At 44.7% G+C, this 256,030-nt stretch overlaps 1 protein-coding gene across 6 annotated transcripts; it reads right to left on the bottom strand.

Annotated features, from left to right (window-relative positions):
• Window positions 1-15,849: 15,849 nt before the first annotated feature.
• ece1 (endothelin converting enzyme 1) lies at window positions 15,850-231,347 on the bottom strand. 6 transcript variants are annotated; one of them, XM_033048028.1, is made up of 19 exons: window positions 231,300-231,347; window positions 102,418-102,501; window positions 80,071-80,206; window positions 74,311-74,526; window positions 59,895-60,019; window positions 57,574-57,720; window positions 56,887-56,952; window positions 52,175-52,363; window positions 50,298-50,440; window positions 46,175-46,289; window positions 40,519-40,629; window positions 39,439-39,537; window positions 36,769-36,846; window positions 35,876-35,979; window positions 34,424-34,534; window positions 28,466-28,533; window positions 21,471-21,661; window positions 19,153-19,248; window positions 15,850-17,165 (listed from the first exon to the last, which is right to left on the bottom strand). In XM_033048028.1, the coding sequence occupies exons 1-19, from the start codon at window positions 231,330-231,332 to the stop codon at window positions 16,989-16,991; spliced, it is 2,289 nt and encodes a 762-aa protein (XP_032903919.1). In that variant the 5' UTR covers window positions 231,333-231,347; the 3' UTR covers window positions 15,850-16,988. The 6 variants fall into 6 exon arrangements, with proteins under 6 accessions (XP_032903919.1, XP_032903920.1, XP_032903923.1 ...); XM_033048029.1 differs by having other exon boundaries at window positions 74,311-74,523; XM_033048032.1 differs by lacking the exon at window positions 231,300-231,347 and adding an exon at window positions 174,813-174,962.
• Between the last annotated feature and the right edge of the window lie 24,683 nt (window positions 231,348-256,030).

Here is a 256,030-nt window from a genome sequence, read left to right as displayed (position 1 = left end):
GGATCTGCAGTTCCTTCATAAACAGTCCTCATTCATAGGTATTTTCTTTTGTTATAAGAAAGGGAGGAGACCATAAGTGCAAATCTTATTTCATATATTGGGAGAATCCAGTCGTAGAAGAGGAGGCCTTATGGTTATTTAGAATAAACCGCAAAGAAGAAATAAAGTGAACTTTGGAAGAGTCCATCTCCTGCAAATGTTGAGCAGAGATGCCACATAGTAGGCAAAGTGGCAGATGGCACCACTCATTTAATGTCTGCATGTACAGGCAACTGGAGAGGGCAACAGGATAGTCAAAGGCTGTCAAAGGATGAGTTTGTCAGATGACAAACATCTTGGAAGCAAACCAGCTGGAGCTAGCGATTAGATGTGCTTGTGGCTATGAAAGTAACCACATAACATCAACTTTTAGGTTTCCACTCTCTTCCAAAGCACAGGCAGTGGAATCCCCCAGGATCTCCCAGTTGGCTACACGTAAAGGGCCTGTCCCACTTGGACGACCTAATCCACGAGTTTAGAAGACCCTAGACAAGTTGAAAAAAATTTCAAGGTCGTGTTGACTCACCAAAGTAAAAGACCTCCTACGACCACCTACGACTATGTCTACGACCTCCTACGACTATGTCTACGACCTCCTATGACTATGTCTACGACCTCCTACGACCCCCCCTAGACCTCAGTCTTCCACATCTAAGACCAACTACGACTAGCTACGAGTGGAAAATGATTACATGATTAAATGATGTCATGTTTGCATTTTTTTTTCGGGCCAGTTACCGACCTACGACTACCTATGACTACCTACGACTACCATCACGACCTACTACGACCTACCTACGTCCTACCTACGAGTAAAAAGTATCAATTTTTTCCATGCCAACTTTTTTTTTAACTCGTGGACATTTTTTATCAGGCTGGAAAAAACGGCGCGACCTACTTGAGGCCATGAGTACACGGAGACCACTCACTAGCATGAGGAAGAGTTACGAAGACCTCCTACGACCATGCTGCGAGTATGCGTCAAAGGCAAACTTGGCAGAGGTCGCCAATTAGGTCATTAAAATGCGGCAGGGGCTTAAATTGTAGAATCAGAAGAAAGTGATCACTGTACCCATGACGTCCATGCAGCACAGAAATAGAGCTCTCAGTCCATTTGTAACTTACAACTATTCAATATTTTTTCAATATGACGAGGGTTACTGCCTCGAACATACTTTAAAGCACTGAGTCCCAAGTCCTTCCAGTGGGTGAAAATAAAATCTTTCAATTCCACCTTTTATGGTTCCACCAATTAATTTAAATTGTTGTCCCCAAGCTGCTGAACTATCTGCTAAGGAAAACGGATACTTCCTTTTTACCCTGACTTGACCACTAATAAATTTGTACTCTTCCAGTAAATCTACAAAGAAAATAACTCCAGATGAATAAATCTCTTCTCAAGCGATTATAATTCTCTTTTTCATGGCATTATCCTAATAAACCAGCCCCTAATAAAGTCTTTTGATTTTACTTAAAAATCTTTGTATTTTTTCCAACATTATCACATTCTTCCTATAGCAAGGTGACCAGAACTGCACGTGCTACTTTAGCTGTGGTCTAAACTAGTTTTACACAGTTCTAGCATGACTTCACTCCTATTATATTCCATGCCAATTCCAAAGTCATTGGGTTGTCACGTCATCTCTGAAATGTCTCCAATGTTTGCCCACCACTAATGTTCCGTTGATTTCAATTAGTTATCTGTTCTGTGTATTTTTCCTTTTCTTAAATCAATGGCACTCAGTTGAAGGAGCATCAGTCCTTTTGGCACCATCCCTGCTGCTGAAAACCAATGGAGAATGATAGACCTTACACCATATAGGAGCCTGGGATACATTCTATAAAGCTCTGGTGATTTACTCACTTGGAACAATAGACAGTCTGAAGAAGGGTCTTGACCCAAAACTTTACCCATTCCTTCACTTCAGAGATGCTGTCTCTCCTGCTGAGTTATTCCAGCATTCTGTGTCTTTTTCATGTTCTCATTCTTTCGGTTTCCATTTTCAATAATTCACATTCTTCACCAATACTGACATCTGTATCACTGCTTCTTTCACATGGACAGTTGCAAAGTATTTGTTCAGTTATCTTCTGCCTCTCCACATAGGCTACTGTTTCAATTTATGATTGGATGTATTATCTCCTTTCCTTTCATGTATTTATATTTTTTAAAAGCTTGAGGTTTTTCATGATTTTCCTGGCCAATATTTTTGCCCCTTTACCTTCTAAGAATTATTTTAATTTTGCCGCTGTGCCTCTTTCTACTGAGCTTTCTTTAACATTGAGCCACACATATTTGTCATAAGTTTCCCTTTTGTGCCTCATCATTCTCTGAATATTCCTTGACATCCATGGGGAAATTATATTTAGTTCTACCTCTTTTTGTTATTGTGAATATATCCAAATGAGATTTCCACTGTGTAAATGCTTCCCACTACTGTGACATTATTTTACTATCAAGTACTGTTTCCAGTCTATTTTTCCAAAATCATTCTTACCCCAATGTAAAATTCTTAGTCCATATCCATCTTTGTACTTTTCTATAACAATGGTAAATGTCATGGAATTATAATTGCTGCCTCCGCATTTCTTTCCTGTTGTTCCTTTTTCTTCATGTTCTTTTTCCATTTGTTCAGATTGCTAGTGTAGGTTGCCTTGAATGCTTCAAGATGTCTCCTTTTTCGATATCTCAGCGGAATTTGAGATGTTATTCTCCAATTTGCTTTTGACCTCACCGTAACAATGGACAAGGTCAAGGACAGGCAGATCGGTATGAGAGTGGGAATGAGGGTTAAAGTGATATGCAACCAAAGGGTCAAGTTAGCCACTGCAGACAGAGCACAGGAGCTCCACAAATGCAGAGAAAAAGTAGAAGAAATGTTGTTGTGCGTTTGCATTGATGCATAGGATAACCAGAGTTTCCTTTCCATTCAACAATGAGGGCAGCACGGTGGCGTTATGGTAGAGCCACTGCCTTACAATGCCAAAGACCCAGGTTCCATCTTGACGAGGGATGCTGTCTGTACAGAGTTTGTACGTTCTCCCTGTGATCTGCGTGGGTTTTCTCAGAGATATTTGTTTTCCTACCACACTCCAAAGACGTTCAGGTCTGTTGGTTAATTGGCTTGCTATAAATGTAAATTGTCCCTAGTGTGTGTAAGACTAGTGCTAGTGTGTGGGGATCGCTGGTCGGTGCAGACTCGGTGGGGTGAAGAGCCTGTTTCTGCGCTGTATCTCTAAACTAAAAAACGAAACTAATTCTAAAAAACGAAACTAATTATTACCACCACTGGACCATATAACAATAGCATCTAAAGACTATTATTCCTACAACCACCATTTTACATATCCACTCAATTAACCACTGAGTTACTCCAGCACTTTGGGCAAAACATCCGCCTGGACGTGACAGGCCGAAGGGCCCATTCCTGTGTTCTGAAAAAACTCTATGACTACTAGAAATGAAGGCATATAACTATTAGAAATGGAGACCCAATTGGAGGTCCAAGGGAATGAACAGATCAAAGGTGGACCCTGTGAAGTTGAAGCAACGGTGGAAATTAAAAACAAGGTTGAATTTCCAGGTAAGGGTGAGAACAGCAAGCACAATAATGCAGTCAAAATGTAGAATAGTCTGGGTGCCGGGTGAAAGTAGAATTGAAGCAAAGGATGCTGCACACAAGCTATGGAATGCTAGGCATATCTGGAACCCATAAGAGTTCCCATAGCAACTATTTTTATTTGGAACAAGTGAGTGGAATCAAAGGCCAGGTTGTTCCTTATAAAAGCAAGTTTAGCAAAGCAGGGGGGATGGTGTTGGATATGTGCATTGCTTTGGCTTCATCTCAAGGAAGAAGCAGGGACCCTCAGCACACTCTTGATGTGATGATGGAAGGACATAGTTAATAACTTTCGAAAGAGAATTGGACAAATATTTGCTGGAACATAATGTACAAAACTATGAGGAAAGGGTAGGGGAATGGGAATGTTTGGTTAGTGTAGTGTTCATAGGTGTAAGAGTATCTTCCAGAACTGAATGTACCATGTAGAATTATGTTGGTACATTGTTGCTCAGCTGAGAGTTCATGAGAAATAGAAATAGGAGTAGACCATTCACCCCTTCACACACATTCAATAAGGTCTTGGCAGATCTTTTACCTTAGCATAATGTTCCTGCACTCACCCTACATTCCCAGGATTTCCTTCATATCCAAAATATGTTGATCTCTACCTTGGATATACTCTGTGACTTGAAGCTCCACAGACATCTTGATAGAAAGTTCCAAAGATTCAGTAACCTTTGGGTGATGAAATTTATTTTTATTTTCAGTCCCAACTCGCTAATAAATAATAGTCTGGCCCAACACATCACCTATCTATCTCCTCCAGAGATGCTGCTTGACCCGCGAAGTTACTCCAGCATTTTATTTTGTGTTCTTTTGTGTAAACCAGCCTCTGCAGTTCCTTGTTTCTCCAAATAGCTAATTCTTTACTTGATTTTTTTTTCTTTGATCAGAGACCCATTCGGTTCCTCTCAACCACCTGGTAGAATTTGTCCTCACCTTTAACAACTTTTTAAAAAATCTTCACGTGTGGCCCCAGTTCTAGGCACACGATTTGTACAGGTGTCAGAGGTTATGTGGAGAAGGCAGAATAATGGGGTTAGGAGGGAGAGATAGATCAGCTATGATTGAATGGTGGAGTAGATGATGGGCCAAATGGCCTAATTCTGCAAATGCAAAAAAAAAAGGAGGGGGAGCCGTGCCTTTGGTCAGGGAGCACATCACAGCAATATTAAAGAGAATATCCTGAGGCGGATCATCCAATGAGGCCACATGAATAGCACTTAGGAATGACGGAGGAGCAATCACTTTGCTGGAATTATCCCATAGGTCTCTCAATGTGAATTAGAGCAACATATGTGTATGTAAATAACAGAAAGGTGTAAGGAGCAATAGCAGTATTGTTGTTGTGGGATTTAATTTTCATAATATTGATTGAGGTTGTGTTGGAGGGGGGAGACAGTGAGGGATTTCATGTTAAGGTCCTAAATTGGGGGAAGGCTGATTTCAACAGCATTAGGCTAGTATGGATGTATGATGGTGGTGGATGTATGGAACAAGCTGCCAGAGGAGGTAGTTGAGGCCGGAAATATCCCAAAATTTAAGAAGCAGGTAGGCAAGTACATGGATAGGACAGGTTTGGAGGGATAAGAACCAAATGCTGGCAGGTAGGACTAGTGTAGCTGTGACATGTTAGCCGGTGTGGGCCCGTTTCCACGCTGTGTCACTCTATGACTACAAGGTTAATAGAGAAGCCCTGGCAAAAGTAGTGTGGGAGCAGACAAGTGGGAGTGTTTTAAAATGAGCAAGATAGAATTGAGGTACAGTATTTGAAGATGGCTTTGGGGGACAGAAGCAGGTAGAAACAATGGGTGCCAGGAAAGTCGTGTTTGAGATTTTTTGGGAAGGAGATAGAAATGGGTCGTGCAGGAATCCTAGGGATGGAGGTGGCGGTGCTATTGACAGCATCCTTTTATGTCATAAGAAAACTAGAAAATGTAATTTGAGAAACAGGTATGTAGGGTAACACAGCCACAGGAAACATTCCACTCACGCCTGTCAGATTAGACCAGCAAAATACTTTAATTGCCCAAAGCAAGGGCACCAAATCTTTGTATGCAATGCCAAACAGAACACAACATGGCAGTTTAGTGACAGTTGAGCAAATGGGAGGAAAAAAAAATACAATCAAAATCCACAGAAAGATGATTAATATAACATTTAAATGACTGTGCAATACAAATAAATCTGTTTGAATACATAAATCACCAGCAGGAATAACAAAAACAAAACAGTGATTTCAAAATTAAGGACCAACCATCAAGACATATGCAAAGATCATGACTGCAGACTGTTCTGTAGGATACTATTGATAAGAAACTCTTTTAAATTATGGATATATTCTGGGGATGCACCGTCCTTTGTAGTGGATAGAAATCAATGCTACCAATCATTAAACTGAATCATACCCGTGTACAGAACTTGCTTGGACGAGGTTGGTTGAGTTGAGTACAGATTGAAAAATGTATTCAGTGCAATATATCACAGCCAGGTTTGATCAGATTTCCACAACTGTATGAAGATACATTTAAGAATTCATGCATTGACAATGAGAAGTATAATGCTCTTACATGTAGAAAACTTGATCGCAGCCCAGTCTAATGCGAATCCCACCAGGCTGTGTGGCACACACTGGCACCACCCAGGTCATTCATAAAGCCCTCCATTCACTCTGCAACAACCCAGACTGGCAGACAAGGGAGGTGCCATGGTAGTCTGGCGCGCTAATCTCTACAAGGCTGAGGCCACGCGCCAACTCTCAGACACCTCCTCCTGCTTATCCTTGGTCCATGACCATTCTTAAACATTCCTTCTACATTCTGCATCACTTCTAAAATTTGCAAAATTGCTTCTGGGTCCTCAGTGTATATGAAGCAATAGTCAAGGGGGGATCCGAATCACAGTATGAATGCTTGGAAACTCAATAAGAAATTCTAAATGCAAACTCGGCTGGCAACTACTGCAGGCCATTCCCTCAGAAGCAGGCCTTATCAATAACACATTGTTTTAAATTGAAGGGTGTTGACCTGTACAACCCATAATTCTACCACAATAATAGAACATCACAGACCATCTCTTGCTCTCTTTGTCTCTCTAATCAGGTTTTTTGCACTAAAGTCTGGTTTCCTGCTGTCTTCTTTCTCTTGGACATTTAGTAAAATTTATGTAAAATTTGTTCTTGTGTAGGAAGGAACTGCAGATGCTGGTTTAAACCGAAGATAGACACAAAAAGCTGGAGTAATTCAGCAGGTCAGACTGCACCTCTGGAGAAAAGGAATACGTGACTTTTCGGGTCGAGGCACTTCTTCAGACTGAGAGTCAGGGGAAAGGTGTTTGAGTCTATGTGCCTGTGATGCTGCAGCATCAAGGTTTGTCATTATATCGGTGCCTCGCTGTACTTGTGCATGATAATAAACCCGATTTGACTTGAGGTGTGGTGTGTGTCATGGCTGAGACCCAGGAGAAAGGTCAATGGCTCCACACAGTACTGGTTGGTCATCCAGTATGCCACAGAGGAACAGCGGGTGGCACAGTGACACAGTAGTAGAGTTGCTACTCTACAGCGCCAGAGACCCAGGTTCGGTGCTGACTATGGGTGCTGTCTGTATGGAATATGTACGTTCTTCCTGTGATCGCGTGGGTTTCTTCCGAGTGCTCCCACATCCCAAAGACCTGTGGGTTTGTAGGTTAATTGCAGTCTGTAAATTGTCCCTAATGTATATAGGATAGAACAAGTATAAGGGTGATTGTTGGTCGGCGCGGACTCCGTGGGCCAATGAGTCTGTTTCCGCGCTGTACCCCTAAAACTAAACCATTCATGATGTGATCACTGTCACAGTAGTCAGAACCAGTCTTGATTTAGGTCATCCTTCCTGGTCATTCGTAGTCTCTTCCATTGTGAACGAGTCTTCACTCAGCACTGATGGATAGTGCACTGGGGAACAAGGATAGGGAAAGTCATGAATGACATGTAATGAGAGGATCGTTAATCATGATTGGTATATCTTGTAAAGTTTTGGCGTAAGCAGGTTTTGAAATGTTGAACCTCTTTCCTTTTGCTGATGAAGAGTCTTCGATCTGAAACTTTAACTCTGTTTCTCTTTCCACAGATGCTGCCCGACCAACTGAGGGCTTCTGACAATGCCTGCACATATTGTTTGAAATGTTGACTTGTTTGGGTCTTCCATACATGAATTGTGGTTAAGGAGGAGCTGAGTTAAGACCATAACATGGTCTATTGAGTCTACTCCGCCATTCATCATGGCTGTTCTAGTTTTACCTCTCAATCCCCTTCTCCTGCCTCCTCCCCTTATGAGTTGATTAGCAACAAGCAAAAAACACGGAAAGCCTTTTATATTATTTTTACTAATTGATGGAATTGGTGATTAAAAGCTGCGTTGTTTGCTCGAGTAAGACACTGGGGGACTACCTTCTTGGCCACTGCAATCCTCATGGTGAAAGAAGATAAAACGATACAGGAAGGAAAAGTAGAATGAAAGAGTAGATCAGCAAGACGCAGAAAAACAGATGTTAAGACATTCTATAGAAATGTAAAAAATAAATGATTAGCAAATGTCTGTGTGGCTTTTGCAGACTGAGACAGGAAAACATTTATCATGGAGAAAGGAAATGGAGGAAAAATTAAACAATATATGGAAAATAAACACAAAAATTACTTTTCAGGAAATAAGTTGTAGATTTCACTCATGAATTGCAAATGTCTCTGCTCTGAGATCATGTCCCTTCCTTTGGAATCCCTCACCTTAAGGTCCAATCCTGCTGAATCCTGAAAATTATCATTTGCAATGCATGCCGCATAGATTAGGTAAGCATCTGCAATGGATAATAAGTAGAGATTTTTTTGGCAACCATCGTGTGCAATAAGTATATGATACATTTATACATTTCTGCAGGTAACTATCAATATTAATGAGACCTGCATGCATTATTCTCCATCAGTAAACTCTGTTGGTGTCTGCACTATCATCTTATATAATTCCAAAAATAATTCAGCTTCAAATATGCTAAATGTTCGTCCATACAAATTTATTATGTGGGAGCCAAAAGAGAGGACTGTAAATAGGGAAAGATCAACTTATCCCATACATTGAATAAAAAAGCCTCGTAAACTTGCATGGTCCAAGGTTGCAACAAAAAATGTCTTTAAAATTGAACTACAACAGCACCCTTGACGAGTGACTGGTCAACATTTCTGCTCTTGATTGTTGACCACCAGCTCTTGCTGCAGATAAGAGCTTCGGTAGAGCATAAAATGAAGTGTGGGAAGGAACTGCAGGTGCTGGTTTACACCGAAGACACAAAATGCTGGAGTAACTCAGCGGGACAGGCAGCAACTCTGGATGAGCGTTTTGGGTCAAGACCGTTCTTCAAATGAAAAGTTGTGAAATGAAGTGTGTTGAGCTGTGGCGAAGATATCCCTTCAACCACAGCCTTTGGGCAAGATAATAGATTAAATTGGTCTCAATGGAGGGGCCTGAAACTGGGAAAGGGATGAAGTGGGGCTGGAAATTAAAAGATAAACCGAAGAATGTATTCCTACAGTCAGATTCAGGAACATTGTCTTGTAAATTTCAGATGTGTCAATGTCCTACTGGGGATATGGTACAATTGGGAGCCAAAGCAAGGTTTATCGTTTGTAACGGAGCGATTTGTAGAAATTCCTCTCAGGTGGTCAGTGGAGAATGAGCGACTTCAGTTCAACAACGTAAGCAAAGTAAACGCACATTTTACTAGTGCGACAACAGTAGGTGGGAAGGGGACATGAAGACTATCACGCCCAATCTCAAACTGTTACTTGGGAGGTATTTCAGAACCTACCTGCTGAGTTGTGTAAATTTCTCTAAGTCCCATCAATACCCATCCAGATAAAAAATACATAACCATGACGGATGGCATTCATTTCACGCTTGTTCCCCGATTTATGGGATGAACTGCGACCTGATGTTGTAAACCCTGCCAGTCAAAGTATTCAGTGACGTCGAGCAGAGCCAGATACAGGTCAAGAATTTGGGAGAAGGAATAAACCTGCCTACTGTTGAAAATCAGACCCAAGCTGGTGTATGGTCAAACAACACAGTGATTTTATTTGTGAATTTGAGGGAATTCCAGAAGATAATTTTGGTAGGTCTTTCCTAGAAGCATTACCTAGTGATATTTCAAAGGCTCAAAGGTCTTTTATTGTCACATGCACCAATTAAGGTTTCGATTAAGATTCGATTTACCGTGCAAAAAAAAGCAACAAGACACACAACTACATGAAAGTTAACATAGACATCCTCCACAGCAGATTCCCCACATTCCTCACTGTGATGGAAAGCAATAAAGGCCAATCTTCTACCCTCTTTATTCTCCCGCGGTCAGGGCAGTCGAGCCATGCGCAGTCAGGGCGATCAAACCTCTCGCAGCCGGCGAACGAACCTCACGTGTCGGGGCGATCGAAGCTCCCGCATCGGGGCCGTTGAAGCTCCTGCGGCTTTGAGCTCCCGAAATCGGTCCCTAACCAGGGATCGCAAGCTCCACGATGTTTTAGTCCGTAGGCTCCCGCGGTTGGAGCACCCGAAGTCGGTCCCCAGCAGAGGCCGCCAGTGTTAGGCCGCAGTGCGGACGAGATACGATACTGAAAAAAATTGCATCTCCATCGAGGTAGGAGATTTAAAAAAAGTTTCCCCCTACCCACCCCCCCCATACACAAAACAAGCTAAAGAACGCTAAAACATACATTTAACACATACTAAAAAACAACAAAGAAGGAAAAGGACAAGACAGGCTGTTGGCGAGGCAGCCATTATGGGCGCCACATGGTGGTGTTAAAAGAAAGACTAATCATTGTAGGTCAGAAAAAACATGCAGCTAGAATTCAACACTATTTGTTCTTCATATTCAGTTTACAAGATAGAGTCATAGTCATACAATGTGGAAACAGGCCCTTCTGTCAACCTGCCCACACCGACCAACATGTCCCATCTACACTAATCCCACCTGCCTGACATTACACCATGAATGGGAAAACATATCGTCTTCAAAATACATGTGATGAAGAGAGATGGTTGAAGACAGTGGTACCTAGCCAGAATGTTGGGGGTTATCTGGATGGAAAATGAGGTCAAGAAGGCAAAAACCAAAGGCAAAGACTGCCGAAGCAGTCCTAACAGGATATCCCTTAACACCGTGTGGGAAAATATTGATGGGAATTTCCGAGAACTGCCTCAAATTATGAGGGGAGTTTCTGAGGGAGCATTTAGGGTTTGGTGCGATGATAAGTTCTGTTCCTTTTGGACCTAACGTCAGACTGGATCCTTCCAGATAGTTGGTGGAATCAGGGTTGAGGACAAGAACTGTAGACACGAGTTGTCTACCTCGGTTGACACCCAGCCCAATCTGGGTATCTGCCAAAGGCAAATAGGTGGAGGTCTTGCTTTGTTGGTGGTGGCTCCATCAGGTTGAAGTGGTATCTCTGACCATCCAAGATATCAGTGCCTAGAGGTAGCCATGTCCTGAAGCTAGATTCCCTCAAAAGGCAGGCTATTCCTGCAAGGATACACCTGCCATTTGCATCTTTATAAACAGATGTAAATTATGCAACAAGCAAAAAATATTGAAGAATAAAAGAATATTCCTCAAACACCTGATGCTAAAGCTGATAAGTCACTGACTTATGAAATCACCACACCAAATACACTGGTTAATATTTGAACTATAATTAAAACATTTCTGTCTGTACAACAAAAGCTTACGTAGAAGCTACTAAAATTGTAACAGGACATTTCATTAACACGACTCTGTACACAACAGCACTCACCCAAAATAAAATCTGTCAACTTTGCAAGAGAATATGTTTACATAGTAGGCCCCCCCTCGGTCATGACTGACCATGGCTGATGCATCCTAGTTTGCAGGTGATGTGTGGTCGGATGCAAGTCTGGGCGATGTCATATGGAGGACAGGCTGTTGCCCATGCAGCATGTTCCCCCTCTCCACGTCGCTGATCGATCCAAAGGAACAGCAGGGCCGTTACAGTTTGGCACCAGCGCCGTCGCAGGAGCTGCCAGAGTGAGGTTGTAGACAATGACGAACTACCTTAGGGGCTCTGACTCCGGATTTTCTTGAGGTTTACTCCAGGAGCCTTTTCCATGACTGGATATGGCCACAAGGCATTGGAGATTTTAATCAGAGTTTCCCCTCTCCTAGATGGACTGCCTTCCCAGACTGACGAGCCCCATCTGCCCAAGACTCGTGGGGGCGGGAGTGTCTACCTTCCCGTGCAGGTCTATGAGCACCTGCCCACTGCCCTTACATACATAAAATATATTTATGCAAATATTTTCTCTTTACAAGCCAATATTACAGAAAAATTAAAATCAGACAGTGATTTATTTTAAACAGGAGGCACATTTTCAGATTGACGAGAGAAAAATACATAATCACCTCGTTGAGTCATTATGTTTATGTCAAACCTCTCTCTCCTTTGGATAATGAGGGTGTCCCTCCCCAATTCTGACTCACAGTAAGCAGTGGGACAATAGGTAAGCAATCAAACAGAAATACCATACACCTGGAATTTCACCCTTGACTAAAGGGGAGGCTTTAAATGTTGATCAGTCACACTTCCCTTTCAATGGCATCAAGCCAATTTATTTGCAGTTCTATAATAACTTATGATTGTTCACGAGCAGGTTTTGCTCCTTTTGTTTCATTCACATGGTTACTTCAGGAATATCATTCGACATGAATTAAAATTTCTATCCAGTAGTTTGCAGTTCAGCATATCACCACCTCCTGTTCTAAATCTTGTTATATTGCTGGTTATTTCTCCGTTTGCTCAATTTCCAGAAATCCGTTGCTAACATTAAATCTGAATTTCAGCATTGTTGCTTGCACAAGGTTGCTATCTGTGGTGAGAGTGGGGCTGGACAGTGGGTGGGAGCAGAGACCCCAGCCCAAGCACTGGACAGCTATCAGAAACAGTTACCCTGACCCAACAATTACAGAGTCGAGGTGCTGTGATACTGCCCCCAGTGGACAGGTATCCACAGCAGTAGCAATGACCAAGTAGGTACTTCCCTCAAATGAAAAAGTACCTGATGGATTGGAAATATAGACGTTAGTACTTGATGTTTGCAAGCAATTTTTTGAATGTCATGTGATATGAAATAGGCCTCGAGTATCAGTGCTCATTATTGCAGTTAACTGATGGGATTGATTGGGTGTTAGAATTAACATTGTACAAAAAATGACTCAATTTTTCTTTGCAGAATTGCAAATATCAGTGATCGATGTACAACCATGAGCGACATACGAGCAACCACTAGGATTTACTCAGCTATTCTACATTGTAAATTGTTCCCTCTACACTAAACACAATATAAGAAAGGAGAAAAAAATGGCAGGCAGCTGGAGGAACTAAGCAGGTCGGGAATATGGTCAGTCAACGTTTTGGGTCAAGCCACCTCATCTAAGTCCAGTCCCTCTCAGTTTCTCCAGCTACTCTCAATTTTTCCTTAGATTCCAGCATCTACAGACACTTGTGCCTCCACAAGAGAGTAGAACCTCTAGTTATACGGGAGGGGATTTTACAAAGATCAAAAAACTCATGGGAGAATTGTGTGTTCCTGATGGTGTACCATAGATACTAAAGTGTGATTGCTATACCACCAAAATAATCCTGATGACAACATAATATCAGCCTCAGTTCATTAATGCATTCAATCTTTAACATTTCCCCCATGTTTCACAGTACACAAAAACTCAAGGAAAGATAATTTATCTGCTGCAGTGGAGCTCTATGTGACTGACTCCCCACCATGTTAATCCAGCGCAGAAGACATCCAGTGCACTAGATATCGCACTGTGACCCAGTGGCAATGCAATCGGGATTTGGCTCCATCCAGCAGCCGATGAAGTTAAAGTTTGGAGAAAGGAGAATTGAAAACAGCAGTAATCACCGCGGGCCGGTCAGCCAAACACAAACAGGATAGATCCAACCCATGTACTAATGACACACATAAAATGACACAAAGTGCTGGAGTAACTCAACGGGTCAGGCAGCATCTCTGGAAGGCATGGACGGGTGGCGTTTCAGTTCTGGACACTTATTCAGGCAGATTGTATTTGGGAAGGGGGGGGCAATAAGGTGGAAAAAAGGTGGGGGCAGAATAAAGTTAGGCAAGTGATGGGTGGATACAGATGAGGGAGGGGGATTGATTTGCAGGGCTTGACAGGGACGAAAAGACAAAAAGTGAGAGATAAGGATAGAAGTGTGAAATGCAACGCCAGAAGAAAAAATATAGGTGGGTGGAAACAGGGGAGGGAAGGAGAAAGGGAGAAACGGTGCACATCCAGGTGGGGCACATGGAAGAGAATGGGGGGAAAAGGAAGGGGGAAAAGCTTGGGAACGTTCCCTAAAATTGGAGAATTCAATGTTCATATGTTGGATTGTAAGCTACCCAAGCGGAGTACGAGTTGTTGTCCTCCAGTTTGTGTGTGGCCTTACTCTGGCCATGGAGGAGGCCCAGGACAGGAAGGTCAGTGTGGGAATGGGAGGGGGAGTTAAAATAGTTCATGACTGGGCGAGATCTAAAGGTCCAATGTTTGCCTCGTCACTCACCTCAGCACCCAGAGAACGGCAGTGGGAGCAAGTCGATCTTCACTCTGAGGGGCCTTCTTCGCAATGAGTGCAAATCACCAACATGAGGCAGGCTTGTGTGATCAAGACCACCCGTATACGGTGAACTCTGACCGCCTGAGAATCAAAGACTGACTGCGCCCACTATTATGTCTTAGATTTTGAGCCTCTTGCAGCTGTGCTTTCTGCAGCCGCACCTTGGCTGGTTTCCCAATTTTCCTCACAGCTGACTGCAGGGGCCCCTCCAGTCCTGCCCGTTTTACAGAGTCACCTTCCATTCTGTGCAGTCTCCCTCCCCCTCACAAGCTCTTTCCCCTCATTGCACTTTGGAGCTGCACCGCTTTCCGGGCTTCCAGTGTTGGTCACTCATCAGGCTTTAAAGTTCAATCAAATTACTACAAAAAAGTTGTTGACAACTTAGAACTGCTGGATTAATCGTTCAGATCATTGGCATTTTATGTTTTCAAACATTCCAGCTGTTTGTGATCCCACAGAAACCAGCAGTGTTCAGTTTAGTTTAGAGATACAGTGCGGTAACAGGCCCTTCAACCCACCGAGTCCGTGCCGGCCAGCGATTCCTGCACACTAACACTATCCTACACATAGGGATAATTGACAATTTTACCATAGCCAAATAGCCTACTATCCTGCACGTCTTTGGCGTGTGGGAGGAAACCTGGCGGTTACGGGGAGGACGTACAAACTCCGTACAGACAGCACCCGTAGTCAGCATCGAACCCGGGTCTCTGGCACTGTAAGGGAGCAACTCTACTGCTGCGCCACCGAGCCACCGAGCCACCGATGCCTCAGTGGTCATCATGCACTGACTCCGCCCCCAAAAATAGACCTTCATTTACAAAATAAATAAGAGCAGTCGGCTGTCTGGTTTTTGAACCACATTGCCCTTCATGATCATGGCTGATCTTCTATCTCAGTGCAATTTCCCCATATTCCTTGATACCTTAATGTCCAGACATCAATTGATCTCCATTTTAGACACAAGAAGTGAAAATCCATAGCCCATCAGGATAGAAAATTTTAAATTTTAAAGATTCACCACCACCTGGGAGAAGAAATTCTTCCTCATCTTAATCCTAAACAACTGACTTCTTATTCTGAAACAATGCCTCCTGGTGATCGACTCCTCAAGTGCTGAAACATTCTTCGTGCATTTACCCTGTCGAATCGTTTCAGAATATTGCTGTTGAATATCTCTTCTCATTCTTCTAAACTCCAGTGAATACTGTCCCAGTCTACTCAGTCTCTGCTGCGATGCCAAAATCGCACTATCCCAGGAACCAGTCAAATGAATCTTCCTGCATGAGCTCAACCTCCCTGTTCAACAAAAGGCCACGCACTCAGAAATGCTGGGCCAAGGGAGATTGCGGAAGTAAATGAGGCCGGAACTAGTGACATCTTAGGATTTAAGGGCTGGATGAGATAACAGAGATAGCGAAGGACAGGTTTATGTCTTAAAAGCATTTGATTACCAGGGTAAGCAATTAAAGGGCATCATTAAAGATTAAAAAGGCAACTCATTCTCCATTGGTTCATTCACATTTAAAAGCAATGCTTTCCACTGAAGCACACTATTATTGTTGAAAAATGCAATTAAGATAGCTCATTCAAAAGTAAGCTCAATGGTTTTGCAGTAATAGATGCTAAAAATTATGAAGATATGTAGATTCAGGCACTGATTAGTGACACGTGAATGGGTTTTGGAGAGGTTTGGGATACATACAAGTAAATGGCAGTTCTGAAAGAAATCTGCCTTACTTTGATGGAACCAATTTAAAAGCGCTGACTTTAATAAGGCCACGTCATAATTGCTCGCCATAATCACATCACTCTCCCAACTCTCCCTCCCCCATTGTTTTGGAGTCTCAGTTAATCCATGGTTTCTTTGGGACATTGGGTGGGAAGAGGTAAGCCAGCTGATTAGTTAAATTATCCAAGTTAGTTAAGAGGCTAATTAGTTGCCTTGCGTCATCTGCCGCCGCCATCTGCCGGCCAATTTGCCACAGATAAAGAACTTGGACAATTCAATCGGCCAAAAGCAGTGAGAACGAAAGGAGACGGATGAAGCCGTGCGTCCAAACAAACTCATGATTTCTCTGATCAATAACATTTCAGTGTACTTAGACCAAGACGATAGAGACAAACAGCCAGCAATTAAAAACCTGTGCGGTGGACTTCCTGGGGACTTTCCGTCTTTGGCGGAAGATCAATGTGAATGGAGATCCCAGTGCAGTGACCGGCTATCCGTGAAAGACGATCCCTATCTCTCACCCCGAAACCCCCCCCCACAAGCCTACTCCTTAACATTTTAAAATTTTAAACTTACTAAGTAAAAATAACTACCAAAGTGTAAATGTTCTGAAGCAAAAGGGCAACTATTGTTTTGGAGGACAGCATCTTGACTTTGCAACAACGTCATCAAATGTCACCTTGTTTTTGGTTGTGCGCTCTTCCCACAGATTCCAGTGTTACCAGCGAAACCAAGTTACAAATATTCACACTGTGAGATCCACAGGCTTTTCAGAAAAAGTACAGCCAAATAAATTTCCCTTTGTTACAAGGTGCAGAAGTGACCCGTTTAGTTGCGGTGGGATGTGACATTCAGACCAACCCCACCGCGCTGCTCCAGGAATCAGGGCTTTCAACTCTCCTGGTCTTTGCTTCATTCACCAGACCTCACATTTTTGCAGAGGGTTCATCAGGCTTCCTTGGGGGCAGTTGAAATGCTGGGAAAATTCAACAGAGTTAGCTATAGTCCCGATCACCCTGTACATCGAAGGGCTGTGAGGGTCCGTGATGAGCCCCTCGTGGTCACTTTCCGGGGTCCGTATGGAGCACCAAACCTGAGGAGGCAAAAAAGTTCATGTTCATAACTTCATGTGAAAGGAGCAGAATTAGGCCATTCGACCCACCAAGTCTACTCCCCCATTCAATCATGGCTGATCTATCTCTCCCTCCGAACCCCATTCTCCTGCCTTCTCCCCATAACCCCTGACACCCATACTAATCAAGAATCTATCTGTCTCGGCCTTAAAAGTATCGTGTTTCCTTCATTACAGGAATATCATTATTACTCTTGAAATCCCTAGCGGCTGTGCGGTAACTTAGCAGCACCAGATAGCTTCCACATTACGGTGAAGGTAGTAGGTTCAAGATTAAATTTCAAAAGGGAATTGAATGTTTGCATTTAGGAGCAAAAATCTGCAGGACCGTGGAGAAACAGGCGATTGTGACTAATTGGATTGCCTCTCCAAACAACCCGAATGAGTTCCACTGGCTGATGATTTCCTACTGGGCTGTAAGACTAGAATTCTTATGATTTTTTTTACACTGGATATGGTTGCTTTGGAAAGAGCGCAGAAGAGATTGATGTGATAACGATGATGAGATAAAATGATGAGATAAAAGGAATTGCAGATGCTAGTTTATAATTAAAGAGACTAGATGGTGGAGTAACTCAGCGGGTCAGGCAGCATTGCTGAAGAAAATGGATAGGTGACGTTTAACGTCATCTATCCATGTTCTCTCAAGATGCTGATTGATCTGCGAAGTTACTCCAGCACTTTGTCTTTTTTTTTTTAACCAGGATGATATCTGGTTTAAAGGGTATTAGCTTTAAGGAAAGATTGGAGACACGTAGAGATGTACACAAAGAGCTGGAGTAACTCAGCGGGTCAGATATCATCTCTGGAGTAAAGGAACGGGTGACGTTTTGGGTCGAGACTCTTGTTCAGATTGGATTGTTTTCTCTGGAATGCAGGGGATTGTGGTGGTGGGGGGGGATGGATGGAGGGGGGAGACCCTGATAGAAGTATCTATAATGTTGAGTGGCATATATATGATAGACTGTCAGGGCCTTTTTCTCAGGATAGAAATATCAAAGACTAGAGGGCATAACTTTAAGGTGAGAGGAGTAAAGTTTAGAGAACTGTGGGGAAAGTTTTTTTCTACACATAGTGGTGGGTGCCTGGAACACACGGCCAGGGTTGGTGATGGAGGCAGCTACGATGGCGGCATTTAAGAAACTTTTAGGTCACCGCATGGATATGTAAGGAATTTAGGGGTAGGAGTCATGTGTAGGCAGATGAGATTAGTTTATCTTGTCATCATGTTTGGCACATTGCAGACTGCACTGTTCCTGTGCTGCACTGTTCTATGTTCTATGGGAACGGAAGAAATAGCAGGAACTTGCATCATGTCCACACACAAATGTTAGCAAGATTGAGATCCTCCTGACTGTGAGCTGGAATGCGGCCGGTTCCCTGAATGCTGTGCTCTGAAGTTGTGCTCTCCAGTGAGCAGAGCAGTGGAGCTGATTCCCACTACTTTTCCCAAAGAATCCACCCCAGCAATTGATGTCAGGTTAGACTGGCACATGACCAATAACTCTCGGCGTGGGGATTTAAAAAAAAGTTTTATGTATTGATTACTGCTACCTTTTTAAAAAATAAAAATAATTGTCAGAGATATTCAAAGCATATAAAACATTTTAATATTAGGATATGCTGTGTGTCCTTGTAAGCACACTTCCATGCTCGAGAACTCCAAGTCAAGGGTCCTGGTTATTCTTTGAACACCAGTTAGTGGAGGTCTGTACATTGGGCCAACTGGAGGCGATGATCAGAAAGGTCTCAGGATCACTTTACTGGAAAGGTTCCCAGTTAACACTGGGGAAGCATTATTGGAGCAAGCATTGCAATTATTGAAGTGTTACACCAGAAATTCAAGTGGAAATATCTACGAGAACGGGATTTAGTCCCTGAATGAAAATCCAACCCTTTAGCTACATTTCTTTGAAAAGTAAATACAGTGACCGAAGAAAGTACTCACCTGGGCAAATCCCACGAAGAAGAGTTGTCGATTAGTGAGGCCCAAGGCTGGCAAAATCATCTCTTCACCATCCTTTTTTATCCAGTTCTCATAGGCCTGAAAAGCAAAGTTGCCTATTAGCTGGTGAATCGACCTTTCATGTCAAATCCATATAAACATTCTTCCTGACATCTTCTCTGCATGGTAAACTAGTGGTATACTAGTCATACAGCAAGGAAACATGCCCTTCAACCCAGTTTGCCCATGCCACCTGTCCGTTTGGCCTATATCCCCTCAGACCTTTCCTATCCATGTACCTGTCCAAACATCTGTTAAATGTTGTTATAGTTTCTGCCTCAACTACCTCCTCTGGCAGCTCATTCCATATACCCACCACCCTCTGTATGGAAAAAGTTACCCTTCAGGTTCCTATTAAATCTTTCCCCTCTTACCTTAAACCTATGTCCTCTGGTTCTTGATTCCTCTATTCTGGGTAAAAGACTCTGTGCATCTACCCTATCTATCCCCCTGGTGAGCCATTTCTTGTTATTGACCAGAAATGTCGGACAATCTGAACAAACTTGCAATGACACATCTACAACATTATGGCCCAATTTTCCTCTCATGGCACAATTGTTTTCTAGTTGGGAACCAACCACAGGCAATGAGCAGGACTGAAGAGTGTGGCAAGAGCTGCACCAAATGCAGGGAAAAATCAGATGGCAGCTTGTTGAAGCCACCAACAAATGTTGGTAATGAATAGAAGGAGGAGAACGAACGACCCAGCTGAGCTGACTGGGTGGTGTGGAGCAACATTTAAATAACGAGATGACCAACTGATATAGCCACAACATATTGGTTGAAAAACTTTAGTGGCCCGGACAGATTGCTCAGGAATGTAAGATTTCAGAGTTCTATCTTTAATTGTCTGACCGCAAAGTACATTTTAAAGCTTTGGTCATGAAGGCCAATCGTCTGTTGACCTTGAATAATACATAGAACATCGAACACTACAGCACAAGAACAGGCCCTTCGGCCCACAATGCCTGATGCGAAACCAGCTCTTATCTGCCCGCACGTAAGGCATGTCACCTCATTGTCTGCATATCCATATGCCTATCCAAAAGTCTCTTAAATGCCACTATCATATCTGTCGCAACCACAACCTCCCAGTAGCACGCTCCAGGCTCTCATGACTCACTGCATATTTCCTTTAAACTTTGCCCCTCTCACCTTAAAACTATGCCCTCTAGTATTTGATATACTGGGAACAGGTTCTGACTGTCTGCACTCTCTATTTCTCTCATAATTTTATATACTTCTTTCAGGTTTACCTGCAACCACATGCTTTCCAGGGCAAACGATCCAAGTAAATCCAACTGCTCCCTGCAGCTAATACCCCATAATCCAGGCATCATTTTGGTAAACCTCTTCTGCACCCTTTTCAAAGCCTGCACATCCTTCCTGTGGGTCAACTAGAACGACACACAATACTCCAAATGCCGCCTAACCAAAGTCCTATAAAGCTGCATCCTGACTCTTGCACTCAATGCTCTGACCTACACCTTCTTTGCCACCCTATCTATATATATCATATCATACCATATGCCTTCTTTACTACCCTATCTATTTGTGTTACTACTTTCAGGGAGTTATGGACTTTGACCCCAAGATCCGTCTGTACATCAATGCTGTTGAGGATCATGCCATTAATTTCATATTTTCCCCTTACATTTTTGTCCCAAAGTGCAACATCTCACACTTGCTCGGTTTAAACTCCATCTGCCATTTCTCTGCCCATTTCTGTAGCTGATCTATATTCCGCTGTATACTTTCACAGCCTTCCTCACAGTCTGCAACCCCAGCATTCTTCCTATCATCTGCAAATGTACCTTCTTGTCTTTAATGTAGGTATAAAAAGCTTAGGGGATTTGTTCAATCGGACACACCAAAGCCATTTTGTGGCCCCTTTAGGCCCGATAATACAACAGAGCTGCCACCTCACTGCTTTGTTGTAAGATGAATGTAAGTCAGTGAAATCCTGTTTCTGGGTTTACTCCCTATGGAATCCTGCCATTCTGAAAAATGAGGCAACTTAGTTCAGCAGAGCTCTATGACATACATCAGCATGGTGTTAGGATCTACTATTTAATTACTTGGATAGCATCAGTCTGGACGTTCAAGGATATCCAATTAACACATCTAATTTCATGACTTAATGACCCACGGACAAGATTCTTCCCTAACACTGGTCCATCAGAAAGTTCCATCTTGGATTACAAGTGCCGTAAATATTCTGAAAGCTGCACCAGGCATGTTGGTGAACAGTTGGTACTTACATGGTAAGCTGCTTTCAAGCCACCATTGTCAGCGATATTTTCACCCAGTGTTTTCCTGCCATTCACTTGCTCACTGTTGATGCTGTAGTTGTTGTACTGTTCGACCATGCACTCAATCTGATTTTTGAAGGCTTCAACTGAGGAGTTCTTCCACCATGATCTCAGGTTGCCATCTTTGTCATACTCCCTGCCTGCCAAATGACATAAGAGAGGAATAACTTTGTAAGCAATTGTAAGTAATTAATAATTTTGATTGAGTAAATAAGAAGAAACACTCCATAGGTCAGTGTCGATTAGAATGCCACCCTATCTATATATATCATATCATACCATATGCCTTCTTTACTACCCTATCTATTTGCGTTACCACTTTCAGGGAGTTATGGACTTTGACCCCAAGATCTGTCTGTACATCCCAGCTACAAAGACAGATGTATACAGCAATTCGTTCTTCCCCCGCACAATTAAAGCATGGAATAATCTCCACCCAACTATAGTTACCCAACCAGATGCAACTAAATTTAAAGTAGCTCTTTCTTCCCAATAACCCTTTCTGGCTTAAGCCCTCCCTTCACCATCTCCAGTTTAAATTCCATTTGGAATATTTTGGAGGACCAAGAAACCAAGAACCAAGAATGGGTGTCAGGGGTTAAGTGGAGAAGGCAGGAGAATGGGGTTGAGAAGGAAAGATAGATCAGCCATGATTGAATGGCGGAGTAGACTTGATGGGCCAAATGGCCTAATTCTGTTCCTAAAACTTATGAAGATAGAAGCAAGTTTATTGTTTCTCTTTCCCTCACAGACACTGTTGAGTTTTTCCAACATTTTCTAAAAAAATCTTAATAGCATTTGAAATTTTTTTGAATGTCAGAGAGAAACTTAGATCATTAGCAAAACGGCCAGTCACTCAAGGGAACAAAAAAACTTGCAACAACAGGAATGTAAACTATTTTTATGCAGCAAGGTTTTACGGAGGGAAATGCTCCGCCAGAATATGATTTGATGGGGCCGTTCTGAAAGGAATTGGTTGAGGATTTGAGGGTAAATTAAGAATCGTGGGGCAATAGAGTGTAAGAAATTGTATAACTCTGTTACTGGACCGAGAAAAACAATTCATGTTCATTTTACTGTGCTCTCGAGGACCTGTTTCCAATGGGTTTTTTAAAACTCATCAAGGCCCTGTTTCTGACATCTCCTATAGGTTTCAAGATTCCATTTCCCTACTTTTTTTCCCCACCAGTTTCAATGGAAAAGTTATTACATTATAATAAATCTGTGGCATCCAACAAAAAGTGAATTTTAAAATTGCATTTAGGTGTTAACAATCTGGAAAAACTGCTAATTTGGTACCACTTAAATCCCAAGTGTGCTAGATTATGGAGGTTTTGTGTAAATACATACGTGGGACATATTGAATCATTCTCTCAAAAAGGTGGTGCAATCTGATACTCTGCACATGCTTATTATTTATTGTGTGTTGGACGTAGAGAGGATGTTTCCACTAGTGGGAGAGTCCAGGACCAAACGTTATACCCTCAAAATTAGAGGACATTCCTATAGGAAGGAGATGAGGAGGAATTTCTTTAGCCAGAGGGTGTGAATCTGTGGAATTCATTACCTCAGAAGGCTGTGGAGGCCAAGTCAATGGATATTTTTAAGGCAGAGATAAATTCTTGATTAGTACGGGAGTCAGAGGTTATGGTGAGAAGGGGAGGAGGGAGAATGGGGTTAGGAGGGAGAGATGGATCAACCATAATTGATGGCGGAGTAGACGATGGGCCGAATGGCCTAATTCTGCTCCCATCACTTATGAACTTACAGTAAAACTCCAATAATTCCCAAAATGTGTTTTGATCTTTGTACACAAGATTTTTTGTGCACAATTTGAGATCCATCAACAACTTTTTCATGTGCTTGTGTCAATTATTCTCTAATGTAACCAAATTGTTAAATAGCTTTAAACTAACGATCCCATCTGGCTACAAGTTGGACGATAGATTTATAGATTTTACAACTTAAAGATGGAAATGCTTTTCTGTTATTCTGCTGTTAAAGTGAGCATTTCCCCCTAAGAGGAGGTAGTTAAACGTTAATGAGGCTACTTGCTCTCAGCAGTTATTATGATCAATTAGTGGAAGAAATTTCTTTGAAGTCACTGTTGATAATGTGACAGGTGTTTTCTTGGACCTGAACAGGAAGTTTTCTGAAGATCAGAACAGGAAGTGTATATTAAGAGTTACTAACAAAATAAATTTGCACGTAAAATTGTGGACTTTGAAATGTGATGGACATGTCTCACAACGTTGTAATGCATCATATACCAAATTTTGTATTATTCATGTGCTTAGTGTAACTTTGTTTTCCTTTTTTTGATCTTGTGATGCTCAAATAATTTCAAGTTGAGAACCTTTGTTCAAGAAAGACCTGCAGATGCTAGTAAAATCAAAGGTAGGCACAAAATGCTGGAGTAACTCAGCGGGTGAGGCAACATCTATGGAGAGAAGGAATTGGCGACGTTTCGGGTCGAGAACCTTTGTCATTTTTGTACAGCTTAATAATTACATATGTTTTTATCACATTTTCATCCTGCTACTTTTTAAGGTTTGTCTTCAAGTAAAATAGCAATTTATTCGGATTGCAGGGATAAAGAATGAGCAAATCAGCAAAGAACAGTCAAAGAAAGCAATTAAGATATCTGTTGAAAACGGACATTAAAGTCTGAAAAGGAATAGGTGACGTTTCGGGCCGAGACCCTTCTTCAGACCCCTGACTCTCAGTCTAAAGGGTCTCGACCCGAAACGTCACCTATTCCTTTTCTCCAGCGATGCTGTTTGGCCCGCTGTGTTACTCCAGCTTTTTGTGTCTATCTTTGGTTTAAACTAACGTCTGAAGTTCCTCCTGCACAGTAAAGTCTTAAAGATCATTAGGAAGAATTAATGAATTTAAGAAAGAATTAATCATATCACACGAACAAAATTTCTGACCAACATTTGCTCCCAATAACTACTGCCACAAATCAAGATCTTATACAAAGTAATAATGATTAAAAACCTACTTGTTCTACATTCATATTATTAAAAATCCTCACCAAATGTTCTGGTATGTTTTAAAGGTTAGTCATGTTCCATGAATATTTGATTACTTTTTATTTGGAATAGGCAAAAAAAAACAAAATGCAAGAAATACTTAATAGTTCAGAAGGCATCTGTGGACAGGGTGATGGTGATGCACATGGCCTTTTATTAAATTTATTTAAAGTGAGTGAGGAATTTAGTCTGAAGAAGGGTCCTGACCCAAAACATTGTCTATTCATTCCTCTACTGATGTTGCCTGACCTGCTGAGTTCCTCCAGCACTGCTTTATTTAACATGAGTTTTAAGTAGTGAAAGGGGGGGAGGGTGGACACATCAAAAGAAATGTCTGAGATAGGGAGGAAACCAAGAAAGGCTGATCGAAGCAAATAGCTCACAGAAGGCGGTGAAGGATTGTTAATTGCTGGATACATTTAGTTAAATCTCATATTAAAAAGAATAAAAATGCCCAGATGGCATATTTTAGGATTCAGACAGCCCTGAACCAGCAGCCCAAAGGCAATAAAAGATGATATGCTGGGCCAATCCCATTCAACACTGCAAGTCGTGGGCTTTTCACTGGGTAGAATAGTTCTGTTCAAAGTTGATACCAGTCTGGATTTACTGTGTTAGCAAAAGGCTAGTTGGGCGGTGAAGTGATCAGAGAAGATTAAAATGACAGGGTGTGGCCCTGCCCAAGTGTTGGATAGAATGCAGAGCAGATGGTTCAATTCAGAAAGGGAACCCTGTCATGTGAGATAGAGAAGCACATTCAGTATATTTATCCCATTGTGTGAAGTTTTTGTACAAATCGATGTAACAAACTCTGTATTTTGTACTAATGCTTTCTTTTTATGTGCACTGCCTGGGAGAATATGTGCGTGGGTTATGTGTGTATTTATGTGTGATTTATGCTCTGTGCGTTGTGAATCTATGAGCCTGTGATGCTGCTGCAAGCAAGATTGTTATTGTACCTCTACCTCACAATACTTTTATATATATGTGGCAATAAGCTCATTTTGACTAAATCTGCTCAAAGCCGCAGTCCTCTGTTCATCTTCCTGCAACTGGAAGCAGTTGAACGACCCCAGATATTCAGCATCACTTTACTGATCTGCGCCAGGTGGGAAACATATATGAAAATTAAACAAGCTGCAGATGCTGGAAATGAGAAATCGGCTTGACCTGTTGAGTGTGTTTCCAGCAGTTCTGCTTTTATGTGTGAGGCCACAATTGCCACATCGGGTAGATGTGAGAGATCACACCATCCCATTCTGAAGGTTCACATGCAAGATAGATATTAGACATCCAGCGTGGAAACAGGCCCTTCAGCCCACCAGGACCGCGCCGACCAGCGATCCACATACATTACCATTATCCTACACACTAGGGACAATTTGCAGAAGTCAATTAACCTACAAACCTGCACGACTTTGGAGTACGGAACCACCCAGAGAAAACCCAAGTGGTCACAAGGTGAATGTACAAACTCCATACACACAGCAACCGCAGTCAGGATCGAACCAGGGTCTCTGGCACTATAATGCTCAAATTCCTCGTATGTTGCAAAACATACTTGGCTAATAAAGTATGATTCTGATTCTGATTCTGATAAGGCAGCTACTCTACCGCTGCGCCACAGTGCTGCCCTCTGCTTCACTGTGCCGCCTATGTTCTCCCCGATGTTCTCACCGATATTTATTCTCAACATTTTCAAGAGATATCAATGTTCCAGATGTGAGGCTGACAGCCAACTCCCAGCAAAAGAACATCTGTAGATGGCCTGCATTGATCCGCTTTGGATCCCAAGAGATTAACTCAGGTTGATCTGATTTCGTAATGTGGCTTTATCAGCTTTCACCTCAACATTTAAGCTTCAAATATAAGCTTGCGCTCCAATATGAGGCAGGAGGTTGTAAGGCTGAGGTTCCACTCTTGGGATGTGAAGATGATGTTAGGATGAAGCTTTGGTGCAGTGCTGAGAGGGTGCAGCAGAATCAGCATACACCCAAGGTATTAAACTGAGGCCATAATTGGCACCACAGGTGGATCACACTATCTTGTTCTGAAGGTGAAAAGGCAAGTTCTCCCCGATGTTCTCCCCATTATTTATTCTCAACCAGCTTGCCTCAAAAGGCCATTATTATTTTGCTGCTTGTGGGGATCTTGCTGAGTAAAAGGTGAACTGTGATTCTAATTTTTGACCTGTTGAATTGCACCAAGTAGCATACTTTACAAGAGAGACCTAAGGAACAGCAGGTGTTGGTTTACAAAAAAAGACACAAAGTGCTGGAGTAACTCAGCAGGTCAGGCAGCATCTCTGGAGAACATGGAAAGGGCACTGAACTGGAATGTCAACTATCCATGTTCTCCAGAGTTGCTGTCTGATCCACTGAGTTACTCCAGCACTTTGTCTCTTTTTTTTTTAAAACCAGCTTCAATAGCTTTAAAGCCAGCTGAAGCTGGATAAAGGTACATCCCCTGTTGACCCAAGAAATATTAAGGATAATTATTTGTAAAGGATTCGAACAATGACATTTTAACTGAATTTACCTTCTCCCTCTAACGTACATACGTGCACCTCCGCTCTCTTTACATAATGCAAACCTCTTCCACTCCCACCTATTTGACATTCACATGCATTCACCAGCAGGGGTCAGTGGATTGTGTCATGCCCTGACTGTGATTGTATACCACAAACCAGAGGACTCAGTGGTGCACTGCAAACCTGGTGCAATTGGAGCATCTATAGCTCAAATGCATCTTGATGTAAACACTCGAAAACTAGAAATACGAGGCCTTTGAGCCCCTTAGCTCTGTTCCATCATTCAACAAGATACTTTCTGATCATGCCACCTCAATACAACCCTTGCTCTCACCATCTCTGAATGAGCCTGTCCTCAGCACCTGTGAATGACTTTACCTCGAAGACCTCACCCTTACCACCACTGGATGACATCACCATCATTACCTCTCGATGACCTTGCCCTCACCACCTCTGGTTGACCTCATTCTCACCACCTCTGGATGACTCTGACCTCACTATCTCGTCCATCATCGGCTCTGACCTTCCTTCCATCGAGGGGATTTATCGCAGTCGCTGCCTCAAAAAGGCTGGCAGTATCATCAAAGACCCACACCATCCTGGCCACACACTCATCTCCCTGCTACCTTCAGGTAGAAGGTACAGGAGCCTGAAGACTGCAACAACCAGGTTCAGGAATAGCTACTTCCCCACAGCCATCAGGCTATTAAACCTGGCTCGGACAAAACTCTGATTATTAATAACCCATTTTCTGTTATTTGCACTTTATCAGTTTATTTATTCATGTGTTTATATATTTATATTATGGTATATGGACACACTTATCTGTTTTATAGTAAATGCCTACTATGTTCTGTGTGCTGAAGCAAAGCAAGAATTTCATTGCCCTATACAGGGACACATGACAATAAACTCACTTGATCTCTGGATGACCCTTCCCCACCACATCTTGATGACCCTGCCCTCACCATCTCTTGATGCCCCTGACCTCTTCCCCTCTGGATGACTCAGGGCTCTGCAGTCCTCCAGTAGAAATCCATCGTCTTTATCAATCTATCAAATCCTCGAAGAGTCTTAAACACTATTTTGTACCTTTGAAGGAACAGTGGACCAATTGGTGCAAATGCTTATTAATTAACCTTTCAGTCCCAGAATCACTCCTAAAAAGGTAATTCAATCTTCGGAGATAAAGTGGCACACAAGGCAATTTGTGCCGAGGAGAGGAGTGGCACTCTTGAGGTCTCCTGGGTAAAACACAGCAAGGCTGCAGGCACCTGGTAATTCCTCAGGTCAGGCACTAACGGCAATTGTCTTCTCTCTTTCCACAAACATTGTAACTGGAAATACCTCAACACTTAAACATGTCAAACCTTTCATACCTTGATCGTCAAACGCATGAGTTAGTTCATGGCCCATAACCACTCCGATTCCACCAAAATTTAAAGATCTGTCAATATATAAGAAATACGTGTCATTATTTGCTGGTCGGGTCAGACCATTGACTCGCAGACTGAAGAAGGGTCTCGACCCGAAACGTCGCCCATTCCTTCCCTCCAGAGATGCTGCCTCACCCGCTGAGTTACTCCAGCATTTTGTGACTACCTTCGATTTAAACCAGCATCTGCAGTTCTTTCTTTCACTGCTTCTGACGTGGCTTTGGATTCTTCATTGTCAAATAACCCTTACCTCCCATTTCCAGGTTAACGATGATAATCCAGGAAATGTTAGGCAGAGTTAGGAACCTCACATCTGTGGTAGGGAATCTATCCGAGAGGATTCCGAAGGATAGAATTTGTTGGTATTTGGAAGAGAATGGGTGAACCAGGGACATTTAGCTGGGTTTTGTTTTGGGCAGATCACGTCTTACAAACGTGATTGCGTTTTTTGAGGAGGTGACAAGGGTTATCGATGAAGGTAAGGCAGTGGATGTAGTGTACATGGACTACATACAGTAAGGCATTTGATATGGTCCCTCATAGCAGGCTGATCCAGAAGATTGACACAAAATGCTGGAGTAACTCAGCGGGATAGGCAGCATCTTTGGACAGAAGGAATGGGTGACCTTTCGGGTCGAGACCCTTCTTCAGACTGATGTCGTGGGAGTGGGCGGGACAGAGATCAAATGTAGTTGGAGACAGTAAGACTGGTGGGAGAATTGGGAAGGGATGGAGAGAGAGGGAAAGCAAGGGTTATTTTTAAGTTAGAGAAGTCAATGTTCATACCGCTGGGGTGTAAGCTACCCAAGTGAAATATGACGTGCTGTTCCTCCAATTAGCACCGAGCCTCACTCAGACAATGGAGGAGGCCCAGGACAGAAAGGTTAGATTGGAAATGGGAGGGGGAATTAAAGTGTTGAGCAACCAGGAGATCAGGTAGGTTATGGTGGACTGAGCGGAGGTGTTCAGCGAAACGATCACCGAGCCTGCGCTTGGTCTCGCCGATGTACAGGAGTTGACACCTGGAACAGCGGATACAGTAGATGTGGTTAGAGGAGGTGCAAGTGAACCTCTGCTTCACCTGGAAAGACTGTCGGGGTCCTTGGATGGAGTCGAGGGGGGAGGTAAAGGGACAGGTGTTGCATCTCCTGCGGTTGCAGGGGAAAGTACCTGGTGATGGGGGGTACACAAAATTGCTGGGGAAACTCAGCGGGTGCAGCAGCATCTATGGAGCGAAGGAAATAGGCGACGTTTCGGGCCGAAACCCTTCTTCAGACGGGGGGGGGGGGGGGGGTGGGGTGGGAAGGGGTGAGTTGACCAGGGAGTTGCGGAGGGAATGGTCTCTGCAGAAAGGGGTGGAGATGGGAAGATGTGGCCAGTAGTGGGATCCCGTTGGAGGTGGCTAAAATATTGGAGGATTATATGCTCTATGCAACGGCTGATGGGGTGGAAGGTGAGGATAAGGGGGGCTCTGTCTTTGTTACGAATGGGGAGAGGGGGAGCAAGAGCGGAGCTGCGGGATATCAAGGAGACCCTACCTAGTGAGAGCCTCATCTATAATGGAAGAGGGAAACCCCCCTTTCCAAAAGAAAGAGGACATCTCCGATGACTTGGTTTGGAAAATCTCATCCTGGGCGCAGATGCGGCGTAGACAGAGGAATTGGGAGTAGGGGATAGAGTCTTTACAGGAAGTAGGGTGGGAAGAAGTGTAGTATAGATAGCTATGGGATCCAGAAGATTAATGGGATCCGCGGTGAGTTTAGTTTAGTTTAGAGATACAGCGCGGAAACCGCCCACCGTACACTAACACTACCCTACACACACTCGGGACAAATTACATTTATACAAAGCCAACTAACCTACAAACCTGTACATCTTTGGACTGTGGGAGGAAACCGAAGATCTCGGAGAAAACCCACATGATCACAGGGAGAACGTACAAACAAGCACTTGTAGTCAGGAAGAAACCTGGGTCTGTGGCTCTGTAAAGCAGTAGTTCTACCGCTACGCCACTGTGCCGGTCGTTTGGATTCAGAACTGGCTTACTCTTATGAGATAGAGGGTAGTGGTGGAATGGTGCTATTCTGGCTGGAGATCTGTGGCCAGCAGAGTTCCGTAGGGGTACACACTGGAACCTCCGTTGTTTGTGATATATATCACAAGTTTGTACAAAAATATAGATGGGTTGGTTAGTGTTTGAAGACTGTACAACGGTTTGTGGAGTTGTGGACAGTGAGGAAGGCTGTCAAAGGATAGAATGATAGAACAGGATATAGATCAGTGACAGATAAGTCCAGAGAAAGATGGATTTAAATCTGGGCAAGTAAGTGGTTGCCTTTAGGAGATCAAATGAAAGGGGAAAGTATACAGTTAATGACAGAACCATAACCACAATTAATTTGTTGCTTCAGATTCCAGCATCTAAAGTCTCTTGTGTCTCCTGCTCTGCTTGTTGTGCCTCTGATTTGATTAGTGCCACATAAATAGTCTACATTCACTGCAAACTCTGTAACAATTACAACTGAGCTTTGTTTTGTGTCCATACATTAATGAGCTGTCCCGGATTTGATAAATCTATCTAACGCATGCAATCCCAAAGCCTGAACATAATCTCTAGCTTCAGTTAACGTTGCCATTCACTTAGAATCTTCTGATGTCGCCTACTTGCTACCGAGAGCTCCTTTGAACACAAATCTCTCCAGGGTTGTGAAACTATAAGTGCTATGTGCTGATTAGATTCCTCTATTCACAGCCATTTGGCTGCGGCCTGCTGCTAACTATTGATGCTCTGAAGACGGGAGTCTCGTTTCCCCAGTGTCAGCCTGCCTTCCTCTACCGCTGTCTGTAGAAAAGGATGTACAGGTACCTCTTACACACTCAGTTTCACACTTACTGATTCTCTTCCACACACCATTCAAGTCAGAAGCCAACTTTCTTTGTATCAATAGACAATAGACAATAGGTGCAGGAGTAGGCCATTTGGTCCTTCTAGCCAGCACGGCCATTCAATGAGATCATGGCTGATTATCCCCAATCAGTTCCCCGTTCCTGCCTTCTCCCCATATCCCCTGACTCCGCTATTTTTAAGAGCCCCATCTAGCTCTCTCTTGAAAGCATCCAGAGAACCGGCCTCCACCGCCCTCTGAGGCAGAGAATTCCACAGACTCGCCACTCTCTGTGAGAAAAAGTGTTTCCTCGTCTCCTTTCTAAAAGGCTTGCTCCTTATTCTTAAACTGTGGCTCCTGGTTCTGGACTACCCCAACAACGGGAACATGTTTCCTGCCTCTAGTGTGTCCAAACCCTAAACAATCTTATATGTTTCAATGAGATGCCCTCTCATCCTTCTAAACTCCAGAGTGTACAAGCCCAGCTGCTCCATTCTCTCAGCATATGACAGTCCCGCCATCCCGGGAATTAACCTTGTAAACCTACTCAATAGCAAGAATGTCCTTCCCCAAATTAGGGGGCCAAAACTGCACACAATACTCCAGGTGTGGTCTCACTAGGGCTCTGTACAACTGCTGTATCAAAGCACAGATTAGTCTCATGATTCTCATACATCACTATTTACTTAGAACCATTATAACTTACATAATTCCTTCCTGAAGGTCTGTGCTGGTGTTTATTGTCTATCTGAGTTTCTTCCCACCAATATACATGTTTTTAATCTTTCTCTCCCATATCTTATCTCGGTTCCACTGAAATAGAGAAGTGCCATTCCCCGAAACATTTCTGCACTCTGATTGTTAACATCATTCTAGACTCAGATTTGGCTTCATTTATAATTCATTCAACAATCAGCAGCATGAATCCTATTCCTGTCACAGTGCCTCAAAGTCCTCAGTCAATTGTAGATGTATCACCACACTAGCAAACTCTTGGGATGTCTCTTTAACTTTCAGTTCACTATCAGGTGCACCACTGTGCTGCCCATTGTCTCTTGAGTCGTGGTTTATAGAGTCAAAGCCCTGTCCCACAGTGCGAGCTCATTCCAAGAGCTCTCCCGAGTTTAAAAAAAATCAAACTCGTGGTAAGCACGGAGAATGAACGTAGCGGGTACGTCGGAGCTCGGGGACGTCTCTTAGTGCTAACGGCAGGTACTCGGGAAGATTCGCTAACGGCAGGTAAGCACGGGAAGACTCGTGAAGAGTTTTCAACATGATGAAAAATGTCCACAAGAGCCCCGAGTAGCGACGAGTGGCCATTACCGTAAATCCCCGAGTTCGAATCAGGGCAAACTCGGGAGAACTCTTGGAATGAACTCGTACAGTGGGACAGGGCTTTCACTGGTAGTTTCCCTACTTGTAGCTATGGTATCACCACTGGTGCTTCCCTCAATAATCTATCCTGCCCCCATCTACTTCTTATCTACCAGTAAGATGTCGACTTTATTTACTTGATTTAATTTCTTATTTTGATTGCTTTTATTGCGTGGCTATTATTTTTACTCATGTTTTATGTCTTTTAATTTATTGTTGTATTTCATATGTAATTTTTGCGATGTGAGCTGTTATGTTATGTTCTGTTATGTTGTCTGTTTATGATGTCTTGTTTATTCTTCTGTACAGCACTTTGGTCAACATTGGTTGTTTTAAAGTGCTTAACAAATAAAGTTGGATTGGATTGGATTATCTAGAAGTTGACCCTTGACGAGCACGTACTTCAGTATTTAGTTTTAGTTTGAGAGATACAGCACGGAAACAGGCCCTTCGGCCCACCGAGTCTGCACCGGCCAGCGATCCCCGCACATTAACACTATCCTACACACACTCGGGACAATTTACATTTACACCAAGCCAATTAACCTGTACGTCTTTGGAGTGTGGGAGGAAACCGAAGATCTCGGAGATAACCCACGCGGTCACGGGGAGAACGTACAAACTCCGCACAGACAGCACCCGTAGTCGGGATTGAACCCGGGTCTCTGGAGCCTTTAAGTGCTGTAGGCAACAACTCTACCGCTGCGCCACCGTGCCACCCTTAAATACTGTAGCTTACAACCCAATGGTATGAACATTGAATTCTCCAAATTTAGATAACTAACCTACCCTTTTTCCCCCTCTCTTCCCTGTTCCCCACCTGGATGCGCAACCATTTCTCCATCTCCCCATCCACCTTTATACCTCATTCTGGCTTTTCAAGCATCTCAAGCATTTCAAGCATCTTCTAACCATATCTCCTTATCTCACACCTTTTGTCTTTTCATCTCTGGCCTTTGTTCAATCATCTGCCCATCACTGGGTAGGGGTATGTGTGTGTGTGTGTGTGTGTGTGTGTGTGTGTGTGTGTGTGTGTGTGTGTGTGTCTGTTTATGGAGTGTGTGCCTGTGCGTGTGCATGTGTGTGTGGTGTATGCATGTATGTCTGGCTCGGAGGTGTGTATATGCATGGGTATGTGAGTGAGGTGTGCCTATTTACGGTGTGTGCGTCTGCGTATGTGTGCATGTGTATGTATTTATGTGAATGTCTGTAGTGTTCGTCTGTAGTGTGTGCATGTAAGTCTGTCTCAGATGTGCTTGTGTGTGTATGCGAGTGTGTCTGTGCATATATGTCTGGCTCAGGTGTGTGTGCGCATGTGTATGTGTCTGAGGTGTGTCTGTGGTGTGTATGTATGTCTGTCTGGCTGTGTTGTGCGTATGTCTCTGTCTGCCTGCGTGTGTGTGATATATGCATGTGTATGCCTGTGTATGTGTGTCCACCTGTGGTGTGTGTGTGTGCATGTGCGTGTGTGCGCACGCGTGTATGGTGGGTTTGTGTGTGTGTGTGGTGTGTACGTGCATGCGTGTGTGTCAGCCTGTGTGTTTGTCTGCACCCGTGTATGTGTTACTGTGTCCACCTGTGCTTGTTAACAAGTGAATCGGCTCCTCGCCATGAGCCAGTCCTCTTCCCGTTTCAGACTTACTTGGGATAATCCCGAGCGTAGAAGGGAGCTTGGAGAATGCCTGCTGGGAACACAATCTCGTTCTTGGTTGGGGCGTAGTAGGCATTGACAGCGGGAGGTGTCATACTCCACCTGGGGGGGGGGGGAAGAGAGCCAGGGTTAGTACAGAGACACCACAGGAATGTGGTCCTCAGAGCACAGAGGAGGCCGAGATGGCCCAGCCCGGATCAGGAGAGTAGGGTGAGGGCTGCAGAGAGTGAGGGAGTTGGAGAGCACGCAGCAGCTTTGGTCAGTGATTGGGGCATCTGCATTAATGCTGTTCAGCCACTTGAGGGAGCTGCCGGCAAGGTGAACACCAACATGCAGCCGCTGACAGTTCCAGGGTGGTTTTGGACAACCCAGAACTCTCAACAATTCAACTCCCATCGTAAACTGTGCGAGTAACTCCTGACTCCAACGTCTGAGATTGGCCTTTGTGGCCTGCTGCGCATCTGCAACACTCACGTGGACGGGCCCAGCAACGCCTCTTGCAGGAGCACCCTTGCATGATGTACAGGCAGCGAATGCAGGAGCAGGACTCCTCAGCATCTGCACGCCTGGCCCCATCGTTACCTCAACAAGTCGCAGCCACATCGACCCCTCTCAGGTCGGTCTGCTGGAGCCCCAGCCTTTGGAGCTTTGGAGTTGCGTCTCCTTGGACCACCCATCCTCCCACCCAACCACCTGCCTACACCAACCTTCTTGTCGATCCTCTCCAAATCCCACTGCAACTCCACCCTTGCCTTTCTCCCCACCTCTGGTGGCTGACTGTGACTCTGATGAGCATCTCCGATGCTCACACCTCCTGGCTGGGACCCAGGCCTGTTGAGGCCGCTCTGTACCCAGGTTCAATGTTGCCTTGGGCCTTGGCACTGAAGTACTTTGCAGCAGAACTCGCTCAAAGCCAGCATTCGTTGGCGTAAGGTTTAACAACCTTTCCAACTGGCCGGGCCAGAGTCTTCTGCTTTGATCTATACTCCCATTAAAATCATGACAAGGTTCGAACCCGAGGCATCACCCTGCCTTGTCGACCCAAAGCAGAGTTTAGGGTTTCTCAAATTGAGGACCACTGAAGATAACAGGAATTAATTTTGGAGGTTGGTACAGCTGATGCCACCACACAGCCCAAACAGAGCAGGTATGGTCATTAAAGCAAGTTACAGACCTCTACATCCCATCACTTGGGGTGTAGTTTGCCCGATAGGTTTGCTCACTAGTGACACCTGCTGGTTACCACGGAAGCACTGGACAAAGGCAGAGGCAGGGGCAGAACTGGCGTTGGGTGGGTGTTCAAAGGCATAGATTCATCAGCTTGAAAGGAGCAGTAACTGGCCGTACGGGCACGTGTGAGGAAGGCAGCAAACGCCTGAGCAGGGGAGGGGAAGGCAAGACCTTTGCCAGGGGTCTGTATCAGCAGGAGGGTGAAATACTCACTGGTCATTGTTGGGAGATTTGCGAAGCTGATCAGCCATGACTCGTGCAGTGAAGTTATAGAATTGCAGCACATTTTCGAAATAGAGGTCAGGAACCACTTCATACTGGATGAAAACAGACAACAGTCTTTCAGCAAACCTTGGACAAGATGTCCACTTGAATAGCCCCACAAGAAAGATCAACTTACAAACCATAACCAGAGTGGGAAGACGCAGTACTAATTAAACTCATAGGTAGCTGGATCTGCGTTAGAACTTCCACTAAAGACTTTCTGTAGGAAGGTTGGGGGGGGGGGGGGGGGGATTGGCCAGAAACTACACAGCTCTTTGAACTTGCCTCATCCTTTAATGAACCCAATAGTCTCTGGCGCTGAAAGGCAGCAATTCTATCGCTGCGCCACCATGACACCCAACACCCCATGTTGAAAGATTTTCTACTTCTTTTCTACTCAAGTCTCAACAATTCACCTGTTGAGGCACCAATGCTAAAATAAAGTTCCTCCTTTACTGACTGAACTGCCCTGTTTAAACTGCCTCTTCCATTCCGAGCAGCGATCTGACAGAAGCATGGCCTGAAAGCCATTGTGTTTGTTATTGATCAATTTGACCAAGAACGCTCACTGCTGTTGGCTGCATTGAGTTCAGGTCAAACAAAGCGCGTCAGGCCAGCATCTCCACAATGGGAGCATGGACCAGGAACACAGAGCTGCAGAGACTGGAAGCCAGGGATCTCAGGAGAGTTCAATCCTCCATTGGTGATAACTGGAATGATTTTGGTGATTGTTTAGCCACCAAAGCTCAGCAAACGCTAGTCCCCGTGTTCTGTTGCACCCACTTTAAAGAGTACACTGACATTTAAAAGGGTTAGAAACAAACTGGAAGGTGTGTACTTACATCACTGAAGACCTTATCCAATTCTTTAGTATCCATGATAAACTTTGGGTAGCCAATCATGTCATAGATTGCATCTGCCTACCAATGCAAAAAAAAAACAAAGGGTTAAGCAAGAGCGGGTGTTGAATATATCAAAACTGCAAATTACTGAGAGAAATATTATCCTATGAAATCCTACATACTAGTGTGTCAATACCTTCACTGCTACCTGTCACATTCCAAGCACAGTGCTGATCCCGACAATTGGGGCGCACCATGGTGCGGGAGTTAGTGTTGCTGCCTCACAGCTCCGTGGATCTCGGTTCGATCCTAACCTTGGGTTTAGTTTAGTTTAGAGATACAGCACGGAAACAGACCCTTTGACCCATCGAATCCGCAGCGACCAGCGATCTCCGCACACTAACACTACCCCACACACTAGGGACAATTATACATTTATACCAGGCCAATTAACTTAGTGTGGGAGGAATCCAAAGATCTCGGAGAAAACCTACGCAGGTCATGGGGTGAACGTACAGCCAAGCACCCGTGGTCAGGATTGAACCCGCGTCTCTGGCGCTGTAAAGGCAGCAGCTCTACCCCTTACGCCACCGTGCCGCCTATTATTTTTGTGTGTTGTGTGAAATTGGAACGTCCTCCCTGTGGTGGTGTGGGTTTCCTCTGGGTGCTCCGGTACTCTCACATACCATAAACACACAGGTGGGCCAGCAGGATTGGTAAGTAACCAATAAATAATTGTTTAGTTACTAATGAATTGGTAGGCAGTATAGGTAAGTGTGAGTTACCAAGAGCAGATAAATAAACCCAATAACCAAAGATTGAAATCTGGGTTGTTAAGAGTGCAAGAAGGAATGGGGTTAACAGACTTGACTAATCCAAAAGCATAACCACCATTTTTTAATTTAAGATTGGAATTGTCGTTTGGGACTACAGAGAAATAACAGAGGGAGTGGACTGATCGGATCACTCCGCTCACAGCCAGCATGGACATGATGGGATGAATGGCCCCCTGTGTTGTAATAAGAATGAATGAAGCCCCTCAGAGTTGTTCTGCATGGATTGGAACCTACACGGAATGGAAAGGGGAACTTTGGACAAAACCAGCGTGGTAATTGAGCAATAACATTGTTCAGAAGTCTCCAGAGGAAATTGTTACTGGGCATGCTCCCACAAGCAGCTAATAAACACGTAACATTCCGAGAGAATAGTTGTGAGATAGGTCGGTCTTGCTGCGACGTTAGCCTTGCACCAACAGCACCAACTCAACAAAGTTCAGTCCAGTCTTATCCCAAACAGGTCCCATTCCTAATACATTATCCATTAGCTGGTAGACAATACACACTAGGCTCATTTGGAATCATGATGAAACTAAATAGCAAACTCACCAAAGGATTTGTGATCTCAGTGTTCATGCCCCAGTGTGAACTTTAACCGTATAATGTGTTTGTTGGTAGAATACTTAGGTGATCAGAAAAATCTGCAATCTTGGACAATAGTTCACGTTCTTGAGCCTGAGAACTGTAACCTCCAGTTCACGAACAGCTTCTTCCCTGCAGCCATCAGGTTATTAAACACTACAACCTCATAAGCTCTGAACTACAATCGACTATTATTATTATTATTGCACAGTTATTGTTTGTTTTTGAGTATGTGTGTATGTGTGTGTGTGTATGTGTATATATATATATATGTATGTATATGTGTGTGTGTGTGTATATATATATATATATATATTAAAAACATATGTGAGTATGTGTATATATACACACATTTAACCTTTTTTCGCTCTCTCTCGTTTGTCATATTATTTACAGTGTACTATGTTTACATATTCTGTTGTGCTGCAGCAAGCAAGAATGTCATTGTTCTATCTGGGACATATGACAATAAAACACTCTCGACTTGACTGAGCGGTTGGAGATGCACGTTAGGTTGGACACCTCCATTGCGTCCAAGGCTTTATTTTCCCTGCTGAAACAAATGTGTATGTGACTAAAACTGTGGCCGGAGTATTGGGAAAACTTGGATTACTGAAGGGTGAATGCATCGAACCGCTTGACAAGGATTTATCAAAATAGATAATTGCAAAGCAAAGACCCTCTCTGAGCCTGTCCGCTCTTACCAACCCTGCCCCTGACAATAAATGTCCTCAAAATCCAGGAAAACGTGGACCACGTTCCCTATCTCAGGAGCCACCTCTCAGCAAAAAGCAGGTGCTGATGGCAAGAGTCACATTTGTCTTCAAGCCCTTGGGTATTCGAAGAAAAAACATCAAAACATCATGTTCGGCACAACCATTGTGGGCTAAAAGGCTCTTTCCTGTGCAAGGCTGACCAGCTAACCATCTCCAGTAGATAAAATGTGTAGAAAAGAACTGCAGATGCTGGTTTAAATCAAAGATACACGAAATGCTGGAGCAACTCAGCAGGACAGACAGCATCTCTGGAGAGAAGGAACGGGTGACGTTTCGGGTCAAGTCTGAGTTGCTCCAGCAATTTGTGTCTATCTTCGACTTAAACCAGCATCTGGAGCTTTTTCCTACACATTTTGCATTGATGTAACCATCTGTACTGACCCAGGCGATGAGAACCAGCCCAGTGATTTACTGCTTCATCCATCCATACCGACCACCCCTCACCCCATTCTCCACCTGCATCATTTTCACTTTACCTTCTCTTTAGCTGCTTTTTTAGTCTCTTCGTCCATCCATGTGGTCTTCATCAGGCTCTCTTCAAAGGCCTCTTTAATTTCAGAAATCATCTCCTCAGCCTGCAAAGCAATGTCATTACTGAGTCCGTTACAAGGGCCACATGGGATGTTGTTAGACAAATAATGATTAAAGCTTTGAATCTACATAGACTATAATAGTCATGCAGCTTGGATCAGGCCCCCCAGCCTACTGAGTCCATGCTGATCATCAACCACACACTCTCATACTTATCGCATTTTGTTCACCTCGTATTCCCATCAACGATCCCCCAGATCCTGCCACTCTCCTACACACTTGGGGCAATTGGCAGTGGTCCATCAAGCTCCCAACCTGCACACCTTGGCACGTGAGAGGGAGCTATTTCCCAGGGATTTTAGGACGGCTGAAGAAATGTCCAACACCAGAGGGCAAGCTATAAGATGAGATGTGGAGGGTACGATTTTTACACAGTGAATAATGGGGTCCTGGAACGCACTGCCAGGGGTGGTGGAAGAGACAGATACGATATGGTGACATTTAAGAGGCTTTTTGGATAGGCACTTGGAAGTGCAGGGAATAGAGGGATATGTATCATGCACTGACAGATGGCATCATGTTCGGCACAAAACAAGGCCCTTTCCTGTGCTGGTAGACACAAAATGCTGGAATAACTCAGCGGGACATGCAACAACTCTGGAGAGAAGGAATGAGTGACGCTTCGGGTCGAGACCTTCTTCAGACCTTTCCTGTGCTGTACTGTTTTACGCTCTATTTGCACCTCTTCAAACTATTTCTCGCGTCTTTAGTATTTTCATCTCTGGCCATTGTCCGACCATCTGCCTACCAAACCCCCTCATTTGTATCCACCCATCACTCAGTGATATCACTCAGTCCTGCCCCTCTTCCAGTTTCCCTCCTCCTCCCACCACGATCCGTCTGAAGGAGGGCTCCGACCAGAAACATCACCTATCTGTATTCTCCAGAGATGGTGCCTGGCCCGCTGAGTTGCTCCCGCACTTTTTAAAATTATAATTATAGGTCTCAACAAGGTTTTGACTTACAATCTGCTTGCTGTCTTCAGCAAACGTTGCTTTAACAAACATAGCTCCGAGTGAAAATCCAAGGGTCCCATCGGTGTCACCGACACAGCTCTTCCATCGTGTGTTGCATGTCTGTAAGGAAGATGGGAAACATCAAGGGCTGGATAGAGCAAGTTCAAGTTCAAGTTCAAGTTCAAGTGAGTTTATTGTCATGTGTCCCTGTATAGGACAATGAAATTCTTGCTTTGCTTAAGCACACAGAAAATAGTAGGCATTTACTACAAAACAGATAAATGTGTCCATATACCATGATATAAATATATACACACATGAATAAATAAACTGGTAGTGCAAATAACAGAAAGTGGTTGCTAATAATCAGAGTTTTGTCCGAGCCAGGTTTAATAACCTGATGGCTGAGGGGAAGTAGCTATTCCTGAACCTGGTTGTTGCAGTCCTCAGGCTCCTGTACCTTCTACCTGAAGGTAGCAGGGAGATCAGTGTGTGGCCAGGATGGTGTGGGTCTTTGATGATACTGCCAGCCTTTTTGAGGCAGCGACTGCGATAAATCCCCTCGATGGAAGGAAGGTCAGAGCCGATGATGGACTGGGCAGTGTTTACTACTTTTTGTAATCTTTTCCTCTCCAGGGCGCTCAAATTTCCGAACCAAGCCACGATGCAACCGGTCAGCATGCTCTCGACTGTGCACCTGTAGAAGTTAGAGAGAGTCTTCCTTGACAATCCGACTCTCCGTAATCTTCTCAGGAAGTAGAGGCGCTGATGAGCTTTTTTGATAATTGCGTTCGTGTTCTCGGACCAGGAAAGATCTTCAGAGTTAAGTCTTAGTCATTCACAGTTGCGTGAAAGGATAGACCAGGGGTGGGGAACCTTTTCATGTTGGATTGCCGCATTAAGTTAGCTGTAATCTAATAAGGCCACATCCAAGAAACTTCAATTAGATATACTTCAAAATGTACATTATTTTGGTAAAATAGCCCTCATGACTTACTAATGTTTTAATTGTGGCCGTCAGTCGGGAAGGATTATTTCTTTGAATCTTTTACTCTTTGGTATTTTAAATACGTTCATTTTGAGATAAAAATAAAAATAATAAAAGACGAACAAAAACATATTAATAAAAATAAAAGGTAGACAAAAATGCTGGAGAAACTCAGCGGGTGAGGCTGCATCTATGGAGCGAAGGAAAATAGACGACGTTAGGCGACTGAAGAAGGGTCTCGACCCGAGACGTCGCCCATTTCCTTCGCTCCATAGGTTAAGGATGTTTCAAAAGTTAACATCCAGGTAAGGATTGCAGATTTTATATCCTAAAAGAACACTAGTAACCAAATTATTTAAAAAAAAATAAACACCAACAATTTTCCTAACACCATTTAAAAAAAAATTATCAAACTAATTCTTAAGCTGGGTTCAAACCCTCAAACTGCTATAATGGAATAGAATGTTGTGTTTGTTGGGAGTATTTCAGAAAGTTTAAAAGTAAATGAATTTTTCCAGCTAACAATAATTTTAATCAATGTTTCACTTTTAACAAATGATGTTAATATGCTGACTAATTCTACTTGCAGAGCAGATAAAATATTTGAAGGCGCACGATGGCTGGTGATGACGCGCGCGATCGTCGTGCGACTGTCGTACGTCAGTCACTACTGGCCTGTCGCGTAAATGACGGCCAAGTGGGACAGGCCCTTTACTTTAGACCACTGGTTCAATGTTCACAATCGAACCAAATCCATTCGATCTGATTGTGGGAACGCAACACGCAGAGCTAAAAGGGTTCACATGCATTTCCACCTAATGGTTTCTGAGGATAAACAAAAGGTAACTCTTCAAGTGAGAGATAGATGTAGCTCTTAGGGTGAACGGAATCAAGGGATATGGGGAGAAAGCAGGAACAGGGTATTGTTCTGGGTGATCAGCCATGATCATATTAAATGGCGGCGCTGGCTTGAAGGGCCGAATGGCCTACTCCTGCACCTATTGTACCACTACCTGGTCTGTTCCTGCTCCCTGATAGAATGTCGGTATCAGAGAGGTGCCCATTGATCCTTCACCTACAGAGCAGCTGAGGTCTGACAGCAAAGAGCAGGCCTGGTCCAGCGAATCCAGGTTCCTGGTCCAAATAATGAGAGCATGCTATTCATTAGACCGCAGGCTTCCTTGGAAGAGAGTACTCTCTCTGCTTAGCAGCTGATACAACTCACGGATGGCTTTCAAATACCACACATTCACTCCTTACTGGCTGGACTCAGTATGATTCGGATTTGAATTTTTCACTTGTTTAGGAATTTGTTATTTTGTTAAAACAAGAGAATTCTCACGCATAGAAGCAAAATGAAATCGATTGGAGAAAGCCAAATAGTACGACTAATATCAGTGAGTTTTTTTTTGCTGTTTGACATCTTTTGTTCTGCATATTTCACAATTATTTGTGATCATTCTCAGCAAATCTTTTGATTTTAGGCATAGCACCAACAATTTTAGTTTTTTGTTTTACTTTTAGAGATACATTGTGGAAACAGTCCGTTCGGCCCATCGACTCCATGCTAACCAGCGATCACCAGTACACTAGTTCTATCCTACACACTAGGCACAATTTACTGAAGCCAATTCACCTACAAACCTGAACGGTCTTTGGCATGTGGGAGGAAACCGGAGCACCCGGAGTAAACCCACACGGTCCATACAAACTCCATACAGACAGCACCCGTAGTGAGGATCGAACCTGGGTCTCTCGCGCTGTCAGGCAGAAACTCTACTGTCACGCCACTGCACCACCCTAGTTCCATCAACCTCCAGTAGCATCCTGTGGTGAATGGATGACCTCCATGAATGTAGGGAGGCTAGCTTGGTTTCCTTCCGCCCAGGTGTGTCTCATTGCTTAGCAACGTGGAGCAGAGCCTTGGGTCCCACCTCTCACCTGGGAAGGTTTCTTCTTTTAACAAAAAAAAAAAACCCTTTGCAAACTGGGTTTACAGATGTTCACAAGCTGGTATTATAGTAATTTATTTTGTATTAGTGCCAAATAACTACATGCTTAATGCAGCCCACATTGTGTGTGAAGCTCCCAGCAGAGCTTGTGGGCCACGAGGAAGGAACAATCCCACCTTCTCTCCCTGTCCCGCAACTTTCATTGATAAAGTCAGCTAAAACATGCAGAGCCTGGATTTGGGCAAGCTGAGCGCTGGATTGAAAGTTTGTGTGTTCTCTGCGCTGACATGACCAGATGGTTTGTATCAGACCAAAAGTGATGCATCACATCTTTTAAAACAAATGCAAACACTCTCCCTCAATGTCAGCCAGACGAAGGAGCTAGTCATCAACTTCTGGAAACATGGTGGAGTACATGCTGCAATCATCATCAATAGTGTCAAAGTGGAAATGGTTGAGAGCTTCAAGCTCCTTGACATTAATATTAACACCAATCTGTCCTTGTCCAACCACATAGACACGAGAGCAAAGAAGGTACACCATTGCCTTTACTTCCTTAGGAGACTGAGGAAATTCAGCATGTCTCCAGTGACTCTTACAAACTTCTACAGATGCGCCATGGAAACCACACTGCCGAGTTGCATCACAGCTCGGTTTGGGAACAGCCAAGACACCAAAAAAGTGCAGAGTAGTAGATGTAGGCCAGTCCATCACACAGGCCAGACTTACCACCATTGACACCATTTGCACTTCACACTGCCTCAGAAAAGCAGCCAACATAATCAAGGACTTGTCCCACCCCAGTCATTTCTTCTCCCTGCTCCTTGGCTTGATTGTATTGATGTATAGCAGCGAGAACAATATTTAAAAGACATTTGGTCAGGTACATGGATAGGGAAAGTTTAAAGGGATATGGGCCAAACGGGAGCAAATAGGACTAGCGGCATGGGCAAGTTGGGCCGAAGGGTCCCTTTTCATGTTGTATGACTCAATTATGCTATTGTATGATCTGATTGGATAGCGTGCAAAACAAAACTTTTTGCTGTACCTCGGTACACGTGACAACTATAAACCTCCACACGTTGAAATTTGCTCAAATACTTTAACAGCTGTTTAAAACATAATCAACAAGTTTGTCACTTAAATAATCTTCTGGGAGAGAGGACCTGGAGGTAGAGGCTAAGTTGAATAAACGGTTATTGAAATGATACAGGAAGGGCATGTCTTTCTATCACAAGTTCACAAATTATAGAAGTTAAATTAGGCCATTCGGCCCATCGAGTCTACTCCACCATTCAATCATGGCTGATCTCCGAGTCCTAATCCCCTATTCCTGCCTTCTCCCCATAAACCTTGACACCCATTCTAATCAAGACTTTGTCTATCTCTGCCTTAAAAATATCCACTGACTTGGCGTCCACAGCCCTCTGTGGCAATGAGTTCCACAGATGAACTACCCTCTGACTAAAGAAGTTCCTCCTCCCCTCCTTTCTAGAAGAGCGTCCTTTAATTCTGAGGCTAAGACCTCTGCTCCTAGACTCTCCCACCAGTGGAAACATCCTTTCCACGTCCACTCTATCTATGCCGTTCATTATTCTCCATTATTTCAGGAATGATCAAACTGAGGGCTTCAAGATTACAATAGGTTTGACAGTCCAAATCACAGAACCTTCCAGAAGACCGTCAGTCAGGCTGTTGCCTGAAACTGGTTAGCTGCAGTTGTCTCATGATCCTGGCAGAAGATTGCTACCAACATTTGGTTTCCTAATAATTTCTGCTGCTTTGCAATGCTCTCAGTCGGGACCTGGCTAGTTTGATATGGTATTATTTTCAATTTCTTAACGTTTATGGTTTGTACAAGAAACCAAAATAAAATCCTATCCTTCTTGCGTAAGTAAAATAAACATGATGCAAACTACAGTCCAGATCCCTCGGGCTTATTGCATTCAATTGCACTAACTTAGCCTAACAAAGGGCACACAAAAACACTAACATGTGATGGATATATTGTATTTCAGTAATTTATCCAATTTAGTGTCATCTGTTTTTGAGAAGCATGACCTCAAAATGAGTTTCGCAATTGACACAGATTTGTGCTTGAGGACATTGGCAGAGTTAAACCAGAACTAAACTCATGACTGAAAATTATTCACAATACTTATTTGGCCAAAGGAAATGAAATCACAGAGACTCAAAATGTTTGAATGTTAGAGCTATAAAAGTACATGGCCAGCTTCACTGATCCAGTCGAGGTTTCTGGTCAAACGCAGAACTGAACAGGAAAAGTAGAAAAAAAAAATCAGGAATGGATGGTTAGTTTTAGTTTAGTTTAGTTTAGAGGTACAGAGCAGAAACAGGCCCTTTGGCATACCCAGGCCGTGCCGACCAGTGATCTCTGAACATCAGAACTGTCCTACACACAATTTATAATTTTACCAAAGCCAATTAACCTACAAACCTGTACGTCTTTGGATTGTGGGATGAAACCAGTGCACCCGGAGAAAACCCACGAGGTCACAGGGAGAATGTACAAGCCTTACAGACAGCACCCGTAGTCAGGAACGAACCCGGGTCTCTGGCGCCGTAAGTCAGCAACTCTGCCATCGTGCTGCCCTAAAACTGATTCAAATCTGGATGACCTTGGATTAATGCCAATACATCTCTGGGCAGTCAGGCAAATGAGACCCTCTGCTGGACGGTGGAATTTGACAGACTCTTGACTCACTTTTTTAGTTCCCGACATGGCCGTGAGGAGCTTTTCCTCAGCATCCTGGAAGCGATGATCCAAGCAGTCAGCAGTTTTCATCACCACATTCCATATCATATAGTTGTTGAGGACACTGCAAGCAGAGACACTGAAGTCACGAACAGCATTTATTTCGAGAGGACAAGAATATAAAAACAGGGATGTCAGGCTGAGGCTTTATAAAGCACTTGTTAGACAGCATTTGGAGTATTATGAGCAACTCTGGGCCCCATATCTGAGGAGGATGCTCTGGCGTTGGAGAGGGTCCACAGGAGGTTTGCGAGAATGATCCCAGGAATGGGATGGAAGATTGCAACCTTCACATGGTCAGCCCTGTTTTGATTAATGCAATCAACCCGGCGAGCACAATCAAATAAGATCAAATAGAACAAGTTGTCCTACAACTTTAGGCTGTGCACGCCATACGCAAGAAGAAGAAGAAGATCCCAGGAATGATTGGGTAAACATAGGATGAGCATTTGACAGCATGGGCCTGTACTCGCTGGAGTTCAGAAGAATGAGTGGGGCCCCACATTGAAACTTAGTGAACAGTTAAAGGCCTGGATAGAGTGAATGTGGAGAGGATGTTTCCACTAGTGGGAGAGTCGACAACCAGAGGCCATTGCCTCAGAATTAAAGGACATGCCTTTAGAAAGGAAATGAGGAGGAATTTCTTTAGTCAGAGGGTGGTGAATCTGTGGAATTCATTGCCACAGCCAACTGCGGAGGCTAGGTCAATGTATTTTTAAGGCAGAGATTGACAGATTCTTGATTAGTACGGGTGTCAGGGGCTATGAGCAGAAGGCAGAAGAATGGGGTTAAGAGGGAAAGATAGATCAGCCATGATTGAATGGGGGAGTAGACTTAATGGACCGAATGCCCTAATTCTGCTCCTGGAATTTATGAAGTAATCTACAGTCCATTTTCCTGATGGAGAATTGACATACAGTGCCCTCCAGAATGTTTGGGACAAAGACCCATCATTTATTTATTTGCCTCTGTACTCCACAATTTGAGATTTGTAATAGAAAAAAAAAAATCACGTGTGGTTAAAGTGCACATTGTCAGACTTTATTAAAGGTAATTTTTATTCATTTTGGTTTCACCATGTAGAAATTACAGCAGTGTTTATACATAGGCCCCACATTTCAGGGCACCATTATATTTGGGACACAGCAATGTCATGTAAATTAAAGTAATCATGTTTAGTATTTTGTTGCATGTCCTTTGCATGCAATGACTGCTTGAAGTCTGCGATTCATGGACATCACCAGTTGCTGGGTGTCTTCTCTGGTGATGCTCTGCCAGGCCTGTATTGCAGCCATCTTCAGCTTCTGCTTGTTTTGGGGGCTAGTACCTTTCAGTTTTCTCTTCAGCATATAAAAGGCATGCTCAATTGGGTTCAGATCGGGTGATTGGCCACTCAAGAATTGACCATATTTTAGCTTTGAAAAACCCCTTTGTTGCTTTAGCAGTATGTTTGGGATCATTGTCTTGCTGTAGAATGAACTGCCGGCCAATGAATTTTGAGGCATTTGTTTGAACTTGAGCAGATAGGATGTGTCTATACACTTCAGAATTCATTATGCTACTACCATCAGCAGTTGTATCATCAATGAAGATAAGTGAGCCAGTACCTTCAGCAGCCATACATGCCTAGGCCATAACACCCCCACCACCGTGTTTCACAGGGGATGGGAGTTTGCAACCTTCATGTGGTCCACCCTATTTCGACTAGAGCAATCAATCCAACGTGCACAAACAATTAGATCAAATAGCATAAGTTGACCTACAACTTTAGGCTGTGCACGCCATACGCAAGAAGAAGACTGTGTTTCACAGATGAGGTGGTATGCTTTGGATCTTGGGCAGTTCCTTCTGTCCTCCATACTTTGCTCTTGCCATCATTCTGATAAAAGTTAATCTTCATCGCATCTGTCCTTTTTCCAGAACTGCAGTCGCTCTTTTAAGTACTTCTTCGCAAACTGTAACCCGGCCATCCTATTTTTGTGGCTAACCAGTGGTTTGCATCTTTCAATGTAGCCTCTGCATTTCTGTTCATGAAGTCTTCTGCGGACAGTCGTCCTGATCTGTCGGACACGTGTTTTGGGTTTTTTCTTTATTATAGAGAGAATTCTCCTGTCATCAGCTTTGGAGATCTCCTTGGCCTGCCAGTCCCTTTGCGATTAGTAAGCTCATCAGTGCTCTCTTTCTTCTTAATGATGTTCTAAACAGTTGAATTTGGTAAGCATAAGGTTTGGCTGATGTCTCTAACAGTTTTATTCTTGTTTTTCAGTCTCATTAAGGCTTCTTTGGCTTTCATCGGCACAACTTTGGTCCTCATGTTGATAAACAGCAATAAACGTTTCCATAGGTGATGGAAAGACTGGAGGAAAGACTAGGTGCTGAGAGCTCTCTTACACCTGCATTAAGGAGGTATTTAAACACACCTGAACAATTACAAATGCCTGTGAAGCCATGTGTCCCAAACATTATGGAGCCCTGAAATGGGGGAACTGCTGTAATTTCTACATGGTGAAACCAAAATGTATAAAAATGGTCCTTAATAAAATCTGACAATGTGCAATTTAACCACATGTGATTTTTTCTATTGCAAATCTCAAATTGTGGAGTACAGAGGCAAATAAATAAATGATAGGTCTTTGTCCCAAACATTATGGAGGGCACTGTAGAGTGAGTGGTGGGACCATTTGGGCAAATGAGCACAACATCAGGCTGGAGCAGAGCAGGCTGAAGTCACCAGGGTTGTACATATCCCAACATGAGCAGATTTGGAGCAGACTCGTGCTTCTGTTGCAAAAACAAGAAATGGTAATTAAAGAAAGATGAATAAAAACAAACATCAACTGTTCCAGGAAAAAATACGTGGAATATTCAATAGCCAGAACGTCCAAAAACTAGCAAGCACATGGGATTTAAATGGAGGATCCAGGTAATGGGAACAATTGATTGAGAGGTTGTCAGTGAGAGTGGCAAGGGAGAGAATTAGAGAGAAAAACACAGGGAGAGTGAGGGGCAGTGTAGAGAGAGGGAGAGGGAGAGGGAGAGGCAGAGGGAGAGTGAGGGGCAGTGGGGAGAGGGAGAGGGAGAGGGAGAGGGAGAGGGAGAGGGAGAGAGAGAGGGAGAGGGAGAGGCGAGAGAGGGAGAGGGAGAGGGAGAGGGAGAGGGAGAGGGAGAGGGAGAGGGAGAGAGAGGCAGAGAAAATTGAGAGAGTGCGAGAGTAGAAAGAGAGTGAGAGAGGAGCAGAAAGAGTGAGAGGCAAACAGGGTGAGAGAGTGAAAGAAATAGAGGAAGTGAGAGAGGAGCAGAGAGAGTGACACAAGAGTAGAGAGGGCAAGAGAGGGGCTGAAGGGGCGAGAGGTAACCAGAGAGCTTTGAGGCAATTTTTATGGGTTGTGGACAAATACCAGATAAACAAATTGACTCATTCATGAAGAAGGGTTTCGGCCCAAAACGTCGCCTATTTCCTTCGCTCCATAGATGCTGCTGCACCCGCTGAGTTTCTCCAGCAATTTTGTGTACCTTTGACTCATTCATTGCTTTGATGCTGCTGGGATACTGAAATATTCTAAACAACTCCCACATTTACCAACTTAACTGTCCGTAAGTGAAGTAATTCACTGTTTGAGATCTTTCCAAAATACAAACTTTCACCACCTCTATTCATCTTTTTATGATAGAATTTAGTATTAATTGTGGATGGACACAAAAGGCTGGAGTAACTCAGCGGGTCAGGCAGCATCTCTGGAGAAAAGAAAGGTCTTGACCCGAAACGTCACCTAATCTTTTTCTCCAGAGATGCTGCCTGTCCCGCTGAGTTACTCCAGCATTTTGTGTCTATCTTCGGTGTAAACCAGCATCTGCAGTTCCTTCCTATAAATTGTGGACATTTGTTGTTGACCTCCTGATATGAGCAATTTAATTATTTTCATTTCCTCATGCTATTTTACCTTCCCATTGATCAAAAACAGGCACTTCCTGGCCAGTTGCAATCAGCTTGTAAGCAGCTGGCGTGTGCCTATTATTTATTGGGATTAAAAGCACAGGTGGGAAACAAATGATAAAAGCAAAGGAGCCTAACCTTTTGTCGGTGGAGTTGATGAGATCAGAAACCTTCTGCAGATATTCCTTTGCATAGACAACCACAGGCTCAGAGTCATTCAGCTCAACTGGATGGAACATGGCGGACAACAGGGGCAGCCAGTCAACAACTGGGACCAGCACCTGACAAAGAAACGGAGAAGATTACTAAACCAAAATAGGCCAGGTCGAGGAGTCAAGAATGTTCTGGAATAAACAAGAGGCACGGATCTTGTTCAATTAACACGGGTCCAGAACCTGCCGTGCAGTCCAACATTGCAAAGATATTTATCGGCTCATTACTCCGTGAAGTGGTCACTAAATAATTACTAAATACCCCCAAAGAGGTCACATGTTTAACTCTGTGGCTACATTGGAAATAAGTCCTTTGTAGCCTTCACTCAGTCCAATCTTGTGGTTCAAAACATTGCCGAGGTTGGAGGAAAGGGGTTAAGAGGCGATGGTTTATATCTGGGGGATTCAGCTGCTCAACCCAAGAATGCAGTTAAGATGCTGAGGCTAAGTTACTTCTTTTGAAGAAAGAAATCAACTTGCACGGAAAGATGAAGGATAGCGAAAGATGAAAAGGAATTAGGCAGGTGAATGATGACTGGTAACAATTATTGTTGGCTGAACTCGCTGGGACTTTGGTTTGTTTAAGATATAATCCAGATGTGGCTCACTGCACTTTTGATCAGCAAAATATAAATGACTAACAGGCAGCATCACCGGTCGTGAGGTCAAGTAGAAATGTTACATCAATGGTAACCTTCCTGTGAAACAGTAGATGAACTGGTGAAGGGAAAAGTGTGTGTTTTGATCATGGTTAATATTTTACTCACTAATAGGTGGGAGAGGTTGTACAAGTATACACATGAAGGAAATTAACTGCATTGTGTGCCAGGAATTTCTACTTGAGTTAATGCTTCTGCTGCTGAGGTCCATGTTTACCCTTGGAGTACGGCAGATGTAACTATCAATTAAACCACCCCAATGTGGGGTTTGGCGCAGAGGAACCACACAAACGTCGGCGGACGACACGGGTGGAGCGATCTCGCTGAGCGACGAGCTGCAGGCAATGTCCTCATCTGATTGTGATGTCCTCATCACTATCGCAGATCAGTCACGGATAACAAGCAAACACCTTGTGCTCTGTCACCCTGCTGTCACTGCAAGGTTGAGCTCCAAATGTAGGGGGATACATTTTGCACATTTATTAATGGAATCACCCATTGCCACCAACAAATTCCTCAGATGGGGATAATGTTGATGAAGCTCAACAGAAGCTCCAAGGAGAAGCGCTCAGGGGAGTTGAAATGTGATTCAAAGCCTCTCTCCCGAGATGCTGCCTGTCCTGCTGAGTTACTCCAGCACTTGTGTCTATCTATGGTGTAAACCAGCATCTGCAGTCCCTTCCTTCAAATAACTGACCTGGAGGCTGAGTAGCAAGGTAATACCGATTCATTTGTCTACAGGGGTCCATCACACAAAACCCCTGAATCATGCAAGGCCTGGATAGAGTAGATGTGGAAAGGATGTTTCCAGTAGTGGGAGAGTCTAGGACCAGAGTGCACAGCCTCAGAATAAAAGGATGGGCCCTTAGAATGGAGAAGAGGTGGAATTTCTTTCGTCGGAGTTTGGTGAATCTGTGGAATTCATTGCCACAGAAAGCGGTGGAGGCCAAGTCATTGGCTATTTTTAAATAGGAGATGGGTAGATGCTTGATTAATAAGGGTTTCAAAGGTTATGGAGAGAAGGCAGGAGAATGGGGTTGGGCGGGAAAAATAGATCAGCCATGATCGAATGGCAGAGCAGATTCGATGGGCCGAATGGCCTAATCCTGCACCTCCGTCTTGTGAACCTATGGACGAAACTCACCTGGAGGTTGCGTATCGTCATCTTGTGGTAGATAAGTTCTTCGTCCCTGCGGTCCTCCGAGGCAACGGTGATGTTTGCCAGCGCTGTCTCCAGTTCCAGAACCTGCTGCATTTGGGCCAGCGTGGAAGCCTCGTCACCACCCAACAGCACCCCCAGCTCCACCATGTAATTCAAATAGGCTGTTAGGATCTGGAGGGAAATGAAGAAAGACTCTCTTAAAAACATTTACGGAGCAGGATTACAAATTGCACAGAGCCTGCAATTCTCAAGAGATAGAATCCATTGGTGATGACCACAATCCCACAACAATCTATGATAAATCGAGAACATTGGTGAGGGTGGGCACTTCTTGCAAGAGTCCCCCTTTGTTTTGTCTAATCTCTTCCCATTCTTGTTTCACTGATGTGGCACCAATATCAGGCCCATTCAATTATTGTCGGTCAGTGACTCTGATAATGTAAGAGACACTGTCAGGATGCCTTGTCCACGTCTTAAAGGAACCTCAACTTAAACTATCTACTTCCATTTTCTTGAATATCAGGGGTGCATTGGTATTTTTTCAGAAACTGTTCCAGCTCCCCCATTATTTAGAGTTGACCCATCGCTGATAATCGCCTGTCTAAACCCTGAGTCCACACTGACCCGTTCTCACTAGCTCTATATTATCCCCACTATCCATTTCCTATTCCTATTTCATATTGTCTTTTCGCTGACAACTAGCACGCAACAAAAGCTTTTCACTGTACACGTGACAATAAACTAAACTAACAAGCTAACTACACAGGTACACAAAAATGCTGGAGAAACTCAGCGGGTGCAGCAGCATCTATGGAGCGAAGGAAATAGGTAACGTTTCGGGCCAAAACCCTTCTTCAGACTGAAGAAGTCTGAAGTCGGGTTTTGGCCCGAAACTTTGCCTATTTCCTTCGCTCCATAGATGCTGCTGCACCCGTTGAGTTTCTCCAGCATTTTTGTGTACCTTCGATTTTCCAGCATCTGCAGTTCCTTCTTAAACTAACTACACACTAAGGGCAAATACTGAAGCCAATTAACCTGCAAATCAGAATGTATTTGTGATGTGGGAGGAAACCAGAGCACACGGAGGAAACAATGAGCAAATTTTGCTTTTTGGTTTTGATCTGAAATGTTAAATATTTTACTCTCTACTGAACTTTTGTGTCTCCAGCAGTTTCAGTTTAATTTTGCATTTCTAGTTGTTTATATTATTTGCTTTTGGTTTAATAACAGCTCTTCCCAATGTATCACAACTGTATACCAGAGCCACAGTGATTACATTTTTGCTAAAGCTCAGACGTTGGATGGATGTCATGAGCAATGCCAGCGTTGGCCTAGGTGTTTACAGCTGAATACATCCTTATTTATGAATTCATTAAAACATATCACCACAAAATAAAGATCAGGAATAATGTGTTCAATCAGGTGCTAATAGGGCTCCAATAGCAACCCCATAGTACTTGCGCTTGCTGAAATCTTCCACAACTGCACTAAAAGAGCGTTAAAGGTTACCGTGAGTTGGCAGGAGAAGGGGTTGAGAGGAAAAAATAGATCAGCCATGATTGAAAGGGAGAGAAGACGCAATGGGCCAAGTTCCTATGTCTTATGGTCTAACAAAACATCAGCAACTCTGTGCTGGGAGTCGATTTCATTCTCCCTGAACTTTATTGCTGGCCTGTGTATAAGTTCAAGCGAGTTTATTGTCATGTGTCCCTGTATAGGACAATGAAATTCTTGCTTTGCTTAAGCACACAGAAAATAGTAGGCATTTACTACAAAACAGATAAAATGTGTCCATATACCATGATATAAATATATACACACATGAATAAATAAACTGATAGTGCAAATAACAGAAAGTGGTTGGTAATAATCAGAGTTTTGTCCGAGCCAGGTTTAATAGCCTGATGGCTGAGGGGAAGTAACTATTCCTGAACCTAGTTGTTGCAGTCTTCAGGCTCCTGTACCTTCTACCTGAAGGTAGCAGGGAGATGAGTGTGTGGCCAGGATGGTGTGGGTCTTTGATGATACTGCCAGCCTTTTTGAGGCAGCGACTGCGATAAATCCCCTCGATGGAAGGAAGGTCAGAGCCGATGATGGACTGGGCAGTGTTTACTACTTTTTGTAGTCTTTTCCTTTCCAGGGCGCTCAAATTGCCGAACCAAGCCACGATGCAACTGGTCAGCATGCTCTCGACTGTGCACCTGTAGAAGTTAGAGAGAGTCTTCCTTGACAATCCGACTCTCCGTAATCTTCTCAGGAAGTAGAGGCGCTGATGTGCTTTTTTGATGATTGCATTAGTGTTCTCGGACCAGGAAAGATCTTCAGAGATGTGCACGCCCAGGAATTTGAAGCTCTTGACCCTTTCAACCATCGACCCGTTGGTATAAATGGGGCTGTGTGTCCCCCTCCTACTCCTTCCAAAGTCCACAATCAGTTCCTTGGTTTTGCTGGTGTTGAGGGCCAGGTTATTGCGCTGGCACCATATGGACAGTTGCTCGATCTCTCTTCTGTACTCTGACTCATCCCCATCAGTGATACGCCCCACAATAGTGGTGTCGTCAGCGAACTTGATGATGGAGTTCGCACTGTGGTTCGCTACGCAGTCATGGGTATAGAGTGAGTACAGCAGGGGGCTGAGCACGCAGCCTTGAGGTGCTCCCGTGCTGATTGTTATTGAGGCTGACACATTTCCACCAATACGAACAGACTGTGGTCTGTGGACGAGGAAGTCAAGGATCCAGTTGCAGAGGGATGCGCAGAGACCCAGTTCTGTGAGTTTGGTAACCAGTTTGGAGGGGATGATTGTGTTAAATGCCGAGCTGTAATCAATGAATAACAGCCTGACATATGAGTTTTTGTTGTCCAAGTGGTCCAGTGCGGAGTGGAGGGCCAGCGAGATCGCATCCACCGTTGATCTGTTGTGGCGGTACGCGAACTGCAGTGGGTCCAGGTTTTTGTCGATGTCGGAGTTGATTTGCTCCATGATCAACCTCTCAAAGCACTTCATCACCACCGGCGTTAGTGCCACTGGTCGATAGTCATTGAGGCATGTCACCTTACTCTTCTTGGGCACCGGTATAATTGATGCCCTTTTAAAGCAGGTGGGGACCTCAGACCTCAGAAGTGAGAGGTTGAAAATGTCCGTAAAAACTCCCGCCAGTTGGTCCGCACAGGTTTTTAGAACACGACCGGGTATACCATCAGGACCAGGTGCTTTTCGGGGGTTCACCCCTCTGAAGGATTTCCTGACATCGGCCTCTGTGACTGAGACTGAAATGCCATCATAGCGAATGGGGGATCGGGAAGGCACATCAGTATTCTCCCTGTCAAAGCGTGCATAAAACGCATTGAGCTCGTCAGGGAGTGATGTTACACCGGCATTCGAGCTGCCTCCTGGTTTTGCCTTGTAGGAGGTGATTGCATTCAGACCCTGCCACAGCTGCCGAACTGCAGATGCTGGTTTAATATGATGATAGACACAAAAAGCTGGAGTAGCTCAGCCGGACAGGCAGCATCTCTGGAGAGAAGGAATGGGTGATATTTCGGGTTCAGACCTTTTATCCCAACGGATAAATGAAAGGAGAGATATAGACGATGATGGAGAGAGATAAAGAAGAATGAATAAAAGATATGCAAAAAAGTAACGATAATGAAAGAAACAGGCCATTGTTGGCTGTTTGTTGGGTGAAAACGAGAAGCTGGTGCGACTTGGGTGGGGGAGGGATGGAGAGAGAGGGAATGCCGGGACTACCTGAAGTGAGAGAAATCAATTTCATGCCACTGGGCTGTAAGCTGCCCAAGCGAAATATGAGATGCTGTTCCTCCAATTTGTGTTTAGCCTCACTCTGACAATGGAGGACACCTAGGACAGAAAGGTCTGTGTGGGAATGGGGAGGAGAATTAAAGTGTTTAGCAACCGGGAGATCAGGTAGGTTCAGGCAGGCTGAGCAAAGGTGTTCAGCGAAATGATCGCCCAGTCTACGTTTGGTCTCGCGGATGTACGAGTCACATCTTGAACAACGGATACAGTAGATGACGTTGGAGGAGGTACAATGAACCTGTGCCTAACCTGAAAGGACTGTTGGGGTCCCTGGACAGAGACGAAGGAGGGGGTGTAGGGACAGGTGTTACATCTTCTGCGGTTGCAGGGGAAGGTACCTGGGGTGTGGGTAGTTTGGGTGGGAAGGTTTGAGTTAACCAGGGAGTTGCGGAGGGAACGGTCTCTGCGGAAGGCGGAAAGTGGTGGAGTTGGGAAAATGTGGCTAATGGTGGGATCCCGTTTGAGATGGCGGAGATTTTGGAGGATTATGTGTCGTATGCGATAGCTGATGGGGTGGAAGGTAGGGACTAGGGGGAGGGGGAGCAAGAGCGGAGCTGTGAGTTACCGAGGAGACACGAGTGAGGGCCTCATCTATGATGGGAGAGGGGGACCACCATTCCCTAAAGAATGAGGACATCTTGGATATCCCTGTATGGAACACCTCATCTTGGGCGCAGATGCAGAATTGGTAGTAGGGGATAGAGTCTTTGCAGGTAGCAGAGTGGGAAGAAGTGTAGTCGAGATAGTTGTTGGAGTCAGTGGGTTTGTAATAGATGTCAGTCAACAGTCTATTTCCTATGATGGAGACTGTGAGATCAAGAAAGAGGAGGGAGGTCTCGGAGTTACAGGAGGTTACACCATTGGCTCCACCTACCTTATTGTTGGCAGTTTTGTTCAGATAATAATCCCTCGATGGTAACCCAAGTCCGGACTGGTCTATCTGCAGAGGAAGCAGTGACAAGATTAAACAGTTGCAAGTGATTGATCAGTTGGTGATTGTGAAATTAGACATAGGGGCTTCATTTTAATTATTATCTCATCGCGATTATACCTTCCATTTCTCATATTTTCTTATGACATAGGAGGAGGCCATTCTGCCCATCAAATCTATGACAGCACTCAGATCAACCCAAATGAACCATGCTCCCCACCCCTTCCCAATACAACCTACTTTCTCTCACTTTTCCATTACATAGAACAGGGCAGCACAGGAACAGGCCCTTCGGCCCACAATGTCTGTGCAGATCATGATGCCAAGAGGAGTTTTTGTGCATGCTAACTGCTGAACCTCCTTCAATGAACAATGATGACACTCCCAGAGCACTTCAATGGTTCTTGGATATTTTGGGGCATCCAGGTTCTGAGAGAGATGCTGTCAAATTGCATGTTTTATTTTGATGCCTATATCTCCCAACAACTGTTGACTTTTAATTCCAGTATTACATGACAATAAACTGAACTGAACTCATTACCAGGTCTGTCCCCTCATTCTCTTCGCCTCCTTTAACCGCAGTCTCTGTTTTCACAGGGTCTGGCTTTTACCTTGTTCCCAGTCGCATACCTGAATGATGTTACTGTTGGAGTTTTTGGAATCAGTGCTGATGTAGATGGAGAAGAATGGGTTGGTTCGGTAGTGGGATATGACGGACTGGAGCACATCTTGAAAATTGTCCTTGTCCCAGGCTCTGCTAATGTTCCAGCCTTCCAACTGGAGAAAGAATAAAGAAATTGTTCGGCATCTTAACCACAAAGTGAAAGCTTCACTTAATTACATCTAGAGCGCCTGCTGATCATAGAGGGAGAACATTCAGTTCATCATTCCTATGTTAATACATTGCAAGAGCTTATGAGTCAGCCCACTGCCCTGTTTTATTACCATCGTCCTGAAAAAAGTATCTGATTCTATTTTCAATCCTTTTTCACCCTCTGGACTGCCTTTCAAGATCATAACAGCAACAAACAACAGATACTTCAGTCATTAAGCTATACAGTGCAGACCTCTGCCCAACTCGACCATGCCGACCAAGACCCTGCTCCTCTAATGTACCTGAGGGGCAGGACATCGATGAGAACAGGACCAAGGTGAGATCCTTGAGGATTAGAAGCAATATTGTGGGTGCACAGAAAGGAGATATTGCTGTCGATTCCCCAAATGCAACAGCAAGCAGACAACGGCTTTCAAAATGAACGGGAGGATGGTGGAGAAGGGTTGGAGCAGTGTCCTCAAGAATGTCAAAGCCCGCAGATTGACTGAGATGAACAACGAGTGAATATTTCACACAGTCCTTTTGCATACCATCGTCGCTGGCTTTGATTTGTCCCTTTTGGCATTCATTTCCGCTTTGTTTCCTTTCCCTCTCTCTCTTTTCCCTCTCCCCTGACTCTCAGTGTGAAGAAGGGTCTCAACCTGAAACGTCACCTATTCCTTTTCTCCTGAGATGCTGCCTGACCCGCTGAGTTACTCCAGCTTTTTGTGCCTATCTTCAGTGTAAACCAGCATCTACAGTTCCTTCCTATGCAAGAAGTCAGTTGGGTCGTTGAGAAGTGACTTTTCAGTGCTGCAGCAGTGATAGAAACAGGACAGGGCAGATCCAAGGAGAGAGAAGCATGAAAAATGAACACAAATTAACACGGTTGTTGGGATTCACAGTTTATCAACTTCTCCTTCAATGCTGTACACTGGCAGAGTTCCCAAAAGAATTGGCACAAGAGAGCAACTAATTCAAGGGTTCAGCAGCATGTAGGTGGCATTGACTGATAAAGCCCTCTATGATACCAAAACAAAATGTGTGGCTTGGTGGCGCAGCCGTCGAGCTGCTGCCACACAGTGCCAGAGATCCTGACCTCTGGAACGTACATTCTCCTTGTGTTTGCGTGGGTTTTCTCCGGGTGCTCCGGTTTCCTCCCACATTCAAAAGACGTGCAGGTTTGTAGGTTAACCGGCTTCTGTAAATTGCCCCTAGTGTGTAAGATATGAAAGTGGGATAACACAGAACTAGTGTACAGGTTGGTGTGGACTCGCTGGGCCTCGGTATGGAATCTGAAATTATCAGTGAGGTCTCAGTGTGTAAATGCATCAGATTTCTATGGCCTTACCTTACTCTTCGCAGCACTGAGAAGGAACCCTATTTAATGTGTTTCCCCAGAGCTTCAGGTCAACGAACAGACCCCCACTCTCTCCCCACCACCCCCACCTCCCAGTTGCAGAGATGTTAATGGACAATCTTGATTAAGATTACAGCATAGAAGAAATTGAGGAGATAGGCCAGGGGCTCAAAGCAATCATCACCAGTCTTAGGAAAAGTAAATTATTTAAAAGATATATTTTTGAAAGACCGAGGAACTGAGGACTATGGGGGAAGTGGGAGGGGCGAGAGTTGAGGTCTGGAACAGATGGGCCACAATGGTGGGCTAGGCTTGAGGAGACGAATGGCCTATCTTCTTGTGTTCTTATGAACAGATTATAATTCCCAGCACGGGATTAATATATTTGGACCCGGCACCCCGTTGGCAACCAGCACGGAGCAATGGGAGAGTGGGGAGGTTTAGATTAGAGAAACAGTGCAGAAGCAGATCCTTCGTCCCACCGAGTCCGTACCGACCAGCGATCCCCACACACTAACTCTATCCTACACACACTAGGGACAATTTTACACATACACCAAGCCAATTAACCTACATGCCTTTACGTCTTCGGAGTGTGGGAGGAAACCGAAGATCGCGGAGAAAATCCACGCGGTCCTGGGGAGAACGTACAAACTCCGTACAGACAGCACCTGCAGTTGGGATTGAACCCGGGTCTCCGGCGCTGTAAGGCAGCAACTCTACCACTATGACACGGTGGCCGCGAAGCCGACTGACTCCCCACCTCTCGGTACTCACTTTGTTTATGATGTTGATTAGAGGCTGTCCCTGCAGCTCCTCAATCTTCTGCTCGTTCATGCAGGCCCGATAGAAAAGCTGGGCTTTGTGTTCAGCTTCACTTGTGGTGTTCAGGGTGGAGTTTTCTACAGTGAAACAGAAAGATTTAAGGAGTTTGATTTAAAGCAATTGAATAAATTCAATGCAGAGTCAGCATTCACATATGTGCCTGGTTAATGGAAATTCATTCATATATTAGGGCGTCATTTTCATTACGATCTAACTGCGGGCATTTCATAAGACACCAGCCTTTCCTTTCCTTTCAGATGGAACGCTGGTTACCACGACTGTGTAGGTAGCGCAGTCGTTTCATAACCCTGGGTGGTGGGTTCGATCCTGATCTCTGGCACTGCCTGTGTGGGGTTTGCATGCTCTCCCTGGGATGATGTGGGTTTCCTCCCAAAACCAAAAAATGAGCGGGCTGACAGGTTAATCAGCTGCTGTAAACTGCTTCTTAGAATAGGCAAGTGGCCAAAGAATCAAAGGGGGAAGTTGTTGGGCATGTGTGAGCGAGAATGTTGCTAGTTATAAATTGAGAGAGAATAAAGGCTACAGGGGAACAGGAGAAGGGGGGGTGGGGCAGAAGGGATTGGCTGGTGCTAGCATTGACACGATGGGCTGAATGGCCAACACTTATGTTGTATCAAGCATAGTAGGAGATGGCCATCCAGTTCCTCAAGCCTGTTTGGCCATTTTTTATGGCTGTTTTATGTAGCCCATTCATTGCCCCATCTACCTTCCACATCTGTTGGAGCGGTAGAGGTACTTTGCAAATCAGGTTCCAAACTCCATTACTTACAAAACGGCCTGCATTTCATTCATCGGGGAACTTAGATAACAGGATAAAAAAACATTTTTCCAAGTTGTATGCAGTTTAGCAACCAACAAAGAGTCTTGCAGAAGAACACAAATCATGCCAGTTTGAAAGCCTGCCAGTTCCCGAAACACAACAAGGATTTTTCTTCAACACCAAGAGCTTCAAGTTTAACTAACATTCTCCCATGAGTGTGTTTATCAAGTGCCTTCTGGAAAGTCATATAAAAAATATCCATTAATGTTCCCTTGTTCACTTATTTATTTTTCTCTTCAGAAATTTCAATCAGATTCGTCAGGAGTATAGTCTAACCGTTGCAAATACATTGCTGTACTCTCGATTAGCTAGAAACAAAATTAGGGCGTTCAATTAATTTATCTTTAATTACAGACTTTGGCAATACCCTGCCAGATGTTGCCTTCTAAATCCCTGGTTCCCCTCTCTCATCTTTCTCTCAACGTCATGCACAATTTTCCAGTCAAGGAAAATGCTGCAAAATGAAGAGACTAGAGAAGGTTACAGTTAGGATACTGTAATGTTCACAGTTAATTCCTTTAAAAAGATTCTGAACAGAATTAGAGAAGGGATCTTGCTGCTGTAATCTTGCTGCACTGCTCTAAAGCGTGTACACAAATTCCATCGCATCTAACCGCTCCAAAGACATATATGTTTGTAGGTTAATTAGCTTGGTTAAATTGTTCCTAATGTGTGTCGGATAGTGTTAATGTGTGGGGATTGCTGATCAGCATAGACTGGTTTGGACTGTATCTCTAAACTAAACTAAACATAAACTAACGGGAATGAGGTAAGTACTTGGAATGGAAAGTTTTGCAGGGCTATGTGTAAAGAGCCAAGGCTAAGGAATTCATTCAAAAATTCTATCATTCTAAGTTCATCAATGTGGGGTGTTTCCAGTTGGACTGAAGCTGCATCCCATGTCTTTTTTCTTATTCAGTTGCTATACTGTCTGTTAATTAGAGTGGAGATTCCTTGTCTCTCTGTAAAATGGATGCACACTTAGCTACTGGGAGGTGCATTTAGTCTAGAAATATAGCATGGAGACAGGTCTTTCAGCCCACTGAGTCCACACCGCCCATCGATCGATCACCCGTTCACACTAGTTCTTATGTTATTCCACTTTCTCGTCCGCTCCCTACACAGTAGAGGGCAATTCAGGAGGCCAATTACCTGGAAAACCTACGTCTTTGGGATGTGGGAGAAAACCGGTGAACCCGGAGGAAACCCACGCGGCCACAGGGAGAACGTGCAAACTCCACGTAGGCAGAGTCAGGATTGAACCTGCACCGCTCGTGTTGTGAGGCAGTGGCTCCTCCAGTTGCACCACTGAGCTGCCCTTGCATTCCAATTGTCGCTTTTGCATAATTGTCTCCCTGGCATTGTTAAAAATATATTGCATGTCAGTGACGTGTTAACATAAAACTTAACACAGGCTAACTCACACTTGTCTGTTACTATTGTAGCTATAAATATACAGAACCTAATTACAACACTTTCCTCTTTGTTTGTTTCTTGAGATTGTCTCTCCTTGTTTCTCTAATTTCACTCAGTCTCTCTTTCTGACTTACTGCAAGTTGATGGAACACTGCAGGCAATGGTATTCCCATGTGACTATGACGCTCAATCATTCATTCATTCATTCAGCTCATGCCCTCCTTTCCAGGGATGGTTTGAGAAATAAATGTTGTCCTGCAAACGAGAGAACTTCTCACGGTTTAATTTAATCCAGGAATTCCTTAATGACATTCATTAACACAAAATTGTTCTGGGGCGCAGCTCTGTGGCACAGCGGTAGAGTTGCTGCCTTGCAGCGCCAGAGTCCCATGTATGTGATAATCTTGTATGTGAATACTTGGCCAATAAACTTATTCATTCATTCAATCTTCCAGCAGGTAATACTTGTGGGCCTGGGAGCTGCTGCTTTGGAAGCCATGAACATTACAATGGATTTTCCTCCATCGCTGACACTGGTAATACATCTACTAGAACTTTCTTGTTGTTCATTTGCCTATTTTCACTCAGCTTTAAACACACACCTAACACTAGCCTTTGTCGGGCCTGGTTATCTTTCTGACAGATTATTTCACCAAGGGCTCAGGGAAAGAGGACTTCAGTTTTCTGAACGCTCACCAAAAAGTTTTAAAAGCATTGCTGGAAGAGAGTTCAGTTCAGAGAAACACCATTGGAACAGGCCCTTCGGCCCATCGAGTCCACGCTAACCATCCATCTCAATTTCACACTAGTTCCATGGTATCTCACTTTCTTATGCACTCCCTACACACTTGGGGGAAATATACAGAGGGCCTATTATCTTACAAACCTGCACAGTCTTTGGGATGTGGGAGAAAATCAGAGCACCGAGAGGAAACTCATGCAGTCACAGGGCGAACGTGCAAACTCCACACATACAGCATCTGCAGGCTAGGATCAAACCAGGTCTCTGGCGCTGTGAGGCAGCATCCCTACCAGCAGTGCCACTGTGCCATCCAAGATCAAGATGTCATAAGGTCATAAGGAATAGTAGAATTAGGCCATTCGGCCCATCAAGTCTACTCCGCCATTCAATCATTGCTGATCGATCTCCCCTTTCTAACACCATTCTCCTGCCTTCTCCCCACAACCTCCGACACCTGTACTAAACACAAATCTATCTTTCTTTGCCTTAAATATATCCAATGACTTGGCCTCCACAGCCTGTGGTGGCAAAGAATTCCACAGATTCACCACCGTCTGACGAAAGACATTTCCCTCAACTCCTTCCTAAAAGATTGTCCTTTAATTCTGAGGCTATGGCCTGTATTACTGAGGCTATGTCCTTCATTACTGACGATCCCTTTGGCAAATTGATAGTGTAAGAAGGTAAACTGAATCTGACACATGTGCACACAATTTTCCAGATATCTCTCCAATACCCAACTCGACAAAAAAAAAGACTTTTTTAAAATTCCATGAAGAAAATTATTGTTTAAAACTCAATCAGAGCAAGGGTGAACCGCAGAGATAGAGTTGATGCAGAAATACAACCGGGCTCTTACCATGAAAACTTTTCTCCACAAATCTCATTGGGAAGCTGAACATGTGAGAGAGAAGTCTCCAGGAAACGCACCGTGCCAACCAGTGACACGTCTCCATGGTGACAAGACGCACAGGGGTCAGGCTTTTCAATTGAGAAAGAAAAGTGGACGAAAGGGAAAGGGTGGTTCAGACAGGGGATCCACAGAGTCTGTGCCAAACATTGACAGAGAGTGCCTTCCCTCCCCCCCCATCAATGGGCTTCATTACAGCATGAGGTTTGTGTGTTCAGAATGATAAAGTTCTCATCCCTGGAAGTCAAGAGTGCTTCACTTGTCACATATGCAACTGCAGAGTGAAATTCTTTTTGCATATACTACATAAGCTGGCACCGCCATTTTTGACGGCATTATTCAATGTCCAAAAAGTCTGGTCCGCCCGTGCGCTCAATATACTGGCGCAGTTCCCGTGAACCGACGTCCCTCGCCCGTGTCCCGGGGGTGCCTCCTCCAGCCGACCTGAAGGCACTGGCGGCATTACCCCGGTTCCCCCTACATTAAAATCTTTAAACCATTTTCCTGTTCTTAACTTTCTTATCTAATGGGACGACAGATGGCACAATGGGCTAAGTGTTCGGCTGGCAACCGGAAGGTAGCTGGTTCGAATCCCGCTTGGAGTCCATACTGTCGTTGTGTCCTTGGGCAAGACACTTCACCCACCTTTGCCTGTGTGTGTGAATGTAATTATGTGAAGCACTTTGGAGTCAATGCAAGTTGACTAAAAATGTGCTATATAAATAAAGAAATTTAATTTTAATTTAATTTATCTGGCTCGACCCCCTGCTCTCAGATACTCTCTGCCATTCTCCCTCTCGCTGGGCAGGTTCACTCGTGATGCATGAGCCCTCATGGCCAGGGACTATCCCTGTGTGTTTACCCCAGCCCAGCTCGAGTCTAATGGTGACGACACTGATCAGGGATGGTTGTGTGCCAGACATCCCCTCTCGGCACAACTGTGAACACTCAGTCCAGGGTCCAGAGCTCCTTAAGAGCCTGTCCCCACTTGGGCGTCATTTGCGCCTCACACAGGCGGCGAGCGAAGATTTTGTGAATTCCAAAATCCTGGGGCGCCGCGCGTGACTGCCTACGCCACCACGCATCGTGCTTCGTGACGCGTAAATGACGCGTAAATGACGCCCAAGTGGGACAGGCCCTTCACTGGAGAACATAGAAAACATAGAAACATAGAAATTAGGTGCAGGAGTAGGCCATTCGGCCCTTCGAGCCTGCACCGCCATTCAATATGATCATGGCTGATCATCCAACTCAGTATCCCGTACCTGCCTTCTCTCCATACCCTCTGATCCCCTTAGCCACAAGGGCCACATCTAACTCCCTCTTAAATATAGCCAATGAACTGGCCTCGACTACCCTCTGTGGCAGGGAGTTCCAGAGATTCACCACTCTCTGTGTGAAAAAAGTTCTTCTCATCTCGGTTTTAAAGGATTTCCCCCTTATCCTTAAGCTGTGACCCCTTGTCCTGGACTTCCCCAACATCGGGAGCAATCTTCCTGCATCTAGCCTGTCCAACCCCTTAAGAATTTTGTAAGTTTCTATAAGATCCCCTCTCAATCTCCTAAATTCTAGAGAGTAGAACAATGTGCATCCTGCTGGCTCACCTCAACTTCTACAATTTAATGATGTTATTTGTCTCAACATGTTGGAGATGGAACCTTGACAAGGATTGTAACATAGATGTTTAAGAATATTTGTTTTACTTGTACTTTGGTGGTGGGTTTTGTTTTAAATTATTTAGTATTGTAAATAGTATTGTAAATACTTGAATAAATCAATTTTTGGTTTGTCAGGATCGAACCCGGGTCTCGTGCGTTGTCGGACAGTAACTCTACCGCTGCGCCACCCTAGCCAGCAAGCCCACCCCAACATACAGATACCGACCCCCTCCTCAACAGTGACTGACATGGCTTCTTCACTGACAAACGGAATAGGCTCCCACCTGATAGGATCTGTGATAGGAAGGAAGTGCAGATGCTGCTTTACACCAAAGATAGACACAAAATGCTGGAGTAACTCAGCGGGACAGGCAGCATGTCTGGAGAGAAGGAATGTCACCCATTCCTTCTATCCAAAGATGCTGCCGGTTCCGCTAAGTTGCTCCAGCATTTTGTGTCTATCTACAGGAACTGTGACATTCCCTCCTCATTGTAACTGTGACAGTAACAACCCCTCCCACCACACTAGCAACATGTCCGTCCTTCACCGCGATTGGCACTGCAATGACCTCCCCCCCCTTCACATTATTGTCCACAGCGCCTTCCACACAATGAACAGAATCAGCAGAACCAGGAGGAAACAATTATCTGCAGGAGGGGAGGGAGATGCAGGTCAACGTTGACTGAACAAACAGAAAAGAAAGTCATCTTTAATGAGTGATCCTGGGCCGGGGAAAAAGAGAAGCCAGAAAGGGTCAGAGGCAGCAGTTATTGGCTAAATGGTGCTACAGAGAAAGAGGCTGAGCAGACGAAATGTGTAGGAAGGAACTGCAGATGCTGGTTTAAACCGAAGATAGACACAAAAATCCAGAGTAACTCAACGGGTCAGGCAGGATCTCTGGGGAGAAGGAACACGTGATGTTTCGGGTCGAGACTTCGTCTCCACCCAGAAGCACTGCTGCTCACTCTTACTCTTAACTCTACCTCATTGGTTATTCGCACCACTCAGTTTAAGCATTACAATCAGTTCCGACCCAAACTATCACCCATTCATTTTCACCAGAGATGCTGCCTGCCCCGCTGAGTTACTCCAGCTTTTTGTGTCAATCGTCTGAGCAGAGGCTGTTTGCATTTGCATTTGTGGCATCAATTAAGCCATTTTAATGCAAGATCGGTTAAAGTGAATTGAAAGGGAAATGTCAATCAGCAAGTCTGATCTGCTGCTGACCCCGACCAGATAACTGATCCTTTCAGTCTGCTTTCGTTTAGAGTACATAACAGCAAAGTCAACTATGATGAAGGATGAATCTTTGTAAACCTCATTAACATGCAGGATATCAAAGCCATGCGGTTTTGCAACTCTGTCGGGCGTGGAGAGGGGCATCGTTTCATAGGACAACAGAAATGGAGGCGACCTCTGCAACGGACCTCTGTGGACCTTGCCGGACCAGCAGGTCCAGGAACAGCTTCTTCCCGGCGGCTGTCACTCTACTCAACAACGTACCTCGGAGACTGCCAATCACCCCCCCCCCCCCCCGGACACTCCTCCCACAGGAAAAACACTATGTCTGTATATATGCTAATATAAATATTTATTCAAATCATATGCTATGTCGCTCTTCCAGGGAGATGCTAAATGCATTTCGTTGTCTCTGTACTGTACACGGACAATGACAATTAAAGTTGAATCTGAATCTGAATCTGAATCTGTGGCCAGCTGCAGCTGGGACTGTAAAATGGCGGCAAAATGGCCACTCTTGCATATGGGGCCAGTGAGCTGCTCTGCACATTCTGTGGAGGGGGTAGATTATGTCCATGTGCATGGAGAGTCTTGCTGAGCTGTGCAAAAAGTGTATTTTTTGTCATCTGTGGCAGACCCGTGATTTGTGGTGAAAGTCCGTCACAGGTTTGGCAGTCCTAAGCAGCACTGAGGTACATGGAAGAGAAACAGACTTGAACATCACTGGGTTTGTGGTGTTGGGGAGTGAGCATGTAGAACGCAGGTGACAAAGCAGCCGGACCTGGTCTGACTGAATGTTCAAGAAGGAACTGCAGATGCTGGAAGATCGAAGGTACACAAAAATGCTGGAGAAACTCAGCGGGTGCAGCAGCATCTATGGAGCGAAGGAAATAGGCGACGTTTCGGGCCGAAACCCTTCTTCAGACCCCAGCTCAGCAGTTTGAAGAAGGGTTTCGGCCCGAAACGTCGCCTATTTCCTTCGCTCCATAGATGCTGCTGCACCCGCTGAGTTTCTCCAGCATTTTTGTCTACCTTCTGGTCTGACTGAGGGCTGCTTGATAACAGATGCACAGATGACAAAAAATACACTTTTTGCACACGGCTCAGCAAGACTATCCGTGCACTTGAACATAATCTACCACAGCACGGAGCTCCCATGAGGGCGGCCCGGCGCGGGGCTGGGACGGCGCTCCGGTGGCTGTGGCGGCCCGGCATGGTGCTGAGACGGTGCTCCGGTAGCTGAGGCGGCGTTCCGGCGGCGGCGACCTGAATCTGGGGCTCGGCCGCGGGCCAGTGGACGACACCGTCGGGAGCTCGCAGGTCACAGGCTGGTGCCTGTTTTCCGGAGCTCCCGCGGCAACAGCTGCGTCCGTTGGACTGGAGGGCGGCAGCTTCGACCACCCCCGGGCCGTGGAGCTTGAACCGGCCCGTTCGCGGAGCTCGGTGAGCCGCGGGACTGATTACCATCGCCCGGTGGGGTATCGCCTCAGCGCAGAGGGAGAAGAGGAGGGAAGAGACAGTAACCCTAAGATTTTTGCCTCCATCACAGTGAGGAGGTGCCTGGTGAACTCACTGTGGTGGATGTTAATTTGTGTTTATTGTGTGTTTTGTTGTTTATTATTACATGTATGGCTGCAGGCAACGACATTTCGTTCAGACCGAAAGGTCTGAATGACAAATAAAGGATCTAAGTCTAAGTATTTCACTGTACCTGCTGCACGCGACAATAAAGAAGCCATTAGACCATTGAACATCCAGTGCTATTATCAAGCAGCCCTCAGTCAGACCAGGTCCGGCTGCTTTGTCACCTGCGTTCTACATGCTCACTCCCCAACACCACAAACCCAGTGATGTTCAAGTCTGTTTCACTTCCATGTACCTCAGTGCTGCTTAGGGCTGCCAAACCTGGGACGGACTTTCACGACAAAACACGGGTTTGCCACGGATGACATGGGTGGGAAAATATCTTGCCAATACTTATTTACTGCCCCCCCTGTTTAGAATGATCACCCTTCTGCAAGGTTTGGGCAGTTGACCAGAAGGACAACCTCAAACAAAACATGGATCAAAGACAGGTCAAATCAGGGAAAATAATTCACCTTAAACATTTTCTGGGAATTTGTGCCCAACCCTAACGATATTTTTGTCCTTTTCACATTACCAGCCAGTGGAGAAATCATGGATGAGCAACAACACCACGTATTGTTGAAAGCTCGGTGGTCTAGACTTAAGAACAGCTTCTTCCCTGCGACTACCGACTCCTGAACCTGTCAACTCTTTCACAACCCATACACAGAAGCACTGCTGCTCACTCTTACTCTTAACTCTACATCATTGGTTATTCGCACTACTTAGTTTATGCATTACGATCAGTTCCGACCCGAAACATCATCCATTCCTTTTCTCCAGAGACGCTGCCTGTCCCGCTGAGTTACTCCAGCATTTTGTGTCTATCTTTGGTTTAAACCAGCACCTGCAGTTCCTTCCTACACAGTCACGCACCACTCTGCTGTTTTGCATTCTTCATTATATTTATTGTGGTATTTATCATAATTATATGTTTACTATTTATCGCGTGATCTTCATATGAACAAGGAATTTCCTTGCACTCTTGCCTCTATGACAATAAATGTGTAGGAAGGAATTGCAGATGCTGGTTCACACCGAAGACAGACACAAAAAGCTGAAGTAAATCAGTGGGACAGGCAGAATCTCTGGTGAGAAGGAATGGGAGACGTTTCGGGTCAAGACCCTTCTTCGGACCTGGTGATGTTTTGGATAGAGACTGTTTCAGTCTGAAGAAGTGTCTTGACCCGAAATGGCACTCATTCCTTCTCTCTGGAGATGCTGCCTGTCTCGCTGAGTTACTCCAGCATTTTGTGTCTATCTGTGGTTTCTTTGGCAGTTTATAGGGCTCTATCACTAAGCAGTTTCTGCTCAGGCCAACATGTGCAAGTTGGGACAAAATTCCAAACTCGTTAAAGAGGGAGGGGCCTCCCAGGAGGTTCCCAACAATAGCTCTGACTTCAGAAAAGGCACGGGATTGTACAAGCTGCTTTTCTATCACCCAGTGTAGCAGCTCGCTCTCTAACAAAATCCCATTAGATTTGCTGCCAAACGTTAGCGTCAAGAGTCAAGTGCGGCACGGTGGTGCAGCGGTGGAGTTGCTGCCTTACCGTGTAAGGGTGCTGTCTGACGGAGTTTGTACGTTCTCCTCGTGACCGCGTGGGTTTTCTCCGAGATCTTCGATTTTCTCCCACATTCCAAAGACATACATGTTTGTAGGTTAATTGGCTTGGTATAAGTGTAAATTGTCCCTAGTGTGTGGAGGATAGTGTTAATGTGCGGGGATCTCTGGTCAGTGTGGTCTCGGTGGAACTCGATGGGTCTGTTTCCGCGCTGTATGTCTAAACTAAAGAATAGTGTGTTAATTGTTCATATGTTCTGGGAACACAGTAATGACATTCTTATTACTGCAGCTTTACAGGTACATGCATGGAGGTAACACATGTAATTACTGGCTCATTGATGGAGTTAGCCACAGCCTGGCAGGCCCTGCCTTTTAAAGAACTCGTTACATTTTTCTTCTGAATCTCTCTGTTGAATCTGATTATCCTGACCCATTGGGTCATGCATTCCAGAATACAACTCAATAAAAACCTCCTAATTTCCTGTTTGCCAATTAAATGTAAGCTGTTTCTTGGTATCAACACAGTCACATTAGAAATATCTAAGCTCTTTGCAGCATCTTGATTTAATTCCTCCTTCTCGTCTCGAAGGAAATCAATCCCAGCTTCATCAGCCTGGTCATATGATGACCGTTTAACGGCACTGGGCCTCTACTCGCTGGAGTTTAGAAGAATGAGGGGGGTCCTCATTGAAACGTACCGAATAGTGAAAGTTTTGGATAGAGTGGATGCAGAGAGGATGTTTCCACTAGTGGGAGAGTCTAGGACTAAAGGTCATAGCCTCAGAATTAAAGGACGTTCTTTTAGGAAGGAGATGGGGAGGAATTTCTTAGTCAGAGGGCAGTGAATCTGTGGAATTCTTTGCCACAGAAGGCTGTAGCGGCCGTCAATGGATATTTTTACGGCAGAGATAGATACTTGATTAGTACGGGAGTCATGGGGTTATGGGGAGAAGGCAGGAGAATGGGGTTAGGAGGGAGACATAGATCAGCCATGATTGACCAAAGTCATAAGGTCATAAGTGATAGGTCACAGTGAGGAGGAGGTTCACTGTGATGGATGTTTCTGTAAATTGAATTGTGTGTATGTCTGTAGGAAATTGTCTTTGTTTGTATGGCTGTGGAAACGGAGTTTCGTTTGAGCCTCACTGAGGTTCAAATGACATGTAATAAATATTGTATTGTATTGTATTGTATTGGAATAGAATTAGGCCATTCGGCCTATCAATTCTACTCTGGAACAAAGGTTCTGATTGTCTACCCTATCTATGCCTCTCATCCAAGTCAAAGGCTAAATCCTCCTCATACATTTCTAAGGAAGGTTCCCACTCAAAAGAATTCAGGAAACTGAAGTAATTCTCTTTTAGTGTAAGAAGGAATTGCAGATGCTGGTTACCACCGAAGGTGGAGACAAAGTGCTGGAGTAACTCAGTGAGACAGGCAGCAACTTTGTAGAAAAGGAATAGGTGACGTTACGGGTTGTGACCCTTCATCAGGCGTCTGATTTATTCTGATAAATATTGATCTATCGAATTTCAAGTAACCCTTGCATTCTCTTTCTCGCCGTCCCTCCCCCAGTCCTGCTAGTTTTACTGTTCCTATCCCCTCATTATCACCTCCTCCACAACCGACAATGGACCAATGTGGGCTCTTTGGTGAATCAGTGCCGACTCTAATCCGTCCCTTTTTATATCTGTACTTTCCCTCTCCCCTAACTCTCAGTTTGAAGAAGGGTCTCGACCCGAAACGTCACCTATCCTTCTCTCCAGAGATGCTGCCTGGCCCGCTGAGTCACTCCCAGCATTTTGTGTCCAACTCGCTTTTATTCTCTGGATAGCCCTGGGCTCGATTTGAAGCCAAATCCTTTTTCATGGTTTCAGCTTTGATCGGAGAGTCATCGCAGGAGAGAAGGGCCGATGGAGCAAATACATCCTGGAGATAATTACTCTCTGACCTTGCTTACTGTCTGCTGCATGGTCCTGGAGCGGAGGACTTGGCACCGGCCTCACTGTAATCAGCTTACATTTCGCAAGCTCGCTAATTATTTTTGCTTGCATTTGCTTTGCTTCCTCTGCCTGATTTCCTTAAAAGGACTGCTTCCAAATTCCAAGCGGTCCTCGCGTTTCAATGCACAAACACACAACTATGCACGGTAAACATTCTCTCTATTTGCGTTGCACAGATTCAGAAACAACATCATTTACAACGGGACTTGACGGAATTTATAAAGGGAATGGTTCTCAATGTCAAGCAGTTGGTAAAAAGCAGGTGCTTAAGGAAGATTGCCAAAAATAACCCAGCAAAGTTCAGGAATAAAGCTAGAATGTATTGGACCTCTGTATCTTGGTTACCTTTGGTGGAATAAGCAGTGATCCGCTGAAAGGATGTTCAAATAAGTCACTGGAATGAAAGGGAATGGCTGCCTACAACTACGGAGCCACTAATGGATCAGATTCCTTCAGGAGAACGTGGAAGCAGCAAGTATCAGATTACAGCGCAGGAAACGGGCCCTTCGGCCCACAATGTTTGTGCCGAACATGATTTATTCACACTGGGTAGATTTCTTTCACGTAAAAGAAGATGAATAATTTTACAAAACATCCCTGCTGCCGGAGGAACTCAAGGGGCCAAGCAGTATCTGTGGGGTGGACAGGAACTGACGTTTCGCGTTGAGACCCTGCGTCAGCACTGAGAGTGGTGTTTAAGAGACTTTTGAATAGGCACGTGGATATGCGGAGAATAGAGGGATATTACAAGAAGGCAGAGGAGATTAGTTTAACTTGGCAATAAGCTTGGCATGGACATTGTGGGCCGAAGGGCCTGTGCCTGTGCTGGTCTCTGTTCTAATGTTGCAAGACTAAATATGGTGACAGAGAGAAATTTTGCCACTGTATAGCCTGAGTAGGATTCCAGAACAATGCAGGTTAGCTAGTACCAGAACTAGAAATGGGCAAGAATTTCGTTGGCATGCAAGATATATTTTTCAACCCTAAATTTGCCTTCAGATATTAGATTTAGCTCTTAGGGTTACGGGAATCAAGCGATATGGGGAAATAGCCAGAATGGGGTACTGATTTTGGATGATCAGCCATGATCACATTGAATTACGGTGCTGGCTTGCAGGGCCGAATGGCCTACACCTGCACCCATTTTCTATGTTTCTATGCTATCTGAAATCCCTCTGCAGCCAAATAAAATGTGACAAAATATTTACTGCTTCTATAAAGAGCAATCAGATAATGACACAATAATCTGTCGAGTGATGCTGATTGTTAGACAAATGTTGACCAGGATATTCAGCAAATTTCTTTAGTCACAGGGTGGTGAATCTGTGGAATTCATTGCCACAGAAGGCTGTTGAGGTCGTCAATTGATATTTTTAAGGCAGCCATTGATAGATTCTTGACTAGTATGGGTGTCAGGGGTTATGGGGAGAAGGCAGGAGAATGGGGTTGAGAGGGAAAGATAGATCAGCCATGATTGAATGGCGGAGTAGATTTGATGGGCCGAATGGCCTAATACTGCTCCTATACCTTATGAACTTAAGAAAGGCATCCCTGTGCCATATCCAACATTGCCATTGAATTTTCTACAGTCATTTACATAAGCAGAAGGATGTTAGTTCAACATCGTGATCAAAAGGACGTTGTCAGTAAAAAAATGTGATCATTTTAACTTATTTTTCCTTTTCATACTTGAGCACACTTACCATGAACCACAGATGTTCACAGCATAATTAAAGAGGCCAGTCTGTTCATTGGGCCAGGACAATCTGACACCCTGATGAGCTGTCCATATTTAGTTTAGTTTAGAGATACAGTGCGGAAACATGCTCATTGGCCCATTAGGTCCTCGCACACCAACGCTATCCTACACAAACGAGGGACAATTTACAATTTTACCAAGCCAATTAACTTACAAACCTGTACGTCTTTGGAGTATGAAAAGAGACCGGCGCTCCGGAGAAAACCCACGCAGGTCACGGGAAGAACGTACAAACTTCGTTCAGACAGCCCCCCTAGTCAGGATCGAACCCGGGTCTCTGGTGATGTAAGGCAACAAATCTAATGCTACACCACCGTGCTGCCCATGTGATGGAAATCAGGATGGCCTGAGCATGATGGGCAGGAAGGAGCTGCAGGTAATGGTTTTAACCAAACACACACACAAAAAGCTGCAGTAACACAACGGGTCAGGCAGCATCTCTGGAGAAAAGGAGTAGGTGACATTTTGGGTTGAGAGACTAAAGAAGGATCTCGACCCAAAACGTCACCTATTCCGTTTCTCCAGAGATGCTGCTTGACCCGCTGAGTTACTCCAGCTTTTTGTGTCTGTCTTCGACCTGAGTATGAGGTAGCTTGAGCGCGCACTTACCCAAAAGATGCTTCATGATGGCTTGGTTTTTGTCCCAGAGGTTGTTGAACGTTCCCCATCTGGACTTTCCATCCGGCAACGGGTTGGCCTTAATCCACCCCCCACAGGCATAGTTGTAGAAGTTGTGGCAGGGGTCAACGGAACGATCCAAGGATTGGAGGACGGTGCTGGCAACCTTAATGCAGGACTCGGTGAGACAAACCTTTGTGGTATCTGCTGAGTGAAGCACATTGAACGTCACCCAGTGTCTGTGGATGCAGACAAACGCAAATAAAAGTAAATCACTGCAGTACTTTGAAATCCTTGCCAGAACCCAGGTTTAAAGTCAGAGCTTTTTCCACGTATTATATTTCCTCCTTTGGAAGAAACAGACTATTTACAGTAGGTGAGTGAGAGTCCACTTTTATTGGAAAAATATCAGTTTTTTTTCTTTCTCTGCAATAATGGACTCCAGCAAACTCTAGGCACGAGAGCTCAGAATTCATTCTCACTCAGTTCAACAGGACGGACAGAAAGCCAAGTCATGTTTCCTTTTTTTTGTTGCTGAAAGAGGAAACTTATCTGTTCAATGTCAGGCTCCAAATGCTGGCTCAATCACACTCACCCCCACCCTACTTTAATGAGAATGTGGTGGGTGTTGATTAATCCTGAGACATTTTAATAGCTGATTCTACTAAATTAGACAAATGTTATTATCAGGGCCACAGTATCTGAAAGTGCTTTCTAAAATAATATTATGAGCCAAACGTTTTGAAAGTAATGGGATTTAACAGGGAAGGAACGGTCATGAGGGTATCTTCTCCGTATGATTATTAAAGCAGAGGTGGCTTCAGTGGCCCGTATAATCATGTTCTATTTTTCTGCTGACTGGATAGCACGCGACAAAAGCTTTTCACTGTACCTCAGTACACGTGATGACAAACTAAACGGAATTGAATTGTGTAAGACTTTGCTGTCAGTACAACAACCGTCCCCTAGTTAGATAGTTGGTCACTGCCAAGGAGATAACACAATAGCCTTTATACACCTTCCTTAAAGTTTTCAGCTGAAGTTTTCCTCTACTCACTGACATGTAACTGACCCACAAAAAATCATCCTTGCTGTTGTATCAGCTGCAGAGTGTGGCCTGTATTTTGGCCCGTGGTCAAAGCTGCCGTTAACCATTGAGAACTACAAGAGATTGTGCATCCCCCAACAGTCAGCCCTTGCCCTTAACAAGGAGGGTCCTCAAATTAAGGTAGAAAATCATTCTATAAAATCTCACACCCCAGTCTTTAATTTGTGTTGACACCCTCGTACTACTGCACTTCATAATACGTTGGAGAGGCTCCAGAGGAGGTTTACCAGAATGAATCCACGAATGATTGGGTTAACATATGATAAGCGTTTGATGACACTGGGCCTCGACTTCTGGAGTTTAGAAGGATGAGGGGGAACCTCATTCAAACTCACCGAATAGCAGATGGCCTGGATAGAGTGAATGTGGAGAGGATGTTTCCACTAGTGGGAGAGTCTATGACTATATGCTATAGCCTCAGAATAAAAGGTTGTACCTTTAGAAAGGAGATGGGGAGGAATTTCTTTAGAGGGTGGTGAATCTGTGAAATTCATTGCCACAGTTGGCCAAGACAATGGATGTTTTTAAGGCAGAAATTGACATGATTCATATGGGTGTCAGGTTTTTTGGGAGAAGGCGTTGAGAGGAAAAGATAGATCCACTATGATTGAATGGCAGAGTAGACTTGATGGGCCAAATGGCCTAATTCTTCTCCTGTAAATTATGAACATGAATATAATCACCAAAACTTCAATTACAAATGCTAAAACTTTATTTAATGCAAAAATGGAACTCACAGTGCTCACTAGATTTACAATCTCATTGGCAACAATATCAACAGCTTTCAAAATCAGAAGATTGGGGAATTGCTCACTGAAATAGTTCTGCACATCTCCCAAATCCCAAACGGCTTAAGGTTCTGCTGCTCTCCAACAAGGTGACAGGGTCTATTATTGTTTATATCACCTGCACTATTCTAAATCCGAAAAATAACATATGTCCTCTCAATTGGTTTAGAGGGATAGGTGGGATTAATGTACATGGGGCGTCTTGGTCACCATGGGCAAGTTGGGCCGAAGGGCCTGTTTCCATGCTGGATGACTCTATGAGTCTGTGATACAAATGGGAAAAACTAGACCCCTTACAGAAAAGAGTTTCCCATTCTTAAATTATTGGAGCAGATAGACCCAGAAATTGGACAACGTCTTATACTCTGATGCTGCCTGACCCACTGACTTCCTCCAGCACTTTGTGTGTTTGCTCTAGATCCTGGCTTCTGCAGTTCCTTGCATTTTCCTGGCACGATGATTTAATTTCAATTTAGAAAATAAATCAATTGCACAGCAAAATTATGGAATGATTGTGCTTTCTACAAAATCCATATGTTATCATCCCTGCATGAGTGGGGCAAACAGAGGAACCTGTTTATGATTCTGGACCATGTTCACATCTCAGAATTATGCAAATAAATGAAACGTTGCCTATTTCCTTCGCTCCATAGATGCTGCCTCACCCGCTGAGTTTCTCCAGCACTTTTGTCTACCTTCAGAATTAAACATTTCTGGATCAGATGCACATTTGAAAAAGTCCAAGCTAGTTTCAGTTTTTAATCTCTCTTTCCTTGTCCTGCCAAACGAGCATCAATCTGAAATGTGCAGGAAGGAACTGCAGATGCTGGTTTACACCGAACATAGACACAAAATGCTGGAGTAACTCAGCGAGCAAGGCAGCATCTCTGGAGAAAAGGAATAGGTGACGTTTCGGGTCAAGTCTGAAGAATGGTCTCGTCCCGAAATACCGCCTATTTATTTTATCCAGTGCTGCTGCCTGACCCGCTGCCTATCTTCAATCTGAAATGTTAACTCTGTTTACAGCTTTCTCTGTTTTGTTCCATTTTCTGGGTTAATGTTTAAAGTGAAAACCACGTCAACACTAAGGATTAATTCGGACAGATAGACAAATGAAGAAAAATTAAGCTACTTAATCGAGGACCAGACGACATAGGTTTTAGGTGAAGGGGAAAAGATTTAATAACAATCTGAGGGGTAACTTTTTCACACAAAGTTATGGAACAAGCTGCCAGAGGAGGTCGCTGAGGCAGGGACTATCCCAACATTTAAGAAACAGTTACACAATTACACGAATAAGGCAGGTTTGGAGGGATATGGACCAAACGCGGGCAGGTGGGACTAGTGTAGCTGGGACATGTTGGCCGGTGTGGGCAAGTTGGGCTGAAGGGCCTGTTTCCACACAGTATCACTCTATGACTTGGGGAAAAGAGTAAACGTGATTTAATTATTTACTTATATGGAGTGCAGATGCCAACATTCTCTGAAGGAGCTGAACAATGCGCCCTTGTGTGAAAACTAATAATTATTTCAGCCATGCATTGTCTTTCCCTATTAACTTCTTTGAACAGTGACTGGAAACATTTTTGTTTTGCCTTTACCAAATTAAACTCATGGCTTGTAAAAAAAGTTGATATCTTCCTTTCCCTTTTAATTATGTTCTGCAGATGGTGCAAATACATGCTAGTTCATTCTGTATCCCACTGGACCACTAAATAAACCACAAAGCTTCAGTCTTTCAAAAGCCTTATCCTTATATAAAGCAATAATATGTCAAATATGAACTTATGAACTTCTGAATAATCATTGGCTTTAATCATTCCAGCCTTCAATTCTTAAGGAACATTTCTACTTAAGTTTTGGGAGAACATCAACTTCATTGCGATTCATAGTCATAGAGTCAGACCCTTTGGCCCAACTTGCCCACACAGATCAACATGTCCCATCTACACTAGCCCCACCTGCTTGCGTTTGGCCCATATCCCTCTCAATCGGTCTTATCCGTGTACCTGTCTAATTGTTTCTTAAATGTTGCAATAGTGTCTGCCTCACCTACCTCCTCTGGCAGCTCGTTCCATACTCCTACCACCCTCTGTGTGAATTCAAACACCCACCACCCTTTGTGTGAATGACATTGCCTCAGTGATCAGAGACCTCATTGCTGGTGAGAATTGTCACAAATCCATGGAGTAATATGCACAAACAAACATTGGGGTGGCACTGTGGGGGCAGCGGTAGAGCGGCTGCCTTACAGCGCTTACAACACCAGAGACCTGGGTTCGACCCCCACTACGGGTGCTGTCTGTATGGAGTTTGTACGTTCTCCCCGTGACCGTGTGGGTTTTCTCCAAGATTTTTGTTTTTCTCCCAGACACTAAAGACATACAGGTTTGTAAGTTGATTGGCTTGATATAAATGTAAATTGTCCCTAGTGTGTGTAGGATAGTGTTAATGTGCGGGGATCACTGGTTGGCACGGATTCAGTGGGCCAAAGGGCCTATTTCCGCGCTGTATCTTTAACTAAACATCCTTAAAATAGTTTGTTAGCTCGAGACCAAATCATTAATTGGACTACCATAGGTCAAACCTAGTATCAAGTATCTCCCTGTGTAACTGTGGCAAATCACCGATACATTGAAAGCAGGCTATCTTCCAAAGGTTCTCCACAGCAACAGAGGCTGGTTGGAAAAATCACTGAGGTAATTCCAGAATTCACCTTCAAATTTTCTTTACCCAGCTCAGCATGGGCGGGTTGGGGTGAAGGGCCAGTTTCCATGCTGCAGTACTCGATGATTCTATGAGTGAACTTGTGCTTTTGGACAAAAGTTTTATTATCTGTACACGAAGGCTTCTCGATCATTAATTGTCATCTCAAGCGTTTGATATACAAAGAGATACAGTTATGAAAATTATATAACGATCTGGTTAGACCACATTGAGATTATTGCCATCATGGCTGAATGCCATGTCATCACAAATAATGCATTGGCCTTGGAGACGGATTAGTGCACATGTACCAGATAAAAACATTACAATTACGAGGCCTAGCTGCATAAAATGAATGAAATTTCCTGAGGATGGACATTAAAAAGCGCTACGACTGAGGGATTCGATAGGTTAATAAGTTTCAAAGATTGATAAATGGACTCAATAACAAATTTTCCAATGTTAAGCAACTCTTTCTGTTTGTACGTTTCAGAACTGATCACTTCTGCCTGTCATCATTGAAAGTCAATATTTCTTCTTTTTTTCTATTTGTATCATCTGGCTCGCTGGGCTTTATTATTGGCAACTCATTACAGGACTATCTTTGATCAGATAGTCCTGGCTTTACCTTGCGCTAAACATTATTCCCATATCATGTATCTGTACACTGTGAATGGCTCGATTGTAATCAAGCATTGTCTTCCCGCTTACTGGATAGCGCGCAACAAAGGCTTTTCACAGTATCTCGGTGTCACGTGGTAAACTAACCCGAGACACAAATGACCTGCTACTTAACCACCGCATTAAGTCATTGAGTTTCCCTATTAGCAATATCCCCTTTGTTCTACCCATCCCTTCTCCACCTTCTCTGCCAGATCTGACAAAGGCTCCCAGACCTGAAACATGAAATGCTTCTCTTTCCACATGAGCTGCCTGATCTTTACCAGCAATTTGTGATTGTTGTTATTTCAGCGATACATCCAGCACCTGCAGTTTGTCGTCAGGCAAGGTGTCGGAGGTTACGTAACTAAACTTGTCGAATGGAGTCAAGAAGTGATTAAGTGTCAATGTGGGAAGGCTGCAGGCTTTGTTTCTGCTGTGATGTGCTGCCATTATTTCCACACATGACTCTCCCCCTGATGCACTTACTCCCTCTGAAGAGCAGGGCGATGCTGCTGCAGAGCAGTGCCAGGACGAGAAGGACGATCAGAACCAGCAGACGTTTCTCCAGGTGAGTCCTGTTGGTCCAGCAGCCCCTCAGACCCTTCGGCCGCCTGAAGCCCATCTGGGAAAAGGACAAAAGACGGGATACAATTAAACCTCTCCACAATCCACATTCTTAAAGGTGACGCAAGGAGGACATTTGAAAGTGGAGGCCGACAATCAGTAGGTATTAAAGGCAGATATTCTATGTTCATCCCACACATCTGACTAGAAATTCTCCTGATCTAGAGGAGTGTGCGTGTTAGGGCATCTACAATTGTACAATTTTCTGGTGTTGAATATGTCCATATTGTTGGACGGCACAGTGGTAGAGTTGCTGCCTTGCAGTACCAGAGACCCGGGTTCGATCCAGAGTATGGGTGCTGTCTGTACGAAGTTTGTACGTTCTCCCCCTGTCTGCCTGGGTTTTTCTCCAAGATCTTCGGTTTTCTCCCACACTCCAAAGACGTACAGTTTTGCAGGTTAATTGGCTTGGTATAAGTGTCAATTGTCAGTAGTGTGTGTAGGATAGTGCTAAGGGCCTGTCCCACTTAGTGATTTTTTCGGTCACAGCTGGCATCATTGACTGACGTATCAGGTCACCGAAATTGTCGCGGCGTGATGCGGCACAACACGGCGTGATGCGGCACAACACGGCGTGATGCGGCAAAACACGGCGTGATGCGGCACAACGCGGCGTGATGCGGCACAACGCGGCGTGATGCGGCACAACGCGGCGTGATGCGGCACAACTCGGCGTGATGCGGCACAACGCGGCGTGATGCGGCACAACGCGGCGTGATGCGGCACAACGCGGCGTGATGCGGCACAACGCGGCGTGATGCGGCACAACGCGGCGTGATGCGGCACAACGCGGCGTGATGCGGCACAACGCGGCGTGATGCGGCACAACGCGGCGTGATGCGGCACAACGCGGCGTGATGCGGCACAACGCGGCGTGATGCGGCACAACGCGGCGTGATGCGGCACAACTCGGCGTGATGCGGCACAACGCGGCGTGATGCGGCACAACGCGGCGTGATGCGGCATAACGCGGCGTGATGCGGCACAACGCGGCGTGATGCGGCACAACGCGGCGTGATGCGGCACAACAAGGCGTGATGCGGCACAACTCGGCGCGATGCGGCATAACACGGCGCGATGCGGCACAACACGGCGCGATGCGGCACAACACGGCGCGATGCGGCACAACACGGCGTGATGACATAATGACGCGCGGTGTTTCTTCAAATGTCGCAACATTTTTTTTGTCGCTGCTGTTTTTTGAAATGTTCAAAATCTTTTGGCGACCCTGATATGAAGACGGCAGTCGCCGAAAAAAATCGCCAATTGGGACAGGCCCTTTAATGTGTGGGGATCGCTGGTCGGTGCGGGCTCGGTGGGCCGAAGGGCCTGTTTCCGTGCTGTATTTCTAAAACTAAAATGTTGCACCCATCAGGACCTGCGTCACGATGTCTGGCAGAACATGTGAGGGAGGTGGATGGAGGGGTAGCATTGTTATCCCATGTCCATGGTGAAGTGGGTAGGGATTGGAAGGTGGGATCTGGGGCAGGAAATCACCAGTGCTGGCAGGATAGAAAGGCATGAAAAATCTGCAGCAGTTTGGGAAGGTTGGAAATCCTTGTAGATAAAGTATCTCAGCTATCAGCAGACCCCTGGAATGACACATTCCTTGATCTTAACTCAATAACATACTGAGCTATCTGCCTCATCAAAGTCCTCCGTGCAACAGCCCAGGCGCTCAGAAATACAGAGAACAACCAAGATCAGATACTTCCACCACCTCAGATAGACACAAATAGCTGGAGTAACTCAGCGGGTCAGGCCTCATCACTGGAGACAAGAAATAGTTGACGTTTTGGGTGGAGACCCTTCTTCAGTCTCCACAGAGAAGGAACTATTGCAGGTCACCAAGATAACATTGGAAGGGCATTAGCACAAGCATTGTAAGACCCTGTACACAAAGAATGGAATACAGCGATTCAACACTATGAAGATTATTTAAGGCTCTGGGTAGAACACACAGAGAGCACAGCAGTCAGTGTTCAACACTGTGTCTCAGGAGGAACGTACCATCACCTCACTCCCAGTTACTGTTCAAACATATTTAAACATTGAAGACTAAATCTACCGCGGACTAGCAGAAAAGAATGGTGTTTTTTCTGCTAAATCTGCCGCTAACTAGCAGAAAAGGATGTGGGTGGTGCACCAAGGCAAATTCCTTGTATGTGAATCCTTGGCCAATAAATATATTCATTCATTCATTCATTCTAAAATGCAATGTAAGAAAATAAATTCCATAGTGATTGGCTGAAGGATGGAGCAAATGCATAGGTTAGAGACGATAAGGAGACAAAAGGGTGTCAGATAAGGAGAGAAGAGAAAAGTAAAGCTTTTCAGAGACAGATACAGCTGGAAGGAGACGGGAAAGTGGAGGGGGACAGGGAATAGAGGGGGGAATGATGGATGGGAGGTGTGTGTACAAAGTAGGAAAAGAAGAAGGGTGACTGTGGGAGATTGTGGGAGAAATGGGTCAGGGCAAGAACGAGAGAGCAGGTAGGGGTGATGTTACTTGAAATTGGAGATTTCAATGTTCATATCTGAAGAAGCATCTCAGCCCAAAAACGTCACCCATTCCTTCTCTCCAGAGATGCTGTTTGTCCTGCTGAGTGCAGTGCATCCGGTTTGCATGTGGCCAAATGGAGGAACAGAGATTTTAGGTCAGCAGTTCCCCTCTCAGTTGTCTAGAGGCCCTGCGGGGAAGCATGTGCCTGAATCGCCCATATAGGTGGAACAGGAAGGTCTTGTCATTCTGGGAAAGTGTTTCAGCGCAAACATAAAAGTGTTTCTGGTCTTTGAGAGAATAGTGAACTATACCCTGGGTCAAAGGAGAAGCTGTTTTATCTACTCAGCTCCTTTCAGGACCTCAAGATGTCCCAGAGTGTGTTTCAACTCTCAATAAAGCACTACTGTAAATATTATCTACCTTGTAGCCACCATGTGCTTGCTGTGAAGGGAATGTATGTTTCAGATGACTGATGAGATGCCAAACAAGTGGACTTAAAATGTTTAGCAACTGGGAGAGCCAGTGGACCTGGGTGGACTGAGCACACGTGTTCAGTGCAACGGTTGTTGAGTCTATGCTTTGTCTCGCTGATGTACAGGAGGCTGCAAGGGGAACACCAGATGCAGTAGATGAGGTTAGAGGAGGCGGAGAATGTACTTGAAGGTGCATTACTCCAAATGTTATCACGGGTTTCTGTGTGGAATAAATTATTGCAGACGGATTTATGAAGAGCAAAACGATGAATGATGAGTAAATGGGACACATTCAGATGCTTTGCTTCATCATTAAGCATCTAATATATGTGAGCATTTTCAGGGTCATGGAATTATCCTGGTTCAATCAGTTCATACGGAAAACCCTACAGCGTGCTCCCAGTCACAAAAGACCCGTGCACGTCTGATGAATTGCCCATTGTTCCAAGGAGGCCATTTCCACACTAACTGTGGCACCACCGATGGTCGTGTGGGGATGGGTGCTTGATGGTTGGCATAGACTGGGTGGGCCCGTTTCCATACTGTATGAATCCCCCCCTTCAAAATGAATGTCATTGAATTATAGACGGCACCATCAAAATAGATGGGAGCAGAATTAGGCCATTCGGCCCATCAAGTCTACTCTGCCTTTCAATCATGGCTGCTCTCTCTCTCCCTCCTAACTCCATTCTCCTGTCATCTCCCCATAACCCCCGACACCCGTACTAATCAAAAATCTATCTGTCTCTGTCTTAAAAATATCAATTGACTTAGCCTCCACAGCCTTCTGTGGCAAAGAATTCCACGATTCACCACCTTCCGACTATAGAAATTCCTTCTTATTTCCTTCCTAAAGGAACGCCCTTTAATTCTGAGCCTAGGATCTCTAGTCCTAGACTCTCCCACTAGTGGAAACATCCTCTCCACTCTGTCTTAATCTCCACCACAGGCACTGATTGACCCCATTACATTCTGATGTGGAAGTGAGAGTAACACCATGGAGATATATCTATTACGAGCATTTAATGTATGATCTAGCATGTACAGGTTCTCAGATGAACCATGGACCGAATAATAGGTTGATGGGAGGGCTTTGAGGGAGTTTTTCTGTGTAAAACCTGTTCTGCGCTGAACAAGTGAGGACCTGGATCCTTTATCAAGCCATCTGCATGTGATTCAAGGCAGCAGCAATTGTTTGATTCTGTTCAATCTGCTCCTTTCATAGTGACTGCTTCAATTGTGGCTTCAAATGCATCCTTATCAGAGTATCAGCAAAGGGCGTCCAAAATCCTATCTCACACATAACTGCCTTCCTCCTTGTGCTGCCATCTCTCCAGTGCTGACAATTCCCTCGGAAAAGAGACATTTCTCCTCCTTCTGCCCTAAATTGTCAACATTTTAATTTTGGAATGTGTCCCTGTTTCGAGATTCCTCAGTTAGGTGAAACATCCACCTAAAAGGCCTGTCCCACTTGGCCGTCATTTGCGCGTAATTTACGCGCGCATGGTGCGTGATGACATAGGCAGTGACGCGTGGCTGCGAGCGGCGTCGCAGGATTTTGTGATGTACAAAATCTTCGCGCGCCATCTGTGTGACGCGCAAATGACAGCCAAGTAGGACAGGCCCTTTATTGATTGCTAATCTCTGGAGAACAGTGTCCAAACCTGATTGATGTCACATCTTGTGACAGATCTGTCACTCCAGGAACTAGTCTCTGTTTAGAGAGGGCGAGGCTAGGATTAGGCAAATTCTTGTGGGAGAAAGGTAGACAAAACAATGCCAATCCCAAATGTCTGTGATCTTGACGCAGAAATACTGGTGCCTCGTCAGAAATAGAACTAATTTAGATATTATCTTGCATTTTTCATAACTTTGGGTAGTCCAAGCAAACCACAAACCAATTAACTGGTCAGTGCTGTGATATGCAATTCAGACAAAAAAAAATGGAGACACAAGAGACTGCAGATGCTGGAATCTTGAGCAAAATGAAATGCTGGAGGAACTCGATGGGTCAGAGAATCAGTGGAGGGAAATGGATTGATGTTATTTCAAATTTGAGGACGAGTCTTGACACGAAACATCGCCTGTCCATTTCCCTCCACAGATACTGGCTGACCCGCTGAGTTAATCCTGTAATATAGACACTGAAAGCTGAAGTAACTCAGTGGGTCAGTCGGCGTCTCGGGAGAAAATGAAGAGGTGATGTTTCGGATTGGGGCAGAACAGATCATGGCATGAACATTGAATGTCCCAATTTTAGGCAACTTCCACAAACACTTCCTTTCTCCCCCCCACCCCCACTAAAAGTCCATTAAACAGCTTTACAGTTGACAACTATGTACCCCTCCTAACTCAAACCTGTTTTTATATCTTCGCTATCCAATAATTTGCCTATCAGGGAACTACCTCGCCTGAGGTCATCTGTTGTTGGTCATCATTTGTTCTCCCTCTTTTCGCTTTCAGTTTTCTATATCCCGCTCCCTCTACTACAATCAGTCTAAAGGAGGGCCCCGGCCCAAAATATCTCCTATCCATATTCTCCAGAGATGCTGCCTGACCCTCTAAGTTACTCCAGCATTCTGTGGCTATCTTTGGCACAAACCAGCATCTGCAATTCCTTTTCATTACATTAGCGTTCCTCCAGCAATTAGATTTTGTTCAGATACGCAAATAGGCAAAATCAAATAAACAGCTGTGGGACAAATGAATAGATCATTGGTTCTGGCATTAGTTGTGAGATAGATATTGCCATGGACAGCAGGAGAAACCTCCTACATTATCAGGCAACTGAATCATCCTACCACAACCAGAAAGCATCCTGAACTACCATCTATCTGCCTCATTAGTGACCTCGGACTATCCTTGATGGAACTTTGCTGGCTTTACCTTGCACTAAACGTTTTTCCTTTATCATATACACTGTAAATGGCTCAATTGTAACCATGTATTGGCTTTCCGCTGATAGACACAAAAAGCTGGAGTAAAGGGTCTGTCCCACTTGGGTGTCATTTGCGCGTCATTTACGCAACATCATTTACGCGTCACGACACGCGCATGGCGTGCATTACGTGCGCATGATGTAGGCAGTGACGCGCGCTCGCGCGCTGCACCCCAGGATTTTGGGATTCACAAAATGATGTAGATGTATCCACACTGTTGCCAGGGAGGGACTTGTAAAATTTAGAACTGCAATGAAGAAATGGCGACATATTTACATGTCAGGATGGTGCGTAACGTAGATCACAACTTGCAGGTCGAGGTGCTCCCATGAAACACAGATACATAGAAAATAGGTGCAGGAGTAGGCCATTCGGCCCTTCGAACCAGCACTGCCATTCAATATGATCATGACTGATTAGCATTAAATAATAATTTATATCTTCTAGTAATTTGGGTATTCAAGTTACTAGAAGACATAAATCATTATTTAATGCTAATTTTATACCATTATTAAATACATTTGATTCACTGATTAAATTTTGGAGAACGCTCCCACTGTCACTAATCGGCAGAATAAACGCTATAAAAATGATAGCGCTACCACAAATAATATATTTATTCCAATCTATACCGATATATATACCAAAACACTCGACTATAAATTAGACTCGAATATTTTTAATTTTATTTGGGATTATAAAGCACATGGAATGAAAAGAAATCACTTGTGCAAACCCAAAGAGGTGGGGGGGTTTGCATTATTTAATTTTCTATACTATTATTGGGCAGTACATGTTAAAAATATAAATTATTGGTTGGACAGTTCTGCTCAACAGTTGGAATAGATAAGAATGGAGAAAGAGGAGCGATCATTTTTTCCCCAATAAAGCTGAATAATATGTTATATAAGAAGAATCCAATTATACAAAATACAATACGAATCTGGAAACAAATAAAATTAACTTTAAAATTAAGAAATTTATCAGTGTTAACACCAATAGTGAATAACCCAGTATTTAAACCATCTGGTATGGATAAAACATATAAACAATGGGAAAGTGGGAATTAAAAAGGTAGGTGATTTGTATGAATTTGGGAAATTTATTATCATTTCAACAACTAAAATCAAAATTTAAATTGAATAACAATCAATATTTTAAATACCTACAGGTATGTGACTTTATGAAGAAATATATACCAAGATTCCAAAGTATAATTTTAGACCCACAGGAAGAAGTAATGAATATCAATGCGGAGTCAACAAAATTAATATCATACTTGTATAACTGTATTTTAAACATAGAATTACCATCAACAGAGGCAATTAGAGAAGACTGGGAAAAAGAATTAATGATAAAAATCTCAAAAGAAACATGGGAAAAATATTTGATACATATACATAAATGTTCGATCAATGCTAGGCATAACTTAATTCAATTTAAAATATTACATAGATTATATTATTCCAAAACTAGGTTGAATACATTTTATCCAAATATTTCTCCCATTTGTGATAAATGTCTTTCTCAAAATGCCAATATTACGCACTCATTTGTCTCTTGTTCAAAACTTTATAAATTTTGGTGTGATATATTTGATATATTCTCAAAGCTATTTAAGACAAAAATGGAACCTAACACTGAAATGATTATATTTGGAGTAAGTGGAGATGGGAACAAATTAAATACACACCAAAACTCATTTTTCAATTATGGGTTAATAACAGCAAAAAAACATACTTAAATTTTGGAAAAATGCTAATATACCAACATTTAAAATGTGGATCAGTAATATGCTGGACACAGCACATTTGGAAGAAATGAGACTCCTCCTAATAGACAAACAAGACAAGACACCCGAGTGATGTCGACTGGAATATGTTCAAAGCAAGTTCCAGTGACGTCAGTGAGTTCGCGGAAGCAGTCACGGACTTCATCGCAACAGTAACCGACAACATCGTCCCCACGGTAATGGTAAGCACCTTTCCGAACCAAAAACCCTGGGTAGACAGGTCTGTTCGTGTGGCCCTGAATGCTCGCACCGCTGCCTACAACTCGGGCCTGGCATCAGGAAACATGGACGTCTACAAGGCAGAGTCCTACCGACTGCGAAGGGCGGTGAAGGACGCAAAGAGGAGGTACAGAGGCAAGATGGAGTTACAGATGGAGCAGCAGGACACCAGAAGCCTGTGGCAGGGGCTACGGATTGTAACCAACTACCGGAGCACCCCTCCCTCATCCGCAAGTGCCGGCACCTCCCTAGCTGATGACCTGAACTCCTTTTACGCTCGTTTTGAGAGGGGCAACACCACCCCAGGTCTGCCGACTATCGACAATACCGCCAGCGGGCTGGCTAACGAAGCTAAAGGGAGGAATGTGCACACATTCTCGCTGTCCGAGCACGACGTGAGGAGGGCTCTGACACGGGTGAACACGAGAAAAGCTGCAGGCCCCGATGGCATCTCGGGGCGAGTACTCAAGTCCTGTGCTACGCAGCTAGCTCCAATGCTCACTACATTATTCAACCTCTCCCTGGACAATTCCGCGGTCCCTGCCTGCTTCAAAAAATCTATCATTGTACCGGTACCTAAAAATGCCTCCCCAGCCTGTCTGAATGACTACCGTCCGGTGGCCCTCACCTCGGTAATCATGAAATGCTTTGAGAGGCTGGTGAAGAAACACATCTGCGCCTTCCTCCCTCGCAACATGGACCCGTTGCAGTTCGCATACCGTCCCAACAGATCCACGGACGATGCGGTCTCCCAGGTCTTGCACACCGCTCTCTCCCATCTGGACAGCCAGAAGGGGGGCTACGTGAGGATGCTGTTCATAGACTACAGTTCAGCCTTCAACACGATAGTCCCCACCAGACTGGCCGGGAAGCTAATAGAATTGGGGCTCAACACCTCCCTGTGTGCCTGGGTCCTGGACTTTCTCACCGCCAGGCCCCATGTAGTCAAGATGGGAGGGAATACATCGAAGTCCCTCACCCTGAGCACAGGATCGCCTCAGGGTTGCGTCCTCAGCCCCCTATTGTACTCCCTGTACACACATGACTGTGTGGCTAGGTTCAGCTCCAACTCAATAATTAAGTTTGCTGATGACACTGTGGTGGTGGGCCTGATCTCAGACAGCGATGAGAAGGCCTACCGGGAGGAGGTGGCTGATCTAGCACTCTGGTGCCAGGATAACAGCCTCCTCTTGAACATCAAAAAAACGAAGGAGCTGATCATGGACTTTAGGAGGGCACATCATCTGAGGACGTACACTCCATTGAGGATAAATGGGGATCCTGTGGATAGGGTGAACTGTTTTAAATATCTGGGAGTCCACATCTCCGAGGATATGACATGGGCATCACACGCCTCGGCACTCGTGAGTAAGGCAAGGCAGCGCCTTTACCACCCCAGGAAATTGAGGACATTCAGAGTGTCTCCGAGGATCCTCCAGTGCTTCTACGCAGCGGCGGTGGAAAGCATCTTGTCCGGGAACATTACCATCTGGTTTGGGAATTGCTCTGCCAAGGACAAGAAGGCTCTGCAGAGAGTAGTGCGTTCGGCCGAACGCACTATGGGAACTTCACTTGCCCCCCTGCAGGAACTATACATCAGGAGGTGCAACTCCAGAGCCAACAATATCATGAGAGATCCCTTCTACCCCTGCAACGGACTGTTCCAGCTGCTACGGTCGGGCAAACGCCTCCGCTGCCATGCGGTGAGAACAGAGAGGTTGAGAAGGAGTTTCTTCCCAGAGGCCATTCGGACTGTAAATGCCTATCTCACCAGGGACTAACTCTACTGAACGTTTTTCCTTCCATTATTTATTATGTAAAGGTATATGTGTGTTATGATTGTGTTTATAGATTGTTTGTCTTTTTGCACAAAAGTCCGCGAGCATTGCGACTTTCATTTCACTGCACATCTCGTATGTGTATGTGACAAATAAACTTGACTTGACTTGACTATTCTTAAGGAGTTGGTCCCCATTTATTGATTTCTTGGATTCATGTGGTGACATAGTATCATGAAAACCAACAGTTTCAGGTATGGGTGAAAGATGATTTAGAATATTAAAAACAAAAATCTCACTGTGGTAATGGAATAATCTCCCTCCTGCTTTCCTTCTTCACATTCCTTCTTTCACTTTTTCTTTGTTGGTTTTTCACCCACACTCACTAATCTATTCTTCACTTTTCACCACCTCTTTTTCTTTTCTCCTTTCTCACTTCTCTCTTTTAAAAAAAAAAATGGAAGTTGTACAGAGAATGTAATATGTTAACATCGTTTTTGTATCAATGCATTGTACTCACTTCTAATAAATAAAATAAAAAAAATAAATAAAAAAGGACTGATCATTTAAATCAGTGCCCTGTTCCTGCTTTCACCCCATTTCCCTTGATTCCCTTCGCCCTGAGAGCCATATCTAACTCGCTCTTGTAAACATCCAGTGAATTGGTCACCACTGCCTTCTGTGGCAGAGAATTTCACATTCTGCCCTTGTGCTTACTGGTGCTCAGGTTTGTGGGGTGTCCTTTCAGTACCCTGGACATTGCAGACACTATGTGCTGGTGGTAGAGGGAATGGATGTTCAAGGTGAGGAAAGTTGTGTCATTCAGCTGCTTTTGCCCCTCTGAAGAACATTAGTGCCTCAACAATTTTATCTTCCAGCTTCCACCACAACCCCCCTCCCCACCACACCACAATTATTCTGAAGAAGGGTCCCGACCCAAAATGTCACCGATCCATGTTCTCCCGAGATGCTGCCTGACATGCTAGCACTTTGTATCCTCTTTTGTATTCCATCATCTGCATCTTCCTTGCATCCATTAGGAAATTAATTTTCTTTTGGTAAATTAAATCAAAGGTATTTCTCCAGCCTTGAAGAAGGGTCCAGACCTGAAACATCATCTATCTGTTTCCCTATCCAAAAGTCTCTTAAATGCCACTATCACATCTGCCTGGTCCTGGCACTCAACACCCTCTGTGTAAAAAAACAATCCAAGTCTGTGGAACCTTTCCCAATGACTAATAGCCCCTAATCCAGGCACCATTATGGTATACCTCTGCACTCTTTCCAAACCCTCCACATCCTTCCTTTAACGGGGCGACCAAAATGATGGCAACCCAATTAATTTTGCCGATAAGGTGGATAGTAGTGTGACTATTGAAGAGAATTCAGCGAGGCTTTAGGGAACCGAGACAAGGGAAGTGAGCCGGGTAGGACTATGGCCAGTGGAATGGAAGATGAACATTTGAATTTATCCAATTTGGCAGGGAAAAACTTTTTTTTTTTTTTTAAGCTGTGAGATTGAAAGGATTTGGGTGTTTCGTGAGACCTGGATATTCTTGTACATGAATTACAAAGCAACTTGCGAAGGAATGTTGACCTTCCTTGCAAGAGTATTTAAAATTCAAACCCAAAACTATTTGACAGCAAGGTCTGACTAGACTGCACCCAGATAATGTGGAGAAATGTGAGGTGGTGCGTTTTTTGAGGAGATGCCATTATAGAATAAAGGATGCTGTTCCAAAAGGGGTGTAGGAGCAGAGAGGCCTGAAGGTAAAGGTGTACAAATCAGTGAAAGTGGCAGGGCAGTCGAGACCGAGAAAACAGTTCAGAAGACAAACATAACCCTGAACGGTAACAACAATGCTATAGACTATAAGAGCCAGGAAGTCATGCTGAACCTTTACAATACATTAGTCTAGCCTTGCCCGCAGGAATGGAGTATTGTTTTCAATTCTGTTGATTATTAGGAAGGATGCAAAAGCAATGGAGTGGTGATTTACCAAGCTTGTTTGTTTGGAGTTTAGAAGGATGAGGGGAAGGGGGGGGGGGTGGGACCTCATTGAAACTTAGCATATAGTGAAAGACGCGGATGTGGAGAGGATGTTTGCACTAGTGGGAGAGTCTAGGACCTGAGGCCATAGCCTTGGAATAATAAAGTACCTTTAGAAAGGAGATGAGGAGAAATTTATTTAATCCGAGGGTGGTGAATCTGTGGAATTATTTGCCACAGAAGCCTGTGGAGACCAAATCAATGGATATTTTTAAGGTGGAGATTGATCGATTCTTGATTAGTACATGTGTCAGGGGTTATGGGGAGAAGGCAGGAGAATGGGGTTGAGAGGGAAAGGTTGAATGATGGAGTAGACTTGATGAGCCGAATGGTCTAATTCTGCTCATATCACTTTTGAACTAGAAGTTTGTGGGATGAGAGACATCAGTGACAAGGATAGATTGGGGAGGCTGGGGCTGTTTCCTTTCAAGACACGGTGAGGGGAGTCATAAAACAACGAGGGGTAGAGACGGAAAGGACAGTGGGAGGCCCCCTCCCCTGGTGGAGCGAATGGGGTCCAGAAAACTGGAAAAGGAGGTGTTGGACAGAGCATGGTGACAGGCGAGGGGGCGTTTTGATAGGCAGATTGTTGGACAAACACAAGGGGTGAAAAGACAAGTGGAAGAACGAAAACGATAAAGAGTCACACATTGTTAAGATCGGGGATGGAGAGATTATGAATAGTGTAGCCATTGGAAGCAACACAGGTGGAGGGGTGGGGGTGGGAGGGAGCGGGAGGGGAAGGAGCAAATCCAGTGCAAGCTCAGCCAGGGTTCAGGGGTCTTGGGGGAGAAAGGAGAGGGGGAAGAGGGCTGTTTGTGGGTTGGTTCCCTAAAGTTGTACAATTCAATGTTCAGACCAAAAATGAATGCGTGAGAATGGTTTTCATTTCTTAAAATCAGATGCAGTTACCAAGTCTCACCCTTTCACATCAACCCAATTCAATTGTTCCTTATTCAAAGTTATTTTGTACAATCAGATTAAGCCAACACCTTTAATCCTTCCAATCCCATGTTGTTCTCACATATTTGTCTCATGACTCAACGCGTTTTAACTCTTTTAGATCTCCGCGAGTTTTGCATAAAGACTGATTGTTTCCTCGTTTTCCCTATTAGAACTATTGTCGGCACCACCCTATTCCACCATCACCACCGCCCATTCACTACCATTTTTCGAATTTCAAGCTGTGACTACACAATGTATTTTTCCCTGCAAGGGCGGAGATTTCAGTCTGGATGTGATGAAGGGTCACGGTGGCGCAGCAGTAGACCTGCTGCCTTATAGTGAATGCAACGCCGGAGACCCGGGTTCAATCCCGACTACGGGTGCTGTCTGTACGGAGTTTGTACGTTCTCCCCGTGACCTGTGTGGGTTTTCTCCGAGATCTTCGGTTTCCTCCTACACTCAAAAGACGTGCAGGTTTGTAGGTTAATTGGCTTGGTAAATGTAAAAAATGTAGGATAGTGTTAATGTGCTGGGTCGGCGCGGACCCGGTGGGCCGAAGGGCCTGTTTCTGCTCTGTATCTCTAAACTAAACTAAACCAAAGGGTCCTGATCCAAAATGTTCCCTGTCAATTTCCCCCCAGGAATGCTACCTGATCTGCTGAGTTCATAAGGAATAGGAGTAGAATTAGGCCATTCGGCCCATTAAGTCTACTCCAATGATCAATCATGGCTGATCTATCTCCCCCCTCCTAACCCCATTCTCCTGCTTTCTCCCCGTAACCTCTGACATCTGTACTAATCCAGAATCTCTCTATCTCTGCCTTAAAAATATCCACTGACTTGGCCTCCACAGCCTTCTCTCTTCCTCCAGCACTTTGCTTTATTTTACTCAGTATCAGTGCCAGGACCCTTTGGGTAACTGTGACACTATCTAATCCAATAGATGATAACCAGGACAGAGGGCTTGAGTTTACTGACAACCTCTTATGGGACATCAACAACTAAGAGCCAGAGCTTTTGTTCCTCGTTAGAAGTGCTCACTGTGGTGAGATCTGAAGACCATCCCCTTCCTTCTCAACCCCATTTTCCTGCCTTCTTCCCATAACCCCTGATACACTTACTAATCAAAAATCTCTGCCTTAAAAATATCCATTGACCTGGCCTTCACAGCTGTCTGTGGTAATGAATTCCACAGATACACCACCCTCTGACTAAATAAATTCCTCCTCCTCCTCTCCTTTCTAAAAGTACTTCCTTTTATTCTGAGGCTTTGAGCTCTCGTCCTAAACTCTCCCACTAAACTCTCCCACATGAGATAAATTGATCGGGTAGATGCACAGAGTCTCTTGGACAGAGTAGGTGATTTGAGGACCAGAGGACATAGGTTTAAGGTGAAGAGGAAAAGGTTTAATTGGAATCTGAGGGACAACCTTTTAACACAAAGGATGGAACAAGCTGCTAGAGGAGATAGTTGAGGCAGGGGCGATCCCAACATTTAGGAAACAGTTAGACAGGTTCATGAATAGGACAGGTTTGGAGGTATATGGACCAAATGCAGGCAGGTGGGACATGTTGGCCGGTGTGGGCAAGTTGGGCCGAAGGGCCTGTTTCCACGTTGTATCACTCTATGACGAGTAGAAACAACCTCTCCACTTTACTCTATCCAGCACTTTCACTATTTGGTAAGTTTGAATGAGGTGCCCCCTCATCCTTCTAAACTTCAGCGAGTACAGTCCCAGAGATTTTAAACGCTCATCATACGTTACCAATCATTTTCGGGATTATTCTTGTAAACCTCCTCTGGACCCTCCCCAACGCCAGCACATCCTTCCTCAGATATGGAGCTGAGAACTGCTCACGTTACTCCAAATGCCACCTGACCAGCATCTTATAGAGCCTCAGCATTACATCCCCATTTTTGTATTCCAGCCCTCTTGAGATAAATGCTAGCATTGCATCCGCCCTTTTTTACTACCAATTCGACTTGCAAATTAAATTTCTGGAATCCTGCACCTGCACACCCAAGCCCCTTAGCACCTCCAATTTCTGAATTCTCTCCCCATTTAGAAAATAACCCACGCATTTATTCCTATTACCAAAATGCATGACATCGCACTTTGCCAAGCTGCATTCCATGTACCACTTCTCAGCATAAAAAGCCAACATTAAACCAAAAAGCTTAATCCCAGCTTCATCCAAATGTTTAAATTTCCCTCGGCCTATGGACTGATGGTTAGTCCACACTGCAGTGAAAGGGGGGGAAAAAGTGGGAAAAGAGGGATATAGTGATTTGCAGTTGGGTTGGGATCAGCTGAGAGGTTAAATGTTTTTCCAATCTTCACCCCACATGTAATCTGAGTGTTGAAATTCATCCCCTTTTGTCTGGTATTGCACCTCGCAATTTAGGAAGGAGGTCACAGGCTCAGAAACGATTTGTAGGACATTTACTGGAAAGGCAACAGAGATAAGGGTCCAATGTTACTTGGAGAAAAGAGAGTCTTTAGAATTGTGGCCTTTGCAGTGATCACATCAAGTGGAGATTCTGTTCCATCCAAATTGAGTTAATTTGAATTAAGAAGGCAGGAAACAATGAACTGTCCAGAGACTGGGGCTCCAGAGCCTTTGTGTAGTCCAACTAAGGCCACAGTTTTATGGGAACAAAGCAGAATGGGGTTAACAAAACACAGTGCGCGGTTATGATCTGGAATTCACTGCCTGAAATGGAGCAGGAACCGGAGTCAGGAATAACCGTCACAGTAGAATTGGGTGAAGACTTAAAAATAAAACATTTGCAGGCTGCAGGGGATGGAGCTGGGAGGTGGGAATAAGCAGACAGTTTACAAAGATGGATTAAATGGCCTCCCTCCAAAGTGTAGAATACCAAGGGGTTCTAATATCACCTCTGCCAGAAGTGCATTCAATTTTATGTGCATAATTTCTCACCAGTAATATGCATATTATATATAATATATAATGTATACCATAATAAGGGACAGTCATCAGATATTAAGGCACCATTGTCTGATGTGAGGCCAACAAGCACAACATGCAGAAACACTTTGAATAACAAATCATTACCTTGATTGATGAATAATGATTAATTTGGAGTTTAAAAAAAATTGAAACATAGAGCGTTAAATGACAAACACAATTTACCTTTTGACCGCTGAATTTTCAATGAGTCTTGAGGTTATGTTCTCTCTGAACGTCTTCCTCAGCATAGCCACATCACATCACTGACATTCTATGTTTTAATTTCAGTTTTTTTTAAAGTGTGTTACCTCTGAATGAATCATCATCCATCAACCGAGGTAAGGATTTGGTATTCAGAGTTCAAAAGGTAAACACAGTGGTTGTCATTTAAAGCCTCACTTTTTTTAGAAAAATAACATAAAAAAAAAATATTGGCATCATCAAATCTTGGCTTGTATTTTACTGAGAGAGAAAAAAAGCAGAAGAACTAGTGGCCAAACTTCAGTTTGAAGGATCTTAGCTTGGAGCACCAGTTGGCTCGTTCTCCCACTCATGGACTGGTTAGGATGACTGAATGCTGATGTCCCGGTCTCTCAGCAGCTAGACAGTGTCCGGAGCCAACGCACAAATAATAGGAAGTATCAGTGCCCAATCCTCAAGACTGCTCATTGTTTTTTCTGCGAGGTGCCCTTCCTGTGGCAATGACGGCATCCAGCACTCACTTTCCATTTGGTCAATGCTTTTATTAGGCCCACTGGGATGTTCGGTGCCAAGATCCCATTAACCCATTGGCTGGTAAGTCAAACCAAGGGTTACAAGTGGAAACCCTCTCATGCGTAAAATACATTGATGGGAATAATAACAGGAGTTTCAGGCAGGGTTAATCTTTGCTCAAAGAGGCTCTGGGTGTTATTAAGTTCAATTTGCTGAAATTTCAAATTCTAGATGTCCACTATGCAGTTACTGTCCAAGCTAAAGTCCAATGGTCTTGAGAGGACACTGTACTAAACTCTGGGTAACAGGTGGCAGTGTATCGTCTCCCCAGCATCTTTAAGGTCCTCAAGACATCCCAGAGCGTGTTCTAGCCAACACATAACTATAAACAGACACAAAGTGCTGGAGTAACGTCACGGGTCAGGCAGCATCTCTGGAGAAAAAGGATGGGTGATGTTTTGGGTCGGGACCCTTCTTCAGATTGAGCGTCGCCCATCCTTTTCCTCCAGGGATGCTGCCTGACCCGCTGAGTTACTCCAGCACTTTGTGCCTATCTTCGATACACACCGGCCTCTGCAGTTCCTTCCTACGGATGACTTTAAATGTTTATCCCAGGGGTTTGTGAGCTAGAAAAAAGAGACGCAACCGGATTTACGAAGAGCAGCCCAATGAATGATGAGAGGGTGGCCAGGAAATCCAGGTGCAGAATGGGTGGTTGTGCTCAGCATGAAGCACCTGAAAAACATCTGCATTTCCGGGGTTTAATCTCCTGGTTGAATCAGTCCAGATTGGAAATCCTACAGCAGACTTACACTGTGCGCTTTTGATGAATTGCTCAGTGGTTCAAGGCTTTGAATCGAGTCCACATCACAAGATTAGATAGAAAATGCTGGAGAAACTCAGCTGGTGAGGCAGTATCTATGGAGAGAAGAAATAGGCGACGTTTCGGGCCCAGACCCTTCTCAGATTAGATATTAGTCAGCCAGAGCTCAACACAATTCTCGGTATCTTCATTGAACGCAGTGAGATCGGCAGCTGTGCATTGGTTTTCCAGTTGAGGGCATTTCAGCAGGTGTTGCATTGTTTGTGGTTCAATGCCACATTCGCAGGTGACTTCGTTGGAGTTATATCCCCGCTTATTTAGAGACATCTTGGCTCTGCCAACACCAATTCTCAATCGATTGAGGCATTTCCATCTGGCCCAACTTGCGTCTGCACCAGGAGGGAGTTGCTCACTTGCCGTTAGTCCCATGGTAGTTGAGGGGGGTAGAGTGGATATTCTATCACCCCATAAGGAGACTCGTGCTTCACTTGTTGTAATGCCAGCCTCAAGAGGAGCCACACAGTTAAGAAACCTTTTCCTCGACTTTAGGTGGCTCGGAAATGGTGTCTGGCCAAACATTGGATGTGGTTCATCTATTATCTGCCGCTGGTGCTCCTTCATGCTGGCTCCTGCTCTTCTGACGTCTGGCGGGGCTATGCCTGCCAGGAGGTAGAGGCTGTCAGTACTTGTTGGCTTGAGACAACCTGTGACAAGTCTGCAGGAAGCATTGAGAGGTCCAGCTTGTAGGCATGGGTGGAACGTTCCCATACTGGGCATGCATACTCAGCAGTAGAATAGCAGAAGGCTAAGGCAGTGGAACGTAGGGTCTGTGGGTTAGCACCCCATCTTGTGTTGGGAGCTTACTAACAACATTGTTGCGTGTGCTCACTTTCACTTTTGTCTTCTCAATATGGGTCTTGAAGGTAAGACATCGGTCAAGGGTTTCACCAAGGGAAACCAGATGCTAACAGTGATCCAATATTGTTCCAGACCAGTTCACCTGAAGTTGTCTCTTGGTTTCTCGGTTTCTCAAGTGGAAGGCACACACCTGTGTCTTGCGGCTGCTCGGCTCTTCCCACAGCAATTGTAGCATCGTCAGTGGCAACATGGGGATAGGCGCCTGATGGTTGTCATGGACTGTGTGGGGCACAGAGCCCGCTTCCATGCGGTATAAATCTATGACTTCGCAGATTCATAAAGACCAATACGACAAACGATGAGCTAATGGGCAGGAAATTCAGATGCGGAGTGTTGGCTTTGCTTCACCATTAAACATCTGAAATGTGTGAGCATTTACGGGGTGATGGAAATATCCTGGTTGAATCAGTGCGGACTGAAAATCCTACAACACACATCCAGTCGTGAATGACCCGGGCACATTTGATGAATTGCCCGCTGTTACAAGGAGGCCACTTCCACAGAGTGGGGATGGGCATTTAATGGTTGGCATAGACTGTTTGGGGCAAAGAGCCCGTTTCCATGCTGTATGAATTCCCCTCTTCAAAATGAATGTCAGTGAATTATAGATGGCACCTCTGGCCGTGTAGTTCATCCTCAGGGCTGCAGTGGGATATCTAATTCTCCACAGTCGAACTTGATTACATCCATTTCTTTTTGAGCTGTCTATATGGAGTTTGTATGTTCTCCCTTTTCCAGGTTCTCGAGGTGTTCCGGTTTCCTCCCACACTCCAAAGACGTATAGGTTCGTCGGTTAATAGACTTTGGTAAAATTGTAAATTGTCCCTAGTGTGTATGTAGCATAGTGTTAGCGTACATGGTGATCGCTGGTTGTCGGGTCAATAAATTAAACACTGATGGATTGTGTTAAAAAATTAAACATTGTTATATCAAGATCCAATTTACAAACATCATTCATGATCGAATAAGCATTTTGTAAACATATAAATAAGTTTGAAAGATCACTGAAACATGTGCAGAACATTGTCAATCCAAACACTCCAAAAACGTGTAGGTTTGTAGGCTTACTGGCCTGGTATAAATGTAAAAAAATTACCCCTGGGATAGATCATAAGATCATGTGATAGGAGCAGAATTAGGCCATTCGACCCATCAAGTCTACTCTGCCATTCAATCATGACTGATCTACCTCCTAACCCGATTCTCCTGCCATCTCCCCTTAACCTGTATTAATCAAGAATCTATCTATCTCTGCCTTAAAAATATTCACTGACGACCTCCACAGCCTTCTGTGGCAAAAAATTCCTTAAATTCACCACCCACTGACTAAAGAAATTCCTCATCTCCTTCCCAAAATAATGTCTAAATCTGAGGCTATGACCTCTAGTCCTAGACTCTCCCACTAGTGGAAACATCCTCTCCATATCCACTCTGTCTGAGCTGGGATAAAACCTGAAAATCCGACCCTTTTCTTATGAATTGGCGATCTGAAAGATAGAATGCAACATTCTGCACTTTCTTGTGTAGGCAACAAGTGATTTATACATTTTATACATATACATTATAAGTGCTTTATACATTTGCTTTGTTTAGTGTAGTGTACCCCCCCCCCCCCCCCCAACTCATTTCATTTCTTTGGAATTGTAATGGGAGCTAAAGTGACATAGCCACAGCTCGATTCATGAACATCCAATGCCCCCAATTAAATCCCAACGTTTCCTGTTCTATGTTTACAAATTGTATCGTGTGGATGCCAGGTTTTGAATGTGGTCAGGAGTGACTCTTAACCATGCAATGTTGGCAGACCTGCTGTGACAAGTGGTTCCTGTTAAAAAGGGGTTGACAATAAAATGAATTGGCTTCACCCCCCCCTCCCCCGATCCTAAATTTTATTTCAAATCCTTGCTGGAGCGTGTTCAGGGAAGAGCCATTTGTGTGGATGCAAAGCCCTATGCAGCTGCATATTCTGCCAGCGCGCAGCATCGAGGATCATGCGACGGATGAGGGGTAACGGTGGGGGTATGGAACAAGCTGCCAGAGAAGCTAGTTGAGGCAGGGACTATCCCAACGTTTAAGAAGAAGGTAGACAGGTACGTGGATAGGATATTTCGGAGGGATATGGACCAAATGCTGGCAGGGACTAGTGTAGCTGGGACTTGTTTGACGGTGTGGATGTTGGGCCGAAGGGCCTGTTTCCACACTGCTTCACTTTATGACTATGATTGGCAGAATGTACCACCTTCGAACATCATCACCTAATGCAGTGCCAACACTAATAGCCACCAGGGCGTTACTTCCCTGGGCTAGTGTATGGGTGTGGGGAGGTGGAGACGTGATCCTCGGAGACACAAGACCCGGTGGGTTTTGGTGGCATGAACGGACGGAAAGGGGAAACAAAACTGAAGTCATTGTGGATGTTCTCTCCCAGCTGAGCTCTTGGGAATGGCAGGGAATGACAAGAGAGTAAGAGCAACTGGAGAATTGCTTAAGATGGACATAAAGTTTGGAGTAACTCTGCAAGCCAGGCAGCATCTCTGGAGGGAAGGAATAGGTGACGTTTCGGGTCAAGACCCTTCTTCGGACTGGGGTCGACCCGAAACATCACCCATTCTTTCTCTCCAGAGATGCTGCCTCCTGAATTCTGTGTTTATCTTCGGTTTAAACCAGCACCTGCAGTTACTTCCTACTCAAGAGATTTAGCTTAGTTTAGTTTAGAGATAGAGTACAGAAACAGGCCCTTCGCTCCACTGAGTCCATGCCGACCGGAGATCCCCGCACACTACACACACTGGGGCAATTTACAATTTTACCGAAGCCAATTAACCTACAAACCTGTCCATCTTTGGGGTGTGGGAGGAAACCGGAGATCCCGGAGAAAACCCACACAGGTCACGGGGATAACATACAAATTCTGTACAGACAGCACCTGTAGTCAGGATCGAACTCGGGTCTCTGGCAGCAGCTCTTCTGCTAAGTCATCGTGCCACACTGGGGAGAGGATACTTTGACGGCACAGAGAGACAGCAAGGACCACAGTGGTGCAGCAGTCGAGTCCGGTTCCTCCCACATCCCAAATGCAGGTTTGTAGGTTAATTGGCCCCTGTAAATTGTCCCTGATGTGTCGGATAAAACTAGTGTACGAGAGATCACCAGCCATCGCCGAATCGGACCATTGTATCCATTGTATCTTTAAAACAAAACTAAATGTTCTGAATGGAAGCCAGTCCAAGGGGAGTTTCCCATTATGCTGTCTACCGGTTTGGCTGGACTTCAGGAACAATTGTGTAGGGGCCTTAGTAGAGAATGGAGGAGCTGGGGTTGCAGATCAGGTCTCCTGACAGGTTACCTTGAAACATAGAAAATAGGTGCAAGAGTAGGCCATTCGGCCATTCGAGCCAGCACCGCCATTCAATATGATCATGGCTGATCATCCAAAATCAGTACCCCGTTCCTGCTTTCTCCCCATATCCCTTGATTCTGTTAGCCCTAAGAGCTATATCTAACTCTCTTGAAAACATCCAGTGAATTGGCCTGTGGCAGAGAATTCCACAGATTCACAACTCTCTGGGTGAAAATGTTTTTCCTCATCTCAGTCCTAAATGACCTACCTCTTATTCTTAAACTGTGACCCCTGGTTCTGGACTCCCCCAACATGGGGAACATTTTTCCTGCATCTTGCCTATCCAAGCCCTTGAGAATTTTATGTGTTTCTATAAGATCTATGACAATGTCCACGTGTGTACATAATCCAAGTGTGTACGGACTCTGCAGTGGGGTGGAGGACAATGGAAATGAATAAAAATCGCATCCCCTGTACACCCAAGTGAATAAACGAATGTAACGAGATGCTAAGGAAAGGGAACAAGATTCCACGATGCTCGATGGAAATTTAACCAAGGCAAATCACGACTTACTGGATTTCCTAGCTTAGTGTGCATATACATTTCCTAAAAATGACAGTAAGAGTCGCACTCTGAATGGAAACAATCCAGTGCTTAAGACGTGGGAGGGGATTTTGCGATAGCCGTTAATAAGGGTAAAACATGCAGTGCTATTTCACATAGGCTAAGCATTCAACACACCTGCGCGCCTTCTGGGTACACTTCATCAACAGTGGAGTCGATCAGGTCATCCTCGTCAAAGGTGGCTCGCTTGTACGTTGACATCTGAAGGGCCAAATGGAGAACAGATTCTCTGAGTGCTTCCATATTTCTCAGTCAGACCCCAAAGACCCGCCATATGATGTCGGTCTCAGATCTGGTGAAATCCACAGCAGCCCCAGGGAGTTTAGGCAAGTTAGCTCCCCCGCTGCAGAAACTGGCCCGTCACACCACACCTGAGAAAACCCAAATCCGTTCAAACATAAACACTGGAATTGCCACAGATTCGTTCCCGGTGCTGCTGCCACTGCCAGACTCCCCTTTCCTTTGTAATGCAACACGTTGTTCTCAGTGGCAACAAGTTCGAGTAAAACACCTCTTCGTGCCGGAAGCAGCAGTCATTTAAATTCCTTTCACAGTCTTTCACAATATCACAGTATTTTGTGATATGGAACGAAGAAATGAGCGATTGGTTAAAACACAAAGGTTAATGAGGAACGAACTTCTTTGTTCATGAACTCCCACATGGGCAGCTATGGAGGACTCAGAAAAGTAAATATCCTGTTCAGATACAAACACACCAAACTTGTTTGTCAGAAGTCTTTAGTTACTTCTCAAATTTGTTGATGCTTTTTGTTAAACCAGCAGCATTAGGGAGGGAGGAGCTTGTTAAGACATTCCTATAGAGCTTCGTATTCCCTCCTGCAGTCAGAGTGGTTGGGCTTATCAGCTGTCAGATCTGACTTTCACCAAGTCCCCAGGTGAAGCGGAAGCACTGCCTTAACCCTTTCAGTGTCTGGACTTCGGCTCTCGGCAATATCTTGTGAGAGGGGACTTCAAATTACACAGAGCGTGGCCGATGAAAGTGAACGCTCCCTTGCCCATGTGGAGTTGATTTTGCATCCGGTATAGCAATAAAACACACCCAATCCAAGGTCCCCTGCCAGCCCCACTCACTGAGGGCAGCAAGAGGTCTGGTTGCAAAATTAAGCTTTGCATTTCAGTTCAAAGACAGAGGTGGGTTTCAGATCAATTGCACCTTTGAAAATAATTCAACAACATAATATAGTCCAAAACACACACAAAAAACAGAATGCTGGAAGAACTCGGTGGGTGACACAGCATCCAGGCCAATCGTGCAAGTCAGATGTTCATAGGGTCATAAGTGATAGGAGTAGAATTAGGCCATTCGGCCCATCAAGTCTACTCTGTCATTCATTCATGGCTGAACTATCTCTCCCTCACAACTCCATTCTCCTGCCTTCTCCCCATAACCTCTGACGTCTGTACTAATCAAGAATCTACCGATCTACCTCTGACTTAAAAATATCCACTGACTTGGGGATGGGGATGATGGGCAGATGGAGCCAGGTAGGGGAAGGGAGCAGTGTGATAGAAACTAATAGGTGGAACAAGATGCGGAGAAGATGGTGGACAGAGGGCACCAGATTGTGGGGGTGCAGGAGGGTGAGCGGTGGGATGGAGGGTGGAAGCAGATGGGGAAGGGACGGTTGAGGGAGGGAACCAAGTGGGGTGAGGGGAATGGGAGAAATTAACAAAGGGAGAATAATAGACATTTGGTCAGGTACATGGACAGGAAAGATTTAGAGAGATGTGGGCCAAACACAGGCAGGTGGGGCTGGGGTGGATAGGTCATCTTGGTTGGCAGGGGCAGGTTGGGTCGAGGGGCCTGTTTCCATGCTGTATGATTCTATGAATAAAAAAAAATAGGCAGATGGAGTGTGTATGAAAGAACACCAGGGGCATGCATTACCCAAAAGATGAAAATTCAATATTCAAACCATTGGGTTCTATGGTTCGCCATAGAGAGGGTTCCTTTTCTCCAGAGATGCTGCCTGACCCGGTGAGTTACTCCAACATTTTGTGTCTCCCATTCAGGACTTGACTGGGTGGAAATAAATAGGAAATGCAGGGAAAGAGATCAAAGCTATGGGCCATCAGAACCGGGTCGTGACAAATACACGCAACTCATCAGAAGGGTCTTGACCCGAAACGTCACCTACTCCTTTTCTCCAGGGATGCTGCCTGACCCGCTGAGTTACTCCAGCATTTTGTGTCTATCCACTCATCAGAACCTTTGTCGAAGAGAGATTGAATCATGAGACGCTGTAAGTAGCTGCTGAACGAAAACATGCTCGCACACAATGGAGATAGGAAAAGGGGAAAAGCTTGTTAGTGCTACAGGACAAGTGTGAAGCAAAGATTTTTTATCAGGCTGAAGGATCTGATTCTGTGCTGTGTATTCAAAGCCAGCCATTTAGATTGTAATCTGCAAAGATGGAGAACACACAGTGTCTGTACACACACCTTGTTCCTTTGTTGGATCAGGGCAAAAACACCAGATAAACCATCGCCACCTCGGCTACGCATGAAGGTGAAAGTGGAGAGAAAGTGAGCTGAAGGAATGTTTACTGATTAAACACTGGTCACAGAACGGCACCAGGCACGAGACCATTCAGCCCATCTACCCGACTGAAATGAAATACGTAAACACAGCAGATGATGAGAAGCAGAAAATGCTGAAAACAGCTGTTTAACAACGAACTGCAGATGCTGGAAAAATCAAAGTGAGACAAAAAATGCTGGAGAAACTCAGCGGGTGAGGCAGCATCTATGGGGAGAAGAAATAGGTGATGCCTCGGGAAGGGTCGCCTATTCCTTCTCTCCATAGATGCTGCCTCACCCGCTGAGTTTCTCCAGCATTTTTTGTCTGCCCTGAAAACAAACAGCTCATCAGGTCTTTGAGGCGGCAGGTAGAGCTGCTGCCTTACAGTGCCAGAGGCCTGGGTTCGATTCTTACTCTGGGTGCCTTCTGTACAGAGTAAAAATTGTAAATTGTCCCCATTGTGTAAGATAATGCTAGTGTGATCGGCGTGGACTCGATGGGTCGAAGGGCAAGTTTCCATGCTGTATCTCTAAAGTCTAAAGTCTTGCCTGTGAGGAAAGAGAATGAAAGCCAACATTTCAAGCCGACAAAAGGTTTATCAACCAGAAAGGTTCTGTTTCTTTCTCTCCCTTCACATGCTGTTTGACAGCTCGGTATTTCCAGCACTTTTGGTTGCTATGTGAGTTTTCCAATTAGTTCCATTTTCCAGAAACATTCAATTGGCTTTGGAAAGTTCCATCAAACTCGCTTCCTCATCCCTTTCACACAGCGTGTTCTAGACAATACACAACCATTTTTTTCTTGCCACAACAATAAATTAAACTCAGTAAATAAAAACATTATTTAGTCCATAGTTTAGAGACACAGCATGGAAACAGGCCCCTTGGGCCCTGGGTACATGCCGACAATTGATCACACTTGTCGCTTTACCTTCCCCCCTTGACTCCATTCAAGGACCCAAGCAGTCTTTCCAGAGGTTCATCTGCATCTCCTCCAACCTCATCTATTGCATCCGCTGCTCTAGATATCAGCTGATCTACATCGGTGAGACCAAGTGTAGGCTTAGCGATCGCTCACCCAACACCTCCGCTCGGTTCACAATAACCAAACTGATCTCCCGGTGGCACAGCACTTCAACTCCCCACTCCCATTCCGAATCCGACCTTTTTGTCCTGGGCCTCCTCCATGGCCAGAGTGAGGCCCACCGTAAATTGGAGGAGCAGCACCTCATATTTCGCTTGGGCAGTTTGCACCCCAGCGGTATAAACATTGACCTCCAATTTCAGATAGTCCCTGCTTTCTCCTCCCCTTCCCAGCTATCCCTCAGCCCACTGTATCCACCTCTTCCTTTCTTCTTCCCGCCCCCGGCCCCCCCCCCACCCCACATCAGTCTGAAGAAGGGTCTCGACCCAAAACGTCGTCCATTTCCGTCTCTTCATAGATGCTGCCTCACCCGCTGAGTTTCTCCAGCAATTTTGTCTACCCATGCAAACTAGTTCTGTTATACCATTCCCTGCACATTTGGGGCAATTTTACAGAGGCCAATTAACCTACAAACCCGCACGTCTTGCCGGGGGCGGGAGGGGGAGGGAGGGGGGTGTGGGAGAAAACTGCAGCATCCGGAGGAATCCCAGGCAATCACAGGGAGAACGTGCGGACTCCACAGCAGTAGCACCCGAGGTCAGGATTGAACCCGGGTCTCTGGTGCTGCAAGGAAGCATCTCTATCAGCTGTGTCGCTGTGCTGCTCTAATAGTTCTTTACAGCACAGCAGTTATCAGATGGAAACAAAGTGACTGGTGTCTCATTCTGCACTACAACTATTCACTCCATTGCCTGTGGCACAGGGTGACTGTAGTGTCAGCCAGCTACAACATGCATTGTGACAACTCAGCAACAATTCTTCAACATCTCTCAATCCTGCAACAACCACCACTTAGACCAAGGGCAGCAAGTGCTGATGGACACCACCAATGGTACATTTCCCTCAACTCATACACCATGCACACCTGGAAATATATCAACGCTTCTTCATCAATGGTGCAGTGGTACAGCTGCGGCCTCACAGCTCCAGCAACCCGGGATCAATCCTGACCTCTGGTGCTGCCTGTGTGGAGTTTGAACTGCTTCTCCTGCTCTGCTTTCCTCCCATGCTGCAAATGCATGCAGGTTAGCAGGTTAATTGGCCACTGGGAATTCCCCTTGGCGTGTAGATGAGTGGTAAAATCTGCGGAGAATGATGGGGAGAGGGGCAGTTGATGGGAATGTGGGGAAGAATGAAACTAATAGGGCCTGGATTTGTATAAAAATGTGTGCTTTGTGGTTGGCATGGATTTGGTAAACCAAAGGGTCCGTTTTCCATGCTACATCTTTCTATGACTGAAAAAGATATCGAATCCTGAACCTCCCAATGGACAACATCGTGGCAACATCTTCACCACTGCCATCTCAGGAGCAATACATGTGTAGGAAGGAATTGCAGATGCTCGTTCATATCAAAGATATACACAAAATACTGGAGTCACTCAGCGGGTCTGGCAGAAGCTCTGGAGAAAAGGACTAGGTGACGTTTCGGGTCGGAACTTTGCTTTCAGACAGAGTCCAACCGGAAACGTCACCTATTCCTTTTCACCAGAGATGCTGCCTGACCCGCTCAGTTACTCCAGAATTTTGTGTCTATCAGGGGCAATACATGCCCCTGCAGTGATGTCCACATCTCAAATGAATACCGTAATGTGGCACTTGAGTTGCTGGATGTGCAGCCATAGCCCTCTGGACCTTTGATCTACCGACACAAGATTAAAATTCCTTCATGACATTTACGATTAAATTCAGATAAATAAATAAATCTGCAATTAAAAACATAGTCTGTCTCATCTGAGGGGTTAAAACTACCGGACTGACATAACAACTCTATTTGGTTCACCAACATGTTCTGGTGAGGAAGTGTGCCATTGCAGGTAGACTGGCTAGTTTGACTCAGCACGTTGCTAATTCTGAGCTGCCTCCTCAATTCAGGGGTAATTAGGGATACGCGGCAAATTCTGGCAATATCTGCAATGTCCATAATCTCTGATCTAATTAAAAGCAAAGACAGTCTCGGTATTTTGCGTTTATCAGTTCCTGGATCTTATATTCTTTGCCTACAGCTGGAAATGAGTGCAGCTGTTTTTGAAAATGTCCTGTTTTTATATCGCCATTTAAATCTTCAAAGTACAAAATGTTCTTTTTGCCAAAAGCACATCTTTGAAGAATTGTCCCGGGCCTCACAAACGGCAGTTGCCTGGATCACCTTTGCCGCTGTTCGCACCCCCCCCCCACCCCCACCACCCCTGGCAGCATTGAATTCCGGAGCGAAATACTACAATGGTGATTTTCACATCGTTTTCCAACAATCTAGAAACTTGACTGGGAATTTAGGGTTGGGAATTTTGGGTCAGAGTCACACAGAGTCGTACCCCAAACGGTGATCATTTGAAGCTTTGTTGAAGAATTTGCACCACTTTATCCTGAACGTGGCCATGCCAGGATGCACTAACCATTTCTCGTTCCCCAGATGCTGTCTGACTCACTGAGTATTTCCAGCATTTTCACTTTTAAATGCCAGATTTCTAGATATATGGACAGGCAGGTTTAGAGGGTTATGGGCCAAACGCAGGCAGGTGGAGCTAGTGTAAATGGGACACGTTGGGATGGTTTGGGCAAGTTGGGCCTAGGGACCTGCCTCCACACTGTATGACTTCCAGCATCTCAGCTTTTGTTGATTTCCACTTCTGGAAAACTAGGTCCACCCAACAAAATGCCAGACTGGGGCTATTTATTCTGGAACAACACTCTGCCAATTTCCCAACTCCCTAACAACAAGCACTGCTCCACTTTAATCTCCTGCACCAACCGCATCACAACATCATCCCCAACTTTGGCAAAAATCTGGTGGTGTCGATGAAGAGACAGATATTTTCTCCTCCATCCCCCACCAACTAAACTAATGTTCCAATCCTCTCCCTACCCTACCCGACCATAGTTTATGGCCCCCATCACCTCCTCAGCACAAGCACTGACCAACCCACTTGACCGAATACAACGCAAGGCTTTTCTCTGACCTGGAAAACCAACACAGGGTTGACTGGACCAAGTCATTGACCATTCCGATGACCTGGACCTAGCCTTGACCAGAAGGCCATGCTGCACATCACCAGCCATGTTTGGTTGCATCCAGTTGACAACTGAAGTCTCCAGAGCAGCCCGTTAACCATTGCGAACAGGGACATTCAGCCGCTCTAGGCTAACGGATGATAGACACGAAAAGCTGGAGTAACTCAGCGGGAGAGAAGGAATGGGTGACGTTTTGGGTTGAGACCCTTCTTCAGACTCAGATTTTGGTGCATTGTACCATTGCGAGGTGACATCTCTTACACCACAGCATTTGAATCCACATTTTGTGTTGGAGACAGATTAAAACATGTAATTAAACTATTGGTCCCAAATGATCAGGAGTGTCTGCTCTTTAAACCAATGTTTGGTCATTCCTACACATGCAGTTTATTAAAGCCAAATGCTCTCAAGAGGTCAAAAAATGTCTTTATCTGTCTAATGTCTTGATCTGAAACGTCACCTATTCCTTTTCTCCAGAGATGCTCCCTGACCTGCTGAGTGACTCCTGCATTTTGTGTCTATCTTCGGTGTAGACCAGCATCTGCAGTTGCTCCGACACACAATGTATATCTTTACGCAACAAAAGCATCTAGGTATACGTGACAATAAACTACTCATTTTGGTTACACAGATCCTATTTTTAAGCCTCTGCCAATGAAGCAGACTCTGACACACGGAGGTATTATCCAGCAGTTTCTCCTGATCTTTTGATAAAACAAGGATGGAAATCTCTAGCTCTGTCTGATATGATTGCTGGTCTCATCTCTAGGGAACAGCGTGGCCCCAGTCCGATACAACGGTGACACAAGCCCCACTCCCAGAAATGAAGCTGAAAACGCAAGCTAAATCTCCAATGTAGTACCGAATGCAAAGCGCAATGCTGGAGGTTGTGTCCTATAAGTGAGAAGCAAGCAGAAACTCCACACTCCTCATGGGGGGTGGTTGTGAAAGATTCATTGGCAGTGTCTGAAGAGGGAATAAGTTGTTACATTAGCCAACAGTACTTGCTGATCTCAGTGAAATCTGGCCATTGTAGATTTTGTCCAACTAAAGTAAGTCTCAAAGTAATTCACAAAGATATCTCTAGTCTATGGAGGCTTCCTGTTACTCCTGGAAAGCATTACATTAGAAGGTCGTTGCAAAGCTATCCACCATCAATTTGCACTTTCACAACTGATGCCAAATTTTCTTCGATGGCCTGGTCTAAATTACTGCTGCCATGACAACAAATTTTTAGTCATCTTGGTATGGGGGGGGACAGACAAATTTTAGGTAATGGCACATCACTCTTACATCTATCAGTAATGGCCAAAGTAATCGAAGATAGACACAAAGCGCTGGAGTGACTCAACAGGACAGGCAGCATCTCTGGAGAGAAGGAATGGGTGACATTTCAGGTTGAGACCCTTCTTTGTGTCTATCTTCGGTTTAAACCAGCATCTGCAGTTTTTTCCTACACATGGCCAAAGTAATCATGTATTGTCTTTCCCTGACCGGTTAGCATGCAACTAAAGCTTTTCACTGTACCTCGGTACACGTGACAGTAAATTGAACGCAAAGTAAAAAGGTAGTTACAACAAACAAATAACACATGGACTTTCTTTTGTTTTGTTTTGCCAATATGCAAAGGTTAAAGTTTATATGCACAAGCTGTGCAGTTACAAGTGTTGCGACAAGTCTGGCCACAAGCCCGCTACTCATATTTTACTAATTCGTGAAATCCAATTTGTTACATCTGGATTCAAAAGCAGCTACATGTACTTTAGAGGCTGTTGCACAGGGTCCAGATAATCCAGCGGATCTTCAGGGAAATTAAAACTCCAGATGTTGTTAATAAATTTTAAGCTTGTCAAAATGCTTTGGAGGAGGAAATAACCCAGACAATTAACCATGCAATTTAAAAAAATCACTTAACCTGGATATTGGATGGTATTGATTGGAAAATTTAGATTCTAAACGTTCAAGCAACTTAAATTAAACACCGAAGTTCGACACAAAAAGCTGGAGTAACTCAGCGGGACAGGCAGCATCTCTGGAGAGAAGGAATGGATGACGTTTCGGGTCGAGACCCTTCTTCAGACCCAGATTTTGCTGCATTGTGCCATTGCGAGGTGGCATTTGAATCCACATTTGCATTTGAATGAGGCCCCACTTCAGAGTAAACACCGCTTCCTTAACATTGCAAACACTCCAAGGGAGGTGGACTTGAAAAAGATTAAAGTTGGAGAATGCGCAGAAAGTCCAGTATTCAAAGAGTCAATTTGCTTACTGCCCATTTATTTTGGAAGAGATCAAATGTAAATAAACAAGGAGACCATGGAGAGACTAGTAGGGCAGTGCAGTGGCGCAGTGGTAGAGTTGATGACTTCCAACGCCAGAGACCCAGGTTCGATCCTGGTTACGGGTGTTGTCTGTACAGAGTTTGCACGTTCTCCCTGTGACCTAGTTGTTTTTTTCCGGGTGCTCCGGTTTTCTCCCACACTCCAAAGACGTACGGGTTTGTAGGTTAATTGGCTTCTGTAAATTATCCCCAGTGCGTAGGGTAATGCTAGTGTATGGGCTGATCGCTGGTCAGCACGGACCTGGTAGGCCGAAGGGCCTGTTTCCATTCCGTATCTCAAAACTAAACTAAATTTGCAAGCAGAGACAGACCATGCCTGAATGGTGTCACAGCGCATCAAGAGGCGAGGGGAGTTCAGAGCCTGCACTGCTACAGATTAGCTGTCTAAAAAGAAAGTGGAGTTGAAGTGGATTGAACAACAAAAGACAATCCAGCCTAAGGAACGCAAAAGACCTTGACAAATGGATAATCAATTCTCTACTTTAAAAGCATAGTAGAACCTTATCACACCCCATCACTTAATACTTCAGTGAGATTTAGAATACTTCCAAACTTACTTTTGATGCTCGGGAGAATGGGTTAAGAAAAAATTAAATGGGAGAACTGTGTTTATTGAAAAGAGCGACACCATTTGATTGATTCTGCTTTATGGAGCATTATGACGATAGAAATGTGACTGCAGTGCAGCAGGGCTGTGCGTGCACTAACTGTGATTTCAATATGCAAACATTCTGATTTGAATATGCTTAGGATCACTTTTCCTCAGTACGTTAGTGCATGCATTCATTTGTCACAAAGCTTAACCCTCTACTTTCCAGACAGTTGAGCACAACAGCTGAGGCTGAAACTGACCCAACCATCGCTCATCGAAACGTCCAGTCTTAAGCACAACCCAAGTTGGGACGGGCGACGCGTTTGACTCGTGAAAATAAATACATTTCTAACCTTGTGCACAATAAAAACAATTCCAAGTCAGGATTCTTCTTCTGAGTCTTCTTTAACTTCTTGGAGCTCTCGAGTCTCTTGCCAGCTCCCCAAGTACAACTGCCCAAGAATAGCCTGCCCATTTAAAGCAGTTTGAACCAATTGACGCAAGCCAGAATGATGGGGGTGTCATTGACACTGCTGGAGGTGGGGCCACTCCTTCTCGCCACTGAAGCAGAGTTGGCGATCTGCCACTCCACCACTTTTCCCCAAACCGCTAACTGTCTAAATATGCAGGAAGGAACTGCAGATGGTGGTTTAAACCGAAGATGAACAGAAAAAAACTGGAGTAACTCAGTTGTCTAAACATGGACAAAGAATAAAATTGAGAATCTTACCCCGGTTGTCCAGGGAGCCATTTTGTCCCCTCGGTTCATGCCTTCTCCTGAGGGTGCGATTCCAGTTGCCTTTCTCTGTATTCCTCAACACACTAGCAACCTTTTCTCTCTCACACATGCCCATCAAAGCCCTTTCAATTCTTTAGATGCTCGGTGTAGTTTACACTAGCTAATTAATCCTCAAGCACCTCTTTGCAATAGAAGCAGGCAGGCGGAGCACATGGAGAAACTCCACGCAGAGAGCGACACAGGATCGGGATCGAATCCCAGTGGCTGGAACTGAGAAACAGCTGCACCACAGTTGTCTCAAACATAACATCCATGGCAACAGCGCAAAAGGTGCAGCTAGACCAGAGCCCTGCATTGAGGAAGTTAACCTGGTGTTTCAGCTTACAACAAGGATGTGAACTAGCAATTAACAAGTTCATAGCATGTGCGGAGGAACTGCAGATGCTGGTTTACACCGAAGAGAGACACAAAATGCTTGAGGAAGTCAGTGGGTCAGGCAGCATCACTGGAGAAAAGAAATATGTGACGTTTCCTATTCCCTTCCTCCAGTTACTCCAGCATTTTGTGTCTATCTTCAATGAACAAATTCAAACTCTGACCAAATTGCAGAGAATGTAATGGAAGCAAACAGCCCTTTGAGAAGTCTTTGCATACATTAGATGAGCCAAAGGGATCCCATGGGATGGATGAATTAGGGAAGGTTGGATGAAAGTTTCATTATAGAAATAATTAAAGTCAAAATACTGCAGGTGCTGGAAATACAAAGTAAAAACAGAAAATGCTGGATACACAGGACAGGTCTGGTAGCATTTGTGGAAACAGGCCCTTTGGCCCAACTTGCCCACACTGGCCAATGTGTCCCATCGACACTGGTCCTACCTGCCTGCAATTGGCCCATCCTCCTTGATCACTCTCTCCAACACCGACAAAGAGTCTTTGACCTGAATGCCAGCTCACCCCCTCTGACTAGTTGGGTGATTTCAGCATTTTCTGTTTGTATTTGTGGCAACACATCTCTGTCAAGAATGATTCTGAGTTTGCTTTGGGTTTAGTTTGGTTTAAGATGTGGTCTGTTGCAAGACCAAAAACAAATCAGTTCTGGACAAGATTTAAAAAAATATACATCTCCCTGAAGGAGCATCAAAATGAAGGATCACACCCAACATGTTCATGAGGAACCTGCACGTCACTCAACAACTGCTGCCTAACATTTACAAAAATGTATTGATGAACAGTCACTAAGACCTTCTTCATGCTCGCACCTTGACTTGGCCTTCGTGGCCCCCAATACTATCCCAATGAATCATGGCAAGCTCGAGACGCAGCACGTCATCTTCCAACTTGGCCCATCACAATCTTCAGGAGTCAAAACAAGTTCAACAACTTCCACTCTCCAGCAATTGCAGTCCACTCCAAAGCTCCAGTTTGCTTTTCCCCTTCTCTTCAGGTATTCGAGACTTGAATTGCTGATTCTCTTTGTCATTGCTCTTTCAGATACACCTTGATCTGACCACCCCCTTTCACCCATCTCCTCTACCATTCACTCTCTCCTGGAAGATATCCTCAAGAATTTCCTATTTGAACCCACCGCCCCTGCCCCCATTCTCCAAAACATAATAATAATAATAATAATATAATAATTTTGTTTATAGGGACAGTGCATATTAATGAACATTTTGCATGTAAAAAAATATGCGAGATTGTAGCCAATCAGTAGCTAATTTCTGTCTCTAGTCCCAGGCAAAGGTAGGTGAAGTGTCTTGCCCAAGGACACAACGACAGTACACACTCCAAGCAGGATTCGAACCGGCCACCTTCAGGTTGCCAGCCGAACACTTAGCCCATTGTGCCATCTGTTTCCCAGTTTTGTCAGCATTGTTGATCTGAAGCATTAATTCTGTCTCTCTTTCTCTCTCTCTCCACAGATGCCACCTGACCTGCTGAGTGTTTCATAGTGTTCTCGGCTTTCATTCCCAATAAGGGCTAGCGTGTGTACTATCATCTGGAAGCACAATCGTGGCAAGGTTGAGCTAATGGCATTTTCCAAATGAAAAACGTTAATTGTTAGATATAAACTGGAAGCTTTGTGCTCAAGGCATGAATCAGGCTTATCAGTAGAGCTTCCAAGAGTAAGCATTGAGTGTCAACTTAACTGTAGTACACTTCAAGGGATCAGTCTTACCATGCACCAACTATCACTCGCACAATTCCAGTCAACTTATAGCCCTGTCCCACGGTGCGAGTTCATTCCAAGAGCTCTCCCGAGTTTAAAAAAAATCAAACTCGTGGTAAGCACGGAGAATGAACGTAGCGGGTACATCGGAGTTCGGGGACGTCTCTTAGCGCTAACGGCAGGTACTCGGGAAGACTCGCTAACGGCAGGTAAGCACGGGAAGACTCGTGAAGATTTTTCAACATGATGAAAAATGTCCACGAGAGCCCCGAGTACTGACGAGTGGCCATTACCGTAAGTCTCCGAGTTCGAATCAGGGCAAACTCGGGAGAACTCTTGGAATGATCTCGCACCGTGGGACAGGGCTATTAACTGTAGTACACTTCAAGGGATCAGTCTCACCATGCACCAACTATCACTCACACAATTCCAGCCAGCTAAACGTCCAGCAACCACAACTTTCTCCTTTAAGATTCTCCTTGGATCCACATTTTTTGGCACTCACAATATATACTTTTTTCCACACAGGGAAATCTTTTCAAAAGACCCAAAGTTACAAGTCCAGTCAATTCGGTACCATGCATGTGCGAATGGTGGGAATCAATTGTAGCATTGATTTGAAAGCACTGATGTAACGCAAGGAACAGTCAGCAGTTCAGACAGCGCACTTCGAACATTTGAATGACCTACACTGCCAACTATTTATCACTAGTGTGCACAGTGATTATGAAAAAAGTTCTGTTGCTGTAGAAACAATGAGCTAGCTGTGTTGACTCCTTTATCTGGCTCCAGTTCCACTCAAAATACAGGCTGAAGATTTAATGTTGAAAGCAAGTCATCATTAATTATGCTTATTAAATGCAGGTTATATATGCAGGGTTGTCAACCGGTTCCATTTACACGTAACACTGCGTGTGAAACCAAGAAGGTACAAGCAAGGAATTGCAGATGCTGGTTTACAACAAAAAAAAGGACACAAAGTGCTGGAGTAACTCATCGAGTCAAGCAGCATCTCAGGAATTGGTGAAGGTTTGGGTCAAGACCCTTCTTCAGACTGATTGTGTGTTTGGTGGGGGGGGGGGGGGTTACAGAAAAACAGCTGGAAGAGAGGAGTGGCAGGACAAAGCCTGGCATCTAACAGATGGACCTATGACACCACTCACTTGAATTCTCTGACTCCATCACAGGGGACAGACTCTCGACTGACATCTTCTATAAGCCTACAGACTCCCACAGTTACCTGGGCTACACTTCCTTGTACCCTGCGACAACGCTAACCCCTACTCTCAATTTCTCCATCAACGCAGCATCTGCTCCTAAGAGGAGACACTTCTTCAGACTCTGGGGAAAGGGAAACTAGAGATAGAGTTTGAGTTCAGTTTATTGTCACATGTACCGAGGTACAATGAAAAGCTTTTGTTGCATGCCGAAAGACAATACATGATTACCATCGAGCCTTCCACAGTGTACAGATACATGATAAAGGGAATAATGTGAATAACATTTAGTGCAAGATTAAGTCCAGTAAATTCCGATCAAAGATAGTCCAAGGGTCCCCAATGAGGTAGCTAGTAGTTCAGGACTGTTCTCTAGTTGTTGGGAGGATGGTTAATATCTTAGCTCGTGGTACATGCCCACAATTACCCAACAGTGTTAGAAGCAGGAACTAAGACAGATTTTTATTCCTCCACCCAAGCCTGGGGCCAGACACCAGCTGAGCACCGCCCCTCTGAAGAACTAAATAAGATGTTTGTTCGACGGTGCTTTGACCCACATAGCCAATGCAATGCCTTTGAAGAGCAGTGATTATTGCAATGAATGAAGCATGATAGAAATTTAGACACAGCAACCTCCCACAAACTGCAATTTGAGCCAAAACCAAAAGGCTGGAGAAACTCTGGCAGCGTTTCTGGAGGGAATAGGCAGATGACGTTTTGGGTTGGAATGGAAGATAGACATGTGGATTAGTGTGTCAATACTATATATGTGTGTTAGCACACAGATTATGCATGGTGCACATTCCTTATGTCACTCATACTGCTGATCCGCCCACAGGCTTGATAGTGAGTCTCTCTCTCTCTAGTTAGACTAGCTGCATGCGTGTAGACGAAAGCACCGAGTGTTTCCTCCCCAGAGTTGCTAATAAAAGACTATGGATTCTAATCACTATGTGTGAGTCTGATCATTTCAACATGGTGTCAGAAGTGGGATGGCGGCACCTACAGACGTAATAGGCAACATATCCTGCCTGTGAATGAGCCACCACCTCCTCCGTACTACCCTGACCGCACAAGTATACTTCCATCCACATACAGTGGCATCGGCCCGACTGCACCAGCACGACAACCTGTTTCTGATCCGGTTACTTCGCCGATGGCCACACCGCCTCCATCTGTGCCAAAGTCTCCAGTTTCGTCACCGGGAATGCCGTTTCAATCTCCGACACCTATTTCACCACCGATCGTGTCCCCGGTGATGGGGGAAGATGCAGGACTGTACCGTACTCACGTAGGTCATGTTTGAAAGCCCACCGTAAAGTATCCGGGCTATGTTTGAACTTCCTCCAATTTATTGACCATACTATATGTGCGTTATATAATCAGTAGTATACATTTAATTCTTTGTAGTAATCAGTAGTTTTACATTTGCATTTAATTCTTTAAGAGGGAGGATGTAGATTAGTGTGTCTATACTATATATATGTTACCACACAGATTATGCATGCTGCACATTCCTTGTGTCACTCATATTGCTGATCCACCCACAGGCTTGATAGTGAGTCTCTCTCTCTCTCTCTCCCAGTCTCTAGTTAGACTAGCTGCATGCATGAAAATAAAAGCACAGAGTGTTTCCTCTGCAGAGTTGCGAATAAAAGACTATGGATTCTAATCACTATGTGTGTTTCTGATCATTTCAACAAGACACAAAAAGCTGGAGCAACTCAGTGGGTCAGGCAGCATCACTGGAGAAAAGGAACAGGTGACGTTTCGGGTCGAGACCCTTCCTCAGACTGAGAGTCGGGGAAAGGGAAACGAGAGATACAGAAGGTACAGAGGACAAATGAATGAAAGATATGCAAAAAGCAACAATGATCAAGGAAAAGGTGGAGCCCACAATGGTCCATTGTTGGCTGCGGGCTAGGTGATAACGAGTTATATGGACTGTGAAACTCAACTGGACGACAGTGACTGGATAGACTCGGCTTGTACTCGCTAGAATTTAGAAGATTGAGGGGGGATCTTATAGAAACGTACAAAATTCTTATGGGGTTGGACAGGCTAGATGCAGGAAGATTGTTCCCGATGTTGGGGAAGTCCAGAACAAGGGGTCACAGTTTAAGGATAAAGGGGAAATCTTTTAGGACCGAGATGAGGAAAACTTTTTTCACACAGAGAGTGGTGAATCTGTGGAATTCTCTCCCGCAGAAGGTAGTTGAGGCCAGTTCATTGGCTATATTTAAGAGGGAGTTAGATGTGGCCCTTGTGGCTAAAGGGATCAGGGGGTATGGAGAGAAGGCAGGTACAGGATACTGAGTTGGATGATCAGCCATGATCATATTGAATGGCGGTGCAGGCTCGAAGGGCCGAATGGCCTACTCCTGCACCTATTTTCTATGTTTCTATGTGATATAAACTAATATGTTTAAATCATCTCATTAAATCCCATCTATGTTGCATTTTTCTTCGAGTTACCGATTTTGTTTTTTTTAAATGAAAGACGGATTGCAGCCTACTGTTTTGAACTCAGCATCTGCAGTTCCTTGCCTCTACAGGTTTACTGCTCTGATCAGCCTGTGCACTGATTCTGCAGCGGGACTGGGATGGGATAGGAGGTGAAAAACTCCAGCCATGGCCGGAGGGAAGGTTGCAGACTCCCGGGACAGGAGTGATGTCAGGTACCAGATGGCGTGGAGGAGACCCACACAATATCAGGTGTTGCACTAAGCACATTTAAGGTGGAACCCAAGTTACAAGGCACTTCGGCCTGTCCAAAGTGAGGCAGGCACCGACAAAAATGAGGGGCTGCTATTCCTGGAGAAATGTTAAAGAATGGGAACCTGCCTTGCTCTAAATGACCCTGCCGTGCACTAAATGACCCTGCCTTGCACTAAATGACCCTGCCTTGCACTGATTTTGATGAAAACGTTCCTAACTTGACTTGCCAAGTCAATGGATATTTTGAAGGTGGAGATTGACAGATTCTTGATTAGTACGATGTCAGGGGTTATGGGAAGAAGGCAGGAGAATGGGGTTGAGATGGAATGATTGAATGGCCGACCAGACTTGATGGGCTGAATGGCCTAATTCTGCTCCTATAATTTAAGATAGTCACACAGCGCAGAAACACCATCTCATCCCGCCGATTGCATGCTGACCATTAGGTACCCAGCTTTACTAATCCTACACCAATGCCATTTTATTCTCTTCAAATTCCCATCCTTTCATTCCACACTCTACTGCTCACCAATCCTTGATGGGCAATTTACAGTGGTCAAATGATCTGACAACTCACATCTCTGGGAGGTGAGAGGAAAACAGAGTATCCGGAGAAAACCCTTCCAGTGACAACCTCCACACAAACAGCACCCGTGATCAGGATTGAATTGGGGTCACTTGAGCTGTGAGGCAGCAACTCCCACTAGCTGCGCCTCTATGCTGCCTGCCATTGAATCTCATCAAAGACTACATCTTCAAGGCCACTCATCCAACGTGGCCATCCCAAGGTTTAGTCCAAAGTAATGGACAAGATGGGATCACCTTCCATCGTTAGTTGTTCAACTATTCCTCTCGGAGCATGACTGAATAAAATTGTTTAGTTTAGTTTATTGTCACGTGTACCGAGGTACAGCGAAGAGATTTTGTTGCGGGCTATCCAGTCAATGGATAGACAATACATGATTACAATTGAGCCATTTACAGTGTAAAAGGAATGAAGTTTAGTGCAAGGTAAAGCCAGTAAAGTCTGATCAAAGACAGTCCGAAGGTTACCAATGAGATAGATAGAAGTTCAGGACTGCTCTCTAGTTGTGGTAGGGTGATTCAATTGCTTGATAACAGCTGGGAAGAAACTGTTCTTGAATCTGGAACAATTAATTTTTAGTTAACAACCTGTTGCAATGATTTTCAGTGTCACATTTTCAGAGTAAGTACCTGAAGCAAATTCCAGTCAAAAAGGTTAACAGGCCTGTGTTTTGCCGCCGATTGTTAAGTATAGATTATTGGAGTCTTCAGGTCAAAGGGTGAAGGTCAAAATGTCATCCTTTCCACCAATCATCGGCTCCAGTCTCCCGAGGATATTCAATTATAGTTTACCATGTCAGAGCGAGAGGTTCGGGGGGGGGGGGGGAGGGGGGGGGGTAGAGGGCGAGGAGGAGATAAATTATGGACCGCACAGAATCTCTAATTTCCCTCAAACTTTCCCTCTCCCTGTATTTTGCAATTTGAAGCCATGTAAATGCACAGAAGTTCAAAAGTGCATATTGATTTGAATCATTCAATTACACACTCAGCTGCGCAATTTCTGCCCACAGCCTCGCTGCCTTCTGGCAAGTCAAATAGAGTCAGAGTCATAGTTTTACAGTGTGGTAACAGGTCCTCCTGCTAGGGTTGCCAACTTTCACACTCCCAAATAAGGGACAAAAGGTCAGAATAAGGGACAAATCCCGGACGGCAATTCGTTGACTGGCTCGGCCATGGTTGGGTGAATGATAAGTTGGCCCGGGTGCTGGAATGCACACAAAGCCCAGCTTTTGGCCTGGGACCGGGCCCAATGTCCAGCACCCCATCCAACTCATGGACCGATGATCGGCCATAAGAAGGAGGGGTGATGGTTTCGGTGGTAAGGGAACGTTCGAAGGTCGGACAGCTGGCTGGACTGCCGACCGACGGGGCCATGGGCGAGGCGCTGCTGCTGCACTACGTCGGGACGGGTGAGGCGGGGCCGGACGCGGCGCTCCGACCTGACAATCCTGTGTAGTAGCAGTCAAATACGGGACAAGGGCTGATTGTCCCGCTACGGGACAAAGCAATTTAGCCCAATAAACGGGATGTCCCGGCTAATATGGGACAGTTGGCAACCCCACCTCCGGCCCAACTTGCCCACACCGGCCAACATGTCCCATCTACACTAGTCCTACCTACCTGCATTTGGTCCATATCCCTCGAAACCTGTCCTCTCCATATACCTGTCTAAATGTTTCTTAAACTATGCGATAGTACCTGCCTCAACTACATTATCTGGTAGCTCGTTCCCTAAACCTACCACCCTTTGCATGAAAATGTTACTCCTCAGATTCTTATACATTTTCCCCTCCTCACCTTAAACCTGTCGTCTGGTTCTCAATTCCCCTACTCTGGGCATTATTTAATTGGTGAGGTATGACAGCCATGGCTTGTCTGGGGCAGCCTAGGTCTTTCTGCACTCATGGGAATGATCCACGATTCCATCTCAATCGCCAAAAAGGCCAATGTGCCCATACCAAGATCTGGTGCCCAAAGCTGACAGCAGTTCAAGGTCTCTGGTTCACTATAACGTGGTCAATTATTGAACAAAGCCAGGCTCAGCACTGAGCCCCCTGTAGTAAGTGCGCATGTGAAGATGTCTTGCAGCAATCATACAGTCCTAATGAGACCCCACTCGGGATATTGGATACAAGTCTGATCTCCCTATTGAAGGAAGGATAGACTTGCAATGGACAGATTGCAAAGCCTTGTCAAATTTATCCCTGCAAATGGAGACTTTCACCACGGGGAGAGATGACGCCAATTGGCCTATCATCTCTGAAAGCCCAAGGAACTGCAGATGCTGGTTTACAAAAATAAACTCTCTGGACTCTACAGGTGATCTCATTTTTCATGGGGCCATTCACAAGCTCAAAATAAAGACACGGCACAGAGGCACAGCGACCAGGACCTACGTACAATCCTGACTACGGTTGCTGTCTGTACGGCTTCTGTACGTTCTGACCTGCGTGGGTTTTCTCCGGGAGCTCCGGTTAACTCCCACACTCCAAAATCACACAGGTTTGTAGGTTAATTGGCTTGGTATAATTGTAAATTGTCCTTAGTGTGTGTGTATGTGTAGGATAGTGTTAGTGCGCGGGGATCGCTGGTCGCCACACTCAGTGGGCCGAAGGGCCTGTTTCCGCACTGTATCTCTAAACTAAACTATCGACCAGGAATGAAAATAGATTTTCAATAACATTTGGCATGTGTATAGAATTCTCTCTTGGCCATTGATGATAAATGCATCAACTGGAAGCCTAACCTCCTTAGTCAAACCGCACGTCAAAAACCTTGGGGTGATAGTTGATTCCGCATTAAAGTTTGACAAGCGAGTCAACTCTGTGGTAAATGCTGGTTTCTTCCAGCTTCGTACCATAGCTAAAATCAAATCACTCCTCAAATTCGACGACCTTTAAAAAAATCATCCACGCATTCATCTTCTCCCGACATGACTACTGTAACTCCCTCTACACTGGCATCAGCCAATCATCCCTGTCCCGCCTGCAATTGGTCCAAAACGCCACAGCAAGACTTCTGATGGGTATCCGTAAAAGGGACCACATCATCCCGATCCTGGCCTCTCTCCACTGGCTCCCTGTGCGGTACAGAATCAACTTCAAGCTCCTCCTATACGTATACAAAGGCCTTAACGGGCTTGCCCCCCCCCCATATCAAAAATCTTCTAACCCACCATTCTACCTCCAGGACCCACAGGTCGGCCGACTTGGGGCTACTGACTATCCCGTGGTCTAGGTTTAAGCTCAGGGGTGACCGCGCTTTTGCAGTTGCAGCACCTAGACTGTGGAAATAGCATCCTGCTCCTCATCAGAACTGCCCCCACCATCGACTCCTTTAAGTCACGACTCAAAACCTTTTTCTACTCCCTGCTGTTTTTGAGCCGCTCTGAGGGGGCGCTGTAAACAGTTTATGTATGTATTGTTAGGTCTGGTCTACCGCTGTATGTAGCAAATTAGTACCTGCACTGATGTAAAGCACTTTGGCTAACGTGAGTTGTTTTTAAAATGTGCTATACAAATAAATATCTTATTATATTTATTTGAGACAGAGAATAGGGAAGATTCAAACAAGAGGACATGACTTCAGAATTAAGGGACAGAAGTTTAGGGGTAACATGAGGGGGAACTTCTTTACTCAGAGAGTGGTAGCGCTGTGGAATGAGCTTCCAGTGGAAGTGGTGGCGGCAGGTTCGTTGGTATCATTTAAAAATAAATTGGATAGGCATATGGATGAGAAGGGAATGGAGGGTTATGGTATGAGTGCAGGCAGGTGGGACTAAGGGAAAAAAGTTGTTCGGCACGGACTTGTAGGGCCGAGATGGCCTGTTTCCGTGCTGTAATTGTTATATGGTTATATAGTTATTATTATTATTATTAACTGATTTTGCTGCAAGTCTGTTTTATTTAAATATAAACAGGATTCTTCACAGCCACCGACACTATCGCCTAAACCCTGTGCCTCACCAAGCTAAGATGGAAGCGTGCAAGAGTCTTGGAACAAGTTCTTTGGTGGCTTTGGTCTGGCGAGTTCCTGATAATAAAGGTGCCTTCGATTCATTTAAAACTCCCAATAAAAAGGAAGGGAGATCAAAGGGGGGCAAATTGATGATGTGCCAGAAGCAGCTTAGCAGAAACGCCATCTGCACAGGCCCAAGTCGACCCCTGCCTGGAAACTATTCAGCTGCCTAGACAGGGAGCTGCTGGATCCACAGAGGCAGCGGGAGCATCCGACAGGCTTTGGGTATTTGCTTTAGCTCAGCCGAGAAATCAAGTCACCCTGAACGAATACAAAATCAATGGCAGATGTCAAAACAACACAGTAGCCAAGGGGAGGATTGAGATTTAAAGGGCCATTGTGTGCATCAAAATTATTTAGTTATTGCTCATCGACAAATGAAACATTTCAATGCTGGAGCCTAGATTTACTTATATTTAAATAAAAAGAGAAATAATAATTATCCCCAAATCTCTCTAAACAGCATTGCTCATGATGAAGGGTCTCGACCCAAAACGTCACCCATTCCTTCTCTCCAGAGATGCTGCCTGTCCCACTGAGTTACTCCAGCATTTTAGGTCTATTGTTGCTCATGATGGCTTTAGGTCATAGAGTTCTACAGCATGGAAACAGGACCTTTGGCCCAACTTGTCCACACCGGCCAACATGTCCCATCTATACTAGACTTGCATTTGGCCCATATCCCTCTAAACCCGTCCTATTCATGTACCTGTCTAAATGTTTTTTTAAACGTTGCGATGGTACCTGCCTCAACTACCTCCTCTGGCAGCTCGTTTCATACAGAGGAGGTGGTTGAGGCAGGTACAGGTCAAACTATTTTAGCAACTGGAAGATATATGCCACAGAACATGTACGTCTCAGAGTGCCGTGGATTTGCTGAGACCCACCACTTGGCTCCCCACACCCTAGTGATGAGTGTACTAGGGAGAGAGGCTCTTAACTTGGGCCGGGACACTGCCAATGCTTCTGTACAAAGCAAAGCATCACCTGCATGGTCAGAGGGAAGAGCAAAGCAGAATAATTTGACAGAGAATAAAACAAAAGCAGTTTAAACAAAATTCTGGGAGAATTCATGTCTATAAGTTATAGGAGCAGAATTCTGCCATTCTGCCCATCATGTCTACTGCCATTCAATCATGGCTGATCGATCATTTCCTCTCGTCTTCATTCTCCTATCTTCTCCCAATAACCCCCGACTCCCGTACTAATCAAGAACCTATCAATCTCCACCATAAAAACATCAAATTTCTTGGGCTCCACAGCCTTCTGCGGCAATTAATGCCACAGATTCACCACCCTCTGACTAAAGACATTCCTCCTCCTTTCTAAAGTTTTGTCCTCTTATTCTGTGGCTATGGCCTCTAGTCTTACACTCTCCCACTAGCAGAAACATCATCGCCACATCCGCTCTATATAGGCCGTTCACACTATGCGTAGAATTATACTAAGATAATGATACATTTCACTGTACCTCAAGTTTCACTGTACCTTAACTGGTACATGTGACAATAAACTGACCTTGAATAAACCCTCCAGAAAGGTTTCGGCCCGAAACGTTGCCTATTTCCTTCGCTCCATAGATGCTGCTGCACCCGCTGAGTTTCTCCAGCACTTTTGTCTACCTTTGATTTTCCAGCATCTGCAGTTCCTTCTTAAAAACTGAAGTTAATATTCCAGGACAATGACCCAGTGAGGGCGAGGGTCATTGATGGTAATAATAATTCTGTTTCTCTCTCCACAGACATTGGCCAACCTTCCGAGCGTTAGCAGCCGTTTCTGTTTTTTCTTTCAGATTTCTTACATCTGTTAGTTGTCTATTATCATTCCTTTTCCCCCAGAGATGCTGCCTGTCCCGCCGAGCTACTCCGGCATTCTGTGTCTATCTTCGGTCTAAACCAGCATCTGCAGTACCGTCCTAGACTCTTACATTAATTAATTGTATGCAATGACAAGGTATAAGTCTGTGGTGAGTCTGTGGAATTCTCTGCCTCAGAGGGCAGTGGAGGCAGGTTCTCTGGATGCTTTCAAGAGAGAGCTAGATAGGGCTCTTAAAAATAGCGGAGTCGGGGGATATGGGGAGAAAGCAGGAACGGGGTACCGATTGGGGATGATCAGCCGTGATCACATTAAATGGCGGTGCTGGCTCGAAGGGCCTACTCCTGCACCTATTGTCTATTAACAATGATCACCTAAATTAATTATTTATTATCTATCTCTGTGGGCACAGAGTGGACACAGAGTCACATCTGGCAAAGGAAGGCCCCTTTCTCTGAATCAGCCCAATATTTATCACTTAACCCGGCACTTACTATAAATGACCAGTGTGGTGTCATATCAGTCGAGAGTCTCAGAGTAATTCAGTCAGCAGCTACTGACAATAAAAAAATTATCAGCTGGCAGCAACATTGGATCCAGAGAAAAGGGGTTAAAGCTCAGATTCACTCGAGTATTGCTGCTGTTATGGATCAGGGAAGGGGTTAATGCTACCTGCTGCTCGTGAAGAGAAGGCAGATTGGAATTAGACAGTGGGGAGGAAGCAAGTGGAAGCCCGACACAGTGTGCTCTGTGGATGATGGATTGCCCCACCACGCAGTACTGAGAGCTGCTGCCGACATAAATCGTTATGGAGGTTGCATTGGTGGGGCAACGAGATGCGATTTGCCGTGATAGATGCTGCCCTGGGCCACATGAGGGGCAGCACGGTGGCACAGTGGCTACCCCACAGGTTAAGTGCTTGCAGTTAAACCTCGACTTCGGCTACCATCTGTGTCGGGTTTGCATGTTCTCCCTGTGACCACGTGGGTTCTCTCCCCCCCCTCCCTAAATGGTATATTAGTAGGTTAATTAGCCACTTAAATAGCCCATGTGTAGGTGGGTGTCAAGTGGATCAGAAAGCCATAGAGGAAGTTGGTTAGAAGATAAACAGTAAAGCACAGGAACAGGCCCTTCGGCCCACAATGCTTATGCCCAACATGATGTCAAGTTAAACTGATCTCACCTGCCTGTACATGATCCATATCCCTCTTTTCCCTGCACTTCCACATGCCTATTAAATGCCTCTAATGCCCCTGTCCCACTTAGGAAACCTGAACGGAAACCTCTGGAGACTTTGCGCCCCACCCAAGGTTTCCGTGCGGTTCCCGGTGGTTTTTGTCAGTCTCCCTACCTGCAACCTCCGGCAACCACCTGCAACCTCCGGGAACCGCATGGAAACCTTGGGTGGGGCGCAAAGTCTCCAGAGGTTTCCGTTCAGGTTTCCGAAGTGGGACTGGGGCATTAAACACCACTATCATATCTGCCTCCACCACCGCCCCTGGCAATGCGCTCCAAGCCTCCATTATTCTCTGCATTCAAATAAAAACTTGCCTCATTAAATTTTCTCCCTCTCACCTTATAGCTACGCCCTCTAACGTGGCCGTTTCCCATCCTGGGGATGGGGGGGAAATTAAGTAGGGAGAATAGGATTAATGGGAATACACCCACAATCATAATGAATTAGTGATTACTCTCCTTCTGAATCACAAGGGTGCATGAGATTTGAGAAGTGTCTGGAACTACGGAATCTATCGGAAGATCAAGCCAACTTCTTCCGTCTGTGGCTTGAGGATGCTGTTCTCCTGTTCCAGGGCCGAAGCCAATTGAACACTGCAGCCACTTGTCTAAACCAATGCAGTGGCTGCACTGCTACCAGCAAGAGGACTGGGTGTCTGACCAGAAACTGAACAGGCGACTCTACACAACACAACCGTTTCTACAAAATAATCTGTACCATCACTCAGAATCTTTTCATTTGACCAGGTTTTTAAGTTAACCAGCCATTGGATACAACATCTGGAAGTACTTCAAAGCAAGATGCTTAGATTGACCTCGTTGAGATCTCTATATGTCTGACCCATCTCAACATGGTGACCCCCTTGATTACCAATCTTGAGTGTAATGAAAACCTGGTGGTGTCAGCCACTGATCACAGGGTCTTCACCCAGCGCCATAAGGAAAAATTAATATGTTATTCCGCTTGAAGGTGATATTTGAGATGCTCACTGCCCTGCAGAAAGGAATATACGTGGAATAGAACCAAGATATAAATAAGATTGGGACAAGGGAGAAACATAGTGCTCCCTTATACTCGAGAAGGTATAAGAAGGAACAGATAAAAAACAGAAAATGATGGTAACATTCAGCAATTCAGGCAATATTCACGGAAAGAGAAATTATATCAATGTTTCAGGGCAACAACCCTTTGTCAGAACTGAGAAGGCCTGAAGACAGGAAGGGACATAAAATCATTAAGGTTGAACAAGGTACAGAGACACACAAATATACCACTGCAAAGTTGAGAACCTCCTCAAGGTAAAGTTGAATCTTGAAAGTTAAAGTTGAATGAACAGTATCACTAAATCATTGACCATAAAGTATAATTGAATCAAGATTTAGGTTTCTTATTGTCACGTGTACCGAGGTACAATGAAAAACAGTTTTACATGCTATCCAATTCACTTATTTTTTATGCAAACATACAAGCCAAACCAAACTTAAGTGCAATAGATGGAGCAATAGGGAAAGATAGAGTGCAGAATGTAGTTCTCAGCATTATAACGCACCAGTTCCAAAGACAAAGCACAATGTGGTAGAGGAGAATCAGAACGCACCCTGGTAAATGGAAGGACCGTTCAGCAGCCAAATAACAAAGGGGGAAGTGGCGTTATAGTTTGGTGGTGTGCGCTTTCAGGTTTCCGGATTTTCTGCCCAATGGGATCAGGAAGACCGGGGTGGGAAAAGGTCGTTCAAATCACATGGTTTTGATTTCTGGGCAAGAAGCAGCAGCAAACTCAACGATAAGTAAAAGATCGGACGTACACTGGCTGGAAATCCCACACTCCAAGATGGCCAGGTTTGTAAATTAATTGGTTTCTATCAATTGTAAATTGCCCCTAGTGCATAAGATAATGTAAGGGGCGATCGCTGGTCGGCACGGACTGGGTGGGCCGAAGGGCCCATTTTCACCCTGTATCTCTGAAGTATAAAGTAAAGTCTAAAGAAAATCCAGAAACAGCTGATTAGCCCAGCGGGTGAACATTGATTTCTGATTGATACATTCCCATATCCCGGTCGCCCCTCTCTCATTCAACTACCTGGCTAATCTGTTCTAGATCATTCACATGGACTTCACTTCAATCCCCAGCCATGGTACGGCAGCCTCAGCTCCTCAACCCTTTCTGTCAAAGGGAGTTGGCAGCTCACAGCCAGAAATGTAATCTTGCATCTCCTGTTGCTCGACACATTGCAGAGATCCAAATTCCATGAACAGCCCTCATCGTGTTTCAAAGAAATAGCAAGAATTGGAAGAAATAAGATCACAGTTCACCTTCAGCTGCCCTTGGAGTTGAGATGATGCATTGGCTTATCATAGCCAATCGCAGCCAAGTGAAATTTTCCTGGAAATCTGGCAACAACAACATTGTGTCTCACTCAGAAAGGAAGCCACGACCAAGTTGTATTTGAATGAATCGATGCTAGCTTGTTCAACGACTGAGAGTTATAAGCACAGAAACAGGCCCTTCAGCCCATTGTGATCATGCTGACTATCAAGTACCTATCTAAACCGATTCCACTTATCAGCACTATCAGGTCTACAGCCTTGAAGGGCTTGATGATACAAGTGATTGCCCAGATACTTTCAAAGTGTTGTGAGATGCTGATCCATATGTTGGTAACATTCTTAGAGAAATTATATTACCAGAATGAGTAGGAAGGAACTGCAGATGATGGTTTAAACCATAGACACAAAAAGGAGTAACTCAGCAGAAGTTACCACAAGTCACCTTCATGAGTTTGCCAACCTGCGAGTACATGTTACTTCTGGCTTTACTGTTCCAATGTAGCTTATCCTGCATCATTTTTACCATCTTATCATCCATCTTCTCACCCATCTCATCACCATAGTGATAAAAGGTCATACCTTTACGAAGAAGATGCGAAGGAATTTCTTTAGTCAGAGGATGGTGAACCTGTGGAATTTATTGCCAAAGAAGGCTGTGGAGGCCAAGTCAATGGATATTTTTACGGCAGAGAATTGATAGGTTCTTGATTAGTACGGGTGTCAGGGGTCATGGAGCGAAGGCAGGAGAATGGGGTTGAGAGGGAGAGACAGATCAGCCATGATTGAATGGCAGACTTGATGGGCCGAATGGCCAAATTCTGCTCCAATCACTGATTAATCTTATCAAATCTCTTTAGAATCCCAAAAGCAGCAATCATATCTCAAGCAACACCTTGGCTGTGTGAACATGTCCAATTAACATAAATAAAACTCTCCCTCATAAAGGAATCCTCATTGGGCACCATTTCCAATGTTAATCAGTGAACATTTTTGTCCCATGCGGTACAATTATACCAGCTGTTCCTCCTTCACAAGAAGCGACTGGTAACATTTTCACACAAACATGATTTCTTAAAACAACGCTCCAGATTTTTTCAGACACTGGTGTTTTTCCTAATGTTTGGAGTCATGTTCCAAGCAGCTTAACCTACACCAACAGCAGAAACGTAACTGCAAAAAAAAAAAAAAAAATCAAAAATATTTCACGTGCATTGAAGAAGCTCTTCTTGGTGAATTGGTGTTAATTCACTGGAGAGTGGGCAAGGTTTAGTGATGAAGACTGGAAAAATAAGCAAGATGCAATGTTTGTACGATGGAGGCTTTAAGAGGACACCAACTTTTACAATGCAGAAATCATTGTGGGGGTAAAAAGTACAAGCTAAAGCCCTGTGGAGGTGTTTTAAGCAACACATTCGGAATCTCAACTTGCCACAGTGAATGTGCTCCATGGGTTGTTATCCACAGTTCTGGCGGTACTGTTAGTCAGTACTCCTTTCATGGTGTAGGAAAGAACTGCAGATGCTGGTTTAAATCGAAGGCAGACACAAAACGCTGGAGTAACTCAGCGAGACAGGCAGCATCTCTCCCTCTCGATCTTCCACGTCCTGTTTCAAAACATTCCCAACTCTCTAATGAGCAAGATGGATGCAGATTTTGTAGAGTAATGCACAGCTACAACGGAAGGTTTATCGCAAGCATGCAGCATAGATGGAAGAAACATTAGCAGTACCGCAAGCAGAGGACTTGCATTGAATAATTAAACTTGTAACAGAATTAAACAAAATTTAAAGAATACAATGTTCTGGAATAACTCCGCAGGTCTAGAGAACATGGATAGGTGACATTTTGTGTTGGGACCCTTCCCCTTTCGGTCCCAACCCAATCCATTTTGTGTCTTTCTCTGACAAACCAGCATCTGCAGTTCCTTGTTATAACATTAAAAGACGTTTGGACAGGTACATGGATAGGTTTAGAGGGACATGGGCCAAAGGCTGGTACGTGGGATTTCCTTAGCTGTGGCAGTGAAGGGTCTCGACCTAAAATGTCACATATTCCTTCCATCCAGAGTTGCTGCCTGTCCCGCTGAGTTACTCCAGCATTTTGTGTCTATCTTCAGCAATGACAAGTTGGGCTGAAGGACCTGCTTCTGCTGGAAGACTCTGTAACATGTGGAATTTTTTGTTTTTCCTAAAGTGGCATGAAGGGCTCATTTTAAACAGTTAGGATCTGGACTGCACTGCCTGCAATACTGGTAGAGGAAGATACTGAATCGTTAACTTGCACGCATGCACGTTGGCACCCTTTGCCAGCCAGGAACGTCAGGGACGCGCACTTGCGGCAAGTTCATAAGCGATAGGAGCAGAATTAGGCCATTCGGCCCATCAAGTCTACTCTGCCAATCAATTGTGGCTGATCTATCTTTCCCTCTCAACCACATTCTCCTGCCTGCTCCCCATAACTCCTAACACCCTCACCTGATCAAGAATGTATCCATCTCTGCCTTAAAAATGTCCATTGAATTGGCCTCCACAGCCTTCTGTGGCAATGAACCCCACAATTCATTGGAATTCAGATAGGGTAGATTGGGAACACCTTCCAATCAGAGGTCGGTGACACAGGACTTGTGCGGGACTTTTTAAAAAAAAAAAATTTTAATTTTTATTTTATTAGAAGTAAGTACAGTCATATGGCACCAAAGTGCCTAATATATATTTCCATAATACATTTTATGTACAACTTCTTTTTTTTTTTTGTTACCTTGAAAAAAGATTAGAATAAGAAAAAGAAGTTAGATAGTAAAGGATAGAAAGATGTGAAATATATAGTGTGTGAAGAAAGAAAACGAGTAAATGAAGAAAGTTGAGAAAGAGAAAATAGAAAAAAGAAAATTAAATTAAAAAAAAGGAGATCATTATTTATAATCTTGACCAACCCTCGTCCAGTCCTGAAACGGTTCTTTTTTACAATTGTGTTGCACCATATGATTCCAGAAAAAAACGACGAATGGAGACCAACTCGTTATGAATTGGTCTGATTTATCCATTAGGAGGAATCGCATTTCCTCAAGATGAGCGGTGTCCAACATACTTGCAATCCACATTTTAAGCGTTGGTATTGATGTACCCTTCCAGAATTTAAGTATTACTATTTTTGCTATTATTAAACCATAGTTAAAGTATAGATTTTGAGATGTGTTCAATTTATTCCCATCTTCCATTACGCCAAATATAATCATTTCAGTATTAGGTTCCATTCTTGCCTTGAATAATTTTGTAAATATTTCAAAAATATCATTCCAAAATCTATAAAGTTTTATGCAGGAAACTAAGGAGTGTGTTATAGTTGCCGTTTGGGTTAGACATTTATCACAAGTGGCGGATATATTTGGATAAAAAATTTTCAATCTTGTTTTTGAATAATATAATCTATGTACAATTTTAAATTGAATTAGATTATGTCTTACATTAATTGAACATTTGTGAATATATATCAAGTATTTTTCCCATGTAACCTTCGTAATTTTTATCATTAGTTCCCGTTCCACTCTTCTCTAAGTAACTCTGTCGATGGTAGGTCTATATTTAGAATACTATTATATAAATATGATATTTAATTTTTGTGCGGGACTTGACCGGGACACAGTTTTGTTCGGCTGCAGCCATTTTATGCGAGTTAGGTTGAAGTTAATTAGTAAATTACTGTTTAATTACTTACTCCTTTCTTGCTATTGTTCCCCGGCATTCCTCAATGGATACCACCATAGGAGAGGGTGGGAGAAGAGTGTGTGGGGAGAGGAAGGTCGGGTGGGACAGACTGGATTGTTTGCACAGTTATACGAACAGGAAAAGTGAAAGCATTCGACTGGTTAAAGTGACCACGAGCTGTCTGACGGTTCCAAACACCAGTCCTGTGGTCAGCAGGAATTTGAACGGTGGCCAAAATCCTGCCCGACACCGAGCAGCTGGAAGCTCAGTGCCCCACTCTAGGTTAAGTCTCCACTGCACCCTCCCTCGTTTCTCTTTACATTGCATGATAATATCATACGTAATGCCATCTCTAATGTTTCAATCTTTCTACACAAACAGAAGGGATGGGAGCCAGCTTTGAAACAGCACCTCCTCAGGTTGGTTCCTGCTCAAGTTTCGTTTATTGTCACGTGCACCGAGGTGAAAATACTTTGTTGCGTGCTAACCAGTCAGCGGAAAGACTGTACACGATTACAACCGAGCTTTCCACAGTGTACAGATACACGATAAAGAGAATAACGTGAATAAAATAAGAAATGTTGCTGCAGGAGGAGAGATTTAAAAGAGTGGAGCGATTGTAACGTGTGATTGCAGATCCACTTCTGTGACTGGCACGCAGGGAACTGCCTCAGCTGGGACCATCTTAGGAACGTAAAGAAAATAAGCGGTAAAAGGAAGAAGAGTGTTTCCATTAGGAGGAGTAGTTTGATACGTCAGTGTTTGGAGTTGGACAGGAGTTGCCTCCTCTTGGTTGATTGAAACAAAATGTTTCACATCGTCACTGCATCTCATAAGGTCATAAGTGATAGGAGTAGAATTAGGCCATTCTGCCCACCAAGTTCACTCCACCATTCAATCATGGCTGATCTATCTCTCCCTCCTAACCCCATTCTCCTGTCTTCCCCTCATGACCTCCAACACATGTAGTAATCTCCATACTGGGAGGAGTAACAGGACCAATTGCTACCAATCCACTCCCGTCCACCACATAGCCACACCAGCACCTTGACTGAGCAATGCACCATCCTCCACCACCCCCCTCAGTCACTGAAGGACATTGAGCTCAATCTGGAGAGTACAATTGTTCCAGACATTCAGGGCCCTTTCCCCATCCTTCTGCTGGGCAATATATTCCCCACATTTCCCTCCCGAAAAGGCCCATTTTAAGATTCCGTTCCTTTTTCCAACCAGGAGACGACTTTTTCCCTTCAATGTCTAAAAGGCATTTGTTAAGGATAGATGGGGAAGGCATGGAGGGATCGGGGTCAAGGCAGGGATATCGGATTAGCATAGACTGGCATCAGTCTATGGCATGGATGGCACGGACAAGGTGGGTCGAAAGGTGCAATTTCAACGCAATATGATACACTGAGATGCTGCATCATCTACACTATCAATTGCTTTTTAATACTGCAAGCACTTCCATTTGATCACCCACTCGGCTCAATATCATACTCTCTTTACTTTGGAAGGCACGATTGTTGTTGGGAAGTAACTGCAAATAAATGGCAGCATGGTAAACAGTAGGGTGGGATTTGAAGATGGTGAATTAGTAGAGGCAGGTAAATGCTGCCTGGTTGGGGGAGGATGGTTGTTGGGCGATGGGTCAGTGGGGACTAACCAGAACCTTGGTCGTTGGGCTATAGATTGAGGTACATTTGGGGACTGACTTCCAATTCTTCCTTCAGTTTGCACTTTTTTTAGGTGCCCCTTTTATTGTTTTACTGTGGAAAGTGAAGGAAGTAAATTATTCTTGTGCTGCCCTCCCAAGTTACCACAAGCTCCCTGCTTGTAGCCACCGTCACTGTCACACTGCTCAGAGTCCGTACCTCACCTGGAGGGATTACATCAAGCAGCACCCAGGGACTCTCTTTCTTGCAATTCCACGGTGGCAATTGGAGTAGCAGTAGAAATATCAAGGCAGGCAAATGATGTCGAGATAAGCAGAGATCTAGCTGAATAGTGCAACACAATCAAGGGGTTAACTCTTGTTCCTCATTAGATGCTAATCATTCATTCCCTCCCGAATGGGCATCTATCTGAGCCTTGCCACAAGCTGGCTGATTGCAGAGAGCTTCACTGTCAAGCCGCACATCATGTTCACAAAGCTTTGTGTGTCGAGATCAGGAGAGGAACCTTGGCTCGTATCCCCCTCCTTACTATAGATAAGCACTGCTCTCAGGTAGAAACATTCGTGGGCCCCATCGAGATAAATCTGGGAACACATATCAATGGTTTGTATTATTTATAAAATAATTTTCAAAACAACCATTCAAACCAAAAAGCCAATCGCTGACAAATGCAACTCCCATGCACTTCCTGCAAGGTGTTTTCTGCACATTATATCGTGCCTGCTCCAGATTCATCTCCACCCAGTGGCTGAGACAGGAACTGAAGACCAAGTTCACCAAAGTGTCACGGTGGGCGCAGCGGTAGAGTTGCTGACTTACAGCGCTTGCAGCGCCAGAGAGCCAAGTTCAATCCCGACTACGGGTGCTGTCTGTATGAAGTTTGTATGTTCTCCCCGTGACCTGCGTGGGTTTTCTCAGAGATCTTCAACGTTTCTCCCCACACTCCAAAGACTTATAGGTTTGTAGGCTAATTGGCTTGGTAAATGTAAAAATTGTCCCTAGTGTGTGTAGGATAGTGTTAATGTGCGGGGATCGCTGGTCGGCGCGGAACTGGTGGTGACATCTCTTCCTGTCCTTTTTAAAATTCTTATCTTACACATACTGACATAGAATCATTGAATGAATGCACAAGAGCAGGCCATTTTACCCCATTGTGTTCATGCTGGCTTTCTACCAGAGGGACTAACTTGTATCATTGATAACAGACAAAATGCTGGAGTAACTCAGCGGGTCCAGGCAGCATCTCTGGAGAAAAGGAATAGGTGACGTTTCGAGTCTAGACCCTTCTTCAGATTGAATCGGGGAGAGGGAAACTAGAGGCATTTAAAGGTACAGAAGAAATAAGAGCCAGTACCGATGACTCTGGAAAGGTGGAGCCCACAATGGTCCATTGTTGGCTGTGGAAGAGGTGATAACAAAAGGACACGAACAATGAAATGAGCAAGACGACTATGGGAGGGAGGGGATGTGACAGAAAGAGAGGGAAGGTAAGGGCTACTTTGGAGAATTCAATATTCATACCCCGAGGTATTAGAGAAACCCTGACTCTCAGTCTGAAGAAGGGTCTCGATCTACTCCTTTTCTCCAGAGATGCTGCCTGACCCGATGAGTTACTCCAGCATTTTGTATCTATCTTCAGTGTAAACTTGCATCTGTAGTTCCATCCTACACATCACTTTTTTCCCCCCCATAGTCTTGCGCGCTTGTCTTCTTCCTCAACCTGTTCACTATCAGGCCACCAGCCAGCAGTGCATTCCTGGTCCCCACCACAAGCTGTACAGCAACGCATTTCCTCGGGTTGCTATCAATTCCCTTCACTTTTATTTTCGTACCTGCAACCTCTTGCCAATGCTCCCTCTGCCAACGGGAACAGCCTCCCACCATCTGCCCAGACTCATCATGTTTTATACTTCTATCAAATCCCCCCTCAGGCGTCGCTTCTTGAAAAAGAAAATAGTTCAGGCCTGCCTTGTTTGTCCTTGTTCCTCATCACAGGATCCTTATCCATCCAATGATGACGCAACCGGAACTAAACACAAGACCGATTGGCTCAGTGTTTTATAATGAGTTGGAGGATCTACTGAATCCCACGACAGGAAGCAAAGAACAAACGACATTGAGCTGAGCCAGACACCTTGTGTCTCGTTTATTCCAGAAGCTGCTTTTCCCCCACATTCTCACCAATCATAACCCGTGTGTAGATAAGGCCAATAGTGCACCTGACCTTGGAGTTGTTATTGAGCTCCAGTGGCTGGACCTTCTCATGAGGCTGCTGGCGAGTCGCCAGTGGAGAAAGGCTGTATGCAAAACCAACGTGGGCATGAAGGTGCCACAGCTCCTCCCTCAGCCACAGTCATACAAGTCAGCATAACTTCACTGTTTCTATATCTTTATCAAATGTGAATGCTTTACTATCTGCACTGCCATTTTCAGTGAATTGGGCCCCTAGATCCATCCCCAGTTCCCTCTATTCCTATACTGCTTTTTGAATAGTACCCACACGTGTTGCCTCTCCATAATATTTTTTACCAAAATGCTCCACCTCCCATTTCTTCACATTAAACACAAGTCTGCCCATGATACCAACTAGTTGTGTAGGAAGGAACTGCAGATGCTGGTTTACACCAAAGACAGACAGCAGCCCTGGACAACATGGATAGGTGATATTTCTGGTTGGGACACTTCTGAATAAGAAGTCTGAGAACGTCACCTGTTTCTGTCTGGAGATGCTGCCTGTCCCACTGAGTTACTCCAGTATTTTGTGCCTCGGTAACCCAGCCTCTGCAGTTCCTTGTTTCTACAAGATGAATGAAACCGTACACTTTCCTTCATCTAAACTCTCACTGAGATGTTTTTAAACAAATGATGTAGACAACAATGGTTTAAGCTACTTCCTCGTGTTATCTGATGAAGTTTCCTATGGGGACATGATGACTGCAGCTGATGGTTGGCGCTGGTCTGCTGGCCCTAGATTTAGCTCTTAGTGCTAAAGGAATCAAGGGATATGGTTAAAAAGCAGGAGCGGGATACTGATTTTAGGTGATCAGCCATGATTGTAATGATGGCTCAAAGGGCCTACTCCTGCACCTATGTTTCTGCCAATAAAGCCATCCCACACAGTACACCACAATGTCCTCACATCACACCTCACAGTAACACAACTGTGGGCTGTGAGCACACCATGGGCTTATCCATTTCCCACTTGATTCTTTCACCGCTGTACACTAACTCCACTGGGCTGTGTGGAATGTCAATGGAGTGAGGATGTGGATGTGCCCAGCAGCCCTGACATACAGATTGGACCATGAATGCACAGGAACAGTGAAAGGCTTGGATAGAGTGGATGTGGAGAGGATGTTTCCATTCCTGGGAGAGTCTAGAACTAGAGGTCATAGCCACAGAATTCAAGAACGTTCCATTAGAAAGGAGATGAGGAGGAATTTCTTTAGTCAGAGGGTTGTGAATCTGTGGAAATAATATCCAAGTCGATGGATATTTTTAAGGCAGAGATAGATAGATCCTTGATTCAAAGATAGATCGGCCATATTTGAATAGTACACTTGATGGCCTAATTCTGCTCCTATCACTTATGATCAGGCCATTTTGCCCATTGTGTTCATGCTGGCTCAGAGGAACTTCCTTGTTCCACTGATAATGGATACAACATGCTGGAGTAACTCAGCGGGTCAGGCGGAATCTCTGGAGAAAAGAAATAGGTGACGTTACAGGTCCAGACCCTTTTTCAGACAAGAGTTTGGGGAGAGGGAAACAAGGGTACAGAACACATCAGAGCCAGCACCAATGACGCAGGAAAAGTGGCGCCTTCAATGGTTCAAACGTCGCACAGTGGTAGCAACGTTTAGTTTAGAGATATGGCTCGGTAATAGGGCATTCACCAGCGGGTCCACACTGACCATTCGCATACTTGGGTGGAAGATTGCAACCTTCACGTGTTCCGCCCTGTTTCGACTAATGTAATCGACTCGATGTGCACAAACGGAAGATCAAATAGAACAAGTTGTCCAACAACTTTAGGCTGTGCACGCCACACAAAAGAAGAAGAAGAAGAAGATTTGCATACTAGTTCTATGTTATCCCACTTATGCATCCTTCACACTACGGAGCAATTTGCAGAAGCCAATTAACCTACTAACCTGCCCGTCTCTGGAATGTGGGAGGAAACCGGAGCACCGAGAGGAAACCCATGTGGTCACGGGGAGAACAGACAAACTCCGTACAGGTAGGATCCGGAGTCAGGAGCGAGGCAGCAACTCTACCGCTGCACCACTGTGCCGTAGAGAAAATGATCCCCAGTCATTTGATTCACCCACTCACACAGAGGAAGCCAACATCCTCTTCATGAACCACCATGACATCCAATCAGTTGTTGAAGTCCACTGAAGGTCTCCAAGTGCTGATTAGTTAAAGAGATTGTCCCCGATACTAGTCCTGAATTTGCGTGGACCCCAGATCCCTCGTCCATCGGGTTTACCGAGAAACTACACTTTCCATTTCCCTTCACTGTATCATTTAATAGACACTGACAACAGCTTCCCTTGCAGTCATCCTTGTTCAACGTTAACTGCTCTCCTGTCGTCCCTTATAACTCAGTCCACTGACATCATGATTAGGCATTCTTCACATTGAGTTTCCCCGGGGCCCAGCTATGGGCCTGCCAAGATCATGCAGAAAGTAGATTTGATCCGCGGAAATTCAAGGTGATCTGGTTATTTAGAGAGGCTGAAAACTAGAGAAGCTTCACAAGGAGTCGATTCATACAAAACATTTACATACCCATTATCAGTGGGGAAAACAAGTTAGATTGTTCAGGAAGAAGAAGGTTCCCGACCTAAAATGTCACCTATTCATGTTCTCCAGAGATGCTGCCTGACCTGCTGAATTGGTCCAGCACTGTGTGTTAGATGGTAAATCTGCAGTTTTCATGTCTAGATTGTTCATGTTACCTGGTCTTTCGGCAACAATTTTTCACCAAGTTCCAGACACCCCATCTCTGGGGTTGATAAGGCAAGGGGTTGTGGAAAACAGGGGGTGTGGGGAAATAAAAACGCATAAATTCTCTTCCAAGCTCCTCCAATCTCTGCACAAATTATTTTAAAACACATCTCCCCTGGTTAGTAACTTTCATTTATTTCATCCAAGCCTTTCATAATTTTACATAACTGTAACAGAAACTAAGCAACGTACTTTTAACTCTCTTTTTCACCCCATAGTGGTTAGGTGGACACAAAAAGCCAGAGAAAAGAAATTCAAGAAAAGAAATAGGTGACGAAAAGAAATAGGTGACGAAAGGGCCTCAATTCAACTCGAAATGAGGCCCTTCTGCCATAGAGGTTCCCAGGCTGTCTGCAATTTCTATGGCCTGGAGTTGTCCATGTTCCATGATTACGTATTTGAAGAGGATGCACAGTCTGCAGTCTCTTGTGTCTCTATATTAAGAATGGATATGTGTGTACTAGTCTACAATATGCATCAGCCCACATGTTATGCAAACAGACAATGAGACAGTCTAGTTGCGAGTTGGTGAGAAAGGAGTTGGAGTTTGAAGAAGGGTCACAACATGAAACGTCACCTATCCATGTTCCCCAGAGATGCTGCCTGATCTGCTGAGTTGCTCCAGCACTTTTGAACTTATTACAGTAACTTGGCTTAAGAGGTGCAGTAGAAACTTTAGCTTTTGTTTGCCAACTGACACTTTCACAAACGCTTCAAGAACCTTTATTGAAAAAACCCCCAAATACCTTTCTTGGCTGGAGCCTGCACACCTGGGGAGATTTTAAATAACGCAACATAGATCTTAAATGAGGAGTTAACCCAGGTGATCATTCATACCAGAGGACAATGGGAGAAATGGTCAACGAGTAAGAAGTGAGGGCATATTGATCAGGAAGAGTCAGGTGTGAGAGGAAGGAGGAAAGGGCCAGTTTCAAAGGAGCAGTCCTGAACTACTATCTACCTCATTGGAGACCCTCAGTCTCCCTTTTCTTGGACTATACTGGCTTTATCGTGCACTAAACACGGTTCACAATGTTCCCTTTATCATGTATCTGTACACTGTGGACGGCTCAACTGTAAACATGTATCGTCTTTCCCATGACTGGTTAGCACGCAACGAAAGCTTTTCACTGTACCTCGGTGCAATTGACAATTAATTAATGAGTATAATCGAGTGGGAATGAATCATTGGGATACATCAGCATAGTTAAGAGCACACTAAAACAAAAATGGGGAGGAAGTAAAATGGGAATTCGAAACCTACATATTGCTGAAAATTCCAAACTGATCTCTCAATCTAATAACAAATCAGAATGATGAAAAAAATGTTCGGAGGGTCACATTCACAGCTGCTGCTTTGGGCCATCAGGAGACGGATGGGCCAATTCCTCTCCACGTCACCAGGGCCGAGGATGTGGTTAGTTTTCCTTTCCTCATATCAGGATCCAGAAGCAATCCATCTGCCCTGCGATTGCGGCATAACCCATGCCTCAGGATCACTTGAAGGCAAACTAATCCAGATGCCGTCACACCATCACCCCAGGGCCCCATACCTCAAGTGAAACGTATAGGAAGGAACTGCAGATGCTGGGTTTAAACCGAAGATAGACACAAAAAGCTGGAGTAACTCAGCGGAACGGGCAGCATCTCTGGAGAGAAGAAATGGGTGACTTTTCGGGTTGAGACCTCTGTAGAAGGGTCTCGACCTGAAACGTCACCTATTCCTTCTCTCCAGAGACGCTGCCTGTCCCATTGAGTTACTCCAGCATTTTGTGTCTGTCTTCTTGCCTCAAGTGAAACATTCCATTGATCTGAAGGAAGCTCACAGGAGACAGATGAGATGACGTTGAAGAGGAGATGGAGAGTCAAAAGGTGAGCTTCAACTATCGAGGCCTAGAACTTACTTCAAAATTTGTTTTAAATAACATCATGCCCGATGTTCATCATCTTACTGCTGTTTGTGGAAGACACACAAGTGAGAATTTCAGTTTGAAGGTTCGCAGAGTTCTGTGTGGCACAGGCACTACTGGCTTCATCAGGTCAGAAGTGAGAGGAGCAGAATTAAGCCAGAATTAGAATTAGAGTAAGTCTACTCCACCATTTCAATCATGGCTGACCTATCGTTCCCTCTCAACCCCATTCTTCTGCCTTCTCCCCATAAACTCCAACTCCCGTACAAATTGTTGTAGTGCATGTGTTGCAAATTCTCCCTGCGCTCAGTGTGTAACGCAGCAGATGCAATCTTTACAGCCACCTCTTACAAAGGTCAGACCACAAGTCTCTTCCAGTGACAAAGTAGGCCTGTAACCTATTAAACCAAAGTAGGGATAAACCTACCAGAACATGGAAACCAGTTTCTTGATGGCCCCTGAAAACATGTGGTGTTATTCAACCCCAGGTTAAACCAACTTTCACCACTTTTTGTTCTTCCCAGGGTTATGTAAATAGATATCTTGTCTGACTTTATAAGAATTTGAGAGTTGGATATAGCTCTTAGGGCTAATGAAAGCAAGGGATATGGGGAGAAAACAGGAACGGGGCACTGATTTTGGATGATCAGCCATGATCATAGTGAATGGCGGTGTGTTGGCTCGAAGGGCCGAATGGCCTACTGCACCTATTGTCTATGAATCGTTGTGCTCTTGATATATCAGAGGGGTGGGAGTCCCGCTATCAAAGGAAGCTTTGATTTTATGATGTGTGCTGAACTGATTGTTCTCCATGTTACTGAGCAATGAAACAAAGCTAACTACCAGAGGAGCCCAGCAGGTCAGGTAAGATCTATGGAGGTGTGTGAGAGAGCCCGGAATGAAGGTGAGAAGCCCGGCAAACTCTGTGGAGGCTTTAATGAGCACAGCACACTACTCTCCGCTTCAGTGAGAGACTGAAGACTGTTCTCACGCCAAAAATCCCTGCTCTTATCTTCGTAGCTGGAAGCCGCCCCCGGACCTGTCCAACAAGTGCCGAGAGGGATGAACCAGGAAGTGGCTGACTCCCCAGGAACCGCCACGGAGGCAAAGAGTCGGTTGACGTTTTGGGTCAAGACCCTGCCTCAGGACTGAGGAATGACCTGCTCATCACTCCAAATCAGTCAGTTCAGCACATATCAGAAAATCAAAGCTTCCTTTGATAGCGTGACTCCCACCACACAGATAGATCCAGAGCACAACAATTCATAGAAACAGAAACCAGGTGCAGGAGTAGGCCATTCGGCCCTTTGAGACAGCACCGCCATTCACTATGATGCCTCGTGGGTCGATGATGAGCATGCCATGAGGGAGGCGGGGGAAGAACAATGGAAGACCCGGCATGGGGGGGGGGGCCGCCGCGAGGGAGAAGAATGCACAGTAGGGGGGAGGACAAAGGACAATGGGGACCCAGCATGGGGGAACTGTTGGAGGGGGATGGGGTGGGTGGACAAAGGGGGAGCCAGCGTGTTTTGCAACTTTGTCAGTGCCGTAGGTGGCTACTATTTGTGTACATTGGGTCCGCAAGCAAAGAATCTCACTGTGCCTAGTCACATGTGACAATAAAGTATTCCCATTGCTTCCAAATGCTGGTGACCACCACAAGTCAAAGACCTACCAACCCCTGTGATTGGCATGGCACGTTCTCCATGTCAAAGTAACCTTGTAACACTTGGTTGTTTATACGCCCAAGGGCAGAGGTTCAATCGAGATGCCAAGCAGCTCAGTACACAGTTGGGTTTCATTGATCGGTGGAAATGTACACTGCTCGAACATCAGTCGGGGGAGGCAGAGAGTCAGATTTTAGAAAGAGGAAGACGCTGGATACTTGGAACACAATGTAAAGAAATAATTTGGATATTAGCCCAGAGTAGAACAGAGGGACTATTGATCCAAGGGAAATTGGCCAACATGGTGAGGGTATAACTTAGCAAAAAAAGTCACAGAGCCAGAAATGTATAATGCAACTTTAGAGCACCATCTTACAATGAGAAACAATGAATTTGGGTTGAAAAGGATCATTTGCTCACACGCACTCAAACTGTGCACAGCCTCAGCTGAAGAGAATCCGACCCAAGACAAGAAGATAGACACAAAAAGCTGGAGTAACTCAGCAGGACAGGCAGCATCTCTGGAGAGAAGGAATGTGTGACATTTCGGGGTGAGACCCTTTTTCAAAACTCCCCAGTAAGGCCTTCTACCCTCTCTAGACCTCTTTATATTTAACTGCCGGCGTGACATACCCAGTCTCAACTTTTCCGCTCCCCTTATCTACTCTAACCTCACCTCCCTCCTCACCCCAAGACAAAGACAAGCAGCTGTGCAAACTGGAAGAATCTTTATTGCCTTCGCTCAGTGACCACGCACATTTGGGAAGTGGGAAATTTAGTCTTCAGATTAATAGAAGATCAGAGTTCCCAGTGCAGCCAATGTAGGAGGGACTGAGGCAGCAACCAAGGAGAAACTTTCAGCAGAGAAAGGTAGCTAAACAGAGGACGTGGTGTTAGAGGGAGTTGGCAAAACCCAGGAAGAAGGGGAGGTGGGAGGGGGGGCGGGGAGGGGACAAAGCACCAGCAGGTCAGGCAGCATCAGCTGAGAAAGAGAGTGAACATTTAAGTCTGATGTTTAAGAAGGAACTTCAGATGATGGAATATCGAAGGTAGACAAAAATGCTGGAGAAACTCAACGGGTGAGGCAGCATCTATGGAGCGAAGGAAATAGGCAACGTTTCGGGCCGAAACCCTTCTTTAAGTCTGATGCTCTGTCGGAATGGAGGGTCGGGAAAGTAGGGGGAGGTGAAGGTAAAGATAAATGAATGGATTAAACAGAGCGAGATATTCACAACATCGAAGTGGATAGTTCATGGCAGATTCTGCATGTATTATATCAGTGCATATGTATGGCTTTAAGAACAGTGGACAGCATGTAGTTTGACTTTTGATACATTGCAGCATCAGCCAGTGTCACCAAATGAATGTCGCTTGCAATCATTAATGGACATATGGCTGGAAGACTATGGCTCACTTGCCATACAGAGTAGCAATGGTTCAACGGTACTTTACTTTCATATATACCTGGGTACAGGGAAATCCTGTTTTTGCATACGGTTCAGTAAAAATCTTACAATACCCAGGCACAATCATACTTACGAACAAGGGTGTAAGATAGTGATTTACGCCAAGGCAGTACACAAGAGTCACTACATTTTTTGTGCCATCTTGTACCCTTCAAGTTCAGAGTTGTTAAAAATGTTTAGTTTAGTTTAGAGATACAGCGTGGAAACAGGCCCTTTGGCCCACCGACCAGTGATCCCTACACATTTACACTATCCTACATACTAGGGACAATTTACAATTATACCAAGCCAATTACACTGTGTTTTTGATTTCTGTTTTTGGATTGAATTCTGTTTTTAATTTGTGTCTCTGTGATGTCTTTTTTACCTGTTCTATTCCGATTATATGTTTTTATTCCGATTACTATGTAAGGTGTCCTTGAGATGTCTGAAAGGCGCCCATTAAATAAAATTTATTATTATTATTATTATTAATTAACCTACAATCTTGTGCCTTGAGTGTGCGAGGAACCCGGAGATACCGGAGAAAACTCACAAAGGTCATGGGGAGAACGCACAAACTCCGTACAGACAGCACCCATAGTCGGGATCGAACCCGGGTCTCTTGCGCTGTAAGGCAGCAACTCTACCACTGCACCGCCTTATTTTTTTCTATATTACTTAACTTGGCCATGATGGTGGCACTGGGTTGGGATTGCACGAGTCAGCCTGGCCTTGAAATATATTTAAAAAAGAGCCCACTACAGCAAAATCATAATTACACCATTGAAAAATGAACACCAGGAAGAACCCAGAGGTGGGCCCACATCTGCCGTGTGTTGTGAAGTAGATTGCCGAGTGATGCTTACCTTGGTTTATATAAGATTCCCAAATCAATCTGCTCGCAGTTCAGCTTTTCATCAACCCAGCCTTGGTCAGGCTTAGACATGAATTAAATAAAACTGAAGTGTTGAAAGGCAAACAAAACAATTGCCTGGTAATGAGCAATTCCACAGGCTAGTTCTCTATCGCTAACAGCTTGAACTTTGTCCCCCCCGAGCAAGATGCCAGGCCGATGATTAAATTGCAGCAATTTAACTCATTCAAAACTATGACAGATAAACACTCAGTGGAAATGTCATGTTCTGAGGCAGGGAATGAAGTGCCAAGAGCTTTACTGAACATTCCTTGGAGAATAACAGGCAAGATGTGACCGATCCTATTCATCAACGTAATGCCTACACCACTTATGGAGATCAAAGCTATTTGCTATTTTGACCATGTACCGAGAGTGGAATCCCTGCTTCTTGTTGTCAGGATCCCCATCCCACATAGGTTCATTAGTCATGGGAGCAGAATTAGGCCATTCTGTCCATCAAGTCTACTCTACCATTCAATCATGTTGATCAACCATCTCCTCTCAACACCGTTCTCCTGCCTACTCCCCATAATCCTTGGCACCCTTACTAATCAAGAATCTATCCATCTCCACCGTAAAAAGCCTCCACAGCTGCCTGGGGAAATTAATTCCACAGATTCACCACTCTCTGACTAAAGAAATTCCTCCTCATCTCCTTTCTAAAACTAGATCCTTTTCTTCTCTGGTCTCTGGTCATCCTTTTCTTCTATGGCCTCTGGTCCTGGACTCTCCCACTGGAACCACATCCACTCTATCCAGGCTGTTCATTAAAAGTATTGTGAGCTACAGTGTTAACTAACGGGTTGTCATTTCTGAAGACACTGCCTTCTGTGAGTCAGGCTCTTTAGATCGGCTGCAAAGCATCGACTGTAAAGAAAAGAACGGTCTTTATGGGGTCTTTGACGCCTTAACCATCGATTTTATTGTGACAACTCCTTTCTTGCTGAAACTGCTCTGGGGACAGGTAGCGTAACATGCTGGTTCTACACTAAAGAGATGCGTTACCTGCAGAGGTGCAATGAACCGTCGAGAGTATGTGGACATTTGAAGAGACATTTGAGCAGGTACATGGATAGGCAAGTGGGACTCACTCAGTTAGGCGTGAGGTTGGCATGGCTTTTTAAAAAAACTTTTCACTGTAGCTCGGCACACGTGACACGTGGGGTTCCTGCGCTGCATCACACTGTGACTACGTGAATGGGAAAGCGTTCAACTCCTGTCACAATCATTCTCCAAACCAAGGTCAGCCCAACCTGAGGCAAGGAGCTGAAGAATAACAACCGCACTTTTATATGCACGAGCAGCCAGCTCTCCAAGTTATTATGGGCTTGCACGAGGAAATAATATATGGGAAGACACTGACACTAAATATTCTTAAACCAAACAACAATTTTTTTTAAAATGCTGGCGTTACTGAGGAGGCGCGGCAGCAGCATGCAAAATATAATGGGAATGTTTTAGGTTAATGATCTGTCATCAGAACTATAAAGGTAAGAAAACAGATTCACTTCAAGTTGCAGAAAGTGGAAAGGGAACAGATGCCCACGGATGGAAGTCAAGGCCATCGGCAAGTCAACTGCTCTTGATGTTGCGTAAGAGAGAAAGAGGGTCGTGAACACAATGAAGGAGTTAGAGAGGGGATGAAGCAGTCGGATGCTGAGTGCAGAGATAAAGGGGAGGTGAAAGGAGAAACAGAGAGCATTGCAGAGCATGTGACTGGACAGTTCTAACATAAGACATAGGAGCAGAATTAGGCCATTCAGCCCATCAAGTCTACTCCGCCATTCAAACATCGTTGACCAATTTTTCCCCCTCAACCCCATTCTCCTGCCTTTTCCCCATAACCTTTGACCCCCTTACTAATCAAAAACACGGTGGCAAGCGGTAGTGCTGCCTTACAGCGCCACAGCCCAGGGTTAGATCCTGACCAAGGGTGCTGTCTGTATGGAGTTTGTACCTTCTCCCTGTGACCTGCATGGGTTTTGTACCAGAACGTCGGTTTCCTCCAACACTCCAACGATGTGCAGGTTTGTAGGTTAATGGGCTTGGTATGAATGTAAATTGTCCCTGATGTGTGTAGGATGGTGTTAATGTGTGGGGATTGCTGGTCGGTGCAGACTCGATGGGCCGAAGGGCCTGTTTCTGCGCTGTACCTCTAAACTAAACTAAGAGCATATCAATCTCCGCTTGAAGACTACCCAGTGACAGCCTCCAAGCTGTCTGGGCCAATAAATTCCACAGATTCAAAATCCTTTGGGTACAGAAATTCCTCCTCATCTCAATTCTGAAGGTACGTCCTTTTATTCTGAAGTGGGCTCTCTGGTTCTAGACTCTCCCACTATTGGAAACATCCTTTCGTCATCCACTCTATCTCGACCTTTCATCATCCTGTACGTTTCAATGAGATCCACCCCCTCATTCTTCTAAACTCCAGCTGGTACTGGCCCAAACGCTCCACATACATTAACCCCCAATCATCCTCAAGATCATTCTTGTTAACTTCCTCTGGAACCTCTCCAAAGCCAGCACATCCTTCCTGAGATATGGGAGCTCAAACAGTTGAGGCTAGTCATCCGAAGTTGTAAATTCAACATCGAGTCCTGACAGGTTTTGCGTGCCTGGAGGTGGTGTTGTTACCAGAGGTTGCATCGGGCATCAGTGGAGGACGTCAAAGACAGAGGTCAGGGAGGGGTGGAGAATTAAAGTGACAGGATGCTCAGGGTTACGCTTGCGAACAACACGAGCGTTCTGTAAAGCGGCCTCCCAATGGGTAACGGGTTATTTCAACGCAGTGAGCACGAGATTGTGAGCACCAACAGCAATGCAATAAACTGGCAGAAGGGGGTCAAGGAAAGAGCGTTCACGTCGCGGCCCTGTTGCCACCAATGTTTCCACCACCACGCACAAGAAGCACAAGACAGACACCATTGTATGCAGATGCCGAGAAGTGCGTTCTGCTCTGGCAGAACAACTTCAAATCTTGTGTGTGGACTCGGCAAGAAGAAGAACTGACAGAAGCACATCCAATGCCCCTGGAAGGATGTTTCCCAGCTATTATCAGGCAACTGAACCATCCTCCCAACAACTAGAGAGCAGTCCTGAACTACTGTGTTCAAAAGGGAACTGCAGATGCTGGAATATCGAAGGTACACAAAATTGCTGGGGAAACTCAGCGGGTGCAGCAGCATCTATGGAGCGAAGGAAATAGGCGACTATTTCCTTCGCTCCATAGATGCTGCTGCACCCGCTGAGTTTCCCCAGCAATTTTGTGTACCAGTCCTGAACTACTAGCTACCTCATTTTGGGACCCTCAGACTTTGCCGTTATTCATGTTATTCCCTTTATCATGTATCTGTACACTGTAGACGGCTCGATTGTAATCATGTATTGTCTTTCCGCTGACTGGTTGGTCAGCACGCAACAAAAGCTTTTCAATGTACTGCAGTACATGTGACAATAAACTAACTTACACTAAACTAAAGTTTTGCTCGTTGTGTGACAGGAAAGAACGGACTGAAAGGGCAGGTGTCACTTCACTTGTTGCTGCTTGGGAAAGGGCCTGGGGAAGGGTGGGAGGGGGGTAATTGGTGGGGATGGAGGTTCAGCCCCAGTGTCGTGAAGGAAAGGACCCTAAGGGGAGGGAAGGTCTGGGTGAATATGACAGAAATTACTGATCCATTGACTATCGTGGTTGGTGGGATGATAGGCAGGGACGTGGGGGGAGTTTCTTCTGAAGATAGGCACAAAATGCTGAAGTAACTCAGCGGGTCAGGCAGCATCTCTGGAGAAAAGGAATTGGTGACGTTTCGGGTCGAGACCCTTCTTCAGAATCTTATTCTTTCTCTGTCTCAGAGGAGATGAGGGGTAATGTGGGGGAAAAGGAGGGGATGCCATTGAGGGCGATATTTGACTTCTCAGAGGCAAACCAAGGATCCTCTAATGATCTGCCCTCTGATCCAATCCTGTCTGTTCACAATAATAAAAAAGTCCACAATTTGACTTTGGAAAATATAGATCAGATTCTATTCTGCTCAGTGAAGGAAGACAATGATAACGGACTTTATCAACCTCTCTACCGCGCCTGCCCAGTCCAGCAGAGGCAAAAGGGACTGCGGACAGCTCCTCAGAGATTGGAGGGATTACACCAATGCTGCCGCTGTCAAAGCCATTGATGGGATAAGTGAACCAACATTAATTTTCTCTCCCAAGGCAGAGACGAAACATTCCCAAAGAAACCACATCAGTTGCATGATCACCACCAGACTCCCAAAACAGATGTTCCACTCCGAGCTCTCCGCTCCTGCTTGGCTCTTCTTGCGACTTGAGGAAGTGCTCCAAGGATGTTCTTAAGGGCCTGTCCCACTTACGCAATTTTTTTCGGCGACTTGCCGGCACCCGTCGTAGTCGCAGCAGGTTGCCGAATATTTTCAACATGTTGACAATCCAGCGGCGACCAGCAAAAGGTACGACTCTTTGGGCAACTACTCACCACCAAACAGGTCTCACCGATGCCGGCAAGTCGCAGAAACAATTGCCTAAGTGGGACAGGCCCCTTCGCCTTCTTGAGAACACCGAAGATGCTCATCAATTCATGAGAATCCCTGCCATGTGACTGACGTCAAATGACTTTATTGTTTAGAGATAGTGCGAAGACACGCCCTTCGGCCCACACCGTCGACAGACCACACGCGCACACACGACAATTTCCAATTTCACCAAGCCATTTAACCTACAGACCTGAACGTCTTTGGAATGTGGGGGGAAACCCACGCAGGTCATGGGGAGAACGTACAAACTCCATACAGACAGTACCAGTAGTCTCTGGCGCTGTGTGGCAGCAACTCTATCGCTGCACCACCGTGCCGCCCTACAGACAGAGCGCATTACCTCGCACGCCACCCCTTCAAGCCCCACCTGTGGCTGGTTTCCTTGTCTGAACACTGGCCTCCAAATCCATGCAACTGGAGAGGAAGCTAATTACGTTTGACTCTGAGGCGCGGCCGACGAAACGCAGTTGTCGCTTCTATTCCACAGAAAAGTAAAAGGTTCTTGGTTAACAATTCATCACTGCAACGAGGCACCAATCAGCTGTCATTGAAAGCTCGTAGCTGTGTGTATACAAGTCAGCTGCAATTGGTAGCAGAGTGCTATTGTAAAATCTGATTGAAAATGGCTCTTCTTCCCCAAGGCAGGATGTGTGCAAACGCAGTCGTCGGTCAAGCTTAATGAAAGGTACAACATTTTGAGCTGTCAGTGTTGGGGGCTCAATTTGCACCACCACATGCAACCTATGGTGCCCGCTGCTTCAAGAAGATCACCATCGCCCCAGTGCCAAAGTAAAACAAGGTAGCGGGCCTTGATGACTGCTGTTCGGTGTCATTTACATCTACCACCACAAAGTGCTTCAAGAGGCTGATCATAACACACATCGAATCCAGCCTCCCAGGCAGCCTTGATCTACAGCAATTCACCCACCACCGCAAGTGGTCTACAGCACCTGCCATCTTCCTAGCCCTACACTCAGCACTGGAACATTGAGATAACAAGGTCACCTATAGCAGACTCCTATTTATCAACTTTAGCTCTGCTCTCAATACCTCAATTCAATCCAAACCCATCTCCAAACTCCTGGACTAAAGACCCAGGACAGTTGCGAGTGGATCCTCTACTTACTGACCCATAGACCACGATCAGCAAGGATTGGCAACAAAACATCTTCCCCGATAATTCTCAACATTGGTGCCCCCGCAAGGCTGTGTCCTAAGCCCCTTACTACACTCCCCACAAACTTAAAATTGTGTAGCCAAATCCTGCATTAACTCCATTTACAAGTTAGTAGATGGCAAAACACGAACAACAATGAGAGAGAGTACAAGGAGCAGATAGGGAACTTATTAGCATGATGTCAGGACAATAACCTCTCTCTTCAATATCAGCAAAACAAAGGAGCAGATCATTAAACAGGAAGCATCGTGGAATACCCGTCCCAGTCGTCAGCAATGGTACCAACGTGAAGATGCTCAAGAGTTTCAAGTAAATATCACCAACAATTAGTCCTAGTCCAACCGCATTGATGATACAACTAAAAACACACACCAACGCCTCTACTTCATCAGAAGACAAAGGAAACCTGGCATGTCTCCAATGGCTACACAAAAAGCTGGTGTAACTCAGCAGGGCAGGCAGCATCTCTGGAGAAAAGGATTGGGTGACGTTTCGGGTCGAGATTCTTCTTCAGACGCGGCCCAAAAAGTTACCCATTCCTTCTCCCCAGAGATGCTGCCTGCCCTGCTGAGTTACTCCAGCTTTTTGTGTCTATCTTCGATTTGAACCAGCATCTGCAGTTCCTTCTTACACTTACCCATTTCTACAGATGCAACATAGATAACATCCCTTCAGATTGCATCGCAGCTGGGTATGGCAACTGCTCTGCCCAAAGCCATAAAAACTGTACAGTTGTGGCTGTAACCCAGTCCATCGTGAATCAATTACAGCAGAATCAATTACTATTCACACCCCAGTCATCTTCACTTCTCCCCTCACCCATTAGGCAGAAGGTGCAAAATGATGTACCACCAGATTCAAGAACAGCTTCTTCGCCACTGTTAGGAGACTCCAGAACAAACCTGTCATGCTAAGGATGTATTCCTAATCATCTAATCTATCCCATTGCAACTGTTGCTCTCTGTCACTGTAACACTAAACACTAAGTTTATTTTCACATCTAGTGCCAATTATACTCGTGTATGGGTTGGTAGGACTCTTGCATACTGTGATCTGTCTGGATAGGATGCTGAACAAAGATTGTTGCTGCATCTTGGTACACGTGACATAATAAACCAATAACAACCACGTACATGGCATCTCCACTCTCCCCCCCCCCCCAAACCACCACCACCCACGGTCACTCATCATGTTTTATTGCAATTTAAAAAAAAAACAGATTTGGACCCCTAATGAACAATCCCGCAAGTACTGCATTTGTCAATGACTCAAAACACATTTTAGAGATCCTGCAATTCATTACCATGGAGACTAGTGCCCCAGAGGAATAGCAACTCGCATCATTAGGAAGATACAGGAGCAAATAATAGCTTCTTGTACCGTACAATGGTGTGCAACACACTTGACAGTTCAAACGTCTCTAAAGCCACCTTGACCAGTTTCCACAGTATTCCTGGACATGAATACTGGCAAGATATCTGCATTAAACTCCATTAGCCATTCCTCAGTCTGCTTGCCCAACTGATAAGGATTCGGCAATAATTTTTGATAGCCATCTTCACCATCTACAATACCACTAACTTTAATGTTGTCTGCAAATTTACCAACTGCGATTTCTACACTCTCATCCAGGTCGTAGACATAAACTACAAAAAACAATGGGCCCAGCACCGATCCCCGAGACCCCCCCCCACTAGTTACAGGCCTCCAGTCTGATAAACAATATTTTCTTGGATCATATGCAATCTAACCTTCCAGAGCAGCCCACCAAACGGAACGGTGTTAAATACTTTGCTGGAAAATTCTGTTTTTCTTTTCTGATAGATCATAGAGCATTCAACAGGAAACACCACAGGCCCCAGCAGTGCGTCTGAGGTACTTGCCCATCCTCTCTGTAAACATCATTCCCCACACATCCCCTTTACACGTTGCCCATCTCTTCTTAAATCTATGCCCTCTCTATTTAATTATTTCCGACAATGCTCCAGATCTCCAGTATCTACAATTTCATTTTAGTTTCTCTATCTGAAGTTTAGGCCATTCTCTTGGTTGTTTGGTACATGGCTTTTTCCTCAACTACACACTAGATATGGTTACTGTATGTGCTGTAAAATGGCAAGAAGCATTTCACTTCACTACACCTAGGTGTATGTGAATGTGACCAATAAAATACCTTTGATACCGTCTCCAGGAGGTTGCCGGCATGATTTTTATCACCAGAACTCATTGCCCCTAAACCAATTGGTTGGTGTGTTTCCTACAACTGGAATTACTTTTTAAAACTAATTAATTTGTTTCAATGACATTACAGTAGACCAGGCCTAGCCATGTGAAGAAGGGTCCCGACCCGAAACGTCATCTATCCATGTTCTCCAGAAATGCTGCCTGACCCACTGAGTTACTCCAGTACTGCATGCTTTTTTTTTGTTTATCCAGAGATTTCTTTAATCAGAGGGTGGTGAATCTGTGGAATACATTGCCATGGGTTGTTGTGGAGGCAAAGCCATTGGATATTTTTCAAGTGGAGGTTGATTGGTCCTTGATTGGTAAGGGTGTCAAAGGTGATGGGGAGACAGCAGGAGAATGGGGTTGAGAGGGAAAGATAAATCAGACATGATCAAATGGCCTAATTTTGCTCCTATGACTTATGCTGCCTGACATGCTGAGTCTATCCAGCATTTCCTATTTTAACCATATAACCATATAACAATTACAGCACGGAAACAGGCCATCTCGGCCCTACAAGTCTGTGCCGAACAACTTTTTTCCCATTGTCCCACCTGCCTGCACTCGTACCATAACCCTCCATTCCCTTCTCATCCATATGCCTATCCAATTTATTTTTAAATGATACCAACGAACCTGCCGCCACCACTTCCACTGGAAGCTCATTCCACACCGCTACCACTCTCTGAGTAAAGAAGTTCCCCTCATGTTACCCCTAAACTTCTGTCCCTTAATTCTGAAGTCATGTCCTCTTGTTTGAATCGTCCCTATTCTCAAAGGGAAAAGCTTGATCACATCAACTCTGTCTATCCCTCTCATCATTTTGAAGACCTCTATCAAGTCCCCCCTTAACCTTCTGCGCTCCAGAGAATAAAGACCTAACTTTGGTGTTTTATTTCAGATTTCCAGCATCTGTCCATTTTACTGTCCATTCAATGGCAGTGAATCATGATCTGTGCTCGTGACAGATGCGAAGATTACTATGAACCCTACCGAAGATATTCACGGTAGCAGTGGCAGTAAACCATCTCAGAAAATAATCATCATAGATCCGGGAGATAACACTAGGACAAGATTCGTGGAGTAGAAATGTTCCATCACTCAGAACGAGTTGGAGTGGTTATTATATCCATGGGAAACTAATCGAGGAGAAACCAATTTCAACCAGAGTGACTTTAAGAAACAGACAGTTATTAATGGAACCCAGAGACAAGTTCAATCAAGGGTTTTGGAAAGTCTTCTACAGTTTTTTAGTATTTCTTTACACAAAGAATAATGTAACACACATCAAATACCCAATATGAATATAAACATTATATCAAATACCTAGCAGAAATGCTCAAACATAGATACAAGATTCAAGATTCAATTTAATTGTCACATCACATGTACCAATTAAGGTACGGTGAAATTTGAGTTATAGATACAGATCTTTGCTGATACTACAAATAGTGCCCAAGGACTAGAAACTTGTATCACACCTAACATGTATAAATTGGAGCAAAGTACATCTTGTGCCCATTTTCAATGGAAATTTTAATTGTAAATGTTCACTAATGCCACCCTCAGGCCAGTGGTGCTGAATCTCCAGTGTGAAGAAAGGATTGATTATAACATGACCAGGTGTATGGACAGTTTCCATTCTAAAGGTAGATCTAAGAATTTATAACAAGATAGCGGAGAGGAAGTTTGGTTAATAAACTGTAGATACGTGCAAACAGCTGCACTGGGAAATGTGATCAGGTGTTTCATCATTGCAGGTTTCTCATTTCTGTTTGCAGGATTTGCTGAGTGCCAACCTTGTTTACATTGCAATGTTATCAGAATTTTGAAAAGCACTTTACTGGTTGTCAAATATTTGGTCAAATCTCAAGGCTAGGAAGAACTATTCTTCGCAAGATCACAAATAGTGCAAACCCCAAGACCAAGCAGTGGGCAGATTAACAGATGGGTAGACGCACATTCCCCAGAGTAGGGGAATCGAGAACCAGCAAGCATAGGTTTAAGGTGAGGGGGGGAAAAAGATTCAATAGGAACCCGAGGGGTAACTTTTTCACGCAATGGGTGGTGGGTGTATGGAACGAGCTGCCGGAGGAGGCAGTTGAGGCAGGTACTGATGCCACGTTGAAGAAACATTTGGACAGGTAGATGAATAGGACAGGTTTAGAGGGATATGGGCCCAAGGATGGCAGGTGGGACCAGTGTAGATGATACATGTTGATCGATGTGAGCAAGTTGGGGCGAAGGACCTGTTTCCATGCTATATCACTATGACCCTATGTTGCTCAGACTGGCTCTCACTTCAATAGCAGATTGGAGATACTGCAGCAAGTTGCTATATAAATGCAAACCTCACCCTTTCCCCCCCTCCTACTCCCACATTCTTGTGAAAACCGAGGAGAAGTCATGAGTTTTCGTATTTCCCTCAGTCAGCCCCATCCATTCAATTCTGTGCGTGGAATCCTTGAAAACATCTCCGACAGCCTCTCGACACAAGCCCTTCAAGCCAACCAGTGTATTTTTGAGCTTGATTTTACTCTTTACAAATCACACATCACATTGGGCCCCACATTGGGCCGTGCTGCTTCATTAAGTTCTCAACATCCGATTTTTCCCCTTTAAACTTAAAGTACCCAGCAAGGCAAAAACAGCTGTGTGCCAGGAAATCCCAAGTTGCTCATTAAAAGATAAACAGTAAGAAATCCAAGTTGACCTCTAACTCACACTAGCATCTGCAAGAAGAATGAATCAGCCTCCAGCTGTATTAATGCACAGCAATTGTATATTGATGAGCAGAAATAAATACCTATGCGTTAACAGTTGTGTTACATAGAATGCCCTGGGCCGATATACCACAAGCAGTGACACAACTCATCAAACAAAGCAATAGAAATTCAGACACAAAGTGCTGGCGTAACTCAGCAGGTCAGGCAACATTCCTGGAGAACATGGATATGTTTCCGCAATAAAAATTAAAGTGCGATTCGTGGGTTGGTAGTGTAATTGGCCATTGTAAATTGCTCCCAGTGTGTAGGAGAGTAGTGTGATCTTTAGGGAATTGATGGGCAGGTGGGAAGAATAAATTATGGTCTGGGATTATTCTATGAGCCGGCACACCATCATAAAGAACGCAGACCTTTACGTTTCAGTGTAACAGGGTCAAGAATTGCACCTGCTGAGGAAAATGTCGCCTTGAGTTGTCTAGTGACAGTCTATGGCTTTGTGATGAAGGTGGAAGAGACGAGGGGAGAGTCTGAAGAAGGGTCCCCACACAAAATGTCACCTATTCATGTTCTCCAGAGATGCTGCCTGACCTGCTGAGTTACTCCAGCACTTTGTCCCTTTGAGAAGAGGGAAGAGTCTGGAAGGTTAGATGGGCACCATAAATCTGGAGATAGAAACATAGAAAATAGGTGCAGGAGTAGGCCATTCGGCCCTTCGAGCCTGCACCGCCATTCAATATGATCATGGCTGATCATCTAACTCAGTATCCCGTACCTGCCTCTCTCCATACCCCCTGATCCCTTTAGCCACAAGGGCCACATCTAACTCCCTCTTAAATATAGCTAATGAACTGGCCTCAACTACCTTCTGTGGCAGAGAGTTCCAGAGACTCACCACTCTCTGTGTGAAAAATGTTTTTCTCATCTCGGTCCTAAAGGATTTCCCCTCTATCCTTAAGTTGTGACCCCTTGCCCTGGACTTCCCCAACATCGGGAACAATCTTCCTGCATCTAGCCTGTCCAACCCCTTAAGAATTTTGTAAGTTTCTATAAGATCCCCCCTCAATCTCCTAAATTCTAGCGAGTACAAGCCGAGTTAATGGGTCGATGGAACATAACAAGTTTAGTTTTAATTTAGAGATAGAGCATGGAGACAGGCCCTTCAACTCACTGAGTCCACGCTGACCATCGATCACTACACTAGTCCCATGTTGCCTACTTTTCCCATCCACTTCCTACACACTTGGGACAATTTACAGAGGTCAATTAACCTATAAACCCGCCTGTCTTTGGGATGTGGGAGGAAAAGCGGAGCACCCAGATGAAACTTTGATGGTCACAGGGAGAACATGCAAAACTCCACAGAGACAGCAGTTGAGGTCAGGGTCAAGCCCAGGGTTCTGTTGGTGTGAGGCAGCAGCTCTACCCGCTGCACCACCATAACTTTCTGAAAGTTTGAAGGTGGGCAAGTGAGAGTAAAGAACACAAGGGAGGAAGGAATAATATTGAGGGCCATTGGAATGAGCTGCCTGAGAGTTTAGGGACAGTTAAGGGACAGGGAGATAGTTTAGGCAGTTTCTAGTTCTTTAACCACAGAACATTTAAAAAGACATTTGGACGGGTACATTGATAGGCGAGGTTTAGAGAGATATAGACCAAACGTAGGCAGGTGGCACTAGATGGCTGTAGATGAGGCATCTTGATTGGCACTGGGCAAGTTTGGCCAAAGGTCATGTTTCCGTGCTCTGTGAATTTTTTTCAATTCTGCTCTTTTGAGGGTCAAGTCCAAAAACAAGGAGTTGGCCCAGAGGATGTAATTACAAATGTGCATCCTCTGTAGTGAAGTTCAGAGCACTTGGTGAAACACCTCGCCTAATAACAACAAAACCTCAATTGATTTCCCAGCCTTGTACAATCCCTCAAAGTGCCAAGACCAACAAGACAGATCATAACCCACAGGGATAATGGCTAGAATGTGCCTACTTCTTAGACTGGCTTTGAATCAAAGCGAGATGGAGAAGAAAATTCCTCTCTAAAGCTGGGAATAATTTGGGATCAATGCACTCATTAGTAACAAACAAAGTTCGCCACACAGTGTTAATTCAAAGATCTGATATTATAGTAAAACACAAAGTGCTGGAGGAACGTACTGGTTCAGGCAGCATCTGGGGAGGGAATGGACAGGTGGCATTTCTGGTCAGAATCCAATGTTATAGCTCAGTACAAAGTTGGCCTTGTGACCCATTCACAGTTCAGGAACAGCTACCTTAACCCAGCCTAGAGCGGGGTGTATCGGCAGTCTGGGGTCCCACCCTAGTTCTTGCTGAAAGGAACAGTACAGAGTATTTTACCACAGTGAAACCATTTTAAATTTGCAAAGTGAAACCAAACAAAGAGAACCCACAGCTGGTAGAAATTTCAAACTAAAAATGACTGCTGGAAACACTCGGAAGGTTGAGAAACAGATAACGTTAGCAGCTGGGGACCTGTCGTTAGAACGTATGAGAGGTCATCACCCCGAAACAGCGAGTGTTACTCACTTCACAGGGGCTGTCCGAGTTGTTAACATTTTCAACTTTCCCAGTTTTATTTCATTTATAAAGCCCCCCTTCACAATGTCAAGGTATGCAAAGCTGGACAGGTAGTTTTTTCCAACGTTGTTAACATCCGCATATATTTATCTCCACCCACCTCGGGATAGAATCACCTGTGTAGAATCACTTGTTCCCCCATTCCGTCCACTTTGTGAATCAGAAATTTTAAACAAGGGGTGAATACTCACCCAGTCTGCTGGCAAAACAAGTGACCCAGCCTGACCCCACCTTCCAGTCTTGTAGCCTACAGGCCTCGTGTTTCCCAAGCACTAAATGTGACAGCGTGTGCCTTTTTCACCCCTTCAATAAATTCCTGCCTTTCTGCTGACTGGAGAGTACGCAACAAAAGCTTGTCCCTGTGGCTCAGTACACGCAGAAATAAAGTAAAAACTGAACTCCATTCAGTCAAAACTGAACTCCAACTCCAGCTGAATGTCCATTCCAGCCCTTGAGGGAAAACTTGTTGTCTCCCCCCTCCCTCTAAAGTAGTTTAGATCTCTGCCCCTTGGTTATTTAACCATCAGCCAAGGAAAATAGACCTTTCTGATTCCTTATCCAAGCCCCTCAATGCTATTCACCTCAGTTCCTGTATATCAAATCTTTCCTCAAAGCTTAAATGTTCTAGTCCTGGTGGTCGGGTCATAGTCACAGAATTATGGAATGTGGAAACGTGCCCTTTGGCCTAACATGCCCACGCAAGTTATCCTCGTGAATCTCCACTGCATCGTCTCCATCACGACCAGATCTAACTACATCTTTGCCATGATGTGGCGTCCTGCACTTGCAAAATCCACAGTTCCAGCATAACATTCCTGCTCTTATATTCCGCATTAGATCAATATCCCGTTTGGCTTTATATTACCCCTGTATTTCCCCCACCTTGATACCTTGAAGGATTGAAGATGTACACGCCTAAACAGTCCCTTGACACCTCATCTCAAACCCTGATGCTCACAGGCATTCCACACCATACTCCTGCCATTTGGGTCTGCATTTGAAAGCACTGTGCTTCCCAGCCTTGTAAAGGCTTACAAATTCTCTAATTTTAAGCCTTTCAGTTTCAATTCCACTTATCTCCATTCTGAAACTTTATTCTGCTTCCTACCCTTCTGAATAAACCAAGTCATTATGGTTACAACTATAAAACCGCAGTGTTCACATTTAACCACAAAACAGTTGCAGAAACTAGTGACGATGGAAATCTCAGTCTCAGCCGGATGCTCCCTGGATGGGAGGACAGGAGGAGGCAGGGCAGCCATCGCTAGTTCCTGAACTAAAATGCAAACCACACGAGGAGCTCTGCAAGTCAGGCGGCGTCTATAGAGGAAAATGGACTGATGATGTTTCGGGTCCCTTCTTTGGAGAGTAGAGGAGAGCTGATAGAAAGAGGCGAGAGGAAGGGGTGGGGTAAAAGCTGGCAAGGATCTGGGTAAGGAGGGGTTAATTGGCCAACGAAAGACGGGTGGAGATGGTAACCAAGGCTGAAGGTCAATGTGGATACGGGCTACCCAAGACAGGTTTAGAGGGCGGTGTAACTAACATAGATGGGACACGTTGGTCGGTGTGGGCAAGTTGGGCCGAAGGGCCCGTTTCCACGCCGGATGACTATGACTCCATCTCCCCTTTATTCCAGTCTTGCAGAAGGGTCCTGATACAAAATATTGTCTCCATCCATAGACATTGCTTAACCAGCCGAGTTCTTCCAGCAGTTTGTTTCCTGCTCAAGATTTTGCCGTCTCTTGTGCTGCTTCCAGCACTAATTCCCACTGGGTTGGGTTGGGTCGGCAAGCACGCACACAGTTCCTGGCTCCAGCAATTCCAGCCGGAGGTGCCCTTGTCCAGACTCCTGGATAAAACTGGACCCAGCTGCCAGGCAGAAATCAGATGATGGCACTTCAACAGTTAGCACCATGAGCCCATCATGATCTCCTTGGCGTTCAAGAAGGAACTGCAGATGCTGGAAGATCGAAGGTACACAAAAATGCTGGAGAAACTCAGCGGGTGCAGCAGCATCTATGGAACGAAGGAAATAGGTGACGTTTCCTTGGCAACTGGTTAACTCAAGCCTCACGCCGCCTTTGTCAATGGAGGGTGACATTTGACATCTGGATTCCACAATATTTGACCAATTCTCATGCACAATCCAAAATATATAATTATGTAGATAATGTACAGCAAAAACTAATAAATACAATTTCTGTAACTTAACATTGAACCCTAGTAGTTTCAAACTAATTTGCAATATTGGGTGTAGACTTTATGATACGATAGAACTTTATTTATCCCAGGAGGGAAATCCAGAAGTAAATCCAGATATCTCAGAAGGGCCTTTACACTTTAGTGGTGCAGCACAGAAACAGTGCCCTTCAGCCCACTGAGTCCATACCGACCAGTGATCACCCCGTACATTGGTACTATCCTACACACTAGGAACAATTTTACACTTTTACTGAAGTCAATTAACCTGCAAACCTGTACGTCTTTGGGATGTGGGTGGAAACCGGAGCACCCAGAGAAAACACACGCGGTCACAGGGAGGACGCACAAACTCCGTACAGACAAGCGCCCGTAGTCAGGATCGAACCCTGGTCCCTGGCGCTGTCAGGCAGCAACTCTACCGCTGCGCCACCGTTCCGGGTTAAATAAATTTAGATCTGATTTGATGGAATATATTGTGGCTTTTAATGTCTCCACTCTGGTCATTCTCAAGCAATGAACCCCCTCATCTTTCTACCAAGCTAATCAAACGTGGGAATCCCCTTTCACCACAATTCAGACTCATCTCTCTTCAATGATCAGTTTTTTTTTGGCTCAAATCAGCTGTTAATGGAAAATAGGCAAAATACTGACAAGCTAAAGCCAAAGGTACAGGATTGAAATCAGAAGGCAGTCTGGTTGACATCACACATCCACATATGCATGCAGCACTAACAGACATCAACAAATCTTACGTTTCATTATTATTAGTTCCAGCCTCTTTAACACAAGCATTCATTATGGGTTACTATTCTCAGAGGCTCCATCTCGTGATCGAGTCAAAGGATCAGTTGACACCTCTCTACCATTTGTGAAAGTTGCCCAGACCGAGGACAATTACTTGGCACCAAGATGGCACATCTCTCCCCTACTCCCTACAAGGGCAAGAAGTAACTACAAATAAAAGCAGTTCGGTGAAAGGTCATGTCTGGTTTAGAAGACAGTTCACATTAGCAGACGGTCCAAGGAGCAGAGAGGCACAGATTAAATGTTTGGGCAGAAGATGTGAAGGTGACACGAGGAAAAAAATATATTAATGCAGAGCGAGAACGATTTGGATCTCACTGCCTGCAAAAGTACTTTTCACCCAGAGCGTTGTGAATCTGTGGAATTCTCTGCCACAGAAGGCAGTGGAGGCCAATTCACTGGATGTTTTCAAGAGAGTTAGATTTAGCTCTGAGGGGTAACGAAATCAAGGGATATGGGGAGAAAGCAGGAACAGGGTACTGATTTTGGATAATCAGCCATGATCATGTCGAATGGCAGTGCTGGCTCGAAGGGCCAACTCCTGCACCTATTGTCTATGTTTCTATGTTACTGACAACAGGACTGTGGAGGGAAGAAACTGGAAAGGCCCTGAAGGACACAGTTCATGTACAGAGGTTTGTGGTTTGTATAACTATTAGGTTAAAGGTTAGTTGTGCCCTTGTTACATTAAAGTCCAGTCATAACTACACTAAGCTTTAGTTTTATCTAGACACTTAATAAAGCAAGGATATTCTCCTTGTTGCTACAAGTCCAGGTCAACTTACATTATGTGTAAGAAGGAACTGCAGATGCTGGTTTAAACTGAAGATAGACACAAGATGCTCGAATAACTCAGTGAGTCAGGCAGCATCTATTCGACCCAAAACGTCACCCATTCTGTCTCTCCAGAGATGCTGCCTCTCCCACTGAGTTACTGACATCTGAAGAAGGGTCTCGAAAAATACTCCAGCATTTTGTGCCTATCTTCAACTAACATTCTACTCTACAAATAAGCTTCAAGATGAACCTAACAAACTACATGAGGGAAAATAACTACTGGTCTAGTCGGCAAGACAACTGATGGGATTATTCTATTAACAAATGTGACTGAATGGATTGAGTTTCCTCATAATAGAAGGTTTCTATTTTTTTTCCCATCACGTGGACATCATCACTCCTGTACCTGGCCTTGCAAAATAATGAGTTAAGACCTGCGTGGTTCTTCCTTCCCACTTGCTGTGGTGTTCACAAAGCACAGCCACACAGTTCCCCTCCTTCATTTTCGATCCAAGTCGCTGTGGTGAATTCAGAAAGTCAAAGCAATGGGGCTGCCACAAATTAAAAGTGTTTACTGCTGATAAACAGTGAAGTAATGGGAGCGCCGCAGATATAAAGCACCAAGACGGCCGTCCGAGGGCTATGACCTCCAGCAATTGGGCACCGACATGCTCAATCACAACAAAGTGTGCGTTTTTGTGGTGTTTTATCAGAGAGGAAACAGCAGTGCACTCTAGTCCTAGAGGCTAAAATTTTATCTGACTCAGGAGAATTGTTATTAATGGATTTTGGACTTGTTGTTTGATTAAAACCAGGCGTGGAAATTTACTCCTGCTTGTTTTTATGCTGCTTGGCTGAATTATGTCCACTTACAGGTAGCATTGAGGTGGGGGCAGCTGCAAAAGGGCCCGGAGAGGGGGAGATTAAAACAGCACTTTCTACATGTCCCTACAAAGATTTTTATTTTCAATAAAGCCTCCGTAACACATCGTCAGTCATCTAATTTAAAAAGCATGGCAGCCAATTAGCACACACGTAGCTTCTCACAAAGAGCCCACATTGTCTGCTTATAACGATCATTTTTTTCTTGAAAGCAAGGTTGAGAGAGGCACCAAAAAAAAGACACAAAGTGCTGGAGTAACTGAGCAGGTCAGGCAGCATCCCCAGATAACATGGGTAGGTGACTCTTCACCTATTACCTACCATGCCTTATCCTGCCTATCCTCTATTCTAGCTTTCATCCCCACCCCCTACACGCAATCATAGGCTGCATGGTGGCGCAACGATAGCGTTGCTGCTTTACAGCGCCAGACACCCGGGTTCGATCCCGACTACGGGTGCTGTCTGTACGGAGTTTGTACGTTCTCCCCGTGACCGCGTGGGTTTTCTCCAAGATCTTCTGTTTCCTCCCACACTCCAAAGACGTACAGGTTTGTAGGTTAATTGGCTTGGTGTATGTATAAATTGTCCCTCATGTGTGTTGGATAGTGTTAATGTGCAGGGAAGAAGGTGTTCGGTGAGGGCTCGGTGGGCCGAAGGGCCTGTTTCCCCTCTGTATCTCTTAAACTATAAACTCTTAAAGCTATATTTAAGAGGGAGTTAGATGTGGCCCTTGTGGCTAAAGGGATCAGGGGGTATGGAGAGAAGGCAGGGATGGGATACCGAGTTGGATGATCAGCCATGATCATATCGAATGGCGGTGCAGGCTCGAAGGGCCGAATGGCCTACTCCTGAACCTATTTTCTATGTTTCTAAACTAAAAACTAAAACCAGTCTGCAGAAGGGTTCCGACCTGAAATGCCAGCCATCCATGTTCTCCTGGGATGCTGCCTGACGCACCAAGTTACTCCAGCACTTTATGTCTTTTTTTTTGGGAGCATCAGCAACGGCAGTTCCTTGTTTCTATATCTTGAGAGAGGCACGTAGACAGAGTTGGCTCAGCCCCTCTTCCTCAGAGCCACGGCAGTCATAATAAATCCGACTTTCTTTCCAAACAGCAATGGTGATTGTGCTTGCTGGAATAGGACTTATAGAAAAAAGAACTCGTAAATCAAAGCAAGACCAGCAGGATGACCTCAAATACAACACCAAGAAAAATCTAATCTCATTTTCCAATCTTTGAACAGAGTAAGGCTGGCGAAAAATATTTCTCCCTTTCGAATAATCCTGTTAAAACACTTTCAAGAACAAGGTTTTCTAGTCTTGATCTAACACAAGTGTCTCGTGCCTCATATCACCTCTGCTGTAGCCTCTCACAAGACCTGGATATAACTCACCAGTGACCAACATCACCTACAAGAACTCCTCACAATGTCTCAATCTATAGGTTTTTGGATCTAATAGTTTTTATCCATGACTACAGCAAATACTTGCAAATGGCAAAGCTCAAACTGAATTTGATTCCTTTCAAATAGTATATTACCATTGAAGATAGACACAAATTGCTGGAGTAACTCAGCGGGACAGGCAGTCTGAAGAAGGATCTCGTCCCGAAACATCACTCATTCCTTCTCTCCAGGGATGCTGCCCCACTGAGGTACTCCAGCATTGTGAGTCTATCTTTGGTGTAAACCAGCATCTGCAGTTCCTTCCTTCACAGTATATTAGCATTGTTTTGAAAACTTATTTGCATTGCTTTCAATATTTGCATTGGGGTCGGAAGGGGTTAGTTTGTGGTGTGGAGATCTGTGCTGTTTGTATGGGGGCAAATATACCACTTGGTATTTCATGCTCAGTGGATGCAGCGGTTCAAAACAAAGTTCTTCACAGTATCTCAGTGCATGCCACAAAAATACACCAATGCCATAGTTACAGAATTAAACGGCTGGTCCAGTGAGATTTCTGGTCAACAAAAGGACACAAAGTGCTGGACCCAGAGAGTTGTGAATCTGTGGAATTCTCTGCCACAGAAGGCAGTGGTGGCCAATTCACTGGATGTTTTCAAGAGAGTTAGATTTAGCTCAAGAGAGTTAGGGCTAAAGAAATCAAGGGTTATGGAGGGAAAAGCAGGAACAGGGTACTGATTTTAGATGATCAGCCATGATTATATTGAATGGCGGTGCTAGCTCAAAGGGCCGAATGGCCTACTCCTGCACCTATTTTTCTATCTTTCCATGTTTCTATGGAGGAAATCAGAGGGTCAGACAGCATGTCTGGAGAACATGGATAGGTAATGTTCCGGGTCAGGACCTTTCCTCAATCTGAAGAAGGGCTCTGACCCGAAACATCACACGTCTATGTTCTCCTGAAACGCTGCCTGGCCCGCTGAGTTACTCCAGCACTGTGTGTCCTTTCGTGTAAACCAGCATCTGCAGTTCCTCATTTCTAGATTTCTGGTCTATTGTGATCTAACTACCCTCACCTTCCCTACCATAAAGGGATGCTGGTGGGAGATTTGGTAATGGTAATAGTCACTTTGAAGGTTAATGAGGGATGATCAGGCATTTTCTTGCTGGAGATCGATGTCATGTACATGTAACACTTGAGGGGCTAGGGGCATAGACTATGTGAAAACAGTACTTTTTAATGGAGCCAGACATCAAGAGATGGTATCAGTAGCTGCAATAACATTGGTGTAAATGGATAGCTAAATGCTTTGTTTTTGAAAGACAAAATCAAAGGCATTTCAGGAGAAAACACAGAGGAAGTAGAGTTTGGAGGTGAAATGGTAATATGGATAGAGAATAAGACAGACAGATGAAAGTGTTTAAGAAGGAACTGCAGATGCTGGAAAATCGAAGGTACACAAAAATGCTGGAGAAACTCAGCGGGTGCAGCAGCATCTATGGAGCAAAGGAAATAGGCAACGTTTCGGGCCGAAACTTTGCCTATTTCCTTCGCTCCATAGATGCTGCTGCACAGAGAGATGAAAGTGTTAGGCAAGGCTAACAAGACAGTAATGCCAAGGATAGACACAAAATGTTGGTGCAACTCAGCGGGTCAGGCAGCATCGCTGGAGAAAAGGAATAGGTGACATTTTGGGTCGAGACCCTTCTTCAGACTTTACTCGGGAGAAGACTGGAGTCTGAAGAAGGATCGCTACCCAAAACATCACCTATTCCTTATCTCCAGAGATGCTGACTGACCCGAGTTGCTTCAGCATTTTGTGTCTATCATCGGTAGTTCCTCCCTGCACAATACTTGTACCATTCTTGGGATTTCCCTCAGAGTCTTGCGTGCGTGCTTTGTTCCTCTATCTGTCCCCTATGGAACCACCAGCCAGTAGTGCATTCCAGGTTCCCACCAGACACATTTTGTGTCTATCTTTTGTGCAAACCAGCATCTGCAGCTCCTTCCTCCCCAATAATGCCAAGGGGCTGGTTGTGAATGTGGGATAGGGATTTTACATGAAGGGACAGATTGGAGCAGGATAAGATGGCAATACACTCAGGACAACAGAGTGCAAATTAAATCGTTGAAGCTCCCAGGTTGGGAAATCATTTGGTTCAGACGAAATCAGCCACAAAAGTCTTAGGTTTTCCCACTGGATGGTATTGGGAATGTGGCCATTACAACAAATTAACAATATTTGCTTCTTCGGAGATCTGAAGGAAGACAGCCAGTGAGATGTAAATATTCAGTGCAATCAGTAAGAGGCAGTATTGTTCTGGATTTACACATCAAAATGATGCAAGCTGTCTGCTTCACTAGCCTGACTTAACACTTCAACTGTGTCAAGTCTTTTGATCTGTTAATCTAATGGAATCTCTTCTTTGGTCGACCAAAGCTTCCGCTAATTCATAAGTAATCATCGAGGTACACGGTGCTAATGAGTGACATTTAAGCCAAGGAAGCTTCTGAGTGTCAAACGCAGCAATTTTTCTCATCCTTCCCCAATTACATTGAGAAATAGAACCTGCAAGGGGTGTTCTTTAATGAGTAATGTTTCGGGTCAGGACCCTTCTTCAGTCTGAGAGTCGGGGAGAGGGAAACTAGAGATGTGAAAAGGTAGAAAGAACAAATGGATGAAAGGTATGAAAAAAACAAATCAAAGCCAGCACCGATGATCAAGGAAAGGTGGAGCCCACAATGGTCCATTGTGGGCTGTGGGGAAAAGGTAATAACGAGGGGATGCGAACAGTGAAACTAGGGGGGGGGGGGAGGGACGGAAAGGGTGGGAATGAACATGCAAGGAACAGAAACGTAATTAATATGTTAAAAGACGATATGAAACAAGAGAAGTTGTAATGGGGAACAAAGAATTGACAAACAGTTAAACAAATAGGTTGGTTCTGCTATCACGGAAGAGGAAACAAATAACTTCCCAGAAATGCTCGCGGGCCAAGAGTCTATACAAAGAAGCAAAAGGAAATTACTGTTAGTAAACAAGTAATGTGGGAGAAATTAATAGGAATTAAAAATGATGACATGTGCAGCTTGGACGGGAATTTGCAAGTGGTGGCGTTCCACATGTGCTGCCTTCATCCTTTCTAATGATAAAGATCTGTGTTCCTGTGCACTTAGAGAAGTCTTTGGGATGTGGGGTGGAATCGACGCATTTGGAGGAAATGCATGCATGTGGTCACAGGGAGAATGTGCAAACTCCACACAGGGAACACCAAAGGTCAGGATCGAATCAGTCTCTGGTGCTGTGAGGCAGCAGGCCCACCAGCTGTGTCACTGCATTGACCATTGGTCTTTGGAAACACATGTGAAGGGACAACAACCAGTCAAGAGGAATGGTAAGAAGGAACTGCAGATGCTAGTTTAAACCAAAGATAAACGCAAAAAGCTGGAGTAACTCAGCGGGGACAGGCAGCATCTCTGGAGAGAAGGAATGGGTGACGTTTCGGGTCTAGACCCTTCTTCAGACTGGTTAGGGCTAAGGGAAACGAGAGATATAGACGATGATGTGGAGAGATAAAGAACAATGAATGAAAGATATGCAAAATAATGATGATAAAGGAAATTGTAGGCTGTTTGTAGGGTGAAAATGAGAAGCTGGTACGACTTGGGTGGGAGAGGGATAGAGAGAAAGGGAATGCTGAGGCTACCCGAAGTGAGAGAAATCAATATTCATACTACTGGGCTGTGAGTTGGCCAAGCGAAATATGAGATGCTGTTCCTCCAATTGTATATTGGCATCACTTGCAAGTGCTTTGAATATAGGGGCAATGATGTCTTACTATTATTATTTGAGGCATTGGTCACACTGCATCTGGAGTATTGCATCGAGTTTTGTCTCTTCATCCAAGGAAAGATATACCACAAAGAAAATGCTGTAGGTGGTTTGTCAGAGAAACCCGACATCTAAAACTGGTGTTGAGGGAGCCGATTCCCAGAATACACAAATATCCCAATAATTAATAGACAGGCCAAACATGCTAAATGTGCCAATATGTCTTGTCTGGAAGCTTTCATGATCTATACCACAAGGAAGCAAACCAACTTAAGTAGAAAATGTTTTATTTAAGTCAATGAACATACCTCTAACATCTAATGAGAACGTAAGAATGCCAATACCTACGCTATCACATTCATGGGAGTTTGTAGACCACACTTCTTGAGCAGCCACTAGCCTCCCATCTGTAGACAGTGCTGTTTGCTTACATAGAAACATAGAAAATAGGTGCAGGAGTAGGGCATTTGGCCCTTCGAGCCTGCACCGCCATTCAATATGATCATGGCTGATCATCCAACTCAGTATCCTGTACCTGCCTTCTCTCCATACCCCCTGATCCCTTTAGCCACAAGGGCCACATCTAACTCCCTCTTAAATATAGCCAATGAACTGGCCTCAACTACCTTCTGTGGCAGAGAATTCCAGAGATTCACCACTCTGCTTGAAAAATGTTTTCCTCATCTCGGTCCTAAAAGATTTCCCCCTTATCCTTTAATTTCAATTTAATTTCAAACCGATTACTGCTTGCAATGAATGTTAGACCAGATATTCTGAAGACCGGTTCTCATTGGAATCAATGCCTACCACGTAATCCGATTACTCCTGAATAATCCCTCATTCGGGCACTGCACAGTTTTGTCTAGCTTGATGTAGATTTGGATGATGATTGGTCATTGACAAGGATTTTACTGAGATGTGAAGCCTAGAGTTATAAGGAGAGGTTAGATAGGTTGACGCTTCTTTTTCCTCTGGAGTGTTGGAGACAGAGGGATAATGATATAGATGTATATAAATTCACAATGGACATAGATAAGGTGAACAGTCACAGTCTTTTTCCAAAGGTGGGAGAGTCTAAAACTAGAAGGTTTTAACTAAAACTAAAACTAGACTTGAGCTGAGAGGGAAAGATTGAAAAGAGACCTGTGGGGCAAACCTTTCCACACAGAGGACAATGTGCATGTGGGAACAAACTGCTGGTGGAAATAGTCGAGCAATTATGTTCAAAAAGATATTCACTCAAGTACCTGGATGGGGAAACTTTCAGAGGGATATGGGCCAAATTCAGGCAAATAGGATTAGCCCAGGTAGGCAGCAGACAGACAGCATCTCTGGAAGGAAAGAATGGATGACGTTTTGAGTTGGGACCCTTCTTCAGACTGAAAGTCACGGGAAAGGGAAACAAGAGACATAGACGATGATGTAGAGAGATATAGAACAATGAATGAAAGATGTGCATAAAACTAACAATGATAAAGGACACAGTCCATTGTTAGCTGTTTGTTGGGTGGGAATGAGGCTGGTGCGACTTGGGCGGGGGACGGATGGAAAGAGGGGGAATGTCGGGGTTACTCGAAGTTAGAGAAATCAATTTTCATACCAACTGGTTGTAAATCCAAGCTAAATATGAGATGCTGTTCCTCCAAAATGCATTTAGCTTCACTCGGACAATGGAGGAGGCCGAGGACAGAAAGGTCAGTGTGGGAATGGGAAGGAGAATTAAAGTGTTTAGCAACCGGGAGATCAGGTAGGACCAGGCAGACTGAGCGAAGGTGGAAAAAAAAAAAATCGCCCTGTCTATGTTTGGTCTCGCCGATGGCCCAGTACTAGGAGATTCGCTACAGCTTCATCATCTCCCCGTGTTCATTAGTTTGCCATTTCCTAAAACATTCCCAACTCCTCATGCTCAATTTGACAACAGCTGGTCCCATGTTACAGGTGCAGCTGTTTCCACAAGGATTAAAATCAAGGAGAATGACCTATGTTTGCACAGCACCTTTTACAATCTCAGAACATTGTAAAGTGCTCTTCAATAAACCAAATTATTTTCAAAAAGAATAGTACGCTCAATTTCCGACCCAATGACGAAATTTCTGTACTAAAAATTTAAAGAGGTTTGCTTTGGATTATGAATCTAATGGGAGCAGAAGCAGGAATAGGCTGTGTAGTTCCACAATCCTGCTCTCCACCCCAACCAGATAATTGAAAATCCTTCCAGCAGACAATCCCACTGATCTTCTTATCCTTTTATTCACCTATGAGGCAAAAATATATCAAACCCCAGTGCGAAAATGCACAGTTCTTTGGCACGCAGGTTTACACCCTTTCCCAACATGAATTTGCCCCTCATCTTGACCCAAAGTGGTCAACCTTTCTTTCTCCAACCACACTCTTCTTCAATTCAACTCTATGGTTATAGGAAGCATCTTCTCATTTTCTTCCCATCTCGCTATCCCTCAGAACATGTTTTTTTCCCCAACTGTGGGTGGCAGAGTGGCACAGCTGCTGCCTCACAGCACCAGTGACCCGGGTTCGATCCTGACCTCGGGTGTTGTCTGCGTGAAGTTTGCACATTCTCCCTGCAACTGCGTGGGTTTTCTTCGGGTGCTCCGGTTTCCAAAGACGTGGGTGGGGCAAGATGGGTTAATTGACCTCTGTAAATTGCTCCCAGTGTGTGGGTAGTGTTGATCAGTGCATGCTCCTTTAACATAGTGACCTCACCACTACTAACCACTCCCCATTATCTTCTGTATAACTGTAGCCTCCCCACGTCTCTCTCACTCTCTATCTCCAGTGACAGACCACGGACAGCTAGGGCACAGTGTGTGTTTTATACCAGTGTCTATAATAAAACATGTAGTGAAGACCACACGTGTTTGGAAGTCATTACAGGTAGCAGAGTGAAAGTGGACAACATGGAACTAGTGTGAATTGGTGATCAAAGGTCGTTGTGGATTCGGGGAGGTGAAGGGCCTGTTTCCATGCTGTATCTCTAAACTAATCTAAACTCCATTGAGTAAAGAACAATCCAACTCAATCACCAGACTGAACCAGCTCCAAGATGGGCCATTCATGCACCATCAAAATAGGTTTGTAAGTCATAGGAGCAGAATTAAGCCGCTTGACCCATCGAGTCAACTCTGCCATTCAATGATGGCCGATCGATCTATCTTTCCCTCTCAACCCCATTCTCTCAGCCTTCTCCTCATAACCTTTGAAACCCTTACTGATCAAGAACCTATCAATCCCCTCTTTAAAAAAAATGCACAATGACTTGGCTTCCACAGCCGTCTGTGGCAATGAATTCCACAGGTTCGCTACCCTCTGATAGTTCCATTTTCACAAAGAGAACAATGAACACCTCAATTTATGTTTCTGGTGTCGATAGAATTAACACCTGCCTCCCAGTCACAGTGCGGCATTGTGCATTCCTCCCAGGGTTCAACTAATACACCTGACTGATCACCACACCGAACAATGCCCTGCAGGGAGTCAGTACCAAGAGTTGCTGGAATATTTATGAATATCCTTTCAAAGGAGGGTTGCCATGGAGTCAAGAGCCCTCAGGTTTGCAATGACTATCAGTTTAATGAAGACACATTGGTGCTGCTGGTAGAGCTGCTGTTCTATAGCACCAGAGACCCGGGCTCGACCCTGACCTCAGGTGCTGTCTGTGCAGTGTTTGCACGTTCTCCCTGTGACCATATGTGTTTCTTAAGGGTTTTCCATTTTCCTCGCGCATCTCAAGAACGTGCAGGTTCAGAGGATAAATGGCCTCTGTAAATTGGACGGGAAAACATGGAACTAGTGAGAATGGATGATTGTTGGTCGGCATGGATTTGGTGGGACGGGGGGGGCCCGTTTCCATGCTGTATCTTTCAGTCAATACCAAGTCACCTGCGCTGTTTACAGAGTGGTGTTTACATAGACCAAACTTCCTCAAGGACAATGACCCAAGCCTCAAACATTAACCAAATCATAGACTGTCTAATAAACACCACACCCTCGCTGGTCAATTATGACAAAACATCTTTGTGGAAATAGTTTAAGAAGGAACTGCAGATGCTGGAAAATCGAAGGTAGACAAAAGTGCTGGAGAAACTCAGCGGGTGCAGCAGCATCTATGGAGCGAAGGAAATAGGCAACGTTTCTGGCCGAAACCCTTCGGGTTTCAGCCCGAAACGTTGCCTATTTCCTTTGCATGGACACTAGAACGATCCTACACAAACACACACACGAGGGACAATTTACAATCTTACTGAAGCCAATTAACCTTCAAAACTGCACGCCTTTGGAGTGTGGGGGGAAACAAGAGCATCCGGGGAGCACGTTTCGGGCCAAGACCGTTCTTCAGACTGATCTTTGTGGAAATGTCAGACTACATGGCATAGCTTCAGGGTAAAGGGGGGCAACATTCAAAATGCATGGAACGTATTTTTGACACAGGTGTTTGGGTGCTTGGAATGCGCTGCCAGCAGTGGTGGTGGAGGCTGATATGCTAGTGTTGTTTAAGAGGCTTTTAGATAGGCACATGGATGTGCAGGTGCATAGAGGGATGTAGATCTCATGTGGACAAAGGAGATTAGTTGAACTTAGCAAAGGTAGACACAAAATGCTGGAGTAACTCAGCGGGTCAGACAGCATCTTTGGAGAAAAGGAAAGGGTGACGTTTCGGGCCGAGACCCTTCCTCAGCCAACTTAGCATTATGTTAGCACTTAACTTAGCATTATGTTTGCCACAGACATTGTTTTACCGAAGGGCCCATTCCTGTGCTGTACTTTGCATGTTCTATGTTCTAATTACTCAGCCTTTTGAAATGGACTCAACTATATCTGGATGCAGAAAAGACGAGGAAAACTGTTGAGCTACGAATGTGAAGGAAGGAACTGCAGATGCTGGTTTAAACCGAAGATAGGCACAAAATGCTGGAGTAACGCAGCAGGACAGGCAGCATCTCTGGATAGAAGGGTGAAGACTGAAGAAGGGTCTCGACACAAAACATCACCCATTCCTTCCATCTGGAGATGTTGCTGCCTGAAGATAAGACACAAAATGCTGGAGCAACTCAGCAGGACAGGCAGCATCTCTGGATAGAAGGAATGGGTGGCATTTCGAGTCGAGACCCTTCTTCAGACCGAGAGTCAGGGGAGAGGGAGACAGAGATAATTAAGTGTAAGGTGTGAAAACGAGATATCAAGAGAGATGGAGGTCAAGGAAAATGTAGAATAAATCATTGTTGGGAGAAGTTGACAACGAAGCAAACAAGGATAAAAAAAAACCAGGGGGACAGTCAGACGTCGGAGAACTAAGATGGGGGAGGGATGAAGAGAGGGGGGAAAGCAAAGGTTACTTGAAGTTAGAGAAGTCAATATTCATACCGCTGCCCAAGCGAAAGTGCTTTTCCTCCAATTTGCGCTGGGCCTCGCTCTCATGCTGCTTGACCCGCTGAGTTACGCCAGTGTATCGTGTCTCGCTGGGAACGTGGTTAGTTCTGAACACCACCTCGGACAAGGAACACATTCGGCTCCCTGCCAGCGAACGGCTCGCTGTGACCGGGGTTTTATTAAGGGAGGCATTCCCATTCCCACCGCAGGAGATACGCCATCCCAGAGCGGAAGAGCTAAAATAAAGTTAGTCAACAGAAGACAGGAGAGGAGAGTGGATCATCTGTTCCCCCGAGCTACTCTCCCAGCCGGTGCGCTGGCGTGGTTCTGCCTTTCTTAAGTTACACTCCAACTCTCGATGCTTCTTCAGCAGAACAAGTAGACGGAACCTCCTCTGGCCGGAGAGAGTACGAGCTATATTCTCCCAGAGACACAAAACTCCAGCTTTCTGTGTCTGCCTTCGTCTTAAACCAGCGTCCTCAATTCCTCCTTGTACTGTATTCTCCCCTATCAATATTACATTGATTTTTTCCCCCATGTAAATATATTAATATCTTCTTTCCAAACAGACCCGCATGCTGTGGATAGAGAAATGAGATATCACGTGTAACGGTAGGCAGGTAAGTCTGGAGAGAGACGCACAGTTGTGTCACAGTACTTGTGTAACTTGTTTACAGTCTCGGCGGCGCACATCTGCCCACGTTTACCAATGCACATCTGGAAAGCAGGGGAGATTATTTGCCCACAGTCAAGGAAGACACTAGACCCCAACAAACAAATCGGAGGGAAAACAAATAATACGGGCGGAGCGGTCGGATTCCACACACACACACACCCACACACACACGCACGAGTGAGGCTGGCTCTGCCAGAGTTTGCAGTCTGAAACTCACAAGAAGTGAAACCGACACGAAGCGGCTGAAACTCACGCCGGGTGAAAGCGCGGCCACCTGAGGCAGGGTCCAGGTCGCCCCTCGCTCAGTAAACAGCGGGGTAAACTCTCTCGGGGGAATCGGACCCTCCCCCCTCCGGCCCGCAGGACACTTCTGCTGTACTCTGCACGCTTTGACCGGGAGGACACAGTTTCTCCTCGTTCTCCCCACAAACCGTACGCTCTTAGAGCCGAGGTAGTAAATAAACCTCCCCTCCTCCCTCCCTCCCTACGCCTCCTACCATTGCTGCTGCCGGCTCCACCGCTCGACCCCCCGTTCGCCGCCCAGTCTGGCCTTGCGCTGCCTCTAGCACAGCGTGAGGGAGCACCCCGCCCGCCGATTGACAGCTCCTGCCCCCTGAGTGACGGCCACACACCAATTACAAGGAGCCGAAAGGCTGGGAGGCGGCGGCAGCGCTTCGACCACTTTGTGGGCGGTGCCTCTCTATCTTGCCTTAACTCCCTGCGTGCTGGGCTGGGCTGGCCGCTCTTCAGACTTTAACCCACCAAGTATATGTACACACTGATCTGTTTTGTAGTTAATGCCTACTTTGTTCTGTTGTGCTGAAGCGAAGCAAGAATTTCATTGTCCTATCAGCGACACATGACAATAAACTCTCTTGACTTGACTCCTGCATTTAAAAAAACACAATCTGAAATGGTCCTAAACGTTGACTGTCCCAGCGTCAAATAAACATTTAGACAGGTACATGGATAGAAGAAAGACACAAAAAGCTGAAGTATCTCAGCGAGTCAGGCAGCATCTCTGGAGAAAAGGAGACCCTTCTTCAGACCCAAACTCGTCACCTAATCCTTTTCTCCAGATATCTGACCGCTGAGTTACTCCAGCTTTTTGTGTCTATATTCTATCCATGTACTTGTCTTAAGACTGGGAACTGCAGTTGCTGGTTTGAAGTGAAGATAGGCACAGAAAGCTGGAGTAACTCAGCGGTCAGACAGCATATCTGGAGAAAAGGAATAGGTGACGAGTTCGGGTCTGAAGAAGGGTCTCGATCCGAAACGTCACCCATTCCTTCTCTCCAGAGATGCTGCCTGTCTCGCTGAGTAACTCCAGCATTTTGTGTCTATCTTCGGTTTAAAGCAGCATCTGCAGTTCCTTCCTACAATATCTGCAGTTCTTTCCTACACAGGTATATGGATAGGACAGGTACACAAAAGTGCTGGAGAAACTCAGCGGGTGCAGCAGCATCTATGGAGCGAAGGAGATAGGCAACGTTTCGGGCCGAAACCCTTCTTCAAACTCGAAACATTGCCTATCTCCTTCGCTCCATAGATGCTGCTGCACCTGCTGAGTTTCTCCAGCACTTTTGTGTGCCTTCGATTTTCCAGCATCTGCAGTTCCTTCTTAAACACATGGATAGGACAGGTTTGGAGGGATATAGGCCAAACGCAGGTAGGTGGGACTAATGTAGATGGGACATGTTGGTCGGTGTGGGCAAGTTGGGCCGCAGGGCCTGTTTCCACACAGTGAGACTCTATGACTCTAAAAGTAATATTTCGGTTCAGTGATGCATCGCTAGTCGTCAGCTGACAAGGATGGATTTTGATTAATATGGGTGTTAGATGTTATGGGGAGAAGGCAGGAGAATGGGGTTGAGTAATGTCCAAACTCTGTACAGATAGCACCTCTGGTCAAGATCGAACCTGGGTGTCTGGTGCTGTAAGACAACAACTCCTCCGCTGTGCCACATGCCACCCAATTCATTATCTATAGTTTGGAAGCAAAGGAACACATATTATCGACAATGTTTAAGGCATGCCGTATGGTAGAAAAATGGACATGAAAACCTTCCGCTGATTAGCATCTACTGCTCTGCCTTGGCTGATGTATCAAAACACATCCACATTCAACATCGATTAGAAGAAGCACTGAGAATGGGTGTCCATGTCCATCACCTGCAGTAACTCATTAAGATCACCATTTAGAGAGATGGACGAGTCCCAAAGGATACACAAAAGGACACAAAGTGCTGGAGTAACTCTGCGGGTCAGGCAGCATCTATGGAGAAAATGGATCGGTGACGTCTCGGGTCGGGTCGGGTCCCTTCTTCACACCGTTCCCGAAGGGCACAACTGTTTTATTTTAGTTTTTGTTGTGATGACGGCTTACATTGTAACGTCAGGTGGTCCAGGCACAAGGACATAACTTAAATAACTCCCTCTGAACACCAACTGTCTCAATCGCTCACCCTTTAAAATACTCTTTTTCTACCAAAGTTAATAACTTCACATTTCCCCCCGCATCATATTGTCTGTTCCAGGAGTTTGTTTTTGTGCTTTGTTTAGTTTAGTTTAGAGATACAGCGTGGGAACAGGCCATTCGGCCCACCTTGTTCATGCCAACCAAAAATCACCCAAACACTATGTTCTATCCTACATTCTATGGCCAATTTACAGAAGCCAATTAACCTACAGACAGCACCCATAGTCAGGATTGAACCTGCGTTTCTGGCGTTGCAAGGCAGCAGGTCTACGACTGCGTCACCGTGCCACCCTATTGTGTCCCTTGCTCACCTTTCCTTATCGATGGATTGGACCTCCTTTGATGCAATCAGAACATTTTCATTCCTCAGGATTGCCACTTCTTTCAAGAAATATTACAAGGCTTTTTTGTTATATCTAATGTTAGCTTTCACTTCTCTTCCTTGTAAGCTCTGCATTGCTTACCTCTTAACCATTGCTTATTTCCTCTCAAACCTTGTAATCAAACCCAATCAATCATTGCTAAAATAATTCACAATGCCATCATAGTTGCTTTTGTTAAGTTAAGGTCCCAGTTTCAGACTAAAATAACCGCTTCCTATTTTTCTGGTAAAGGCCGAGACTCCTGAAAAATTATCTTCAGGATCCCCATACCTGTTGTCACATTCACTTATCCCTCCTGACCAACCATTCCACCAATGCTAAGTCTATGGAATATGGTTGTCTTCCAATATTAAGTGTCAGAATAGTGTTTTTCCTCCCTGATGCATTTCAGTCTTCAGAAGACTCCATCTCATCAACTCCACACTGAAGTTCCTGAAACTGCAGATAATCAAAGAGATATTAACTTGGACCCTGGAAAGACAAGGGACTGCAGATTTTGCTTTACAAAATAGACAAAGTGCTGGAGTAACTCAAAAGGTCAGACATCGTCTTTGAAGAACATGGATAGGTGACATTTTGTGTCGGGGTCCATCTACAGATTATAATGACCCAAACCATCACCTATCCATGTCTGAAGAGGTGCTGAACCAAATAACTGCAGATGCTGGTTTATACCAGAGATAGACACAACGTGCTGGAGAAACAGCAAGTCAGACTGCACCTTTGGAGAAAAAGGATAGGTGACGTTTTGGGTCTTCTTCATTCCAAAGAAGAGTTCCGACCCGAAACGTCACCTATCCTTTACCTCCAGAAATGCTGCCTGACCTGCTGAGTTACTCCAGCACTTTGTGTTTTAAAAAAAAAATCTGACCTATCTTCTGTTGCTGGGAAATGCAATGAATTCAATCAAAGCCTAAGTACTACAGTCACAATACATCATTATCCTGGCAGATCTGTCTTAAAATATTTATTTAATGTAATCGATTTATTTAATTCTGTCACAATTTTCCAACTCCGCTGCAGTCCCTTATTCACCATATAGTGGTCGTTGCTCACAGGATGCTTTGTTACACACAGACCATGTTTTTTGAGATGGGTTTGCACATTCAGTCTCCCAGGTTACCTGATTCAATTAACTTTTTCTAGCTGGTTATTCAATCAGCTGGAAGACTAATAGTTGCTTGCTAAATAAAACCAATGAAGTGATAAAGTAAGACTAAAATCACCTCTTAACTCACCCAAGTCCACACAACACAGACTCTGAGACGGCTGTGCTAAACAACACACTGTGATCAGTCAAACTGAAAAATTCAGGGAATACTTGTGGTCAGTGAAATACTTCCAGTGAAATATCGTTTCTGTTGTAATTTAGGGAGAGCTGCACTCAGTTAATACGCAGGAAGATCGCACAAATGGTAACACAATAATGACATGTCATCAAGAGGTAAATCCAGACAGGTCATCAAGGGTGAACTCCCTTGATTTTCTTCACATGGTGACTTTGGATCGCTTACATCTCGGAGAGCAGACTGGGCCAGATTTAACACAACATCCACAGTATAACAGTGAGGCTCCGTTGCCGTGCATTGGTAAATTATCTGTTGACATCCTCATAGTGGAATTTGAATCTCAAAATGTCAGACACATGGCAGGGATATCCTTGTGAACGCTGCCAACGTCATATATCCAGGCACTTCCCGATCTTTGTTTGAGTTTTACCAGTTCCTGGAAAATGATGAGAGTGGTGTGAAGGGGACATCTGTTATCACTTGTAATCCCAGACATAGTGGGAGAATTAGTGAGTGGGAGAAGAAAGCTGGAAAAAGGTAGAGGCAAGAGGAAGCATGGCAGGTAATAGCCGACATTGGTGAGGAGTGGGTTCGATAGGCAGATGGTTGGAACAAAGGAAGTTGTGAGATAGATTTGAAAAGTTGCAGATTGTGAAGCAGTTGGAGGAAAGTAGTGTGGGAGAGGACTGGGTGGAGGGGGGGATAGGTGGGAGTCTGGGTTGGGTAAAAGGGAGGGGGTGTTGGGGTGAAAGGGGCGGGGGAGGGGGGGGGGGGGGGTTTGAATGAGAGGTTACCAAAAACTGGAGAATTCAATGTCCATAAATTGCAAACGGAATATGAGGTGCTGTTCCTCCAGTTTGCGTATATCCTCACTCTGGCAATGGACGCCACATGGTGGCAGGGTGCCGCCTGTATGGTCGTTAGTTGTCTCCTGAAGTCGCCTCAAGAGTCGTAACTTTTTTCTTGTCACCGTTGGATTTTGAAATATTCATAGAAACAACAAAACAAACCTTTCGGCGACTGTGGGCTTGACGTAGCTTGTCTTCTCCTGTTGTAGGTGCTGTCGTAGGTTGTCGCCAGGTGACGTAGGTAGTCGCCGGATGATGACTTTGGTGAATTCCATTGGCGACTACCTACGTCAACCTACATCAACCGGTGACAGGTACCGGCGACAGAAAAAAATCGCCTAAGTGCGACAGGCCCTTTAGATAAATGTGGTTTGGTCAATTACTTCCTCAACAGTCAATTAAAGCCTCAGGCCAGCCTTGGTGCAAACATAAATAAAACAGCTGAATATCCCATGTGAGGCATGAGTTACTGTTCTTGTGTTCAAGACATCATTTATCTGGGTTGACATAAAGGAGCCCTGTGATAACTGAGATCAATGGACATCTATGGCTGAGTCTTGAGTCGAACACATTAACAAGTCCTGATGTAAGGTCTCGGCTTGAAACGTCAACCACCCACTGAGTTCTTCCAGCTGTTTGTTTTTGGCTGCAGATTTAAATGGTTCTAGTTGTTGGGAGTCAATCATCTCGGTCACAGAGCATTACTGGAAGAGTTCCGCAGGGCACTGCCCATAGTTCAAACATCTTCTTGTAGGAAGGAACTACAGATTCGGGTTTAAACCAAAGATAGACACAAAATCCTGGAGTACCTCAGCGGGCCAGGCAGCATCTCTGGATAGAAGGAAAAAGCGACGTTTCGTGTCGAGACACTTCTTGAGATGTAACTCTGCCTTCCCGCTGAGTTACTCCAGCATTTTATGTCTATCTTCGGTTCAAACATCTTCTGTCTGTCTGTCTGTCTGTCTGTCTGTCTGTCTGTCTGTCTGTCTGTCTGTCTGTCTGTCTGTCTGTCTGTCTGTCTGTCTGTCTCTCTCTCTCTCTCCAACACTAAGTTTAAGTCTGAAGAAGGGACTTAACCCGAAACGCCATCCATTCCTTCTCTCCAGAGATGCTGCCTGTCCCGCTGAGTTACTTCAGCTTTTTGTGTCTATCTTCACTTTAAAGCAGCATCCGCAGTTCCTTCCTACACTCTGTTAGGTTTAAAAGCAGACCAAGAGAACATTTGCAGCGCTTCCAGAGAGGATGTGGTTTTGGTTGCTGCTGGTTTTGATTAAAGCCACTCAAAAACTCATTCAGTTTTGTCACAAGGGAGGCAATTTGAAAAGGCCTCAAAGGAGATCAATGGGAAATGCACCAGGAAAAGTCAATGGGAAGGAGCGGCTACACAGAGATTTAAACTGTGTAGGAAGGAACTGCAGGTGCTGGTTTACACCAAAGATAGACACAAAATGCTGGAGTAACTCAGCGGGACAGGCAGGTTCCCTGGATAGAAGGAATGGGTGACGGTTCGGGTCGATACCCTTCTTTAGACTGAGAGTCAGGGCGAGGGAGACACAGAGATAATGAGGTGTAAGGCGTGAAAACAAGAGTCAAGAGAATTTTATTGTCATGTGTTCCAGATAGGACAATGAAATTCTTACTTTCTGCAGCACAATAGAATATGTAAACATAATACAAAATGGAAGAGAAAAGTTCTGTGTGTCTATAGACCATAGGCCATATATACACAATAAATAAACAGATATAGTGCAATAATAAATAATAGACTGTTATTGTTCAGAGCTTAAAAAACAAGACATCAAAAAAGATAGAGGTCAAGGAAAATGTAGAATTGATAATCGTTGGTTGACGATGAAGCAGAGATAAAATATTTTATTCAGGGGACAGTCAGACTGGTCAGGGATCTAGGAAGGGGGAGGGATGGAATGAAAGGGAAAGCAAGGGTTACTTGTAGTTGGATAAGTCAATGTTCATACCACTGGGGTGCAAGCTGCCTAAGCGAAATATGAGGTGCTGTTCCTCCAATTTGTGCTGGGCCTCACTCTGACAATGGAGGAGGCTCAGGACAGGAAGGTAAATGTGGGGATGGGCGGGGGAGTTAAAGTGTTAAGATGTCCTTGGCTCAATGCTCCAGCCACAAGTAGCCTGACTGTGATACTACCAACGCCCAGTTACTGGCCCTTCATTACCTAGCTGGATGATTATAGTCCATCTGTCAAATAGACATTTTTTTCTTGTGCTTGATTTCTTTTTATAACTAATAAATAGAAGTATTCAAAGACATTTAAAAATAAGTGCCACGTTGCCCATGTATTTTTGCTCCAAGATGATTGAGGCAGAATATCCCTGGTCATTCAGATGCCTGGTAGGCAGGTTCCCTGTGTGACGTTTGGCTTGAGGTATAACAGCAGGCTTAGAGTAGAAGAACTCAGCAATAATGAAAGCTGGAGACTCTGATAGAAAGTGGAGCACTGTCTGCCTCACAATGCCCGAGACCCAGGTTCTATCCTGATCTTGGGTGTTGTCTGGTTTCTCTATGGGTTTCCTCCGGGTGCTCCAGTTTCTTCCACATATCCCAAAATCTGCGGATTTGTAGGTTAATTGACCTCTGTGAAAATCACCTATAATGTGCAAGGAGTGGATGAAAAAGTGGGATAATGTCAAACTAGTGTGAATGGGTGATTAAGTATCAGAGATAGACACAGAATGCTGGAGTCAACTCAATGGGCCAGGCAACATCTCTGGAGAACATGAATTAGTGACGTGTTTAAGAAGGAACTGCAGATGCTGGAAAATCGAAGGTAGACAAAAGTGCTGGAGAAACTCAGCGGGTGCAACAGCATCTATGGAGCGAAGGAAATAGGCAACATTTTGGGCCGAAACGTTGCCTATTTCCTTCGCTCCATAGATGCTGCTGCACCCGCTGAGTTTCTCCAGCACTTTTGTCTACCATGGATTAGTGACGTGTCGGGTCTGGATCCTTCTTCTGACATTCTGAAGAAGGATCCCAACCTGAAACAGCACCTATTCATGTTCTCCAGAGATGCTGTTTGACTCGCTGTGTTACTTCAGCATTCTGTATCTATCTTTGGTATAAACCAGCATCTGAAGTTCCTGTTTATTACATTACAGTCAAAGATCGCTGTGGACTCAGTGGGCTGAAGGGCCAATTTCTATGCTGTATCACTAAACTAAACTAAACCAAACTAAACTAAGCATCTGACCACTGGATAGTTAACAGGAAAGAAAATTGCTTAATCTCACGATTCAATATATTCATTCACCAATTGCAGCTTTATGTTAGTGCCACTTGGAAAAGTAACGTTAAAATATTTTTGTCTGCGTTGATGACAGCTTTTGTTTTAAGCGAAACCATAGAAAAATCTCCAAGTTTTAAAAACAACGCCCTGCCCTCAATTTAATCTAAATACATATTGCTAAATAATACACTCTAGTATATAAAAATGCTGCTAATGCTGTTGGGATTTTTAATTTGGTTTTAAATCCCAATTTTGATCTTTAGAGTTTTGGATCTCATTGATCTCGACTACTGGGGTTTTCCTTGCCTTATGCCTTTGTCTTGGCCAATATTTGTTGCTCTGTCAATGCAATTACAAACAGATGGTCCCGTCATTATTACAATGCAGCTTGGTGAAGGTGTAAATTAGTTGTGTCTTCAGGGAACGCACCTCAAATGCAACTCATTGGCTGTAAGATGCTCAACGACTTCCTGAATCCAGAGAGAATGCTATCTAAATGCAAGTCTTGCTCGTGTTCTACCAATTGATTGAAATTTACCTTCACGACCAATCAACAACTTTGTATCACGCAAGTGGAATGCGAAAAGGCAAATTGGACAGAATGTGGTCTTTTCTTTGTCTAGGAATTAGTTTGCTTTTTGAGCTCAGGTTTAATAATGTCCACATTTGATGCAATAATAGATTAGCTTGGCCAACATAAAATAATATCAGAGACAACTAAATCATATTGATTAATTTTAAAAATATTTTTTGAGAAATCACAAATTTTAAGAAGAATGGGTGTTCTCTTATTTCTATTGTTCGAGATCTCTCATATCCTTAACAGTCATGTCTGATCACTCCATCTTCCTTCTTAAGTTGTCCCTTGCGGCCAAGGGTGATGGTTCAGTGTATTGACAGATTGCCTGCACACAATAGAGCACTGAGTTTAACTAGTAACTGCTTTCTCTCATTGTCAATTATGTCACTTCCCACATGCACTGAATGTTGGCTAGGATGTCTCTGACCTGCTGCTACAGGTGACTAGTGTCGAGTAACGTTACTCTCCAGTCACCACCCATCATCAGCACACAAACCGACAGAATTCCAGCAGTGTTCGGTCTTGAACTGGATCTTAATTTATCTCCCTTCAGTCCTCTGCTTCTCTACTTGTGTGGGTCTACATGTAATGCATAGTCTTTGACATTCATTCAAAGATCCATTCCTTCCGGACAAGTGATTCCAGCACGAGGAATATCCAGCTAATTCCAGGAAATTTCCAACAGAGAAGCGCAAAATTAAATCCAGATGTTAAAACCTCTGCAATTACAAAATATTATTCTTCCAATTATAATTGTTCTCATATTTTCTTGCGACAAAAAGGGAGGACGTTCGGTCAGTGTCGGCTCTCAGAGCAATGCCGTCGATCCCATTCACCCCCTTTATTATCCTGTGACCTAATCTCTCTCACATGGCCATCAACTCCATTCTGAACCTCCTGCCTCCCACCTACACTTGGGTCAATGTCCGAAGACCAATTAACTTATCAACCAGCACATCTTTAGTTTGTGGGAGGAATCTTGAGCACCTTGGGGAAACCTATGTGGTCGGATGGAGAACGTGCAAACTCCACACAGATCAATTGATGTTCAAGAACTTCTACACGATATGATGCAACATAACTCGGAAATTAACCGTCTCAGAACTGGGTGAGGGGTGTGGAAATATATGAGGTAGGTATATCCCTTTTCTTTTCTGTTCTGTTTCCCCCCCCCCCCCTTTTTTTTTTCTTTTTTCTTTTCTGAGTTTCTCTTTTTTTCTACATCTTTATGGGCTCTTTCTCTCTATCTATCCACAAACTACTAATTCTTAACTCCTGGGGCTTACACATCACTACTTTCCTTAATCTTTTACTTTCTCTTTTTTTCTTGCTTCTGTTATTTTTCTACTATTAAATTTAAAACAAGAAGTTGTACATGACATGTATTATGTTATATGCCACGACTTATACGACTGTACATTGCTTCTAATAAAAATATTTAGAACAAAAAAGAACTTCTACACGGCATATTCCATGGTCTACAATTTTCCATCTCCATGTTTGTTATTTATTGCGCATTTGTTTGTCATAATGGCTATACTAAATCGCTGAACAGAAATAACAATCCTTAAACTAAGCAATTTAAAATAAAAATAACGAACATGCATTACAAGCAATGATGTAGTTTATAGGCAGTGATATACAAACTAGGCTCTTTAAAACCAACGAGTAGTTTTAAATCAACCATTAGCAGGCAAAACAATGCGTTTTCTCACTAGCAACATTAAAGTAAACTGATTTGCAACCACTAGATGTAAACAAAATGCTTTACAACTACTAATGAACAAGCTTGTGGAGAAACTCCTGCAATCTGAGTTTATATTTCATATGTTAAACATATGCAGTATTTTGCAGTCTTTAAGGTACCAGTGAAATCTTTAGCATCAAAGTAAACACGAGCTTGGCACTTTGCAGCCATTAACATACAGGCTACATCTTCACCAGCTTAATCGATAACGTTCCTTCTGTCATAAGAACATGAGATATAGAACAAGGAGGGCAATGTCTGGCATTGACACAGTGGGCAGAAGGGTCTCTTGATATACAATATAGTTCTGTAGCTCTACAATTCTGAAAAGTATCTGTGTGGTCCCAACTTATCGGAATGGAATTACTTTTGGCTCGATCAGGGAGACGTAAATAATTAAACTGCAGAGTAATCTTGATGAAATAATTTTACTTACCAATAAATCATCCCGCTGTGGAGGTCCTGCCCTGGTTTGACTTCCCACAATGTAACATCTCACACTTATCTGCACTAAACTTCGTTAACCATTCCTCATCCCACCTGTCCAATCGATCAAGACCCTGCTGTAATTTTTGATAACCATTTTCGCCATCTACGATACCACCCAGTTCGTGTCATCTGCAAACTTACTAATCATGCCTTGTACATTCTCATCCAAATCGTTGATAGAAATCACAAACAGCAATGGGCCCAGCACCAATTCCTGACGCACACCACAGTCATAGGCCTTCAGTCCGAAAAATAACCTTCCACCATCACCCTCTGCTTCCTTCCATGAAGCCAATTCTCAGCTGGCTAGCTCTCCCTGGATCCCATGAGATCCAACCTTCCAGAGCAGCCTACCATGCAGAATATTATCAAATGCCCTGGTAAAGTCCATAAGGCCAACATCTACTGCATTGGCCTTGTCAACCTTTTTAGTTACAAAGATTGAAGACGGCAAAGCCGTAGATGTTGTCTCTATGGACTTCAGCAAAGCACATGGACTACCCTCTTAGTAAATACATTGTCCCGTGAGGTCCCTCCTTTAATCCCTTCTTACTTTAAATCATTGCCCTCTAGTTTTAGAATCCTCTACCCTGGGAAAAAGGCAGTGAGCAATCACTTTATCCTTGACCTTCAATATTTTGTAAACTTCAGTAAGTTCACCCCTCAACCTCCTAGGCTGCAAATAAAAATGTCCCAGCCCATTCACTCTCTCCCTATAGCCCAAGCCTGCAAGTCCCAGTAACGTCCTGCAAAGAGCAGAGCTGTTTTCTCCAGTGTCCTGGCCACCAGCACCCTAACAGCACCTCACCAGCACCTCAACAGGTCATCTGAAGGCTGCCAGGTGAGTCTAGAATGTGCAAATTAGCTGCAGCAACTGCACTTCAAAAGAATACTTCACTGACTGAGTTAGTTGTCCTGGTGTCATGAAAACAACATGAAGAATCAAGCCTTTCTTTCATTAGCTTCCATTAGCTGTGTGGCTTGTGTTGCTGCAGGTGAGGAATTAAGCACAAAAAAAAAAATCACTCTGGAGATTTAGCAGAAAGAAAAATGGGATAATAAGCTCTATAACATCCCACACACCCCAAATGGGAATTGAAATATAAGACAGCTTGAAAATGTAAGTGTATCTGTTATCATAGACTGTGATGCGTTAGGCTGTCATTTTCCACCATTTAATAAGAAATGGCATTAAATATATCCTTCAATGTACTAATCACTTGCTGCTTTCACTGGAGAAAGTGACACTTCTTTTATCTTTGCATCAGTATTCCCTTATTAAAGATGTTAATTAGTAAAGTTCCAGCTGTACATCGTGTTAATTTGCAAAGAGTTGCTTTTTGAAATACATGTCACGCAAGGTGCTTGATATATCTGAAGCATTGTCATTGAGACAGGGCCACTTCATGTTTAATTTAGGAACTAGCTCATTAAACCTGGCTAACACTAAAACCAGGGAGGGATCACAATAGCTGGGAGCCGACAGAATCATTTACACAAGTAAGTTCAAGTATCTTGTCAGCTCCACTGCAAAATCTCCTAAAGGTATACCTAATATGAACAAGTTCTCCTCCTCTCTCCGATGAGGAAGTGAGCAACACCCTTCCTCACTGCTCCCCCTCTGTGATTCCTCCTGCTCCCCGGCTATCATTGTTGCTTTTTTGCATATCTTTCATTCATTTGTTCCATTTACCTATATTTTCAATTTCAATTTTTTCAATTTAAAAACTTTATTGGCATGATAAAAAAAAACATTGTTATATTGCCAAAGTATAAAACATGACATACATGTTTAAAATGCATAAGTATAAATACAACTATACAGTGCATGTATAGATATGTCCCTGTACATAAACTCGCAATAGGCCTATAGCCCTTTATTGGTTGCTACACGTTCTTGCAGCAGTAAGCAGTACAACACAATAGCAAGTTTAGCAATTCAATATTAATTTCTTAGTGTTAGTTAATGTCAATTAGTGTGTGCGTACATATGTGCATGTTGGTCATTCACCGTCTCTCAGGTTATAGCATGCTGTTACGTATTGTGTACCAAGATGTGCCGTATTTCCTTTGCCAAGGATTATTCTTAGTTTTGATGTATCATCTAGCTCTTTAAAATCAGGGGTTGCCACACTGAGTTTGTCAAAGTATGCTTTCCTTGTTTTGTCAATTTTTTTGCATTTTAGGAGAAAGTGCACCTCTGTTTCAACCTCATCTGTCAAACAGTGGCCGCATATTCTGTTTTCTCTTGGTTGCCAGAATCTCTTCTGTCTTCTTTTTTCAACTGCCAAATAGTGGTCACTTAACCTGTATTTGGTGAGGGTCTGTCTCTGCTGTATGTCTCTAACAGTTGCGAGACAGTCTGCCAATTTATAATCTCTTTTTAGGGCACGGTAACATTCTAATCTGCTTTGGCTTTTGGTTTCTTTATCCCAATGTTCCAAATACGTTTCTTTACATTGTTTGATAATTTGGTTCACTCTAACTGGTGATTGGGGGCCAATGTTGATCTGAGGCCGGTCAGGGTTTAACTGGATAGGGTTTAACTGAATAGGGGTAGTTAGTCTTAGTACAAACTGACACAGGGAACTCTTTTCTGGGTTCCCCTCTTGTGTTTGAAGGGCTATATAAGGGCTGAGACTATATCTCTCCTTTCTCTTTCCCCTGACTCTCAGTCTGAAGAAGGGTCTCGACCCAAAACGTCACATATTCCTTTACTGCATTAATGCTGCCTGACGCGTTGAGTTACTCCAGCTTTTTGTGTCTATCTTCAGTTCAAGTATCAAGTTTGGCAAAGTGGTTGCCTCTTTTATCTGAATTTCTCCTGACACAGCAGTTAAAAGGTGCTTATATCACAACTTAAAACTCTTCGTCAAACCAAGGGACATGTGTGTCTCTCCAACTCTAGCCTCCTATACCTCCAATACTGATCTTCAATCCTGCATTTGGTCAGCTGGAATTTCTTACCAAAACTTCCTCACCACTTCCCTTATACTGTATAAGATGATGGGTGGCTGTAGGTCCCTTTGTTTTGCTGCTTAGGGCACAACAATGTTACTCTTAATTCTTAAAAGGTGCTCTTACACTTATATCCAATTAATTAGGAAGATAAGTAATGGGAGAAGGAATATGCCCGTTGTGATATTACTGCTGCACTGTCCTTCACAATTGCCACCTACTGCGATTCCAATAATCCATCGATTTCAGCTTGGGATGTATTGACGACCAATTTCGTTGCTCAACTCTCTGTGAGAATGTAAAGTTTGCCAGAATTATTACATTGCCTTTGTTATTGTCTTTGTTATTTGTTATTTCTTGATGTTATTCCAAAGGCGCTTCCCATAAATCTGTGCCAGCAGGCGTTATTTGCGTCTGTTTATATCTTATGTCTACCCCAACTGATTCTATCTTTAAGCCTGGTTCATATCTGATTAGAGACTATGTGACATCTTTATTATCCAGACAACTCCCTTTCCTACTCCTCCTTTCCTATTCTTCCTTTAGATTTGAAATATATTATACTGTATAAATGTCATTTCTCAACCATCTTTCTGTGATAGCTATTAATGCAAACACACGTATCTCTAATTTGTCTGGCTTGATGTGAATGCTTCTAACAAGGAGATAAAATGCCATTAATTTTGACCTTTTAATCTTGTTTCCTTGCTTGGATCTATTTTACTATTATACTATTATCATTATGCTCTCCTGCCTACAAATTAGACTGTCGGCACATTTGTTGTGGTAAATGGATGCTGTCACAAAGGAAATCACAGAGAAAATACTATTGGGCCATGTTTGCTTTAAGAACTCTTTATCATGGTTGCTCTCTTCCACAGCCCCCACTATGTAGCGGCATATCTGGCAGCAACATTATTGTTCATTCCCTTTACATGGGAAATGTCTCAATGCTGTTTAAAGGACCTCTCCATAGCCAGTATCAATGTGAGCTTGATCAGATTTAATTTGTATTGATCTGTTCTCCATTTCAAAGGAAAAATAATTAGTAAATCTCTGATAATCTGCTATCTGATCATTTGGAAATGTCAATGGTTAACATCTGGCCTGCAGGTGATATTTAGTTAGTTTGGAGATACAGTTGCGAAAACAGGCCCTTCGGCCCACTGAGTCCGCGCCGACCAGCGATCCCCATACACTAGCACTATCCTACACACTAGGGACAATTTACAATTTTACCAAAGCCAATTAACCTACAAACCTGTATGTCTTTGGAGTGTGGGAGGAAACTGGAGCACCCGGGGAAAACACACATGGTCACGGGGAGAATGTACAAACTTCCTACAGACAGCACCTGTAGTCAGGATCAAACCCGGGTCTCTGGCACCATAAGGCAGCAACTCTACCGCTGCCCCACCATGCTGCCTACATATTTTTGCTGTCTTTGTTCCTGTGCCCTCTTCCTACTCACCTAAGCCTTAGTTCTTTTACTCCCTTTCATCTTATTTGGGTTCCATGTTCACATGTCCCTTTTTAAACTTTCGTGTTCCATTGGAAAATTCATTAAAACAGCACGTGACATATATAAAAATGAACTAAAAGTCAAGTCTGTCGAGTTTGTTGTCATATGCACAAGCATGGTGACTTATAGGTACAATGAAAATCTTGCTTGCAGCGGCAACTCAGGCACACAGATTCGTAAACACGCTAAAAGCATAAATTACACATAAATTAACAAATAAATTCTACAAGACAATGAAAAGAAAATGACTGTGCAAACTGCACAACATTGGTGTGAAATACAATTAGAAAACAAGACCATGGTAATGCAAGAGGAGGTCCGTAGTGTTCATAAGTGATAGGAGCAGAATTAGGCCATTCGGCCCATCGTCTACTCCGCCATTCAATCGTGGCTGATCTATCTTTCTCTCTTAGCCCCATTCTCTTGCCTTCTCCCCGTAACCCCAGACATTCGTACTAATCAAGTATCTATCTATCTCTGCCTTAAAAATATCCATTGATTTGACCTCCACAGCCTTCTGTGGCAATGAATTCCACAGATTTACCACCCTCTGACTAAAGAAATTGTCTAAAGAAATGTTCGATTGTTCTATGGGTAGGATTAAGGTTGTGCAGTCTGGTCATGAAACTGATGGTAGATGTTCTTCAACCTCTAGCTGTTTCTAGAGGGTGTTTCATCCATCAGTCCAAAAGATCAGGCTTTCCCACCACCAATGTCCAGAATCTGCCAGAGTTTTTATCTGTTTTTATGTTCTCTCGAGTGAGAAGAGTTTCATCAGGTTGATTTCTGAGGTGGGATATATAGTCTATTTCCCTGAAATTGGCCATTGTGAGACACCTTTAATAACACACTGTGTCATTCTCATGAATAGCAAGTGAATGCTGCTGTTGCTAACTAATTATTCCGTGGATACCAGGTTTCAATGTTATATGAGCCCCCTGAGATTTAGATCGGCAATAAAAAAGACAATTTGCAACCTGCTGGCACCTGAAAAAGGTAGATTATAAAATATACAGATGTTAGATAATTAGTGCAATTCACAATGACATCTGGAAATCCTTTTAGTGTTAATCGTAAACTGGGCTGCATGTTTGTCCACCCACTTGAAAGGCAAAAAAACGAGCCCTTTGCTGTGACTAGTACCACAAGATTAATCTACATAGAAAAAGTAATTTTAAAAAAGTGGGCTGCTGAATGGTATTCTGCAATTCTGGGGTTAGTTATAGATGAATAAAAAGAGACAATGTCACAATGGGACTGTAACTCCATTATTGAGGCATCATTTGATGAACAAAATGGAAAAGCTAACTTGATAGACCTTTGTTCGTTTCCAGGTTAGCAATACCAAGGTTGCTATGCATGAGTCAATTGTTCAAATAAGCCTCTCAACGAGGCTGTTAAAGGTAGATAAAAACAGCGGAAGGTAGACAGAAATGCTGGAGAAACTCAGCGGGTGAGGCAGCGTCTATGGAGCGAAGGAATAGGTGACGTTTCGGTCCCGAAACGTCACCTATTCCTTCGCTCCATAGACGCTGCCTCACCCGCTGAGTTTCTCCAGCATTTTTGTCTACCTTCGATTTTTCCAGCATCTGCTGTTCTTTCCTAAACATGAAAAAAGTGGAAGTGATTTCCCACTTCATCAGCTGGTAGAGCTGCACCCTCATAGCGCCAGAGACACGGGTTCAATCCTGATCTTGGTTGCTGCCTGTGTGGAATTTGCATGTTCTTCCTGTGACCGTGTGGGTTTCCTCCGGGTGCTCCGGTTTTCTCCCACAGACGTGCAGGTTTGTGGGTTAATTGGTCCCTTGTAAATCAGTCCTAACGTGTGGGCAGTGGATGAGAAAGTGACGCAAACATTGAACTAATGTGAATGGGTGATCGATGGTCTGCATGGACTCGGTGGGCCGAAGGGCCTATTTCCAAACTGCATCGTAAACTAAAGTCAACTAAACTATCCCCTGCCCGTATGTCCCAGACAGAGGAAGTATGTTTGATGGTGGTTCAGCGGGAGAGCTGTGATGCCAGATGGCTGGGGCGATCATGCATGAACATGAGCATAAGAAACAGAAGGAGATCATTTGGTCGTTCATGCTTGCTTCACAATTTAAGATGATAGCTGATATTTTCCCTCAGGGCAATTTCCTACACGAACCCCCTTTCTCTAGTTCCCTTAACATCTAATAATCTACCAAGATCTGCCATGAATATACTCGACGACATGGGCAGAGAATTCTAAAGGTTTACAAGCAGCTTGTTGGAGAGCTTTCTTCTTGGCCAACACTTTATTCTGACACTATGACTTTTATTCTAGACTCCCCAACCAAAGGAAGCATCAAAAAGACACAATGTGCTGGAGAAACTCAAAGGGCTAGGCAGCATCTCTGAAGAACATGGACAGGTGTTGTTATGGGTGGAGACCTCAAGATTCAAGATTCAAGAGAGTTTATTGTCATGTGTCCCAGATAAGACAATGAAATTATTGCTTTGCTCCAGCACAACAGAATATAGTAGGCATAAATTTATTTGGACTACAGACTGTTACTCTGGCACTGTGTCCTTTTGTGTATTAGCCATACTGCTCCACAGTGAAATCTCCTCCTCTCTCTGACGGGAGATTCTGTGATACCCTCTCTCATTGACCCCTCTCTTTGAGCCTCCAGTCTGAAGAAGGGTCCCGACCCGAAACGTCACCTATCAATGTTCTCCAGTGATGCTGCTTGACCCCTTGAGTTACACTGGCACTTTGTGTCCATTGGTGCATTAGCCAACGTCTGCAGTTCATTTTTTTACTAAAGGAAGCGTCAACATCATATTAACCTGTCAAGCCCTGCAGTTTCAATTAGATGACCTCTTATCCTAAATGCTACACAGAATAGGTCCAGTATATTTTAATGTCTCCTCACATGAAAACCCACTATCTCAGGAATCAATCTGTTGAATCCTTGTTGCACTCCCTAGATCATCAGTATATCCATTCTTGTACACAATATTCCCCTATCTAGACTTGTATACAGGAGGACTCTCTGCTCCTATATTATTGCAATAAAGGCCGACATACAGTTTACCTTCCAAATTGCTTGCTCAACTGCATGCTAACATTCTGCGAGTTGTGCAAATAACATCAAGGACCTTATTTGAACACTAACACCTTTCAGAGAGCAGAGATCGGCACAGCACAGGAACTGGCCCTTACTGGCCCTAGTCCATACTGAACATATTGCCAAGTTAGCCCAATCCCTCTGCCTGCACATCATCCATATCCTGTCATATGCTGAGAGAATGGAGCGGCTGGGCTTGTATACTCTGCAGTTTAGAAGGATGAGAGGGGATCTTATTGAAACATATAAGATTATTAAGGGTTTGGACACACTAGAGGCAAGAAACATGTTCCCGATGTTGGGGGAATCTAGAACCAGGGCCAACAGTTTAAGAATAAGGGGTAAGCCATTTAGAATGGAGACGAGGAAACACTTTTTCTCACAGAAAGTTGTGAGTCTGTGGAATTCTCTGCCTCAGAGGGCGGTGGAGGCCAGTTCTCTGGATACTTTCATGAGAGAGCTAGATAGGGCTCTTAAAAATAGCGGAGTCAGGGGACATGGGGAGAAGGCAGGAATGGGGTACTGATTGGGGATGATCAGCCATGATCACATTGAATGGCGGTGCTGGCTCAAAGGACTGAATGGCCTACTCCTGCACCTATTGTCTATTGTCTATTAATTCCCTACATATCCTTGTGCCTATCTAAAAGCCTCCTAAACACACTTGTATCTACTTTCACCAGCGTGTTCCAGGCACCCACCATTCTATGTGTATAAATAAACTTTTTTCATACATCTCCATTAAACTTTCCCCCTTTATGGTGGTGCAGCGGTAGAGTTGCTGCCTTACAGCGCCAGAGACCAAGATTCCATCCTGACCACAGGTGCCATCTGTACGGGATCTGTACAGATTCCCTTTGACGGCATGGGTTTTCCTAATCTGGCAGATAAGTTCTGACTGTCTCGGCTATCTATCTCCCTCATAATTTTATATACTTCTATCAGGTCTCCCCTCAGCTTCCTACATGCCAAAGAAAACAATCCAAGTCTCAATGTCTCACCAAGTTAAAACTATTCCGTTGTCTTTCTGCTAAAGTGCGTTGCCTCACAGTTTACCTGCATTCTATTCCCTCTGGTGTGTCCCTGGACATCATTTAAACTGCTCTATCGTTCTGGAATCTCTGAATCATCCTGACACTGATAGCTAGATTTGGATCACTCCAAATTTGGATAGAATACAATCGATTTCCTCATCCAAATCATTAATATCGATTGTGAACAGTTGGATCCCCAGCACTGAACCCTGCTGCACTCAACCAGTAACAGCCTCTAAAGCCAAAAATAACATGTTTATTCCCACTATGTATTTTATTCCTTACCAACCCTCAGTCCACATCCATGCATTGTATCCCAATACCGTGCTTTCTCGTTTTGTCGAAGAATCACTGGTACAGCATCTTATCAAAGGTGGTCTGAAAGTCCACTTTCAACATTATTTACCCTGCTCATAAACAAAAAAACTCACTATAGATTCGTGAAACATGATATCCCGTTCATGTTGACTGCCCAATTGAATTATTATTTTCCAAATGCTCTGCCACAATTTCTTCAACAATAGATTCCAACATATTTTTCAAACCTCAAACTTACTGCTGCTTTTTACAATGGAATATCCCTTTTCCTTCCTACGGAGCGCAGGACAGTACAGGAACGGGCCATTCAACCCACAATATCCATACTGCCCTAATCCTTCTGCCTGCACGGGATCCATATCCCTCCATTCCCTACATACCCATGTGCCAATCCAATCCGTATTTAAATGAAGATAGACACAAAAAGCTGGAGTAATTCAGCGGGTCAGGCAGCATCTCTGGAGAAAAGGAATAGCTGTTGTTTTGCGTTGAGACCCTTCTTCAGTCTGTGAGTCAGGGGAAAAGGAAACGAGAGATATAGACAGGGATGCAGAGAGATATAGAACAAATGAATAAAAGATATGCAAAAAAGTAATGATGATAAAGAAAACAGGCCATTGTTAGCTGTGGCCAAGGTGAAAATGAGTATAGACAGAGACTCAACAAGATGACTTAGAAGCTGAAGTATTTAAATGATTTAGATTTCATTTGCAGAAATATAACGCAATAATTTTGGTTACGACGTGTTTGCAGCAGCAGTCATTCAACCGATCCCAGACACTGAAATTCCTTTTCATACAGTACATTTCCACTGAAAGCTCAGTTCAATTTTATTGCACAATGGCTGTCTCAGCTGTATCTTGGCTGTATTCTCAGATAAGACCCGCCCCACAGAAAACAGGAAGTTCTTTTCCGATTTATCAAAGAATAATAAAAGAAACTTGCATAAGCGCTGGTGACTCATCACTCTGCCCAACCACGATAAGTATACACTCAAAAACGGAGTTGGCCTCGCCAGGAAAACACCGGAAAATATTTGAAGGAATTGTAATCATTGTGAGGATTAATATATTCCATTCATGTAATCTAGTGCCTGCACAAAAACATGTTCAAGAATGAAAACTCACCCACAGATGTTGAATGTACCTATTTTGGTGTTTTGTATCGAACTGCTTGATTGAACTCCCCATTAAAAATAACGACTAGAAAAAGACACACAAAGTGTTGAAATAATGCAATGGGTCAAGCAGCATCTCCAGAGAACATGGCTCGGTGATGCTTCGGGTCACGGCCTTTCTTCAGACTGATGGGAGAAAGATGGGAGAAAGATGGGGGTGGGACAAAGCTTGGCCCCTAGAGTTAGAGCTCTAGGGGCTGGTGGAATCAAGGGATATGGGGCGAAGGTAGGCACAGGTTATTGATTTAGGACGATCAGCCATGATCACAATGAATGGTGGTGCTGGCTCGAAGGGCCAAATGGCCTCCTCCTGCATCTATTTTCTATATTTTCTATAAGTGATAGGTGCATACAGGTGATGGCAGACGGGTGGACAAAGGCCAGAGACGGGAACAAGAAGAGTTCCCAAAAAGTTAATCTGCAAGTTGAATTGGTAGTAAAGAAGGCAAATGCAATGCTAGCATTTATTTCAAGAGGGCTTGAAAACAAAAACAGGGATGTAATGCTGAGGCTCTATAAGGTGCTGGTCAAGTATTGTGAGCATTGTTGGGCACCATATCTGAGGAAGGATGTGCTGGCTCTGGAGATGGTCCAGATGAAGTTTACTAGAATGATCCCAGGAATAAGTGGGTTGACATATGATGAGCATTTGACTTCACTGGGCCTGTACTCGCTGGAGCTTAGAAGAATGATGGACCTCATTGAAACGTACTGAATAGTGAAAGGCTTGGATAGAGTGGATGTGGAGAGGATGTTTCCACTAGTGGGAGAGTGTAGGACTAGAGGTCATAGCCTCGGAATTAAAGAATGTTCCTTTAGGAAGGAGATGAGGAGGAATTTCTTTAGTCAGAGAGTGGTGAATCTATGGAATTCATTGCCACAGAAGGCTGTGGAGGTCAAATCAATGGATATTTTTAAGGCAGAGATAGATAGATACTTGATTAATACGAGTGTCTGGGGTTACGGGGAGAAGGCAAGAGAATGGGGTTAGGAGGGAGAGATAGATCAGCCATGATTGAATAGTGGTGACTTGATGGGCCGAATGGCCTAATTCTGCTCCTGTCACTTCTGATCTTAAGAGATAATAAGAGAAGGGGCATGAAACGTGATGCCAAAGGAATGGATATAAGAGGACGGGGACAGTGCAAGGGGAAAGCAGAGGTGGGATAATGGCAGAATTAGGTGTGCTGCCATGTCAGGCACAAGGCAGAGGGGAAGACAAAGGTACAGTCTTATTGTTGGCAGGTTACTTAAAATTTTAGGTCAATGTTCATGCCGTTAGATTGTAAGCTACCGAAGTGGAATATGAGGTGCTGTTCCTCTGGTTTGCCTGTGGCTTCACTCTGGCAACGGAGGAGGCCAAGGATAGAAAGGTCGGTATGGGAATGGAAAAGGAAGTTAAAATGGTTAGCAACCAGGAGATCCAGCAGGCCTTGGCGGACCGAGCGCTAGTGTGTGGCGAAACAGTTGCAGAGTCTCCGATTGGTCTCACCGATGTAGAGGAGGCCACACCTGCAGTTCCTAGTGTCCAAAAGAAAACATGAGAGAGGCCAAAAATATCTTAAGAGCAGCTTATTCTTAGAGTCAGGCACCAAACATGACCTATGAGATTTCCCCTGCATGGTTCCTGATAGGTGCTGCATGTGAGCATCCTTGCAGCTGCATTTTTCTGCACTGATCGAAACAACTAGCATTGCAGGAACCTTCACAGTGGATTAGCTGCGTAATCAGCTGCTACTGAGGTGGGGGATGCTTGGCGTGAAGTGGAGGGGGTAGGATGGGTGGTGTGTGGTGTGGAACACTGTGTGGATGCACCCAGTGTGACCATGTCCTCTGCTCAAGCCTACGCCTTGAATGGCCCATGTCACTGCGTTTTGGTCACCATGTTACAGGAAAGAAGTTGCTAAGCTGGAAAGGGTACAAAGAGGATTTACGAGGATGTTGCCAGGACTCGAAGGCTTGAGCTGTGGGGAGAGGTTGAGCAGGCTCGGACTTTATTCCTTATAGCATAGGAAGATGAGGGGTGATCGTATAGAGGTGTATGAGATCATGAGATGGTTCAATAGAGTAAATGCCGTGAGTCTATTACCCACAGTAGGGGAATGAAGAATCAGAGGACATAGGTTTAAGGTGACGGGAAGAAAGATTTAATAGGAATCTGAGAGGCAACTTTTTTTATACAAAGGGCAATGAGTGTATGGAATGAGCTGCCAGACAAGGTAGAAGAGGCAGTTAATGTCCCTGTCCCACTTAGGAAACCTGAACGGAAACTTCTGGAGACTTTGCGCCCCACCCAAGGTTTCCGTGCGGTTCCCGGAAGTTGCAGGTGGTTGCCGGAGGTTGCAGGTAGTGGAAGCAGGTAGGGAGACTGACAAAAACCTCCGGGAACCGCACGGAAACCTTGGGTGGGGCGCAAAGTCTCCAGAGGTTTCCGTTCAGGTTTCCTAAGTGGGACAGGGGCATTACTACCACAAAGCTTAAAAGAGATTTGAATAGGATAAGTTTACAAGAATGAGTGCCAAATGCAGGCAGGTGGAACATGTTGGTTGTCGTGGGCAAATTGTGCTGAAGGGCCTGTTTCTACGCTGTATGGCTCTATGCTAAACCAAACTAAGATAAGCAAAGATAAGGGTTGACAAGTGGTTGCTTAGAGGCTGCTTCCGCTGGCTGTAGAGTCTAGAAGCAGGAGTCATTGGCCTTGAATTTCAAACACGTTTTTTTTTTAAATGCCGTGAGACAGAACCAAACTGGTAAATGGGTCATGAATTACAACTGCTAGTATGCAATGGCACAGGGTGCAAAATGAAAGATTCAACCCCATTTTTAACATTCGATTTGTGTCCACGTATCTGAAACTCGTAGAGCAGGAAGTGGTGATATCAACCGTCATGAGACACACCAACATGAGACCAACTCAAGTGTATATAATTACGGAGATTTCTGTCTCAGGAAATCAGATCTGACAGCCGAGACAAGATGGGTGCAACTTAAAAATACCACCAATGAGTTGCAGGTTTGCAGGCAGTTAGACCGAGTGCAGCTTCTTGAATGCAGATGTGTTTAGAGATACAGCGCAGAAACAGACCCCATCGGCCCACCGAGGCAGCACTGACCAGTGGTCACTCAACACACAAGCACTATCCTATACACTAGGGACAATGTACAGTTTACAAAATCAATTAGCCTACAAATCTGGAAGCCTTTGGAGTGTGGGAGGAAACCGAAGGACCCGGATAAAAGTGCTGGAAGGTTTCGCTGTGGTACCAAATGCTATCATTTGGTAATAATTCACCAATAATCTGCTCACTATTGGACAGTCTGCATTTCACCAGAACCACTCGGCTCCAGTTTTCACCGCAGCCTCGGTTCAGAAACAGCTGAATGCAGAGGAGATGTGAGAACATCTACCATTGGCTTGGTGGCAACATCTGGGTGAGAAGATGCCCTGGTAAAGCTGCAGTCAATGGGCATCGAGGGGGTAACACTCCAAGAGTTGGAAACATACCTGGTCCCAAAGTCATGCTGGTACACAAAAATGCTGGAGAAACTCAGCGGGTGCAGCAGCATCTATGGAGCAAAGGAAATAGGCAACGTTTCGGCTCGAAACGTTGCCTATTTCCTTCGCTCCATAGATGCTGCTGCACCCGCTGAGTTTCTCCAGCATTTATGTGTACCTTTGATTTTCCAGCATCTGCAGTTCCTTCTTAAACACCTAAATTCATGCTTGTGGGAAGTCAATTATCCCAGCCCCAGGCCAACTCTGCAGGAGTCCGTCTGGGCAGTGTCCTAGGCCCAACCATCTTCAGCAGGGTGTGGGGGTGTTTGCTGATTTGAATTCCAGTCACCTGCTCAGTTAATGAAGCAGCTCATGACTGTACAAGGCAAAGTCTAGACGTTACACAAGTGCCACAATAATGACAGGCAATGATCATCCAGGTGCAAGGCAGGCCTTGTAAAGCCTTCAAGGCATTCGATGCAGTCACAGTTGCCCAGAAATTCCCTGAACCAACCACATAAACCCTGTGGCTGTAAGAGCAGGTCAGGCTCAGAGCCCAACCCATCTGTATACACTCCAATGTATTTACACCATCTGCGTGGCACATAGAAACATAGAAACATAGAAATTAGGTGCAGGAGTAGGCCATTCGGCCCTTCGAGCCTGCACCGCCATTCAATATGATCATGGCTGATCATCCAACTCAGTATCCTGTACCTGCCTTCTCTCCATACCCTCTGATCCCCTTAGCCACAAGGGCCACATCTAACTCCCTCTTAAATATAGCCAATGAACTGGCCTCGACTACCCTCTGTGGCAGGGAGTTCCAGAGATTCACCACTCTCTGTGTGAAAAAAGTTCTTCTCATCTCGGTTTTAAAGGATTTCCCCCTTATCCTTAAGCTGTGACCCCTTGTCCTGGACTTCCCAACATCGGGAGCAATCTTCCTGCATCTAGCCTGTCCAACCCCTTAAGAATTTTGTAAGTTTCTATAAGATCCCCTCTCAATCTCCTAAATTCTAGAGAGTATAAACCAAGTCTATCCAGTCTTTCTTCATAAGACAGTCCTGACATCCCAGGAATCAGTCTGGTGAACCTTCTCTGCACTCCCTCTATGGCAATAATGTCCTTCCTCAGATTTGGAGACCAAAACTGTACGCAATACTCCAGGTGTGGTCTCACCAAGACCCTGTACAACTGCAGTAGAACCTCCCTGCTCCTGTACTCAAATCCTTTTGCTATGAAAGCTAACATACCATTCACTTTCTTCACTGCCTGCTGCACCTGCATGCCCACTTTCAATGACTGGTGTACCATGACACCCAGGTCTCGCTGCATCTCCCCTTTTCCTAGTCGGCCACCATTTAGATAATAGTCTGCTTTCCTGTTTTTGCCACCAAAATGGATAACCTCACATTTATCCACATTATACTGCATCTGCCAAACATTTGCCCACTCACCCAGCCTATCCAAGTCACCTTGCAGTCTCCTAGCATCCTCCTCACAGCTAACACTGCCCCCCAGCTTAGTGTCATCCGCAAACTTGGAGATATTGCCTTCAATTCCCTCATCCAGATCATTAATATATATTGTAAATAGCTGGGGTCCCAGCACTGAGCCTTGCGGTACCCCACTAGTCACTGCCTGCCATTGTGAAAAGGACCCGTTTACTCCTACTCTTTGCTTCCTGTTTGCCAGCCAGTTCTCTATCCACATCAATACTGAACCCCCACATGTCATGATTTGATGGAGATCTCTCCACATGCTCCACTGAGTGCAGCTCCAATGAGACTAATGATGTGTAGAGTGCTGGAGTGACTCAGCGGGTCAGGCAGCATCTCTGAAGACCATGGGTAGGCATCCTTCAGATGCTTGACACAATCAAAGAGGCAACAGCCGTGTAAATGCAATTCCAACCATTAGTCCAAAAATGTATTCACTTTATCATCAGCTGCACGAAAAGCACCATGAATACCCACCCAGACAGCACCAACCAATCCTAAAACCGCAACCTCAGGAAGAACCTGGACAGCAGGTGCTTTGAATTGTTAGTCTGCAATGTTGCAAAATTCTGTTCTGCATTCTGGTATTTTTCTCTTTACTCCACCTCAGTTCAGTTTAGTTTATTGACACAGTGAAAATATTTTTGTTGCGTGCTAACCAGCCAGCAGAAAGACAATACATGATTACAATCGAGCCATTCACAGTGTACATTCACAGTGTACATTCACAGTGTACATTCACAGTGTACATTCACAGTGGCATGATAAGGGATTAATGTTTAGTGCAAGATAAAGCCAGCAAAGTCCGATCAAAGATGGTCCGATGGTCGTTCAGGACTGCTCAACGCAACTAGCGAGCAGTCCTGAATCTACTGCACTAGTGCATGGCTTGGTTATATTCATGTACAGAATTATATGATTGGATAGCACGTAAACAAAAATCTTTCACATTGTTTTGTCACACATTACAATAATAAACCTGAATCTAAACTTTAAACTGGTTTATCTCCACGCGTGCAGCTAATAAAATGCATACAACCGTTTTGTCTGACAGCTCTTTCCATATACATACCACCCTGTGTGAAAATGTGGTGACAAGGCAGATCGACAGATCTGGATCTATTCTCTGTGGTTCTATGAATAGTCTTAATTTAAAACACATTACACATGGGGCATCCAAGACATGTTGTAAATTAAACAAGTCAGAGTCGTGGAGTCATGAATCAATAGATGTTCCACAATAGCTACTGGCAATCTGCCCTTGTCCCCACACACTCCAGCACAGCTTCTCCCTCTCTCCCACTACACCACCAAACAAACAGACAAACACACACATACACACACCACCAGCATAAACAAGGATGAGACGCACCCTGGCCACTCCCTCTTCTCCCCTCTCCATCAGGCAAAAGATACAGACCGAGCACCGGGCCTGTGAGTTCAGCAGGGTAATAGGGTTTTGGAAGAAGCTGTTCCTTAGCCTGGGTGACAGGTGTGTTCAAAATTAAATGCATCTGCTGAGACTTTCCCCTGTGAAGGAAAGAACTGCAGATGCTGGTTTAAATCGAAGGTGGACGCAAAATGCTGGAGTATTTCAGCGGGACAGGCAGCATCTCTGGAGAGAAGGAATGGGTGACGTTTCGGGTAGAGACTGAAGAAGGGTCTCGACCCGAATCGCCTCCCATTCCTTCTCTCCAGAGATGCTGCCTGTCCCGCTGAGTTACTCCAGCATTTTGTGTCGGCTTCCCCCTGTGATTCATGTTTAACAAATTTGAAATGATGCCACTAATGTAATGGATTAGATGGAGATTCCACTTTCTGCTGTTACATTCGTGACATTAATCCATTTATAATCAGATAGCAGGGCGAGAAATTTCACACGGCACAATTTCATGTCCAGGGCACTCTGGCACCCATTATAGTACAACACAGGACAAGATAAATGATCCGCCTCATTTACTTCAAAGATGATTAAATTATCTGATCTTTCACTCCTGTCGACGGACAAGTAATTCTGACTTTGAACTGTCGTTCACTTTAATGAATTCAGATCATCGCTAAACATCCAGGATGAAAAACGACAAACAATTCCATTAAAGTTTTTTAGTAACACAGACCTTCCCCACATTGGATATTTATTATCCATGCCTATATAGTGACATGCAAAGTCACTTTAGAGGACAGTCACTCCTTCGGTGTGACACTGGATTTGAATACAGATGATCTGGATGAGAACTGCACATTTTCAACCTCTGGAAGATGAGTTGTCTTCCATATGATCCCCAACAATTGTATTGGACACTGCCTTCTTCTCTGATAGGTAGTTTTCAGTCCTGGGGGCGGCATAGTGGCGTAGTGTTAGAGCTACTGCCTTACATCGCCACAGACCCGGGTTCGATCCTGACTATGGGTGTACAGAGTTTGTTCCTTCTCCCCATGACCCGCGTGGGATTTCTCCGAGACCTTCGGTTTCCTCCCACACTCCAAAGACGTACAGGTTTGTAGGTTAATTGGCTTGGGTTTGTATACCTGGTATAAGTATAAATTGTCCCTAGTTTGTGTAGAATAGTGTTAATGTGTGAGGATTGCTGGTCAGTGTGGACTCGGTGGGCCGAAGGGCCTGTTTCCGTGCTGTATCTCTAGATGAAACTAAGGGGAGAGGAAGGAGGGAATTGAGGTGGTGTGTAGGGCAGAGCAGTGTCGCCATTATTGTTAGCTGCTGGCTCCAATGAATCTCACCCCCACCGTAACCCTCTTCATCCACTTTCATAAACTCATTAACCCGCGCATCCCCCCCATCTTTTCTTGCCACCTAGCTAGCGACAGTGGCCACCAAACCGACCGACTCTTTGGGATGGGAGATGAAACCGGAGGTCCCGAAGGAAACCTGCACTGCTACAGGGAGAAAGTGCAAACTCCACGAAGACAGCAGCAGAGGTCGGGATCAAACCCTGACCTCGAGCTGAGAGCAAGCTTTTACCTGCTTCACCACTGTACCTACTCTCTGTGTTGGTGGTTCTGCAAACATGGAATTAATTAGCACAATGGCTCACAAGAGAGTAGAAGAAAACTAACCCTCGCGATATCAGTTCATGTTATAACAGCAGAATTAGGCCATTTGGCTCATCAAGTCTACTCTGCCATTCAATCATGGCTGATCTATCTTTCCCACTCAATCCCATTCTCCAGCCTTCTCCCCATAACCCCTGACACCTGTACTAATATCCAGATCGTCATTGGATGCAAAGATCCATTCAGTTATAGTTGAGATACACCTTCTTTGATACGACAAAAAGATTCAGGCCCCAGAATTGACTGTCTGGATCCTGTACTTTGTGGACACAAACAGGATGATTGCAGATAGACACAAAATGCTGGGGAAACCCAGAGGATCTGGCAGCATCTCCGGAGAAAAGGAAGAGGTGGAATTTCGGGGTCGAGTTCTTTCATCGGACAATCTTCATCAGAAGATTGCAGGTTAGAGGACAAAGTGAAACATGGAACAAGGAGGCACTAACGTGCCCTCTCCACCTGAGAAAGATACATCTCCCACTCTTGTCTCATCCCACCCTAGGGTTTTATTAATGTGAGCATCTGGTACCTTCATCGAATTAGTGGCTCTGGTGGGAATCACAGTTTGGGGTTAATTCAAACTTAAATGAGTTTAAAAATAGGATTTCTCAGCTCGATGTAATAACAGATGGGTTCCTAACAATCTGTTGGAGGGTAAGTGATATAACGTCTGTTCCCAACAAGATAAGACAACAGGAATGCCTCGGTTATCAGGCTTAAATCAAACCAGCAATGAAAGAGGAAACAAAGTTTAATTGGTACCATTGAGCCGCAAGGAACTGCAGTTAATGGAATAGAAACATAGAAAATAGGTGCAGGTGTAGGCCATTCGGCTCTTCGAGCCAGCACCGCCATTCAATATGATCAAGGCTGATCATCCAAAATCAGTACCTCGTTCCTGCTTTCTCCCTATATCCCTTGATTCCGTTAGCCCTAAGAGCTATATCTAACTCTCGCTTGAATACATCCAGCGAATTGGCCTCCACTGCCCTCTGTGGCAGAGAATTCCACAGATTCACCCTTTCTCTGGGTGAAAAAGTTTTTCCTCATCTCAGTCCTAAATGGCCTTCCCCTTATTCTTCCCCTTATTCTGTGATCCTGGTTCTGGACTCCCCCAACATTAGCAGGGAGATCTCTTTTTATTCTGGTGTGCTCTAAGATTCATAATTGCATCTAGTTCCTGGTTAACACACACCAAAATCCTATACTTCCAGCGATGGAAGTCCGCAGGAATTGGAGGACAGAGATGTGTGGTGCGTCCGTCACCGTTCCCGTTGGAATCCAGCACCACCGCATCGCTAATGTTTTTCTTGGTTAAAGTAACGGCAGAATAATAACCCCCTAACCAGGAATCTCAGCTGTGTGAGAGTGGAGAGTACATAAAAGATGAACCATGAGTCATACAGAGTGAGTGGGGAAAGCCCCCATTAACAAAGCCCCCCATTACAAATAGGACTTTGTGATAAATTTCCCTCCCCCAAATGTCAGAGGAATATCCCCAAACTATTGTAGGGGCAATACAGAGTCAGTTTGAGTCATTGAGTCAGACAGCACAAAAACAGGCATTTCAGCCTAACTCATCCATGCCAGCTGTAACGCACCATCTAAGCTCATCCCATCTGCCCGTGTTTGGCCCAAACCCCTCTAACCCCAAACCCCTGTACTGTCCATGCACCTGTCTTTTAAATACTGCCTTCTGCCTTCTGCCTTCCAGCGCCTGAGAACCGGGTTCGATCCTGACTACGGGCGCTGGTCTGTACGGAGTTTGTACATTCCCTCCGTGACCTGCTTGGGTTTTCTCCGAGATCTTCGGTTTCCTCCCACACTCCAAAGGTTTGTAGGTTAATTGGCTTGGTATGAATGTAAAATTGTCCCTACTGTGCGTAGGGCAGTGTTAATGTGCAGGGACCGCTGGACAGTGCGGACTCAGTGGGCCGAAGGGCCTGTTTCCACGCTGGATCTCTAAACTAAACTAAACATTCATTGATGTTCCAGGTAGTATCTGAAGTATGATCGAACCAGAAGGTCCACTGCTTGTCCGTACCTAAATGAGTCTCAGGACAATCCTGGAAAAAGCCAACCCTGATTTATATCTGGGAATGATTTGACAATTTCGAGGGATATTAAGGAATACAAGCTCAATCTGCAGAATCTCTATTGAAATTATTGTAGAATAATATTTCTATCCCAGGGCCTTACTTCCTTTCCTATCTGATGTTCTCAAGCAACATCTGGTGGGCATCTGCACTGTGGGAGAGACTGTACCATGCAGATTAAAGTGGATGGAGAAAGGATTTACATCCCCGAGTGAATAATAAAAATGTTAGCAGCTCGATCACCAACACAGCCAGCTGCCATCACTGGGCAAATAAGCAGTGATCCGGACAATTAAGTGCCAGGATCTTACTGTCTTTGGACTGCTTGGTCACATTGCCACAGCCCAACTATGCCTTTGTGTGGTTGGGGCATTGGGCATGGCCTTTAAGGAAGGGGATTTCCAAAGATTCCTATCAAAAGAGAGTTAAATCCACCCCACCCCTTGTAGGAGAAACATTGAAAACATCCTCGTGCTCAGATCCGTTCTTCCTTCGCACATTTGATTTTCCCTGTCAGTCAGTAACCGAGGATCACAATGAACAGCAGAGTGACCTGGGGGCGTGACTGTTCCTGCTCTTCAGTCTAGGTTCCCCACCCCCGGTTTATACACCTCCAGCACCTGTGTGACGCCGACTTGTTCAATCTGCGGAGAAGTGTGAGTCATGCTCTTCATATATGCTTGCAATTTGTCAATGCAACTGTGAACAAGTCTATGCCCATACAATGAAAAATACAGCTCAGCCTGACCTAATTCTCGATTGTTGGCGCTGCCAGTGTGGGTATTTGCTGATGTAACTTCTGCGAAGCTTCCGCTTTGAGTGCTTGCCCACTTGTGCATTTAGTTTTTTTTTGTGCACGAACGGGTATGTCCGTGTGCGTCTGTGTTTCATCTTCACCGGCAGCCGGAACACATTTAACTCGTGCCAAGATTACAGGGGTCAGTCAGTCAGGCAGCTGTATCGTGTCGGCAGTTCTGTGGACTTTGGGTCATGGAAATCGACCAAGCTTCATATCGCCGCTTGCCGTGGGGAACCAAGGCACTTCAACATAAACTTTGAAAACAGGCTTTGCGCTGAAGAAAATGCTGGAGGAATTACTCATGCGGAGACACAAACAGTTCGGAGATAAATCGGACCACACAGTGACATGAGCTGGTTGGGAATTCAAGTGTCTGCTTCCTTCCCTGAGCCCCTGTGAAAGGGCTGTCCACAAGACTAACAAATCCAGAGAGACGGCCCTGGTTCCATCAAGTCTGGATTCATCCCAAAAAATCTTTGTCAAGACAAATGAAACTCCATTATCAGGCTTTCAAAATGCTGATAAACCCAGAATGTTTCCAATGTAAATACCTTCACACAATGAACAAGAAACCAGCAAAACAGGATACTTTCCCTCGAAGGACAATGGGCGAATATTCTGACACAGGAGGAACCATTGCAGACACATTAAGTAGGAGTGTGATGGGGTGTTGCATCCTTCAGATTGTCATGGTGGCTTTTGTTTTCGGGTGGAGGGTTCAGGGAAAACCTTTGTAACTTGCTTGGTGACTCTGCCCAAGCGGGGACCCTTGTACACATGGGAACAGAATCCAGCATGGTTGTAGGCCAAGTTGTGTTAAAAGTCAACTTGAATTAGAAGACACTGCATGTGTGCGTATGTATCCACATGTATGTGCCTGTGTGTGTTTGCATGTTGGAATTTGTGACCGTCCCCGAGTGTGTGACCATGTGTGCACCTAAGAATGAGTGTGTGACTGTGTGCGTGTGAGTGTGTGGGACTGTGTTTGTGGTGTGAGACTGTGTGTGTGTGTGTGTGTGAGAGTGTGTGTGACTGCGTGTGCGAGGATGTGGTGTGTGAGACTATGTGTGTGTGTGAGAGAGAGACTGTGTGTGTGTGAGACTGTGTGTGTGTTTGAGTGTGTACCTGAGAGAGCGTGTGTGACTCTGTGGGTGTGTGTGTGTGACTATGTGGGTGTGTGAGAGAGAGACTGAGTGAGAGAGAGCAAAAGCGAGAGAGACTGGCTGTGTGTATGCGTGAGAGTGAGAGAGAGATTGGTTGTGCGTGCATATGGGTGTGTGTGCGTGCGCGCATGTCTACGTCAAATTTGCAAGCATTTTGATTGAAAACATTTGATTGAAAGACTTAATTTCAAAAGGAAGCTGTGAAATGTCATCAATGCAATTATCAAAGTAACAGACAAAAGTCAAGGGTGATACTGAGTGGGAATGGAACAAAGAATGTTCCATTTGAACCGTAAAATGACAAACACAAATGTAACTAATTGAGATTCCCACATCAACATTGGCTATCAGAAGGAAATGAGTCAAGTTGAAAGCCAAGTTGAGTCTGACGCTTGTCCATTGTGTCCCCTCATCTGACTCCCATCCTGCCTGCAGCCATCAGGCTCTTTCTCTCCCGTGTGGCACAGTCATTCTGCTCCGCCCATGGAAAAGATCAATGAGTCTTTCTTCTTCTTGCGTATGGCGTGCACACCCTAAAGTTGTAGGACAACTTGTTCTATTTGATTGTGCACGCCGGGTTGATTGCACTCGTCGAAACAGGGCGGACCACGTGAAGGTTGCAATCTTCCACCCCCACCAATGATTCTTCGAAATAAACACAGAAAATGCTGGAAATACTCTGCTGGTCAGGCATCAGCCATGGGGAGGGGAACAAAGTCGATGTTTTAGATTGATCATCTTCTACCATAACTGAAGGAACTCAATTGAAAGTTTATTACCCTAAAAAATCAACTATTCCTCTCTCTGTGGATGCTGCCCAACCTGAATATTTCCAAAATGTTGTTTTATTTTCAGATTTCTGGCAGAGTTTTGCTTTTTGCGTGATGTTGTTATATACAGATAAATACTGACCAAGGCACAGGCAGAACTCCATTCTCTTTCTTTGAAGAAGTCATGTGGAGTACCCGCAACCATCTCAGAGAGCACGTGGTCCTGGGCAACTCTGGCAGTGCAGCACCACCCCAGTACTCCACCGCTGCACCAGTCTCACCTTTGGGTTCAAGTCCTTCGAGTGGGGTTTGAAGCCACAACCTTGTGTTTCAATGTTGCCATGGTAAACCTCAACAGGATGGGTGTCATTAACACTGGATCAACCGGGCATTGGTTTGGGACCCTAAGGACAGTGCACGCCCAATAATGTACTCTTGGATCTCCATACTGAGGATGATGAAGATCAAATGAAGGATCGCGCAATGCAAACGGATACAAATCGCCACCATGGATTGCCACTCAACACGGCTTATTTTGTCTTCTAATGTGACATATTTGTTTAGCTGATTCCATTTTAAGTTCCTACACGTGCACGGTATATTGATCTTCTTAAAAAACATGCGTGGTCTGGATTCATTCCTTCTGCATTCAGTGTGAAGAAGGCACTCACGGAAAGGTAGAAACAAGGAACTGCAGATGCTGGTTTACAAAAGAAGACGCAGTGTACTGGAGTAGCTCAGCAGGTCAGGCAGCATCTCGGGAGAACATGGACAGGTGACATTTTGGTCGGGGCCGTTCTTCAGACTCGAGTCTGAAGGAGGGTCCTGACCCGTAACGTCGCCTGTCCACGTTCTCCTGACATGTTGCCCGGACCCGGCTCTCTGTTAATCGTGTATTGTCTTACCGCTGACTGGTTAGCACGCAAAAAACAGCTTTGCACCGTACCCAGGTACACGTAATGATAAACTAATCTCAACTCACCCGTGTCTTCCCACCCATGGAAACAGTTAGTTATCAAAAAGGACAGTGGCCATTAGCCAAAGACATGCCTCGCACTCCCAGGGCACGAGAGAGGGAATTTTTCATTTTATAATTGGATGCGCTGCGGAGGAGGTTGGGTTTTAATTTGGCGTTAACTCAATCACTTGGCTCCATTGTTGCTGTTGAACCCACACGGCTGAAACTCGGCACACTGAGGAACACAATGCAAATTACTCAGCTGGCATTATCAATGAGGCAGCTGCCAATGAGCTCAGGCAATAACTCCTTATCCACAGTCTTCATAAAAAACTCAAGCTCCACTTACACAGTTAATGGTCTTGTCAGAATTGCTCAATTGCCTTGTAAATCATGGCCTGCCACTTACAATGGCTTGCCGTCTCCCCTGGGTCTTGCCTGCTGAGCAAAACCTTACACAATCTACCAGATGCCACTGTGATTTCTCAGATTAAACATCAGAGCTTAACATGGGCAGGAATATTCATCACTTCAATTATCTGTTACTCTATTTTTACAAGTGAACTTACAAGGACAGTACCTTTTCTTTGGACATCCTCCAGAACCAGCTGACATATTATTGTATTCCATGTGGGACGTGGTGGAAGGAGGTCACTGGGTGGGAAAGGGCGGGAGGGATCCATGAGTGGGATAGATGTTTGGGTGGGAAGTGGTGGGAGAGGGTCACTGGGTGGGACGGGGCGTGGTTATTGGAATTGGAGGGTGGTCTCAGAGTGGTACATGGTGCGAGGGTCTATGAATGAGATGATGGGACTTGGTGGGAGGGGACAGTGGAGAGGGGGTCTCAGAATTGGACGTTGAGTGAAGGGGTCCCGGGTGGGGGAACGGATCTCAGAATGGGAGGGGGTCTTGGGGGGATTTGGTGGGGGATGGTCCTCAGGTGGGATGCGGTGGGAAGGGTTCACTGGGCGGGATGTGGCAGGAGGGGGTCTCGGGTGGGACCTGGTGGGAGGGTCTTGGGGTAGATGCAGCGGGAGGGGGCCTCAGGTTGGTTGTGGCGGGAGGGCCTCTCAGGATGGGAGGAGGCCTCAGGGATGGGATGGGGTGCGTGGAATATAGTGGGAGGGGGTCTTGGACTGGGGTTGGGAGTTGAGGTGATGGGATCTCAAAGATGTCAGGGGTTATGGGGTGAAGGCAAGAGAATGGGGTTAGGAGGGAGAGATAGATCAGCCATGATTGAATGGCAGAGTAGACGATGGCCCAAATGGCCTAATTCTGCTCCTATCACCTTATGATCTTATGATCTATGGAACATATGAACATTATGATGATTCTTCAAACGAGATCATTGATGGTGGAAGTGCATTGAACAGTTCCCATGGTTACGCCATTGGAAGATCTTGACCATCGAGGCTGATTAATTTACAGTGAACATGATATCTGGTTCCTCAGAATTTGCATTCTGTCATTGACCTCTGCAGTTCTCCTCCCATTGACTAGAGAGGTTATTGCTCCTCCTTCTAATCCATACATCACGTCACGCGGACCTGACCCTTCCTGAGCAGTGGAGTTTGTTAATAAACCTTTGGCTCTTTGTCGGAAGCATGCCACCTACTGCAACACAATACACATCCCCTTTCACAGCTGGATTTAACAAGTGCAGTGTTAACTTAAATATTGGATGGTCCTCATAAATATGGGCCCCTGCTGAAGCAATAAATACAATGAACAAGGCCGTGAAAGTCGGGTGTACATGAAGTCATTATAATAAGTAGATGAATTGCATCTGGTTCTACTTGCATTGAATTGAAAGGGAATGAGTTGAGTGCATGTTTCTGGTTCAGGCCCAGCTTTTCCTCTTGTTGAGTGTTCGTTTAGTTTAGTTTAAAAGATACAACGTGAAAACAGGCCCGTCAGTCCACAATTGATCACCCGTTCACGCTAGCTCCATGTATTCCCACTTTTGCATCCATTCCCTACACATCAGGGGCAATTTACCGACCAACCCGCACGACTTTGGGATGTGGGAGGAAGCGGAGCACCCGGAGGAAACCTATGCCATCACACGGAGAACGTGCAAACTCCACACAGACAGCACCCGAGGTCAGGATCGAACCCGGATCTCTTATATATTTGCACATGTGGCATATTTTAAAGCAATAAGTTACCAAGTGGCGTAACATTGATACATTGTGGTGCATGTTAAGTCCGTGCTACTTTGGTAGTTGACTGCATAAGTTGAGGACTAGTTGCTTCAGGCCTCCCTCAACCTGAGTGCATCGTCATGCAGCAGCTTTAAGGGAACTCGTCAGAGCCCACAAATGATAACGAGGAATGGGATGGTGCTGCCTGAGTCGGCAACAGGGAGGTGATCGAGTGAGATAGGACCAGGAGAACAGAATTCTCTGACTGGAATGTATGTGGAATGGGCACCTTTAGCAGGTGCAACCCGCCCGTAAACCTCTCCCGCCCAGTGACCTCCTCCCACCATGTCCCACCTGGACTATTATACCTTGGGCAGGGGCGAGAGCATGAACAATATCAGAGGGGCAGAAGGGGTGAAGCCAAGGTTGAATCATGTTTGCTGCCAATCTATTCCACACAATTAATTGTCCAGGAAAGCTCCCAATAATATGATATTCACAGGCCTGTAGCAGGGTTCCCGCGAGGATTCCAGCACATCCCCTGAATCCTCATCTCACTCGCACTGTGTTCAAACATTACCATCCAACTCGTTGTGTGGAAAGAAGTGCCCTAGAAATGAACTGGTTCTGTTTGTCCAGCAGAGCAAAGCCAAGTAGATTGGAGACTGAAGAAACTTCAGGTGCTGGAATCTTGAGCAAAGCACAAAGTGCTGGAAGAACTCAAGGCTCAGGCCGCATCTGTGGAGGGAATGGACAGATGACGTCTCGGCTCAGGACCCTTCTTTCCAAGGAAGAAGGGTTTCGGCCCGAAACGTTGCCTATTTCCTTCGCTCCATAGATGCTGCTGCACCCGCTGAGTTTCTCCAGCTTTTTTGTGTACCTCCGAAACATCATCTGTTCATTCCCTCCCCCGATGTTGCCTGACCCGCTGAGTTCCTCCAGCTCTTGGAGTTTTGCCTGTGAGTTTGGATACTTTTCTGCGAGTCGCTTGCCAGTGCACAGGAAAGTCTGAAACGTCATCAAGAATATGGAGAAGGAAGAACATTTTTGCATTCTGATAAGTTCATAAGCCGTAGGAGCAGATTTAGGCCATTCAGCCCATCGAGTCTGCTTCGCCATTCAATCATGGCTGATCTATCTTTCCTTCTCAACCCCATTCACTTTGACACCCTTATTAATCAAGTACCTGTGACAACAAAAGAACCATTGGATCATTGAATGAAAACATGGGGTCATCACCAACAAGGAAGCAACTAATTCCACTTCCACTGATCAGTTCATCTCCTTCAACAGGCAACTACATGCCATTACATGAAGCCACAGTTTCAATGTAGTTAATAAATAATGTTTCAAATTGCAACAGAAAATCTGTTTAGAATTAAGGACGAAGAACTATGTTCTGCAGCAGGATTTCTCGGCAAATGCATTAGTCGAGAAAACACATGGACTTCTGAATCAGTCAGTAATCTGGTACATATGTTTGACGACATGAGCATGGAAATCCTGGACTCGCTGCTGTTTAAGTTGCTAAACGTTAATGGTTCCATTCGGAAAGGACCAAGATCAGCCAGCGAGATCAGAATCCGTATCCTTATCTGTTATGGAGAACACACAATAACCAAGTGTGTAGGAAAGAACTGCAGATGATGGTCTGAAGAAGGGTCTCTGCCCGAAACGTCACCCATTCCTTATCTCCAGAGAGGCTGCCTGTCCCGCTGATTTACTCCAGGTTTTTGTGTCTATACACAATAGCCAAGGTTATGGGATGTAGCCCATTCTTAAACTGTGTCTCAATACAGCCTAGTTTTCTTGAGTTTATTGTCACGTGTACCGAGGTACAGTGAAAAGCTTTTGTTGCGTGCTAACCATTCTGCGAAAAAGACAATACATGATTACAATCGAGCCATCCACATTGTACAGATACATGATACGTGTATATGTCAATAACGTTCAGTACAAGATAAAGTCCGATCATAGAGATAGTCGGAGGGTCTCCAGTGAGGTAGATAGTAGTTCAGGACTGCTCTCTGGTTGTTGGTAGGATGGTTTGATTGCCTGATAACAGCTGGGAAGAAACAACCTCACAATGTTCTCAAAGTTGGCAATGGGCAGGTGAATCCAAACAGGCACCCATTGAGCTAAAGCTCCATTTAAAAGCAAAAAACATATGGCTGGTGGAAATTTGAACCAAAACCGAAAGGGATGGAAATGCCCAGCAGGTCAGGCAGCATCCGTGGAGAGTGAAACAGAATTGACAATTTAGGTCAGTTATTTTCCACCACATGTGACGGAATAACTTCTATGATGCAAGCATAGGGGATGAAACCCACTCGATCATAGGGAGAATGTGCAAACTCCACATAGACAGCGTACAAGGTCAAGATCGAGCTTGGATCTCTGGCGATGTGAGGCAGCAACTCTGCAAGCTGCGCCACTGTGTTGCAAAATCGAGGACCTCCAACTTCACCCATGGTTCATTCTCCATAGATGCTGCCCGACCTGCTGAGTTTACTCCAGCGTCTTCTGTTCTCATTCTCTGTTGCTCCATCCGCTACACCACTGAAGAGCGAGTGGCACCAGCAGTGAGGAGGCTGCGAATGAAGTTACTGGCAACAGAGGCTGTGAACAGCTTGGGCTCTGTTTTTCCGGCTGTTCCTCACTCTAGTTTCACACTCACTCCAAGACACTGCTGTAGTTTACTAAACAGAACCATCGCACAATATTTTCAAAACATTGAGTAAAAAAAACAATCTCCCGGAGGATCTCTAGGAGTGGCTTTCCAGCATCTTAGCGCAGCAGTAGAGTTGCTGCCTCACAATGCTAGAAACCCTGGTTCTATACTGACCACGGGTGCTGTCTGTACAGAGTTTGTACATTCTCTCTGTAACCGCATGAATGCTCTGGTTTCCTCCCACACTCCAAAGCTGTACAGGTTTGTAGGTTAATTTGTCTTTGGTAAAAATTGTAAATTGTCCCATGTGTGTAGGATAGTGCTGGTGTACGAGGGGGAGGAATTTAAAAAAAATTAGCTGCTAGGCTCGTGCTCAGTGGGCCAAAGGGCCTGTTTCCATGCTGTATATCTATAACTAAAAAACAAAAATAAATCTGCACTCTCTTGTGTCTCCATTTACAGAACATGTAGGGGTCCCTATAAATCTTAATCATATTCTTATAAAATACAATAACCATATTTCAAATATAAAGCTGTTAAGTGTTTATCCTCAATTGCTCTGAGAAATTGGCTGTATAAATAAGAGCTTGTACTTTCTTTTATTGCTCCCAATGCAGGCAAGAGTCTACTTTTCCATCCTGCCAGATATCCTTAAACACATGTCAGTTACTGACAGACAGTGACATAGATGAGCAGTGGGGACCTGGAAAAACCATGGATAAATGAGAGAGACAGAAAACAGACCAGTCAGGTTAACACCAGTCAACGGGAAAATGTTACAGGCTATTATTAACGGCGTTATAGCGGGGCATTTGGTTAAAATCAAGGTCGCCAGGCAAGGTCAATCTGGTTTTGTGTTAAAAGGGGAAAACAAGTTCAGTGGAGTTATTTGAAGAAATAACACAGTCATGCAGCATGGAAACAGGCCTTTCGGCCCAACATGTCCATGCTGACCAAGATGCCCCATTTAAGCTAGCCCTCTTTGCCAGTGTTCGTCCCATATCCCTCTAAACCTTTCATATCCACGTACCTGTCCAGATGTCTTTTAAATATTGTTATTGTACCTGCCTCATCTACTTCCTCTGGCAGCTTGTTCCATATACCCACCTCCTTCTGTGTGAAAAAAGTTGCCCCACAGTTTCTCATGAAATCAATCTCCTTTCATCCTCAACCTAATTCATGATAACCCCAATTGATTCACCTCATGATTTTATACACCACTACAAGATCGCCCCTCAGGCCCTGCGCTTCAAGGAATAAAGTCTTGGCTTGTTCAACCTCTCCTTATACGTCTCCATAAATCTTGTCTTCACCCTTTCTGGCTTAATGACATATTTCCCAGAGAAGAGTGACCAAAACTGAACACCAGCCTCCAAGTGCAGCCTCGCCAACATCTTGTACAACTGCAACACAATGTCCCAACTCCTACGATCAACACCATGACTGATGAAGGCCAGATGCCAAGAGCCTTTTTCACCACCTTGCCAGGCTAAATTTGTTCTCTGACTTCCAGGCTTCAAGGTTCTACTTGCTTATCTGAGTGGGGAAGCTTTGAATGTTTATTTGGCTACTGAACGAATTGTGTTTCCAGCAAGGTGAGGGGATGGAAGAGATTCAATGTCCCATTACCCATTCATTAAAGACAGGCAGAGTGATACAAGGGCAGACCAGTGGCACAGCACTCCAAGTGTAGCCTGACCCAACGTCTTGTACAACAGTACAACTTGCACTGAGGATAAAGGGGAACTGGTGGATATACTTGTAGTTGGAAGTCTAGAAGGTATCTGATATACCAGAAAAAAAGTACAGATGGTTGGAGGCAAGAGATTGGTATTGATCACAGACAAATAGACCCAAGACACAACATATTTTACATAAACATCTATCACATTGCTGTGATGGAAGGCCAAAAAAACTTTTCTCTCCACTGCACTCTCCCCCCCGATGTCAGAGTCAAAGTCAAAGCCCCCTGGAGAAAAAGGATGGGTGACATTTCGGGTGGAGACCCTTCTTCAGACTGATTTTATTTTCTGGTTGGCAAGGTGTGATGAGCGAGGTGCCACCATGATTGATGCTGGGCCTCATACTGTCCCTTGATATAGGCACAACAACCTGGAGTAACTCAGTGGGACAGGCAGTATCTCTGGAGAGAAGGAATGAGTGACATTTTGGGTCAAGACCCTTCTTCAGACTTCTCACTGTTCCTTGAGAGTACATTGGTGTGGCTGGTGTGGTCTGGCATATTCTACAGCCTTACTGTTAGCAATACAATATACAGACAAATACATATTATCTGACCCTAGTCTCTACTTAGCTGCCCCATTAAGTCCTTTGGTCTCACCTTGTACGAGATGTCCTCTTTGTTCTACCCATTCCCCTCTCCACATTCTCTGCTGCCCAAAACTATTTTTGTTTTCTTTCCAATTCTGTTGAAATGTCCTGGACCTGTTTCTCTTACCACTGATGTTGTTTGAACTGGTGAGTAGTTCAATTATTTGCTGTTTTCAACCTCACTTCAATCATTGCCTGTAGCCAGGGCACTGCCCCTGTCCTGCATCCCAATTAACACAAAAATCAGGTGACGGTTGTTAAGAAGGAACGAGCAAACCGTGAACTGACGTCTGTCCACCTGCTTCATTCTTACTAAGTGTTATTTATTCCTGGCCCACTTCCAAACAGTTGATCGATGTTCTGATCAAGTACATTATTGATATCAATATAATACTTGGCTCTGGTAACCTTGGCAACAAATGTACTTTGTTCATCTCTGAAGCCATTCGGATTCAACCACAGTATCAGAAACCAGAATCATGTGTAGAGTATTTTGGCGGAGGGGTGGAACATTCTTCCGCTGAAGAATATTAATCATTCGGTTATGAGTTTTAAAACCAAAAGCAATTGATGCTTATTTTCTGGTAGATATTTACAATTTATCAGAGTTATTGAATTCGCTATCAGGGCTTGCAATGTAAACCAAAACTCCTAGCATACTTCAAATCCTGACGGATTTCAAATCAAAACCAAACAATATCACAACAGAAATACCTGACCATTTGGGCTTCCTCCATGTGCTCTGGTTTCCTCCCCCATCCCAAAGTTGTGTGGGATTGTTAATTAATTGGCCTCTGCAAATTGCACATCATGTTTAGGGAATGGTTGCAAAAGTGAGATAACTTATGTGAATACGTGATCGTGTGAATAAGTGATCGATGGTCGGCATGGAGTCGGTGGGCCGGAGAGCCTGTTTCCATGCCGTATCTCTAAACTAAACTACATTAAACTAAACTAAACTAAACCGCTGGGAAGACTCAGCAGGTCAGGCAGCACCTCTGGAAAGAGAAACAGAGTTAACATTTCAACTCAAAGATCACTCATCACAACAGGGAAAATAAGAAAACAAGCGAGAATGTTTCTTCCCTTTTCCAGCTCTGACAAAGATTCATGGAGCAGAAACTCCTTCTCTCCAGAGATGCTGCCTGGCCTGCTGAGTTACTCCAGCATTTTGTGTCTATCTTTGAGCAGAAAGATTAACTCTGTTTCTCTCTCCACAGATGCTGCCTGACATACTGAGTGCTTCGTGCATTTTCTCATTTTGGACCGCATTCAGCCACAGTGGGGATATCCACCCAGTTTGCAAGATAACCGCCAAAGCGGTTGGTGGGTGGGGGTAAGGGAGCATTGTCTTCCCGGGCCACCGTGGTAGAACATTCCTGCGAAAATGTCCCACTTCTTTGCAAACATGACTTCGTAATTGGCCCGAGTTCCAGAACACGCTATAGGAGAAACCATCCAATTCCACATTGAACCTCCCCTCCGTGTCCGTCCCCTGTGCCAACTGTATATACACTCGGCGCTTAAAAGTATATATATGCCGCAGTCCAGGATCCTCAAACCTGTTGGTGAGCCCCGACTGCACCTCTCCAGCCTGTTTAGATGTGGGAGCAGGAGCTCATCTGGAATAAAAGTCGGAACGTTGGACAAAATGACCGGCATCACGGGACCATCCCATGGGCCCACCGCCGTGAAATTCCCGCACGCCGTTACCCCCCTTTCTAGCGCTAGAGACACCGCCTGTTCGGTCTTTAGTAAACATACAAACTTCCCTCAGACCACCACGCCTGAGACTATCGCTTCCATATAACCATATAACAATTACAGCACGGAAACAGGCCATCTCGACCCCTCTAGTCCGTGCCGAACACATAATCTCCCCTAGTCCCATATACCTGCGCTCAGAATATAACCATATAACAATTACAGCACGGAAACAGGCCAATAGTCTCACCCAGAGCATCTAGAATGGCCTGGAAGGACAAGTTGTTCGGCAAGTACATCTTTACACAATGTGTACGCCCCATCAACTCATGGGACTTAGTCTCGGAGACTGCCGAACGTGCGGCAGCTGCATAACTCCGAGAGGCCGCCATCTGAAGGGCGTGGCACAAAAACAAAAATATCAGTACTTCTGAAATCAAAATCCCCAAAACCGTCTTTCTGCTGTTGTTGCACCTCCACGCTCTGCAGCAGTCTTGTGAAGTTCTGTTTTGAACAGCAACTAAAGCAAAGTTGGCCAAACAAGTGAAAACTTGACAATCCACCAGCTGTTTCTGCTCCTCCGACGTTCCTGTACTCTCGGCCTTTTGGAGCAGTGCCCGATCCAACTGAGCCCTATTAATCTGACAACTTGATTACTGCGATGCCTCCTCTCCATGGGGCCGTCCCTCTCTCCTCCGATGGCCCTTGCTTGCCCTCCATGCCCCAGGACGTCTCTCGCAGCCGACCTCCCTCTCCGACCGTCGCACGGTAGAGGTGTTGACCACAACTGGACGGGCCTTCACTCCACGTTTCAACTCTGCACCGCTCTCTCTCTCTGTCACGCTTTCTCTCTCTTTCTCTCTCTCTACCTCTTTGGGTGCCACTGGGAGAAAATGACTTGTAGGGGAGCTGAGCGCTGGGTGCTGAGGTGGGAACAGCCGTCACCGTCGACGTCCACGTCCGCACCTCGGGGGCGAGGTTGCGAATTGGGCCGTTTCTCAGCCGCACACTGGGAGCCGGCGACAGTCGCTCTTTATAAAACTGCCCTCGCCCTGAATGCCCGTCTCTGTGTCCACTGATCAATGTCCAGTAATAACACACGCGAGGAGTCTTAAACTAAAACTGGGGACCCTCCATCCTGGTCTGTGGAGAGGAAACTCCGCCGACACTCCGCCCCGGACACTCCGCTCCTGTGTCTGCTTCACCCCTGGAATGGGGTTAGGAGGGAGAGATAGATCAGGCATGATTGAATGGCGGAGTAGACTTGACGGGCCGAATGGCCTAATTCTACACCTAACCCTTATGACCTTATGACTCAGCGACAAGTTTAAATCTGATGAAAGTGGAAAGGAACAACCCTTCCCAAATGTGCCAGCGTAGAATCCCAAGGTCCTCATGAGGAACAGCCCACTATATCCATGACAGAGTGTTAGAGTGCACACAAACTGCTGCAATATTAAACAGTCAATAAGTCATCTTTGAAACCAGACTAAACATAAGGCATGGCACAGAATTATTGCTTCACGGCATCCACATGAACAATGATCCTGTGAAAGGTGCCGTGTCTCTTGAATGGAACACTTTTAAAAGAATACTCTTCGTAGAAGGTCATGTACTAATGGGCTTTTAACAGCTTTAACAGCAACACTGCTGTGTTGGCAAGTATGAGAAGGATTTGTTGTACCTGTATAGGAATAGGGGAATTATACGCCTAAAAGGTTGTGGGTGCATGCCATGAAGAGCAATCTATAAATTACATTTAATTGCTGTCCAGACTAGATTTAAAACCTAGAGACGTCAAGAAGCACATATTTTATGAGTGCATTGGACAGACACCATTTTTCCAGATTAAGACCATTTCCATTCTCTCCATAAATCATTTGCAGTGAATGGCGATAAGAATTCCGAGTATATCCCAAAACAAAGGAATATTCCACACAAAAAGCTAAATAGAGTTTATGCTGAAAATACTGGATGCCTGAAAATAACGGCACAGATTAATAATAATAATTTCTTTGGTCCACAAAGATTTAGTCTCACCAGGAATTTCCATATTCTTTTGGAAGTGTTTTTACTTTAGTTTGGTATAGTTTAGAAATACAGCGCGGAAACAGGCCCTTCGGCCCACTGAGTTCGCGCTGACCAGCGATCCCCGCACACTAACGCCAATCAACCTACAAACCTGTACGTCTTTGTACTGTGGAAGGAAACCGAAGATCTCAGAGAAAACCCACACGGTCAAGATTTCAAGGTTTCAAGGTCAGTTTATTGTCACATGTACCAATTAAGGTACAGTGAAATTTGAGTTACCATACAGCTGTACTAAGTGAAAAGCAACAAGACACACAACCACATAAAAGGTAACATAAACATCCATCACAGTGGATTCCACATTCCTCACTGTGATGGAAGGCAATAAAGTTCAAGCTTCTTCCTATTTGTTCTCCCGCGGTCGGGGCAATCAAAGCCACCGTCGGGGTGATCGAAACTCCCGCGTGGTGGTGGTTGAAACTCTCTCCGCAGCATGGAGCTCCCGAATTGGCCACTTCTTACAAGAGACCGCGGGCTTCATGTTGTTAAAGTCCACAGCCCCCGCGGTGGGTGCTTAGACCCCCGGCAAAGGGATCGCAAGCTCCGTGATGTTAAAGTCCCGCAGACTCCTGCGGCTTGGAGCGCCGGGTCGGTCTCCAGGAAAGGCCGCCAACTCCATGATGTTAGGCCGCAGTGGGGACGGAGAAACGATACGGAAAAAAAATGCATCTCCGTCGAGGTAAGAGATTGAACAAAAGGGGATGGGGGCGGAAGGAACAGAAAGGAATGGGAAATGGTGGCAAATGGGACCACCCTTCAATCCATTCAATCCATTCAATCCAGCAGAGAAGCTTGAGGTCCTGAAGACCTCTGTAGCTGGGGAGATCTCTGGACATGGACTGAGGTGCAGCAAGGCTTCGTAACAGGACCAACATCCCCACACTGCAACCAGGAGGCCAGCGAGGAGGTTGGAGGTGGCAGAGATGGAGGGAGGTTGGCAATTGGAGTTGGTGATTGGAGGAAGCAGGCAATGATAGCTGATTGGGAGGTAGGAGGTTGGAATGGGAAGACCAAGTGGTCAGGGAAAGGAGTCATTGGGAAATTTCATTAGTTGGACCTCTTTGGTCAAGTTTAAATGTGGTGATAGAGTTGTTATCAGGCCCGTGTATGTTTAACGAGAGCCTCTTCTGTCTTGGGTGGAGTTGCACCCATGGCACAATTTCTACAATGAATGGGTAAAGTTAGAGTCGTGTTAGGATTGGATTAGCCAATGCTGATATTTGCCCTCAATACTTTCAACCTGTGTAAAATGAGATTTGCAGCAAAATCAAAACTGCTGGGATTTAAAAAGGTATAAAAATGGGTCTAAGTTTGTGTGTGTCTCTGTGTATATCTGAACTTCTTTTCTCATTTATTATATTGTTTACAGAGTTACATATTCTGGGCCGTTGTGCTGTTGCAAGTAAGAATTTCATTGTTCTATCAGGGACAAATGGCAATAGTCAGTTAATCTGTGGAACTCGTTGCCATGGTGAGCTGTAGAGGCCGTCAGTGGATATGTTTAAGGTAGAGATAGACACATTTTTGATTAGAATGGGTGTCTAGGGTTATGGGGAGAAGGCAGGAAAATTGGATTGGGAGGCAGAGATAAGCCAAGTTTCAATGGCAGAGTAGACTTAATGGGCTCAACTTGTGAATTTGTAAAATACTCTTGACTCTCTCTCTCGGGCTCATGCTCGCAGGATCAGCTCAATGCAGATGGATAGCAGGTAAATATATGGGGCTGGCTGTAGCAATGGGAGATGTGCTTTCAGGCACTTGGCATGGGTGGACCAGTGCTAGAACCGTGTCAGACCAGGTTTCCAATTTCACTGTGCTGCAGCCTGCCTACTGAAGTGAATGTCAATGTTTCCCCAGAGGTATTGAGGGACTAGTGTACTATTACACTGGCCGGGCTAACATCAGGACCTCAAGGATAAAAGCTGACACCACAAAGTTGGCCGACTTCAAAGTCTAATCAGCAATAAATCAATGTCAGTGATAACAACGTTCAATTTTCATAATTTAAATTCAATTTAATATCTCAAATTGCCCACGTTTTCAGCAGAGTATTAGTCAAGTCAAGTCAAGACTCAAGTAAAGATTGTTTTCAGGTCTTATGTCCCGAAACAGACCAGTGAAATTCCTCCTGGCAACAGCACAGCAGATATGTAAACATGATACCCATGATAAACAAGTTTATATGTTTATATACACACACACACACACGCACACGCACACACACACACACACACACACACACACACATATACATGTATATATGCCTTCACACACACAATATATATATATATATATGCATTAATAATAGTGCAAAGTCAAAATAATGCCCCCAAGGCTATATAGTTCTCATGGTTGTAGCGAAGAAGCTGTGATGGTGTTAATTCTGGCCAAATTGGAGAGGGTAGTACCCTAAAATTGAGTAAAGGCTTCTGGGCTGCTTGGCCATTTGATCAATTTAAAAGTGCTTTTTGTAGAAATGGGACAAGCTGCAGAATGGTGCCAGTTTGTCTGGAGCTTAGATCAGAGCTGCAGGAAGAGAATGGAAACATCTGCAGACCCTGACAATTAGGTGCAAAATGTGTAGAATGGATTGGATGAATGCAAACCAGACATACACATTGTAAATAATGTTGCAAAGCTTGACTTTGCTGGTCATTGATTGGATTAAGTATTGAGCCTTGTCTGGTTTTCTTGCATATCAGGGCACATGTTGCAATATTTGTTTCCTCTAAGAAACACTGTTTGAATACAATGTATTAGCCACTGTATTATTGGGTTAAGAAAATGTCTGTCATGTATGGGGTTAATCGATATCTGTAATTGGATTGTAAGGGCGGCAGCTTCGACCACCCCCGGGCCGCGGTGTTTGAGCCGGCCCGTTTGCGGGGTTCGGTGAGCCGCGGGACTGTTGTGCCATCGCCCGGTGGGGAATCGCCTCAGCGCAGAGGGAGAAGAGGAGGGAAGAGACAGTAACCCTAAGATTTTTGCCTCCACCACAGTGAGGAGGTGCTTGGAGGATACACTGTGGTGGTGTTAATTTGTGTTTATTGTTGTTTATTATTGTATGATTGTATGTATGACTGCAGGCACGAAATTTCGTTCAGACCGTAAGGTCTGAATGACAATAAAGGTATTCAATTCAATTCAATTCAATAAAGAGACCACCCCCATGTGGTTTGGCCCCTCGAGGTCCGGGGACCTATAAAGGTCCACTACCACAAGGTCCTGTGTCGATCTTCTGGGAGAGCGCTTAGGACTGCGTGACCTTCTGGAGTGTCTCTATTTGAGCGAGGCCAAGAGGGCTTGATCAGGCAGATACGAGGATTGAACCCGCGGTGGTTAGGTATAGTAGTGGAACTGTAATTATGTTTTGTCAAAATAAAGTTTACTTGCACAAGTGCTCGACTCAGTGATTTTTAACTGAAACTAGACTGGGGGCAAGCTTAGAACGAGCTATTTACAATGGCAGAAGTGAAATGAGAACATGGCCAGGGTGGTGTGGGTCTCTGATGATGCTGGTTGCCTTTTTCAGGTTTGTTCGATGATGTCGTGGGTGGGAGTGTGGGGAGGGGTGGGATGTGGGGCGGGGTGGGGTGTGGGGCGGGGGGAAGTCAAGATCTCTGGATTGTTGGTCTTGTCACATTACTATTCCTTTGCATTTGTCTGACATCTCCTTATGGAATTGTTTAGTTATATAGATTCATATTCTAATGTACAATGTAAACATGGGATGTTTATAGGCTGTATATAGTGTGTATAGGATGCACTAGATTAAGTGGACCCAGCATCACACGGGAGGGCTGGTCCCCCAACGCAATATTCCACCTTTCCACCAATTCCAATATTGGTGGCCAGTGGGGGGCTTTCTGGAGTGCTAGCATGGGTGTTGTGGGCTGAAGGGACTGGTTTCCAGAGGGCTAGTATGGACATTGAGGGACAATGGATTCTTGGGCTGGCGGCTCAGTCATTCAAGCCTGTTGTGCTGGCAGCTCACTCACTCACTCACAGCTGGTGGGCTAGCAGTTGACTCACGGCTATTCCTTGAAATTCCATTTCAAGCAGGGTGCAAGGCCACCAAATTCAAGTGCAGTTTCTTACCATTTCAAGCAGGGTGCAAGGCCACTAAAGGCAGCGAGTCATGACCTCCATCTTGCAGAGACTGAGCCATGCCCACATGTCTGGGTTTTATAGTCCCTCCCCCCTTCCACCAGAAAGGGCATGGCCTTCATGGCGTGATTGACAGAAGAGAGAATCTCAACATTTTTTAAGCACTAATAACTCTTTTACTTTTCGTCGATGGGAAAAATCCTTGGCACCTGATGAGCGGAGAGGGATTCTGAGTAAGATGGCCAAAAATCACAGCAGTACATGGTTTTTTCTAAAATCAATATAAAGCGCAAACAGGAAGTGGTCAAGTTTAGACTTTTAATTATATAGAAGGCAAGGCAACTTTAATTAGGCAAGGCAACTTTAATTTGGCAAGGCCCTTTAATTAGGCAAGGCCCTTTAATTAGGCAAGGCAACTTTAATTAGGCAAGGCAACTTTAATTAGGCAACACAGCTTTAGCATTTCCAAACCAAAGGCAACACAGCTTTAGCATTTACAAACTATATTTTCAACCCACACTAAGGGCACTGACAGGTCAGTAAAACCACTCACAGTTTAGTAGACATGTGTTCAGTGTTATTCACAGCTCAGACTGAGAGATGTGTCCCTCTCGCTTCCCCATCTTGCAGAGACTGACTGAGGCACTCAACACTTCCGGGTTTTATAGTCCCTCCGGAAGGGGCGTGGCCTTCAGGAGAGAGAATCTCAACATGTTTTAAACACTAATAACTCTTTTATTTTTCATCGATACGAAAAATCCTCTTGTCCTGCGCAGCAGAGGGGGACTCTGAGTAAGATTGCCAAAAATCACAGCCGTAAGTGGTAGTGTTTTTTCTAAAATCAATATATAGAACAACAGGAAGTGGTCAAGATCAGACTTTTAGTAATATATAGATATAGTATTTAAAATCTAGGAGCTCAAGTCACAGAAATTGTTAGACAGAAATGAATTAGAAAGACTGGAAAGGTTCTCCAGAGAACTGAATAAAGTTGTAATATCTGTGTGCAGGGTAACATGTAAATGGAAAGGACTCACAGTGCTGTAGTCACTCAGTAGGTAAAGCAGCATCACTGGAGAACACGGATAGGTGACATTATGGGTTAAGACCCTTCTTCATCTTTAGTATCAAAGGCAGGATGGTGGCAGAGCCAGTGGAGCTACTGCCTCAACTCCAGTGGGTTCAATCCTGACCTCTGTGCACCTTCATCCCTGGATCGCATAGGTTTCTCCTGGGTGCTCCCGTTTCCTCTCACATCCCAATGACGTGCTGGTAAGTTAATTGGCAACTGCAAATTGGGTCTAGCCGGTGAATGTAGGAGTTGTATCAGAAACTGAAGGAAGTTGATGGGATGCGGGGGGGAATAAATAGGGATTAGTGTAAATGGCTGCTTGATGGTCGGTACATACTCAATGTACTTGTGCTGTGCTGTATGGCTCTGATTGTATGGTATGGTACTTTATTTGTCACCTGTACCGAGGTACAGTGAAATTTATTTTTGTATACAGTTCAGTACAAGTATTGCTATACATGAGCTCTTAGATACATATTAGATAAGCATCTAAAAGAGTACAAGTGTGTAGCAGTAGTACACTGGGACCAGTTTGGCGCCATCTTCAAGTCCTGTCAATGATTCCATGTTCTATCCCACTTCTTATATATAACTAAATACACCTGATTCCATGTTGTATGACCCTAACATACATTTCAACAAAAAAAAAGCTGGACTCTTAAGTAAGGATATTAACCCATTAAATTAAATGTGCAAGGAGGAACTGAAGAAGGTTCTCGACCCGAAACGTCACCCATTCCTTCTCTGCCTGTCCAGCTGAGTTACTCCAACATTTTGGGTCCATCTTCAAATTAAATGGGCGAGCAGCCAGTTAGGCAGCACACATTGGAGATGCACTACAGGCTGATGCATTAACACAGTGAGGGCTCGTTGAATGCTTGCCAGCTTTGTACAAATACGTGTCTGTTGTTGTTGCAGCTTGCTGGTCTGGCCAGGGAGCTGCTGTTTAATGAGCATCATTCATGCCTGGCCCTCGGTACAATGCGGGCTTCACTTCTGCCAGGGTTGGTGAACTACATCAGTGAAGTCAATTCTCAACTAATAGTGTCAAACGCTGGCAATGACAACTGCGGGTGCTTACAGCTGCACAGTTTCACTCTGCGGTCATTGTGGACTGCAATAAATGAACGGGCTGTCGTGAAATTTGTTGGAGACCAGGAATTGCCTCCGCTTTCTTCCTATCCTCTAACTCACCAAATGCTTTCGTAATTCTACGCAGAGAACTTTCCTCACATATCATAATTAAGGATGATTCCACTAGTGGAAGAGTCTAGCCATAGCCTCATAATAAAAGGTCGTACCTTTACAAAAGGAGATCCGGAAGTGGCAGCGCTGTTGGACAGCTGCGGCTCGCCTGCAGTCCGTCTGTTTTTACTTTTTGTTGTTGTTTTTGTTGTCTTGTTTTAGCTAAATTTTAGTTTATTAGGTTGTGTTATGGGGGGGGGGGGGGACATGTTTTTTTGTCTCTTCCTTCGGGGGAATGCGACTTTCTTGTCGTATCCCCCTTCTCTGCCTCCGTCTGTGCTGAGGCCTAATGGCGGAGCTGGCGGTCTCCAACCTGCGACCGACCTCGAGGCTCCGGAGGCAGAGCCAGCCAGGACTCATCAACGCGAGGCTCGCCGTCTTCGGGGCTGAGGCAGCGGCGGCCCGATTCGCTGATGCGGCGTTCCAGCTTTCGGCAGCGGCCCGGAGCTGAGGCTGCGGGACTCGGAGCTGAGGCAGCGGTGGCCCGACTCGCTGAGGCAGCGGGACTCGGAGCTGAGGCAGCGGGACTTGGAGCTGAGGCAGCGGTGGCCCGACTCGCTGAGGCAGCGGGACTCGGAGCTGAGGCTGTGGTGGGCCGACTCGGAGCGGAGACGGCGTTCCGGCTTTCGGCAGCGGCGACATCACCACGGAGGTCCGCTGGACTGGAGGGCGGCATCGTCGGCCTGGGTCGCCTCAGCGCAGAGGGAGAACAATGAGGGAAGAGACAGAGACTAAGACTTTGCCTCCATCACAGTGAGGAGGTGCTTGGTGAACTCACTGTGGTGGATGTTAATTTGTGTTTATTGTATGTTTTGTTATTTATTATTATTGTGTATGACTGCAGGCAACGAAATTTCATTCAGACCGAAAGGACTGAATGACAATAAAGGAATCTAATCAAATCAAATTCAGGAGGAATTTCTTTAGTCAGAGAGCATTGAACCTGTGGAATTCATTGCCACAGAAAGCTGTGGAGGCCGTCAATGGATGTTCCTAAGGAGGAGATTGATAGATTCTTGATTAGTATGGGTGTCAAGGGTTATGGGGAGAAGACTGAAGAATGAGGTTGAGAGGGAAAGATAAACCAGCCATGATTGAATGGCGGAGTAGACTTGATGGACCGAATAGCCTAATCCTGCTCCTATAATTTATGAAATCACAAACGACATGACAACCTTCTGTCACATTTTAAGTCACCCGTGGTTCAATGGATGAAGGGGGACTTGCGGGAGCTGCTTGATGCTATTTGTGGCGGCAGGCAGAAGATAGGACTGTTCGATGAACTTTTGTAACTTTGTCGAGGCCAGATATGTGACGACTCTTGTGTGCTGCCTTGATGTATGATGATTTTAATGGATTGTATGCAAAAGAAAGCATTTCTGTGTATCTTGGTACATTTGACTATAAAGTATCATTGAATCATTGTGCAGTAATGAAGCTGCATGAGTTGGATTTACACAATACTCTGACTTAAATATGTAACATGTAAATACGCTTTGTACTGCTCTGAGGGACCACGTCATTGAATTTTAAAAGTAAAATTGCACCAAGACCTTGTGTAGAAAGGAACTGCAGATGCTGGTATATACCGAAGATTGTGAAACAAAGTGCTGGAGTAACTTAGCAGGTCAGGCAGCATCTCTGGAGGAAAAAGGATGGGTGACTTTTCGGGTCGGAACACTTTCAGTCTGAAGAAAGGTCCTGCCACTAAATGTCACCCATCCTTTTTCTCCAGAGATGCTGCCTGACCCGCCGAGTTACTCCAGCACTTTGTGCCTATGTTCTTGCACCCTTTCCCAGCTGACCTCTGAGATGCACTAGATTGTATCATGCAATTCAAAGACCAGGTTTCAGTTTAGTATAGTTTATTGTCACATGTACCGAGGTACAGTGAAAAGCTTTTGTTGTGTGCTAACCAGACAATACATGCTTACAATCGAGCCATTCGCACTGTGCAGAGAGATTTAAAAGTGTCGAGCAATTGTAATGTATAATTGTAGATTTGCTTATGTGGCGAGCATGCAAAAGGTTGTCTGGGTTAGACGCCGTCTTGGAAGAGTACTGATCCTCCAACAGATTCTTTCAATCGTATGTTCAGACTGGACCTGTCGTACACAAACTGCCTGCCTGGTTCCCACTTCACAACTGAGATCAGGTTTGACATTTAACTTCAATGTTGTCAAATCTCTGGACATTCGAGGACATGAAGAGCACTAATTAAAACTTTCAATCAAACCACTGTAATCTCAAAGTGGAGTGAAATCTTGTAAATCAAATTGGTAGAATCACACAGCATGTGTCACATCTTTAATAGTGTTGATGAGGTGAATGCTCATGCAAGACATTTAAGAGAAGACTGTGGGCTTGTTGGTCAATTGGCTTCTGTAAATTGCCCCTGCTGTGCCAGGAATGGATGCAAAATTGGGATAACATAGAACTAGTGTGAATGGATGATCGATGGTCGGCATGGACGGTCTTTGTATCCATCCCGCATCTTTCGATCAACAGAAGGCAAAGTATTGCTAAATATACAAGTACGGAGGCTGTAGATATTAAATCACGGGAAAAAAAAGATTCGCTTGTTTCGTTACAGTAGGTGAACTGTGACCTCAATGGATGTTTTTTCCCCTCATATTTTACATGGAAAGGGGAAACATATTGTTATGCATAAAACTAATTACTGCTGATGTGATACAATTAGTGTGGCTCTGTCCTCAGCTGTATTAACATCATTCTGAACAGTTACGGTGTGTTAAATTAAATGCAGTCCGTGCAACATTAATTCATTTCAAAATCAGTTATGTTCAGCATACGATGTCTTAATTGCCAATCAATTTACATGGAAAGTGTCCAATAATTGATGAATAATTCATACAGACTTCTGTCCTGATCTACCAGCGGGTAGCGCTGTCAGCAATGGCAGCCTCGCCGACGGTCTGCCTGTCTTTTTGTCTTTTTTGTTATTTTTAGTGTGTTTTAAAAAGTTTGTGTTAATCTTCTCTGGTTTGTTTTCTGTGGGGGGTGGGGGTTGGGGGAAATGTGTTTTCAATCACTTACCTTGTCAGAGAAGCGATTTTTTTTCCCGGATCGTATCACCGGTCGCTCTGCGGCCTAACAGCATGGAGCTGGCGGCCTTGCTTGAGACTGACTTTGAGCCCCACCGCGGGGCCATGGACTTACCATCGGAGCCTGCGATCCCTTGCCTGGGATCAACGCTCCAACCGCGGCCTGAGGATTTCAACATCGAGGAGCTCGCAGTCTCGGGTAGAGACTGATGTCGGGAAGCTTCAAAGTCCCCCCAATGCGGGAGCTTGATCGCCCCGATGCGGAGGGCCCGACCCCCCGCTATGGGAGCCGAGATCGTCCCGTCAACGGAATCCTTGAGGCCCCCGACAGCGGGAGAACAAAGAAGGGAAGAGATTGAACTTTTTTTTCCGCCCTCCATCACAGTGAAGAATGTGGAGGAGTCACTGTGGTGGATGTTTATGTTAAAATGCATTTTATGTATTTTGTTGCTTTTTATTGGTATGACTGTCTGACAAATCAAAATCCTTGTATGTTGCATATCATACTTGGCTAATAAAATATGATTATGATTAAGATTGTTCTGCAGCGAGGGAAGAGTTAATGGTGCAATCAGGAAAAGTCAGATGCCGAAATAAACACCCAAGCTGAATCTTTCAACCAAATCCTTCATTATCTTTTCATTATTTCTCGCCATCGCAATAACCTTCCATTCTTGGCATCATTTTGGTATTCAATATTTACTGGAGTGCAGAGCCCCAGCTTCCCACTCGTGTTCACCCCATGTCCCTCTGCACAACATTCCTGCACCTGCTCCCTCTCACCCAGCCTGGCGAATATCTCTCTCCCTGGTGGCCACACTCATTTAAACATCACCCAGCCTAGCTCTGAGGTTGCATGCCCTCTCCTGCTGCAAAACACTTACAGTATTCTGTTGCGAGTTAGGTTTAGGTTTATTATTGTCACAGGTACAGATAGTTCACATTTCTCCAACAGTTCACCCCACCAAAAGGGTGAGATGGAGTTTGCTTGTTGTACCTCTCCAGCCCAACCTCTCTCCATCCCCTCCTCTCTCTCCATCCCTCACTATCTCCCTCCCCTCATCCCTCCCCCTCTCTCCATCTCTCCTTCCACTCCCCTCTCTCGCTCTCTCCCACTCTCCATCCCTCCCTTACTCCTCTCTCCCCATCCCTCTCTCCCCATCCCTCTCTCCCCCCCCTCTCTCCATCCCTCGCTCTCTCCCACTCTCCATCCCTCCCTCCCTTCCTCCTCTCTCCCCATCCCTCCCTCCTCTCTCCCCATCCCTCTCTCCCTCCCCCCCTCCCCTCTCTCCATCCCTCGCCCTCTCCCACTCTCCATCCCTCCCCTCTCTCCCTCCTCTCTCTCCGCCCCTCGCTGCCCCTCAACTCTTCCACACATGAAGAAAGCAGCAACTCTACCTCTGCATCTGCATCTGCATTCTTTCGCAACCTTGGCACGATTTTTGCAAAACCTCGCACCAGGCGGCGTCTAAAGACAAACAACGTCGTTTGAAATAAAGCAAGCGCATCACCCTACCGTTGTCCCCAGGTTGTGTAAAGCCACGTTCATGGTAAAGATGTTATTTTTCCTGTTACAGCTGGCGTGTCCTGTCACAGCTGGGAACCGCAGGTAAAGCCATGGTTTGCAAATATTATCCAACGTTGCCACTGGATCTTCAATGTTTGCTGAGACGGATGGATAACAGTTTAATTGCATGGACAGACTCCACCTGTTGCCGGACCTGACTTGTCCTCTGTCAGTTTCAGAGGGCGAGGGAGACGCGACCTGTAGCGACTCCCGGTGGTTTAATGCAGGACTGCAGCGCTCCCTACCCGCTTGTCCAAAGCCCATATGTCCTCCCTCTTGCCCCTGTCCCACTGACAGTCACCACGCCAGCGACTAACGTTGTAATTTATAACTGAAAGGATGCCGGACGGAACATTCCTCACAGCAACTTCAAAGGAACAATGTCAGTTGTAACACAATGAATCAAGCCCTTTTCTGACAAATGTAATCATGCACATTTGTAACTGTGTCACCCGTTTTGACAAGTTCATTCAGCCTGCAAGAGAAATTAACTCATTAGCGAATGGTTATTTTGAATTAAATAGATTAAATGTTTCATTGGTTAAGACGCACTGCAGTCTGAGGTAAATTATCGATTAGGAAAACTACAAGCTGATAAATTTAGAGTGGAGAGGGATTTGAGGCAAAAGGTATAGAAGTGTGAAAACGCTCACCACTAGATTCCGGGACAGTTTCTTCCCAGCTGTTGTCAGGAAACTGAATCATCCTACCACAACCAGAGAGCAGTGTTGAACTACTATCTACCTCTTTCCTGACCCTCGGACTATCCTTGTTCGGAATTTGCTGGCTTTACCTTGCATGAAATGTTATTCCCTTATCATGTATCGACACACTGTAAAATAATCGATTGTAATCATCTATTGTCTTTCTGACGACTTGATAACACGCAACAAAAAGCTTTTCACTGTACCTCAGTACAGGTGACAATATACTAAACCGAACCTAAACAAAAAGAACTGTTACATTTCTGCTTGGGAAACTTACAACCTAATGGTATGAATGTCTAATTTTCCAATTTTAGGTAATTAACCTACGAAAAAAGATAATTTTTCCCCTACCCCGCTCTCTCCTCTGTGCACCCATTTGTCCCCTTCTCATCCTCCAATTCCACCTGTGTTCCCTCCTCTGGCTTCATAGATCTCACTTCTACCCTTATGTTTCAATAAGATACCCTCTCATCCTTCTAAACTGCAGAATATACAAGCCCAGCCGCTCCATTCTCTCAGCATATGACAGTCCCGCCATCCCGGGAATTAATCTTGTAAGCTTACGCTGCACTCCCTCAATAGCAAGAATGTCCTTCCTCAAATTAGGGGACCAAAACGGCACACAATACTCCAGGTGTGGACTCACTAGGGCCCTATACAATTGCAGAAGGACCTCTTTGCTCCTACTGTTATACATTTCCACCCTGGGAAAAATGTTATTTTTGTCTGTCTACCCTATAATTACCCTCAGATAACTTTGTATCCTTCTATCTAGTCTCTCCTCAACCACCGACGTTCTAGAGAAAGCTATTCAAGTTTCTCCAAACTCTCGTAGTAGCTGAAACCCTCTAATGCAGGCAGTGTTCTGGTAAACCCTCACTGCACCCTCTCCAAAACCTACATTTTCCTGTAATGGGGCGACCAGAACTGGACTCTATACCCCAAATGTAGCCACCAAAGTCCTATGGTGCTGCATCTTGACTTCCTGACTCTTATATTCAATGCCCCCAGCAATGAAGCAAGCGTCTGAAGAAGCGTCACCCATTCCTTCTCTCCAGAGATGCTTCCTGTCCTGCTGAGTTACTCCAGCTTTTTGTGTCTATCTTTGGTTTAAACCCAGCATCTGCAGTTCCTTCCTACACACACCATACGTCTTCTTTACCATCCTATTTAGTTGTGCTGCCACCTTCTGTGAGCTATGAATTTGCACTCCAAGACCCTTCTGCACATCAATGCTGTTTAGGATCTTGCCATCAAATTTATATTCCAGCCTTACATTCAACCTCCCAAAGTGCAACACCTCACACTTGCTCGTGTTAAACTCTATCTGCCATTTCTCCGCCCATTTCTGCAACAGATCTATATACCCCGGTTTCTTCTGACAGCATTTCCCACAGTCTGCAACTTCTCCAATTTTGGCGTCATCAGCAAACGTACTCACCGACCCATCTACAGTTACGTCTGGGCCATTTAGATATATCACAGACAGCAGAGGTCCCAGCACAGGTCCCCGCAGACCACCACTGGTCACAGATCTCCAGACAGAATATCTACTTTCCATCACTACCCTCTGACTTCTATGAAGGGGCTCATGTTGTCGACCTTCCCGTGGTGATCCCTGTCAACTGGCCTCAGTCAGGCGAGCGACAACAAATAGAGACAGCAGCAGCCCCGGGACAGTGTGATTCCACATCTAACTCCTGATGGTGTTGCCCCTGTACTTCACTTAACGGAGGACCAAATAATCTGAGCCTGTCCACCATGTGCTATGGGAAAGGCCAGTAGATGGCAGTGTTTGCACTGGTAACAAAGTAAGGCCTGCTCTGCACTGGCAAGTTACTGTGGAAACACAGCACCCGATCTAACATTACTCAGAATGTCCTGTCCTGTCTATCTTGTAGTAACCATGAACCTTGTTTCATCTCTTGATTTTCAAACACTCTTGTCGTTACCTCTCTCTATGGCCTGTCCTCCCCATTCAGAGCAGAGATGTTAATTCTAGTTCTCTCTCCACAGATATCGGCTGACCGGCTGAGCATTTTCCGCTTGTATTTCAGATTCTCAGCGTCTGCGGTATTTTGCTTTGGGATTATTTCTTTCAAACGGTCATGTTGAATTGTCATCAAATTCAGAAAGGTCAAAATGTCATTGTGTCGATGAAGTGGATGTTCGTGCAAGATATTTGAGGAAGACTGAAAAAAAAGACATGTGGGTTTATAGTCTATCTTAGTAACTGTGAACCTTGTTTCATGTCTTGATGACGGGTGGCGTCAGCAATGGCTGCCTCACCAACAGTCTGTCTGTCTCTTCCTTTGTTGTTTGATAGCATGTGTTAAATGTGTTTTAGTGTTCTTTAGCTTGTTTTATGTGGGGGGTGGGGGGTGGGGGGGTGGGGGGGTGGGGGGGGTGGGGGGGTGGGGGGGTTGGGGGAAACTTTTTTTTAATCTCTTACCTCGACAGAGATCCGATTTTTCCCCCCGTATCATATCTCCATCCGCACTGCGGCCTAACATTGAGGAACTGGTGGCCTTTGCTGGAGACTGACTTTGGGAGCTCCAACCACGGGTGCCTTTGTGGAGCTCGCAATCCCTGTAGGGGATCGACTTTGGAGCTCCGACTTAGGGAGCCTGCAGACTTTAACATCGTGGAGCTGGCGGTCCCTGGTTAGAGACCGACTTCGGGAGCTCCAAGCCACAGGAGATTCGACCGCCCCGACGCGGGAGCGTTGATCGCCCTGACGCGGGGGGCTTTGACTGCCGGCTGCGGGAGCTTCGATCGCCCCGACTGCAGAAGGTTCGACTGTCCTGACTGTGAGAATAAAGAGGAAGAAGATTGGACTTTATTGCCTTCCATCACAGTGAGGAATGTGGGGAATACGCCGTGGTGGATGTTTATGTTAACTTTTATGTAGTTGTTGCTTTTTTGTAGTATGGCTGTATGGTAAATCAAATTTACTGTACCTTAATTGGTACATGTGACAATAAACTGGCCTTGAAACGATCTTGAAACCTTGAAACGTTGATTTTCAAACACTCTTGTCTTTATCTCTCTCTGTGGCCTGTTCTCCCCCTTCACTGGAACCTCCTCCATCCATTCCCAAGGTATCTCCGTGCTCCTGTCACCCAGGCCGGTGGTAGATGGGCTATCAGCTGTCTTGCTTCCAAGTGGTGGAAATTTTCACTCCTTCTCCTCTATTACGCTGCTTGTTTGAATCTAACTCTTCCATTAAGCTGAAAACATGAGAGGCTGCAGATGCTGGACTCTTAAGCAAAACTCAAAATGCTGGACTCTTAAGCAAAACTCAAAATGCTGGAGGAACTCAGCGGGTCAGGCAGCTGCTAGGGAGGTAATGAACAGGCGACGTTTCTTCGGACTCTTCTTCAGAACCTTAATCTTCGATTAAGTTATATGGTCATCTACCTTGTGACTAAAAGTCAAACACTGCTTGTGAATGTCTTGGGACCATTTACTATGTTGAAAACTCAACGTTAATACAAGATTCGGTTTTGATACAGAAACTTGTAGAATCATAAAAGGTTGGGCCACTTGACTACTTAAGTTGGTCTGCCATTCATTAGGACCATGGCTTATAGAATCTCGAAGATAGACACAAAAATCTGGAGTAACTCAATGGGTCAGGCAGTATCTCTGGAGAAAAGGAATAGGTGACGTTTCGGGTTGAGACCCTTCTTCAGATTGAGAGTCAGGGGAATGGGAAACAAGAGATATAGATGGTGATGTAGAGAAATATAGAACAAATGAATGAAAGGTATGCAATGAAGTAATGATGATCATTATAGTATCTCAACTTGCTTTGGCTCCAAATCCTGTTAAGCTTTCACCCAAAAGGAATTGGTCTCAAAAGATCTGCAAAAGCCAAAGAGAAAAAGAAACTGGGACTATGATGGAAGGCCAAACACCTGAATCATTGACTGTGTTTCTCTCACCATGGATGCTGTCTGACTCGCTGAGTGTTTCCAGAATTTAAACGAAGCAGAAACACTTTTAAACTCCCTGACTCCATGACTTTTGCCAGATTCTTTACAAGACAAAGAAAAAACAAACAGTCCAACTGCAAATCATGCAGCAACAAGCTGTTTGGCTCATCTTTCAAATCACAACATGTGTTTCATCCTGATTGGAAGACTGGAGGCCTCACAGCATCGAATGAGAGTTAATTATAACCTCCAATGTGTTTGCACATTTTCTACCTTGATTACAGAAGAGGATTTTGATAAAGAGATGCCCCCTTGTCTACAAACACCATGACTAATGATGTACTCACAACCCTGAACAAGACAAAGAAGGATCCAGATTTTTCTCTGGTGTGGGGTAATTTGCTGGCGTCATGTGCTACAACACAGAATCACTTCTTGTTTATTTTTCAACTGAAATGAAAATAGGAAATGGCAGAAACACTCATTTGGTCAGGCAGCATCTGAGGAGAGCTCACATTTCAGGCTAATAGCCAGAGATGTATAACTTTAACATTGACAAAGTTTGACTTTGTCTAGAGTGTTGTTGGGGAGATGTGGCACAGAGGAAGGGGTGATAAGAAAGGAAAAGAGGGAAAGCTTTCTCAGGGCCTATTTCCACACTGTATCTCTAAACTTTGTTCACTGCACCCAACAGTGGGCTGAGAGAGAGCCATCCCCTCCACATCATATTTGATGAATGGCCACAGAGTCTACGCTGTGCCTAACTCCACAAGGCCACTGCGGTGCAGTTCCGGAGAAACAAGAGCAATGGGCTGATGACTCCAGTGTTCATCCCAATCACTTTATGGGCAACAAGCATTTTGAACCAGTCTGAAGAAGGGTCTCGACCCGAAACATCACCCATTCCTTATCTCCAGAGATGCTGCCTGTCCCGCTGAGTTACTCCAGCTTTTGGCCCTATCTTCGGTTTAAACCAGAATCTGCAATTCTTTCTTACACAATTCAACATGAGTAATTTGCCATTTTAAATAGAATTGTCGCCAGCATGCTGTAGAGAGTGACCAAGCCATTCCAGAGGAGGAATGAAGTATAATTGGAGAGGGTCCCAGGTTTGTGATGGTCTGTCATGCTCTACACAAGAGACACAGGCTCTGGCAACAGCTTGGGCAGGCAGTGGTTAGAACATAGAACAGTACAACACAGGAACAGGCCCTTCAGCCCACAATGTCTGTACCGAACATAATGCCCAACTAAACTAATCTCATCTGCCTGCATTTGATTCATATCCCTCTATTCTCTGCAAGCCTCTTAAATGTCACTATAATATCTGCTTCCACCACCAACACCCCCAGGGTGTTATAGGCACCCACCACCCTCTGCATTAAAACTTGCCCCGCATATCTCCTTTACACTTTGCCCCTGTCACCTTTATAGCTATGTCCTCGAGACTTTGACATTTCCACCCTGGGAAAAAGGCTCTGACTGTCTACCTTGTCTGTGCCTCTCGTAATTTCATGAACTTCTATCAGATCTCCTTTCAACCTCCGACAATCCATAGAAAACAATTCAAGAAGAAGGAAAGAAGAAGGAAGCGATTTAGAGAGTTGTGTTTAACACGATGTTCCTGGAGAATTCACCAAAATTCAATCCCAGCAAACCCAGCCCCTGTACTGCATTCACCCACAGTTGCTCACACAACAAGGAAACGATCATATCCCATTCAAACATGTCCTCTGTGCTTCTTCTCACTTCCACCACCCCTAACCTATAATTTGGTGTCAGTATATCATGCAGTCATAAATCAAACTCAGCATGATGAAACATCTCAAAATGCTGTACCAGAGAGTAATCACCAAAATTGACATTATGCCAAGGATAAATGAGAAATGACGGTGCATATTGTTGGATTTGTGAAGATTTTAAAATGGAGCTGCACATTAATAGTTAGCTTTTTAGGGTGGCACGGTGGAGCAGTGGGATAGTTGCTGCCTTACAGCGCCAGGGACCCAGGTTCGATCCTGACCACGGGTACTGTCCATACGGCGTTTGTATGTTTTCCCTGTGAAAGCCCTGTCCCACGGTATGAGATCATTCCAAGAGCTCTCCCGAGTTTGCCCTGATTCGAACTCGGAGATTTACGGTAATGGCCACTGGTCGGTACTCGGGGTTCTCGTGGACATTTTTCAACGTGTTGAAAAATCTTCACGAGTCTTCCCGTGCTTACCTGCCGTTAGCGAGTCTTCCCGAGTACCTGCCGTTAGCGTTACGAGCTGCTAAGAGACGCCCATGAGCTCCGACGTAACCGCTACGTTCATTCTCCGTGCTTACCACAAGTTTGATTTTTATTTAAACTCGTGAGAGCTCTTGGAATGAACTTGCACCGTGGGACAGGGCTATGAACATGAAGGTTTTCTCCGGATACTCCGGCTCCTTCCCACATTCCATAGACATGCAGGTTTGTAAGTTCATTGACCTCTGTAAATTGTCCTTCGTGTGTTGGATGCGAAACTGGGATAAAATGGAATAAGTGTACGGGTGATTGTTGGTTGGTGCAGACACGGTGGGACAAAAGGCCTGTTTCCTTGCTGTATCTCTAAACTTGCAGCTTAACGTTAGTTCTGTAAAATGATTAGATGTCATTATATTAGGCAATGCATTTCAATTTTGAACAGCCAGTATCAGTAGTCCAATTATTATATTTTCCAGGGATAACTTGGAATACTTTAAAAATGTACCTGTGTCTCTTGGTTTGAAAGAAAGGTGTGAACAAAACTGCAAATAGCTGCAATGCTTCATTTGTTTTCCACTGTGTCCACAGATCGTGGCGTTTACAGTGCATTGCTACAAATACTCATTACTCTTCTGATAATCCCCTTTCGAAGAAGGAAAAAGAAGAGTGACTTTGAGGAATGTTTGGGATGTTTTTGCTCATATACCAGGCCTGTCGTTTGCAAGCTGTGGATTGCTAGGGTCTCAAAGTTCTTTCCCATGATGAGAAGGTTTTGGCATTTTGGAATTTCAGTGGCAGTCTGCAGTGAATCTGTGTTTGGATGAGTTTAGAAAGTAATAGCAAAATAAAGTGTCAGAAGTGCTCAGATAAGCACTTGATAAGTTAAAGTAAAAAGGGAGAAGTTAATCTCTTGAAACCAAAGGTAAGTGGGCATTTTTATTTCACAATTCCACGATCTCTTGAATCCACTGCTCCTGGAGGCACCTTGTTTTACATAAAACTAAAACCTATATTTTTCTGACTCAAATCCAAAGTCATTATGTATGTATGTAAGGTATAGCCAAAGAGCCACAGTTTGTCCGAGGTAGTTGCGTAGACCCAGCGAGGCCACACTCCCAGACAGTCTTTTCTTTGTGGTTGGAGCTGATGGTTTGCTTTTCCTCCCCGTGGCCTCTCGTGTTCCTCGCAGTCACCAGCTCCGTGGCAGAGTCAACAGAATTATAAATCGGCTATCTTGGTTCTAAAGGGCGTGCGCTTTCACCCGCCACACCGTAAGTCAGTCCTCCACTACTTTCCCACAACTATACCTGGGTCAAGGAAGATAGACTTGCATTCACGAAGCACCATTCACGCCCACAGCGTCTTACCATGAGATGAGGACTTGCCAAGTGAAGCTACTATTTTAACGCAGAAGGGACAGAGAGTTTGTGCACAGCAATCTCCCCCAGCTTGATCGTGTGGAATTGGTTAGGGCAGCTTCTGATCGAGTTGTGCTAAGATATCTTTTTGTTTTTACCTGAAAGAGAATAGACAATAGACAGTAGACAATGGGTGCAGGAGTAGAGGCCATTCGGCCCTTCGAGCCAGCACCGCCATTCAATATGATCATGGCTGATCATCCACAATCAGTACCCCGTTCTTGCCTTCTCCCCATATCCCCTGATTCCACCATCTTTAAGAAACCTATCTAGCTCTCTCTTGAAAATATCCAGAGAACCGGCCTCCACCGCCGTCTGAGGCAGAGAATTCCACAGACTCACAACTCTCTGTATGAAAAAGTGTTTCCTCATCTCCGTTCTAAATGGCTTACCCCTTGTTCTTAAACTGTGGCCCCTGGTTCTGGACTCCATATGAGACCTTGCTTTAAAGTCCCATCTGAATGATGGCATCTCTGATAGTGCAATACTCCACCAGAACTCTAGTGTAGTGTCTATACTATAGTGTAGACTGTCTGTACTATACATGCATATACGAGGAGCTTGAATCCTCAACTCAGAATACTTGGTTTGTAGTTTGTAAGTGACGTCAGCTCGAAATTACAGGATTGCGTGGATTAAATCCATAGATATGAATAGATAGGATGGATGCACAGAATCTTTTACCCAAAGTAGAAGAATCAAGAACCGGAGGGCATAGGTTTGAGGTGAGAGGGGAAAGAATTCAATGGTTCAATGAGCCAATGGTTCTTTAGGAACCGTGAAATTCCTTATTTTGTATATAGTTCAGTAAGATTAAGTACATCCCTGATTAAATACAGAATATATAGAAACTGCCCACTGACTCCATATGCAAGAGTCACAAAGTATTGGCACCATTTTCAAAGTCCCTGCCGCAGCTGGCCATAAAGGCTCGTTAATAGGGATATTAATAAATGGAATGGAACCTGAGGGGCAAGTTTTCACATGGAGGGTTGTGGGTATATGTCACGAGCTGTCAGATGGGAGAGTTGAGGCAGGTGCTGTAACAATATTTAAAAGATATTTGGACAGGTACGTGGATAGGAAAGGTTTAGAGGGAGATGGGCCAAATGCGGGCAGGTGGAACCAGTGTAGATGGGGCGCCTTGGTTGGCATGGGCAAGTCGGGCCGAAGGGTCTGTTCCCATGCTCTAAGGCCCTTTGACTATGAAATCCAAGTGATACAAGATCCATGGGTCAGTTGCAGAAACTATTGGCACAGATTTCCACTGTGGATCCTCAATAGATGTCTTTAAATGGGGCATCATTATTTACAGGGTCATCCAAATGTTAAATGATCTGAAGAGGTTTCATTTAATTTTCACATTCAACAGAAGAGTTGGTCTCGAATCTCTAAATGGATGCCTTCACCTAAAAATTCATCCCTAAAAGCAGAGCTATGGATTGAAAATTGGTTTAACCTTAAGTGGGGTCATACTACACCATTTTTGGGTGTCTTAACGTCAATTGGGAATTTCCACTCCTGATGTTTTGGTGGGCCCTTCGTTTACCCTGGCACCATATCCCAGATTGAAATTCCCTCAAAGGACATCAACAGTAGTGCAACACACAACATTTGTCTGCAGTGAGATTTTCAAATTTGTTCGTCTGAAAGCGGGTGCTTCATATTTATTCAGCAAACAACTAGGCTTTTCCCACCTCATTTCTCTGAAACGGTTTTATCTAAAGGGCCAACTCCCTTACAGAATCCTCTTGCAATCTGAATCCGGCTCCCGCCACTGGACCTGTTTTATCCTTCGAGCCCAGGGGCCAGCGTTACTCAGGACCATTCTAGGCTGTTGATCTCTGTCACGTCACAGCTTGGTCCATTGGAGAGGTCACCCAAACCCTACACTCAGTGAGAGTCATCTTATAGATTTATTGAGTCAAAATAGTCATACAGTGTGGAAACAGGCCCAATGCTCAACATGCCCACGCCGACCAACTTGTCCCATCTACACTAGTCCCACCTGCCTGCATTTGGCCCATATCTCTATAAACCTATCCTATCCATGTACCTGTCCAATTGTTTTTTAAACATTGTGATAGTACCTGCCTCAAATACCTCCTCCAGCAGCTTGTTCCATATTCCTACCACATTTTGTGTAAAAAAGTTGCCCCTCAGGTTCCTATTAAATCTTTTCCCCTCACCTTAAACCTATATCCTCTGGCTCTTGATTCCCCTACACTGGGTAAAAGACTGTTGGAAGGGAAATGGACAAAAGGTAAATAAATGTAATTGCATTGATAATGATGCAACCATTATCCTATGCGATGGTGTTACAGGTTCAAAGAGTTTCTATTGTTTCTAATAGTTTTAGTTTCAGAGATGCAACATGGGAACAGGCCATTCAGCCCACTGAGTCAACGCCAGCCATCGATCACCTGTTCACACTCATTCTATATTACCCCACATACGCATCCACTACCTATGCACTAGGGACAATTTAACATAGGCCAATTAACCTCAAATCTTTTGGATGTGGGAGGAAACTGGAGCACCCGGGTGAAACCCACGCAGTCAAAGGGAGAACGTGCAAACTCCACACAAAGCCAAGGTCAGAACTGAACCCAAGTCTCTGCTGCTGAGAGGCAAGAGCTCTATCAGCTGAACCACTGTCATTCACATGGAACATAGAAAAGTACAGGAACAGGTCCTACAGCCAACAAAGGCAGTCCCGAACATGATGCCAAGACAAAGCCATCATGATGCCAAGATGGATCATCTGCCTGCACTTGATCCATATCTCTCCATTCCCTGAACATCCATATGTCTATCTGAAAGCCTCTTTAACATCACTTTGTCTCCGCCTCTACCACAATTACTGGTAGTGCGTTCCAGGCACACACCACCCTCTGTGATAAAGGGAGAAGGATGGGTCGGTGGAAGAGAGGAGGAGGAGTACAGAGGTCCTGGGACCACGTGCCATTCATCAGGAAGGATGGTGCTAGGCTGCTGAGTATAAGGCAGATAAGATGAAATGCCGCACGCAGGATGAAATGATAACGAAATATAAAAGAAAACTTCCTCTCCTCAGACATGGCTGTGAACGTAAACTAATTAACCATGTGAAGCTACACAGTCAAACATTTGCTGTGTTCACGTCATGTGCAAGTTCATGGAACATGTGGTGAGGAGCAGTGAAACCAGAGGGAAGTGGACTACCTGTATTTACTTCTAATGTCTTATCCCATCTTCAGGGCAATTCAGGAAAGGTCACTGCTGAGGTATGGTCATATTGCTTAAGAAAGAACTGCAGATGTTGGAAAAATTGAAGGTAGACATAAATGCTGGAGAAACTCAGTGGGTGAGGAAGGTCTGCAGAAGAGTCTCGACCCGAAACGTCACCTTTTCCTTCGCTCCTAGATGCTGCCTCACCCGCTGAGTTTCTCCAGCATTTTTGTCTACCTATGGTCATATTGCATACTTTTAAAATGTAAATGACTAAATGAGCAGACAAATTTAATTTTGAAGTGAATGGTTGTCTGGGTCAATCACCTGCTCATCTCCAATAATGCCCAGGATATATGTGTGAGCCGTCTGAAGAGGTGGCACTTGCTGAGCTCAGCTATAACATTCTCATCTACAAAATATGTCAACATGACCTGAGGCATGGACCGACGTAGTGACTGAGAGAGACAGAGAGAGAGAGAGAGAGAGAGAGAGGGAGAGTGAGAGGGACAGAAATAGAGCGACTGGGAGAGAGGCAGACAGAGAGAGTGACAGAAAGACAGAGAGAAACAGAGAGATAGAGAGAGTGAAAGACAAAGCTAGAGAGAGAGATAGAGAATGAATGAGAGAGAGACAGACAGAGAGACAGACAGGGAGAGAAACAGAGAGAGAGACAGACAGACAGACTGACATACGCAGACAGACAGACGGACAGAGTGTGTGTGAGTGTGAGAGAGAGAAACAGAGAGAGAGACAGACAGACAGACTCAGAGATACGTTGGAATGTAAAGAGGGGTGCAGGAACACAGCAGATATTCCTCCTTTTCCTCAGATTGTGAATCCAGGCTCATTGTAGCATCAGTGTTGTTGGGATCAGTGTGTTTTTTTATTATTTGTTCTAGGGATGTGGAATCACACGCAAGCTAATATTTACTTATATGTTAGAGTAAGACTCGACCATATACTCTAAGCATGGAGGGACATTGGAGGAGATTAAAGAAACCCAATTTGGTTTTCTACCAACCTTCCTAGCCATTTTCTGGTAGGATTCAACCTCACATTTTGCAAGCTGTAAGCTTGATACTAATACGTACTACTGCGTTATGGGGAAGAACAAGCAGGATTCGAATCTGTACACTGTTGAAAAACTGGATATAAATAACTGGAAAATCTAGCAACCGCTGTGAAAAATCATCAGACGCATTCACATCAACTTATCGTACCCATCGTATATTTGCAAATGGACCCTCACATGTGGCAGTAACCAATGTTCCCGTTAGGCCACAGAGAGTTTAAATGCTATGGTTAAATTAGCTGGGAGTGGCTGCAATATGTTATTGAATGGTGGAGAGTTCCCCACAGCGCAGTCACGCCTGTAGAGTCCAGACTGTCTCAGTCGTACCTCAGTCGGGACCCTTGTAGCAGGAGGAAGAGAGGAGACTTTCATCCTGGTCGTCTGAGATGGGATTCGATCCGGGATGGAAGGTCAGTTTTCCAGACCACTTCACCACCAGTCTCCCTGTGCACACCAGCTAAGGCGTGTGACTAGCGATGGAGTAAGTGAGATATACAAACAGGAGCGAAGGCCTTCAACAACGTGAGCAATGTACAAATCACAGCCACCTCTGTGAGAGTGCTGTTTATTTAAACATTCTGTTTCTGGAAAGTTGAATATTTTTTGGTATTTGACTAACTATAAACACAAACAAATATTCTAAATCAGTTGCTTCATCGAAGTGTCCAGTCACAGCATGGAGCGATGTATTTGTATTTCAAAATATTTAATCTTGAGATTTATATTTTCTGATGCCTTCTGGGGATTTGGTCACCATCACATGCCAGGGTCTACAATCCAATTTACAAATATATAGACATCTTAGCTGGTGGTGTTAACAGTCACAGGAATAGGTGAGTGAAAAGATAACCCTGTTTGGCTTCGGTGGGAATCAGTGTTGCAACACCACCTATTAATAGAGGTCCCCACATCGCTGCTGGTAAGGGCTGGCTATTATCACTGCATAAAGTTTCCAAACAGAACATTTTGTTGGTCGCAAGTTGATTCCACAGCGGGCCAGGATATTTTGAAAGCAAACACCTGGAAGGAAGCGTCAACACCAACCCCGACGACTGCAGATCAGCCAAGGTCTCTTTCAATCTCCAAACATTGCAATGCTCCAGGCAACTAAAAAAATGACCTTAAATTAATTTAAGGGTCCCGATTAATTTTTATTTTTTTTAAAGAGAGAAATAAGAAAGAAAGAGATAGTAAATAGAGGAAAGTCTAGTGTGCGTGAATAAAAAGAGGGAAAAAGAGATAGCAAGGAAAATAAATAAGCAAGAAAAGAAAGCAGGAGGGAGATTTAAAAAAAAAGGAAGTTGTACAGAGAATGTATTATGTTAACATAATTTTAGGAACCTGTAAAAGGGCACCACTGTATTGTACTTACTTCTAATAAATAAAATAAAAAATAAAATAAAAAAATAAAAATTAATTTCTTGATTGGAATGGGTGTCAAGGGTTATGGGGGAAAGGCAGGAAAATGGGATTAGGAAGCAGAGATCAGCCATGACTGAATGGCAGAGTAGACTCGATGGGCCGAATGGCCTAATTCTACTCCTATAACTTGTGAACTTGTAAATATTCTTTATTCTGAGAATATGTTATTGAATGGTTGAGCGTTCCCCACAGCGCAGTCACGCCTGTAGCGTCCGGACGGTCTCAGCCGTACCTCAGTCAAGACCCTCACAGCAGGAGGACGAGAGGAGACTTTCATCCTGGTCGTCTGAGATGGGGTTTGATCCAAGGTACCAGCCGGATGGGAAGTCAGTTTTCCAGACCACTTCACCACCAGTCTCCTGATACCAGCTAAGGTGTGTGACTAGGGATGGAGTAAGTTAGATGTACAGACAGGAGCGGGGAGGAAGGTCAGTTTTCCAGACCACTTCAGCACCAGTGAACCTCACTCAGAGGCCACACCAAGTGCTTCATTCAGTCGTCCTGTCATCTCTTACTCACTTTCAGCTCTGAATCAGAACGTCTGGGTTTAAATTCCCTCTGGAGGCTTCACTTCTGAAGCCAGGCTGGAATAGTAGAGTGACACTGTACTGCTGGATGTGCCGAACTTCAGATGAAGCTGTGAACAATCATTCTCCCTGCTCTGGCATGTGGATGGAGAAGATCCCAAGATTTTGAATCATTGAATCATTGAATTGAATCATTGAAGAAGAGCAGCGGACATTTTGGTTGTCCTGATCAAAATATGGTTCTGAAGATAAACACAAAATTCTGGAGTAGCGTCAATATCAAAAATCAATGACCTTTCCCTTTTCTCCAGAGAAGCTGCCTGACCCATTGAGTTACTCCAGCATTGGCATTTATCTTTGGTGTAAACCAGCAACGGCAGGTCCTTCTCACACACAATATATTCCCCTCAGTTGAAACATCACATTTGGTCCATGAGCCTAAAGCCAGCCTTGCCCAAGGGCAGCATATTCCTTGTGAAGATGTTGGAAGCCACAGGATCTGCAGATGGAAGGAGAAAGATTCTTGGTCCCCAAACCTGGTATAGGGAGGTCTACCTGGTCCAAAAGTCGGAGATACAAAAGGGTTACTGGTTGGACCACTGGTGCAGACATCAAAGACTGGGGAACCTCTTACCCAAGACTGCCTTGAACTCGATGACAATGGACCAGACCTCTCTTAAGTGACGTCATAGCTGGTTCCAACTCGTTCCATGGCATATAGAGGCCTAGGACGCGCTATTGAATAATCCAGTGTTGCATTCTATTTTAACATACTATGGTTACCAATGGGTTTGATTTTTATTTACTTATTTTTGAGGATCCAGAAACATAGAGATGGTTCTTGAACTCAGCAATAACTCCAGTGAAGGAGCTCCCATGGTATAGATTCGCAATGGTCTACAATGTATTTTCAAGTCAAGGTGGTGTGAGACGTGGCAGGGAATATGGAGCTGGTAGCTATGCGCCTGTCCTTGTTGGCAGAGGGTGAGGGTTTGGAAGGAGATGGTGCATCTTTGTAGATGCCACCACACAAATCACCCTCCCTTCCATTGACTCCATTTACACCTCACTCCATTTACTCCTCATGCTGCCTCGGCAAGACCACTCAGCAGTGACTCAGCCTGGTCACTCCCCCTCTCCCATCGGGCAAAAGGTATAGAAGTGTGAAAATGATATCCAGAGTTCACTATCACGGGTTTCTTTGGAGTAGTTCCACACAGTTTACTTGGACTTTTGGCAACCAGAAGCAGGGACTGTGTGCAGGTAAATAACAGCATGTAAAAGCGGCTGTCCTCAAAATCTCACTGTTTATATGTTTAGCGTATTCTGCGCTCGTCAGACTTGATTGAAGGGAAAGAGCAAAGCAAAATGCTGCTGGAACTTTTAAGTATAAACAGAAAATGTTGGAAACACTCAGCGGATCAGGTAGCCTCTCAAGAGACAGGAACAAAATCCAGGTTTCAGGTCAATGGCCCTTCTCGGAATCCACATCTCGCTCAATGGCAGTTTTATGGGAATCACAAAATATTTGCGGATGTGGCTGGTAATTCAACTCACCTTGTTTCATTAATAGCTCCATGATCTGCCCAGTTTTATTCCGCATTCAGGAGCCTCTGTATGAAGGAGACTCTGGCGAAGTTAGCCCTAACATTATGCAATTACTGCTGGGAATATCTGACGTGGTGTTAGTCTCATTGCTTTTGCACATCAGGTCACCTCTCAGATCCGTTATTTCATTCCGCAGATCTGGCTTACTCTAATTTCTTGCTTCCCCACTGCATTGCATATGTTCTTTGATTTTTTTTAGAGATCCTCCGTGGAAACAGGCCCTTCGGCTCATCGAGTCCGGACCGACCAGCGCTTCCCACACATTAACACTATCCTGCACTAGGGTTTTGGCTTTTTACATTTATACCAAGCCAATTAACCTACAAACCACACCACTTTGGAGTGTGGGAGGAAACCAAAGATCTCGGAGAAAACCTACGCCGGTCACGAGGAGAATGTACAAACTCCGTACAGATAAGCACCTATAGTCAGGATCGAACCCGGGTCTGTAAGCACTGTAAGGCAGCAACTCTACTGCTGTGCCAGCGTGCTACCCTGTTTCTCAGAACCACTTGCATTCAAAGCAGCACCCTCAGTCCAATGCTATCGGTTTTAAGTTCATTCGCAGGTCATCGGTATTATGACCAAGGCTGGAATTTCTTTCTGTTCTAAGCTACCCTGAGAAAATGTTGGTCAAGCTCCCTGAACTCCTGATTAGCGTCAAATGGCACTGAAACAGGCCCTTCGGAGTAACTCGTTCATGCCGACCAAGATGCCCCATCTCAGCAAGTTCCATTTGCCTGTGTTTGGCCCAAGTCCCTCTAAACCCTAACCATTCCTCAACCTTTCCTTTCCCCATGTACCTCAGCAAATATCTTTAAAATTCTGTTGTAGTACCTGTCTCAACTACCTCCTCTGGCAGCTTGGTCCATATATCCACCGTCCTCAGAGTGAAAAGGAGTTGATCCTCAGGTTCCTATTAAATCTAGCCCCTCTCACCAAAAACCTATATTCTCTGGTTCTTGATTCCCTTACCCTGGGTAAAAGACTTTGTGCAGTCGCCCTATCTATTCCCCCCAGGACTTTGCTCACCTCTATAAGTTCACTCCTCATCCTTCTGCACTCCAAGGAACAAAGTCCAAGCTAACCAAGCTAATAAAGTCTGACCTCCCCATAACTCAGGCCCTTGAGTTCTGGCAATATGTTGGTTGCGTGCTCCCATAATGGAGAAGTTTGCTGGTACCTATTCCGTGATCAGCCACATGTGTGTGTGTGGTTACTGATTGACTGGGTAAGGACATCAAGTTAGCTTCCCTACAATGAACTGTTGGGCATCCACAGCAATCGGATTGGATATGGATACTCGAACATTATTTCCAGAGTGGGATTTGAACTCCAGTTTCTGCAGTGGGTTTTGAACTTAGCTTTTCCGGATAATTAAACAACATTTCTGGATTATCTGTGCAAACACACAAACACTTATTCTAATCCCCTTGGGCTTTCATTTCATTGTGTAGATTCAATATATCAATATATGGTGATTAATGGGACATATATTTAACTTCAAATCTCATCCATGGCTCCTTCTTACACCTATACCCCTCTGTTGTAAATTTCATTTTTTTGGCCCACATACATGTTTTGCACCTTCTGCCGTCTCTCAGTTACTGTCTGTGAATATTGTAGCCTCTATCAATCAGGCAAAGATGATGGCACAGGCCCAAATGTGTGTAAATGACTGACAATAGTGGCCCCAGCATCCAGTCCCTGGACTCCTTCCTCTTTGTTATATTTCTCTTAATTCCCAATAAACAGAATCTGTGGCCCAGGCCATTCAAAGTAAAAAACTGACAGGTGCCATTTGGCCCGTCGCTTCTACTTCCCATTTCCCAGCCCTTGACCTCCAACAAACACACGCACAGATAAGGTACAGTAAGTTCGGGTTTTTTTTTTAACTTTACGTTGGCAGTCGCTGAGAAATTCCGTGTTTGGTCTGTACACCTGGAACGGGTTGGAATTACTGGTCTGTCCAGTGCAGAGGTAAAACCGGGGGAAACTAAATGCACACAAACACACACATTTCTACCTGCTGTGTTAACAGCCGAAAGGCAAAGTCCCTGCTGGCGTTGTTAATAATCCCTGGGGGAACGTACTGCAAGTTTTGGTCCAAAATGGCAGAGAAAGGTCGGCATTCGCATCTGCTTCATGATCATTGAAAGCCTGGGAGCTCAGATAAGGTACAGGGGATGTTGAAACACTAGAAATGCAGCAGGTTGGAGCAGGGCCGGCGTTAAGCCGATTTGACCGATTGCTCCCAATTGGGCCCCGCGCCTAATGGGGGCCCCGCACTAATGTTCAGTATTTCGTACGGAAATACGAATTCTCTTTGTTAAATAAAGATTTTTTTAAATTCGCCATCCGGATTTTTTTTAAACGAACATGCATAACAACCGCTGCACGGCCATCATACACAAACGATTTGTTAACTAGTGCTGTTAGCACTTCTTAACGGTAAGTACTTAACACCTTGTTATGCGATGTCATGAATCTGCATCTATCCACATTCCTCAGTAAATGTTATAGTGTTTTGAACAAGTATTAATGACGCCGTGTTCAAAAGGGAACTGCAGATGCTGGAATATCGAAGGTACACAAAATTGCTGGGGAAACTCAGTGGGTGCAGCAGCATCTATGGAGCGAAGGAAATAGGCGACGTTTCGGGCCGAACCCTTCTTCAGACTCATTTAATGACGCCGTGTTCCTTTGAATAAAATTCACGCGGCGTCATTAATACTTGTTTAAAACACAATTACATTACTGAGGAATGTAGATCGATGACACGTTGAGAATTTCATTTAACTCACCATCATGAGTGAAGGCCCCGGACCGCGAGAAGGGGCTTCTTCCTGGTGTGCAGGTTAGTCATTCACCTACCGACTCACGTTGTGTCTCTCTGTCTTTTGCTCACTCCCTCCCTCCCTCTTTCTCTCGCGCTCTCTCTCCCGCTCCCCGTCTCGTCTCTCTCTAGCTCTCCTGCTCCCTCTCTATCACCCTGACCCCTCAGCATTCCCGGAATCATTGATGTTTAGCGGTAGACAAAAATGCTGGAGAAACTCAGCTGGTGAGGCAGCCGCCTGGCCCGCTGAGTTCCTCCAGCACTCTGTGTTTTTTGTTTGGCTCTGAAGTTGAAGGTGGCTCAGCGGGACGGGCAGCGGCTCTGGGGAGAGGGTTGTGTTTCTGGTCGAGACCCTTCTTCAGACAATCACAAGTACTCTCACCGACGCGAGTTCAGTTCGGTCTGAAGAAGGGTCTTCTCTCCAGAGTCGCTGCGCTGCCTGTCTGCTGAGTTACTCCAGCTTTATGTCTATCTTCAATTTCAGAGAAATACAATTTCTCACGGGGGGCTTATAACGTCTCTAAACCCCTCTGGGACCCTCTGAACACCTCTAAACCCCCTCTAGCCCCCCTATTTCCCTCTATTCCCCTCTAAACAATTGTAAACACACCTGAACCCATCTGAAGCCCTCTAAACATCTCTAAACCGTTTAAACCCCCTAAGGCCGGCCATGCACGCACACACACAGACGCATACACACAAACACACACACTCAGTCACACAGACACAGAGACACAATCGCATACACTCATAAACACACACACACACACACACACACACACATTCAATCTTTCAAAGTGCCGCTCATTTTATTAGATGTGTGACACTTTCATATAGTTTTTCAAAATTTTAGTATATCAAGCATTTAATGTTTTTTTTGGTTAAAGACGAGCATACTTCACGAAATATAAACATACATAAATTTTTACTTTTCTAGAGTAGGGGCCCCGCCATCAATTTTCTAATTGGGCCCCGCAATTCCTAGCACCGGCTCTGGGTTGGAGTCAGTACCAGCAGACAGCAGACTGTCATGACAACGAGTCATGATAATGATATGCAAATATCTTGAGCTTTGTATCAGCTGACTTGGAGGTCAGATCGGCGGAGATAATAAACATAGAGACAAAGGAATGTAACCTGTAAATATTGTGTCAGTATTATTATCCCACATCTTAGGCAAAGATGTAACATTGGTGACGAGGATATTTTGGATGTTTTGAATATTTTGGATATTTTGGATTCTGAATCTGTGGCTATGAGCTGGAAAAAGGTTAGAAAAAGGTTCCATAATGGCAGACGCTGGAGCTGATTTGTTAGCACTTCGCGGAGTTCCACGCTTCGATCCTACGGGTGACGCGAGTACCGACAGCGTGTAGTGGAATGCTTGGCGGTTCGAGAAAGGTTTAACACACTCCCTGACACCAGAATGAAGGAAGACTATAAGAAAGCCGTTGATGCATTGAATAGTCATTGTGCGGTGGTGCCGAATGCTACATTTCGACGGCATTTATTCCGCAAAACAAAGCAGGAAGAGGGCGAGACTGTTGCTCAATTTGTGACGAGACTCAGACTGTAGGCAAATGTAGATGCCTGTAGGATGCAAATATATGGCTGCTGATGTGGAAAACCAGATATTGGATCAGGTTATCCAGTATTGCAGGTCAGACAAGCTCGTACCCCAGCATTTACAAAGCTGCTAGAAAAAGGGGGTGAGTTAAACCTTAATGATGCTTTGTCGATTGCAGCGGCACTGGAGGGACAATTTCACAGCAAGAAATTGAAAGATTCCAAGACTGGGCAAGTTAACCGGCTGTCCTACGGTAGACCACGAAGTAAGCCTGAAGGTGAGATCGAGTGTCACGGGTGTGGCAACAAGGGTCACGTAGGCACATGTTGTCCAGCAAAAGGTAGAACATGTAGGAAGTGTGGAGACAAAGATCATTTTGCAAAGAAATGTTAAAGTAAGGCCAGGGACAAGGCAAGTGATTACAACATGAGTGAATCTTCCAAGGCAGGGGAGAAAGGGAAGTCCAGTGACAAGAAAGAAAGACCTTGGAAGAAAAAAGAAGTGTCACGTCCATCAAGTGGAAGGTGATTTCGGAAGTGATGATGACAGCGATGAAGTTGGTGAGCATGCTGTTAAAAGGAATTATCAGTTTGCATTGAATGATTGCCATCATGAGGAAGGTGCAGTGACCATCAGAGGTGTTACAGTGCCAGTGATTGTAGATTCTGGTAGCGATAGCAACGTGATTGACAGATCTCTTTGGGAATGTTTGAAACAGCAGAAAATCAAGTGCAAGTCAAGGAGGTGTAGTAGGAAGTTATATCCATACACCGCAACTAAACCATTGCAGACCGTTGGATGTTTCATGGCTAAAGTAGAAGTCGGAGTTAGAAAAACTGAAACAGAATTCATGGTGATAGAGGAGAAGGGAGAACCCTTGTTCAGTAGAAGGACAGCTCGAGAGCTGGGAGTGCTTCACATCGGAGTGCATGCCAATTCAGTGCAGGCATATGTTGCCATGAGGCAGGAATTTCACTCAGTATTCCAAAGGGGTTGGAAAATTGAAAAGCCGGCAAGTGAAGTTAGCCATTGATGAAACTGTCAAGCCGATAGCTCGGCCGGTGCGGAGAACGCCATTTGGACGTGGTGGAAAAGTAGAAGCTAAAATCAAGGAGTTGATTGATCAGGACATTATTCAGCCAGTTGAATGTTCGACACCATAGGCGAGTCCAGCTGTGATTGTGCCCGTAACCCAATGATGACAACAGGCTGTGCGTTGACATGACGAGTCCCAATGACGCAATCATTAGAGAAAGATACCCGATTCCTACGGTCGATGAGCTGCTACAAGAGTTATCAACCAGTTAAGTGTTCTCCAAAATTTATCTCAAGTGGGGATATCACCGATTGGAATTACACCCAGAGTCAAGGGAGGTGACAACATTCGCCACTCAATAGAACACTGTTTATTACTCAGTTCAGTATCAGTATTTATTTAATATCATTTTCACTGAGTACTTGCATACACAGAGGAAACAAAATAACTTTACTCGATCAGTTTCCATTCAGTGTAGTTAGTAAAAAAGGATACATACATAGCTTTAAAAACAAATTAAAATTACCATGTCTAAAAACAGAAAGTGGGCCTACAATTTACAATAGAATAAAACAGACATTCTGACCGACAGTAGCTTTACTTTGACAGGTGCCTAGCTGTCAAAGTATGGACGAGGTTGAATGTGTTGGTGAACGATATTTGGGGAGGGGACGCAGTCCGTTAATCAGTCTTATTGCCTGTGGGAAGAAGCTACGATACTGTTTATAAAGATCAAGGAGTTTATTAAAGGTTACAAGAGTGTCAAACGTTGCATTTTTGCCTTTAAAGAAATAGGATGAAAGGGTTTGGAAAAAAACCCACAGTTGTAATGCATTTGTTTTGTGAGTTATTGGAACACAAATGAAAACACAAAGAAGCACAAGAATGCTTTGTAAGAATTTAAATGGAAAGTATATTTGAAAGAACACATATTAATTTAAAGTTTAATTCTGGTAAAGGGGGGATGTCATGACGATAAGTCATGATAATGATATGCAAATATCTTGACCTTTGTACCAGCTGACTTGGAGGTCAGATCGCATGTTCGCTGTGTAAGCCAAGGCAGGAGGCCATGTTGGTTGGAGATAATAATAAACCTAGAGATAAAGGAATGTAACCTGTAAATATTGTGTCAGTATTATTATTCCACATCTTAGGCGAAGATGTGACACAGACGACGACCAAATTGTCTGTAAAACTGCAACTTGAGAGGTAGGTATTGGCCAGGCCAGGCTCGATTGTAATTATGTATTGTCTTCTGCTGATTGGTTAGCGCGCAACAAAAGCTCTTGGTCCATGGTTCGACAAGAGTGACATCATTTTCTGTCTCTATCAGCCTTTGCGCTCACTGCCCTTTGAAAGTTTTATTTCTCAGCTGCCTTCCACTCATACGTTCTCCCCGTGACTGCTTGGGTTTTCTCTGGGTGCTCCAGTTTCCCCCCACATTCCAAAGACGTTTGTAGGTTAGGCAGCAGCTCCGGAGAGATGAAATGGGTGACGTTTCGGGTCGAGAACCTTCTTCAGTCTGAATGAGTCTGAAGAAGGGTCTCGACCCGGAAAGTCACCCATTCCTTCTCTCCAGAGATGCTGCCTGTTCTGCTGAGTTACTCCAGCATTTTGTGTCTGTCTTCGGTGTAAACCAGCATCTGCAGTTCTTTCCCACAGGTTTGTAGGTTAATTGGCTTCGGTAAGAATGGTAAATTGTCCCTAGTGTGTTGGATAGTGTTAGTGTGCGGGGACCGTTGGTCGGCGCGGACTCGGTGGGCCGTAGGGTCTGTTTCCGCGCTGTATCTCTAAAATAAAATAAATTAAATTAAACATTCTCCCAATTAATTTAAATCCACTCCTCCTGGTTACCGCCCACTCTGCGGTAATCTCCAAGGGATGTAGTTGCCCTTTGGTTATTTTTATTAATGTATTTTGTAGGATCGGGCAAGGCCAGTATTCCTTTGTCATCAACATTTGGCCTTCTGAACAGGGCAGCGAGTTGCCTTTTTGAACCCCTGTGGTTCTCTGGCGAAGGAAGTTCTGCTTTGCAATCTGCCAGGCAGTTCCAGGAGTGGGGACGGTGGATAACTGGCCGATCCGGACAGAGGCGATGGCTGGAGGCCCTGCAGCAGCCTGGGACTCGCCTGGTTTGGGCACCGCTCAAGAAGACTGAGCGTGCGGACTAGACTGGGCTTTGAAAATGGCCCAATGATATGAAGGACCGGAAACGTACCTCCAGGAGAGGGAGAGGAACCTACAGCTTGTGATGTCATCATGTGCCTGTTGCCTTCAACTAGTTTGCAACATTGGACATCAGCTACTGGTTAATCTATCACTATTGGTGTTCAAGTGAGGACCAAATGGAGAAAAGCTGACCTGGCATTAGCTCCAAGGTGAGGTTGGACAATGCTGGATTACTTTCTCTTGAAAGCCGGAGGTTGACGGAACAATGATCCCATACCCTTCAGTCTTGCTTCAGTGAAAACCACCCCCGACTCCACCCGTCTGAAGCAGCAGCACTGATAATGTACAGTGAATCTCTGATGGTCCGGCATCCGATTGTACGGAAATGGTTCAATGGTTCTTTATTCTCACGTGCACAGTCTTACAGTGAAATACCTTTTATGCATAAAGTTCAATAACGTATTGCCGAACCCAAGCACCATCTATGATTAGTACAAGGTGCATGGAACTAGTCCACTGAAACCACAGGCAAGAGTTGCCATGTTTCCAGTCCAGTCCAGTCCACCCGCTCAATCATCAGGAACAGCGCCCGATGCAGGTGATGCCCCAGGTTGCTGGAGGGGCTCTAGCCGTTGCTCCGTCCCGATCAGCCAGCAAACCTTTGTCCCCTCTCCCCGTCCAGCCAACTTCAGCCTTTTTATTTAATAAATAAAATCAATTTAATCAATTATTGCAATAATATGTACAATACAAAACAATACCAAACAAACCCCCCACCATAATACAAAATCACCCAATGAACAAATATTCATAAATGTTACACTCGTATACAGCTACATTACAATCCTTGTCAAGGATGCATTCCACCCCCTGCGGTGCCCAGCGGTCCCGGATATCCCCCAGGGTGTCCGTGGACAGCGCGCTGACCCTCTCA

This window comes from Amblyraja radiata, chromosome 31 (assembly GCF_010909765.2).
Source record: "Amblyraja radiata isolate CabotCenter1 chromosome 31, sAmbRad1.1.pri, whole genome shotgun sequence".
Classification (NCBI taxonomy): Eukaryota; Metazoa; Chordata; class Chondrichthyes; order Rajiformes; family Rajidae; genus Amblyraja; species Amblyraja radiata.
Note: the sequence above shows the minus strand (reverse complement) of the source record. Positions and strands in the feature narration are given on the sequence as shown.

Bases quoted from the DNA above. Each gene is read 5' to 3' on its own strand.
- ece1 (XM_033048030.1), bottom strand. From the start codon at position 102,543: ATGGAAGCACTCAGAGAATCTGTTCTCCATTTGGCCCTTCAGATGTCA. The intron at 57,721-59,894 runs GTGAGTACCGAG...TTCTTTCTCCAG, and splicing joins TAATCAACATCATAAACAAA to TTGGAAGGCTGGAACATTAG. The intron at 56,953-57,573 runs GTATGCGACTGG...CTTCCTCTGCAG, and splicing joins CCAACAGTAACATCATTCAG to ATAGACCAGTCCGGACTTGG.